Consider the following 288,358-nt stretch of genomic DNA (forward strand, 5'->3'; position numbering starts at 1 on the left):
TCCCTGGGGGAAAAATGAGTGTTTGATCTATGGGCCTCATGAGTATACTAACCATGCATTCAAAGATACATGGAAATTCTTTATAATGTAGTTAAACTGAACAAATGCAACTACAATCAGAAAACACTTCTTGAATATTTTCAAGCAGTCACCATGCTTTTAATTTCCCTTTTAAAACTGATGGCAGTATTGATAACATTTTGTTGTATAGTAAAAAATCTGTATCTTCTCACTGAAAGAGGTCAAAATGGATTGTGCTAAATCACATGGTGTATAAAACCCAGGATAAATCCAAAAACCTGAATTCACAGTATGTGATCCAGTTTACTCAGCTACATTCTAAAGTAATACGCAAATTAGGTAATAAAAATGATTCCGTGATCAATAGCTAAAAAAAATGATTCACTGAAAGATCAGTGAATTCTGGAAGTGAAATATGATATCAAAATTTGTGTAAAAAAAGAAGAAAACATAAAAACTATGTAGACAGTCAGTTTTGACAAGTGCTCATTTACAGAATTTTACTTAACTGAGAACATACTTTTTTGCAGTACATGTGGTAGGTAGTACCAAAAAGGGTTAGTCCTTTTCCACTGTCTTATCTGAAACAAAATTATTTAGAAAATTATGAAGACACACACTGTCTCTCATGTAGTGCATTTTCCCTTTAGCTGCAATCCAGGCTACTGTTAAGGACAGGCTTCCTAGCAAAGGAAATGGCATCCTGCCATGCCTTTCATAATGGCTGTACAATTACCAATTTGTAAATCTGCAATACCAAATATTTTATAGAAGCTTCTAGAAAATGGAGACTCCACTACAGTTTCTAGAGTCAGTGTGACTAAGATCTAAGTGAATAACTCCAGGACTTTTCTACAACCATCCTTTTCTTTTTGTGAAGTGATTATCTCATTAACAGTAGTCATTCTAAATGACCTAAAATCCTATTAAAATCAAAAAGGAATAGAAAGTATATGCCTGTCACTGACTATGTACTAGTGCTGAATTTCCAGAAAAGCCTGATGATAAGTTGCTCAATTTGTATGGAGTGAGTAATGGAAAGATAAAGCAAGTATATCCTTACTAGTTATAAGAAACACTCTTGTCTCTTTCATCTTGCTGTGCACTATCAATCTTTTTTGGTAGGAGGTGTGCTAAATCTTCATGCTAAAATATGGATGCCAAAATATGGATTTTAAAAACATTTCCATGAAATAATAGTGATAAGGAAGCCTAGATATGATGACTTGGAATTGGAATTACAGCAGTGTCTGAGTACCAGATCTGAATTCAGTTTAGCTCTGCCCTCAGACTGTCTGCATTAATGACATCTAGTTTTATGTACTTTCACTTCCCATTTCCATCTCATGCTTTCTATTTCATGCTATCCACCTGTTTCACCCATTTAGAATAAATGTTTTTGAGGGAATAGTTCATTTTATAAATGATGCCCCGATGTTAAACAGACCAAATAGTATCAGTCCTAATCCTAATTACGATATTACAATTAAGGAAAGGATAATTCACATCAAAATAATAAAGGGGTAAAGTAAAGATCACTGGTGATTCATACAGAAGGACAGAAGTTATTTAGTAGGTTCAAACCAGAGTTACCCATCAGGATGGTGGGATTCACTTTAGCCCCAAAAAAGAAATCAGAGCAAAGCCTGCAATTGGATTTTAACAATGACAACACCAGGTCTGTGGAATTCAGACACTTCATTCAGGCAAAATTTTATATCAAAGGTTTCATACACTGGGTCAACTAAAACATTGGTATTAAAATAGGATAGAGTCGGTTTAGTATGTATGAAATCAATAGTTCACAAATAAGCAGAAATTAAAGCAGAGAGTTCTCTCTTGTGTGACTATTTGGTTATTTCTTTGTGTTTTTTGAAACCTAATTCCTGAAGTTGGATACATCAGATTATCAGTGAATATTTAAATGTAACAGGCATGACAACAATAAACACAAGCTGCAGTTCAGAGAATGATTTAAGATGAACTTAAAACCTTTGCTTGTAGGATTGAGAAAAAAGGTTGAAATCTGTTGAAAGTTTGCCTTTATGGCTTGGAAGGGGGAAATGGACTTCCAGAGCACTTATTAAAGGACCTTATCCCTATTGCTGTCAAACCCAGCAAATACGAAGAAAGTGAAGAGACTTTCACATACATGCAGAGTGAAACAATATACAATGAAGGCTCAGATCTGAATGATACCTATCAACTTGTGAAGTTCCACAGCACAGTGGCCCATCAATCTTTGCACAAAGTATAATATCATAGAATGTTGTTATACAGTAGTCCTTTACAACAGAATAAAGGTGATGGTATCTTGTGAGTATGAAAATGACCAAAACTCAACCTGCGATAGACAATTTCTTCTATGTTGCCTAGTCAGCAATCAGGAAATGCTGTTTGCTAAACAAGGTGGTTTTTTTGATGCTGCCTCTTTACCTCAGTATTAATTGACCTTGATTCCCAAAGTGAGTCTCTAATTGCTGTGTGACTGTATATCTGCTGTCAAAAATTCCAAATGATTGACTTCAATTTCTCACTGCTCGAAGTTGTGCTTTCTTGTTCCCTCAAACGTCCTTTTGTTCTTGATGCCATCATGTTCCCCAAAGTGTGTGGTCTCTCCTTTATTTCACTCCAGCAGCTGCTTTGGCATTCTGCGTCTTCTGTTTCAGATACATGAGTGGCTCTGCACATTTGTGTTGTGAATATCATGGCTTCAAACCCTGAAAGACTTTTATGTCCCAAAATGTTCTCATTGCAGATTTTATCCTGCCATCTGATGTGCAATATGGCCCACAGATGGTACAGATGAAACCACCCTACAAGCTGTAAATGTTGATAGTCAAAATAAGAAGTTAGAAGAAAACATATAATTAATGTCTCTTCAAAAAAGCAAAACAAAAATAAGTCCAAATAGGAAAAGATTTACTGCATTAAAGCTACCAGAATAATTCTCCCTCATTCAGTACATATCTCTAATTAAATTCAAACACAAATTTCAAGGAAAATCTAGACTGCAATTACTAGGATCAATTTAGATATAATTAAGTAATCAGAGTTATCATATGCGATAGCATAGCATTATACAGGCACCTTGATACGCTTTGAAATATTTCACAAACCTTTAATAGCAATAATAGTTACTGTCTAAATATGTTCAGAGCCACATGGCAACATTATCTCAAGAGAACTGACAGTGACATTACTTAATTCCATTATATTTGTGTGTAGTATCAATAGCAGAGTTGACATATACAGCATAAAAACGTATCACTTAGAACTGGCAAAGTGACAGAGTTTGATCCTAAAGCCTGACCTGATTTGGTAAATCATCTTAAACTCTGATTCAACTAAATTTTAGCTACCTGTTGTTATTAGCAACTTTATAAATACAGAGATACCAATATGTTTAGGCTAATGGAGGTAGCATGTCTTCGGGTAATCCATGGCAGAAACCCAGCTATAAGCAATTCAAGCATGTGAATAGCCCTCTCAAAGACAACTGATGTAGCTATTCACATAAAATATGCATGAAATCAGAATCAAAGTAGCCAGTGAACAATCCAGTTGCGAAGGTTTATTTGGGGCGTGCCTTGGTTTTGAACTTTATATGAATATAGACTTTTTCTGCATTGATCAGATTCTTGGCTATAGCCATGAGCTCCAGAACTTCCTTACATTTATTCTCCTGCTAGTTGTTCCCATTTCTGGACCATGCAGCATTTTTGCAGTGCCACACTGTTGGTATGCCACCTCTACTTTCTCCAAGGGGTGTGGACACTTTTTCACTCCCACTTTTTGATGGGAATGATGCTGGAACTTAGTGTTTTAACCAACAAGTACAAAAGAAAAGGATGTGACAAAACACTGGACTTCTTTTTGTCTGTGTTACACTGCAGCAGGTTCCTGTCAAAGAAAACGAACAGACAACACTACTGCATTTTTGTCACTGTACTTTTTGTTTCATGGATGTTGAGGCAGAAAGATAAAACACTGCATAGGATTGAGCCTTATGGTCCCAAGAGATGAGAAAGACTTTTTTAAAAGTGCTTAAAAAATATTTCCTGTGAAAAGCGAAAAGGGAGATGGTTTGTATGCTTGCTTAATCAATTCAAGGCAAAAGGAAGGAAATGCAAAATATTTTTTTCCCCAGTTAAATGGTTATTTACCCTCAGAGCAGCTGGCTATATTTCTAGTCTCCTTCCCTTGCTCCTGCCATGTCTGACCTTCATCTTTGTACACACCAAGGATCCAAACCCGCTTCTTCCCCATCCACTTGGATGCAGTTTACAGATCTAAATGTTCCAGATCCTTCTGTTTCCAATCTATCCAACACAATCAGACCCCCTAACCTTTACAATTAAATATCAGACACAGTATCAGTTCAATTTAACATCAGACACAAATATACTCAGAGTGCCCTTCTCCTGTTCGCCTCCAGCAATCTCCTAGCATGCTAAGTCCCTTCAGCTTCTACTTCAGCAATCCTGGACCAGCTCCATTGCTAACTAAAGGAGGGGTAATCCTCCCACCCAAATTTCAGCTCTGCCCACAGCTCTGACCTGCGTGCACTGCAGGGCTGTCTCTCACAGGGCAGATGGTACTCCCAGTGCCATTTTCTGCCCTAGCAGCCACCGAGCCATGCTGGATATCCGACAGGGTTTTGACACTTCCTAGCTTGACTCCTCTCAGTGCAGGGCTTCGCCCCTTCCCTCACGGACTGGAAGCATCCCAGTTCGCTCAGTCGTCACCGAGTCCCAGCCGCTACTTCAAGCCTCGCTGCTCTCCATCTGCCTCATGCCACAGTAGCGCCCGTTCCATCACCTCAATCCCTGACACAACGCTGGCATCCCCTTCCCAGCCCCGCCGCCCTGGGGCACGGCCGGGGTTGCCGCCGCCGGACACCTCCGCACCTGAGCGCGGCACTCCCGCGGCCACCGCCCCCTCCCGCCGCCCGCCAGCCCCCGACCCCTCTCCTCCCGCTGACAGAGCAGGAGGGGCGGCACCTGCGGGTCCGCCCCATTCTCCTCCCCTCGCCTCCCCTCCCCTCCTCTCGCCGAGAGAGAGAGAGACCGAGACCCGGAGGGAGGGAGAGAGAGAGGGAGAGACGGTGGCACCGAGGGCGCCGGGAGGGGCTGCCTGAGCGCAGTGCTCGGCGTGAGGGGAGGGAGGGGGAAATTAAAAAACAAAAGACAAAGCCCCAGAATTTCAAATATTTAAATTTAAACAAAGAAGTGAGGGAGGTGTAGAAGGAGAGTGCTTCAACTTTTTCTCTCTCTGCCCAGCAAGGTAAGAGAGCGGTGCGGGGCTTTGCTTCGCTTTCTCCCCGGTTTCTGGGAGGGCTACAGAGGTAGCGGGATCGGGCGGCGGCGGCGTCTCCGTTCGCGGAGTCGCGCTCGACGTTGTCACCCCGCGGAGCGCAGCCCGGGGGCGGCGGCGGCGGCGGGGGCTGCGGGCTGCCCGCGGCACGGCGGGCAGCGCCCGTGTCACCCGCGGGCTGCGGACGCCCTCCCCTGGGTGGGCTCCAGCCCTTTGTTACCGGCGTCTTGGATCGGGGCGAGAGGAATAACCCGAGCGGATGGAGCAAGGCGGGGGTGGGAGAACCTTGGCCGGGGGCGCTGCGGGAGCAAAGCAGCCGCTGTGGCCGGGCGGCCGGGCGGCAGCCAAGCCTCGGGACGAAGCGGGCGCGGGGGGTGCAGGTGGCTCAGCCGGGGCGCGGGCGGGCGGCGAGTGCGCGCCCCCGCCCCGCGCTGCCAGGCGGGCGGCCGCCGGCAGAGGGGGCTCGGGCGCCTCGCCTTCCGCGCCCGCGGGAGGCTGCGCCCAGGGCGGCAGCGCCGGCTGCGGGTGGCCCGCGGGACGGGGTGTTTGGGGGCACTTCTGCACATGTGCAGGCCGGGTTTGAAGAGGGAGGGGAGGACAGGGCGCCGGGCCCCCTTCGCGGCGATGAGGGGATGTCGCCGTGGCGGAGGGACGGCTGTGTCCCCAGGAGACGCGGCGGCCCCGACGCGCGGTGGCGGCCGCGCTGTCCCGAGGGCCGTGTCACCGGCTGCCCGTCTGTGAAGCTTCCACCGCGGGGGCAGCTGGCCGACACGGTTCCTTTGGTGTTGGGAAGTACAGGTAAAACGGGAAAAAAGCGGCTGGGATGAAGCCGGCGGCGGCTCCCCGCGGCAGCTGACAGATGTACACAGGGGTCTTTAGGTACCGCCGGGTCCGGCCCTTCCCTCCCAGCGCTCCCCGAAACCTCCGAAAGACGGAAACTTTGTGTACACCATAGGATTTCGGCCAGCTCAGCGGGTGGGCCAAGCGTTGCTGTTTGTTTAGGCCCCAAGCCTGCAAATATTTATCCACATTCTGAAATTTAGGAATTATCAATGGTTAGATGTGTTTGAAGTGCGGGAGACTCTCAGTTACCCCGTGGAAAAATGTTCCCATGTCTGCTGCTTGTCAGCATGTTTGCTTTGAATACGCTGAAGATAGGACCTTTTTTTGTTTTTTACTTTATTCGATTTACTTTTCTTTGAACTGGTGCTTCTTCAGACTTTTCCACTGAATGGTACTTTAAGTATTACAGAAATAATACTTCATAATCTTCCTACTTCATTGATACCTTGTTACAAAGAGCTTTTTAAAAGATGGAAATAAAAAGGCTGCTGAGAATAAAGTGTTGTGTCTTATTGCCTGACTAGGAATTACTGAAGCTTTATTTTATTTAATTTATTTTTACAATTATTACTCTTGGTAGAGAGGTGAAGTGAATAGGTGCAGTTATAGTTATACATGTGGTTTCTGAAGTAAAGCTTTCATCACTTTTAAATACTGTAATGCACACCTACGTTTGGTTTTTATTAAGGGATCTGCACCCTAAAGAGAAACAAGGATGGGTCTTACGATGATTGAAAAACTTATTACATATGTGCTAGTGGATTAAAAAGATCTTTAACCATTTTAAACATTGTGCTGTAGAATTTGCTTGTGAGTACAACAAAAGTACTTATGAAGCTGGAGGATTAGCTTGTTAAATACCTCTTTGCAAACGAATAGGGATTGTGAGAGTATTGTCAGAGCTGCTGAGAAATATTTAGTTATTTGTAATTTTTAACATTGGTGGATTTTACAATATGCATACTCTTTCTTTTATATTCTCCAGTATTCCCAACGAAATGCTCTGGAAAGTGAACAAATAATGCTCAATATGTGCCTGCATGTTTAAATTACTTGGTTCTGAGCCATGAAGATTTAATTCAACATCTGTAAATAAAGATAAAAAATTAAGTTTCTATTTTTGCTTACTGTTGGTAGTGTTTGTGTGAAACAATTTTTTTTCTAAGGTGTTTAACAGGAAAAAAAAAAATAGCTGTAAGAAACAATTTGTAAATACCAGGAATTTTTATTGGTTGGCTTTGGCTGTAGATAATGTAGCGATCATAAACAGTGAGGATTTTTTGGTAAGGCAGTTTTTAAGTCCACGATGTAATACTAAAGGTAATAAGCAGTAATAGGCAAGCTGATTACTGAGTTTTTACTGGGATAATTAAATTATGTGAAGTTTCTTAAGATCACATGAGGACATCACAGATGAAAGGAGGGGTGATCTGACTGCGTGAAAAGTTTGTCTAGAATTAAAAAAAACCAGTTGGTTCAAGGTCTTCCAAAACACATAGCTAATGGCATTGATATTTGGCAGTTCAACAAATCATGTCCAAAGTATTTTGCAGATACAAGGTAAAGAAAATTTGGAGTCCAATTCAGGAGACTCTGATTAATTGCTATGGGATATAGAGAATTAAACTATTTTTTAAGGGAAAAATGTCTGTACCTTGAAGCCATCACACTATGAATGCTGGGCTGTTTATTCAGTGTAAAACTAGACTCAGTATAATGTCAAAAAATATGCTCTAGGAAACCTCTTACTGAAAGCTAAAAAAAAAATTGAATGCATTTCTCTCTAATTTTCAGTGTTTCTAGGAAATCTGGAGTGGGCATAGGATTTTTATTTTCAGTAGTGTGACCAGTTTTGTAGTATCTTTTATATTAAGGATATGGTTTTTAAAAGTGCTTTTTTTGCTATGGCTCTGTACCATATGTTTTGTATTTAATTCTTTGAATGACCACTGAAATGCAGCCAACTTTGGGTAAATGTGGCAACTGTTAACTAGCGCTTAGCAACAGTGCACAATAATCAAGACGGGAAGTGAGGAAGAATACCATGTCTAATTGAAACTACAGGGGGCATTTAGCTAGGTAGGACGTAATTAACAAAACCTGGAGCTTGGACATGATATTAAGGCATCACATTTTGACTCTTGCCAAAAAAGGATTGTGAAATCAATAACATAAGAAAAGCATTTCAGATATTTGGCTTTATACCTCTGAAGAACAGCCTCTTTGAGATGTATGTGCTTTGCCTATTCTTGCATAGTCATTTCTTGCACATAATGCAAATGATGCATTTTCTTTTGTTTCTAAAACATAATTGTGAGGGGGAGAACTGTTGGGAAAACCAATAAATGAAGGAGTATTAAGCCTTGACATTCTGACAATCATGTCTTAGAGAATGAGTCTTGTGGACTGGAGTTGATTAGATATAGTAAGCAATTAAGATATCTGCAATATCCTGAAACAGATTACAGCAGCAGCCATAAAACAATACTAAACTTTTGCAATTAATATGTTGTCATTTTTTTTCAGAATTGTTGACTTTCCTCAAATTCTGTCTTGTCATTACTTTCCTTACCATGTTGAGAAGAGTGTTGCTTGTAAGAATATGTGTTCAAAATGGTTTTGCCTAATGTAGTTTCAGGTTTTATTTTTTAAAAATTCCAGATAGTTTTGTTTCATGCTGTATTCTGTGTGGAGATATATTCATGGACCAATTCTATTTCTTGTATAACCTAAACACATCTTGTTTCTAAGAACTCTGAAGATGTCCTCACATAATAAGGAGAGATCTAGTGAATAAAGTTTCAGCACGTTATTGCAAAAACTTATCTGCAGCTGTAAGCAGGCTACAATAGCCCCTGTTAATGGATTTGAATTTGCAGGTAGGTAGTGAAGATGACCCAAAACCAAGGAGCCATTCTTTGAAAGTGCATGTATTGGGGAAGTATCCGGTAGCATTAGGCTCTTAATAATTAAATAGATTCATTAATGTTTTTATAATCCAGAAGTAAAAAAACATGGGATATCCGTCGGAGGAACTTGTAGATGACAGAAATTTAGAACAGTGTTTATTCACAGCAGGGACAGACAAATATTGTACTCTGTTGTTGTTGACCTGGAAGTATCAAACAGAAGTATGGCATTCTTACAGAAATTACAGGTTGGATCGATGGGACAATGCCAGTTGTACAGGGTTTCATGAGGTAAAGTGCCAAGTCCTGCTTGTGGGTCATGATAACCCTGTCCAGCACTACAGCCTTGGGAGGAGTGGCTGGAAATGTACCTGATGGAAAAGGACCCAGGGGTATTTGTTGACAGCCAGTTAAACATGAGCCAGCATGTGCCCAGGAGTCCAAGAAGGCCAGTGGTATTTTGGCTTATATCATATACTGTGGCCACCAGGACTAGAGTAGTGATTGTCCCTCTGTATTCAGCACTGGCTGAGGCTGCACCTTGAATCCTGTGTTCCATTTTGGGCCCCTCAATTCAGGAAGGGCATTGAGGTGCTGGAGAGCGTCCAGAGAAAGGCAACAGAGCTGATGATGGTTCTGAAACATAAATCCTATGGGGAGCAGCTGAGGGAGGCAGAATTGCTTAGCCTGGAGAAAAAGAGGCTCAGAGGGGACCACCTTGCTAGATGGGTGTTGATCTCTTCTGCCATGTAACAAGTGATAGGACAAGAGAAAATGTCCTCAGGTTCCACTGGGGAGCTTTAGATTGGATATTGGGAAAGATTTCTGCATGGAAAGGTTTGTCCAGCACAGGGCCTGCACAGGGAAGCTGCTGAGTCACCAGCCTTGGAGATTGTGGTGGTTTCAGTTCAAAACCAGGTAGAAACACCAATTTCATGTAGTGGTTTAGATTTGCCTATTTGAGTTTCCTGGCCAGCGCACCAAATAATATGGTGAGCTTAGCTTTTGCTAAAATCACTAATGCACCTACTAGAATTATTTACTCATTTCCTGCTGTGAGATATGAATTAGGAGTAAGGCAAAGTAGGCTCAAAACTTAAAAGGTATAAAGAAAACTTTATTAACAGAACTAAAAGAATAATGAGAATCAGAATTAAACCTTCAGAACACTTCTCCTCTTTTCACAACCTCTTTCACACGGACAATGTAGAGACAAAAGCTGGGATTTTCAATCAGCTACCCCCTCTACAATAGTCTTTAATCAGTTCTTGTAGGGAGAGGAGTTTCTCTTGCCATGCCATGGAGACTTCTCCACAAGAAACAGTTCTCCTGTGGCTTCAATGTCATGGCGAATGAGCTATCCAGGAAAGGAAAATCTGTTTGTAGTGTGAAAGTCCCTCCCATGCCTTGCAGCTTTCCCAGAGCTGTTTTCATGGGCTGTATCAACTTATGGTGACTGTTTTAAGGATGAGTTGTTCTAGCATAAAACCCCAAAAGTTCTTTTCTTTCATCTCTGGGAACTGAGGCTTTTCTCCTTCAATCCCTGGGAAAAGTCTCTCATCTCTCTCTGTTCAAGTTTCTCATTAGATTACAGCTTTTCAGCATCCACACGCTCCAGCATGAGTGTCCTTTTCTCATGGGCTGCAGGTGAATGCTGCATCCCCCCATGCACTTCATGAATTACAGGGAAAAAATGAACTCTGATGTATCAAAAATATATCTCTGCCACAGCCTTACAAAGAGAATTCCAGCCCAAAACCAAGACATCTCCTCAATCCCCTCCTAACTAGAATTTGACTCCTTCTTTACTGACCTCAGTGTCCCACATTGTTCTCCTTACTTGTCTTCACCCTTTCTTTTTCCTGACTTGGGAGAGAATTGGTGTTCGTAGGTTCATCTGTTCTCAAGCTTTGTCAACTGAAACAGTTTTTATAGAGTTCTACAGCGCTGAAAGGTTGCTCTCATCCAGGCTGTGCATCAGGGGGATTGCTCACCGGGCCTCTCGCTGCTGCTCACGGGGTGTCTGTCGACACTGTGCTAGCCATGCGGGCCGCCAGCTCCGCTCAGCATTTTTCTTCATGCGGAGTGCTGGAAACAAGAAAAGCTGCTTCTGCTATTTTTGTCCTTCTGTCTGCAACATGGCTGGCTAAAAGTGGCTAAACAAACAAAGTTCATTGTGATCCATGCCGAAGTAGCCACAGCTGCGTGCAGCTGTCCTTGTTGTGCTGGTTCTGGCCTCACAGTCCTGGCCACATGGCTGTTCCTGGTACAAGATGGTGGTGGCTGGTCCCAGCCCCCAGCCTCTCCTGGCCTCAGGACCATCCCCAGCACCAATGGCAGGGCCACTCCCAGTGTTGGTCATGGCCACATGGCTATTCCCAGTGCCAACATAGCCCCCAGCTGGCATGGCCCAGCAGCGCTGCTGGAAAAGGGACCTCTGGGCTCTACCAGGAAGGAGCCTGGCCTCGCTGGGAAGAGGCTCCAGCTGCCCACCAGGACAGGACCCTGGTGAGGGGCTCAGCAGCCTGTTCATCACCCCTCAGGGGACAGGAAATCCCAGCCAGGCCACATAGGGCTGGTCCAGCCAGCACCCAGTTACCTCTTCCAAAGCTGGAAGCCAAGAGAGAGATTTCCCAGGCTTGCCCATCTTTAAAATGTGAATCTCACAGAGGTGGACCCAGCTTCTAAATGTTTCAGTAGGTTGTCAATTCTCAGAGGTAACCAGCTATTGGTTTTTGCTAGAAAGAAGCAAAGGAAGGAAGCTTTTACAGAGGAAGCTTTTAGCAGCCCCTCCCAGAAAAATCATCTCCATGGGTGGCTTCTTCCCTGCTCACCAAATGTTCATTAATGCAAAACCAGCACAGAGGTATTTAAAAGAGGCATAATCATGGCACTTAGAGACATGGTTTAGTGGTGAACTTGGCAATGCTGGATTGATGTTTGGACTCAATGATCATATAGGTCTTTTTTGACCTAAATAATTCTATGATTCTGTGATTCTAAAATGTAATTAGGTTTGGTTTGGATGATTGCTGAAGCCTAGTGAGATGGTTTCTGTTGTCTCATTCTGTCACACAATAATGTCACAACTTCTGAAATTCTTTTGGGACATGAGAGACCATAAAGCATTGTGTAAATTACTACTTTCATTGAAGAATATTTAATGTTATTCTCATTGAGTTAGCATTTTAAGTTCCATGGCACCTCAGATGTTTATTAAAAAAAACCTCCATATAATTGACCTGACAATCTTGCATCATATACTGTCAAGTGCTTTGGTTAATTTGCATTTAATTTTTTTTTAGCAGTTACACTACACTGACTAATAAAATGTTCATAAAATATAAAAGATAGGAAGAACTATATTTTGTGACATAAAATCACCAGAAGAGTAAGAAGGTAGGGAGCAGCCAGAGTCAGTATGACAAGATATGATTTGATTAATATTTCTCATGTAAGGTTTTGGAGAGGTTATTTTGAGGTAGTTTTTCAAACTGCTGGAGCTGTGAACAGAAAACAGTGTGGGCAGACTTAAGATACTGTTACTTAAGAGATTACCAGACATCTGTTGTACTGGTTCCATGAGCAAGCCCAGAGTGACTAGTTTTGTGAAATGCTGTGCAGAGATCCTCTTGTTCTCTGTCTCCTATCTCCACCACTGCCTGTAATTAGCTCTTTTCAAGACCCTTGGTGTGATCTGATCAGAGCACTTTCAGGCAAGTGAAGAACTTAATTACTGAATGTAACTGTGGCCTGAAACACTCTTATGTCTCACCAAAACTGGTAATATTTCCCTAGAACCTACTGTGTGAAGCTTCTTTAGGTGGCTGTTTTAAGCTGCTGAACTTTTTTCTTGGTACTCCTGTCCTTTTGCACCAAGTTCTGCTGCACCTCCCTCTGCAGCACTGATTTCTCTGTTGAATGGAGTGTACAGCACCAAAATTTCAGAGAAATCAGTAACCTTTTTCGAAAGGCTCCATTTATGCCACTGTTTTTCTCTAAAACCTAACTAAATTTCAGTTTGGCTTCTTAAAGAACTATTAATGTGCATATGAAGCATTTTACATCTAGCATTCTGCAAATTTGAGAGATATTGTGATTTGTCCTTCCTCATCCTCTTTCTTTTATAATGCCACCTCCAACTTCAAAACTTGCTTTCTTATAGACTCCCAGGTCTGTAGGCATAAGGAAACCTAAGTAAAATTTTTCTGGGAGTGTGATAGTTAAATTCTGCTTTTAATTTGGTAGAATTCCCTTATGCCACCACTCCCCCTCCCCCTCTACATTATTTCCAGCTGTCTTTTAAAAGATAGAGGTGGTTACATGCAATTGTAATGCCAATGCTCAGGGAGACGTGTGTATGGTCCCTTGTTGAGTTATCACTCAGGTGTAATTGAGTAATTAGAAGAGTGTTTGGAAACTGTTGCGAGCCTAATCCTCCACAGTCTTCCTAATAAAGAGGAAATTATCACTTATTAAAAAAGTGAAGTGTGGCACAGCATTCTGGGCTTAGTGAGATCCAAGCTCTTTCTCCATCACACCCACTTCAAAGAGATGGTGTAGTGGTAAGGAACAGCAAACGCAGATAGCTGAGTTCAGCTGCTTCTGGTGCTGTAAGGAATCTGGGCAACAACCTCTTTACACTGGAATCACTGCTGAAATAGGGGTGTTCACAGCAAAGTTTTATAAATATTACTGTTGCCTTCCCACACTCAGAATGAAGAGCATGTTATAAAACTTTCTTTTGATGGCTTGATTTAGAATTTGCAGAGAGCCGAGTGCTCTGTTCCCTGTCCTGAGCCCCATGTCCTTTTACTGCTGGTACAGTACTTCACTGCCATTAGTTCTCTACTTACTATCTCCTTGGTGATAATGTGTTTCACAGTGTACAACTGCATCTCAGTTCTGCCATTCAGGAGAGCAAACCATCTACTTTTACTGCTTTTGTTCTGCCTCTCTGGCCATCTCCCTGTGGCTTCCCAGGAGGTCTCCCAAACTCTGTTGCTTTGGAGCATCAGGTGGCTTTATTCTCCTGCTTTTTTACTCTTTCAGCCCACTTTGAGAACAGCTGTTTCATAAAGGAAGCTTAATCTTGTAATTTCTTTAAACCACTTATACAGAATCAAAATCTTAGTGCAATTAGGTGATTCCTTTGGGAAGACTGGGAAATAGGTCTTGATTTTTATAACTACAATGCACTGAATCAAGAAGGGGGAAACAAGGGGGAAGCAGCTTCCTGCCAGTCATGTTGTATGTGACATTTAAGAACATGGTGGTTTCCTATTCTTGTAAAAAAACACTTCCAAAAATTAATTTGTATAGATGCGATGTTAAAATACTGCTGTTACACTTTTGAATCTTAACCTCTTAGAGGGAAATTTTTGGTTGTGAGAGCAAGAAGAAATGAGGTGGATTGGCCAAATGATCAGTACCTCCCCACAGAGCAGCAGTTTTGAAGAAAACCTAGAGGAGAAGGGTGGGAAAGGCAAAGCCATCCAAGAACACTTTAATGTCTCCAGTAGACACACAGAACCACTGTTGGAATATTTAAAGCAGAAATTCAAAGTGAAAAATATGCATATCCTCGCAATCCCTTTTGCAGCAGTTCCAGTGAATTTTGACAGCTAGTGCTTGCCACTTTTTTTTTTTCAGTAGGAGTGTCAGCACTCTATTTCCAAGCCTTTTGAGCAGGATGAAGACAGCTTGCCTGCCAGACTGTGGACTTGGAGGAAGAAGGTGAAGTAAGGATCATGATTATAAGCAGATGTGGAAGGTGAGCTGGATTTCAAGGGCACAAAGATTAAAACATTAGCTGTCACAAACTTGTGTCAAGAGCTATGAAATGACAGGGCATCTAAACACACAGATTTTTGTTTTGTTTTGTTTTTCTGCATTAACTTAGTAATATTCTTCTTTCTTACTGTATGTCTGAAAGTGTTTAAAGTGCTGCATGGAAAATACATAGGCAGTTGCCTGCTCCAAAGTACTCAAAGCTATAAAGGATAGTGTGTGTGGTTGTGCATGTACATATATACATATACATATATATACATATATATATATGAAACAGAAAAGGACATGAATTAGGAATGCTGAGATCTAATATCATACCAGTTTGATAAATCAGTGTGTCTTTAAAGAAGATTAGTTTTTTTAATGATTGACTGGCTGAGATGATTTATGCTGTTTTCTTGTGTTCACAGTTTGCCTTTATAGACCAGTGAGTTCTCAGTGGGTTGTAGATGTGCCACTGGTAACGTTATTCAAAACAGTATTTTTTGGAAGCTTTTAAACAAAGGCCACCACCACAAAAAAATAAACAAAAAATCTGAAAAAAACCTCAACCAAACAAAAAAAATTAATTTTAAACAGCAGATGTGACCTTGTGGCAGAAAAGCCTGAGAAGTAAAGGGGGGAAAAAAAGGATTTTTCTGGCTGCTCTCAGCTAACATAATGAACAGTGTTGCTTGTTGACTGTCCAGTTTGGCTGTTTTATTGAGAGAAGTCTTGTATCTGGTGTCTGTGCAGATAGATGCTCAATTTTCATCTGCAGTGCAGCTGACTGGCTTTCTGTAAAGCTTGGCTTTGGAGTGAGTCCAGCTGTCATGTGGATTTGGTGTAGAAAGAGGGAGGCCACGCTTGCAATAGGAGTTAAGCACTCCCCTACACCGTGCAGAGTAGGTTTTCAGCTCCATTTGCTGTCACTGCAGTAAATCCATTTCTGATTATGTGCTAAAGCCAGACAGATTAACTGCTGAGTTGAACTTGTGAAGTTGCATGTGTGTTGCCAGAGTCCCTCCTGCTGGATAAGGCAGATCTATATATCCTGTAGATTCAGAACAGTTGAAAATTCATTCTAACATTGTTGCTTTGATGTCTGGTTGAAAGCAAAAAAAACATGTTTGCTTTTGATTACCATGTTTAAAGGATGCTGTCCCAGTAGTGTAATAAATGAGAATTGGATCTGGGACTTAGTTTCAGTAAAAGACAGTGTTCTTCCAGATGCTTTTTAATTGAATCTTCCTGTGAAAATGGGCTCAACTTTGAGTCAGTAACATGGAGTTCAGGGGTTTAGGGCTGAAAAAGAGAGAGGAATGCAACAGATGCTGCATAGTTTTGATTCTTCTTATGTCAGATGAGACTGATACTTTAAGCTTATGTTCTCTATTCTGATTCACTATATAAACAAGAACAGCTTGAACCTCAGTGTATAACCTTGACATGACTGGATCTTTACTTTATAGGTCACTATCAGTTTGTCCAAATTGCAAAAACTGCATGTTGGGAAACAGATGAAGTATTTGCATCAATAAAACATTTAATTTCCTTTAACAAAAGCTGTTTTGTGCCTTGGGCTTTTTATTTTTATGAAATGGACCTTCAGTTCTTAATTCATTGTACTCTAGCAGAGAATCACTGAGAACCTCACAGATCTGACAGGATAATAAGTCAAAACTATTAATTTTATTAATGTTAATTATATATATATATAAATATATATATATATATATATATATATATATATATATATATATATATATATATATATAATGCAGATCAGCCATGAACCAAAATATGTTATGAGTTGTTTTAATGGGATTTCCAATGTGGTCTTGCCAAGAATGTGGGTGTGGACTGGTTGACCTTCAGACCCTTCTGACCTGAATGATTCTGTTGTTGGTTGTAAACTGGGGTCGTACAAAACCCATAAAACCTTGCAGTATTACCTATTGGTAAGATACAGCGTCCTAAAACAATTCATCTGGCCCAAGGCCTTTACAAAGATACTGAAGGAACTGGTTACTGGCAGCCTGAACTGTTTTTGTAACCTGCTTTCCACTGCCTTCTTTCTGGCCATATTTCTGCTATGTGCCAGATGTGCTTTCTGTGTATCATCAGAAGTATGTGCTGGTTGCACATCTAGTCACATGCATCAACAGAGAGACTTCGTGAGCTCTGCTGCTGGTATCTTCCTGCTGGTCTTGTCACTTTGGTGGATGGCAACAGAGATGGTCTGGTGATTGAGGCATTGCTGGGCATGTGTTAATAGGAAGGCTGCAAAGCTTGAGTGACTCCGTAAGAGGTTGTTTGGCCTGTTTGGGATGGAAGATTGAGCATCAAAGGGTAATAATGATACCTGATGGATTGCCATTGTTACATTGTCTAAAATCAGTCTGTCTAGATTCACCTTCATAATTGAACATCTTACTCTGAGGAAACTTGGAATAAGCCCAGGACTATTAATTTTAAACTTTTTTCAGGGCTCAAATAAAGCATGAATAAAAAGGAGATATTTGTTATTTCAGTCAATCGCTTCTTATTTTGTTAATCAGTGAGATTTGGGAACTGCAGTTTTCAAAGACATGCCCTCCATCATCTTTCTGTTGAGTTGTATGTGTGTCCATATGTTTTATTTTTCTGGACATATTGATTCTTATGTGATGAATTCAGTATGTGGGTTGCAGTTTCTCCCTGTCGTATTCTGGCTGAACACATTCCATATGTAGAGGAAAACCAGCCAAGTGTGGAAAAAAGGGGTTGTGCTTTTTTTGTTGCAATTATGAAAAGAGGAACAGAGGCTGGATGATAAGGTATCTTTTCCTGCTCCAAATTATTATCTGAATAAACTGTGGGAGATCAAGGTTTTGTAAAAAAACATAGCAAGGAGGGGAAAGAACTAGAAATTTGCAACTGCAGATTGAATTTTCTTTGAGAAATTCCACCTCAGGAAGAAGTTGACTGGCAAGTTAACAAGAGCCAGAAATCAGAAGAGTTTTATGATTCATAACTAATCCTTTGCCCCAAAGACAGAAGCAAGCGTATTTTGAGGCCATATGCCTGGAAGGAGGCAGGCCTTGGGATGAATTAATTAAAACAATTCTCTCCTCCTTGTTCTAAAGTGCAGTTCGTGCTGAGAGAGACTGATAAATTTCTCATTAAGAAATGCTTGTTGAAAATGTGGTCTATTCTCTGTGTTGTCACATTGCCTTTCTGATCTGGAGTAAGTTACATAAACTGCGCTCCTTTCAGCCAGTGTACAGAGACAAGAGAATGCACTGGTGAATCTTGTGTCCATTCTGTCATTATGGGTGCTGGGAAAAATAGCCCCAAACTGAATATATAGGCAGAAAATTGTTTTAAGAGAAATATCCCCTTTTGACACTTTGATGTCAAACTGGGGAGTAAACAGTTAAATGCAATGTAGTCACAAGAAGGATAATATTCAAGTTCTGATGTTCTTTGTTTTGGAAATGAGGCTTGCAATTATCTACTTGCAGTTTTTACTGGCTTACCTATCCCTGTAGGTTATCCCTTTTGTAATTGTTTCTCTGTTTCTTTGGTTAAACTTATTTTTATTTAACAGAGCTTTTAACTGATGATCACTGTTCTTTACTGGTCTATTCTTCTGCCCATCCTTTAATGAAGAGTAGTGCTATTATGATTTTAATAAGACTGAGGAATGTTCTTATGTTTTGAACACTGCCTATTGCGATTATGTTCTATGGCAAAAAAGGATGGGGACTTGTTTGGGTAATTCACAGATACAAGCTTTATTTTGCTGTTGAATGGCTTAGTTCAAGGTAAAGAGTCAAGTTAAACTAATTATTAAGATGGACTGTATTAGGAGACCTAGAGTTCTAAACTAGCAGTTTGAGAAATGGAGAATCCAAAGAAAATCTGTTGTGATTTTTCTAGGAAAGATACTGGAATGCAGTTTCCTCAGACCTCATTTCATAGAATCATAGAATTATTGACAGAGATTTGAAGTAAACTTGTGTCCTTTTACATTTCGAATGAGAAACATGCAGTGTGTCTGGAGATAGCACCTTGGCCAGGGAATATGGAATTTCTTTGGTCACTGAAGAAAAATCATAATGGTTTACTTAGGAGGAAAAAAGAAAAAACAACCTTTCTTTCCCCTCTTAGTTGGTTCTCTTTCTCTTACCACGGCAGAGTGGTGTAAGGGACATAGATTTAAATGTGAGAGAAAACACCTCTTTTAAAACTATAATAAATGCTTATGCAAAGCTATCATGTATGTTTTTCTCCCAGATGATGGTCTGTGTATTAGCAGGTAAAGAGTGTGGAGCTTTTGCTGCCATGGTATACTTTGCATCACTTACACCAATGTACAAAAGAAACAAAACCCTTGCAGTCCATAATTAATTTTATATTTATAGAGAAATTGCTAACTTGCATTAGAGAAGGGTTGTAGTTTCATGTCCTATTTAGCCAAATTCTGAATGTGTTAGGAAAATAAGTATATCCATTCCTGAATAACTCTGGGATGACTATCATTGGCTGCCTGATTGGAGAGACTAATTTTGGTAAAGAATTGGATTTAATCTACAGGTTTCTTGCTCAGCTGTGAAAAGGCTAGGAAAAATAGCTGTAAAAATGTTCATGTTGGCAATGAATTTGCATAAATAACAATTTGCTTGCTTTCACATGCCTACTCAGGGTGATATTACCGTGTGGACTTGGGTCTGCAGAAGATGTGGTTTTATTTCCAAATTCTGCCACTGAGAGATGGCACATGGCTTCTACATGCCTCAGTTTCCCTCTCTCTAAACCGAGGGTGTTATTGGCCTGGGATTGTTTTAAAGCACCATATGATAGTAATGTTTTGCTGTTAAGGTCTTTTATAGCTGAGCCTGGAGGGTCCTTAGTTCAAGTCTCCTCGTCAGGTCCTTGGGCTGCTAAGCTTCATGCTTCTGTCAGAAAGCTTAAGACCTCAAAGAACAAATGGTGCTCTTCGCACACATACGAGCAGCTATTTGGCTTTTGTGTTCAAACCTTCTGTTTAATTTAAATTAATTTTAATTAATTGAATTTAGACATCACAGACTCTGGTTTGCCTGTGAAAACTCTTTGCCATGTGCCATGTATAGAGAGCCGGGGCAGCGTCTCCACTGAGATGACTTTGTGGTGAAATGGATTTGAAAGTCCAAGGCCTTTGGTCAGTGAAGCAGCCCATGGCCAGGGTTCTGTTTACCCACCATAGTGGTGGTAACCAGCGTCTGCACTGGTGTCAGAGGAGTACATGAAATACCCCGTGAAAGTAGGCTGTGTCTTGCAGAAGGTCTTCAGCTAGCTAAAGAAAGCAGTAGTTAAGGAGGGAGTAAATAAAGCTCTTGCAGACCACATGCTGTCACAACCTTTCCCCTCCCCCCAAGCCCCCTCTTTTTTTCTTTTTTTTTTTTTTTTATTGGCCATATGTTTTAGTAGTCTAAGTATGTGTCAGCGGTAATCCAGGCTCTGTGCTTTTAAAGGATGATTACCCAGTTTGTTGCTGAAGTGAGACCTTTTCTTCCCCATTTAATTAATTTCTCTGAGGGCTGTAATCGTAAACCCATTTATTTTTTTATTTATTTATCTATTTATTTAGTTTTAATTTTTTTTTTTTTTAATTTATCGCAGATTACTCTTTGTGTGGCTAAATTTAACTCCCATCTCTTTTTGCTGGCTGCCAGTCTGTCCCCGGTTTATATGATTGTGGGGGGGAGTCAAACAAACCGGTTTGTTCCCTGGATGCTAATCTGAATTTCAGAGGCGCTGTCCTTCAGCCCCGGGCTCTGCTCCCCTCCCCCTACTCCCTGATCTCTGCAAACAGCCTCTTCGGGTCTCTTTCTCCCCTCCATCCAACCCCCCCTGCTCCAGCCCTTTTTTCCTCCACTGGCTCACCAGAATAGTAAATGTTGATTATCCTTTCCTGCTCATCCCATACCCCAGTTCTCACTTACGGTGTTTGATGTACTAGAGAATTAATGGTCCTAAAATTCAAATGGCTTAAAAGCCTGCTGCTCTGTACGTTGTATTAAAGATATCATGGTGCGTTTTTGAGAATTAGATTTTATGGGTTTTCATGGGTTAAAGCAGGTAAAGGGTTTTCTGGTGAGTTAAAAAAAAAAAAAGGTGGTGACCTTTTGTTAGGGTGTGATGAGGGTCATCTTGATTTTATGTAAAATAGTGATTAGGAACTCTCCTCTGTAGGGAGCAATTTCTCAGGTCACCTTGGCGGAACAAGGAGGGGTTACTAACTAGCATTGCATCCCTGCTTGTAACCCATCTTCGTGGTAGATCCCGTAGCATGGATACAGTTAACCTCCTTCTTGCCTTAAAAAAGAGGAAACATGGTTAGTAGGCATGCGGTAAGGCGTTGTCCTTGCATGGAATAAACCCTCCTACCTGCTCTGTGGAAAATAAACAAACCCACAAACATACCGCCCTAGTAGCTTGAAATGTATGTGTGTCGGGGAGGAGGGGAATAACACGTAGGAAAAGATTTATGCCTTCCTTTGGGCTGTTGCTTGGTAACAGAAAATGCCTCTTAAGCCTATTTTTGGAGAGGGGAGGGGTGAAACTTGATTCAGTGACCATCTGTCCCAAGCTGGTTGATTTCCTGTTGAGCTCTCCTTTGTTTCTGTCAAACAATTGATTCTTACCCTTTACAGATAAGAATACTGTTGGTGACATTGCCCTGAATCAGCAGGTTGCCTTGTGACAACTACAAAACAGACCTATTAATTTTAATAATTTTGTTAATGTTAAAGGGATTTCGGTTTTTCAGAGGCTACTGCCTTGGTTTGACTGGGATTTATTTATCTGTGTTGTGGTTTTGGTTTTTTGGGTTTTAGCTCTGGGAATGCCTGCAGTACAGTAGGCAAATGTAATTGAAACCTTTTTAGAGAAGATGTAATAAATTGTTTTTTCAGTCTGAAATGGTTGGGGAAAAGCAGCCATGGTTTTGGGCCCATGAAGCCTTTTGTCAGTGGGGGGGAGCAGAAGTTAATTGAAGTCACTATTGAAGAAATCCCCACTGTTTCTGTGAAAACAAAACCCAGATTCTTAATTGCAAATGGAATATTTGCTATTGTTCTTGCTTAATTGTCAGAAAATCATTCTCTGTTTGCCCACCTCCTGATGTTTGCTTAGTAGTAGCGTGCTGGATAGATTTGAACTCAAGTTATTTTTAAGTCATCTGTTTTATTTATATTGCAGAAGCCCATATTTTTCCTTTAGTTTTATGCATGTAGGGTACAAGGCCCACGCATATACCAATGTGTGTGTCCTTTGTAGCTGTGATTATTTAAATGCATTCCAATACCATTTTCTTCCCTGCCCCGAATTTCAGCATTCAGAGAAGAATTTCATAGTTCCTGGTATCTGCTGAAGGGGAACTAAGGCATGTGTGACAAAAGAGACAGGTATTACCTGCAAAAAAACTGATGAAGTCCCCCAGTGCAGTAGGAAAATGATAGCCACTGTTATTTCCTTCAGTCATTGAAACTCTTTCCTGGAGTATTTCCATGATATTGTGTCACAGAGGAAGGTGAGAAAGAAAGACTTTCAATATAAATGTCTTGGCATCTTACAGGTCTTTGCTTATTTGAGTTTAGCCTACTTGTCACTCAATAGATGAAATTTGGAGGCAATTCCCGAAGGTCACTTCACAGACTTGGAGGTGTTAGAAAAGTTAATTTCCCTTTCTCTTCTATTTTTCCCACATGCTTTCCAGATTGCTTTCCACAAGTAGGAGATCTATTGTCTGCAGCTTTCAGCATGGTCCTGGATGCATGTGGGTTCAGCTCTTTTGGAAGCCAGTGGCAGTATGCCTACTGAACAGTGATTTAGTGAGTGTTGGGTCAGGGATACTTGTGAGATTTCCATCCTTTTAAAAGAAAGTTGCATCTGTGATTTGGCTCATTAAGGAAGGTTCATATCAGACCATGTGAGTGAGCCTGTGGCTGGTGGTCCATCAGCCCTTGCTCCTTGTTGGTTGCCCATTTCCTCACTCCTGTCTCAGCCTTTCCCTGTTTTGCTGCTGTTTGTTATGAGCATGCTGGGATCTGGCAGAATAACTGCCAGAACAACCCACTTGAAAAACAACACAGTTTTCCAGGTTACTTTTCAGGTGGATGAATTCCTTGATCCAGTTTACCTGCTGAGTGGCATGCCAAGCCTGACTGGTGTGGCGTAACACAATGGGGTGGAAGTGACCAGTACTGAGTAGTTTGTTGTTTTGTTTTTTTCCACAAACCACTAGTGCCAAATGTACTGTGAAGTGTTTTTTTTAAACATGCATTCTCTTTTAGGTTGAGAAATCCTACTTTTGGATTTTACATTGGACAGGTGTAAAAATTATTTGAACATGTGTATGTGCTGCTTTTTGTCTTTTTTTTTTTGGTCAGAAAGTGATAGGTACCACCAACGTGCCTTTTGGGTATTTTCAGTCTGTCTTGAAATTATACTGAGATCAAAAAAATCACTTGTAGGACTTGTGCCGACTAGGTCAATGTTGACCTGAGAGTTTAAACTTGGCAGTGAAGGAACTGTTCTGAACTGTTTTAAGAACTGATTAAATTTTATTTCTTCCTGCTGAATTAGTTTTGTGAGGGGAAAAAAAAAAACCCAAACCCTGGAAATTTTATTTCGGGGTTGAAATAAATGAAAATAGAAGCCCTGTTCTAGATATTTGGAACATAATTTTTGTGTCTGACCTAGAGAAGATGATGAGTGGTTGTTCTGATCCAGGTTTTCTCGGAACCCTTTAAAGAGCATTACTAAGCTGTATGACTCAAATTGTAGGGAACTGACAAAAAGTCCAGTTCTTCTGGCATTTGAGGCAAGCAGCTGAGTCTGTATGGCCTGTGCAGATGACATAGCAATTAGAATACAGTCCTGAACTTGTCTTTGTGCTTTCTCTGCCTGGGTTGTACTGCACTTCTCCCCTTAGAACTGATCTGGTGTGCCCTTTGCTCCCAGATAAAAGCATCTCCAGATCCGCCAGTGAGAAGGCACAGCACCTGTGGCTTGCCCTATGGACAGGAGGGCAGTAATTCTAGAAAGGGAAGTCAGTAGAAGACTGGCATCTGCTTGCATTCACCTTCTCATGTTCCTTTTCCAAGGATGGAATTATTTATGTACATTTTTTTCCCATTTGAATGCAGTCAACCAGAGTCTGAAGAACTGCTATTCAGTGTCAGGGTGTTTGGCAGTGGTTTGCTTTTGGGAGGGGGAGCACAGAGTTAGGGTCATGATGAGCTGTTTCTCCTTGCTGGGTGAGTTCATGGGTGTGCCTGGGGGATGCCATAGTTACAATGTCCCTATTGCAGTTCTGACTCAGCAGCCTTGTACAGAACTGACAGCAGTGCCGTCCTTAATACGAGTTTGAGAAATCTTCCTCTCTTGTGATAAAAAGGCCTATTTGTGGTTTGCAGGACAGAGTTTGGGCACTGTAGCAATGACTTTATGCTGTAAAGATAAGATTGATGCAACCCTTTCCTGTCCAGCCAAATTCCCCAGCTCCAAAATGTGCATCAAAGGTGCAAGGGCCAAGCTTCCCTTCTAGGAAGTCAGGTCATCAGCACCACTTTTTAAGGAGAAAGCAACAAAGAAAAGGCTTTTAGAGAGCTTTTTGCTTCCAGCAAATAGCTTTCTGAAACTACAAAATTGAAACTTAACTTTGGAAAGGAAAAACCCCGTGTTCTTCAGTGGAGTTACATGGCCAATTACTTCCTAGTCTAGCACAGCCCTGTTCTGTGTTAGAACTTACCGCGTGGGTGAACACTTACCTTTTAAAGAGCTCCAGGCCTTGGGCATACTGGGCTGTGCTCATCTTCTAATATTTGCTTAATGTTCTGAGGCCTAAGGTAATGTCTCAAAATCTATCTTCTGCATATTTCTGAATGAAATATGCTCTTTTGTAACCTGCTGGCTCAATGTTTTTATGAGTGTGCTTTCCTTTGTAGAGATGAGTCCATTTCTTACTCAGGAGTGGGGAATAACCACTCCCATATTTATCTAAAACACATGTGAGTGGATCAGAAAGTATTCTTCTATATGTAATAACTGATTTGATTTAATCTAGATCTTCTTGATTTAACTTTAAAGTCGCAGTTGCTTGGCGATACACTGCTGTTTTGCTCTATGAGCAGTGCTTTGAAAGTGTAACTTTGGTGTTTACTAATAATTTTTAACATGATCCAGACATTTCATATAATGTAGTGTAAAAACAGACAATCTGGACTATTGCATGTTAAACAAGTGTTGCCTCTGTCTGTTATTGCTTTACGAATGTGGGTGAAGGACTGCAGAAGACTGAAAATAAGTGGAGGATGTAACTCCTACATGTGTCAATGTTATCCTGGAATGGCAGTTTCGGTGAATGGAAAATAAATACCTTATCAGTTGAAAGAGAATTGAACCAATGTAAGACAAGGCAAGGCCAGTGTCTCTGAACTACTGTTACTTTCCAAGCTTTTTGATGCACTGATTTTTGTCATCACATGATGACCAAGCAGACCAATATTTTCATGTTTTCAGGTTTTTTCCTTCACTGAGCAAAGATAAGTTCATTCCTTCCCCACCAGTGTTCACATGAGGTAGAATTTCTTGCACATTTTTCCAATGGTTTTGCCTGGATGTTTTTTTTTCAGATTGTTTTCTTAAGTGACTAGATAGCAGCAAAGAGTAAGGGGACAGAACTGAAATTAAACCAGCTAAAGCCAGCAGCTGGGAGATCTTTGTTCTGTTTGGTCTTGACCACAAGCTTCCCAATAGACATTGGTGGGGGTAGGGTCATGGATCTCAATTCTTTATTTTATTAATTTTCCTTTCCCCTTTCATGAGCAAAATGGAAATAAAGTGTTACTTTATTTATATAGTGAGCAGCTAAATTCTTCCTAGTGTTGGTGTTGAATTAACATACACTGTATAGCCTGTAATAAACTGTGAGGTTACAGAAATGTCCTAGGAGGGTGTGCTGACTTTTTATTTTTCTTGCAGTACATTTGCTTAAAGTGAATTATCTAATAACCATGAAAGTGGGTCTTTGTTTTACTCTTCTTTTTGGAATGCAATTTATTAGTGATATCCAGAGGGGTCAGCAGTATAAATAATGTTTGTGTCGAGGCATGTTCGGTATAAAGGAGGGGGGATTCACAGTGAAGAGCTGTTTTGTTTGGTATGGCTGATGAGGAGTGAGGCTGGAATTGCTCATAGCTGTCATTCAGGTTTTGTTTCAAAGTCCAAGGACCTACTGGGAAAAACAAAAAGCTAATGAAAGCTGACTGTATTTCAACCCAAACCCTGTGGAATCCGAAATGATGTCCTGACACTGCATGTATTCTTATTCTCCTGCATTCCCATGGTTACTAAGGTAACAGGTTTTTAGAGGCTTTACATCTTCATTGTCAAGTATTTGCTACACTTATTGTTGCTGTTTGCAGATTAGGGCAATTTAAACAATGCCTTTTGAAATGGCGACCAAAAAAATACAAAAAGAAATATAGTAGAAATAGATGTAATGAATCAATTACCTTCCCCTGTTTAAATTTTCAGTGCTACATCTCAGAAGCTATGTACAAAATGTCACACTGGTTTAGTGTAGGGATTTTAAGCACAAGAGAATGCTTTTTTTTTTTTCAAAGCATGTTAATTACAGAACTCTGGGTACAGATGTGAGGAGTACCAAATGTGACTTAGTGCCTTTTTTGACAACAGAACTGTGAAGAAACTGAAGTTGGTGTTTGTGTCAGGGTATTGCCTCTCTGCTTGTAGTACATCTGAGACAGTTACCCAAATTTTGTAAGCTGTGTTACCTACTGCATCTGTGAAATCATACTTGAAAAATTAAGCAGCTGGAAAAAAAGTTACTTTTTTTCTAACAAAGCTTAACTATATGCAGAACTCTTGTACTTGAACACACTTTATTCATGTTCCTCTGTGTCCATTCAGATCGAGCAGAAGTATGCAGTTCACATCTTCACTGGAAAAATGGATTATAGATGAGATGGTCAGGCTTGTATCTTCAAGAATATGATATTTAAATTGATTTAGTACCTGCTGACTTCTTGAAAATTAGTGCGTTACTGCAGCAAAAATCTTTAGCATCTTGTTAGGAGAACTATTTTTAAAAAAAAATTAATGAAAGCAGTGAAATCTTTACACCATGATAATTTGTGCTATGCAGCTGAGGTATGGTGTGTAATGATTCCACTTCACCTGACAGAAATAAAATGTTTCTAGTTGAGAAGAATCCTGCTAGACTGTGAAAATACAGGTACTGTTCTCCCTGAGTGTCCTTGAAATGAGTTTTTTGCCATAGACTCAAGAGCCCTTTATTGGACAAAGCCATGCAGTGGGTGCGATCCCCATGCTGCTGAAGTGAATCACCAGTGTCCATGCTGTCTTCATCTGGGCAAGACTCAGAGTATGCCCTTAGACTGCTTTTTTAATAAAGGTGGGTTATATGAAACAACTTTATTGCTGCTTATTTGCAGCTCAGTATAGTTTCCTTGGAAGCATAAGTGGTGGTGGAGGGGGGGGCCTGTTGAGCACCGTTTTATTACAGTTTTTACAGATGCTGCTGACGGTGGTTTGTGCTCAGCCAGGCACATCTTTGGTCTCAACCATCTTTACCCCCATTATCAGCAAGAGGTAACTTTCTTGAGGTAGACAAGACTGAGGAGTCTAGTGTTCAGAAAAGTACAGAGCAGATTACCCCAGAAAAAGGGAGGTGACAGATGGGTGGCTGACGCCAGAGGGGTGAAGCCGAATGCAGACTGAATTAGTCCTTGCAGCCAAGGACAGAAGGTGCTTGGCACGCAGCTCTCACAAGTTATCATTTTAAAGTGTTTGTAGGGAAGCCTTTAATTTGATTAGGTTATTTCCTTAGTAGTTTTCTACTTGTGGTTGTTACATTGCCCTGGAAAAAGGTGTGATTTGACATCAAAATGGCTGTTAACATTGAGCTTTATACTAAGCCATTTATATATAACAAGATTTATTTTTTTCTGGTCCATACAAAAAGCTGAATTAATGAATGTATATGTATCTATGAAAATAGGTATACTTCTGTGAGATTACTGAAGGAAAGGTCATCTTCCTTCCATCTCACTTAAAAATGTGTATAATGCATAAGAGAATTAAGGTGTGCAACTCAAAAAAAAAAACATGCAGTGCACCATATAATTACAATTGTTTATCAGTTTTTTATTTTGTTTTTATGTTTTAAGTTTTTAAAACTTGTTTAAACCTGTTGTCATACTTTCAGCACTTCTTTTAAGCTTTTTGAAAGTTGTAGAACCAGAGGGGAAAACAAATTTATAATTAGTGCTTTGTGAAGCTTTTGAGATTCAAAGCTACCAGTATTCAACATGTGTCAGTTGTAAGGTTACTGGGAGGGCTTGTAAATTCCTTAGTTGGGACAAAAAAGTCTCTGCAGTGTAAGGTTTTTAAGGACAGACTTGAACGCAGAAGGATCCACAAGAACTTGTTTTTTAAAAAATAAATAAAATAGAAAAGTCAATACTGGTGTTTGCCAAACTTGGGATAATCAGTGAAAGCTAATGTGGCAGGAGGCTGTAGCACCCTCTGGCAGAATTTTTCTATCCTCTAATAAGCATCTTCCTTCCCTGCAGGAGCAGGGATGGACATCCACCCATCTCTGGTATATGGAGCGTTTCAGAGGAGTTAGGGGGAGGCCTCCAGTTTAGGAAGCAGGGAGGATATCAGGGTGCTTTGTGCATGCTTTGGCATTCCAAATCTAACCAAATATTACTTAAAAGTATTTGCATGGGCCTCAAAGGATCCTTCTACTTTGCTAATGAAAATCAGCCTTGCTCCTTCCTTCTTTTGGTCCCCCATCTGAAAGGCAGGAGCAAGTCTTGCACAAAAACATGTTTTTCAACCCATTTTTTTCATCAGTGAAAAAAAATTACCTCTTTTGTTTTTTTTAAGCATGATTTTTATCCCTTTTTGGTCAACTTTTTAAATTCCATTTTTAATTCCTTTAATCCTAATTTAAGGTGAAAACTTCTCTTTCATGATAATCTTAAGAAAGGTTTCTGTTGAGTAGGCTTCTTTCTCTTTAACATAATTATTTCAGACAAACTGAAAGATGTTAATAAAATTATATGGAGGTTAAACTTTAATGAGTTATTAGGTACATGTTCTTCTCTGCAACGTGCTGGTCACTGATTAGATTCTAGGAGATTCTGCTGGGTGCTTCATAAGTAAGAGTGCCAGCCTTGACAATGAATTTGAGATCAGAGTTTGGTAAACTTGATTTAATTTTTTTTTTAGATCATTGCATTTGTTGTTCTGGGGGTTTATTTGGTTTTTTTTTGTTTGGTTGGTTGGTTGGTTTTGTTTTGTTTTTAGTGAAAGACGTTTGAATGTCCTTAATTTTAAATAGGAGCCAGAAGGATTTACTTCTTACTTACCTCTAGATATTTCAGCAGTAAGTTATTACCCTTCAGTGAGGTAAAGGGTATTTACCTTAGTAAGAACCAACTGTGGTTGAGCACCAGAAAAAACAGGAGGGTTTTTTTTTTCTGCGTGATTTGGATTGAAGTTAAACTCTGAGTTGACCTAGCTGCTTGCATTCTTACATATGGCATGCGTTTCTGCAGTTGTCTTAAAAAATTTTGAAGACTGAAAGTGTGGGTAAAACCTGCAAGATGAATAAGTTGCTGGAATATTTAGTGTGCTCCTGGCTCAAACAAGGGAATGGCTTTTATTGCTTGTGGATTAAAACAACTTAATGTTTTAGCAGACATATAATTTCTAGACGAATAGCATAGTATGAAGCATAAATGAGTTATAAATTTGCATTATCTGCAGAAGATGCAAATTTTGTTCTCCTGAGCCATTAGGCAGCCTACCAGTTTATTCCCATTGACAGTGATGGCTGATGAAGAGGTACAGACATTGCAGGATCAAGCTATATATTTAATTTCTGGCACACTGGAAGCTCCTCAAAGTGTCTTTTTTTGGCAAACAAGAAAGTTCTTGCAATGTAAAGAAGTGCTGTATTTTGCAGCCCACAGTGAAGAGAGATGGAATGAAATGTCAGAATATTCTTTGGGTTTTGATGAAGTGGTTTTCTCTGGGAGAACAGAACATAGAAATAATTCAAGAACCCTTTTAAGGGTGCACGATTTAACTACTTTACATCTTTTTCAAGCAGCATGTGCTGAACACCATTTGCTATAAAAGAAACAGTGACAGAATAAATTGGGGGGCTCTCCTCAATAATTGCATAAAAGAGAGATTGATAAAAAGCAGTACAAACCTATTCTTTTCTCATCCTATTTTTTTCCTATAAACTGACTTCGTGGAATTTCCACACAAAATTCTTAAATAATGTCCCATTTTTGACATGGTAGCTCTCAAATCTGGGTGGAAAAGCTGTTGATCATGCAGTAGAGCTAAAGTTAATTATTCATTGAGTAACCTCTTCATCTGACACTTAGTGTTAAAATAGAAAAAATATTATCAGATCTCATTTATTCAGACTATCTAAACTGAAAGTATCCAGTGTTAATCCAGACAATTTTTGTAATATTTGCATTAGCCTATTAATATTTTTCTTACATTAAGTGTATGTAGTGCTACAGCCTCTGGTTAGATAGGTATTGGTTGAATGACCTTATGGGAGGAAATTTGGTGGTTTTCAGCTCTGTTTCACAAAACTAAAGTAACTCCTGAGGCCAAACAAGTACAAAAGATTGGTTGCAACTAACTTTGGTTTGAAGCAAGGAAACTGGTGGAAACCAGAAGGCCAAGGAGTTTGTCTTCCATCTGTGCTGAAGATGCAAAGTCATGCTATCTATAGGAAAAGAAAGATGACATTGCCCTTTAGCCTGGGTTTAATGTAGGTCAGTTGGGTCACCAGATGACATGACTTTAATGGCCAAACTGCTTTTAACAATTGCCTTGGGCAGTGTTTAATTTCACTGATCTTTGCCAGCCTCCAGGAGAAGAGAGAGGAGAAATCCACCTTATCTTTTGGTTTTCACACAGTGATGATTTAATCCTCTTTCGTACTGAAATTTCTCTAATGAAACCTCTTGCCTAGTACATACTTGTTATAGTTGATTGCAACACAGGTTTGTATGAAATTTCAGAATGAGCTGAGAAAAAAGATTTTAGTGTTGTTGGGCTGTTCAGCTGCCATGTGCAGAATTTCTAGTCTGCTTAAGTTCACCTATGGTTTATTATCTCTCTTTCACATGCAATATCTTCCTTCTCACTGCAAACCACTGCAACAATAAATCATACTGTAATAACAGAAGAGGAAGGATAGAGCTGAATTCCAGTTGTCCTGCTGTTTTTCCATCCTGGTGATGTACTGGAATAGCAGTTCAGGGAATAGACAATGTTCCCTTTTGGTAGTACCTCTATATATATATATATCTTAGAAAGTGCATGGATGCTTGTCAGTTTTGTATAGATGCTGTGAAAGGGCTACTGCTCAGAAAAAAAGTCTTGGGGTTGTAATGGAGGGTGCTATTAACGTGCTAGCTTAATGGTCTGTAATGGTAGTGGGGAAAAGACAAAGACAGGCAAATGTTGAGGCATTAGTGGGAAAAAAAAAGGAAATGAAAGCAAAAAAAAAAATCTGCCATGCACATGCATCTTTAGGATACCTATATCTTGAAGGTCACATGCAATTTGTTTCCTTCCTCTTTCTTCTGTGATAACACATACTAAGATTGGAAAAAAATACAGAGAAAGAAATAAGATTTATCCAAGTATAGAACAACTACTATTATGTAAGGAACAGCTACATTTACTGGACTTCAGCCCTGCAAGTCAGACAGCTGAGGTCCATAATATACTGTGGGGCAGAAGGTGAGAGCTGTTCGTGTCTTCTGGAGGGAAAAAACTGAGGAGCATCAAATGAAATTAGCAAGGGCCATGCTGAATGCAAACAAAAGGTGATAAATACCAGTGTGAGGTGGGTTATGGCACTCCTTTCTCAAGTCTCAGGCATGGTGCTTTCTAAAGCGACTGGATAAATTTATGGTTCCTGTTAAATGGGCTTTGAGCTGCAGATCAGTGTAGGTTGGGAGAATATTTCAGATACGATTCCAGGAACATCGCAGAGTTTGTGTTCTTCTCTGAGTATCTGCTGTTGGCCACTGTGTGACTTAGGGAAAGCAGCCTGTGGTCTTACTTTCAGGTGTGTCTGCTTTTAGGTTGATCTGACCACTCCATTGTTTTTCTTTGATTAGTGTGGGTCACTATGTGAAAACACTTTTGGGTGAGGTGGGCTGCAGGAAGCGTTCCAGGTCTGCCCTTTGCTCACAGTGCATTTTCTGCAGGCAGTGAGCCAGATGAAAGCAGCATACAGGTGTCTTGTCTGCACCATGTTGGTTTTATAGGTAATAACATTAAGTATTAACAAGCAATTCCAGGAGTGCCAGAACTGAAGAAGCTAGTTTCCTAAAGCTTTGTCTTTTTCTTTGTTAAAGAAATTTAAACTTTGTTAAAAAAAAAATTAAACTTAAAATGCTTTCTGTATTTAGGATGTGGTTATGATCAGCCCTTCCAATGGCTTCCTGTTGTACTACCATTACACAGTCAAATGTCCTGCCTAACTGGCTGTTTCCTCATGAATATTGAGAACCTGAAATATTTTTCAGAGCTCTATTCCTTTGTTTCATTTGCATGGAATTGTGGGTTTAAGAGCCCACAGAAAACTTGTGATATGAAAACAGAAAACTTGACAGAAAACATGTAATATGAGCCATGTTTCTCTTGGAAGCCAGGCAAACAGAAATAGTATGAAATAAACAGAAATAATACAAATAAACCAAATAATCCTTCGTCTTGCCCCAAAGTAGTAATAATATAGTTGAAAAAGTCACGTGAATGTCAAAAATATATTAATGTTAATCTTTCTAAAGTTTTGAGTGTAATACAGGCTAGTTCAATGCTCATGGTTGTGAGCAGGAACAGTGGGGTATGAGTGTGACATCCTATTTTTCTTACATTATTTAGTAACTGACACACATGCTGTGTTCTTGCTGGTTGTTAACAGCATGTGAATTATGAGGCCAAAGGGCTCTTCCTCATCACAATGGCTAATGTTTGCAGAAATGCAAAGGTCACGATCATGACTACTTTTTTTTAATGCCAACTGGACACTGATGACAATTACTGAGCTAGACAGTTCTTAAAGGGTCAGTTTATTGACTTATCTTCCCTGCTTTGTGAGGGGTGAGGGAATCAAAGCAACTGCCTGGCTTCTGAGCTGTTCCAATTTAAGTGAGTTTAGCCTTGGATAGTTTCCCTTCATATTCCCATGAAAAACAAGAGCAACTGGTTCACTAGGTTTATTTTTCTGTGAGGTGCTACTTGATTAGCAATATTATTATCATCTTTCAAAGAGAAAAGAAAATCAACTTCTTAAAATATTTTTTATATTTTTGAGATAACTTTCCTTCTAACTTCTAGTTTAAACTTAAATGGAGAAAAAAATTGGTGGTTTTGTACTTACTTACAGATTGTAAGTGCCAATGGTGACTGTAGTGTACTTTTGAAAAATGAGGCTTTTTAAACAAATTTGAGTATTGACATCTTTGAGCTAAGCCCAGGATGTTCTTTATAATAAAATAATAAACTTATTTACTTCCCTATGGCTGAAAATATGTGAATGTGTATTTTTGGTTTTTTAACAGACATAATGTCTTTGGAGGGAATTGCAGCTGTAGGACAAATGGTCATGGGTTGTATCTTCTCTTTCCCTGCTCAGGTGTTCAAAACTGAGTGTCCATGAGCTTAAAATTGATTCTGAATTAAGTCCTCTGTAATACAGTGAGCTTACATCTGTGGGATGCTGGAAGTATGCACTGCAGTGCGTTTAGTTACCCCTTACAGTGATTAAAAATTTGGAGACATGAAGGCTATTATTTGTTTCTTTGGAAACCATACTTTCCAATTATGGCACTGAGTGATTTCTGGAGTAATAAAATACTAGGCTAGTATTTTGAGAGAGGGCAGGTCACACATCAGGAAGTTGAGTCACAGCTGGAGTGGACACAGCACTAGGAAGTATCTTTCTTAACAGCCTGAGAAGACAAGGGATATTAGATGACCTAATCCTTTTCCTGTGAAATTTTTGCTCTTGTGACTTTATTTTCCTGGTTGCCAAAACTAAATGTGGAGGTCATATTTTTTTCTTCTTTTCTTTCTCTTTACACAGGAAAGTTTCATCAATAAACAGCTGGTTAGTTTGAACCTTGCCTGAATTTATGGCCTTCTGATGCAGGTACAGTACGAGTATGGTAGATGTGATACTAGAAATTAATTTTATCAGTTTACAAACCAATTGATTAATTACTAAAAAGAGGATTAATTATTAAAAAGCCACAAAAATGGCTTTATGATGAGAATCTTTGAAATGAGGCTGGAAATTATGCAATCAATGACTGTGTGTTTGGTAATAGCAAATCCATATGAATTTTTTCTGATCTAAAGCCAGATGTATCAATGCAACAGTTGAGTGTAAGCTTAAAAATTCTTGTTTGCATCCCCTTGGGAGCTGGAGGGTAGTGGTGGCAAAGTGAAGGTTAAAAGCCTTGCCAAGGTTAAAACCAGTGAAGGAAGACTCACTTTTAGAAACAAATTACAAGAAACAACAAATACTTTTAGACAAATTATATTATTTGTTTAAAGTAACTATAGGTGAAACTTAAAATCTGCTGAGATTTACAAGCGGTTTCTGTGGCACAATTTAGTATCCCAGTGCTTTACCAGATGTCAGTCATTTGTGTGAAACTTGGGCTTGTTGAACAGCTGTTGAAGACTACTCTGTCCCCTTAGTTCAGTTGTTGGCAGTTTTTGGCATCAGGCAGACAGCTGGAACAATTGCTTTTTTGCAGAAGGGAAAATACTGTAAAAACATTGTTCTTGCTTGTTTTTCTTTTTTTTTTTTTTTTTAAATCCTTGCTGTCTAATTACTTTGTACTTGGCAGGAGTAGATTTAATCTTGAGTTTACATCTTTGCTGTCCCTTCAGAAATTAGCCAAAGCTATTTGAGTTTAGAGCCAAAACTTCTAGTTTATTCATGCTCAGAAACTTGCTAGTGCTGCACTGCTAAAATTCTGCCTCCCCCATGGTTCTGTTACAGCCTGCAGCTGTACAACCTTTAGTTGCACCCCCTGATCCTTACAACCCCTCTGAAGATCAGGTACTGAAACTAAGAATGCTTTTAAGGGTGGCTGTTGTGCGTGTGTGACTGTATGACTTTACTGGTTGGAGTGTGCAGGTGGAAGATGGTGGGGAAATGGAAATAATCATGGTGGGCAGTAAACAAGGAGGCTGAAAAAGTTAGGGAAGCTTGGAGTGAAGGATGTAGAACAAATTGAGAAGCAGATTTGGCTGGCCATAATAGAATCTGAGGGCTTGGAGACTAAAGGGAAAGCACATGTTAAATCAAGATTGGCTTGATGAGGAGGAAGTGTTTTAGAATCAGAAAGGGAAGTGAAGGGGTGTTGAAGGCAAAGCTGGGCAATAACACTGAGAATATGTTGACAAGGAGCCTGAGAACTGCTGAGATGAAGGGGAAAGTGTACTGAAACCAAGTGTTTCTGACAAATTCATATACAAATAGGCCATGTCATTTGTGATGAGTTTTTGGATGATGGGAGAGAGTTGGTGAACTGGGATTAAACTTTAGGAGTGGGATGAAAATCCTCTGGGATGATAAGAACTGGCACAGTGTGGCTTCGTAAACTAGGAGAAGGGACTGGTCTGGAGTTTGACAAGCTAGTTGGGAGAGGAAACAGTAGGGTTATATCAGAGTAATATGTTTCCACAGAAATTTATCCATTGTAATCCCTAAAAAAGGATTTTTTTTTTTTTGTCACTTTTCTGCTGTGTTTGGGTCTGACCCTGGCTGGGCACCAGATACCCGCCAAAATCACTCTATCACTCCCTTCTTGAGCTGGATGGGGAGAGAAAATACAGCAAAAGGCTTGTGGGTGGAGATAAGGACAAGAAGAGATCACTCACCCATAACCATCAAGGGCAAAATAGACTTGACTTGGGGAAATTATATTTAATTTATTACCAATCAAGTCATGGTAGGGTAACAAGAAATAAACCAAACACCTTCAAACACCTTTCCCTCACTCCTCCCTTTTTCCTGGGCTCAACATTGTGGGTCCCTTCCCACTCAGAATATTCTGTGATATTTGTCTCCCTGTTTCCCCCCAGCAGCACTATCAGTTCATCCCATGTTGTCTCTGCCATTCCATCCTCCTCAGGGGGAGGACTTCTCACACTCTTCCCCTTCTTCACCAGAGGGTCCCCTTTCCACAGGGTACAGTCCTTCAGGAACAGACTTCTCCAGTGTCACAGGGTTCACAGGTCCTCCAGAAAATCTGCTCCAGCCTGGGTTTCTCTTTCCATGGGTCCACAGGTCCTGCCACAAGCCTGCTCCAGTGTGGGTTTCCCAAGGGGTCACAGCCTCCTTTGAGCAGGATTTTGGGTCCTCCATGGGCTGCAGGTGGATCTCTGCTCCACCATGTCCCTCCATTGTCTGCAGGGGCACATCCTGCCTCACCATGGTCTGCACCAGGCCCTGCAGGGAAATCTCTCTTCCTGAGCCTGGAGCAGCTCCTTCTCCTCCTTCTTCCATTACCTTGGTGTCTGCTGAGTTTTTTCACATATTCTCACCCTTCTTTCCAGCTGCAGTTGCAGCTGCGCATCAACTTTTTCCTCTTCTTAGCTCTGTTATGCCAGAGGTGCTACCATGGTCACTGATGGGCTCGGCCTTCTTCTGCAGCATGTCCATCTTGGACTCCACTGGCATTGGCTCTGTTGGACACAGGAACCTTCTAGCAGCTTCTCATGGAAGTCATCCTTGTACCCTTCCACCCCCATAACCTTTCCACACAACCCTAATACATACTGTCAGTAAATATCATAAATCTTTTTGCTGACAGGGTCTTGTCTTATTACTGGTGTTCCACATGAAGACTCAAGGAGAAGAACTCCAGAGAGCTTTGCTGCTGCCATTTGCCCGGCAGACATGGGAGAAGTGAGCACCGCAGTGTTCTCGCTGATCTGTAGGAATACTGGCAGTGCTACTTGACTTCTGCTTGTCTTCATGAAAACAGACCATCAACTAATGGTTGACCATCTCCTCCCCTATTTGGGGATTAATTACCCCCACAGATACTCACAGCAGTCTGATCACACACTGCTGGAGTCAGGACAGTGGTGGGTTTGGCTTAATTGTTGGGTCAGGCTGTGGCTGGGATAGAGAGGAGGTCACAGTCAGGGTCGGGAAAACCCAAGGTCAGAGACCAAAGAAGTACAAACCCATTAATTCTGAGGGCAAGGAAGGAGTGTGGATGCCTGGCTGTGATGTGGAATGTGGGAAGTGCTGATGTGGCAGAGTAAGCATCAAAGCCCAGAGTCTGGGCTGAGGCAGAGGCTGGACTTGAACTCCACACCAGAACACAGGAATGCTGAAAAAGGAGGCTGGTGAAGCAAGATTGCTGGGAATGAGTCCCAGAGTATCAGAAAGTAGTATCAGGGATTAAATGTAGAAATTGCAGCATAAAACATAGTTTTAGGAAAATTGGCAAGCTCACAGAAAACCTTCTGAGAAGACGTATCTACCACTTTCTGATGGTGTGGTGGGATTTGGGGCAGCTCTCAGGTGGGGCAGCACAATGGGGGACTCCTTTCATAAGAAAAGTTGAATCAAAGCACGGTTGTATAGGGGAAGGTAGTGATGTTTTTTCCTAACTTACTGCAGATGCCTAGGCTTCATGCTGTAAGGAGAGTGTGCCACAAATGTGTTGTAATGTGTGGTGGTTTCCTTGTTTTGTCCCAGGTATGGCAGGTACACTGGCACCGACAGAAACAAAATACTTTTTTGGTGAAATCACATTCTGAACTTTGATTTTACAAAGGCTTTTGAAAAAGATCCTGAGAACACCATTAGAAGAGTAAAATCAGTTCTCTGGGAGAAGCTAAAGCCATAAATTATTTCAATTATACACTTGACTGTTTCAGAAAATTAGAATTATTAACTTTTCATTGAGGAAAAGAGGGAGGCGTGTGTGAAAGCTGGTCTGAAATGTTAAAAGATGAAAAAGTAATTAGTGAGGTTTCACATAGGTGAAACCAATCTCATGAAGGCTAACTAGCCCCTCATTTTCATGACTGTAATAACATTCATTTACTCCTGGCTGCTGGCAACATAAAGTAGCTTAGCAATTAGTGTAGGATGGGCTCATCTGTGGGTGGCATGTGAGGTAATACCAATTATTCCTGAGGGGAAAGCTCATAGCTAACTACCTAGGCTGTCATATTTTTACCACCACTAGCACACTCAGTGGATTTGAGTCCTGTACCTGTGACTCCGGTGTAGCCAGGATGGAGTAAGTGTGGGATTTGAATCTGGATTTCTATGGGATTTTGGCTCAAACAAATCAGTTGTCTTGCACTGCCTTCTGTAAGGTGGAAACTCAGGTAGAATTAAGCTTAAAAACTTGTAGAAATAAATACCAATTTATTGATATATTAGTTTTTAAGATGTGAGGAATTCTGTTGAAAGATTCAATGTTAATTCAGTGCTCTGCATGTAGAAGGGGAGAAAGTAGAGACAGAAGTGACTTGATGTTCCTTCAGACTGTCTTAGTGTATAACACAGGTCAGAGGATTTTCCCAGTGCTTTTCATGCTCTTCTTGGGACACAGGAGATTCATAAACAATTTTATTTGATTTAATTTGGTTTTCTGTCCCTTAAATTAAAAAATTGTCATTGGCTATTTGTTTGCCTGGGTTTTTTTACCTTTCGAGGTACACACAAGGTGCTTTCCTACAATTTTGTTCACAGGACTAGATGGTGTTTTGGTGTATGGCTGCTTTTGTGGGTTTAGGGTGAGATTGCCTTAAAAATGTAATTTCTTGCTGGTATATCAAATTGAATATGAGAAGCATTTCTGTGTTAAGTACAGTTAAATTAATTGAAAGAATATTTGAAAATAAAACTATTTCTTATTTTCTTTTCCTAGAGTTCAGGGAGTGGAGTCCTCCCAACTCCACTCCCTGAACTCTAGGAAAAGCCTATTCATTTGTAAAGCTTCATTCTTCTTTTAGGAGTGGTATTTTGGGAGGGCAGTCATATTGTCAATTGTAAAGGGGCACATCCAAACTTAAATTTTTTATTTATTTTTTCTACCTAGTGTGTACCTATCAAAACCTGCCTGGTTTTGGTGCAGAGAGTGTAGAGTGTTGCACAAGATGTGATGGAGAAGGGAATAGGGACAGAGAAAACTACAGTGCTTAATTTAATAAAATTAATTTTTCTATTTTAAAGCCTGAATTTTTATTTCATGCCTTTTATAGCACTGGCTTTAGAGGAACATTCAAAATAGTGAATCCATTTTCTAGGTTGTAGAGAAGTGCTGTTTATTAGGCAGCAGTCATAGGTAGTGATAGTAGTTGTTTTTTTTTGAGCCTACACACAGTATAATAAGGTTCTAATGACAGTAAATTTTACTAAAATATTTAGTATTAGGAAAACTGCCAATCCACAAATTTCCTAAGTATGAAGGCATGCAGTTGGAGTCATAATTTGTTGTATCTCCCCCTGCCCCCTCCCCTTTGATTTAGTAATAACTGATTCTCTTGAAAATTTTGTTCCTTCCCCACCCAACAACTGCTTTATAGCTGACAAAAATAAGCCACTTCCTAGCCTTATCCTCTACCTACAGAGGTCATAAAATTTGCTAATGGAAACGCTGTTGCCTTCTGTTGTGTGATTCTAATAGGAAATGGATCACTGCAATTTATGGGGTACTTACCCTTTTCGGTACATGATGAATGGCTCACTTCAAATGATGTTTCCTCATTGATTTCCAAGTATTTATCACCAGAAAAGACAGAGCAGGAAGAACAGCATTTAAACATGAAGCTGATTTTGAAGATGTCATCTTTTCACTCTGGTGTGAATACATGGCAATATAGCATTTGCTGTAGTAGGGGAGCAAAAGATGTGAAGTCTGTTCGTTACCTTGCTCTTAAGATTAGGTCTCTAAACCCATTTTTTGTTATGCTGTATTAGCTTTTGTGCCTGTTCTTTGGTAGGGAGAGTGAGGGGCTTACACTATGTGGAGGTTTTGCTCACATTCTGCCTATTTGTTGCCATGTTCTTGAAAAAATCACATATGATATTTATATGTCAGTAGTCTCTTTGTTGCCAAGCTTTTTGGGATATTTTCACTTAATACACAGGAAAATCTATATGCAAATAAATTCTATGTAATATTTAGCAGGTGACTGAAATATTTGTATTATTGTGGCGTTGTTTTATTTTGCTGTGTGAAGTATTAGAGGAGACCCTCTGAATCTGTTCAGTTTCTGGCTGGCTGGACTAGACTGAATCGAAATAAAAACCATCTTTTTAGTGTCTACAGTGCTCATACAATCCATTTCTGTATGTTGCTTCATGAATCACTGGGCAAAACAAAATGTAAGCAAGGTAGATCATGGGCAGATACAATCCTACAACATATGATTATTTTTAAATTGCCAAGAGGAGAAAATTGATACATCCCTGTGCCAAGTAAGATAACTTGTTTCAATTGAGAAGCATATTGCAGTTTTGTTGTTTGTAAAAGTGGCTTAAATGTCATTGGCTTGACAGTCTTTGAATAATGCAAATGTTTATAGCTATGCAGTAACTAAAATTTTCATCTTTTTAAATGATAGTGTTAAAATTTGTTTGAGTTCTTCATTTTCAGAGAGTCCAATACAAGATAATATGCTAGCAAAAATGAGGCTACATTGGTAAGAAAAAAGCGTGGAGTTTCACAAGTCACTTTGATAGCTATTACTGTAATTAGGTTTGCTATTAAATGGATATAAATTGATTTTTCATTAAAGCACTGTATGAAACAATTGATGTAACATGCACCTATTCCAGAGAACTTGTAATCATTTTCTCTGTGTAAGAGCACATCTGTAGACTATTCTCTTACATTATTTGTCTGCTTCTGGAGATTATAACTTTGCTCTTTTCTTTCTTATTGTAATGTGATTTACAAATTTTTAGTTTCAAATCATGATGCAAACAATGGAAGTGAAGAATAAAATCTGCAGATGAAACCTGTGCGGTTTCCATTTTTTTCTCTTTTTCGGGAAGCTGTGTTGGATACATCTCTAAACAAGCTACCAGGCTGCATGCAGATGACTGACAAAAAACACTTTGCATTGTCTACTTCCATTGCTAAGATTTATAGAATTGGTCTTCAGATGTTTCTAGTGTAAACACACACTGGATGTCAAAAGAAAACAAGTGAAGACTTTCAAACCTCTGATCATATTTGCTCTAAAATGGGCCTAGTATAATGCAGAATTCCTTTCTAAATGAAAAAGCACTTTCCTCAAAAAAGAACCTTTTCAGCTGTCCTTTCCAAAATCAGTATTATCAAGCATTCTGTTCTTAACTTTACCTGCTTTCTCATGGCACACTGCAGGTACTTTCAAAATAAGAGTTCTGATAAATGTGTGAGATGTCTCACATAAAATAACAACAAAAAAAACTAGTTACCAGCCTTGCAGAACACTAGATTATATGTGAATTCATGTTCTGGGCTAAAAGTTGTCCTATAAGTGTTCAAGTGGAGCCACCACAGTCAGTGATTAATCTGTGTTTCCTTTGGAAACTGATGTTAATTGGTTAATTGAGTAATGGGAGATGGTGTGAAGAATAGGTGCAGCTTTAAATCTGTTTAATATTGGAAAGTAGAAGTAGTTGAAGCAGTATCTTCTGAGCACAAACATATTATCTCACTTGTTAGAAGGCAAGGAGTAAACTGTGTCCTTTACCTTGGGTACGTGTAAGGATATGGGTGGAAAAAGGGAAGGAAAAAATATAATTGGTTTGTCTATTCAATTCAGTGAAAACCAAGCATAATTCATTTCTGTGTGTCTGCTTTTCTTTGTAACTTAGGGTTTGGTGTACATGCTTGAGTGGCAGAGAACAAAATGTACTTTTTGAAGATAAGAAATGTTCTAAATGATGAGAACAACATGCACAGGACAAGCACAAACCATTCAGGCACCTCTCTAAATTGCACATATTGAATTTAAGTGACTCAAAATCTGGTTGAAGTAACAATCTAAAAATACATAGAACTTCTTTTTTTCTACATTCTGCTTTTAGAATTTGTATTCTTATTGTACATCAAACAGCTGTTGATAGGAAGTGACTGGCCCAAGTCTGAGCTGAATAATATTCTGGAATGAACTGTTCCTCGTCTTTGCTCTTCTAAACCAGCCTTGTCTCTGAAAATGACAAACATCTATACTTGCAGTTGTGGCTTTTGCTCTTGGTGGTGGCATTAAAAATCTCACATCTGGAGATCCTGACATTTTGCTGCAGCTAAATGAGCATCTAAATCTTGATAGTCACAGAGCTGCAATGTAAGAGCTGTAATGTAATTGTTTGTAAGGTTGGAACAATGCTGGTTTTGAATAGTGCTGGTGAGTGTTGCTGGAAGATCTGTCAGTCGGGGGATTTCAAAACAAGGGCAATTACAATAACATGTTGACAGAATTTTGATAAAGTTACAATTGCTTAAAGAGTTTTCAAACTTATTTAACTTGTATTTTTATCTTATTATCTGCCTCACACTGTTAATATCTAAATGTAAGAGCTGATTATAAAAGAGATTCATGAATGGCAGGTTCATGAAGTATTTTAGCAATGATACCCAATTCTTTCATTGCCTTTGCAGTAACCCTTGGCAGAGCCTCATGGAAATGCAGACCTCACTGAAAAATATTGACCTGGATTATTAAAACCATGTATGGCTAAAAGTAGTCCTATGAAAGCCTTGTATATGATTTGGAGTTTCTTCATCTATATAGTTTATACTAATAATCTTAAATTATAGATCAATAGCTTATAGAGAACTTTCAAAAACATTTTCATTGCTGTTTGTCTTTTAGAGCATAGGTGAGAGAGATTCTTGTAATTGAGAGGTATTGTGTTTTCATTGGTAATTCTAGTGCGGGGTTGTTTTTTGAGTTTTTTTGTGGAAAAAGAAATTAAATAGATGACTTAACAAAGTTGTGTCATCTCCAAAAATAATTATACTTTACTACTGTTGGTGAAAGTCTTATTTTACTGTAGTCTAAAAAGCATTGGGTTTTTTTCATTGAAGCTGAATGTTTGAACAGAGGATTCTGCTGTAAATGATAATTCCTTACTGCTTTGAGTTCCAAAAGGGCAGATTTCATTTAATCTTTGCTAGCTGTGTACCACAGAAGAGCAGTCCACTGAGCTTCCTTCTGCAGGTGCCGGGTTCTGCATTGCCAGCAGGTACAGCTGTGGCTCCAAGCAAAAAGTCAGAGGAACTCTTTTAATCTTCCAGTTTATTCCTTGCTACTTAGTGCTGTTAAATAAATATCAACTAAACTTGTTGTATGTACTGGGCTTTTATCTGTTTATTCTACAGCTTGTGTTTTTTTCTGTGTTGCTTTCTGCTCTATCTGAAACAAGTGTTATATGTTTGTTGTTTAGTAACTTGTAGTTTCCTTACTTTCATTTTGTGGAAAGTCAAAACTCCTGGCATATAAATGAGTTGGCAAAGAAAAAAGTTGCACAACCTGTCATGGAACTTCACCATCAGTCGCCTCTAGTACAGAAATACATTCTGTTTCCAAAAATGCAGACTAGCAAGTATTTGCATGTTTAGTGCTCAGAGACCTGACTTTTATATTTATGCATCAGAATTTAATCATAAGCTCAATAAAATTCTCTGCTTGGATAAAGCAGATAAAACAGCTTCTTGTCCATCCTTATAGGGAAGAAAAGTCATGTTCTTTGCTCTATGAAGGGAAATGATAGTATCCTACAAAAAGCTGACTGGTGAAACCCCCCTCAGAGGATCAGCATGGAGAAGATGTCAGTCAGAATATTATTTTTCAATGCTCTGAGGAGTCATTCAGCTTCAGGATAGAGCTTCACTGCTGAAGTCAGCCTTCCCTTCAATGTTCCTTCAGAGACTGACATTACACCTATAGCTCCCGGTGTTAATAGGACTGCACCTCCCTCTATCTGCAATTCATTCATCAGGATGGGAAGAAGCATTTGATCTAGTTAAAGCTCATCATGGTGCTGTAAATTGACTTAGAACCTTAAGTGAGCTAGAAGCTACTAGTGGAGGTTGTTAGTAAAGCAGCAAACCAAGTCTTTATCCATAGCATTTTCTTCAACAGAATGACTTCATTGCCCGAGTGCCCTTTGGCCTCATCTTTCCAAAGGAATTCTGTGTTTATTTCCTCGCTTTCAAACTCTGCTAGCTGGTACCTAAGTGCCCAGGAGGTGTTTAGCATGGGGAGGAAAATGTTTTGTACTCACTGTTGTGACTATTACTTCCAACACAAAAGCATCCGCAACTCCATTCCATGAATTTGCTTTAAATGAATGTGCATATGCTAACAATCTTCTGCTTAATATATAGAGGGAAATAACACCAGTAACAAATGTACTGCCTTATTTTAAAGAAGCAATTTACTATAAGGAATTTACAGTTTATAAATGTCCTGATCCATTCAATTGTACGGAAAACCCGGAAACTTTCTTCATGTGTTTTTTCAGTGCAGTGCAAAGGCACCCAAGCATGACTGTTTAGAGAAAGGTTGGACTTGGATAGACACTGACCCCAGGACAGCAAAGAGCTCCATGTGAGCTATCCAGTCCACTGCTCAGAACATGATGCCCACAAAGCTGCCTGCAGCTGTGGGTGGGCTCTTTCTGCTTCTTGAGCTGCCTCCTCCCTCCAGATATCTTTGCTCTGCATGTGCTGGGAAGATACAGCCGAGTCAGGGCTGCATGTCAGCTCTGTACTTCTTAACAGGAGAAGCAGACTCAAAGGCATGTCTTATCTTTGCAGGAGCTACTGCAGGTCCCAGTGCTCTACCATTCCACCACCGGGGGAGAGCTAATCCTTTGCTTTCAGGCATATAATGCAAAATTAATTTTTGAATTGTCAAACTTCACCTCTGACTGATGGCCATTCAGCTTGCTTTTGGGCTTTGCAAATAGGAAGGGGAATACAGACCTGTTAGATGTACAACAGATGTATGCTAGTGATTCTTGCATAGTTGGAGTCTTGAAATAATTCTTTGCAGTTTTCTGGTGAGATTTAATGCCTTTGTCCAGTTCCTGTGATCCAGTAATACTCTATACTGTGGCAGTAAGCACTTGATAAATTTTTGCCACTGACTTGACAACAGAAAGAGGAAGTGTTCAGCTGAGGTGCAGAGAGCTTTTATGGACAGAAAGCTCTGTGATCTCTTCTACTCTGGGGAATTCACCTTTGCCTGGCTTGGGCATTTTTAAAGCTGCAACTTACCATTTATTGATCTACGTTTTTTCCCTCCCTCTAGTTTCACTCAGTGTTCTGAGTTTTAAGAAAATAGGTGGGACTGCAATCCAGAAAAAAGCATCATTATTTCTGAGGCAAAAAAGATGGCTTGGGTATGAAGGAAGGCAGCTTTTTTGGCAGTCCATACTAGGTGGGATGGGGAAGAAATTAGATAGTCTTACCTGTATATTCACATCCCTTATATCTGCATTAGTAGCATTTGATACTTGGATCAGAGAATAACTTCAAATTTTGCTTACCCTGAAGTTCCAATATTCCTTTTGTTTTCCGTAGCTTTGTGTTTCACAGCCCTTTGTTCATGTTTACCTTTCCTCTGGACTCAGATTGCCTTGCTGCTCTGTGTGACATCAATTCCAACCTAGTCCCTTCCAGTGTAGAAATTCCCCTTTTTCTTTAGCAACATGCAGCAGAGACCACCTTGCTTTTTCCACTTAGGTACGTCCCTTTTGTCTCCCAATTTCATCCTCCGTGCGTTTAATCATAGGTCTTTGGATTTGGATGGTCTCTTCACTCATGCCAATATTCCCAATCTCTGCTTCATCTATCCTGTTGGCACAAGGACTTAGAGGTCTGTTGATTCCTGAACCCAGATGGGGAAAAGTAGGAGACTGCAGGCGGCTGTTCCTATTGTTGCCTAAACACCTGAAAGCATAAAATGCCAGTGAAGAGACAGGGAGCTCTTCCTCTGGGTTGTGGCTTACAGTGTTCTTGAGGGAAAGAACATGTAATTTTTTACACTTGCTCTGACATAAACAACAATATTTAACTGCTCCAGCCTGGTTGGTATCTCTTGAAATTTCATGTAGTTCATGGCAAGAACATCATGTTCACTTTTTGAATTGCTAAATTTACTCACAGAGATAAGTAGTGGTAGTTGTCCTGGTGTAAATGAATGAAAGAAGACTGCTTGGAGAACCGGTCTGGGCCAGACAGCACAGGCAGCTATTTTTATGGAACGGTAAGTCCTGAATGAAACAGTCAAGGTCAGAGTGGCATAGCTAAAGCCAGGAGTTACCAAGTTCCTCTGACCCAGATGAAGTTCTTTTTCTTGGCAGCTTCAGTAAGAAAACACTGGCTCTTGTGTACCTCTGCCTAGGTTGTTACATTGGTGAGACACAGATTGTGGTCTGATTTATATTTGAAATAGATCACCAAGAGCTGAGTTGGACTTGTCCTGGCTGGCAACTGTTCACAGAGTGCCATGCCCTGGTACTCTCTGACCTGGACTGGTTTCCTCTGAGACAATTATCAAAGAATGAAGAGTTTTTAAAAGGTATGATTAACACATGATCCACTCTTTATGTAAATATAGAAAATAATTAAGTGAACATATAATTATGCCCACATATTTTGCTAATCTTTTTGGGAAGATGAGGGAGATGTAGAGAGAAACTACAAAACATATATATATATATAATGTGTATATAAGAAAAATACGTATTCCTACAGGCAAACCCAGTGATTTTTATATTAAGTTTGTGAGAAGCGTGCAGAATCTTCTTTACATCAGGACACATGTACTTTGGTTACACCAAATCAGTATCCTCAAGGATACATTCCTAGTGTGGTGTTTGGTGTATTTTGTAGTATGTGCTATCCCCCTTCTAGGAGCCATTGTATAATGTTTTCCCCTCAAAAAACAGAATTCTTTACATTCTTAACAGGGGTAAGTAAGGGAGGAAATTTAAACTGCATTATAAGGAAAATGATTTTGATTAATTAGGAATACCTAGCAGGCCCAGGGAGAGAAGGAAAGTGTATGATCCTGCCCACAAGGGAGAATGAGAAGGAACCATAATTCAATTCAGAAAGCATAATCTGTACAAAACTTCTTTTCTTTACAATTTTTACTCTTTCAGTGCAAGGTAATGCTGACTGTCTCTACAATTTGTCTGGATTTTAAATCAGATCAGCATAATTAGCTAACTTTACTTATTAGCTTGAGCTGACTCTAGAGGCACAATGGTTGAATTGGTTGCCATTATATTTGTTTAACTGCTGTAAAGTAAGATTCTAACAATAGGTTCCTACACTTAAATAGCACTGTCGAGCACTGGTGCCCTATCAATCAGTCAGACCTCTCCCTCCTGCTGTCTGCTCTGATAGACAGTTCTGCTGATGTGGGGACTCCGGAAGAAGAGATCAGGAAGAAGGGATGATGGATAAAGACCATCTCCTGTCTTGGGAGGAAATCAGAAAAATCCTTTCTTTAACTATCAACAAGCTGCTTTGTCAAGGTGTCAGAAGATTAATTATGCTCACGCAAGAGGCGAGAGTGGCTTTTTTCCATGCCGGTTTTGGTGTAATGGGGTGGCATTCTTCTGAACCATGGCAGAGAATTGCCAAGAAAGAGGCTTAAGAGATTTCAGCCCCCTAACATCACTGTCCTGTAAGCGTTTGTAAAGCTCTTAGGCACACATCCACAGTGCTGTGAAGTTCTGCCAGTAATTGATTAATCAAAGTGTTTGTTTCGAGCGCTGTATGGACTTGATCTCGTGAAACATTTGGTGCCAACCGCTGTTAAAGTCTGTCAACATTATGGGTAGTTGGGCCTCTTTATATAGAACAAGCTTTCAACAAAAATATGCAGAAAACTTTTCCACAGCATAATGTGAATACGCACAACCGCTCACTAGTTTTTGGAGTTTATAAATCAATGAAAGGGAAAACCTCCAGTAAGTGTTTGGAGTATTTCATATTGGAGTCGGGCAAATCTGCATTGTGTTTTCTTTTATCCATCATCCTTTTGTATGTTTTTGAATAAATTAAATTGAAAGTATAATAAAAAATGAATGATCTTATATTTTGAATTAATCTTTTTTGGGAATAAATAAGATCTGCTAGCTTTAATTCTGAGCAGATTAGATTTTGGTAAAAAAGAAAAAGTGGGGTTTTTTCTTAGAATAAATCTAAATTGTAGACTTGAATAAATTCACTGCTTCAAATATGAGGTCATTTTTACTAAGTCCCTTGGTATATTAAAAGAGTATCTTCAAAAGCTCTTTAAATTTTGAACCATCTTGTCAGTAAAAGGACTCCTTCCATCTGGCCTAATCTGTCTCACTTAATCCCATGCTCAGATGAAGAAGAGCGATTTTTGTGAACTGCATTTGATACAGTTTGGGGTTTTTTTCTTGAAAATTCCAAGTCTTGAATTAATAAAAGGGAGAGTTAAAGAGCCACTCACTTTTTTAGTTTTGGTTTAGGATGTTTTGAACTCTAATAGGCTGTAGTTGAAACTGTAACAAAACCAAACATTTTAAACATGGCTGTGCCTGACCTTGAAATGCTGCTGATAAAAGCTAATGCTGTTAAATTGCATGCCAAATTAACCCTCATTTCCAAATGCTTTGTGTGTGTGTTTCCTGTAGGATAGGCTTTGATCCTGCCAAGCAACGCTTCTTTTACAATCAGTTATTTTTTAATGAAGGAAAGTCAATGAACAAGTTTCAGTAGCTATTTCAGATGTAGTTAAATGGAATGTTTTACATCCTTCTGCTGCTCTGCTTGGTCTGCTGTATCAGACACCTGACATGATACAGTGTTTTTGTGTAGAGGTAATGGTGATTTTCGCCTTTAAACTTTATTTTTGTGTGTGTAAACCTTATCAAGGATTACAAGTTCATGTGAGAAAGGCACAGGAAACTGACTGGGCAAGGAATACTTTCTGAAGCAGTCTTTTTTTTTAAGTCTTACTGAAGCTGAGCATCAGTAAAGTGGGGGTTTAAATCAAGAGAAAAAAATTATTTGCCTCACAAGTGCTTTTTTCTTGAAGCATCTGGGTTCACATTATTTTAGCAGATGCCCATCTTTCAGTATTTGTTTTTAATTCAGAAGTTGCAGGAACATCTGCCTGCGCAATTCATGGGCTTTTCATTGGCATCTTTTGAGAAATATGGACTTGGTATGAGATTTAATGGGATACAATCATGTGCCTTTTTGGACCAGCAGTCCTGCATAGGTCTGGTGGTGTAAACTCCCAGTAAAATCAGACAACAGGCATGAGCAGAAACTGCTCACATATAGATACTGGTTTTCTGTTTGCTCTTGTCTGCTGAGGACCTTGAGTGTTCTCATTTTAAAATGGAGGTGGCTCTTTTTAACCTCTGACAAATGAACTGCCATCTGCATAAATTCATTTGAGGGGGACATTGTCTTCCTGTGTGAACTTTGGCGGGAAGTGCTTTCAGGCCATAAAGTGAATCATTGGTCTCCCTGGGCTGGAGCTGATAGCTTGGCCTCTCTCCCTGGCATCTCCTCCAGGATGGTTAGCTCCTGATCCACTGTCATGTGTCTTTTCTCTGCCACTGTGCATGGGCCACCCATACCATGGCTGTGTCCTGTGTAAGGTCTCTGACCTAGCAGTATTGCCTTTTCATCTGGAGAGGGAAATACCACGGTCCAAGCTTCCACCTTCACCACATCATGTTCATAGCACTGGGCAGATGTCTCCTTATGCTTGATCTGTGTGACAGTTGTTTTCTGGGTGTCACCTCGATTGTGTTACCTTTCTTTTTGCACTTCTCTGCCAGTTGTTTTTGTTTTTTTTTTTTATTTTGGTCTGTATAATGTTAGACCTAAGGTCTTTATCTTTTCTTTCAAGGCCCTCAAAAAAATCCCAGACAGTGAGGGTTTTTTCTCTCCATTATCTTCCACTTGTGCCTCCTTGTTATTGAGGTGTCCCCCCTGGTGCCTAATGGGGCAGCTGACCTTGATCCAGGGCCAGCCCAGCACTGGTGAGCCTTGTTGGGTCCCCACTCCTTGGCACCATCTCACTTGTGTGGTGCTTTTGTATTTGCTGAGACATTTTGGCTGCAGGAATGGAAGTGTGCCCACATGGAGCCTGCCCAGACAGCTCCTGAGCCAGGATGGAAGAACCTTCTCCAAGCCAGAGGTGGCCAGTTTCTGTGTCAGCGTCAGCGCTGCTCTGGGAAGGGTTTTTTTTTTCACCCTGTGTCTGATCTGACCTTGCTTCTGTCAGGAGAGCAGCTTAAACATCTCTGCTCTGTGGTCCCACTCTCTGGAATTGGATTTTCCTGTTATCCAGTATATTCCAGCATCCACTTCTCTGTGTACTGGGGGTAACTGTATTCCTTTGTGTGACCTGTTGTCTCATGTGGATGCTTAGGAAAGCAGCCAATCTGTAGGTTAGGGCAGCATCTTTCCCAGTACAGATACTGCCAGCTCCAAGGCAACACAAACTATTGGAGAAGTATATTGTGCTTTACCTCATACTTTGGTGCAGGCCACTTTAGGGACTCGTGGGGGTGGGGAGGTGTGAAGAGTTGGGAGGGAACAAGTTGAAAGAGCAACACTTGGGATTTTCCAAAGGCTGTTTTGTTTTTGGGCTTTTAAAGCATCATCCTCTTTCCAACTCTAAATACAAGAATTACCATTACTTCAGCACAGTAAACTTTGATGCACAGCTGTTTCCTTATGCGAGCCCACATAGTTTTCTGCCGGCTTTGAAGGACCCTGGATTTGCCCCCAGGAAAATCCAGGGGCAAGGTTTCCAGTTTGTGACTAATGGTGGGGATTTGCAGCAGTGTGAATGGAAGCAGAGGGGAGGCCTTGCCTCTGGAGCAGCAACAAATGCAGCTCATGGGTGAGAGGATTGCTCATGGCAGTGCTGAAGCGCTGCTGGAAGGGGCAGTCTGGAGGTCTAGTCCAGCTCCTGCTCTTAACAGGTCTGTTGCCAGCATTTGTGTTAAAACTCATGTTAGGAGAGGATGAAAAGGTGATAGGGTATAACCAGAGATACTGCTCTGTTATAGCTGAGAGAACCTTAGGAAATGCTAATAGCAAGAGGAAGAGGTGATGTGTTTGTTGTTGTCTCTTTTTAGCAGCATTTCTCTGAGCATTTAAGAGAATGTGAATTCTGCTGAAATTACCTTTTCTTCACCTCTTACTGGCTCTTGAAAAGCCTGTGCTCCCTGAGCTGTCCACACAAACATACAAATAATGAAAAATCTAAGTGCACATGCTCCAAGGAATAGTCAAGCATGTCTAAAAAAAATCCTCATCGCTGTTTTTATGTTAGAGGGCTATTGTTTCTGAGGATTTTTTTTTTCCAGTTCAATACCTTAAAAATGCTTTTAAAGCTATCCCTAAGGAAAATGTGATAAGTTCCAAATAACTAACTAGAAGCTTTTGGAAGCCAGGAATGTCTTTGTTGTTCTCCCTTTGCATATGTTTTCCCAAGACTAAGGGCTTTGTTAAAACGTAGAAATAATATTTAGAAAGAGATAAGGTATCTGATCTTGCTAAGTCCCGTACTTTTCTGTAGAAATTCAAGGTAATTGAAGATGCTGTTTTTTCATTTTAAAATTTGGTGTACAGCAGATAAAAAGTGAGCTTCAAAAGAGGCTGTTCTGGAAAGGAAGGAACTTGAGAAAAAATGGGCAATTGAACAGGAATTGGTTTTTTAGCTTTCCTTTGAGCACAAATTGTTCCTGTTGCATTTGCTGACCTAGTTGTCTCACCATTATTTCAGAGCGTACTTATTTTCTCTTTGGTATTTTTTTTCTTTCTATTCTTGGAGAAGTAATGTGCAACATTTGCCTGGTACCTGACAGTAGATCAGTCACATCTCTGCCTTCCTAAATGAGACTATTCCTGTCTGATTCTATTTTGGTTTTTTGAAGGAGGAGAACCTGTATTTTTCTGTCTTGACAGATTAATGGCCATGAATGACACCTTGCAATAAAATCAGCGTTCTGGCACAGTCCCTGTTAGGTCTTTTGTACTTACAGGGTAGGAATCCCTGATCACCAGGTTGTTTTCTGTGCAAACACTGGGAGAATGCTGGGACCAACAAGGTTGAGCTGACCTTATGTGCTGGCCTGCTCACTGCCACTGACTGTCATGTTTCAAAGGTTAAACTAACTGTGGATGAAATGTAATCAGTAGTGCACTGGATCCTTTCCAGAGCTCACTAGAGGAGTGCAATAACCAGCATTGTTAGCTTTGGGAGAGCAAGAGACAGAGGTCATTACCTGTGTGCGTCTGAGCATGAGGAACCAACTGCCTTTCCTGCTACCTCCCACGTATGTTTATTTAAATCTTATCTGGAATTGTTATCCAGCTGGCCCCTGCTCTTTAAAAAAAAATAAAAAAATGTCTGTTTGTTCTTCATACACTGTAATTTTCATCCTTCTGTTGCTTTCTCAGAGTTTCCGTGAGAAAAATGTGCTTCTCTCAAACCCTGTCATTAGATGGGATGAGAATTGATACTTGGGGAAGCAGAAAAGGCTGAAAGAAAGAATTGCTGTGTTTTTTAGATCACAGCTTAACCCAGGCTGGGGTAAACCAGACAGTACTCTTAAGACAGTCACATAATGCACCAGCAGAGGAAAGATGATCTTGGTAAATTTTGCTTCCTTCACTAGTGGGTAGCAAGGAAAAGAGCTGGTAAAAAAGGAAGCTGGTGAGGGACGGAGAGCAAGTGTGGGAGGAGGAGGAGGCCAAACAGAAGGGCTAATGCAAAGATAGCATTTCTGAGAATTGATTTCCTGTTTCTTTCTATACTCAAACACTCATTTTCCCCAACTCTCTGTCATTTGTGCAGTACTTTCAGTCCTTGGCATTCAGATATGCAGCAGGAGTCTGTTCACAGCATCAGATAAAAAGGCTTTCTGGAAGGCACCAGAGGCGTGTAGGATATGGTGGGGAAGTACTGCTTGTTGTCACGTTAGGAATTTCAAGGGTGACAGGCATTGAAGCCAGTATTTATTTATTAATTTATTTTGTCTGTATAGCTTTTATACTACCTGCGCTCTGAAAATGCCTGTACAATAACAGTAGATTTAAGTGAGGAGCAAAAAATTGTCTTCCTTTTGAATGCTGTGGAAAGATTCTTTTTCACTCCATCAAAGCATTTTGTTTTCTTTATAGATGGGAGTGTGGGTGCGGCCTTGAAAACCAATACATTTAGAAGAAATGGAGACTTTTCCTTTGAAAGAAGAGAAGGGCAAACGGGGGACTTCCATTTCAGAGCAAATCAGAGCTGTAGAGATGATTAGATTATTTTAATACATATTTTGTTACAAATTTGTGATCATTGTGTTATAATCAAGTGGTGGGAGTATGAATGTTTTTTTTAGTATCTTTCTGTATGTGATTTTCATTTCAAGGTAGTTTCTAAAGAAGTGCTGAAGAAGTAGAGCACTGTACCAGTTTATAGGAAAGTCAGCTCCATTGAGAAAAACTCAGTGTAAGTTGGTTATGATGTCGTGAGAAGAAAATGCCATTATCCTTCTTAGCCCACCTTTATCAGACTCTCAGGTTTGTAATCACAAGCAGAGAGAGTTCCTTAGCACTATTTCCATCTGTTGCCCTTTCCTGTACTTCAAAAGTAGAATGATCTTTGTTCCTGAATCTTCATGAGATCTCTCTACTTCAGTGTATGTGAGAGAGGACAAGGTATTCTCTTTCTATTTACTTTTCTTATTAAATTCTTTTTTCTGAAAGGCCTTTTTTTTTTTTCCCTTGGCCATTTTTTTCCTTTCTCTTCATGCCAGAGCACTGGAAATGTGGAAGGACTGAGTAAAAGCACTAGCAACTGTCTTATCCTTGTGAATGCAGAGCTGTATTCCTTCCCAGTCCTTCATCTTTCACATGTCTGTTTCTCTATGCTGGGCTTCTGTATTAATTGTTCAAAGAGCAGCTTGGTTTCTCTTCCTGCCTTGAGATAGAATGCTTCAATAGACACTTTGTAAATATTCCTGGACTTCTAGCATGGCAAGCAGTGTCTGGATTAGACATAATTTCTCTATGAATGGTTTCTACTCAACTGGGATAACTATTCTAATGCCTGATATTTGTGGTCCAAATATGTGTAAGTAAGTAAAGTAAGTAAACTCTCTGTGTGTTGTGCAAGTCTTCATACAGAGAGCTTCTCAACAAAAGCAGATTTGATGTGAGAAAAGATGTAGACTCAAACTGCAGTCATAGAGGATGTAGGTCAGCATGGGTAGTGAAGATGCCCTGGTCTGTTTGTGGTTTTCCTATCGGGTCTATAAGGAGCCTGTCAATTTTTCTGTGTATTTTTCTGGGTCTTTCTAGAGGCCTTGTGTCAGCTCTGCTGAATGACCTTAGGAACAAGAAACCAGTTTCTTCTGTCTCCCAGGTGTTCAGTCAGCTGCCCAGACCTGGGTCCATGGCATTCCCAGCTAGGAGAAGACCTGTGAGTCAGGTGCTTGCCCCTATGTAGAAATACCTAGAATTCCTCAAAGAGAGGAAACCTGTTAACATTAGCATTTTTAGGAAGGTCTGGCTATACTCAGTGTTTCTGCACAAGAAACAGCATCTAAACAGCAAGCCCTGACAGAGTTTCTGTCTTTCTGGAATATCTTAATGATGGGAGAACTTGTGCAACACAACTTGAAATAAAGAGCCTTGCTTGGGAAAGCGGTTTGTAATTGAACTATGGGGTCTGCTTGTATTAAAGTGTTTTTTATATATATATTCTGATCTGCTTCTTTGTTTAGACTGCTCTGACACATTATTCGAAAGATACTGTGTAAAATCACTAATTGTAATCTAGCTGTTCATGACCAAGCATGCTGTTTTCTCTTTGCAGTACAGAGGCCAACTGCATTAAAGTGGATGATTTTATGTGATTACTAGCTGCATCCATCTTTGTATTCAGACTGGCTGATTGCTATAAATACAAACACGAGTTTCTTTGAATGGCTGATGGGCTGAATCTCCTCAATATAAGGGGTCAAGATGAGCCAGATAGACAACAGTATCTTGTGTTTCCCCTCCACCTAGATTTCTACTGCACATATATGTGCACATTTTGGCCACAAGTCATATTTCTTTTTTGAAATCTCCTTTCTTCTTGACTCTGTTCTTCACACCTTTCACGGTTTCCTTCTGTGGATTTATAAAGGCGTGTTTATGCTCGTTTTATGCTGTTTTGGATAGGTAGATATCTTTAAAAGAGCAATAAGAGAGCAGGGGCTTCTACTCTGTCTTCTGCCCTTCCACCTTTTTCTCTCAGGTCATGTATACGGCAAAAATACTAGAAGTAGTGTGGATACCATGGTAGTACTCCAGAGCAGAATGGTTTGAAACCAGGGAAAAACCATATGTGCACAGTATCTACTCCATACCATTGGTCTTTTGGGCTCTGATATATGTTGGCACAGACGTCCCCAGAGATGGCCATATTCTGTAATTAGAGGCCTGCATTATGTCTTTCCCCTTTCAGATGTGTTTAATGGCTATGTATTTTGAAAAATTCACCAAGTAGAAGAAGGTGTTTGCAAAGTTTTTTCTGACAAGCCTTTCACTGAGCCTCGGTAGCAGGATTTCCAGGTCAATGCATGCCATATATTTGTGTCTGGACACAGCTGCAGGTTGTCCTTTTACGCTGTCCTCACCAGACTCTGCTGAGATGTTTCTCTGGGTCTGTTTTCTCTGCATTTGTCACTGAGGGAAATCAGTTGGCTCTGGATAGATATGCTTCATATGTGAGATCCCATCCTTACTGATGCTAACAGGTTTAGTTGCTGTGTGTGTACAAAACCCAGGGAAGAAATGTGGTGTTCCAGGAAGGCTTGTTCCCTCACCCTGTGTCAAGTTTCTGTGTTGTGTGCTAGTGACAAGAGATGCAGAGCAAAGCTAACAAGCTGAAATGTCCTCTGTAAACCACAGTGTTCCTCAGAAATTTCTTCTGGCTTGTGAATATTTCATAGCAGGAAAATTTACTGTCTTGTGAAGAAAAAGACTTGTTTTGGCTTTGAGTATATAGAATTCTTAATTGTATAAGACAAAATTGTGGCAAATTTTCCAATTTCTCCCTGGAAAATTCTGACTTCTCTCTCTCTGGTGTCCACATATTCCTACAGACATTTGTGTTTGAGTTTTGCTGTTTGGTCCTTGTGATTATAGTGTGCCTGGGTTTTTTTCAGGATAAAGATCCTGTTTTAAGCTTCTGATAAAGAATATAATATGATTCTTTCCTGTGTTGCCAGTAAGTGAGACACACATGTGAGGAGATGGGGACTGGGGAGAGAAGGCAGCCTTCTTGTGTAATTACATGAGAATATTGTGGTATGTGCATTTTCTATGGGAGACTTTTAAATACAGATAATACTAATGAATCTTTTCCTCAACCCTAGCCATACGTGTTAAGTCTTCTAACTGAAATCTGTACAACAGATTTAGAAATCATTATTAGACTTTTAAAATGTCATAAAGATTCAAAGACAAAGAGGCCAGTTTGCCTCTTTAAATTATATGGTGTTCAAGGATGTGTTATTTCAGGAGCTTTTCCAAGACACTGCACTGTCACAGCTTCATTGCTTCAAATGTCACTTCAAGTAGGAGCAGTTTTTATAACTACACAAGTAAACTCAAGATGGTTTAATGGAAATGATTTCTTCATGTGTCAAAATGACCCCTTTGTTTCTCATTTTACTCTTTTGTTGCCTGCAGCTAATCTGGTTTTTGGGTTATCAGATCCAAGCATCTTACAATGCTGACTCTAGCAGCGGCATTCAGTTGGAATGCTGCCTTTTGTTTACTGGTTTCTCCAGGCCTCCAGTGCTTTCTTTGGTCATCTGGTGGCTCCACTAATGTGATTTGCACTCCCAGGCTCTGCAGGTAGTCATGGGTTTTTAAAGGGAATTAGAGGAAAGCCTGCCACCCTGGTGGCTAATGAATCCACAGGGTATTTCTTATTGGTGTTTTGTTTTTACAGATTCTTTTTTCTGTTTTATGGTATTTTTCTTCTGTCTGATTGGACTTCAGTTTCTAAAGTTGGCTTACCTGGCTGTGGTGAGGTGACATTCACTTTGCTTGAAATAGAAGTACCAAATCCTATTGGTCAGTGTGTCCATTTGGGGTTTTCTCAGGAACTGTAAATAAGTATGGAAAAAATAGATGGCTGCACAAAGACTCAAAACTTTTTTCTTACAATACATATTATACAAAGCTTGTTGACAAACTTCCATCTTCATGAAAACTCTAACTATTAAAATAGCAAATGTTGGCTCATGCAGGGAAGTTGAAGTGTTTTGCTAATGAGGTTGCTGGAATCATAAATTTTTGCAAGCACACCAGGAGAAGATGCAAGTTTGTAAACACACTAAGTGCAGTCTTACAAATGTGGGCCAGTAAAGGACATAGTCAAAGAAATATTCTATTACAGTTTTTGCAGAAAAACAAGTTCGGAGATGGTTATTTAATATGAAAAGCATATGCACAAAAGAGGACATATTCTTAAAACATCTTCAACTCTTTTTGTGGAGCAAATGAGAGTTTCAGACTCTGAGGAGTTAAGTTGAATAGCATGTCAGATACTGAGTAAGATGCCATTCCTTCTTATATCCACAACCTCTTACTTAAGTATCCTTGTGGATTTGAGTGGGGATTAATAGAGTGATTAGGGTTGGTTGGAGTTTTTTTTCCAGATTAGTCCTGCAGTTTTGTTAAGGCCAGTATTTGGCTTGCACAAAAACAAGCACAAAGTCAAAGTTCTTAAAGCTTCACTCTAGTCTAATTAAGACTCAACCTACAGTGTCAGGATGTGAAATTTTTTATATTTTCATAAAATATTTTTCATCTGTTGTTTAAGAATGGAAGAGGAAAAAAAATCTGTGATAAAAACAAATTTTGAATAAGACTTTGGAAATAAATGGGCCCTTTCCATGCAAAAATAGTTAATATTGAATCTATTCTTATTGTTGTTTACCTTGAGAGCAAGTTATCTGTTTACTCAAGTCTGAAGAATTTAGACTGGTAGGAGTTGTGCCACTGACATGTGGTTTATAGGGCTGGGTCTTAAGAGAAGAAGGAAGCTTTAGAAAAGTTGAAGCACACAAACATGTTTCAGTGCCCTTGCTTTGTGCTCTTCTTTGGTGTCAGCGCTGTAGGATTTATGTTTATATTACATGTGTGTGTTTATGTTTTTAATATACAAAGTGAATATCACAGCATTAAATTTTGTTCAAGGATTGTCAGTATAGTTGTTGAAGTGGTATTTTCACTAAAGGAAAAAAAACCCAAACCCTGTAGAAATTCGGGTGCAGGGGTTTTAATAGTGAACAAATAAAACAAGAGTGTATCGATTGAGTTTTACTAGGCTGACAGCAGCACTGAAGGTCCTCGTGATGCAGAAGTTTGTGACCCATGAAATCTCCATTTTCCTTCTATTGGTAATGTATCTTGAACTACAGAAGCCTGGAAAATGCATCCTGGATGACCTAACACATTGATTATCTACAAACAGAAAATTATTTAAGCTCATTGCTAAAAATGTGTTTGATACTAGTAAATATAAGGGATAGGCTTAAATGATGTTGTTGAACAAGTGTTCCCTGAGCACAAATTCACTAAGGCAACAGCCAATCCTTACAGGTATGAATAATATCTGCTATATTTTCCTTTAAAATGCTAATTTCAGATGCTTGGCCATTTTGCTGATTCAGCTTCCTCAGCTTGCATGCCAGTGCCCAAAAATCAGAATTTTGCTTCATAAATGGTTCTTGTTTCTGATTGAAGGAAATGAAGGGCGGTAAGGAATTGAGCAGAGTTATTTCTAAGATGGGTAAATATCCAAGGTTCATGAAAAGAAGCCTGTAGCACACAGGCACACCAGCAGGCAGATTTTACAGCTCTGTCCAGAGCACAGAAGGAAGATAAATCATGGCCATCCCCCTCTCATTTTTGAAATGGTTCAACCCTGGGGTTTAGCTGAAGGACTTAAGGAGTTTTTGAAGTGCAAATAGACTGGTGAAGGGTAAACCTTTTCAGAGTTTCATTTAGATGGATTTTTTTTTTTTTCTATGTGGATTTCTGGCACCAGCTGAGATCTGGAAAGCCACAGGATTTTTTTGTTTTTGATCAATCAAGCAAGCAGAACTTGCCATGGGGGTGTACATTCTCTGCATACATATTGATCTTATTGTGTTTAAAAGTAGTTAATTTAATCAGGGCTTTTTGAAACCTTCCCTGGTAAAACTTGCATTAATGAAGCTGTCATTTCAAGGTCATGTTTCAGTGTCAATAACTTAATGGTAATGACAGAAGTTACCTGTAAGTTTGTTATCAATTTTTCAATCATTCCATGTTAAAATTGTGTTGAATGAGAACTAATTTTACATGCATGCATGTAAAAATGTTCAGCTTCAATTGGAAAATGTGAATCTCATTAAATGGAAGATTTTCATTTCCTAATTCAGTCTGCAGTTACCAAACACATTAATACTGGCAATTCTGATACTGTTCACTGCTGTTTGGATCAGTACCTTTTACCTGCCCTATTCCATATGGAGTTTGGCTCCAGTAATTCTATTTTACACCTTGTCTCTTCCAGCAAAATGGTTGTAGCATCAGAGTTTTTATTCAAGGCTCTTTCTAGTAGTTTTGACCTTTTTACGTCACATTTTGTCTTGTTTAAAAGCAGCAGCATGCAGAAGATGGATTGCATATTAACTATAAACACTTCTCCCTACTGTGATAAATATTTGGAGATAAAATGTGTAAGGGCTGAGTGTTTGATAGGATTCCCATCTGAGTGCAGAGTACAGATTTTATTATGCAGGATACAGTTCACTACTTTTTCATCCACATCTGGTGCCAAGATCTTCAAGTATTTTGGGTGAAAGTACTATATATTTTCATCCTGTGGGGATGTTAAGTGCAGACTTCATTATATGCTTCTCTGATTTATTTGGGTTGGAAGGAGCTTCAGAAAGTTGTTTTGGACATGGTGACACTCAGGGTATAGTGGAACTAGTGGAGTCAGATACCAGCAGAATGTGCCAGTACATCCCCAGAGACAATTTTCTCATTTCTTTTCTTCGTAGTTGCAGTATGCCTTGAACCCTGCCAGTTGCTGAGATATGAGGTGGAATGAAGAGTCTTGCATAAAACTTTTTCAGTCATTTACCAGTAATGGGCTTCTGTAGATTTCCCTGTTCGTGTTCGTGGATTTTATAAAAGATTTCAGTGTCAAAATGGGAGAGGAACTCCGGAGGTGGTCAGAGGCCCAGAACTGGAATCCTCTTTAGGAAGTACCAAACTGGTTGTTAGTTTAATTTCTGTGTGTTGTGTGTCCAAAATGACACTGCAGAATGGCACACTATGGGAAAGTGGCCCATCTTAAAAAATGGTGTATTTATACATTACTTCTGTATTTACAGTCTGTTGGTTTGATGTAGTCTGCTACGAGAGCACAGCAGAAACATTCTACATCAGAATAGGGACCTGAAATTATAACTCATCACAAATTTATAACTATGGCTAAATACAATCAATAAATAAATCTTAAGAAGTCCATGCTGTGATTTTTCCCTGACTTTACATTGGACAGGAGATGTTTGGTTATCAGGCCCCCTATCCTAGTCTTTTATTTTACAACTTTAACTTTACATCTGTAAAACTCACATGTTCTCATTCTTATGTACTGTAATGAAGGTTATTTCATGTAGTGTTTGAAAACTGAACATGAGATGCTGTTTAAAGCATCCCTGAGAGACAGGGAAATTCTTTGTATCTCACTGCAGAGAAGGGGTTCTCAGCATTTGTGGTGTCACTTTTTGCAAATCTGTCACCAAGAGAAGTTAATATGACCTTTCCTTTTTGTAAGTAATATTTTCTACCACCCAGGACTCTTCAGCAAGTCCCGTTTCACTGACTGGATGGAGAATTTTGGGTGTATTTCAAATCAACAGTTTCTAGTTCAGTCTTACAGACACAGAGGGCATTTTTGTTTAGAAACAATCATCATTCTATAGCTGGATATGTGGGTGTTGGCTGGAAAATCAATCATTCTAATTTAATTTTTTTTTTTTTTTAAGTGGTGCATGCTCAAATGTTAAAACATTGAGGGGCTGTTACTTGCAGATTACAGATTTATCAAGCAGCTGTGACATTAAAGTAATCTTACTCTGGTTACAGTATGCATTTGTCAAGGGCACAGGCTTGCACAATGATTCTGAATTCCTGTGGAATTTAACTGAGCAACAGCTGGTCTGTAGGATGTGCAGATTTTAACAAGGTAACGTCTGTGTTTTGGCAAAGGACTTGTGTGACCTTCTGCTGAAGCTGTTCCAAAGTGCCCTCCTCCTCCATTCAAGTCTGTAGGGGTCCTGAAAGAGTATTTGTGTGAAATGTCTCCATTCTCTCTTCTCCTCTTGATTTTATCGCAGGTAAATTCTACAAAATTCTTCAATGGGGTATTAGGGAAAAAAAAAAGAAGAAAATAAAAAGGTCATCAACACCACTAAATACAGCTTACCATAGAAAGAATACTCTTTTTGGCTTGTAATTATGCCAGATTCCTTTTCCCCACAGTTGTTGGTTGGGGTTTTTTTCACTTGAGAGAGGTTTATGGTGCTGTGTCTGCCAGAATAACCGTGTCTCAGGGTTGAAGTTGTATTTCTCCCCAGAGTTCCTAGAGGTGATGTTATCTTTTGTTCACTCAACAGTATGGTCATTCCTGAGAGCATCTGTCACTTTAGGCATTGTAAGATGGATGAGTCTCAAGTGAACTGCTAGTTGAAGCAAATGGTAAAAATAAGAAAAGACATGGGGGTTGGGGGTTTTCAGAGGGGACAGACAACAAGGAAGCACTGTTAAAAATCAAAAGTAAGCCAGACCATAGTGGAGGAAAGAGCCAAGATGTGGATCACGTTAGCAGACCTCACAGGTCTTGGTAATGATGATTGGTGGTGGCTGATGAATTCTGAAGAGATCTTGTGCATGTTGGAAAAAATGCTGTTGATTTGTTTCCTATTTTGTTTGCAAATAATGGAGGATAAGAAGGAGATGACCTGATCATAAGCTGAAAAAAATTTTTTTGTCACATTATGTTATATGGTCAGGTCAAATTAATGTTGCCAATAATCAGGAAAAGGGTTAACAGTGTGTCTTAAACATTGTGTGACAATCCGTCAGTTCTGAGTGAGCATACATAACAGTATAAAAACCAAAGCAGCATATCAGCATATTTCCTTTCAGGAAAAAAAAAAAAAAAGTGGAAACTTAAAATTCATAGTTGATAGTATTTCAGAAGGTACTTAATAGTTTTAAAAGAGGTAAGGTTCCCTCCAGCATCCCTGATTTAGGTGGACTAATTGAGTTAGACTTTTTTAACGGAGAGAAAGTGGTGCAAAAACACATAAACCCCAAGAAAACTCCCTCGAATGCACTGACAAGCAGATCCATACCCCCCACCCCCAAGCTGAGCAAAGGTCTGTGTTTGCAAAAGCAGCCAGCAAAGGACAAAAGGCACTTATAGCCCAGTGTGTGTCAAGGTTTGGGAAGGGTCCAGGAGGATCTTGGCTTGAAAAATTATTTTGTCACACTGTTGGCATTGGTCCATAAGGGGAAGCACTGGTTGAAAGGCGAAGAAATTAAGATGATTAGAAGCTTTAAAGCTTCACAAATGGTGGAGTATCTCTCTTCTCAATGGATGTAAATAATAGATGAAAGACCAAGAGTGACAACAAAGGCTCAGGGCCTTTAAGAGAATGTGTGCAGCCTGAATAGAGGTCTGTGGCCTAGGGCCAAAGGTCTTAGCTTTGAGTGTAATTAGAAGAAAATACAAAAATGTCATTACTAGCAGGTGAAATGTTCAGCACGTGTCTGAAAAATAGCAATTTCAGAGCCAGGAGCAGCTGGAATTGGATTACTGACGTTCTGCAATCACTGCAGAGCCCTACAGTTTGGTCGGGAGATGTGTGCGTTATCCCTGCTGTCCATCCGCGCCGGAGCCGCTGCCAGCGTGGTGGGGATGCGCCGTGCGGGGCAGCATCGGTGGTCCCTGGCAATAGAGTTGTTTAGTGCCTTTCTTCACAGCACAACAATCCTGCCCAAAACCTTTCCTGAGCTGGAGCCGAGGGTTACAGCTGCTCTCTTAAACAGGCTGATTTTTATAATTGAGTGGAGGGGAAGGAAGCTTTAAGGCCTTTAATTTTAGAACCTGGAGTTTCAATTCTGGGTGTACTGCTGCGTTCTGGTTTTGCCAGCAGGCCTGTGCCTGTAGTCCAAGCTTTAAGCCTTAAAATCCCATTGCAAGCACCTGGGAAAATTCCTTTAAATCTTTTGGCAAAATATGGTCTGTTGCTATTGAGAAACCAAACCAGTTTGTCTGCCTAAGAAAGTCTTGTCAAAGTCCACTCAATGATAACTTAATTTAAAGCTTTTCCTGATGTTAATTGGTTTTCTGTACAGCCCTAGGTATTTTAGGAGTTATTCTTTTGCTTGCTGCTTGCTACACCATTTTTGCCATTCCTTGGGGTGTTTCAGGTGTATTTCCTCTTATAAAATGCAATTTCTATTAATAAAGTTTTCACTTCAATATTTTTACCAAAAGCCAGATAGGACAGCAAACTGATTTCATTTTGAACTGCTGCACCCATTTAGTTTGTTTCTTTATAAATAGTGAAAGAATTACTTCTGCATTATCATATCTTTCTTTTTTTTAATGTTTCTGCAACAGTTAATTTTATCATATTAATGTGATGAATTCCTAATCTGTCATATAGTGACAGCGTCACTGTTTTTTGGCCACAGCGCCAAAAATGTGCAAATTCGAAGTTTGTACTTCTGGTAGAATATAGAGAAGCAACCAAGCACTTTCAAACAAGTATTCCTTTAAATTTTTTAAGTCATTTGCCCTCCTTTTTTCTCCCTAGACTGGGTTTCCACAGGGAGGGTTTTTTGTCTTGTTATAAACTATATGCTGGCATGAGTCATTCTGATTTTTTTCTCCCTTTTTATTTTTCAGGTGTTCAGAAGTTTTAAACAACTTTGCAGCAAAGCTTCACAAACTCTTAGCTACATCCTTTAATCATGACTGCATTTCAAATTGGTTAAAAGGAATCTGAGAAGGTACTGTTCTTGCTTTTCCTAATGGACAATACATTGTATGTTTGTGATTAGCATCTCTGCTTTCATTTCCATTGTCTGCATTTTAGGAGCAGTGTGGACTGTAATAACAATTTTATTTTTGCTTCAGGCATGTAAAATGTCCAAGTTCTTTAAAAAAAAAAATCATGAAATCCAGTTCAGATAATCAAAAAGCCTTCAACAGAGGGCTGATTTGTGCTTCCATTTTTTTCTTATATACCCACAATGAGGTCAACTTCATTATTTAATGACAGTTCTTTTGAAGCTGTAACAATCTTCTTCTGCTGTTTTACTTAGAGGCTCTGCAAATACCTAAGCAACTAGCTAAATATATGTTTTATGCACTTGAAGGGTGAATGTTTGTTTGTTTATTTGTCCTCTCAAAGGGTTTAAAACAAATGGGAAGAAGAATGCAGATCTTTGTAATGATTGGGATAGATTTGTGCTTCCAACTGAGATTCTCACACATCTTTTTTTTCCTGACTTCTGAGAGGGGGGAGGCTTGCCTCAGTACACAATATTGGGCTCACATAGTTTCTTGTTGCATTTAAATAGCCAGTGTCCCCAGAAGGCTGAAGATCTATTCCTGCTTTATGACCTGTTGTATCCCTGGGGGCAAGGGCAGCCCTGAGCAGAGCAAGGGGGTCATGGCCACAGCCCGGGTTCTGTGTGGCGCTTGTGGGCTCCCAAAACCTGCCTGCAGGAACATTTTGCTTGGCAACATCTGGAACATGGTATAATCTGGAAGAGGGGGGAACCTCTAGGATTTTGCTTCGCCAGGTGCTAGGAGGAAGCAACATTAGCCTTTTTGATGGGGGGGAGGTAGATTCTGTGGCCCTGAAGTTAGGCTAAACAATTGCAGAGGTCAAAGGACAGCTGAGTGCGGTCAATGAGACACCCTGGGGTGTATTTTGTTACTTAGTAAAAGGAGCAGCATCCTAAAACCCTAAAGGATTCTCTTGAAAAACTGTGTTGTGAAAAGGTTTTATGAGTCTGATGGCAAAAAGTGCTGATTTAGCTAAGGAATGCTTGCTTTTGTCTAAATGAAAGGCTAATCCTTACCAAATGTTGGCAGCTATTATAGTGCAGTCAATGCAGGTCTGAAAGGACAGTTAGAGTAGAAGTGTACTTTGGGATCTCAAATGTTTATCATTTTAATGGTTCTGTAACTGAAAAGATTTCTGAAACTTTCACCCTTTATCCTAAAATTTAAACCATGAACAAAATATCTGAAAAAGCGCTAAGTAACTCTTCACTTATAATTTAAAAATCTGTTCATAAGGGAGCTGTGCCTGCCTGGTTATTCTATATTCCCTGACAAGTTTGCTTTAGATTTTCAGGGTGCTGCCTGGCTTAAAATGTAACTTCCTTTAATCTGCTAACACTTATTAATTGGCTGAAAAAGAAAATGTGGGTTTTTTTCCTGGTCCTGAGTGATTTTTAGTGTTCTTTTTTTAATGCTCATGAGAAAAAAAAATAAAGAATAGGTTTGGGGTAATTAATTCCTATAATTTGTTTAGCATTATCTTTCTTTAAAAGGACAGCTTATTAACACTTAACATTTGTCATAGAAACAGATAAGAAATCAATGTCAGAGCCAAGACCTTGTAAATAACCCGAAAGGAAATGTAATAATGGCTGTCTTCACCACAGAGGTGGTGGGGGAAGGACTGGGCATGTGGCAGAAAAGGTTCAGTGCTTTTTGTTTTCCTTTGGAAGGGGGGGTTGCTGCAAGGCATGACCCAGGGCCTCTGACTCATTGGCCCTACTGTTTTACGCAAACACTCGTGGTTGTGTTAGATAGAAAAAGGTACTTGGGAGCCAGTGGTGGTGGTGTTTTTATAGTGGTCAGCCTGGTGTTTCATCATGATCTTTAGAAGAACTCTATAAGAAGAGTGAAAAATAATAAACTGCATAATTTTCAAAGTGGGGGGGAAAGTAAACAAAGAAGTCGACAAGTTGATTTGGTTTATTTTTGAAAGAAACCTCCTTGCAAAATAGAGCTCTTTGTAGAGTTTAATTTTTAAACTCTTCAAAAGTACTCCATACAGATGCTTAGCATTGATTTATGTCAAGGTTAAGGCACCTTTAAACAAATAAAGTTGGGAATGGATAAACCTACTAAAATACAAATCGCCTATTAAACACGGAAGATGTTTGTATAGCATTCAGGTTGCCACAAAACTGACACATGTCCTGAAATTCTCCTGATAACCCCTTCTAAACTCATCAGGAAATGATGGCATGTGTTTGAGGGGTACACAAGGGAGCAGCCAGAGAGGATAGGGATGGAAGGTCAGGCCTTAGCTTTGACTTTCTAGGCTTCAGCTTCATGCTTTTGCAATAGGGTGGTGGCAAATGAAGAAAGGATTAAGTGATTTATTTATCAATGATACTGGTCTGGCTTTTGCTGTAGGAATTCAATGACAGGTCTTAGACTATTTTTCAGCTTTATGCCTACAGACAATAACTATCACATTTTACATATGCATCCATGTGGAATTAAGTGCTATATCTGTATAATTAATCTGCTTAGAAGAGTACATACTTGAGCTGTAATGCTTAATTTTGTTTGAAACTTCAGGATTTAACTACTCAGAATATGTAAAATAGGTTTAGATGTGTTAATATACTTTTTTTTTCCTTGTCTACTGGAGAAAATTGTTCAGTATTTATAAACTGTGTATTTATCAGGTGTTTGGGGTTTTTGGTTTTTTTTAAGGCTATTTTAGCTCACAGTGAGAATTTTATGCATAGCATTTGTATTCTACTGTGGCGACAGTCACAGAAAAATATTTTGAGCACTAGTTTCTTGAGTGCCAGGATTTACTGGAAATTTTATATGCATGCCATTAAGAATGCATAGTACCTTGTAAATATTCTGTATTGCTGACTCATTAAACCATAATAGCAGCTTTGGGAATCAAGATTGCCTGTGCTAGCATGTTTACGTTGCACGTAAATTAAGTCCAGCCTGTAAACATCATTAAGATTTCAGGGAGAAAAATAGAGAAGCACATCTAATGCCTCCAACAAGTCAAATATTTTATTACAGTTTTTTCTTCATGTAAGGCATAACCCCCTATTACACCCCCCCCTCCCCCAAATTTGTCATAGTGGCTGATGAGTTGCATTACAGAACAATATAAAGATTAGAAATTGAAAATTATTTCCTTCTCCTATTAAGTATTAATAGTATGTGATTTTTAATTTTTGGATTTCTGTCTTGAATAAAGATAAAGGTGGATTTTTTTTCTAGACCAGAATGGCATTATATAAATGTCATTTGTGGACATTTATCCCACAAATAACTTTTGAGATTCCTAAATATCTAGAAAAGGTAGCTTGAGTGTCAAAACTCTTATTTTTTAGCCATATCCCTGGATATGGTGGTCAAATGTTCTGTTGATTGCCTGTTTCTTGCAAATTTCATCCTAACTAAAATATGGGATATTGCAGATGGACCAACAGTGATGTTCTCAAAAAGGTTGATCTCAAAAAGGGTTGGCTCTGGTAATTTCAGAGATTCTGGACAGAACTTTGTTTATTTTACAGAAGAATTTGTGGTATTCTGGGGAGGGGAGAAGGTGGAGTCAGCTTTGACACATGACAAACACATGTGGAAAAGGAGAAGGAAGAACTCTACAAAGCACTCTGCACTTGGAAGTTCATTTCCACTAAAATTATCTTTGAGAAATTTGGACAGTTTTCCACCAGCAGGGAAGTTCCAAAAAGTGTCTGAATGGTATTAAATTGGCATAACTTGTGGATTTAAGCTGATTGATATGGTTTTGACCTATAGAGGGTTTTCTTTTCCGTTCAGAGCATTGTTTTTTGTGTAGAAATGGCCATGAAAGCAGCTGGCTTTGCTGTGCTGGTCTTTTCTTGTCTCTGCATCATGGGCTAAAAGTGACTGCAGAAATGTTAGATATCCCTCTCTATCTAGTGACTACATGGGAGCTTCAGATAAGAAAAATCTTCTAAAACATATTTTGAGTCAAAAAGAGCAGAAGCATGATCATTTTGACTTATTTGAAAATGGTACTTTTGGAAGAGCTGTGCAGGTACTTGCTGTGACGGAACTTGACAAACATTTTGACACAACCCTCTGTGAAAGAAGAGGGGCTCATTTCCACCTTTGCTGGTTCCTTTTTAGGGATGACTAAGCCTTGTAAAACCAAGGAGAACTCTTGTTCAGGCTTGCCTGTTTTCAAACTGGGCTCTATAGAGAAAAACATTCCTTTTTCAGAGGATGTGAGGAACCAACAACTTACCTAACCTTCTATCCAAGTGCATTAGTGAAGGCTAGTTTAATTACTTAAGGCTGACTTTATTTCTTCTTGATTAAATTTTATTTTTTAATCTATAAATCTGTGTTAGGGATTGTTTTAATGATCTATCTAAAGAGGGAGAGGAACAAAACTTGATAGTGCTTTTGGCACAATTAAGTGTTTTACAAGTGAAGGAGAAGGGGGAAATGCCATGTGTGAGTCACTTGGATGCAGGGTGTTATCCTTTGTAGAGAGTCAAACACACACTTTGGCTGCAAAAAAAAAAAAAAATTTTTTTTTTTTTAATTAGTAACCCTGAAATTACTTTCAAGTTGCATATTTGAAGAAGTGCCATGGTATATCCCCACTTCTACCAACTTCAGGGGAGAAAAAAGTTTGATTGCATCAAAGGAAAGGTTGAAGTCAACAAAGTTTTACTCCAGTGCTTTATTTTTAGCCTGTTGCAGCTGTCAGAAACCAGAACATGCATCAGATAAGATGAATACGGTGGAAAAAGAAAGTATTAAGTGGGTATTTGTGAAGAACTGGGTCATCTTTGTTTGGAAAGTTTTAAGAGCCAATGTAATCTGTATTACCATTATGCCTATTATTCAGAAAGTTTTATTTTTATTAGTGTCAGTTTGTATGTGTTTCAAGAACTGAGAACTTTCAGAACCACTAAAGTCTCTGCTAAATGAATAACGATCTGTTTATATTGCTTGGCAATAAAAATATCTTTGCCTTTCTTATTTTGCAGCACTTTCATATGAGAAAACTTTAAAAAAAGAAAATAACATGGGGGAAAACATTTTTATTGTAGATATACATATCCAAAATGATCTTTATAAAGGATTTTCTTTTTAATGCTGTACAGTCTGATGTTTTAATGCTGCTGAGTCTGATGTTGTCATGAATCCATGTAAATGGATTGCATTTTAGCCTTTATTTTCTGTATCTTAATAGTGAAATTTTTTGCTGTTTTCATATCAAGTACTGTCATCTTGGTGAGTAGTCTTTAAAAATGTCAAGCATAAGTTCCTATACAAATGGTGCCTTCTGCGTACAGTAACTAATTAGCATGAACTGTGACATTTAAAACTTAAAATTTTGCAGCCCAGTGGCTTAAGGATTTACAATAGTTTACATACATAAAATGTATACTATATAAATGTATGCTAAGCCATAGTGCACAGTCCTACTCCATTGTTGTCCTGTTGAAGGCAACACCAGGCAGGTGAATATGTGCTTACAATACTGAGTTCTGAAAGCAGTTCAGGAGAACTGGTGTAGAGACAACTTGCAGGAAAAAAAAGAAACACAAACAAGCTGAACAAATTCAGCAGTTGGAAATCACTTCAATATCATTAGCTTCATATAGTGATCTTTGTTAGTCCAGTTGTGTTGAAGAGTTGGTCACAAAATCAATTGATAAGGCATTCCAAGTATGCCTGGGATTGTAGGTGAAGTGCTCAGCTTCCAGGTGCCCAGTCCTAAAGTGTTTGTTAGATGATCACCCCTTTCATTTTCATGAGCAGTGTTTCTTTTTATGGCATTACATGGCTCTTTTGAAACACTGGTGACTTTGTCTTTCAGTTTCTCAAGATAGAAGCAACTGGAAAAAAACAAACAAACAAAAACATAATTCATAGAAGTCAGCAATTAGTGATAATTATCAGCATTAAAACACAGACTTGTGTTTATTCAGAAAGACCATTCACTGAGCTTCCCAGTCATGGAATTTATTTTTTTTTTTATGGTGAAATACATTACACAGTGTTCTGTTGAAATGAACATTAAATCTTCATTACAAACAAAGCTTTAAATTAACAGGTGCTTCTGAGAAGATAGTTTACTGCATAGGTTTTTGTAAACTACATAAATAGATTTTAAATCTCTAATGCTTCTGAATAGTTTAATCGGTAATTACCAAATATAGTTGTTAGCTAATAACTTAGTATAAGATCTGTGTATTAACAGACTATATGTTGTTAGTGAATGACTGAACACTTATGTATAAGAAAACTATATAAAAATAACAAAGTTGCTATTAAAATATATTGGCTTTGGGAACAGTTACTGCTTTTGAATACATTATTTGAGGAACAAATTTGTCCTTATTTTATTGTATTAATTGCTTACATACTATATTAATTTTATCTGCTGTGTTATTAAGAGTGGTAGCTAAATGAATTCATAGAATCATAGCATGGGTTGAACTGGAAGGGACCTTCAAGACCATCTAGTTCCAACCCCAATGCCTCACTGCCCTCATAGTGAAGAATTTCTTCCTATTTCTTACTGTGAATCTATCTTTAAAGCCATTTCCCCTTGTTCTATCACTCCTTGCCCTTGTCAAAAGTCCCTCTCCAGCTTTTTCCTAGGCTTTTCTATTGAAAGAGAAGTGTATCCCTTCTCTTAAGGGTGCATAGTAATGTTCCTTTTCCTATGCATACTGTGAAAGGTCCCTGCAGCCTAAAAGAATTAAGTCCATATTCTACAAATTTATTTAGGAAACCCTAAAAAACCTCCACAGTAACTTAAAAAAAAAGCTTTACCGTTGGAGTAGGTTAAATCCACAATATTAACTCCTGAAAGCTTTTATATGTTTTCCTTCATCTGCTTATTGCATGTGCTTTTTGAGGAAATGGCATCAAATGAAGCCTGGAACATGCTTAATCTTAAATCACCTCAGTCCTCACTAGAGGAAGTGCACTGTCTGCACCAGTTTTCCTCTCACTGTATTGTAGGAGTTTAACCTCTCTAGAATGCAGCATTTTTTTTCCCTGAGTGGGAGCCATAACCTGGAGAACAGTAAAGCCAGTGCCATTTTGTAAAAGTTGACTTTAGCTCAGCTTGCAGTGACTCCTGTACCATTGTGTCTCTCCATGTATTCTGTGTTTGATCGTGGTTGTAAACTGCTCTTTGTGCGCACAGCTCTGTGGGTAACACTGCTAAAAAGAAGTAAAGAGACATTTCAAACTTGAGGTAAAAGAGATGAGCTGGTGTTTCAGTTGCTGTTTCTGGGTCGTTTTTGCCAGCCTCAGTGTTACATCACTGCTGGTTCATTCTGTGAAGCTGAAAACTCCCAGGTCATCGAATTTCCACAAATGTAATTCAGACCTAATTTTTGCAGCACTTGGGGATGATTTGAAGTTGGTAGCTTCATGCATGTAAGTTCAACTTAGTAACAGCATGCTGTATCCAGGTGTTAATTTTACCTTTAGTGTGTTTATTGGTTTGTAGGCTGATCCTGAGGACTGTAGGAATAGTCTTGGGGTGGAAGGGATGGAGCAGTAAGGGCATGGCAGTCTCTGTATTAAGACCACTTGTGATTTGCTTTCTGTTTGATGTTGTGGGGAAACAGCTGCCTTCTTCCACCATTGCACTGATTGTATTTAAGTGGAAATTACTCTGTATTAGGCTTTCTCCCAAATTTGCCCTAAACCAAGACAACCAACCTGCATGTGACTCTGTGGTATATGCATTTTTCTGTCTCTGTCCAAGGAATTGCCCAAATCCCAGATAATCTGATGCAATGCTTCAAGTACAGATGCCATTAATTGAGCAATAAGAGAAATAACCTCATCAGGGGAAAAAAAAATTGTTCTTGATCCTTCCCATTACTCTTACACAGTAGTGGCAACATTAGACTGAAAGATGAGACTCTAAATGGTACTGGATGCAAAAAATATTTTCTTAAAAATAAAAGGAAAAGTAAAGATGAGAGGAAACTGCACTGTAAATAGGGTAAATCCAAACTAATAATTATTTTTTATTGAAAGACATTGTGAATGAGTTATTTATCTGTCACTTGCTACATAAGATTGTAAACTCTTTTACAGTTGAGTTTGAATATCCCTAATGAAGACAAAACAGGGTAAGAATCTCAAGACCTTGAAAAGACTGTGAGGGGGGAAAAAGGGTTGTGGTTATGAAGTAAGACTTCTGTTCCACCTCACAGTCTTGTTTTGAGTCACACATAAGTCTTCCTCACTGAATGCTACAATTGATGCTGTACTTTTGAAGTCTTCACTTTTAATGTGTGTATATACTTATTATTGTCATTATTACCTGACATTCTTTCTGCTGTATTCATGTTCAGGATACATCCTAGTGATGCTCTAATGGGAAAAAAATAATACTCCCAGAACATGACTAATGTAATGATGTAAACAATCAAAAACACTAACTGTACCTGAAACAACCAGTTCAGTTATTCTGCAACACAAATAGATGCCTGGTCTCTCTTTGCCTGAGATAACCCTTTGAGATACAGAAGCTGTGCTGGGCCTGGCAATGCCTTTGTGGAGGAACTTGCTTTCTTTTCCTTTGAAGAGAAACTTTTCTGTGGGGTAGGCCAGATCAGAAGCCAGATTATGTGTTTTGGAGAACACAATTACATTATTAGGTTAAACACAAAGTAAGGACTTGATAGAGCTGACTTAATGGAGGGTGTTTGCATCAGATTCATCATTCGCTATCAGGTAATTGTGAAATTGCTTTAAGCCATAACAACAACACTCACCCCCACCCTCATCCTCCAGTTCGGTTCCTCTCCTTTAAAGTCCCTGGGGTCATGACCCACCTGGAGGCCAAATATGTGGTATCTGGTGTACTGAATGATCTGATTATATTTTTACTAGCAGAGCCTTCAACTCAATGTGCAGTTCTGGCTCCCAAGAGTTATTGAGTAATGATCCACTTTTCAGAGGTGACTTGTTTATTTTTTTGGGTGTTTTTTTAATGTAAAGAAGCATAGTCACCTATTTTTTTTTAATCTAAAAGTGAGTAGTGTTTACTGTACTTACACACTGCTGGACCTGGGCTCTGGTTTTTCTCAAACATCCCATGTCATGTTTCTGCAGAGATCTTTTGAAATCTGGGTGACCATATGGAACAAGATTATTTGCTTGAATTGACAAGGTCTTTTTGTAAATTCAGCTTCTGGGTTTGAAGGAGTGACTAGAATTTCCCTGAGTCCTTCACCACACAGTTAAGTGATGCAGTGTTAAAATCAATTCTCTTTGAAATTTTGCTTTTGTTATTTCCATTTCTGTCTGCTTTGATAGAAGCTCATGTTAATTGTAGTTTTGCTTTCTGCAATGAATGCCCATATTAATTGTTTTATTAAAAGCTGTAGTAATAATCCTCCTTTACCTGTGGTCAGGTTAGAGGAATTGCACAATTGCCTTGTTCATGTATCTTTGTAAGGAGACAGATTGAAATGTGAGGCCTGCCTTCCAGCTCTGTTGTTAGGCAGTTCTCTCTCCAGCAAATCTCATGGTTAATCCTCTAGTTCGATGATGGGCCACTGCAAAGGCGACTTGAAGTGGGTTTAGTAAATTTGCTTTGAAGAAGCACAGCAACAATGAAGATGTGCTGGGTGGTGCCTTAGTATCTGAATCTTTTCAGAGAAGAACGCTGAGAGTGATAGAGCCTGGAGGTGGGGATGATCTAAATTTTAGGAAATTCCCCTTTTATTTCATGTTTTCTTTCAGTTTTAATTTTGAAATTATTCAATTCTGATAATGTCTTCTAGTAAGTTTTAAGAAAATGAAATAAAATTCATCTGGGTACAGTGGGAGAGTTGTTGAGGTAGAGGGGAAGCCTTAGAAGGACTCTGGCCAAATTTAACCTCCTTCCTTGGTAGGGTGGTGGGGAAGGAAAAAGTATAGCAGCTAAATACACATACACTTTGCACATACTAACGTTCTGTAGAGTTCAATCCAAAACAGACCCTAAAAGGTTGCCACGAGAAGTAGGCAATTTAAGGATTACACTGGTATCCATCCAGTGGTTCAGGTAAAAATAAAGGTGAGGGCTGGAATACTGAATTAGAGATGTGCAGATTAGGTTGCTCATTGCTGGGAATCCAACCAGCTCTGTGCTGAACTAGCTACAATTAGTGTGCATGTAGATGTGGAAATAATTATTTACCCTCTCATCAAAGCTCCTGCCCAGTGCAAATCTCTCGGTGCACCTCCAGCAGAGTTCCGTGACATGTTGCTGGGTGGGGAACAATGGACACGAGGGTGAGCCCCGATGTGCCAGAGCTGGCAGCATAAAAACAGGTTTGTGAGATCGGGGAGGAGCTCCTGAGTCAAGTCCAGCTCTGTTTTCTCTCAGTTGCTGTGTCAGATCGGCTCAGATGAACTCAACAATGGAATGTCTTTCCCACATCCTCCCAAGCTCACTGATGCATCAGATGGGCAGAATTTTAAGGAAATCTTTTCTTAATTTCACAATAGAAAGAAAAAGGGGCTGGTTTGTTTTATTTTTACCAAATGACCTCATTTGGTAAATGAATGCTGGATAGACATATTATTTGGGTAACATTTTTAACTATGAGCATTAATTTAGTTATGTTAAATCATTGGCTTTGGTCATATTTAAATGCAGACATGGCAGCCACGTGTCTTAATAAGAGAAATGTTCTTTGGTTTTCGTGTTTCGGTTTGGTTTTTTTTGCTTCCCTTTAAATTCCATCACTTTATTTTTCCTCCAGGCTGTGCTGCCTCCTCAAGCCCCCTCAGCACACTTGAGCCCATTTAAAGCACATTCTCCTGTCTCCTCTGCTGCTGCTGAGGTGTGCTCACTGGAGCCTGCCTCCCATTTACACTGCGAGTAGGAAAATTAACCATTGCCTAATTGCACCAGGCACTTAAGGGTAGAATCAAGTGCAGGAGCACTAAGGAGTTACTGCCTTGAATTGGTGCTCCTGGCTTTTGGGGAGGCTGGATCAGGACGGCACAACCTGAACCAGGCTGTAGCCCACTGTTTGAGGCTCCTGCCACCTCCTCTCCCCTGCAGAAGGAAAAGCCCCTGCTCTGTTGAACTCCAAATGAGGCCCAGCTGCCCTAATGGCCTCAGGCAGTGTTAGGAAATCAGCTGCCCGTGCTGTTCTCCAGGGCTCCCAGCTTCCTCAGCCCGGCAGGACCCATGGCCACTCTGCCCCCGGTACCTCTGCCTGCCCCATCTTGCACAGGCGCATCCCTGCTCTGCTTCCACCCTGCAGGGACCAGAACTCTCACCACCTGTGCTTCCTCAGCTTTTCTTTGCTTGGCGTTTCCACCAGCAATCTTGTTTTCTCTTGGCAAGCTAAAAACATCCTCTGGTAACATTAACCACCTTTCTCAGGTATAGCTGTGACAGTCTCCATCCACAGGCAAGTCTCCTTGTACAGATGCCACGGAAGCAAACCTAACTGCCAGCATTTTTGCTGTGTGTGTGCTATGCTTCATTAATAGCTTCCCATCAAAATTAAAATAGTTGTCATAGATTTTATACAACAGGTAAGCTGTAGAAAATATGGAGAATGAACAGATTTCACGCAGATGTTGTGCTGTGGGAATTGAAAATTTTCTGATTCATGAAGGTTGATTCATTTTCATTATGGTGTTTTGATTAAAGTCTTTTCATTTGAATATATTCCTGAAATCTTACTTTAAACACACCATAACTGACATAGCAGAAAAATTAAATTTTATTGCATGAAATTTAATAATAGTCTGTCATGATTTCACTTATATTTATGGAAGTATCATCACTGGTTTCAGTAAATATTTCAATCACTTAGCTGATATCCATTAATTCTTTTTTTTAAAGGCACCTCACAGGCTTTAGCTTACTGCAACCTGCTTCAGTGTAATTTTTTTCCCTAACACACTTTGTAGCTGTGGGTTTGTACATAGTCCCTACCATTTCCAAATTTAATGAAAATGGTTTCAGTAGAGAAGTGCAGTTGCCACAAAAATAATTAAAAGCCAGTCTAAGTCAGAGATAGGGAATTACTTTCCCAAAGCTGCAGAAAGTCTCTGAACAGAAAACTGACCCTCTCTCCCAGGTTAGAGGTGAGTAATTTGATTTGTTTCACACCTATGTATCCAGTAGTGTAGTAATAATCAGCTCTTAGATATTTGTCTACACCAGCAGACTTCAAAGGCTGCTGGAAGTGGCTCTCATGATTATTGCCCTTTTACAGGTGGCCCTGAGGACCTTGAGCAACCCAATGATAAAGCAGGAGTGGAACTGTAGGTTTTCAAAATGCCAACTTATCTTCTTGACCAAGGTCTTTTCCTGTTTGTAGGACTAGGTGACATCTAGTGAGGGGAAGAACAAAGATAATATTATAAGGTTTTATACTTTTGTGTCTGTTGATTTAACTGGGGAAAACTCTTCTCTATTGAAATAAATTTCTCTGAAAGTTCAGCCTTGTGTTCTGAATATTGGAAAATATTAGATTGCTGTTTCTTTGTAACAGATGCCATTTGGCAAAGTGGAAAATTTAATATTTCAGTGAGTCTCCCTTAGCTCATTTTAAAACCTTCCATGGCTACTCTGTTAACTAAATGTTTAAATTTGAGGGTCCATATCCTAGTCCATATCCTAATGTAACGGTCTATGGGCTGTGTGATGCCATCCAAGGAGAAGAAATAGCCTGTTTGTGTTTGAATATTGGATTAAGCTCCTACATTTGTCATAGACACAAACAAAAAAAATTTATTGTTAAAGCAGATATTTAAATGATTATTATCACTCTATGAGTGTAAAGCATAATTTCAAATAAAGACATCTCACGCATTTGCTGAATGTGGCTTAGAAGTTATTTATTTCTCTCTTCTTTTTGTATATCTTTTATTATAAGAGTATAATTACATGTAAATCACATGTACTACATAGAAGACAGGAGATGAAGAAATAATGAAAAGACAGAGAAACTGACCTTCCATGTAATTTTCATTAATATGAGCAAGAGCAAAAATGCAGGTTATTGGATGTCTTTGTGTAAGGCTTTTCTCTAAATATGGCATACTGACAAGTGAAAAATCCTGTAAACACACACTTTGACAAAAACTGATGAAGCCCTACTTGATATTTTAATTTTATTTTGTTATATACCCTTCTGTATTCTGTCCTGAATATCCTAAAAAGCCCCAAATAATAATGGTTTTATCTGCCCTCTATTAATTTTTTATGCCAAGCAGATTCTTGAGGCTCATGAGAGGCCACATATGCAGAAGACACAGAGCAGTGTGCTGGAAACATGCTAAAAGCTTAGTGGAACAGAAGGATGCAGTCTGCCAGACTGAGAGAGAAACATGAGCATGCAGTGCTAGTTAGAGATGCTGTTTCCACAGCATATTTTCTTGCTAGCTTTATATCACTGTCATGGATGATAGTGAGACCTCTGTCTTCATTTGTAAATTCTCTGTGCATGGACGTTCCCATCCCCTTATCAGCTGTTTCCTTTGTGTTTTTAGATCATGGGGAATTCATATGCAGGGCAACTAAAATCTGCTCGTTTCGAGGAAGCTCTTCATAACTCCATAGAAGCTTCTCTGCGATGTAGCAGCGTTGTTCCGCGGCCAATCTTCTCACAGCTGTACCTGGATCCTGACCAGCCTCCTTTCCTGCCGGAAGGTAACCGTGAAAGTATGGCACGTTTCAGTTGTTTTTCTCTGTGTGAAAAGGGTGGGGTGTGTTTCCTTTAAACAAACAAACAAACAAACAAAAAACAACCAAACAAACAAAAACCAAAAAACCAAAAAAGAACCCCAAAAAACCAAACCAAATAAAAAAAAACCAAAAAAGCCCCACAAAACTGCACAGCAGTTCATTGTGTGACCAAATCTGAATTTTGGGCATCATTAAGGGGAAAGAATGGCATGCTGGTTATCTTAAAGGGAGATAGATGTTGTATTAAAAGCAGATACTGTTGAAAAAAATTATTTTTGTGTTATTTTATTTTTATTATATTTTATTATTTTTTCTATTTTTATTCTTCAGATGTGAAGCCAAAGGTAGAAGAGTTGGATAAAGAGTTAGTACATCGCTATTCACAAAATGGAAACCTGGACTTTCCTACCAACCAAACTGTTAATGAAATGGAAGATGAAGACGAGGATGAAGACATGTCAGATTCAAGTAGTCCACCAATCCCATACTCGCAAAAACCTGCCCCTGAAGGCTCTTGCACTACTGATGGTTTGTGTCCTTTTTTTTAACTGTATGATCTCCACAACTGATTCTAATGATAATGTGCCCTCTCTACAGTTACAAATTCTTGAGCTAGAAGGTCTGAAAATACAGTTTTTAGTCGAATCCATAGATCTGGCAAAATATAGATTAGAAGAACTTGTTTGAGGACATAAAGCTTAATGTATCATTTGAAAGCAATGTCGAGGACTGGCTGTGGCACTTCATGAGTTTCTGAAAGCCCTTTTTTGTCTGTGGTTCTAATTGATTCACTGTCCTCAAAGAGGTTACCTGAGATGGCATCAGTATGGCTGGTTCTCAGTCTATCCCTAAATGATTCTCAGAAACATCAGCAAAGCTGGATTTAGTTGGTTCCATGGACAGAAGGAAGAGTTTGGAAAAAGAGAATGGGAGGACACTTAGTGTACTTTCTGCTTCTGAGGTGATAAGAAGGTTGGTAGTAGAAGCTTGTTTGTTTTGTCCCCATGTCCCTGCTGGCCATTGCTTCCTTACCCTGAGCTGTCCTGATTTGTTGTTGCTCAAGATGAGCAAAATTGTTGACCATACTATATTTGTTTGGGTTTAATAAAGTTAGAACCAGGTCATGCATGTACCTACTTGGCCAAAGAAAAAATGATGTGATTGCTTAATCTTATCCCAAAGTTGTTCTATTCTGAAGGTTTAACTTCCTCAAAAAAGGAAGATCTATTCATATTTATTAGCTGTGCTTCTTGTTAAAACATCACCCTTCTGACTTCAGACACCTGAAAACAAAAACTGTTCCCACCAGGTCTAAATGCCCTTCTTGATATTCTATTCAATATCCCCCTGAATCATGGAATTCCTTGTTCATCAAAAAATGTAATTTGTAAAATGATTTTTTACCTCACTGAAGTATCTGGTTGTATGAAATGATAGAATTAAGGACCAGTGCTGGTAATTCTTTGACATTTCTGGGGGACATTAGTGGCATGTGTTGTCATCTTTGCCTTTTCCACTTCCAAATGCAGCTCACACAAGCATGTTTACCCTCTGTGACAGTGTACTGCCCATTCCCTGTAGCACAAAGAACAGAGGGGCTGGCTGGCTACTGTGAAAAGATGGGGAATATTGTTGGGAGAATTTGTTATTCACACAGAAGTGTGGTTTTCTGTTCTTCGAAGGCTTGTAAATTTGAAGGAGGACAGAAGGAAAAAGTATGAAATTATGTATTCCTTGGAAGGTGTTCTCAGTTGAGGACTGAGTAGTGTCCATGAAGTGTCAATAAAGCCTGCAAAATCTCCTGTGGAGAGCAGGAGCAGTACCTTTTTCACTTCATATATTATATGTATGTAATATTAAATTTCTTAGTATGTCCCAGAAAAATTTGACCTTTCAGGGGCAATTCTGTGTTTTGATTTTTATCTATAAGACTTTTATGATCAAAGCACTCTAAAAGAAAGTTTTGTATGTTACATCTGCAGAATTTTAGGGTTGTTCATTACTCATTTTTAAGTTTACCATTCTGAGTTTACAAAATCTGCCTTACTTTTTTAGATGTTCTCAGGGAACTGATTTAAGACAGCAGTGTCTTTGTATCTGGAAAAGGAAAGGAAAACATTTTTTTCCAAATACTTCTGGTGATCTGTTAGGACAGTTTTACATAATTGTTTAAAATGCCCTGGTTCCCAAACATTCACATTGCAGACCATATCTCAAGATATTAATCTGATAGCTCATCTTTCATCTCATGAGTATGCCTTCCAGAGATGTAGGACAGGATCTTTGCATCCCTTATCTTAGTTATTTAATTGCAAAGGTAAATAACATTATGAAGATGTTAAACAATACTGATAGACCACTTGGACTCACTGTGTTTGGATACTTTAAATTAAGCATGTATTCGATTGTTTATCCAAGAGCAAAATATTGGTACTAAAACCTGCAGTTCATAGCCCTGCTTGCTGTAAAACCTGTTTCCCACCTTTTGGAACAGGTGGGATGAAATCTTTTTCCCTTTAAGGGGGTACCTTTTTCCTTTTAAGGTGTTTGTGCTGTTTACTTTTCCTGAATTCAGGATGTGTGCCATAACCATCATATTATTTTCTGTTATGACTTGTTCTTTTGTTCAGATGCATTTGCCAGTTACAGGGATGCAGAAAGTAAATCTTAATGCCTTTAGTTGTCAGCTAAAAAAAATAAGTGGCTCACAAGTGAGATTGTTGGAGGTTCTTTCTCAGCTGGTTGTAGTATTAGATCTCTTAACTCTCCTTAACCCATTGGAAAGAGCAACTGCAGTTGCCACTGAGCCTTGCTATTTATTAGTCATGAAAGTAATTCACTTATTTTCAGGGGCTTTGGGGGGGCTTTTTTTTTTCCTGCTCAACACAAATTTTTGTAACTAAAGCTTCTATGAATACAAGAAAACTAATTTATTTGTTTTCACACAGGTACCTCAAATAAGCAACAAAATTCTTGCATTAGCAAGAAGCTGTTCTGAACCACTTGCTTGCTCGCTGTAGCTTTAAAAGAGTCTGCTTCTAATTTGTGGAATAACATTCTATGCAAGCTGTGGGAAACACAATAGTATCACCTTTCTTTTGTTAGCAAATCCTCAATTTACCTGATGCTTAAAGAAAGGCCAAGGTAGTTTCAGAAGCAATTAGGTAAGCAGGTACTTAACACTTGATCAGTTACTGTGAGGTTACAATAGAGAGTGACAGTGACCCCTAATTCATATGTAATTCCTGGAAGCTAATTCCTTATGCAAATACCCCATTTATTACAGTGCAGCAAGGGGCTGGTACCCCACATGGAAACTACTTCTTACAGTGGGGAAAGGGAAGATAGATAGCTAGACATTTCATTTTTAAGAAGATTCTAGCATTTGTGGGGATACATTTTCAGGAAGATGGGAGTGGGTTACTTTAAATTGTAGTGATGTTAGAGAATGCAAATGTTCTTCTCAGAAGCAAAAACTGGTGAATTTTCTTTTAAAGAAAGGAAGATGTAAAAGCTGTTAGTATTTTAATTTTTTGGTGACTGCTCCTGATATTTGCAAATCTTTAATCAAAATATAAGCGTTTGTTCCTTATTTGAAACAAAGCTGAGATCCTGTGAGAACATATTGAGCTTTTTTAAAAGTAGTTCAGCAGTTCAGCTTTGGACTTTTGCTTTTTGCTTTTTATAATTACATGTCGATAAAAGATTTCACAAAGAGAACTTGATTTTGTTTACTGACTCATGTTATCTTTGTGCTTAGATTTTCATAAAAGGTACACAGGTAAATTAAAGTGCCATTCTTTCTTCTTTAGAGGAAATGTTTTACTGCTGTTGGACATAGAAATGTAGGTGCCAGCACAATTATAAATTAATAGCTATGAAATGTAAATTAATTTTAAATGTTCTAAGTCTTAGACACTGACAACACAAGTTCATCTAGTACTGAAACATTATGTCTTGTCTTTCCTAATGTGGAAATTATTATTTCTAACAGATAATTAATTACCAATGCAAAAATCATGTAAAACAGAAAACAAAATAAGGTTGGGGGTCTCTGTGGTGGTTGCTAGTTAGAAAAAGACAATATAATAGAGGGTTAATTCCCCCCTTCATCTCCCCACAGTCAGTTACTTGCTTCCAAATCAATGTGTTTTGGGTGGAATTTCCTCATTCAGTTTCAAAAAGCAGCAGAAACTTAAAAGACTGCTATTCAGCCCTAAAAGTCAAGGGAGAGAAGGATAATGAAGGGCTCTTGAAGTATACCATCTGCATGTCTTTGAAGGAAAATTCAAACCTTTTACTGCATAGAAGTAAATTTGCATCCTCTCCATATCTTCTGATGGAAGTAAGTCCCAGTTATACCTGGCCAAGCCCTGCAGCCCTCCCAGATTTTCTTGTGGCAGCTGTTCAATGAGCAAGAGAAAAGCTCATGGAGGCTCTGAGGATCTGTCTGTGCTGCCTCTCTCAATGCCCACCCATCAGGATCCCTTTCCCTCTGCAGAAGGAGAGCCAGAGGAAACCATTTGGTATCAGCCCTGTTTATTGTCTCACCACCTCAGAAAATGAGGTTTTGGCAGCTGCCTGTGAGCTCTGAGCTGCTTTCTGCCATTGCAGGCAGGGGGGTAGAGATTATAAAGGTAGTGAATTTCAGCAAGATTTGTAAAGTTCAGGAGTTGGTTGGATGACATCGGTGTCCCCAAACTTAAGTCCCCTGGGGCAGCAAAGTAATTATAGCTCTCTCAGGGGCTGAACATCACAGAGGCATGTGCTGGTCAGCCAGTCTGCACATGCATACCTCTCTGATCCAGAGATGTCTGCCAGCCAAAGCAGAGGAGGATGCCAAAGGAGATTGTGAAAGGAGGGAGAAAGGGGAGCGTGCAAGGGGTCAGGGAGCACTGGATAAGTAAGAGATGATACTGGAGGTAAATGGCAAGTATTGTTTAGAGATTAGGTAGGATGCAGCATTTCTACTGTCCAGTCCTGCATATCCTAAATGATGGGAAATATTAAGTATAGTAAGATCCACAGCCTCTCAGGTAAGAGGCTGCAAATACCAGGTTCCCATGACAGTAGGCTTTTACTGGATTGTGCTTGTAAACTTGTTAAGATGTTTCTTAGGGTTCTCCTGTAGCTTCTCCCCTGTGGACTGGTGCAGAATGGTGACACACAGCTGCTCAAAGCGTAGCTGAAGTTGTTTTGCTCGTAGCCTGGATAAAGCTGAATCTTTTCTTTCACCTGGGATGTCATGGAGCACTGCTTCACTTCACTTCACTGGGACATCAAAACCCTCAAGCACTCCCAGGAGCTCAAAGCTTCTCATGTGATATTCACCCTTCTCAATGTTGTGTGCCCCTTCAGAAAGCAAGTCTGTATTGACACGCAACACTGACAACTTTTTTTTCTGCAATTCCTTAGAAAATAAAAAATCCTTCAAAAGCCTGCTGTTGGTTACCATTTGTGCTTCTAGAGGCATTTCCGAAACATTTTTAGGTAGAGACCGGGCTAGAAGCTAATTGTATAAAAGCACGGGTTGAAATCTTACTGCACTTGCTGTTTCATAATCCTTATCTACAGATTTCCTGTTTGCCCACATTGTCAGTGGGTAAATTTTCTATTCTAGATGTAAAATCGTATTTTCTAAGCATGTCAACTGCTCAGGTTTCACTGAATGCCCAAATATTTAAGGTCAGTTTTGAAAATTCAGGATATGATACCCAAGTGGCATAAACATTTGAATAAACAAATTTTATCTTGAATGTAAGGGACTTCTCCCCTGGGTTTATCTGTGACTGTTTCTTTCTAAATTACATCAAAAAGTCTAGATAATACTTAGCCTTGCAACTGGCTTTTTATTTGAGTAGGAACAACATGTTTTTAGAGAACATGCCTTAAGAAGAATTTAACAGATTAAAATCAAATGACACCTAATCAGAAAATAACTAATTGTGCTTAAAATATGCAGATTTGATACTTCCCTCTTAAAACATATAAAAGTTTTTATTGGTAAGTTATTGATATAATCCAGTGATTCATACATGAAAAATTCAGGTGCTTCATTTCAATCCATTGCCTGGAGAACGGTGTGTGTGAGGGGTGAATCCAAGCTGGCTTTCCATGAGCTGCTGCTGGAACTGAGCTAATTGAAGGACTAAAGAAAGCGTTCGACCAAGAACTGGTTCAGCAGATTGTGAGGGTAGGCACAAGGCTGAACCTGTATTGCACCCTGTTTTCAGCAAGCTGCTGCTTGCCAGGAAATTCATGCAGGCTGATTCTCTTTGCACATGCTCTCTGCCTGCTAAAATTCTGAGATAAAACCAAAACCCATTCACTTCCATAATTTTTGCTGAAGTTTCTGTAGGTTTTGGCACAGGAGCTAAGAGCACAGACATGTGTATCAATAATAGCTGAGGTGGCTTTTGGTTAAGTTGTGATCATATTGTGTTACCAGATGCTTAGACAATGTCTTTCTCCAGGATATTTTTAATTCCTTAAAATTTCTCTGACAATTAAGGACTACATGAATAATATTTAAAATCAAGTGTTAGTAATAGGTATTGATAGCTGAAGTCTTAATAGGTATTGCAGTAATTTCAAATTTAATAGTAATCTTGATTCTTGTGATTATAATTTTCTTTATTTATTGTTTATTTAGCCTGGAGACTGCTCTGGGTTGCCTTGCTGTGCTTTTTGTGTGATCCAGCCTGCTACCTGCACACTTCAGGGCATAGAACAGCAGAAACTCTCTCAGGTCCCCATTTTTGCCCACTTCTGCTGCTTTAGGTCTACACTGATTAGAAGCAATGTTGTGACCTCATTTTGTGTGCATGTGTGTGTCGGAGTGGGGAAAAAACTGGAGACTTGAAAGTCTTGCAGTCCACTGAGACTTCAAGAGACTCAACTGGAGACTCGGTGAAAACATGATTCACATGTCCAAGATTTATTTGCTGGAATTTCTAAAATGTGTAGAGAATTTAAAAATTAAGATATTTAATTATTTTAATGCCGTAATAGAATTTTTAGTAGCCGCTACTAATCTTCAGTCATCAATTTTTATTATTCTTTTGTGTTACTTAATGCTGTTTATGTATCAATGCTAGCCTTCTACAAGCAGCAAAGACAAAATTGTTTCTCTTGAGAAAACTGTAAACTAAAGTTTGGCAAAGAAAAAATAATCTTTGGCATGTTTTAAGAGCTGTTTTCTGTTAATAAATCACAAGCTTATCCTCTTATTTTGATTGTTTTTGAAAAAAATTGGTTTTGGAGCCATTTGATGTCTAATGTTTGGACACTTAAATTTCTTTTGTGCCTGTATGTGTTCAGCATATTTAAAATAATGTTGTCTATTGCCTCTGAAACCCTCCGCTAGTGATTCTGATGCTATCTCAATTTCCTCTATTTCCCTTAAAAAAGATATATTAAAACTCGCGTTAAAACATCAAGCTGTGAATCCCATTTGCTTTTGTAACTGATGAAACAAAGAAAACTAAACTAATTCTTTTGAAGAGTTATCATTTGTTTTGCTTCATTTTGTAGGTTTTTGTCAAGCAGGCAAGGATTTACGGTTAGTATCTCTGTGCATGGAGCAAATTGATATCCCAGCAGGCTTCCTGTTAGTAGGAGCCAAATCTCCCAACCTTCCTGAGCACATTCTGGTCTGCGCTGTTGACAAGCGGTTTTTGCCGGATGATCATGGAAAAAATGCACTTTTAGGTAAGAGGTCTTTTTTCCTTTGTGCCATAATAATTCAGAGGAAAAAAAGCCAGTTGAAAATTATCTAATGTCATTTCAGCTAATAACCTTCTATTAGAAATATGTTGAGGAGAGGACTGATTTCATTAAATCAAATCTGTAGATGAACCTGCCTTAAAAGCCCATTTTAAAACAAGTCCCTGATTCCACAATTAACCACAATTGAATCTCCTAGATTTCTGTGTGGGCAGAAGTAAATTGCAGCCCTGGCATTCTAAATGTGAACTATCCATATACTCTTTATCTCTGCTGGAGCTTACAGTGTTTTCATTTAAGGAGAAATATGCTCATGCAAGTACTGAAAATTGAATATATAATTATTTTTATTTTTTTTTATTAATGGATGATTTCTGCCCTTGGCTTCACCAGGATCACTGTTCTCAGCAGAAGTTCTTGGAGCAATTTGCTTCTCAAAACCCAATACATAGGGACACCCTCCCCACCTTTCCCAATTATGTCATAATCTGTTACATTTATGAAGTTTAAAATTTTAATACAACAATGCCTCTTGGTAATTGAAGACAGGCCTATGTGCACCTAAATTTCCTGCCTGGGTCACTATTGCTACACTTTCTAACAAGCTAGTAGAAGTGATTTAATGTATTTTGGCTCCTTTAGCCTGTTTTGAATTTTCTCTCTCATTTCTCCTTCCAGTCACTGTTCTGCCTAGGATATATTCAGAAAGACCTTTCAACAGGAAAGAAATTACAACAAGGGATAAATACCCTGATTTAATTGCATTGCTCAAATTCTGATCCAGACCAGAAATATTTTGTGTAACTATTTGAAACAGCTTTGTTTCGTGCTTTAATGTTACCTCTCCATTATTTGATATACTACTGCACACTGCAAACCTTTGTGCCTAAGGCAGAAATGCTGCTGTCCTGAGTTAGATAGAGGCTGTGGTGTGATGTGCCCTCCCTGGGTATGACTGGGCATGTGGGGTAAGGGGGTACTCTGTTGTACACTTCAGGATTCAGTGGAGCTTCTCCCCTGCTATGCAGGGGAAGTGTCAGGAGCTGACCAGTGAGAACTATCTGATAGGCAGGCAGATGGTGTTTAAACCTGGTCAAATGTGGTTCTGCTTGTCTTTGTTGGTAAGCCTCCCCCCCATCCCAGCTTTGTATTCATCCATCCATCATCTCTGGTCTCATTTGATAATGAGCCTGGTGACTCACGTCTCTGGCACTGCTGATGTGTTGAAGTGCCTCGAGGCCCCTGTAACTGGCACCTATGAGCCAAGAACTGACTCAGTAGCTCTGTGAGACCCTGGTTAATCTTTCTGAAAACTGTGGAGATGTACCAGTAGATCCTGTGGGCTGCAAGGGAGTAAAGAAAGAATGATTCAGTTCCAGGAAAAACAGGATGAAGAAATTTGCATCTTGGCATCCTTGTTCCAAGCTGATAATGAGGCACAGTAAGGCTAAAGACAATGGCCTAATTATTGAGAGTTTTATGGATAAAGAATTTTGTCAAAAACACAGAATATCTTTGTCATAAACCTATTAAACTGGTTGGCAGGTGAGTGTAGGAACCACCATCCTCCAAGGTGTCTGTCATTGTGGAAAATGATAAAATAAAGGTAGCGGTAGCGAGAACGAAAAATTGATTCTCTTACAGATCTTGAACTGATTAGTAAATGGAAAAAAACCCAAAGAAACAAAAATAAAGCGTTTCCACTAGGTATTAATCTGCTAGCACTTTTATAAATAATTATTGATATTCCATAGAAAATCTGTTTTATTAGGGGTTGAAAGCAATTCAAACATAAGTGGCATGACAGTTAAGACGAGGGGTCTTAATTGTTCAGCATTACATAATAGAGGTCTGATTCAAACAACAAAGATTTTAAGGCAGACCCATTTCAGAACATGCCCTATGCTTTGTTCTCTGAAATGTTAGACTGGTGCTATCATTATGCCAGATTCCCATTAACATAGCTGTGAATGGCACTGGAAATCAAGGCTGCTTATAATTCTTAGTCTGGATTGTATCCTCCAGACCTCAACTCAAAATTTCAACCCTTTCTGTGAAACCTTGTTGGGAACATTGCAGGAAAAACAGCCTTTGTCCCTAAATTTGTTACTTTCATGAGAAGCTGTAGGTTTTTGAAACTATTCTGAAGCACTCCTAGCTTTGGCCATGCAAATCTTGACATCAAGTGATTGCTTTCAAGACTTTAATAAAAAGTAAGGTTCAGCTTACTTGGGAAGTATTTTGTATAAGAAGCCTCAGGGAAAATTTATTTGATCTTAATTTCAGTCCTATGAAGTTGCTCTGATGGATTAGCCAGAGTTATTAATTATTATTATTAATAATGAAATAGTTATTACTATTATTAGTCTGCAGTTTGGAACCCATGGTTTTTTAATGTAGAAAAAATGTTGGGGTTTTTTTTTCCTCATGGAAATTTCCTAGCATGGCAATATAGTTTTCCCCCTGCCAAGTAGTTATTCTTCTCTGCACTGTATAGAGTGTAAAATTTGTGGTAGGATTTTGGCATGAGTCAGTACACCCCAAAAAGCTGTAGGAGTTTCAGAAAAGCTAAGACTGACACACATGTGCTGTGTCTACAGAAGCTGGCTGGTTGGAGGCCTCCAGTCCCTTGGAACTGGATGTGCAGGTAGGTTTAGATGGCCTTATTCCTAGCAGATAGTACAAGACATTTAATCTGTTTGTGTTTCTTCTGCTTCATTCTTCCAGGATTTTCTGGGAATTGTATAGGCTGTGGAGAAAGAGGATTTCGGTACTTCACAGAGTTTTCCAATCATATCAACCTGAAATTAACCACTCAGCCAAAGAAGCAGAAGCACTTAAAGTACTACCTAGTAAGAAGCTCCCAAGGTGTACTGTCAAAGGGACCCCTTATTTGCTGGAAAGGTAATAAAGGTGCCCATTCAGTTAGACATGTTTTATGCTGTTAAGGGTGATGTTGAATGAAAGATTGAAAGTTGCTGTTGAAAATGTATGCATTCAAAAGAAACTGCTTGAAGGGAAAATTCTCACTGATTTCACTGAAGTGTGGATTTTGCTAAAGAAGTTTAAGTCTTAATAATAACCATGTGATTGTCAACACTCTTCTTTCATCTCCCCATACTTTTGGTGGCAGCCCTAGGTCTGCCCATCTTAGAGTGTGCACTCATCTTGATAGAGGAGGTTACTCAGTCTGATGAATTCTTTCATGTGCCTGAAGCAAGGTGACTCACAGCCAGGGCTGCAACATTGGTTTTCCACTGATATTCATCTTTGCAGGTGCAATCCAATCTGTCTCATGCCTGAGGATAGCTAGCATGCCGTAAGATTAAGAAAGCTCAAGTCATTGATCTCAGGGAAAGAACAGACTTGGATGCTCCTGCCATTTGCAGTGTTTTACACTTGGTCTTTACCCTCTACCAGAGCAGCCTGTGCGATATTACTTGCTACAAGAGGGTACATTTGTGACCCCAAAGCAAGGTAGCCATGGTGTCTCTTATTGGAGGATGCAGATTTTTGGAGCTAGAACCGTGCAAAGACTCCAGGAAAGAGTTTAGTAGGTTTACCAACTCACAGTGTACCATGTTGGTTTATGTGCAGACTCCCTGGCCTTTTCATCTGAGGTTTCACTCACTGAGTACAGAGTTTGATCTGGTCCCTGTTGTTCCAGAAGGTTGATGTGAGGAGAGGGGAAGCTCTGCAGGAGGACTGACAGACATCTGAAAAGTCACATCCTCATGTGAATAGCAGCATGACACCAGAAAGAGATGGTTATCTCCGAGCTGTATGAGTGATTATAGTTTGTATCAGTTAGTGGTTCAAAAGGATCCTGGCTTCAGCTGCTTTTCTCCGTTACAAGGATAATTAACTACTGCTTTAGAGTGCAAGTGGCTTTCTAACAGCATTTTTCACAAAAATGACACAAATCGTTAATTTGTTAGTGAAATTCCAAATAGAGACAAAGGAAGTCTTATTTTACTTTTGGAATCTTTTTTTCTGAAACCCCTCCCTGATGCTCATGCTGTTGGAGTTGGTATGTGTCCTGGTAAATGCAGTCAGGAGTAATGCACATGTGGAAGATACTGATTTCACTTTTGTTATATGCTAATTGCAAGTGTTCTGAGCTCCCATGAAAGTTTAGAAAATCAACCAAAAGCTGAGTCAGCCTCAAGAGTCAGCCTCATGAGCATTACTTTGATAGGTTCTATCCCCATATTGCTGCCATCCATCTGGTAACCTTTCACTCTTCACTTACATTGTAAGTCCAATTAGAAGAAAAGTGCTTTTAAACACTTAAGTCCTTCTCTTAAAACAAATCCTGATTAGATCTCAGTTTTAAAAATGGATTAATATGTGATTTTCAAGGTGACTTTGTCCTCTATCGACTCAGTTTTCATCCAGGCAGACACTAACAGCGCTGAGATCTCCCTGAAGGTTTGTGGAAGCATATTTTTTAAAAAAATCTGGGTTTCAGCACAATTTCTTCTTTTAAAGGGCAACATATGACGGTTTGTATACAGGTTATGCCGCAGAAGTTACTGAGTGTTTTCTGGGACATGTCCAATACCTTCAAATCTCTTGGAAGCTGTGATCTGAGGGCTCTTGCCATTTTGCAGCATCTGGTCTGTATTTGCCTGGCCCCCTGAGTGGCCCCCAGGGAGGTTTTCTTAATTAGAGGACAAAGTTGACTAAACTGTGAATCCCTATTTTCGTTGAATGCTGCCATTTGCCGCTGTTTGTTGTACGTGCTCTATGTATGCTCTTAACATTTTGTCACCTTTTGCCGTGTTGCTGAACTTTGCTGCTGGAAGGCAGGCCTTGTTAATATGTACTGTAGCTGCTTCGTTTGCAGAATGTAGAAGCAGGCAATCATCTGCTGCTAGCCTCTCTGCTAAACCAAATCCTTCGGTGTCACCGTCCACGACCCCAGAGGGTGGATCAGCTAATGGATACAAATCAGGGTTCACTCAGACAGGTAGGAGCTGAAAGTGCTGTAAAGATAACCATTGGGGGTGGTAAGTTACCTCAGACACTGGTGGGTCAGGGATGCTGTAAACAACTGGGTATTTACCTTGAGCCATGGATAGATTACACTGAGAGAGAGGATACCTTTCAAAATTTGCTTTGGCAAAGATTAAGACTCAGGTGAGGCTGAAGGTTAGATTAGTCTCAAAACAACAGTTGATGTAAAAGCATTAAATGATCTTTTGATTAATTTATTTGATTCTGTGCCTCCCTGTCTTTGTTTCATTATTTTTTTTGTGCATCTCAAAAAAATTCAATTACACATTTGTAGGGAAGGGTTTACTTAGTATATAAACTAGGCTATTTGTCTGGAAAAGGAAAATATTATCCTTTTAGGGAAAAGAGGACAGATTTTATTTTATTTATTTGTTTATTTCCTTATTTATTTAAATTTTATTGCACACAAAGGTATAATTACAATTGCAATTTCCCCATATGCATACAGTGGGTTTGTGTTATGTGAGCTAACAGGCCTCTCACAAGTATTCTAGAAAGCTATAAATGATCTCCTTAAATAAGGAGAAAATATAAACATCAAATAGACATTGACTGACAAAGAAGCAGCATCTTAATGTCATGTATCTATTTATTGCAATTAGAAAAAGTGCTTTTGTTTTTAGCTTTCTTCCTCATTGCTTTATTGCAGCTTCATCTATGCTGTTGTATGTTTTTTGTGTCTGTTTGTGCTATTTCCTGAAAAATTAAAAACAAAATAACATGGCCTGTTAATTGTTGTTATTAATTTATATGAATGTCCAAAAACATATGTTTCTTTAAAGGAGTATGAATTGCAGATACAAAGCAGGATGGTTAAAATACTTTTTACACCTAGAAAGTTTGTTAAAAGGAGTAACAAACAAAACCTGAAGATGGGCATTCATATGAAATTATAATCACTGGCTAGTATTTTCAGATGCACTTCCCTCAGGTGGTTGCCCCTGTCTCTGTTATGGAAGCAAAATGCTTGAGGCTTTGGATAAAATTAAATGAAAGTGTGGTTTAAACACATCTGCATTTCACTGCATGATCTCTTGGCTGCGAGATCCAGGCATGAGAACTGTGCAGATGCATGAGAACCTGTTTATTTGGAACAGCAAGAATTCTAATATTTACACAGCTTTGTCTTCTATTGTATCTGCCAAGTTAATAGATACACCTTTTATATATGGCTTTCTCCTTATCACTCCCTGCCATTTTCAGTCTGCTTGGTGTTTCTGTGTGTCACTGTTTGTACTCCTAGGTCATGCTTGTCAAAACCTTTTCATCTCCTTCTACTGTTATCTTCTAGTGAAGATAATGCCACATATATATATACATGAATCCCCTGTGACTGGAAGAAGGGGGGAGAGCACCTTCTATTCAGTGGCATAAATTCTGATGTGTCACCTATGATGGAGAGCTTTTCTGGCTTTTTCTCTTCTAGATTCTGCATAGCTCTTTCTACTGAAGTTTGCTTCTCGGTTCTTTTAAAACAGGACTACTTATTAGCAGGTTGTTTGCTGAAATTGTTTTCAGTTCATCATCAACTCATACCACTTTTTTTTCTTTAAAAGTTGCGTAAATATTTCTGGTGAGCAGTTCAGTCTCTGAGTTCTATAAGATAAGGTTCTAAGTAGGTAGTTATGAGCATACAGCATCAAAAATATGGTTTTGGGCAGACACTTGAGAGGGGAAATTCAATTCATGTGTTAAACAACTAGAAACAAGGCTTTACAAGAGAAGGATGAAGACTTTTAATAACTGGTATTTTAATAACTAAATTCTACTCAGGTAACAGAGTGGTGTTTGAACATATACCAGCCACATCCACTTTCACAGATAAAATTTCAAGAAAATGTATTACAACTAGAGAAGGGGAAAAAAAAAAAAAATCCCTGAAGCTTCTAGACAGTTTACTTTGGAGAAACTTTAACACTACATATTTGCTACATCATATTTAATGAGAGACCAGCATCTCCCTCCAAGGGCCCTGACATGGGGGTCTGTTTGTTAGCCATTCAGCGTATTTCCTGTGAACATGGACAAGATTTTCTAGTGGGGCAGCAGCAGCAGAGGCTTCTGTGTTTGTTCTTCATGTCAGTTACTCTGTCTGGCAAAGCAGAGCTTCCTCCCACCCTCCTTCACCAAATGGTGTGTGGCCTGAGGGTGAATGTGTTTGGCAGATCAAGTTGGTCTTTGTCTTCTGTTTTCTTTAGCTGGCTGTTTTACCAGGACATCTGTAGGTGAACTTAGCCTCCCTTGCCTACTTGTTGCAAGCTACTTTCTGGGCTGATGCTGAGTTAATATTCTTTCACTCTGGTTGTAAGAATTTGGATTTGCCAGTGTATCAGCATCCGAATGCCAATTTTTTTCTTGAAGTAAATTGCAACTACGAAATGCCTGATGTTAAAAGGACTTAGATGCTTAGAAGTTTGGAATCAGTCTTATACTGGGCAAATATTAAAATTTGCTTTTTATTCAGTTTATCTTTCTATAAAATAGGATTTATAAGTTTTAGCCTTGGTAAAGTGCTCTAAGAAATTTGTTAATTCATGCAAAGAGTTTGGGCTCAAATGTCCTTAATTTTTTACCCAGATTTATAAATGGGCATATGCTTTTTATAGTTTTATAGACAGTAGTGCTGTAAGGAGGCTATGTTTTTGGGTTTGTTTTTTTCTGCCCTTAGTCAAGCTTAGCTGTGTCTGACAGATTCAGTAGCTTGTTGTTGAAAATCCCAGGTGATGGAGATTCCACAGCCTCTTTAGGCAACTTATTCCAGTGCTTATTCCCTATTCTTGCTGGCTGCAAGTTTCACAAGCTCTTTGTCTTAGCTTCCTCATGTGAACCATGAGATAACTGCATTTACTTGCCTGTCCCATGAGGCTATTTTGAGGAGCAATGAGATAGCCTTTTCTACAGTTAAAATATTTTTTGAGTGTGTGTGAGTGCAAAATGTTGTGGAAGAGATCAATCATGGGTTCAGTAGATGATAAAATTCTATAGAAATGCCCAATTTAATGTTTGTTAAAACTCCTGAAAGATACATGGTAATTTCTTAGGAGTGTAAAAAAATTGTTTGCAGTTTTGCAGAGATGAGTTTTGATAAATGTGTATATGATAAAAATTATATATATGTATATATATATATATAAATTTTGATCATTAATCAAACAACTTCTGTTCTCAGATTCTTCAGTGTACAGTCCAGCAAAATCATCTTCTGCTGCTGTTAACTTAAGCGGAACACAAGACCCATCCCGGAACAAGAACATTGTGAAACCTCTGGCTCTGTCAGTACAGCTCGTAGGAAAGGCATTTGCTTCAGGTATGGCTTTGCTTTCCAAAACTCTTGAGAGCCAAGGGAATCATCAGCTTAACAGCCAAGAAAAGAGAGTGTAGTTTTTTTTGGCGGAAAAGGGAAAGGAAAACATTCACTAGCATTCTCCAGAACTCTCATATTCTTGCCATCTTCAGCACAGAAATTTTTTGCAGTTAGTACTGTCCCCAAGCTTGAGCCACACTTTGGCTTTCAGATTTAACATCGTGGTAGGAGTGCAGTGATGCTCTCTCTGCAGATATCCTCAGATACAGAAGAGAGCATAAATGTCACCTCTTGATATCACACTGATTCCTGCCCCCATAATGTTTAGTTCTGCATTTCTAACAATTATAGCTCCTCAACATACATTTAGTGGAATTCAGTCTCATTTTAAGGAGTTTTAATATCTCTGCTGTTTTAATTACTTTTTTCTGTGTTGTGTGTTTAATAAATTATGATCCTCAACTGTGACATCTAAGTCCCTCACTGGTGCTCTATTGGGATAATCTAATTGTTTTTTACTTTAGCTGGTTAGTCTTTAAGAAATAAAAAAGGAGTCATCACACTTTTTGCAGGACAATATGCTTGAATAAGAAAATATATCCATTTATTCATCATATATGCACATGAGCATTACACTTTATATGTGATGTATTACATTTGTTATTTAATACAATACATACTATTATGGTATGTAATATAATTATGTTGTACCTAAGAATTCATTAACAGTTATTTGTGTAAAATATCTTTTTCCCCCCTCCACAGTTGTGTGATTTTATTTTGCACTGAAATTTCTTCCCAGCTCTTCAACCACTTCAATTTTGTCAACTGACCCATGCCCACCGTATATGTCCATGCAAAATTGTTTACTCAGAGTACAAATGGGGAGCTTACAGTGGACAAGTGAGCTTATTCTTGTTTTGTAGTTGGCAGCTGGAGAGTCTTGTGCCAGAATTTATTTGGGTGTCTGCAGCTGGGGAGTTGCATTGTCTTAAGCCACACACCCGTGTCTCTAACACTTCCAGGTGTAGCTGCCATCAGCAAGCTGCTGCACCATCTCCTGGTGTTGCTCCTGGAATATGTTTTTGGGACCTAAATCCTTGTGGAGCTGGCTGATATCAGCAAGGAGCTGTCGTTTCCACTGGCCTCCATGTTGGCAGTTTATGCCATTTTTTTTTCTTCTGCAAAAACTGTTCTGAAAAAGAATTGAGAGGGAGCTCAGATGAGTGATGGTAACTTCTGGTGATCATCCATTGTCATAGCTTAATTTTGTGGCCTGGATATAGTGGGTCCTGTCAGAGTGTCAGGCTGGGACTGGAGGATCACCTTAGGCAGAGGTAGCAAAATTAAGCATGGTTTGCCTCAGTAATGCTCAGGCCATGTACCCTTTGCAGCAAACTGCCCTGTCTTCCTCTGCCCAGTGTCCTTTGCTAAGGCTTTGGGTGAAAGCCCTGGAGTGAATTACTGTGCATGGCATATGGATGACTAGGGGAAAATTCTGTAGATACACACAAGTGGCCTAAAAATCATTGCAAACTGAATTTGTGACATATATTAAAAAAAAAAGAAATCACTGTGTAAAAAATATGTTGCAAACTTTCCAATAATTTTGTGTTTGTGTAATTTTTCATGGCATTTTGGTGGGGCTTTCTTTGGATTTTTTCTTCCACCTATTCCCTCCCTACCTTGAGATCCAGACACCCCTTTAAAGGCTTGGATTTTGCAATCTGAATGTTTCTCTTCCGAGTACATTTCATGCTTTCCCTGGAGTATGTTTTTTTTCAGTCATGCATCTTGCCCTGTTCTTTTGCATCTGTGTGTGGCTGTATTATTTTATTTGTTTGTTTTCAAGATTGTCTCAAGCCACACACTCTGTATTTTATTATACTCAGCTCCTCTTTCACTGCGTGCCACAGATGTTGCTAATGGAAACGCTAATGGAGGAAGAAATAATGCATTGAGCTCTACAGTCTCTCGGCCAATGCCTCACTCAACATCTCCAAGTCCTGGCTGTGCAGCTGGAGACCAAGGTAAAGAAAACCTCTCTGGGTTTTTTTTTTTTTATTCTAAGCTGCATTGGATGTTGAGCTTGAAATTTGTGATTTTGTTCTTCTTCTGATTGTAGCTGTTCCTACCATTCAGTCTTTACAGATCCGTTTGCTTTTTGGAATGACCATTAATGATAATGCTGGACTTTTTAACACGAGTAACAATATTTTTCACATCATAGTCTGGTGTCATGTAAATCTAGGTACAAGCCTATGGTGCTCTGCAATGTGACACTCGCTGGACACCAGTGTGAAATGGAGTGTGGGCTGGGATTTGGTCATTCAGGAGGACAGGGTTTAGAATTAGCTTTTGCTTTTCTTCCAGCATCTATGTCCAGTTCTGGACCACCAAAGAAACGTCACCGAGGATGGTCTCCTGGGTCCCCAGTCCCGCCTCCTGGTTTAGCAGTACCTGTTCCTACAATCCGGCCTTCGACAAGAACAGGTAAAACTTGAATGACACCAGGACTTCATTTTATGTTAAAATGTGAACTCAGCCAGCCCCGCAGCCTTGTGCTGCACCTTTCCTGTGTTGCACAGCAGACATAACTGATCTTGTCGAAGCATTTAAGCACACCATGAAGAATTTTTTAGGTGTCCCCAAAAAAGCACATATGATTGCTTGGTCCTGGTTGTTGTAATCTAAGATGTGACACAGGGGAAGCAAAACTGCTGGGGGCGAGAAAGGAAAGGAAGAGACAAATAATATTATTAAAAAAATAAAGCTACAAGAAATCCATAGTCCCCCAACTGTAACTCAGTTGTTCTAAAATTGTGCAGGTGTATGGATATATGAATATATTTCAAGGATTCTCGTTAACCTTCACCTTGACTGTTGTGTCTCAGTCTGGTGTGGGATGCTACAGAAACTGTACACTCTGTTTCGCATGGGAAAAACAGCTTTATATAATTTTGGCCTGACAAAGGACACTGATATCCTCTAGGTCATCTTCAGTTAAAAGCAGAAAGTGAGACCAAATTTAGCTGTGCATGGAAAATCTGGAGGAGTTTAATATCATGATATGAAATAGAATTAATTACAAGTACTCATCAATATCCATGTAGATACCTCTTTATTCATAACTGTTAATAAAACTGTTCACTATTTGAGTACTTTTCAGTTGTGAGATTGAGCATATTTTGTAAAGGGGAATAAAGAGTTACTTACTCTTCTCTCTAGAGTGAGAGAGTAAGCATCCAAGGAATGAAAAAAGCCATTCATCAACATGCACAATGCATTTTTAACTCTGCTCTTGACTTGGTTAAAGATATTTTGGAATTATTTCCAGAGATATTCATTATAGGAGGAAGAGTTACATGGTAGTGCAGGCCTGCTTATCTAAACACCTCAAATTGCAGCTTTTGTCGGTTTTCTTCTTCAGAAATCTGCTGAACAGACATGACACAAGGCAATCTCCCCTTTTTTTGTTGAGTTTGTTTCCACTAATCTGCTACCTCTGTTGTGTACTCCATTTTCTGTGAGTCTTTAGTAGTACTTTTTTCTGTTGGATAAACAGTTCCCCTGGTAAAACATATGCATTCATTCATCCTCCCTTTGATGTCTTCCTGTTGATGGCATGGTTTGAAAAAGTAGCTGCAAACCACCAAATGAAGCCTAAGAAACTTGTGAAGTAGGCCTTACTCTGAAACCTGATTACAGATTACAAAATTCTTGCACTTGGTTTCCTTTACTTATGAAAGCTACTGTTGCTCCTTTATGAGTAAAGCCTGATTTTTATCCTTGTAGCAACTATCTAGGGGCAGCTTTCAGATTCTGGGCTGCTTTTATTTTTCTTATCTACTTATATTCTAGGTCAGAAGTTGAAGCCGTTTCTTCCCTTGTATTGAGAGGCAGTATTGGGGGTGGCCTTTTGGCTTAGTACTTGGCTTTGTTTAAAGATGCATATTCAAACCTGTGTTTTGCTCTCTCATTCTCACCAACAATACAGTGGTCAGAAAAAGTTTTATTTTAGGCGTGAGGCTACAGGAAGATATAGGCTCTTCATTTAAATTACTTAAAAATATAGCAGGAAATGCAGAGACCTTTTGAATTTTATTACAGTTAGTGATTTGTGGTAATTTTTTTCTTATTTGTTCATAAGGCCAAATCACAGTATGAGCCTTTTAGTAATGGAAGTCTCTCTTTTCTTTATTTTATAGAGCCTCTTTTGTCAGTCCCAGTTCCTCAATCCATGTTAACTGGAATTTTACAGCCTCAACCCATCCCAGCAGGGGAGACTGTAATAGTTCCTGAAAACCTGCTGAATAACTCGGGAGTCAGACCAGTGATTCTGATAGGTAAGTCTTACACTGGGGAATCAAATGCTGAATTTTATAGTAATACATGCTCCCCAGGAGAAAAGAGGTTTTATTTCTTTTTCTTGGTACTGGAATTCAGTACAATAAGAAGTTGGTTTGTCACTGATAGTTTCCCTTAGTTGCTCAATATTTAAAACTGAGAGTCAGGCAATTTTTGGAGAACCTGATTTGCAAACAGGTCACCACTAGGTCAAATTTATGCAGAACCACTGGCCAAATCTAAGTTTTATACCAGAAAAGATTTTTGTAAAACCCAAAGAAGAGAAATATTTCCAAGTAATGAAAATAGCTTTCCAGTATAAACAACTTATAAACAAAGAGAATATTTCCTGCAGCATTTATAGTTCAGATCTTGAAGCCCCAGAATTCTACGTGAGAACCAGAAAATTGATTTTCATGGACTAAACAGAAGTAAATCATACTAACTTTTTGTCATTTATAGTCCATACTTCTGGTAAGCAATTGAGATAACAGATCAAGCTTCAGGCTTTAAAATCCTTTAGCTGTATAAAGTACTTTGTTAACCCTTAGAAAGACATTGCTTAAAGTATGACTTTTAATGTGAATATGTCTTTCAACCTGAGCTATTTGGGCATAATATCTAAAAAAAGATGGGTCAGCTAGTGCTGCCAAAATTCTAATGAGTAGTATTTTTTTTTTCACTCTAAATTTCTTTTAGGTCCAATATAGTATAGATGGTCCTATAAAGTAGCTTCTGTGTCAACAGAACATGCTTATCAATACAGTCCATGGAATAACTTGCCATTCCTGAAGGAGTGGAGAAGTTCTCTGAGTCCTCACTTGCACAGATAATTTTAGTACACACAGTTCTTGGAGAATTAACAGGGCCATCTACACCAGTAAATCTGTCAAGGATAGGGTTACGCTTCTGGTTTGTTTTGCTTAGCGTTGTTTTCTGGAAGCCGATTATAAAGCTCTAGCATGGAGCTCTAATGGTTTTCAGAGAAACACTTCCTTATTAAAGATGAGGGTGCCTACAGCCATCAGCTTAAGTGCAAATTGAATGCAGCCCTTAGGCTCTTGGAGAGCTGCCATTAAGTCCTCAGTTAGGCTAAATGTTAGTGGCCCTGAGAAACAGCGTCCTATTAATAGTACAGAACCAGATGTACTCAAAAGGATGGATTTGGCAAAATCTCTGTGGAAATGCTTCTTTTGAAACAAAAAACATTCTGAAAGAAAAATGGAGTTAGCCTTTGCTCATGTACTTTACCTTACAGAATAGCATGTTTAGTTGTCGATGTTTATTTTGCCTGTTTGTGAAAACACAATGGGAAGGTGGCAAAAAAGTGGAATCAATCACAGCAATACCACAGTGGCTGAATCAATGCTAATGTGACTTACGCTGCTTTTATAATATTAAGATCAATGTACTTTTGCTTTCATTGATTTTTCTTCTTTGTACACTATATTATGGAGAATCTGTATTTAAAGGTCAGGGAAAGACCCAAACAGATAATATTCTCATCTGTATTTGAATAACAATAGTTATTATCCTGATGGATATCATGCATTTAATGTTAGTTCTCGCAAATGTATGTGAATCACTTATTGTAAAGCACAGCAGAGGATACCTGGCTTGTAATTTATTTTTTAAGCTATTATCGTGCCAAAACCAGTCATTGATGCAATGTATTTGGTGAGGCAGCTTTAAGATGAAATTTGGAAATGTATCATTGGGCAGGATTTCATGTAATGGCAAATTTTGTGAATTTTTGGTGGGGGTTTTCTTTCTTTCTTTTATCATAGGCTATGGCACTTTACCTTATTTCTATGGAAATGTTGGTGATATTGTTGTGAGTCCCTTGCTGGTGAACTGCTACAAGATTCCACAGCTGGAAAACAAGGATTTGGATCTCTTGGGATTATCCAGCAGTCAGCTGCTAAGTGTGGAGAATATGATACTTTTAACTATTCAGTATCTTGTCCAGCTAGGTAAGCAATTTGTCATAAGCACTTGGTTTTATTTGAGACTGTCCTTTTTTCTTCATACCTTCTTTATGTCCCTTTTAGGGCCAGTTTTCTGGCTGCTTTTGTGGCTGGAAGAGGCAAGTGGCTCCATCTAGTGTGTGTGACTTTGCCACTTTGTTCCTGAAACGGAAGAAGTGAAGTGAATATAAAGGCTGATACTGCTTCTGCTCTCCATATGGGGATTGACCAGGTCACCTTTGTGAAATGGATTTGCAATGCAGATAACTCATTTGCTTAGGGTATCAAACCATCAGTTATCACAGCCCTTTCTAAGGACACTCGGTCTGTTTTATTCAGTTTTGTGACAAATGCTGGCAGATGTGTGATGGTTGTCATTGTTTTGGTGACAGCACTGTTTACATGAAAACCACATTTGTTATTCAGACTAAGGCAAGTGATTCAGTGAATATCTCATTCTTGTAAATGTTTTTGAAATGGACTTTTTACAAGTTTGAGAGCAAATTAGCAAGCCACCTTTTTTTTTTTTTTTTTTTTTCCCTCTTATTGTGGGTCCAGTAATTTTCCTTGCCTTAGAATAAAAAGAGCAGTGGTAACAGCAAGGTTTTAGATGTTAAAAATGAAGGATAGTGTTGGGAAAGTTCCATGGCAGTCTCACCCTCACTTTTGTATTTGAGAAGATACCACCTATCATAGAGGAGTGTGAAGCTACTTTTGTGAAGAGCACAGTGCATCTGTAATACACAGGGGTATGAAATATGCAGGTGTTCCAAAAGCAGCACAACTGCTGATAACCTTACAATTCGGGAAGCAAATGCTTCCAAAGTGCTCCATGAAGGTTTCACCCATGAGTGCTTACACTTTACTGCAGTTCTGTAAGAGACAGGAAGGAAACCATTTTCTGTGTTATAATACTCTCTAAGTGACCTGTTAGCTTTGTTTATCATTCTCTGCCTCACTAGTCCATTGGGTGCTATGTTAGACCTGACAAAGGATTTCTTAATTTTTTACAGGATGTTTTTCTGTTACCTTCTTTCAGTGGGCTTAAATTTGTTATTTGATGTTTTCATCTTTATTGGAAAGTTCGTAGAGTGTGTGTGTTCAGCTGCTTCACACAATTCTGGATTGATAGAGGCAGCTTGAAAATTTGTTACCAGCTGATAACAGCATTTCCAATTAAAAATAAACTATTTATTGAAACCTGTGAGTCAGTGAATCACGCTCCATGAGCAAGTCTAACTTTAGATGGATGCAGCAAGTCTATACTAGCTGCAAACTAGAGGAGGCTTCATGCAAAGCTTCTGTAGCAGAGCTGTGTTTATTGAGCACTGTGACTTCAGCATAATGCAGTTGTCTTATTAGCAGGTGGTTAGTTTGGCTTTTGTTCTTAGCCGTGCAAAGCTGAATAGCTTCCTATTTGACCTTAGGTGGAGATGTGTGCCAGTGCTCTAAGTTGCAAGAGCTTAATGAGGAGAAAAGTAAAAACATTCTGTAGAGGAGGGGATCAAGACATGTTGCTGGTTTGAATATTGCTGTAAACTGAAAACTGTTGGAATTGCATCAGCTGCACTGACCTGAGGACTTTGTCCCCTGTTGTTAAATCAAAGCACATTAGAGATGATTGGACAGCAGCCAGATTGAAAAGTTTTTGACAGGAAGAGACAAATACACATATAAATTAACAATTTATTCATGTAAGCCTTTTTTTTTTTTTTAATTGAGAAAGTAGGACTAAAATGTTTTTCCTCTCTCCAGAATATCTTGCGAAAGAGTAAGATAAAGGCAAAGGTAAAAAAGCAGGCAAAAGCACGAAAGACAGAGCCTTGCCTAATTTTTCTGGTCTCACTACTTGTATAAAATATATTTGTGGATGACTGTGATCACAGATGATAAGAATATTATCTGTGGAAGTGCTCCTTTTTTTTGGAAAAATAAAAAGTATATAGCAGAGAATTCCTATCAGTTTTCTTGTAAAATTATGACAACATTAATTGTAGGATGATCCTGTTGTGTTTTCAGAAATCAGCTGAGCAACTCGTGATGATATTAAAATCAAAGTGAAAAAAAAAAAGCATTTTGGATACTTTAAACCTTCTATGAAGACTATACATATTTAAACCTGTGATTGTGAGCTGTAGCATTGCTATAAATAAATTCCACTGACTGTGATAAAGGAATAAGTAAAAAAAGATAAAAAAGCATGTTTGATTTTAGTGGGTTTTTTTAGTCTACCTCCTGGACTTACTTGAATTTCATATTTGTTATCTTTGGCAGCATTCATGGTGAGGCATTCTCAAGCTTTGTTTTTATACATCAGAATGCCCATATTTGCAGTGTGGGTTACATTCCATCATCTGTAATTGTCAGCTTTTTACCATTGCACTGCTGTTTCTACAAACACCATCTCAGCCTATGCAGTGCTAGGGTGGTCTGTGTTCTACTTGAAAAAGATTTCTGGACCCTTTGTTATACCACCTATTTAGAATTCTGAAATAATTCTCCCTTCTTTCTCTCCCTTCTTTCTCTCCCTTCTTTCTCTCCCTTCTTTCTCTCCCTTCTTTCTCTCCCTTCTTTCTCTCCCTTCTTTCTCTCCCTTCTTTCTCTCCCTTCTTTCTCTCCCTTCCTTCTCTCCCTTCTCTCTTGTGGTACATTTGAATCATTTTGACTGTATATGTTGTATAGTGTGACACCCAGAGGTGTGTTGTAGTTTTAATATCCAAATGCACATCCAGACTCAAGGCTTTTTCAAGGCTTTGTCTTGAGAGGAAAGGGTAATCAGAAACTAAAAACAAGAGCTTATTCCAGCAATTCTTCTTTCTCAGATGGTTGGAGAAGTAATCTCTGCGGGATGCACCCTGAAGTTTGTCTACCCAGAAATAAGTGTCATCCAGAAATGGATGATATTTGAATATGTTGACTTAAACTGTATGGAATAATAGGACAGAATCATAGCAGCATTGAATCATTTAGGTCCAAAATACCTTTAAGATCAGTGAGACCGACCATTAACCCAGCACTGCCAGGTTCACCACTAAACCTCATCCCCAGCTACCACATCCACATGTCTTTTGAATGCCTTCAGGGATGCTGAATACACCACTTCCCTGGGCAGACTATTCCAATGCCTAACCACCCTTTCAGTAAAGAAATTTATCCTAATATCCAATCTGAACTTCCCCTGGCACAACCTGAAGCCATTTCCATCTGTTATGTCACTTGTCTGTGAGACGAGCCCAATCCCCACCTGGCTACAGCCTCCTTTCAGGTAATTGTGGAGAGCAGTGAGGTCCTCCCAGGCCTCTTTTTCTCCAGACTAAACAACCCCAGTTCCCATTTCCCATAGAACTTGTGCTCACCAGCTCTGTTGCCCTTCTCTGGACACGCTCCAGCACCTCAGTGTCCTACTTGTAGTGAGGGGTCCTGAACTGTACACAGCACTCAAGGTGTGGCCTCACCAGTGCTGAGCACAGGGGGATGATCCTGCCCTGGTCCTGCTGGCCACATTATTTCTGATGCAAGCCAGGCATTGGCCTTCTTGGCCCCCTGAGCATATACTGGCTTATGTTCAGCCAGCCATCAACCAACAGCCCCGGGTGCTTTTCCACCAGACAGCTTTCCAGCCACTCTTCCCAAGCCTATTGCACTGCTGGGAGTTGTTGTGACCCAAGGGCAGGACATAGCTCTTTGTTTTGTTGAACCTTAAACCCATCCTCAGCCCATTGATCCAGCCTGTCCAGATCCCTCTGCAGAGTCTTCTTGCCCTCTGTCACCTGCAAACTGCCTGAAGGTGCTCTCATACAGAATTACTGAATATTCTGTGTTGAAAGGGATCCATAAGGAGTCCAACTCTGAAGAGAATGGCCCATATGGAGTTTGAAACTACTACCTTGGCGTTATTAGCACCCAGTTCCAACCAGCTGAGCCAATCTCACTCAATCCCCTTGTCCATATCATCAATATAGATATTAAACAGGGAGCACTGCTTGTGTCCAGACACCAACTGGATGTAACTCAGACATTAACATTTTATGATATTGTTTATTTTGCAGTTTTGTTTTTGAAATCAAGGCGATCATTTGCATGCTCATTTCTATAGAGAAGCTTCTATATATTCCCTTTTAGCATCAACATATTTTTTTTTAGGAAACTATTCACAATCAATATCAATATCTATCATTTTGTCTTACATATTATCTGCTATTAGTTCCATTATTTTTCTGGACAGTTGTGGAGAAAGACTGCCATGCTTTAAGTAATCTGAGTGAAATTCTGTGTATTCTCATACCGAGAATCTGCTTTTTCGTTTGTACCATTATTTTAATCTTCTTAGTTTCATGATGATGACCCTTGTGTTTAGAGCCTGTCTCTCAAGTAGCTTCCCTCCATCAGCAAAAGTTTGCTTTTATTTCTGTTATGGTGTTCTGTTAGGTATTTTCAGGGGTTGATATGTTTCAGGTAAACTTTATTTCTGCAGAGGAACATTTTTATCTACTGATATATATTTAGTTTGTTGGGGTTTTTTTTTTAATTTTGAGGCCTTCAAGGAACTAGAATGTGTGATGCTTTCTTAGAAGGAAAAAGAAAATACATTTCTAAAAGAGAGAATTATTGCCATGTTGTGTTAAATTGGACTCATCAAAATTTTTCACTTTGCATCAAAAATGAAAACAGCCTTGCACTTAGAAGTTTATACTTGTCTTACCATCCTATGGTAACTGGGTGGTGGCACTTTCCATATGTTACTTCTCAAAAAGGCAGAAATGACAACAGGTGGCAGTTTTTACAGATTCTGTGCTGGGTTATTTATCCACACAACCTTTCTCTTTCCTGGTGTGAAAGAAAACATAAAACCAAACCCAGTATTTCACATATCTCTGATATTTAAGCCACCTACGTTTTGTCATAGAAAAGCAAGCTGCTGAAGTGTGAAACTGCCTCCTTTAGCACTGATATGAGATCTTGGCAATATAAGTTATGGTTACTTTTTTCTGTGTTCATGAATGTTTTTAACTGTTCCTATCTTTGACAATGAGACAAAGCTAACTGAACAGTGTTAATTGAAGTTCAGTTGGAGGATTGATGCAAAGATAGGATGGTTTATATTTCTGTTTTCCAGTTCAAGTTGACAGTACAGTTGACAGAGTCTGGGGAATGTAGATCTAAAGTTCCATATTCTTCTTTTTGTTGGATGCTTGCAGATTTGCTGAATTAATTTAATTTAGCTAAGGAAGAGGTTAAACATGTTTATTTTTTATATTACTTGATCGGTATGCATAATGAGAAAAAAGCAAGGCAAAGACCACTTACCAGGCTTTGTCAGGCTGCATGGCTGTGATTAGGCTACAAGGATAAGCATTTTGGTTTTCTGCTGAAAAAACATTTGGCTGCATGCTTAATCCTTCTCTTCTAGGCAAAAGGCTCATATTTTCCCACTCCCTTGTTTGTCCCACCAGTGGCTGAAGCTAGGAGTGAGGTGGAATACCTCATTATTTGGAGGAGAAAAAAAAAAGGTGAAGATGGAAAAGAAAGGATTCTAAAATAAAAAAAAACAAGAATAAGCTGTGTGGGTAGATATCCACTGAGTAGCAAGGGTTTTTTTTTAAAATATAAAAAATGTGGTGAAGGAGCTTGTCATATCAAGACAGATATGTAATTATTCCTAGTTCAATAACATTTTTATATGAGACACTGTTCTTCTGTTTGTTCGTTTTCATTGTAGGTCCTGACCAGATACCTCTGAGGGAAGAATTTGAGCAGATCATGTTGAAAGCTATGCAGGAGTTCACTCTGAGAGAGAGATCCTTGCAAATGAGTGCACAGTGTATCTCTGTGTCACCAGGTCAACTCCCTTGGCTTGCCAGGTTAATCGCTAGTGTGTCTCGGGATCTCGTGCATGTGGTTGTCACCCAGAATTCCCTGGCAGAGGGCATCTCGGAGACCTTGAGGTCTCTCAATGAAATGAAGCATCAGCAAAAGCTACCAGATTATGTAGTTGCCATATGTGCATCAAAGATTAGAGGAAATGAATTCTGTGTAGTGGTTCTAGGTGAGTATATTTGCAGACTGCTTCAAATGGCAGTGCCAAATAAATTTTCTTGAGTTACTGATCTGGTTTTTAAATCCCTTTTGTTCCTTTTATTCTCCTTTGTATTGTTACACTGCAATGTCACAGTTTACTGTATTTTCAGCAAGACTTGGAGTACTGAGATCCATGAGGATATTGAAAAATATCTTTATGCTACTTCTTAATATCTTTGTTACTACTTCTTAAGAAGCCTGAGACTTTTTTGTTTGTGTGATTGCCTTAGAAAATATCTTGAAGTGATGCTGTGGCAAAATGGTTGGTTTGTCTTTGTTTTATGTAACAACTGCAATATTTTACATGGCAGTCTTCTGCAAACTGCTTAAAACAGACTGTGCTTTTTCATCCTTTCTATCCTTTTTATCCTTATTTTTATCCTTTTTATTCTGCAGTGATGACTAGCTGTGCTGTTTGTGTGTGAGTGAGTGTGTCTGGATGGAAATGCACTTTGACTAGTCATCTTTTCTTTGTCGGCAGATAAGTCAGTAATGCCAATTTTTTACTTTCATTACCCTTTTTCCCCCGCACTAGGGATAATTACTTTTTTCATATTTATCCAGAATCCTCCATTTCATCTAAGGTACAAATTCTTATTTTGAATGTCATTCATCATACAAGTATGCAAAGTGATGTGCAATAGCAAAGAACCTGCTAAAATTAGTTACATCAACTAATTCTCCAGTGAAGTAGACTTGAGACTGCTCTTCCAGTCTACTGGGTAAAGGCAGTGGAAATCCATGACTGAAGATCAGAGTGCCCCAGACTTCTAGGATTAAAAGGTTGTGTTGACAGTAAACTGTATTAAGGTTTGCTCTCACTTTTTTCCCCCTCTCTTCTCCAGGTCAGTATCAATCTCGGGCACTTGCAGAGAGCATGCTTACCACCAGCGAATTTTTAAAAGAAATCAGTTATGAGCTTATCACAGGGAAAGTTAGTTTCCTGGCATCACATTTCAAAAATACATCTTTAGGTGAGTGATTCTAAGAAACAGAAGTTCTAGCCAAGGCAGTCGTTAGGGTTGGTGTATCTCCTGTTCAGCAGTTCAAATGCACATGCACACAGCTCTGCTCTGTCCACTGAGAGACATTCTGTTCTCCCATCCTTGTGTGTAAAAGAGTGCTTGTCTCCTTCACCTGTGTGATGGCAGTCCATAACACTCTGACAAAACATTTTTAACACTGTCTCAGCTGTTGAATGCAACGGCAGAGCATGTACTGTACCTGTAAGTACACAAATGTTTTCTAGGTTGAGCTTTTAGCAATGTTTTAGAGGTTGTTTTATAATGTGTGTTTCTTTGTAATCACTGGATGTCACCAGTAGCTGTAAAGCCACAGACCTGAAATTCTACAACTGCGGTTTCGGGTTTTTTTGGTTTTTTTTTTTTGTTTTTTAGTTAATGCAATTGGTAAATCAGTAGATAAAAAAGTATTCTCTCTCCTCACTTCCCTATATCCCCAGTCCCTTGCCCAAGTGCAGATTTGACATCAGCTATGTGGGAACATGGGTGTATGTAATGTTTGATGTTGCTCCTCTGAAATGGTTTCCAGATAATTTGGAGTTGCTAATTCTGATCTAGGTGATGATTTGGACAAGCTGCTGGAGAAGATGCTACAGCAGCGAGGGGAAAGTGTCATTATTCCTTTTAATGGAGATGTTAGTGAGTGTGTGTCGTCTCAGGAGGCAATTGCCATGGTTTCTACACAAGAACCAGGTAATTTTTTCTACGTGCAAGACATGAAATAAGTGACTAGCTTGTTAAACGTCAAAATGCATACACCTCAGGAGAATCTGAGGGCACATTTGCAGTCAGTGTGCCAACCTTAAAATACTAATACTGCCAGCTAAATGTAGCAATACAGCAGTTGCTCAGACTGAAAATCTCTGTAATAACCTTCAGCAAATTTTTTGCCCTGATTCTTTTATATTCTCTAAGATGAAACATATTATCTTCTGTTAGGCATCAGGCAGAGAAGAGAAGACGTTTCTCTGTAACACTGGCAGAGTAGACTTATCTCATCTTTTTGCATGGAGAAAAGGAATGTAACCTAGAGTTTAAGGCACAGAGGAATTGTGTTCTCCTGATCTCCTCAGGTGTCCTCCTTCCTGGTAATATGCAATAGAGACTTGTGCTCTGAGGCTTCAACTTTTAGGGAATGTGTTTTAAGATCTTGGACTGAAAGTGCTAGGCAAGTGTGATTTGTAATTTGCTGATCTGAGATGTGTCTTAATCAGCATTATGTGATAAGATGCTTAAGTGCAAAAGGTAAGCTAGGATTTCCTGTCTAAAATTGCTAATTTTCAGAATTATTTTTCCTGAGTTCTAAACATACTTTCCTTTTCATATCACAATAATGGGAAAAGATACACTGAGCTGTTGTGAACGCTGAGATTCGTTCAGGTCTAATATCAAAGCAAATTCAACCTCCAGTAAAGCTTTTTTCTGTGAAAGAAAGGTATGCTCTGGGTTCATATTAGTTAACTTAAATTCATCTATTTGGTGTTAAATCTGAATGAAAACAAAATGGTTTGTTGTCTCCACATGGATCAGGAGATCCAGCTAGAAAGGCTGCCAAGCACTTTGTTCTGGCACCCTCAGAAGTACAAGTCTCAGGTTTAGTCATTAGAAGATTAGAAGATTAATTTGAAGGGAAAATGATCTTTAGATTCTGTGGCTTTTTTTCTTCTTACTGTGTACTTTTTTTAAAATCTTCCTATTTTCTTAAACAATTGTTCTGAGTCCATTTTGTCTTTAATATATGGCTGTACAGTGGTTGAAGCTGTTGAGAAACTGCCTGAATAAAAATAAAATGAAGAAGTAAGTCTCCTAGGCAGTGAGAGGGACATTTCTTCCATAGCAGATCTGCTGAAATGGACGCTAAGGCATATTTGAACAGGAGATAAGCATGTGTGTGCACGTACACACGAAAACACGTCCCTGTGTAAAACCAACACAGTAGAAAAAGCGGCATAAACAAAAACTGTAATACCATTATAGGATTTAATCTGGTAATCTGCAAGTTGAAAATACTCAGTGGTTAATGAAGCATGGATTGTTTGACATAGAATTTACCTAATGGAAATACTGAAATGGAACATGCTTTTTATTTTGAGGAAACATGAGTGCTCTGGTCAGTCTCTCAGTTCTCTGCATTCACACATTTAGTGTGATATTGATGTTTATTAAGTCCAAGTCAATCCAAGTTTCAGAACATTAGAGCTTTGTACCTCTCTCTCTCTGCTTTTTTTTATACGTACACATGCACATCTTTATATATGTGCATGCATATTATGTATGTGTTGGTTCATTTAACAGAATGCATTTCACTGTGTTGGCATTGAGGTTTCCTTGGGTTGCACTTTTAGAAATTCTTAAAACACTTAGGTCATCTTAAAAAATGGGCAGTGCTGTACTTGTGTTTGTCTCATGTATTACCACATTTTGATCAAAGAAAGAAAGTTGGCATTTGTGATCTGGACCAAACTCTCCAGATTGTTGAGATTTATTCTGGTGAGTGATTTTTTTATTTGTTTTCCCCTGATAATAGAGGGTAGGCTGTTTGGTGGAGGGTCATGCTTTGCTGGGGGGGTGGGAAAGTAAACATGTTTCTTGTTGTGTTTTGTTTTCTTTTTCAAACAAACACGCTCTAGATTTGGATGTTGATACCTTCCAAATTTACCAGCCACAGCTCACAGTTGCCAGAAAGCTCTTGTCCCAGGTTTGTGCTATAGCAGACAGTGGCAATCAGAGCCTGGATCTGGGCCACTTCAGCAAGGTGGACTTCATCGTTATAGTGCCCCGTTCGGAAGTCCTGGTGCAGCAAACCCTTCAGCGGATTCGACAATCAGGTAAAAGGGAGGGGAAAGGGGCTGATAAACCCCACTATGTGATGCTATTACAGCAGTACTGGTAATGACACTGGTACAGTACATTGTACAGTACTGATACATTACTGATATAAGAGAAAAAGTAAATTGCTCCAATATATCTTTTGTCCTCATAGTTTGTGTTTTATTTTACTTTATTTAAAAAAAAATAAATTACAAAATCATTAAGACCCTGGAAAAGACCTAATTGACCCATATTTCAGAGTTGTTTATTCCTACTTCATTAATTGAAATTACATTCAAAGTCATATACATTGCACCATGCCTAATTTGTGAATATGACAGTAATATATCTTTCCAAAGACTAGTTGTACTGACACAAACATTGAATCAGAGCATGAAAAGTATGATTTGATATGATATGATGATATATGATATATGATATGATATGATGATATTATATAATACGACATGATATGATAGTAGGGAGAATCAATTTTATACAAATTAATGATATTTGCAGAGGAAAGGTCAGGATAACTTTTTCTCACTCAAACAATACTAATATATTACCTTAATGTAGGCAAGTTTGGCCTAGGATCATGGAGCATAGCCAACTGAGTGCTGCTTTGGAAATCTTTGTGGGGGCCCCCTGATTTTTTCCCCCTATTTTTGGATAATGTGAGAAGTTTTTGAAAGGTCTTCAGGCACTTTTTGGAGGAAATCCAGAAGCCAAGGAGCACATTTCGATTTCCATTGTGAGAGAAATTGCATTTGGATAATCACCTTCTTACTGGGGCCTATCAGTGGTTTGACAGACAAATGGCAACTTCCCTTTGACCCTTCATTTTTGGATGCGCTCGAAGGAAAAGTTTTGTGTTGTATTCTTCTTTTTGACAGGTGTGCTTGTGGACTTGGGCCTAGAGGACAATGGAACTGCCTATCAGAGAGCTGAGAAATATGTGGTTCGGCTGGACAATGAGATTCAAACTAAATTTGAGGTTTTCATGAGGCGAGTGAAGCAGAACCCCTACACACTCTTTGTGCTTGTTCATGACAATGCCCATGTGGATTTAACAAGGTAGCTGCTTCAATCTGCTGAAGGAGAACCATCCTCTCCCAGCATCTTTCCATCATCCTTTTTTCAAAAGACTTACTATCTTAGACACCTATTGCTTTCTCTGGGCATTTTCAAGGCATTTTGTGGCTTATAATGGGAAAGAATCTCTTTTGGTTGCCCATGATATTTGTTATCTAATTCTGATTCACCTGAAGGGAGGTGAGACTAGTTTCAGATTATAGGGTGCCTATCAGGACTCTTTTTAGGGTTATGTGCTATGTTAGGTTATGTGCCATGAAGTCAAGGGGAAAATGCTGGATTTTGCAAATTTCGTTGCTCTTCTTGTCTTTTCTTTCCTATTCCTCTTCTTTATCTGTATTCAAACCCAAATGTCTGTCATGTTCACAAGCTGGTTGTGCTTTCATTCATGTTTTTATCCCTGATAATAGTGTTGTTTGTGATATGAGAAAGCTTACAGACATTTAAGTCTGCATCATAAGAAAGATGCCATAGCTTCTGTAACAAAAGGATTAAAAAAACCCAGCTGTATTGAATTTGGCTTTAGGTCTAAACAAACATATAAAAACATATCTTCACACCAAATCACAACTTTGTCTTGAAAGAAGAAAGAAATAAGTCAAGCTGATTATTATGTTCCTGTTCCATGAGTAAACTAAGGAGAATAATGTGGTTTAAACATAATGTATAAAGTTGAGGGATTCATTTCAATATCAGAAACAGTGAAAGGTGTTCCTGCCCATTGCAGAGGGGCTGGAACTAAATGGTGTTTAAGGTCCCTTCCAACCCAAACCATTCTATTATTCTATAATAAGCAAAATACTCTCCTTGAAGGACAGTTGAAAATAGACAAAAGCAATATTATTTCTACTTGGTCTTCCCCATCACATTTTTTTTATTATCTTTGCTATACTTTGAATTTGGAATTTCTGAATATATGATGGAAGTAAAGGCTATTTTATTAGCTCGGAACATCAGAACATCGGTAGACTTTCAGGCTTCCCAGCCTCTTAGAAATTTGGTGTTTCAGACTGGAAAAGCCACTGGATTTCATAAAATTGCTACTATATCCTATCTCCACAGCTCATGGAACAGTGTTTTTTAATAAGAGGGATTTAATCAGCTTTGGCTTATTTTTGGTTTCCTCTGTGTGATGCTTTTTTAAATTGTCACACTAATCCACCTTCTCACTGTCAACAGATTTTAATCCTTTATTTAGGTGTTTGTTGTTTTCCCTTGTTTTCCTGAGTTTACCCACAGAGAACAGTCAAGTGCTTTTTGAAGTCTTTTACCTTTCTAAAGAGATTTTTTTGAGCTATGGCTCTCTGTGTCATCGTCATTTAGATATTCTTCTGTAGGAAGAGAGTAATCCATTGAATTTCAGGATGTCAGTAAGGCAATTCTTTGCATTCTTATTTCTGCAGTGCCATTTCAAGTTCCCTGTCACATGGTGAGCCTAATCATGGTCTGGCTGATAGAGTTATTAATTGCAGGGAGGTGCTTGAAGCATTCAACCTCCTTGTTCTTCAGGTCAGCTCTTTCCCTTATGCCCTGCAAACGCAGCAGTCCAGGATCAGCTCTAGCAATGAGGTACATTGGATACAATCTGACACTGTGGTAAGTGTTTAGCTGTTAATTTTAACTGTGAATTTTAATGTGGAATGCACACTGAGCAGAATCTAGAAAATGTGTGTGTTAGGAGGGAGCTTGTCCTCTGCTGGAGCTTATTCTCTCAGATTCTAGGTGGACAGCCTTGAGATACTGATGGTAGAAGTAGCACCTGATATTTAGGACCAGGAATTACGCAGATTTCTTTATCCAGTCATGCAAGATGAGAAACCACTTTCTGCACTCTGGTCAGACAAAGCTATGTAAACATGTCATAAAGCTCCAGAGCTGGCTTTCCTTTTTCAAGGAGTCTGACTTTTGACTGTAAGTTATATGTCACATAGTCTGTCAAGTCAGTTCATTATTTTCCCAGTCCTAATTAAAGTTGTGTGCTAGGTTAACAAGTTTTGGTTTAGTAGGTACTGTCATTGTGCAGAGGAAAAATCCTGTTAGATATTCTGCACTGTTAACATTTTTCATCATTTCAGTCAGCTGATTCTGAGGATGTTTTGGATAAACCTGCTAAAAATAGCACTTTTTCCTATTACTTGTTTGGTGTATTTATATCAGATTTTGCTTTACTATGCTGAGTGGACCATTAGTTTCTGCAAAGTGTCTTGAAGTGGAAGCTGTAAAAAATAATGTAAAATGTCAGAGTGAATGAATATTCTGAGTTTGCTTTTTGGTTGATTGCTACTATAAACCATGTAGTGGCCTTCTGTAAAATGGTCTAGACAATTTTTTGTTTCCCAAAAGTAAAAAAACTTAACAACTTCCAGTCTTCTGATTAAAAAAATAAGCCACAAAAAAGAGGGAGACTGTAGATGATTAATTACATTCCTAGAGATTACTGCTGATATAAATGCACTGGAGAACATGCTGTGCTTCCATCAAAGGCTCATGAAATTTGAAACACAAATATTCTGCCTTTCTGATAGCTGTCTGCAGATTTACACTCCAAAAAAAAAAAAAGAATTTGTGGTTTCCATTAGAAAAGCATGTAGACTCTGACAATCAAGAACAACTTTGAAAATTAATAATCCTTCTCTTTTCAGGTTCTACTCTAAATAGAAATGAGATAACAGTTGTCAGTACATATAAAGCCAGAGATAGGGAGTCAGAAAACAATTAGCAGGATTCTAGAAACCCCCTGCAGTCACAGGTAGGAGATATACTGAAAAGGACCTACACCTGTCTTTTCTAGCTGTAGGCAAATAAGTTAAGTAAAAAAAAATTTACATTTTATTGTATTTATTGAAACAAATAAATAGCGTCACTTAGAGAAAACAAAGGATTCTTTGGTTTGGAAAGTGTTTTCCATTTACTTTTTAAAATGACACAAGAAATAAAAATGTGTTCCAGAGCACCTTATATTTTTTTGCTGTTTGTGTCTGAAACAGGACGATGCAGCAAGTGAAGAAAAGCTATACTTTGGTTTGAATGAATACAGCAAATCCCTCCAGTGGGGAGTCACAAGTCCCCTTTTGAGATGTGATGAAACTTTTGAAAAAATGGTCAACACACTTTTAGAAAGGTAAATAATAACATGGAAGCTTGGGATTCTGCCCAGTTGGGATCTTAAAGATACATCTTTATGAGCCCCATTTTGGGGAATGAAGACAGGATGACCTTTGATGTTGGTCTTGGAAAACATGAAGTATGTACAGTTTTATTTTTGTAACAAATTTAGTGCAGTTGAAGAAGGGAGTGGATATCCTTAATTTGATTTTAGAAGAGATCAGGTCCATTCAGCAGCAATCTGGGTTCAGCTGTGCTTCTCTCTTCTTTTGGCTCACCTTCACTGAACTCAGAAAGTAACAGAGAGTTCATACCTCACCACTTCTGGTGTCTCTCTTGTTGGTGGTGAGAGACATTGGTTCAGAAACATTTTTGTTATTTCAGTAGTTGGCCATGGTTTTGGTTTCTGCAGCTCAGGGCCTGTTAGTACCCTGCAGCTGCCTGAAAAAGCTACTTTCATGGCACATATCCAAGATACAATTAAATGTGCCTGCTTCAGGACTGAAGGGAACACTGTCATTTCCAGCAATGTGGAGTCAATCTGCTGTGCGTATCAGCAGGACAGATCCCTTATAGCACTTCAAATAATAGGTCTTGTGTTTTCACATTTACTAGAACAGGATTGTTCTGTGTTCAGTACTTTTTTTTCTGTTTTAATTAAGTCAGTATAATAGTTGTACATGTATCTGTATTTATTAAGAAAAAATTAAATATCTAATGTGTTAAATTGGCAACATTAATAATTAATAATCATTGATACTTAATAATAATTGGGTCAGTTCCTTAGGTTTATCCTGTTCTTTCCGGTCAAATCCAATGGAAGAGATAGTGGTCCCTATCACTTTCTGTTTAAGTGTGGGTGGGAAAAAAGATGAAGGAGGATTTATGTATGTGCAAATAATCATACGAGATTAGGATAATACTAGAAATTGATGGCAGGTCAACCTCTCTACCCTGGAGCCAGGTGAATCTTTACCTTGGAGCCAAGATGTGTTTTTGTGTCACAGTTTATCAATTTAGGCTTTTTTTTCAAGAAACTGAGCTATTCTGTCTGGGCATGTGAGCTTACAAGCTGAAAATGTTGCAGACATTTTTGTATTATAAGAAGGGCTCCATTTGTTTTAGTAGCAGAAGTGCAGTGGGTATTTCTATGGTGGGAAGAGTAAAAAGTATTTTAAAAACTTACTGGCTTAATGACTGGCTTATGGTATGCAGAACAAACTACTGTATCTACTGGCTAAACACAAACCCAAAACTTTTAAATGGATATCATATTGTCTATTAGATTACGCAAGAAGGAGACCAGAGAAATTTGGAACTTCTAGTTATATTAGTTACTTGGACTTACGTGGCATAAGACCAGCACTCAAGACATAATAGTGTAGTGTTTCTCTGTATTACGGTGGCAAGTGAGCTCATGGAAAATGTCTAGAAATTGAGTGGTTTTTTTTGCTTGAGTAGGTTTTAATTTTATATCTCTTAAATTTCATATTCATTGCCACTGCATGTGGCTGTAATGAAAGCAAAGATGTTGGCTATGTAAGTTAAAAGGCAAAATGGAAGTTCAGATTTGGCTCAGAACCAGCAATTCCTATTGGTATGTCCAACTTTCTGGTAAGATGTTGAGAGATGTGAAAAAATTATGAAGTATTTCTCCCACAAACCACTTGAAGCCATGATGGTCCTCAAGTTTGTGGAAGAAAAAGCTTGTGGAAAGCAAAACAATTATAAGTGTGTGCTTTTGGAATAAATAGGATCTGAGATGTTCCTTATCGCCATCAAGTCAAAGATCTTTAGCTGAAATTTTGGACCAGATGAAGGTAACAGAAGTTTATAATTCCTGTTACTTGAGCTCAGGACTTTGGCAAATGCAGAGAATTTTTGTTCAAAATTTTTGTCTATGACAATGGAAGACCTCATTCTTTGAGCGCTGCTGGAAAAAATAGGCACTTCTTTACTATGCAGTCCTGCATTTTGGCTGATTTTCAGACAGCGCTGTGATTTTGCATGTGCTAATGCAGAACCGTGTCTTCCCCAAGGTACCCCCGGCTGCACAGCATGGTGATCCGCTGCTACCTGCTCATCCAGCAATATTCCCAAGCTCTGATGGCCCTCACCACCATGGCCTCTCTAAGGGATCACAGCACACCCGAAACACTCAGCATAATGGATGACCTTATCACGTCTCCGGGGAAGGATAAGAATGGCTGTGGCCACATGCTCGTCATTCGGGTCCCATCAGTGCAGCTGGCCATGCTGGCCAAAGAGAGGTTACAGGAAGTAAGGGACAAGCTGGGGCTGCAGTATCGTTTTGAGATCCTCCTTGGGAATCCTGCCTCGGAGCTCACGATCGCAAAACACTTTGTGACACGGCTCAAGGTTAGCAGAAACTGAATGTTTGTTTGTGTGCTTGCTGTAGTCACCTGGTTGTTGAAGTTGTTTTGTGTTTATTCCCACGAGTTTACAGGTTAATTATTCTATAGGGAAAAGGGCGGGTGTTGTATCTGTTGCTGTGAATGCATTTCTGTACTTTGATCATAAAAGATAGAGAGACTTGGAACAAACCTAAACTGTTTCTGGTCCATGAAGTCAAACACCAGCTGTTACTTCACTTCTTAAAGTTGAATAACGGCATGCATCACATAGGGTTCATCTCTAAAAGCAGAGCTCAGATCTCTGTAGGCAAACTAATTATTTCCACCAACTTATTTGTCTGTCTAGTGTATCTGTTGTCTGCTCTGTTCATCCATCTTCTGCCCTCCTGATAACTGGTAAAGTATGCTGTTTGTCACGGATTTCTTTCCTCAACCCCCTGCATGCTGACAGCCTGAGGAGGCTACATGCATATATGCCTAGCATATCTGCACCAGCCTAAAATTTTGCATGGATTTACAAGAGCATGGTTCAAGTAGCCAAACCCACTTCATGAATTGACCTCACTACATTAAAAAAAGGGGCAATGGGTTGCCTGCCTTTTTTTGATGTGTGTATGGGGAGAGAGCAATACGAGGCTGCTGAGTGCTGAGGCTCAAAATGTGGTCCCACCAATAAATACTCTTGGTTGCAGGAAGGATGAGACCTCATCATGACCATTTTCAGAGGCAGGGAGGGAAACTTTATGGGTGTTAGTGAACCCAGCTGAAAAGTGTGACTTAACTTAGCCTCTCTCTCAGGCATTAGCAGCATGTGTGATGCCACAGCAGGGCAGGGATGGTGGGCAGCTGTGTCTGCAGTGCTGGTGGCTGCATTGCTCCCCTCTCTGTCAGACAAGCCTGCTGGTCAGCCAGACCAGCTATTCCTCTCCATCATGGAGCCAGAGGTACAGAATGAAACAAGAGATGGAAGACAATTTAAATAACAATTTCACTGACCAGGGATGCTGTCATAGCATACCCTTTAAGCATTTGGGAAGCATTCAAGAAAGAAGGAGCCCTGAGGGTTGCACCTCCCTGACCTTCCTGAGAAAGATGGTCAAGAAATACATCTTCTGGATACAAGTTCAAACAGCTCAAAGCCCTGGGCACTCATTCTTTTTAGGCTCTTATGCTAGCAAAAAGAAAATCAAGGAAAATCAAAAGAAAAATTGTCTTCCCCTATTTCACTTTCTAATCACGGGCTTTCAGAAACACCTTGATCATTTGGAGAGGCAGGAGAACACACAGCTGGACTAACCTTGTTGAGCTACAAATTCTCTCTCTGTTGCTGCGGGTGCTTTACTAAGTCATTAGATACTGCTAAGTAATTGGATAAATAAATTTTTCAGTAAGCTCTACTGAACCAGGGGAACTGAAGGGTGTAAGGACATGGGACTGATGCTACCAACCTTTCCAGTGCTAAGGGGAAATGGTGCAGTTTTGTGGTCTTGGTCCTTGATAGACTGTAGGTAAGGAGTTTTTTTGGGGGGGATGACCTCCAGGGAAAGGTGAAATGTGTTTCTGTCACGTAATCTTTCATTGTACAAAACAATTAAACAAGGTTCATTGGCCCATTTTCATACTTCACTTTAAAGTCTTACTTTATCTTTACTTTCATATCTTTTATCTGTGCCAAACTGAACGCATCGGCTGCTTTTTTTCTCTGACAGACCACACTAATACCCCACCAGGTGAATATTTCCAGCACTGAATAACATATGCTATACACTCATTTTCTTTGCATTTAATGCTTGGCTAACACTTGGCTACCAGAAAACAAATGCATGCCTGCACCCAAGGTCTCCTTCCTGTTGGCCATTAAGTAAGCAAGCCCTATATACAAAGCAAAAGCAGGAACTTATGAAAAAAAGGAAACAACTGAAGAGAAGATGTCATTTAGGTGTGACTGGAATGTTCTCTGTTCACAGGCTTGGAGGGGCAATGAGCAGGATGACTGGATTCCACGCACCTACCAGGATCTGGAAGGTTTACCTTGTATTGTTATTCTCACTGGCAAAGACCCGCTGGGAGAGACTTTCCCCAGGTGCTGCTATTACTCTTTCAATATGATTGCTCTTGAACATGTTTAGATAAGTTGGGTTTGATACCATCTAGCTGTCTTTTCACAAAAGAGGTGTATTTTTGTACTTTATTTAGGAACCCTTTAAAGGTTTGGAAAGTGCAGTTTGTGAAAAGTCATATTACTCTACTGTGTGGGTCAGTAAGTGTCTGCAAATTACCGAGGAGCGCAACTTACGTGCTGAATATTTTAAAATTATTTTATATGTAATAAAATTGTTCATGAATATTTAGGAAGGAATTAAAGATAGGGAGTGTTCTTCAAAGTCAGAGAAAACAAAACTTCTTTTTTCATTTGTGTTGGCTTTCCTAGGTCGTTGAAATACTGTGATCTTCGACTAATTGACTCCAGCTACTTAACCCGTACTGCGTTAGAGCAAGAAGTAGGCCTGGCGTGCTGCTATGTTTCCAAGGAGGCAATTCGAGGGCCTATTGTAGCTCTTGACCTCAGTGAGAAGGAGCAGGAGAAGACAAATGGTAGTGAGAATGACTCTGATGAGCTGCTGATAGACTTGGACCGGCCCCAGAGCAACAGCAGTGCTGTCACTGGAACCTCAGGTCAGTCACTCTGCTGCTGGTCTGAAAAAGAAGTCTTTATTCCTGCATCATTGGAATTCGGATGTAAACAGTGAGACGTTTTCTCAAATTCGGGTTGCTTAGTTGGATCCAGCTGCAGGCTAGACAATGAAATGTTAGTTGCAGATTCTTCACACAGTGAGCAATTTTCCTGTCTACTGCTAAAAGGAGACGGTGCTTCATTGGGAGAGATGGTATGCCATAGCTAAGCATCCCTTGTGATTTTGATTTTTTAACTTACCTTTCACATTTGTTGCTAGCTTTGTTCAGTGGATCCTGAAAAGATCTAAAAAATCAGAGCAAAAGGGGCTAGTACAAAATTCTAGGAATAGAAAAATGCTCTATAAATCTGGGAGTACCTATGGGTGAGGATGGATATCTGCCTCCTTGCCAAGACCAACAGAATGGTTGGGTGTTATCCTACCTCTTCAGGCATCACCTCCCACCAAGCCTTCCCTTCTTTGCATTCTGCATTCTGGTTCCTTCCCTTTATTTCCCTATGGGTCTGAGGTATTAAGACAGCTGAACTGGGTCTTTACTATGCACCAGGTCTTCCCATATACTAACTAAACCTGACAAGTAGGGAGGAGGGGACATAGCCCAATTCATGTCCAAGTTGCAGTGAAATAAATGCTCTGTTATCCATAGGAAGGAAGATGCAATTGATCTGTGTATACAGTGGTTTGTTAAACTTGACTTTCAGAACGTTGTACCATCAGATTCCAAATCCTAGATGGGAAATGACAGCTAGCATACAGAGAATAGGATGGAACACTTGGAGTCTGAACCATGTTGCAGCAGGGCATTCGCCCTTCCAGCCAAAGGGACAGACAGATGTAAATGATTTCTTTTTACATGGTGAAACACTGACCTAAGCCACAGCAGCATTCATTGAACAGAAGTATTTGTATGTTAGGACTGCCACATAGATCAAATGAATTCATGGTTTTCTTACATCAGTCAGTAACTTTTCCTTGCCTGTTTTTTGTTTTCCCAGGTTCCCTGGCTGACAATGGTGTGAGCTCCTCGAGTGCCACAGACAAGTCTCAGAAGCAGGCACCATCCCTTAACTTCCAGGCTGTGGCACACAGCTCAGTAGATGAGGGAGCTTACTCCAGTTTCACAGCCAGAGAAACCCTGAAACAAGAGTGTGACTCTCTGGGTAACCAGATGGCGAGCAGCACCACTCCCAAACTCTCCTCACTGTCTTCAGTCTCCCAGACCTTTCAGTGGCCTGCCCAGTCAGCCAAGGACAGCAGGGCTCTCCGTGTGGCGCTGCCACGCATCGTCATCCTGTCCAAAGCTGCGTACTGCCTCCTGAGCTCGCAGAAAAATGGGAATCTGCCTTCCTCCTCTTCCCTCCTGCCTCATGCTGACGTGTCTTGGCTGAGCTCTCTGAGGCCTCTGCTTCACAGGGACATGAGCAGTGAAGAGCAGTCTCAGTACTACAGGCAATGGACGACAGCCCGGCAGCACCACGCAGACTTCAGCAATCAGGTTGAGGCGTCTGGCACCAGGACTTTTCACCCCAGGCGGCTGCTTTTGACAGGACCACCACAAGTAAGGGCACAGTTCCTTCCTCCTGCTTTTTTAGCAGTCTGAGGGGGCCAAGTTTGCGGTGATGTGTTTTGAGGTCAAAAATCAAAGTCAAATTTTAAGGCTAAGTCCATGCTGAAAGTGGTAAGGAGAGGAAGGGTGGTGCTTTATGTCAGGAGAGGATGGGTGATTCTTTATGTCACGTTTTAGCCTAAAGGAAACACACATGGTTGGGCATAACATTGCCTTAAGCACATCAGGAAAGAGGCAGTTACCACTGCTTATCTCCTTGCACACAAAAGTGACACAGGCTGTGACCAAGTTGTGCTCAGAGACCAATTTAGTAAAAGTGTTTTCAGTATAGTGGGCAGTATTACATCTTGCAGTGTTTTCAGGCAGAGCTGAACACAGAGCTTTGGGCTAAGCCCAGAGGCATTTATCTGAAATTCACCCTTCCACTGTAGTAGTTTGGGTTGGCATTTAGACTTTTTTCCATCTCTGGCTCAGGTTGGAAAGACTGGTTCATACTTGCAGTTCCTAAGGATTCTCTTCCGCATGCTGATCCGGTTGTTGGAAGTAGATGTGTATGATGAAGAAGAGATCAATGCCAGTAAGTACTTAGCAGGTATTCTTAACATGTATCATAAAGAGTCTATGTTGTGTATTATTCAGCAAGGAAGTTCTTAGGCTCACTGAAAGACTATGAATTACACCTACTACATGTCCTCTCCATTAGTGTGTAGCTAGACTATAGGTGTCTGCATATATTTCAGTATAGATTGTTAAGAAAATAAACTTTATAATGGGCTTATCTGAGAACTATCAAATGTATTTTGGGCTGATACATTTGTGTAGCACTCAAATGAAAGTGAGCACAAAGCTGTAAATGTGCAATATCTGCTCATGTTATCTCTCCTTGCAGGTTTTTAAGTGCTGGCTGCTTTTAAGCAGATAGTACATTTAAGAACATTTTGTTCCTGGCTGAAACCTAACTATTATTTATGTTTATTTTTAAGTTATATACCCATTTTCAGTAAGATTGTCTCCTGTCTGCAGTTTGCAGGTTTTATGCTGAGAATAAAGGGGAGCAGGATCCTCTTTGGATTTGTGCTCATTTGTCAGATCTCACAGATCCATTAGCTGCCATGGCAGGACTTTGCTTTGAGAAGAGCAAAACCTTTTAAAAATTAGTCCTCTTCGTGGTATTCTGGTACATAACTCTCATTACCATTAGACTGGCATCTTGAAAATGTAGTTGTTGTCGAACCTTTGAAAAGACTAATTTGTATTTCTGTTCATACAGTGCTATTAAATGCAAAAAAGAAAAAAAAAAGAAAAGAAAAAATATTTTCCTTTGGTTTAGAGCTTTGGGGACAGTTATTCCCTCATTATTAGAACTGAACTTAGGATGAAATATGAAAATGTAAGAGATGTTCTGCATCTTGCCGACTGCCCCGTTGAGATCACAGCAATGTGTCACACCCTTGCCAGGAATGCATGGAACTCCAGAAGAGCAGTTTGGGTTTGCTTGAGGTTTTTGGTTATGGCTTTTTTGCTCCCACTGCTTCTGTTGGAATGCTTTTCCAGAGCCCTCATGCTTTCATTATTTTAAATACTGCTTTATTCTCCACCCCAAATATGTTTCTGTCCCATTTATACACGTTCTCCTTGGGACCAAAAACACGTAGTAATTTAAATTAAAATAATTTTTCTCTTCTTTGAGATTTGTTTCTTTGGAGTGGTCAGGCAGCTATCTTACCTCCTCTTCAGCATTCATCTGGGTAGTCTGGATCTTTTTACAGGATTCTCACAAATGACAGGCTCTTTATTCTCCTTATCAGTTTGGTACTCTGGCCTACACATCTATTTTCAATTTATCCTTCTGGTGCATGGATGAGCAGAACTGAATGTTTAACCAACCCAGCCTACAACAGCTCATGCATTCCCCTGCCCCCGCTGAAAGCCCCATGACTGATGAAACCTATGATTGCACCAGTCTTTTCCATTCTCCCTTTTCACTGGCATCAATGCTTAGCTTGTCCTCCATGGTTTCTCAGCAACTTGGTCATTTCCAACCAAGGAGCTCCCAACCTGCTGCAGAAATGCTTAAATGTACATATGACTCACATTTTTTCTGTTAAATATCACCAAGTTTTTGTTGTTTCAGTTTCCAAGGGCATTGGATTCTTTCCAGCTGATCTTTGATTCCTTCTCCATGTTGACAATGACTCTTAGGAGTGTGCCACCAGCAAACTTAAACAAAAGTTTAAGCTTAAACTTTTTTGTTTAAGCTGGTGACATTAGTGAGAATATTAAACAGTACTCTACTGACCTTTTAACTTCATTGCTAATCTCACCTGCCTTAATGCTTACAATGTTATATGCTGCCATCTTCTATTTAGTCAACTCTTCAAATTTACAGACCATACCCTGTCTCCATTTTCTTTAGCTGTATTAATAATTTGTCCAATAGTATCATACCAAGTACTTGTGTCCAGAAGGATAACATTCATTGCATTTCCTTTGTTCAGAGAAATAGGTATTTCATAGCCATATAATGAAAGTAGCACAGGATTTCTTTAGTCAACCGATTTGCATTTTGTCATATTTTTAATTTAATTCAACATCTCTAATTACTTCCTTTAGCCTCTCCAAATTTTGAATATTACCCAGGTCAAAGTAACGGACTCAGAGCTCTGTAGATTACTGTTTCTTCTTGCATTAGGGTAGGGTGAACATGTGCTTGCCCATAGACTCAACCTTCATTTCACCTGAATTCACTTTTCTAAAATCAGTAACCTCAGTTACAGCTACTTTAGTGTGTTCTTCCATCTCATTTTGACCTGAATTGACTCATGTTCAAGCTGCATTCCAAAGTTGTTTTCTTTGACCAGTGTTTTCTACCATTCCCATTGCTTAAACTTGATTTTCTACTTTAGACTTATTTCTTGGATCAATGCAGAAAAGTTTGATCCTTGCTGGCCACATCCTATTCTGTAAAGTTAGTGTCTTCTACTGCCTTTATCAGGTACTGCCAGCTACTAGTTCATACATAGTTCATACAGCCTCTCTCCTTCTTTCTGCCTTTGGATACTTTTGCTTCTTATTTACCCTGTGCTCTTCATTCCATCACAGAGAGGCTCGAAACTACTATACCCGTGCCTTCTGCACAAATAAGACCATTCATCTGAGCATTTTATGCTTAAACCAGAGTGAAATATACCTCAGCAGGTATGATGAGGAACAGTGCAGAAAGATACCTAGGAGGCTCCTTCTCCTGCTTGCAGTTTTTAAAGAATTGCCATTTCTTTGAAATGGCTTGGTGTGAGTTGTAATTTCACTGGTAATATTTATGATGTTCAAAGATGTCATTCTATGTATGTGTGCCTGTGTGAGTTCCAGTGCAATTGTAAAGCAGCAATCATAACACAAACATCATTTGGTGGGTATCTGACTTGGCTTACCTGAAGTGTGTTGTTGCAGATCATACAGAAAACAGCGAAATTACTCAGTCTAGCAATGACCACTGGCCAGACATTGAGATCTTCAGCAAAATATCTTTTGACCTGAGTGTGCATGACCCTAAATACAGAAATATAAGCCCTGTATACACAGAACAACTCTCAAGAGTGAAACAAGGTAAGTAAAATGTCGAATTTTTTAGGAATGCTTTCCTACAGAGACACTCAGTGTTTATTGGTTCATTTGAACACAAATTCACAAGAGCCTTTAATCTCCAAAATTAAATGAAAAAAAATAATTTATGTATTCTTTACAGTTTTTACCAGGATCACAATCTCTGTTTTTTAAGGCTCCTTAAATTTCTACTACTTCTTTTCTTTGTGCACAGAAACAAGCAAAGAAACAAAATCAGAGGAACCTAAGAAAAGGGAGACCGTGTCCATGATGCTGACTAAATATGCAGCTTACAACACCTTCCATCACTGTGAGCAGTGCCATCAGTACATGGACATTAATCCTGCTGCACAGGTTGGTGTCAAGATCTGAGGGTAAACAGCATCCTTGTTTTTTTATTGTGGTCTCTCCAGGCACACTGCTCTCATCTCAGGACTCGTGCTTTCACCTTCCCCAAGATGGAATTGTTTAATTCTTCCATTCTCAGGGGAGATATTGAGCTACAGACCCAGCAGCAACAACTGTGTCTGCCACGTTCTGAATGAACAGTTTTCTTCTACAGCTGCCTCTGGCAAAGTGTGAATATTGTGATTAGTTTTCTCAAGCCAAAGCATTATTCAGCCTGCCCAGAGGGTTTGCAGTGTCTCATGGGAGAAGGCTGAAAAAATTAAGAGAAATGCTTGTCTAACCTAAATGCCAGCCATCCACACCTGTGATGGGAGATGGCAAGGTCTATTTCTTCCTCACTTTGTATGTAACTGTGCATCCTTCTCATCAGGTGCTTATGAGTCACTGGACAGAAATGAACATTTTAATCTGTCAAGTTAAAAAAAACTTTAGTTTCTAAAGCAAACAATTATGCTCACAGGAGACTGGCGAGTAAGATTATTCCTGGTTAATACCTCACACATTATTTCTTAACCACCAGCAGCAGTTTACCTTGAAGTTTCTTATCTCAATTCATTCCTTCCTTGCTTGCTAATGTTTTCCAGCAATTTGCTATTAAGATATGGCAGCCTAGACACCCCAACCTGGCAGTGCACAGTGTCACTTCCCTCAGAGCAGCACCAGCAGGTCTGATCTAAACCTCATTCGTCATTAAGTCTGTTGACAGAAGGAAATCCTCTCCAAAGATATCTCTTGTTCCCTCCACTCATCTTTGTGCATGTGGTTAAATGTAACTAGTACCAATAAATAAAAACATCTACTTGTATGTGCCAGTGTGAGCTGTGTATATAGAATTAAGATAATTAAGCTCAGGGAAATTACACTTTCAAAGGGGAGTCATTGGATAGCAAACATTATGAAGGGAGAGAGATTCTAAAATGCTTTAACAGAACCTAAATAAAGTCCCTTGCACTTTCCATCTTAGGCTAATTATTTCCATTTTTAGCAAAGATTATAGAAAGCTCAATGGTAAGTGTAAGTGATTTGACTTTGAAGTAAGACAGATGCTTTTGTAGGATGAAATCTATCAGCTGCATAGGCATTTGTATACACTTACATGGTTCAGTGAAGTGCTGTGCAAACTTAAACTCACCCAGATTCTTCATAGCCTTGTTAATAGTGTGGTCTGCTTTGGTTGCACAACTACTTAGGAGAGTATTGCCACAGGAAAAATACTATCCTGGTACCAATACAGTAGTGCTGCTGCTGAGGTGTCTGAATGACAGTGCATGCTGCTGTGGAGGCACCCCCACATGCTGCACTGCTCTTTGAATCTTCTGGGGAAATTGTTTTGGACAGTTCTTTCCCTAGTGTGTGTGTGTGTATCTATATATTTGACTTTGCAAATACTGATAAATAATTCCTAGCTGAAATGGACTTCAGAAGAGTCCAGTTTGGCCAAAGACCATTACTGGTACAGAGAGCTGATTCCTTTAATAGCAAGGCCTAAAGAATGTACCTTATTGTGAGGAAAATGATTACTGAAAGAGAGTGGTTTGGATGTCCTTCTCTGATGGCTTCCAGTACTGTGACTGTAAGAGCTCCTTCTCCTTACATACTCCTTATGTGTATGCTTGGAAATCTCTTTTTGCTGCTTGTTTGTATTCAGGTGTCTGACTCCACTCTGCATGCATTCACGTTTTCATCCTCTATGCTGGGAGAAGAGGTTCAGCTGCATTTTATAATCCCCAAGTCCAAAGAGAACCACTTTGTCTTCAGCAAACAGGGAAAACATCTTGAAAGCATGCGACTCCCACTCGTTTCTGACAAGGTGCGTGCCGCTCTTACCCATCTGCTGCATGCAGTCAGCTTGACATACATATGCAAATTAAATGGGGGGAGGTTTTTTCCTGTTGTCTTTTTGTTTTAAAGTCCTCTGTGTAAATCTTGCCTGACTATTCTTAGAATGGGTTTTTTGAGTGCAAAATTCTTTTTTCTGTTCCTAGTGTCCAGCTCCTATGTACTGCAGTAATCGGTGATCTTAAAATCTGGTATAAAAAATACACAACTAGAAGTGCCTATCAGGAATAACCTGCTTTTTAATCTAATGTTGCCAAAATATCTTGTGTTCCAGCAGAATTTGAATGCAGTCAAGAGTCCTATCTTCACACCATCAAGTGGACGTCATGAACATGGACTCTTGAATCTCTACCACGCCATGGAAGGCATCAGCCACCTGCACCTCCTGGTAGTCAAGGAGTACGAAATGCCACTTTATCGAAAATACTGGCCCAACCACATCATGCTTGTCCTGCCAGGCATGTTCAACAACGCTGGAGTTGGTAAGAGACACCATCAATGCTGTGAAGGTATCAAAATCTACACTGGACAATGTGGACCATGCTGTGGCAGGAAACATTGCAGCTGCTGCTCACATACCTGCTGTGATAATAGCAGCAATGTCTGTGCAAAAATGTGGAAGATCTGCTGTCAGGGGCATGGAATATATGTTTGCATGGATCACTGCCTTCTCTGCTTAAAATCTTGATGTTTTATGGGCCATATAGACTCATTTTACTCAACCCTGCTGTGTAAATGTTCATTCTAGATGTTTTACACATATTCAAATTGCAACATTTTAGTTAGCAGAAGGTAAATATTAACTGCAGCTGAACCCTGGGGGCTTGAACTTTGGAATTTGTTTTCATGGATGCTGAGTTTATTCTGCAAGAAGTTTTAGGTAGCTTCAGTTTTAGGATCTTATCCTCTTCGTGGTTCAAGTTAGGTTATTAATGCCCACAAAATTGTGTTCTGCAGAGTATCTTAAAGCATCCAGTCTTCTTGGAATCTGCCTTTTAGATTTAATCACACTGAAAAAGGGACATATAGATTTCTTTATAAACTAAGGTGTTATGAGCGCTAAGTTCAAAAAGGGTAATGACTGCAGATGTTTGTGTTACCTTTCTCTGGAAAGAGTGACAAAGTCTACTAAAAATGTCTGTATGTCTTCCTTATGGTATTTCCTCAGGTGCTGCCAGGTTTCTTATTAAGGAACTTTCCTACCACAACCTAGAACTGGAACGAAACCGCTTGGAGGAGCTGGGAGTGAAGCGCCAGTGCGTGTGGCCCTTCATTGTGGTCATGGACGACTCCTGTGTCCTGTGGAACATGCACAGCCTCCACGAGCAGTCCAGGTTGGTACCACCCACGCTGGGTCCTTGCACTGATCCAGCACTGACAGCAGCACATCTGTGACCGAGGCTCATCTCCAACATCTGGCAGGGTACTCAGAGCAGCAGGATGTTTGGCCATATGTTTGTCTTGTTGACCACCAACATTCCACCACCTGCTGTTGAACACTTCCACATGACTGTGCCCTTAGATTTTTGTCAGTACCACCAACAGACCTCTGCTTGTGTTTGTTCTTTGCCTAGAGCCACTCTTGTTCCTAGCGACTGTTTGAGTGAGTTTTCAATATGTTACTTTGTTTTGATTCCATTTCTGTTTCTCAGAGCAAACAGTTTATTTGGGGAACTTAGAAGGCATTAAGCTCTTGACCTTCTCAGTTCTTACACTGTGCAGTACAGAGAAAATAGCATTCCAGAAATTGTGTGTAAGGTGACTTCTTTTTCCTTCCCAAATTGCTGTGTAAGAACTTATTCTACTAAAAGGCTCATTTTCTGAATGGCTGCATTGATGGGGTAAAATTAGTTGCCTGCTGCTGAAAAATTCTTAATTTATGTATCTATTTTTATAGCATCTGGAGTAAACATTCCCAGTTGTCAATGGAATTTTTTGGTCCTTTTAATTCACACATATGTATGTATAGGCAGTGTATGTAATATAAAAATAATAAAATACGTTGGTATGTTGTGTATGATCATGTTTTGCAGCCAGTCCCTGGAGCCTGGGGGTTTCAGCAAGAATGTGTCTTTGAAAAGCGTCCTCCAACACATTGAAGCCACCCCCAAAATTGTTCATTATGCAATACTGGGTGTTCAGAAATGGAACAGCAAGCTGAACACCAGGAAATCAAAGGCCCCATTCTCCAGGTGCCACGTGCGTGATTTTATACTGCTCAACATAGACCTGACCCAGAATGTGCAATATGATCTAAACAGGTAGGCATTACATACACATCTGTGGAAAAATAGTGTATTGACTTGATAAGAACCTTGTCACAATGTTTCTGAATGCTCCTGAGATAAACAGAAAGATCCTGCCTTAGGTAATGAGTGCACAATCACAAAAATAAAACACCACATGATATAAATTTCATCTGAATGAGTAAGGCATCAAAATAAACCTGCCATAAGCCAAGAAAACCTGGGGAAGGCAGATCAAGGGCAAGGAAGAGCTTCAGAGGACTGAAAAAAATGACGAAAAAAGAAACTCTGGGAGAAAAAATAATTGGGACACCCGAAGTAAAGAAAGAAGTCAAAATGGCATCAGTTACAGGAAGAATGGGGAGCTTCCAAAGTGCCTAAGAGGAGGGATTCCTTGTATTTCATTCAGAGATACCTGTCCTCTCTGTTGCCACTTGAGTTTGCAAGAAAAACAGATGAAAAAATTACTTTCTACTATTTCCTTCCTTTCCACTCCCCCTCCTCACCTAACTTCATTCTAAAGCATTTGCAATAAAGCACCCATATCATGGGCCTTTATTGCTAGCTCTCATCACAGATTGAAGAAATACCCAATTTTTCCTCTGTCTCTGCTGGCCATGAACAGCCCTGGGGCTTCTTACCTTGGGCTGCTGCTGCTGTTTTCAGGGATCCTGTGTGTTTCAGTGAGGAACTGTAGCCTATCAGTGCAAGCTGGTGTGAGTTTTGGAGCTCATGATTTCACATTCTGTGCCAGGTTGAATCATGAGGTGGGAGTCAGCCCATAGAAGTGAATGACAACATCATGAATAGTGGAGGACTAAGGTTGCTTCCCAGCAGCTTTTTCTCCCATAGCCAAATAATTGTTAAAGCCGTATTTTCCCCCGATTCCAGTTTATGGAGAAATATGTCATATGGAACTGGCTTGTTCAGAAGTGGAAATTGGTCACTGCAGAGCTTCTGTCAAGTCCAAAATATGTAATACAAAAACCCCAAACATAAAAAGAATTTAAAAAAAAAAAAGTAAAGGGTGGGGAGGAAATGATTGATGCCAGTGTGTGATGAGCATGAGAGTGCAAGCCAGATTTGGTGTGGGGAAGAAGCACACAGGCACACTGAAAAGTGAAGACTAGTTTTGGTTTAGATCAGCAGCTTTCCTCAACCAGGAGTACATTGAAGGAATGAGTCTTCAGAGCTCTGCAGAAAATTTGTAGTGGCATCATATCAGATGATCTCCAAAAATCTCTGCTGAGCCCATACTGGTGCATTTCAGCAGGGGGTGTGTGAATGCTCGTGCACAGCAGCCACACAGCTGTTTCAGTGATCTTGTGTTTAATGTCCAGGTATTTCTGTGAAGATGTAGATTTTAATCTGCGGACCAACAGCAGCGGCCTCCTCATCTGCCGCTTCAATAACTTCAGTGTCATGAAGAAACATATTCAGGTTGGAGGACAAAAGGACTTTGTTGTTAAGCCAAAAATCATGGTAAGTATGGAAGTATGCTCTGTTGTACTTAAGGGGTAAAATCAGTACCTGTTTTCCCTAGAAATAATGAACTCTCTAGTTCTTTAGTTTTTTTCCATGCTTATTTGATGTCTGACATTCATGGCTTAATCCATGGTAGGGGTACCGCATCAAAAATAGAGAACGAGAAATATTTGCTATTTACAAATTACTAAAAAAACCCATCCTAATCTATTAGAAGATGGACTGAGACTGGGAAGAGTTTGGTCTAGCTTTTCAGTGGTATCTCTGATGGAGGAAGAATTTGCAGACTGATTCAAAACAGGCAAGTTGTACCAGATTCAGTTTTAAAAATGTTAGCACAACCATAAGTTTCTGGTGTTTGCTGATTTGTGATGACTTTCAGTCCTTGCACTTCCTAACAAGAAGAGTGCTAAGGAAAGGTTCTGAAAACTGCAACCTTCTGAAATTCCCCCAGGAAATCCAAGTATTTATAAAAATATACCAAATATTTTATAAGGAGTATGTTGCACCTATGCCAGCTTTAAATGGAGGTGTATTTCAAAAGATTGTCTTTAATCTAGGAATCTTAAAGGTTGTGCTCCTGGTGGTTTTGAACACATCCCACACCATCTCCTTTTTAAAAACCACCTCCCATACTTCACAATTGAACTAACTAAACTCTGGGTTTGAGTATTTTTAAAGATCATTTTCTGATTTTCTTTTTCTTGTGGTTGCAGTGAAATCTGTAGTGATGGACTGGCCTATGAGAAAACTCCATAGAAAACTCTTTTTATGGATGACTCCACACAAGGAGTATGTAATTTCATATAATGCCCAGGAGTAAGGCAGGATGAAGGGCACTGTGACAGTTTGAACTCCCTATTTTATGTCCCTTCTTTAGGCAAGCAGATATCCACAGAAGTACGTAGGAAGCACAGAACAAGCAATTAATTTATTTCTGTGCTTTGGTGCTATGTGAAAATTGAGTGGGGAGTTTTGATCCTTTTGTTCCTCTCCTCTCTCTCTTCCTGCTCTGTCATGGCAATCCCTCCCCCAGTTAGAGGAACTCCTGCAGAGCAAATACATGGAGTAGGTGGGTTAAAAGTGGTTCCCCTTGATTTCACTGCAGGTCTCAGACAGTGTGGCACCAATAATGCCTCTTCAGTACGTCTGTGCCCCTGACAGCGAGCACACATTGTTGGCAGCCCCATCTCAGTTCCTCCTGGAGAAATTCCTTCAACACGCAACCTACAAACTCTTCCCCAAGGCCATTCATAACTTCAAGAACCCGGTATTGGCCATCGACTGCTACCTGAACATCGGGCTTGAGGTACAAAAGATTTGCAGGGATGAGGGGGTCAAGGAAATGCAAACCTTTACTTCGATATCTTTGTTGTGTTGAAAGGCCCTTCTTCATCATCAAGGGTAACATTGGAAGACTTTGGTTGCAAACAGATTCTGCTGCTGGAAGTAAAGGATCAATCCACTGGAGGAGGTGGTGGTGGTGAAGTCTCCAGCTGGCTAGTGTAGGTGTGGCTGGTGCCAGGTCCTGCACTTGGGTCCAGCAACTCCATGCAGAGCACAGGCTTAGGGAAGAGTAGCTGGGAAGCTGCACAAAGGAAAGGACCTGGGGTTGCTGGTTGACAGCAGCTGAACATGAGCCAGGGTGTGCCCAGGTAGCCAAGGCGGCCAATGGCATCCTGGCCTGGATCAGCAATAGTGAGGCCAGCAGGACCAGGGGAGGGATCATTCTCTTGTACTTGGCACTGGGGAAGCCACACCTCAAATCCTCTATTCAGGTTTGGGCCCCTTAATTCAGGAAGGACATTGAGGGGCTGGAGTGTGTCCAGAGAAGGGCAGTTGAGATGGTGAAGGGTCTGGAGTACAAGTCAGATGAGAAGCAGCTGAGGGGGCTGGGGGTGTTTAGCCTGGAGAAAAGGAGGCTCAGGAGAGACCTTAGCACTCTTCACAGCCACCTGAAAGGTAGCTGTAGCCAGGTGGGAGTTGGCCTCTTCTGCCAGGTAGCAAATGATGGGACAAGAAGAAACAACATGAAGCTGTGCCAGGGGAGGTTTAGATTGGATATGGGGAAAATTTCCCCATGGAAACGTTTGTGGGTTCACCATTCCAGGAGGTATTTAAAAGATGTGTAGATGTGGCACTTAGCAACATGGTTTAGTGGTGAACTTGGCAGTGCTGGGTTAACAGCTGGAGTCAGTGATCTTGGATCTCGTGGATCCATGATAACAGCAGGATCTCAAAGAACGTAACCTAAACAATTCCATGATTTGCAAAGGAATTGGGTGTGTCTGTCTGAAATAATATTTCGTACGAAACAGAAATCCGACAGTGATGCCATTCTTGACAAAACCTGGTGTTCATCCTTTGATGCTTCTCTTTTCATGAACCTGGGTTCCAAGGAAATTAGATTTTTGCAAATATGTTCTAGATGTCTGTAGGTGGGAAGATTAAAGTTTTTGAACCCAATGGTCAGTTTGGGTCTGGAGCAGGGTCAATGTCTAACAAGGGTATTGTTCAGATAAATTTCATGGAGGCCAGTGGTAAGATAAAGGAGATGCTCTTTGATATACAACAGCCATCACAGCACTGAGACACAAGACTGCTTGAAGCCACAAGCATCAGTTTTTCCCCTACTTATGGAATCGCTTACTTTGTTTGACAAATGTATCCTTATTAGAATAACCTATATAGTCGATAAAGTCATTTCAAGCAGGTAGTTCGCAGAGGTTAAAAAAAAAGTCAACCTGAATTACAGAGAGCCCTGAAATAATATGTTGCAGACTCAGTGACTTAATCTGAGACTAGAGGTTTGTTCCGTGTGTTACTGCTTTGGGAAAGTTTGCTCAGTACCACATTCTTGTTGGATTGGATTTTTATCAGAGCACCAGCTGACTTGCCTGTTATCACTAAGTTATATTCCATTCCATATAAGTCATCCTTAGACATTTCTGAAACAGAAAGCATTTCTTTCCCCCTTGTGTTTCAGGTGGCCATATGCTACATTAGCTCTCGCCCACACTCAGTCAATGTCAACTGTGAAGGGGTGTTCTTCAGTGGACTTCTGCTCTATCTCTGTGACTCCTTTGTTGGTGCAGACCTCCTCAAGCGATTCAGGTTTCTCAAAGGTAATCTCACTTCTCTGCTAGGCATCCTGTGTGCCTCTCGCCAGCTAATAATAGTGTGGAGGAAAAGGGAAAGGCAAAGGAATAAACAGCTTGATTAAACAGCTCCATTATTTTCACAGTTTGCTTTGGCACTGTTTTCAAAAGAAATAGATGGAGTGGTTTTTGAGGGTGTATCAAACTTCTGTTCCTGTTGGCAGATAATTGAACCTTAGATAAGCATTGATAAATGACATTCATTAAGTTACTTTAAAGTGACATCAGCAAGGATTGTGAAAATCAGGCAGTGAATTGTGCAGTCAGCAACTTGAGAGTTGTGAGCACAGATGCTATTGATGAGGACAGGAAATTCTGCTCTGGCAATCAATCTAAAACATCAATAAATCTTCAATTCTGTAAATAAAGACAGCTCTTAGCTAGAGCAGGGTTTGGTCTGCCCCACCAGAACTTGATAAACTCATACACTCATAAAAATCTTCCTCTTTGTCTTAATGCAGACAATTAGCAGATTGCCAGAGGAATTAAATAATGCTGAAGTGTGTTGCAGAGCTCCAGTGCAGTTGTGGTGGCATACCTGAGCCGTTTCCCTCTCATGCTGACTGAGGATGGTGCATGTACAGGGAGACCACAGGGATGATGACCCTTGGCTAGTTCCAAGAACCACATTTTGAAGTTTGCTCCTGTGCCCTCTAACACCCTGCAGGGCAGGGATAGAGGAGGAAGGCACAAAGACACACTGGGGATGGTGCTGCCCACCACCAGGTCCCAGAGTTGATGCAGTCAGAGAGGGCACTTTGTTGTTTCTTGGGCAAGGGGTGGCTTCTTCCCAAAAACAGGCAATGGATGCCTAGTAGGAAGGGCCTTCCCTTGCTTCAGTCAAGCAGAGGAGGAATCTGAACCAAAACTTCCCATGTGTCAGGTGCATGGGCTGGAGCACAGAACAAAGTCCTGAAGGTGTCCGGTTCTTCTTCTTTACCAAGAGCAGCTCTCATACTTAAGGAATTCAGCAGATTTTCTTAAGTCAGTTATGGGACTTGTTTGGCTTAGCAGAATTTCATCAATGACCTTCTACAAACCCAAATGTCCCACAAAATAAACAAACAAAAAAGCAGGCTTTATTATTTGGGCTTAATTATCAGTAGTGATTTAAAGATCCAGTTAATGTTCTCCCTGCTGGAGTTGATGATATTAATACTGCCTGACTGTTAGGCAGTGATATCCTGTGATCCAGAGCACACCATGCTTGCTTCTCCATGTCTGTGCCTTCCTGCAAATGGACACATTCATATCTGTCCTGGGGCTCCAAAGACTGATCTGAGCCTGCAATGGATGGTTGGTGATAGACCCTTCTAATACTACTTTTTTCCTCTCTAGCAGCAGAGATTTCTTTAAATTATCTTAGGAAAATCAGTGAAGGAAATGAGTTGTTATTGTACCTTGAGAATCTAATGAGCTTTTCAATTGAAGGTGCCACCCTGTGTGTCATATGTCAAGACAGAAGCTCACTAAGGCAGACAATAGTCCGGTTGGAGTTGGAGGATGAGTGGCAGTTCCGACTTCGGGATGAGTTTCAAACTGCAAACAGCAGTGATGATGAACCACTCTATTTCCTTACGGGACGCCACATATAAGCTTCGCTGAGACACCACTAACAAAGAAAAAGAAGAACTTTTTTTTTTTTTTTATAAAAAGTACAATCACTGTGGAGAAAAGTGCAACCAATATTTATCTAGACTGCTCTAAAGGATTCCCTGCATTCTGGAGTAGCTTTATTCTTTGGGATAAGATTACCACATTGGTTATGATTTAAAAGATCCTGGATTCCAGTTATTTTCACATCATTCACAACCACCGACACTAATCACACAGCCAACCAAGCTGTAGGATCTGGGAAGAGGATGTTTTGTCAAAGAAGAATCCTTTTTGTATTCAGCTGCGTTAGGGGAAGAAGCTGTTCTCCTCTTGCAGCTGTAAGCTTGAATGTGTTACATGAAACGCACCCTAGCATATGGAATTTATCAAAGATAGGTGGAGGAGAGCCCACCGCGTCTCTTCAGCTCTGTGCTGTGGTACAGGAATACTCAGGGGTTTGAAACTACAATATAAAGTAGATATTTGTGTTACAAGGAATAGTCTTGTTCTCTGTGCAGTGTTAGTTTTAAATTTGTAATTGTGTACGTATTGAAACTGTCTTTGGCAAAATTTCCACAGGTGTTCAAAGTTTACTACTTAAACCTGAACAAACGGGCAAGCGCATGGCAGGCACTGTGCACCCTTAGCAATGGTATTTTGCCCCAGTAGGCACCTCCTCCTCAGCTCCACGGCCCGAAGCAAAACGATTCTCGGAGCTGCTCTCTTTTCAGTTAGAGACCAGAGTAACTTCCCAGCAAATCACTCTCCTCAGAGCTTTGGAAACTTGCGGTATGGAAATGAATCCTCCTGTCCGTCCAGTGCCTTTGTGGTGGACTGTCTGCAACTCTCTCCATTTCCTTTACACTCAACTCCAGTTTGCTGCAGAACGGAGATCAGGTCTGAGCTGTTCCTGTAGGTGAAGCAACACACCAAGAAATATGCAGGAGAGTAACAATGCCTGAGCTGGACCCAAGAGAAACAGAAAGTATTCTACAGTAGCTCCAGGGGGGAGCAGGGAAGAAATCCCAGGGAGCTGGGACTCCTCAGGAGGGAATTTCCAGAAGCAAAGATGTGTGAATGCGTGTACTTCTGTAAATACTGGCTCTGCAGCAATCGCACACTGTCCTATTTCCAGCCGCAATACTGATTGATCCCTGGAATTAACTTGGTGCCGTAGCATTTGGCTGTCAGGGGTGAATGTAGCAGTGCTCTGTTCCCCTCACACTCAACAGGAGTTGCCTCACTGAGGTTTACACACCCCCCCCCCCAACAATCATCTTTCTGCAAATTGTGACCCCTTTATCAATAAGAAAAATGCAGTGTTCTTAAAGGCTATTCAGGAATATGAATTTACTCCCCAAAAAGCAATGGAATTAATGCATCTTTATACCTTAACTGCAGTCATTGCAGAAGGACCTGCCAAAGCTGCATTTTTTTAAGGCATAGTGTTAATTAAGCAACTTTTTTTATCTTGTGAAGAGATGTTTACAGATGAATAAACATAATATATTTGACAGAGGCCAAAGGAAAATGGTTTGCATATGTCTTTGTTGATGTAGCATTATTTCTGATGCTGTAAATTAACGCAAATTTCACATGAACAACCCCTTTCATTAAATTTATTTTTTATTTTCCTTCAGATACAACTTGCCTTACCTATTTTAACACTGGGAAGAAGTTGGGATATAAAAGATGATTCTTGAAGTGTTTGCTACATGCCTGAATGTATTCCAGTAGCTCTGGTTTTGCCAGAGGGCTTAAGGCCAGCCCCCAGTCTTAGCATGGTGTAGAGAAGTGTCAGGTACTACATGTTCAAAAACGGTTTCATTTTTGTTCGTGTATTTGATGTTTGCACTAAGTTCTTAAAATTCCGGGTGCTGAGACTACTAGGAGGAGTTAGCCCACTGGTAGAGCAGAGCAAAATCATCCTGAAGGCTGAGAGTGCATTTAGAAAATCAGTGTATTTGCCTACCTTTACCAGCTAATAGTAAACCCATTTCCTTAGTGCTCCCCCTATGGAAGCAAAAAGTTTTGGTAACGCTTTGGCCCGAGTGCACTACACCAGCCCCAACAGAGCAGGCCGGTCCCATGGAATGCTTTAAAGTGGCTGCCTGTGAATTCCTGTTAAGGAGACTGATGGTTGACAGGCACATGATTGCTATTCTGTTTTGGTTTTAAGCCTTGCCATTAAGGCCATTCTTATGAATGTATGAAAATTGGCCAGCGTTATATTTTACCTGTAGATGTTCTTGTCTATTCACAGGTTAAAACTGAATGTAAACTAAGATTTAAAGAATCATATGCAGATGCTTTTTGCTTAACTTATGTAATTGCTTTTTGTGACTTTTGGAAGAGGGTTAAAAACGTTGCTTTCCTAGTGTAAAGTTTTCTTAACCAAAAACTTGGTGAATTTAGCTTCACTAGTCAGTCTACCTCATGTTATTGTTTATGAACTGAAACTGTCTGAAGTTGTGGCTATGGTATGTTTATAATGTGCTTTCATTAAATTTGAATATATTAAGTTACCATTTCAGACTACCTCTCTTTTAATGAGTCCTGTTCTTGCTTTCTGAGCCCGCCACAGAGGACTGCTTCTAGAGTTCCTCTGCACCTGCACCACTTTTCTCACAAAGCTCTTTACAGGCTGCTCACAATCCCCAAGAAAACTACATGGGGCAGGTTGGAAACAAACAGTCTCTGCAGTCCAGAATTCACCACCATTCTGTTACTCCAGCTTTAAGTACTCTTGAGTATTGAGATACCCCATCTGGGATGGGGTGCAAAGTCTTTGATTCGGCTCTAGACCAAAGCTAAAGACAGCACACCATAAACAAGCACATCCTGACTGCACACAGGTTCCAAAATTGAAATAAACCCTAAGTTTAACCTTAACTAGATCTTTCCCATCTTCCATTAGGGTTTTAAACTGTTACTCAAGACTGAAGGTATCCCCGCTCACCTTACTATAAACATTGTATGAGGATGGTCTTGATCCTGAGCTCCTGGGGGCACTTATCTTCAGCATGTCATGTTTTTCCCACCAAGAAAAGTATGAAATACACTGAAGATTCATTAACACTTAGTATTATACAGAGTAACTTTAAAAAAGCTATCAAGTATTTTATTTTTAATGTATCTACATTATGTACAGATCAAGAAAGGCCACAGCAGTTTTTCAACATACAAACCCTTTGAAAGAGGAGAGATTTATGAAGGAGTGACAAGTATCAAAGTGAAGTCCACTAACAAAGGTATATACTCAGTACAATACTTGAAGAATGACGAGTACACCAGTCCTTGGGCTTTTCATTCCACCTTTTACTCCAAAACTAATCTGGGGGAGAAGGGGACGGGGCCACAACAAGATTCCGATGCTGCTGCCAGGGAGCAGGCACCCTGACAAGGAGCAGGGTACAGGGGCACCCCAGAAGGCACCGTACAGCCTGTGAGGGTTGTTGCCCACAGCAACTGCACTATAATGCTCCTGCCTCGATGCCACTGGGCACAGCCTGGAACTCTGTCAGACACGTGCTGGCAGTGGGAGCTGGGGCAGGAACCCAGCGCTCCAGTACTGGGAAGCACTGGTATACCACCTTAGTAAGAACTTCAGCATGTACTCGTCAGCCAGACTAGAGTCTTTGCATTAGTTTACAGTCCACTATGAACAATTTTCTGCTGCATGTAAACATGACTAACTAGATAAAATACAATCAAACTTTTGTAAAAGTTAATAAAATATCTTTCTTTTAAAAAAACAAAGTTAGCCTATTACTGCATTGTTTACAATTTTAACAAAATAGTACAACCGTTTGGTTGTTACCAGTCCTGAGTTCACTGTAATAAAAATGGCCCTGGCTTCTGCTGAAGGTCTGCACCCACTCGATGCAGTTTGGCAGAAGTCTCCAATAAAAATGGAATTCCTGCAGAGCAGTTAAGTCTGGTGCTGTCCATTGAGGAAGTTGTATACCAGGAACTGGCCAGTGCCACAGTACTGTGTTGCAAAGAGCTTCCCATCAGGAGTGGGGTCAGAGAAAGCAATTTCCTCCTTGCTTAAGTATGAGCCATATATGAAGTTGCTCCTGTTTAAAAGAGGGGAAAAGGAGAAAATAAGATAATTACCCTCAGGGAATAATGAAAAATATTTCTGCTATTAGGCCACAAACCATTAATTAAGAAGCACAGACATTCAAAAGGAAGGAGTTTTGTTAGGAGGAGATAGCTCTATTCATAGGATTTATCTCCTCCTTCCAAACAGCAAGGATGATCACTTGCTCTGGGAGGGATTTTTAAGGGTCTGGTATTTTAAAAGGAATGTTTGCACAGAACAATTGCATCAAGAGTTCAAATTCAGAATTTAAAATAAAAAGTTTGAATTAATTCCAAATATTTTTTAATAAAAAAGAAACTGCTAGCGCTGTGACTACAATCACTAGAAATGAAACCAAGCTACAAAACAAGTTGGGGTGCTTATGGAGGGGCCTCAAAGGACCAATCTCAATGCATAATTCCTAAATACACATTCAATAATTAACTATACAAAAAGAAAGAATCAATTTGCTCAACTTGTTCATGAAGAGTATTTCTTTGTTGTATATTTTAGTCTTATTTGAAGGGAGAGTGAGAATCAAGGGATACTATTCTAATTCTCTGGCTGGCTATGTGAGCAATTTTAGAAAACTGAATTCAGGCTTTAAGACCTCAACTGGTCTTAAAGGGAAGGTGGTATTTTATCCTTAGAAACAGAAGAAACTCCCTTTAGATTTAAGTTCTTTAGTTTCTATAAAATAACCATAAATGTACCTGAGGAGCAAGCAGGAGCTTCACTCATATGGACATCTCCATTAAATACTGAGGAAAAGATAACAGGAACAAAATCCTTTTTAATTACTACCACCTTTATTCTATTCTCTTTCATTTGTTCAAAAAGATGATTTTGCAAGGTTCTTAAGACTGTCTGACTGGGTTTCTGTGACTCCAAGGTACTGTCAAAGCCTGAGTGAAATGAGGCAGCCAGTCTCAAAATGGACCTCAGTCTGCTCCCATGCCTTCAACATTCTGAAGTCAGGATTTAGCTGATTACCAAAATTACCCCATTCCAAGTACCTTTTGCTATGGAAAACATTTAGGTTTAGGCAGCTGAGCAGATGTAACTGCTTACTGCCATCCCAAAGCAAGTCTCACTCCTTTCCTTTGCCTTCTGCAACTTCCTAGGCTCCCTCATCTATAATGCCAAACATTTTAGTGGATCCAGCAATGAGTTACTGAAAGGCCAAACACACACCAGAGCACAGCAAAAGGGCAGGTGGAGGACGCAAGTAACACCAAAACTGAGGCCTCACTAGTTGTAACAAACCGTCAAAATTGATTCTAAAGATCCTTTAGGGCTGTAGCTGAGGAAGCAACTCCTGCATCATTTTGGAAGAGGAACCTTTCCTTTAAAGAACGTTTCTAGGAAGCTACAGAACACACTATTAAAAATCTGCCAAAAACATAGGCAAATAACGAAGTTCATATGCTTATCTGAATACAGATTTACTGTAAATAGATAAGCCAAAACATGACCTTGATTTGCTCCACCAGCCGGGCAAGATGAATTGTGCAGGGCAGAAAAACTTTGCTAAGCTCTCCAAACACCCAAGAGGGTGAGGACTGCTGGAGGCAGCAGTACCTGTTCTAGAAACTCCAGCAAGATGAGAGAAGCACAAAACTGACAGCCCAAAAAACCTAAACAGTCCTAAGATTTGAGCAGTTCTTGCCATTACTCAGAACTGACATTTAAATTTCTTGGAAAGAAACCTAAGGTTTGGAGACTCAACATTTTTAACATTTATCTAGACAATAGCACAGATGTGTGAGTCCTTTTTATGTATGTATGTAGCATTTAGCATTCAGCTGGAATACACTCACCACTAGCTACTAAAGCTCCTTGGAAATTGAAAATATCCATACGGTTCAGTGAACCTGAGTATGTATTAAAAAAACAAACCTAAACAATAGCTGGAAGCCACCAGACTATACCCAATGGGTGCACTGGTGCACTGTTACTTTTCCAGGGGTAATCTCACACTTTGACCAAAGACAGTCTTGTGTCCTTTTTACTCATAATTACTGTGGAGGAATTTCCCCCTGAGAGTCTGCTAGGGTGACTCATTACAATTGCACTCAAAGATTTCTGCGAAAGACTAACTATTTTAGAGTACTGACGTTAGTTACTGAGCTCCACCTTATACTGGAACTATCAGCTGTGCTCAAATCTATATCCCCAATATCACCAGCAGTCTGGAAATACAAGCCTGAAACACACAATCAATGTCTTGGACTGAGTTCTGTCTAAGCCATGTGTAGCTGAGGAATGTTTTTGACTTACCTAAGACATTCAATCATCCGAGAAGCGATCTTCTTCCGGCGCATCATGCTGAACACCCAGATCCGACTGATCCCACAGATAGCAGGTTCTGGAGAAGTTGAACAGCACCATGCTTTCTGTCTCTCAAATATCACTTTCTCATTTTCTGAACTGACTTCTGGAACCTTCTCTTCTATAACTCTGTAGCCCTGCAGATGATATGAAAAACACTTGTCACTTTATAAAAGCATCACTAATGACTGAAGAAAATAATTCATGTTTAATTTATTTCAGTTAAACATACTTGGCTGCTAAAATGCTTTACCAAAAAGACTGTATTTTTGTGTCTCATTTAATTTTTCATAACAGTTTCAAAAATCAAGCAGATGACAAAAGATTAAATAAACAAAAAACCCTCTAAAAGTTTATTTCACTTAAAAGAACAGCAACAAATATTTCAATTCTTATTGCCATCTGTATTAAAGTGTTTGCACTGATTTCTCTGGCTTTGGCTAAGATTGTTTTGCTTGTTGTGTGATACTCCCAAGGGACAGTAGAAAACACTACAGTTTGGAATGGACAGATTACGTGACATCAGTGATTACTTGTCCTGCCTTCCAGTGCAGTTTTGTCCTCCGCTTTTATTTCTTGTGGAGCTGTTTGACCCTGTGGTCATTCAACTCAATCACACAGAGCATCCACTCTTTCATCCATGCTGGATTTCTGCTGGATAGGGAGTTGAACCTGCTTGTCAACAAGAAGAGCACAGAGCCAGAGCTCCAGAACAGCAGAGGAATAAAATTCCACCCTCAGCTGTAGCAAGTTTTCAGATGATGATGTTTGTCTAAGCCAAGTATGACACCATCCATGTGTCTCTGCTCAGTGTCAACCACACAAAACTGAGTAACTGTATTTCAGAATGGTCCAACCACCCAGTCTCTTCCTCTGTGGAAAAGGCATACACAGAATACTAATTTGCTGTGAAAAACAGTTATTAAGCACTGACACAGATTATCTTTCTCCAATTCAATCACTTACCCACTGGATATGTTCTGCAATTAAGCAGCCAATGACTTTTTTGTCATTAGAAATAAAAAGAAGAGTTTTAGTTCTAGAGTAGCACATGAGAGGAGTTTGCTGAAATCCCAAGTCATTGTCTACCATTTCTCGGATTTCTTCAACCTGCCAAAATAATTTTAAATGCTGTATAAGAAAGACATCTAAATGCACATTTTTATAAATATACATTACATTAAAATCATAGATTTGCAGAAAGGTATTAGGGTATCTAGAACACTGAAAGCTATTCCAAAAGTTAAGGATCAACCTAGCTGCAACACATTATCTGCATAAATGTTCCTTAAACAATAGTAGTCTCGAATAAGGAAGAGTAGAGACCCCTCAGTCAGCTTCCATTAAGTCCCAACTTCATTAGTCAAAGGCTAATAGAGAGAATGCAGATAATTGAACTGTGAGCTCTGATATTTTAGAAGTCAATCAGATCTACAAGGAAAATTCAAGCAATTTACGAATTTTTGTTATTTTTAAAGTCTTGAAAGAACTAATTTATTAAGGATTTTGAGCAGATGACAGCAGACACAGTGCCAAGGCAGATAGAAAATATAAGCATTTGTTTTAAAGGAATAACTGCTGTCTCTTTCCTTTAGCTTTCTGCTCTTCCATTGGGTTTTCAAAGAGCAACTGAAACTAAAAGTTTTGTTTAGTATTAGCAAGTTTAGAAGAAATAGATAAACTCCAGCATGAATGTAAATGAAAGCTTATGCACGAGATAACTTTACTGCGTGCTTCCTGAACCTACATCTGTACATTGGAACACTCTCTATCATCCCTCATCTCCTGTAAGACAAAAAAGGCACCCTCACCTATGGTTTAATAAAAGGCGTTAGCTTCTTGAATGCATGTTGTAGTTACAGTAGTAATGTGAAAGGACAATTACTGATGCTGTGAGTATCACAGAATGCATCAGGCTGGAAGCTATCACATCTGGTCCAACCTCCCTGCTCAAGCAGGGCCATCCAGAGCACATGGCACAGGACATGTTCTTGAGTATCTCCAGGGAGGGAGGCTCCACACCCTCTCTGGCAGCCTGCTCCAATGCACAGGCACCCGCACAATAAAGACAATTGTGTTAAAAATGCTTTGAAAATAATTTTTAACAGGTCTGAGTTACTCTCTGTTTTCTCACCTAAGCTTCAGGTACTAATCATTTAATAACATGCCCAATTATCTGAAACACCAAGTAAAACTATTCTTGAAATCAGGCATCCATGGTTATGACAGCTGTAAGATTCTATCAACTTAAGCTACACGGAAATACAGAAGAGAACTCTATCCCAAATTACTTAATTTGCTATAGTCTTCCTTCTTTTTCTTCACCCATTATTTTAAAAAAAGAATGCGCAACAAATGCCCTAAAATTAAGAAAAACTCCCCAGAAAAATAAAACTAAACAAATAAACTTATGTGCGTCAGATGTGAAAATTTGTAGCTTCTTTTTCATTCACTAACTTAGACTAAAGAAACCGGCTACAACCACACCAGCAGCAAGAGCTGTCCTGGGCTCCAAGCTGTCTTTAGCCTCCAGAAGTCCCTTCCAACCTCAACAACAACCTTCTGTGGCCCTGTGACAGGGATACTGTAAAAAGTTCCTATTAGCCACAGAAAATCCCCAGCTAAGCAGAGGCAGTGTCAGGCTACAATGAAATGACACTTTAACATGTATGAACACAAGTTAGCCAGCAGGACACTGAAGTACCTGACTGCTCTAAGTCCCCATTAGTGTGCTGGGCCCAGTTTTAGAGCTTCAAGAAAGACATGAGTCATGGCACAAATGGAGATAATCTAAAAAAGAGCATGACAATGAATGGAGCTCTAAAAACATTATTTAGGAGTATAAACTAAAAAAATAACAGCACATTCAGTCAATCTTAAGGTAAAAAAAATTCAGTTTGTTCAGGCACAAAAAATCTGCTGCAAGGAGGAAAAGAAGGATGTTTTCTGTAGCTTTGGCAGTATGATTAGTACTAATGAGCTTAAATTGCAGTATGGAGATTCTGTTATGACATTAAGGGAAAATTTCCTAATGTTATGGTTAGCAATGCCCTGTAATACAGTCTGAAGAGGTCAGACAAACCTCTAGTGGTAGAATTTTTACAAAGTTGTCAGATGCATCGTAACCAGAACAAATCCTGCTTTGGACATGGCAATGGACTAGATGACTTTGAGGCAACTTCCCACCTAATTGTTTTTATCAGAAAGTCACCTAGAGAATGCTGCCACATTTGTACTGTGTTATAAAGTTAATAAATTTCAGTTCATTTAAATATAAAGGGAAGTTTATATTATACAAAATATCTGTCAGACATTCTGCAAGGATACTTAAAAAAAAACAAACCCAACACCAAACTTTAAGAAGTTAGTTGGCTGATGCTCTTCCCCCCCCGGCCCAGGCCCAGCCTCTCTGTGAAGAGATCAGTAGTGCTTAAGAGCAAGGTAGGTTTTTCTACCTGTCTGTGGAAAAGGGAACAGAACTACTGCAGTTTTGAGTCCAGTTTCAAAGGTTCACATGTAAATGACACAAACTTTTCTATGAACATTCTCATTATTTATTTGAAAACATCAAACAAAGATGGACATACAAGTCCAGTCCTTCTCACCATACCTTTTTGAGTGCATACTTTGGGTCATCAGGAAGAACCATTATTATCTTTCCATCGGGATATTCAGCCAAGATTCTCTCCTTTTTCCAACCCTAAATAAAACAAACACTTATCTAAACCATATACAAGATGTACTTTTACAGACAGAAATGGCAAATTACTGTTCTAGACACTGAATTTACGCAGATTTCACAGAATTTAGCAGTTGCTTTGCTAGAGAAGGAAACTTCAGCTAGCTTTGTACAATGAGCACAATAGATAAAATATGATGTTATTTATACAATAATTTATACAGCAACCTAACTATATCTAAAAACAATGTGAAAGTGTCTTACAATTTCCCAACTAGATTTTTCCCCCATAACTACAGTGCAAACTCAATTTTAGGACAGAAGTAGCAAATTCAGCTCATGTAACTGATTTCCAAACCTACGTAAACTTATTTTTCGAAGTCCAGTGAATGAGAAAGCCCTAAGTTTTATTAGAAGATTTCTTTTTAACATAGTTACCTCCACAAATACACACTCAGTTTTAAAAGTCTGGCATGCGAAAGACCTCCAGGAGGTTCTAAGTGAACTGATTGGCATGCAGTTGCCCAAAATGTAAGGAATAGTTTATTTTGTTACTGATCATAACTGTTAAAGCCACAAGAAGGATACTAGAAAAAAATTTATAACTACCTTCTAAGAATCTAATAGGGAAGGAGACTACGTTGTGTGTATCTGAAGTATAAACATACTCAAAAAAATAGAGGTAATTAACTCTTCTTCAGATCCACACTCGTGGTGAATAATGAGCAGTACCTGCATGGAAAAAAACAAAACAAAAAAGCCACTTAAATCTAGCAAGATGGGACTGGTAGATATTAGAACTCAAGTTGCTTTGATGGGACCTAAAAATACTGAATGCAGAAGTAACTTCAGCCACTAAAAAGGCTGACCTACAGTCTTACTTCAAAGCAACTTTAAATAAAAAAGTCTTTGAAGAAACAATACTGATGGAGTGATTCTCATTGAAATCTGTACCTTCCCATAAAATAACGTTTGACTAAAGACCAAGCAGTGGAATTTGGCACTGTATGAATGCCATATATACTACCACAAAAAATGTTAAACTTCAGCGTTGTAATACTTGATCTGCACCTCATTTTATTCGTACTGATTTTACTCCCTTACCCCAAGGAAGACATGAATAGAATAGTTTTAGAAAGGTATCTACTTGCTGCTAGCCCTGAAACTATTTAGGTATTAATTTAGCACCCAGCATGGCAATGGTTGCAACACAGTAATCCTGTCTGAATTACTTCGCAGTAGTAATTGAACAAATTAAAATTAAGATCCTGCTTGAATTTATATACATTATGGTCTGAACACAAAGGGCAGTAAACAGCAGTGTCATCATATTTAGGGGAGCAGGAAAGTGCAATTTGTGACATGCTTTTTTGAGACTGTCATCAGGAAAGGCATCAAAAATCATGTAACAATTACTACTTGCCAACCTCAAACCTTACCTCTCTCCAATTTTTATCTTTTTCTGCCTTTTGACTACCTGTTTGCTCTACAAGAGCTTTTTACAGCATCCAGACTGCTGCAAGCCTCATGCATAAAATTCAACGCTAATTTTTAGGTTAAGGTATCCTGTTAATGTTATAGCCAGGTATTTCCACAAAATGAAATCCAATAAAGAATAGAACACTTCTCAACATCACAGTATTTATGCCTTTAAGCAACAGTATATTAGCACAAGTCTAAAAATCTATAAAAATGCAATAATTGATTCTCAAATGTATAGGACTCATTATTTTCATTAGTGTCCACCTGTTCATCTTCTTAAGTGATCTGTGTAATATGGAGAATGATGATATTCACAGAAGGAGTAGTTTCTAAATTGAAGTATTTTGGAATTCAGAAATGCATCTTTTAGATGCAGCTTTCCAAAAAGTTTCTGTAAAGCCTAAGCTCAGCCAGATTTTTTTCTAAGCTGTTTTAAAGCTGTAGTGAGCCTTTAAAGTCACATGCAGCTCTAATAATGTTATAAACTATGATTTCATATATTTATCTACACCTTTATTGCTGAGTTTTGCTTCCTTTAAATCAGACAAATGGAAGCAATGCAAGACTGGTCACAACTCTCATATTGTAACACTGAAGGGAAATGCTACAGCTGCAGCTGGGACTAATCCTATTACATATTTACAGTACACAAAATATGCTTTAGCGCCAGCATTCTCATGTGGTCTGAAAATGATTTCCCTAAACACACCTATTAATACTTTTTAACCAAACCCCCCACTATTTTAACACTACTAAAATACTACAGTCTGCAAGGTATTTCAATCACTGAGAACTAAAGCAGGACTCTTTCAACAGGGAGATGACAAGAACCTCAGCAGAGTAAGAAACAGAAGTCTTATGTCTGCAATATATAGTATTCTATTGCAGTGTCAGAAAAATTGCTTTCCCTTTTCTTTTTATTGACATTACTTTAGGACACTAAGACTTATTTACTGTAAAATCAGATACCCAAGCATTGATATACATTGCCCGTGATGACCAAAGAAGTTAAAAAGAAAGCTACTCTTCCCACAGGGAAACATGTTCTGCAAGGCCCGGAGTAAAAGCACACGATTACAACACTCCTCCCTGATACTGCAAGTCTGTGCCCAACAAGAGATTACCTTCAGCCCGCAGCAGCAAGGCAGGCAAAGACTCTTCACCACAGCTTGGCAGACTGGTACTGTAAGGGGGTGTGTAAGCACTGTAGCAACACACTCCTCCCCTCCATATTGGGACAATTTATCCTACAAGTATTTGTAACTGCTTGAGAAAATAAGGCAACTCTGCAATGCAGTTAGCTCCTTTTTAGTCTACCTCTAACTTCCTCCCAATTCATACAAGAATAAAGGCTGCTTCTGCTGTGTTTAAGGGGCAATGGCAATAGGATTACAAAAGACTTCATTACAAAAAAGGTAATACAGACAAGCAGCTGCAACCAGATCATGAAATAGTGTGGAAAATAGCTACCGCTGCAGAGTGGTGAGCATTGTTTTCACTGGGTATGATGTATGTATATAAAGAATGAGGTAGAGAACAGGGGTGTTAAGATGGCTCCAACATTAATAGCACAGTAACTAAAAGCTCAATACTGTTTTTCATAAAATATATTCTGCTTATGGAACATCTGATGTAGATTTGTCTTTAAAAGCATACCAGATGTGATAGCCTGCTTCCCATGAATTTCCTAAGTTTTTAGAAATTCTTACATATGAGTAGAAAACGATACAGCAATGCTGGTGCCTTTCTGTATATGCCAGTTCTGGTTTTTTTTCTGTACTTTTCTGTACTCACTACTTCTTAAATGAATACAAATACAAGAAAAAAAAAGTGTCTTTTTCTTATAAAGCTCTTTTCCTCAGAAATACTGAGGCACTGAGGAAAACATGGTTACTATTGTATAATTCTTGGTCTTCACTATGAAAAGCATTTATGAATTTTTTCCCTAGTAATGAAGGCTAGTGTAAAATTTTGTAAACTATTGTCCTTGACAATTTGCAGAGAAATGGGTCTGCTGCACTCTTCTTCCTGACAAATACATATACTCTGCCTCTCCTTCCTATGAATGGAACAGAATACATTAAGATCCTTGACTATAACTACCAAATATTACCCTCTATTAAAACTTCTCACAGAAGATACTAATGGTAAGAATTTCACTTGTAATATTATTTTTATGTCATACAGATGCATTACTTTAGGAATTAATGCAACTCAAGACAAGTATGAAATCTTTCTAAGATGACATGAAGTTCAGCACCATCTTCAATCCAAATATCCTATTAACTTTAGATGCCAAGAAGTCAAATACTGCCTTTCTTTAAATGTGAGAATCATAAGAAAATCAGAGATTAACATGGGTGCAGCTACAGCAGAATAGCTGTAAACTTAACAAGATTACACAGCCCAAATAACAGTTTCCTCCATTTTCTAAAGCTCAAGATATTCTTAACCAAGAAGATGAGCTTGAAATACAAACACATTAACTGCAATCACATATGACACCTGAATCCACAGGCATTTACTAACTTAAGGTTTTGGCTTTGCAACTTCAAACACCATTAAAAATGCCTTGCTATTAACAAAAATATTTTGCAGAAATACTAAGTTGATCCTATGTGGTATCATAGGGAGGATGCAGAACTGATACTGCGTGGTATCATAGCTAGAAGATTTTATAAAACTGAATAATTTATCCATCCCACAGAGTTGCCCATCCTGCTGGAGTTAACACCTGATACGTGCATCACTGCTCAGCGCACACACAAGTCTGGAGACTTTCGGATGTCTGAAACCAGAGGAAAGTGAGACAGATTGCTCCATTTGTCTGCAGCTGGGGACATCTCTCATTCCTGCTCCAGTGTTAACCTTGGCCATCTTACCTTCTTGCTAATTTAATTTGCATGCTTCTATTAATAGAAAATGTCACCCTTAGGAAAACATGTATCAATCATTGCCAATCTTCTGTTCCCAAATCTAGAAACTATCATCACATTTGCCAAAATTCCTCACTATACACAAGGCCTACAATTTCCTTAACATCTCTATCAGACACCCACAGCAAAGCCAAGTATCCAATTACAACTGCTTGTTAGCCTGTCCTTCTTTTGGGGACATCATGAGATTTCTAGAGACCTAAACAGATTTTTTTACTACCATGAGTAAGACAGACCTTTGAAATTACCCACCAAATAAAATTTTACTTTGTTGAAGATAGTAAGTAATTTATTATTTACATACCAACTACCTTCTGGCTACTCAAAACTTAAAAAATCCCACAGAACATCTCCGGGCAGGTGGGCAAGACACTAACAATAATGTCCATTTTCACAGTCCACAGCAAGGAGCTCTAGCATGACAGTGCATACAGACCTACTTTTTTTGAGTCTGTGAAATGAATCATTCATAGAACTACAAAGCCCATAACATGAGATGCCTAAAAGGGAGAAAAAAAACTGAGAAAAGTTTTCTCAAGTCAGACTGGGACCTCATCATATATCGTGGAGAATGTGAATGACACGGGAATGACAAATGAGATATATCTGACTGATATCAAGTACCAGATCCCTTAGAATGGCCTCTGAATAACAAGTCATGCCAAACATATTAACTATACATAAAGAGTGTCTGGAGAGCTAAAAAAGTAACATGTCAAGGTCACTGAGACCACAAGCTCCTGGACCGGGAAGTCTAAACAGGGAGTTAACAGGACTTTCCCCAGTACATTTTTTTTTAACCCCATGATGCTACTGTCCAGTTAACACTGTCAGGGAAAGGAAGACAGTTAAAATTTCAGTGCAGTAACTACATACAAATGTCCAGAAACCTATGAGCCATCCTCCCAACAATCCCCACTATAAACCTCCTAGCAAAATCAGGATAATTAGCAATCATTCCAGTATTTCTGGATGACTAAGAATTAACAAGTAGTCACTTGGTGTACTAATTCACTGCCAAGAAGGCTTATCTTAAATTGAAATTATTTTCTAAGAGGAGGCGAGAATGTTTCTGTCACAATACTATCAACCAAGAACCACTGACTCCAGATCAAATGACTAGTGGTAAAAACTCATCTATTTAGAATAGCAAAAGTTACTCATCCATGCAGTAGAGTGTTAAGATTGTTAAGGCGGGGGAAAAAATAAAAATCAGAGGGGAATATGAAGACTTATAAGAGTTCTTCTTTCATGTCTTACTCTACAGTTTCCATTGTAGAATAACTATCTAAATCATGGCTCCATGGCTCTACAGTCATCTACAATGTCACAAAATACAACTAAAGCCTCAAAAGTTTACAGAGAGAGAACTCTTTATTCACTTAACTGACAATACAAATAATTTGCTTGAGTATACATTGTTGGAAGTTTTAAGAAGATGGCTAGCAACTGAGAAAACAATAGGGAAAGCTTTTTTCAAGTTAAAAGCATACCTAAGTCTGTATGAAATTATTTATGACTGGTTTAAGGCAGTCTGCTCATTCACTTTCTTAATTATGTTGCTACTGTAGACATACACACAAGCGTGAGATTTCAGCTCTTTCAACTTCCAGAACATTCAAAACTTCAGTACAGCTTCTTACCTACATGAACATGTACAGCTTTAAGTAGCTACTGAACTCATGTGCCAAAGAGCTTCTGTCCAAAAGAACTAAACATCATCTTCTGTGAATTATGTTTACATCTTTGGTAACATTCAAGATCTGAAAGTACTTGGGTGGGGAGAGGGAGGACAAACAGGAATAAAATGGGGAAATGTGTTTATGATGCCATTATAACTGAGTTCCATCACACTTTCTTCCCAGTCCCACCCTAAAATGTAGCTAACGTGTATCAGAAGAGATCTTTCAAGATGTCCAGATTATTTGGCAAAAACTAACCAAGGACAGAATAAACACCAAAACTATTCACCAGAGACTTTCAAGCACTTTAGGTATCAAGTTATATATTTATATTTGCAAACACTGGGATAAAAGTGTGCTTGAGATTTAAGAGTAGCCCAACAGCCATTTGGTGCCTACATGAAACAAATAGGTGGCCTCAGTTCAGTTATCCTGGAGGTCTTATCTACTCGAGTGTAGAGTACTGAAGGTAACATGTATGATAAAGAAAATACTTTGTGGATTCTATTCTGGATTTCAGACATGTGAACAGGTATTTCCTATGTCTTGTAATATCAGCTAGTGTGAAGTAGCTGATTTTACAATATATTTGAAATTATACAGAATTTTTAAATTCTGAGATTTATGAGACACTCAGAGACAGCATATATAACGAAATTTTCAAATAATATATATTTTAGAGATCACATTCTCATTATAAATTCAGTATAGGTCCAACACACTATGAAGCTGTGTCAGTTGAATTCCTAGGCAGTCTCTCCTCAAATTTTACATAAATTAATGGAAAAGTAAGATCACACACTTAGAAAAACAGGAGAGTCAGCCCTTCATCTGACGATTAAGTCAACTGCTGCTGTGAACATCAGTTGTAGAGAAACCTGTATTTAGTACTTTCAGAACAGTGATAGTCCTTTGTTTTCCTATCACTACCCTCACACCTCCCCAAGATCAGGTAATTGTAGCAGAAATAATAATATGGCAATGAAACACCATTATTGTACTATTTTTATAAATAACTTATAACCTGTCTACCATGGCTCTTAAAAACATTTATTTCCCAAAGTGGATGATTTATGGCCTACTGTGATAACAATTTGTTGAAACACAGCTTAATGTAATATGAATTGTCATAGTACCAAGCAAATGAAAGATACTGTTTATGTCTTTCAAAACAGAAGGTTTTCTTACCACATATTTAACAGCACTTATGAACTGGTTGTGGAATAACAGATGCTGGGTTTCATCCTCTGGATTTGACACAGTGTAAAGCATTCCACAAATATTACAGGAAATAGCACCAAATCTCTTCTGTCCTCCATCCTATAAAAAAAAGAAAAACAACAAAACCAAACCAACAAATAACCCACAAAGCAGGAATTTATGAGTTCCTTGCACAGCAAATACAGTTAAATAGAACTTCCACTGAATCAGATATTCCTCCTATTAATGTATCTTCTGGAAACTCAACACAGAGGCTAAAATGGGGTGAAACCAGAGAAACAACAAGCACAGAATTTAGAATTTCATCTTTTGAAAACCTATATGCTCTTAAAAGGCACAGACATCAATCACAAGGAAAACTCTACCTAAAAATACTAGCTCTACCCACCCCCCCCATTACTTTTGAACAAATTACTTTTATTCTATGACATACAAAGAACAAAGAATTCTTCCTTCATTTCTCCTATCTGCAGAAATCTTCCACCAAGAAAATTCCCCTATCAAGCCCCTCACTACTTGGTTTCCCCTACACTTTTGCTGTGGCCTGTCTTTGGTTGTGAGCTGCTTTGAGGTATGCCACAGGTGAGCCATTTTCCTAGAAGTCTGTAAGTGTATAAAAAAGAATGAAGCTATGGAAATAATCATTAAGATCAGCAATACATCTGCAACAACTGACCACTATCTTCTTTGGTGTTCAATGAGAACTGAGTATTTCAAGGCAATTTTTGAGACACTGTATAGCAGCTACATTGCAAATGGAAAATCATACCATTCATGACTTCTAGGATCTTCTGCTACTCTGTATGCAAGCATTACCAAACTGAGGGCACTACTCAGTACCTACGGCTTTATGTTTATTCATTAAAAGTTATTCATCTGGAAACATGCTCAGATTTTGGAGTCAGTGCCTAACAAATAGTGAAGTATCAGGTGCTGGGGCTGCCTTCTGCAAAGAGCAAAAGAATACCAGTTAGAATAAAATCTCTAGCCAAAAAGGCATGTTTAAGTTACAGCTTAATGCTCAACTACTTTTTTTTTCCCTCTTTAACTACATCTGGAAATTGAGCTTATGTAAGCAGCAATAAACGTCACTTTTAATTTATTTTAACATACATCACAAGCAATAGAGAAACAGGAACTTACTCTATACTCTAAACCAGTATAATAAGCAAAAAAGGATTTGAGGGTGTTTTTTAACATTAAATTGATCTGTGTGCACAATTTGCAAGAAAACAGATCGCATGAACTTAATATTGTTTTCTAAGAGCTGAAAATAGCCATAGTAAAAAAAGCCTATTTTACAGAAGAAAGCATTTTGCAACACAGAAGTGTTTACGAAACATTTCCTATTCCTTCCGTCTTCAAAGACATGTCTATGAGCTAAACAACTGTTCAATTCTCCACACAACAGCAATTTTTTTCAAAGAGGCATTAGTGCCATCTAAGGTGTAGATATCAGTTTCTTCCCAAGAGACTAAAGGCACAACAGGCCAGACAAATTCAGAGTTGAATGTCTCCTTAGGAGCACAGGCCAAAAGAAAGAAGTTGAATCTGGGAAGTCATTGCTTTAACGATACATCAATGTACTGATCCCTACTGTGTGCAGGAGAAACAGGAGTACACTTTGTTTCTGAATGGAAAGGGAAAGATGAACCAAGGTTGGATTTGTAAAGTCAGAATAAGATGAGCTTTCTAAAAGTCCAAAAATCAAACCAAACACATTTTATTTCACTTGCAGATTTCCTTTAAAGCAGCAAAACAAAGTACCCATTCTAGCCACCAGAAGACACTGCATTTCAAGGGTTAATACATGAAAGATAAAAAAAGCAGTGCAGCTGACTATCTAAAGATGAACCAACTGAACCAGACTTAATAATCCTGTCTTGAAGATGGAGAACATACCCCCTTGTACCTAGAGCAGAATAAGTGAAAAGGAAATGTACTTTGATGCTTGGAATATACGTCAACAAAAACCCCCACTACTTACATTAGAAAATCAGCTCCATAAAGCCAGTCTTAAGTATTGGTACTGCATTAAGCCTCATGACAATTTCTGTTCAAATCATCAAGACTATTAAACTAACCTGTAAGCTTACTATCAAAAATCTCAAGCCAAAAAAATGCTACTTATGCAGGAAGTCATCAGAAAACACAAGGCAAGGATATCCTCAAAGTTGTCTGGCTCCTATCTTACCTTGTAAATACAAATGCTGTTTTCCAAGTTTCTGGGAACAGATTAGTTCCCTGGAATAGTACTGCCATATTGCATTTTACAGCCAGCATTTCTTAGACGTTGCTGGTATCAATGTCTGAGTTTTGGGGAGAGATTTTTTTTTTGAATTTTGTTTTTTAAGGATTTCATTGATATTACTACTCTAAACACATTCAGTTGTATCAATGGGCTACCCACAGAGGTTAATACGAAAGCCCTGTTTCATGAATTATCAAAAAAAGCACATTGTAGTATCTAAAGCAATCTTTTGAACTCTGTAGCCCTGATAAACATGGACTATAGCCTTTAGGAAATATTTTACAGTCTTCTGAAAACAAGGAAGAAGATTTTTGTATAACCAAAGTACTATTTTAAAGACACAGCATAGGATATAATGCTTCAGGCAAAAATTAAATGCAGGAGCTTTAAAATCCAACACAGACTGTGACAACAAAAAAAGACATGCAAAATAAAGTCAGGAATTATGACGAATAAATGTTTGTACTTCAACAAAACATCTACAGGATCTGACTATTTTTAAAGTGATGTCATTGCATAAGCAGGAGTGGAAAGGGCAGGCATCCAGAGGAAAAAAGTGCTCCCAAATCATAATACAGCATTAAAGCTTGCCAGACCTTCCTAATGGGAAGAGATCGACAACAACCAAACAACAAAATGAAACAACTACAAAAAAAAACCAAAACAACCCCAAACCAAAATAAACCCAAACCAAAAATCCAAACAAAACCAGAAATAAAAAATACCCGCAAACCACAACAACCTAGGTGCACCTTCTGTACTATGTGTGAGAGTAAATATAACTGGGATTTGAAGTGGAAATCTTCTCAGCAAGCATCAGATACTGAAAAATAAAGTGCTGACTTGTCACAACCAGAAAAAGATTCAAGAGGTTTGACTCTCAAAACTTAACGTTTTTCAGAAGAACTATATTCAGGAAAATGTGGGGTTTCAGGCAGGAAAAATGTTACTCTGTTTACATTTCAGTTTTATAAACATTAACAGTAAAGAGAAAAAATACTTTTATTTCCTAAGCAAGTTTGCACACGAAGATGGCAACTAAGCATTCCATCACCTAAGGCAATCCTGAAGTAGAGTATATCCACTGTTTCAAGGCTATCTCTAATTGAACATTGGGACAATACTGCCTTAACTTCGTAAGAGTTTCTTAATTCTGTGTGAGACAGAAAGAAAAGTCTTACCAATATCTTCTTTGAGAAGGTGCATGACTGCTGATCCTCCATATGTGCAATAAGGAACCCTGCAAGCAAAAAAGGCATTTGGTGCCTCTGTAGGAGATGAAAAAGGGCGCTTTTTTTTTTTCCTTCGTTTCTTTCTCTTCAGTCACAGATTAGGTCACCTCCTTCTTGATTACCTAGTATTAGTTAGAGGAAAATTGCTTTTTCCCCTTTTCCTCTATCCTTTTCACAGAACAAAGAATAAGTCCCAGCCAGAGAAATGTGCAGGCTGGAAAGGAAATATAAGAAGGAAGAAACAACATAAAGATTTTGGGGCACTCCCCAGAAAATTAAAAGGTCAAAGAATGTTATTTCAGTGAAAGATGCATTCAAGACTGAAACTGACGGATAGATCTTGTTGCTGATCAGGAGGATCAGAAGACATGTCCCAACTCAGAATAAAATCTAGTCTTCATTTTGAACAAAAAAACCCCAACCAAACAAGAAAGAACAAAAAAACCCAACCCATCACCAGTGCCCACCTACCTGAAAAGCTATTTTAACAAAAGATATAAATCAACTTGAAACTTTCAAAGCCTCGATGTATCTGATTTTACTTAACATATTTGAAAAATTAAAATGGTGGGTCTTTATCCATCATGAAATTATATCTTTATAATAATAAATAATAGGTCATTGGCTAAAGCAATACAAAAAGCAATACAAAGTAAGAAAATAAATCTGCACAATATTTACGATGGACAGGTAATCCATCCTGAACTCATATGCAAGTATTAAGCAGGAATATTACAGAAAATGCTCTCATAAGCACAGGTTTTGGATTGGATAAGGTTAATTTCCTTCACAGCAGCTGCTATGGCACTGTGTATTAGATCTGTGCCCAAAACAGGGCTGATAACACAGGGATGTTTTAGCCATTGCTGCACAGTGCTTACAAAGCGTTCAAGGCCTTTTCTGTTTCTCACACTGCTGTGCCAGTGAGGAGGATGGGGGTGCCAAGAAGCTGGGAGGTGACAGAGCCAGGACCAGCAGATCCCACCTGACCAGAGAGGTATCCCATGCCATATGGCATCCTGCTAAGCAGTAAGAGCTGGGAAAAGAGGGAGGAAGGGGAGGATGTTTGGAGTTAATGGCATTTGTCTTCCCAATTGTTACACAGGATGAAGTCCTTTTTTCCCAGAGAAGACTGAACATCTGCAAGCCAATGAACAACATTGAATGAATTCCTAATTTTGCTTTGCTTGCACGCACAGCTTTTGCTTTACCTGAGAAACTGTTCTCTTCCATGCTTCTTGGGGACAATGAGGGAGCAGCTGCATGGTGCTTAGCTGCCTACCAGGGTTAACCTACAGCACACTGTTCGCTAGTGGCCTTCGTGCCTGAATTCCTGGACCAGCTCCCAGCTAATGTTACAAAAAATTTTCACCTCCCTTCAGGACAAAGGACACCAAGTACAACCCACCTGAATTTGCAAGACAAAGCTGGGTTGCTGCAGAGAAGAAGAAATGGGAAGAACTGATAATAAGAAAGAATACCATCCCTGTAAGAACAGAGCTATCCCAAAGGGCACCGTTTGTGTGGAAGGAAAAACAACTGCTCTCAACTACCAAACTCCTCCCTTATGCTTACGAAGTAGTTACTGTCTCATTCTCAGTGGCCTTACAGGACAGGAGAGAGGCAGTACTTAACTAATGAGAACAATGAAAGATTGCCTAAAAGCCATTCTCTGAATCTTCAGAGAAATTGCCTAACCAGACTACACACGTTTAAGGAAGAAAATAGCAACTTTAAATGATTGCTATCAAAGTTTCTTTACAAATTCTTCTCATAAGAAATTACTCTTACACTTATTATGTCCACTAAGGGCTGTGTTTTCATCTTAAAGAAAAATACTTATTTCACATATAACCTATGTCAGTCAAGCAGGAAACTATGTTCAATTTTAATCAAAATACATGTAAGGAAAAATTCAAGCATGATATCCAAATGTGTAAACCGGATTAGCATGCACATCACATCCACACACATAGCACCAACTCAAACCACAGAATCAAAAGCACCTTCCATCAAGCAAACCTGATCCACACACTTGCTGATACTTTTAACGATCACCTACATTTAATCACACTTGCTGACATCCAAGCATTAACTCAGAGCTCTAGAAAGGCAAAAAAGTCTCCATAACTCAAAACTATCCTTCTATCACTTTAGTGATTTGTTTTCACTGTTCATTCATTTTACATGCATTTTTTTTACTTTCCTAAAACTGAGGACTTATTTTCAAAATACTAGTCAATTCAAAGGAACAAATCTCAAAATGGAATAAGTATCCCTGTCCTTCATAGCTAATTATTTAGAAGATTTCTTTGTAGCATTAATGCTTTTATCAATTCTTATTTTTATGGTCGAAATTTTGTCCTAGGTCTGACAGGCAAGCAGAATTTTTACAAGAAAGAAACAACTGACTTTCCTTGTCTTGGTTGTACAGCATATCTCATTTGATGAAAACTGAGAACACATGATTTGTGCATTTGTCTTTCTTTCCATTTCAGAATTTAAAAGAAACAGAAGATTTCATATTCAAGTTCTCTTACTTGCAAATCACATTCAAGCAATTGAAAAGTAAATAACAATTTTAGTGCATTATTTTACAAAGCTTCCTATGGAGCTCCATGTAACCTGACAGCCTACCAACTGAAGATGTAAATGAAGTGTTAAGAGGGGGCAGTTCACAAATATTCAGAACAGACGATTCCATCAAACCCCAAGTCACAGATTGGAATGTAATGAATTTTTAGCCTCGATCTTAATTTCTTTGCCCTGAAAAAGAAAGCCTACTCTCTCTTAAGTCTGAACCTAAGTCTCTGCATATCACTTCAAACATCACTGTTTGCTGGCACTGTTTGTTTCATGAAGTGTCTTGGAGCATTAGATGCTTTGCTGTCCTCAGCTGAAGTTCTACACTCTGAAGAGACTTGCTTTTTAAGATGTGTGACAGCAAGCAAATCCGAACAGAAATAAGCCATCGTCTGACTTCGATGCACTTCTACAAAATGAAGATAATTTTATGTTTGAAAGCTGCCCAGATAACAGCATGATGTGTACCAGGAAAGAGAACAGTGAAAATGCAGCTACTAAGTATTTCTTCTACAAACAGAATTTGTGTTATTTTACTTCAGTTAGTCAAATGCCTTAAAGCTTGTTAAAAGATTATACTATTTAAGAGAAAAAGAAAATTAATATAATTATAGCAATCATACGGGAGAAGGAAGCCAAGATACATCTTTAAGGATTTAATATAAAAAACACAAAGCATATTGTGAAAAACAAAGCCCAGTTTTACCAAAACACCTCTCTAAATACAGCTCAGGGACCAAAGACGTTAGAATACACAGACAATACTGTAATATTCCAGACTCCAAGCTTCAAATACCACAAAAAAATCTAAAAGTGTCAAACTTACATATAAAAGACTAGGAAAACTCCGTAGCAAACAAGCAGCAAAATAAAGATTTTGCATTATGTGACTAGTCAAATAAATAATTACTTTTTCAGCTTTGGTTGTAAAATGAAAAAAGGATTCTGTACATACATTAAGGTGGACTGGCTCGACACATCTCTAGAAGAATCAGACCTCACACTGGAGAGCCCAAAATTGCATCTTTCAGGAATTTAGTTTTTTTTTTAAAGTGTAACAAAACACTAATTAAATGTCTCTTGCTAAGAATAAAAGCATGACTTCCCAACTTCACTTAAGGTAAAGAATAATGAAACTGCTTTTCTTAATACAACATGCCAGAAACTTGAAATAAAAATTATTTCCAGCTATTAACTGTAATTTTTTAGATACTACAAATGCTAATTTAAGTGGTTTGACCTTGTGTAGTGAGACTGCTCTCCATACAGGAGAAATTTCAACCTCAGCAATTTTTAAACCATATTACTAATTTCTCTGTTCTCACAGGATCATTATGGAACTATATAAACTCCTTTGAAAATAATTACTACTAATAATAGAAAAATAAGCCCACCCATCCACCTTTTAAAAACTCACTGTGGTTTTGCAAGTAAAACTACTAATTACAAAAAGTACCTTATTTTACTATATGCATTTAAGCTCAAATCTTTTGAGTATTTGCAGGAGAAAAGCCTAGTAATTTAGAAGTCAATTTAGCCACCTTTCACCTCTAGAAGTTGGCACAAACTATTCTAAATATAACTGTGTCTCATCTCCACTGTAACCAAGGTCAAGGACAGTATTTTACAAAGCAGCTTAACTAGTATTTGGGTTCCTCTACATGTTTTGACAGAAGAGCAGTCTTACCCAAAGTAAAAGAATAACAGACCAATACCCTACCTAAAATGTTGTCTTGGTAAAGTGAAGTACAGGCATCATTAAAATGCCCTTTCCACATAATAAAAAGCCTACTCTGAACTCAATGAAATCAGAGCGAATTAGATCTGTATGAAGTGCTGAAATATAAAAGACATTGTGAAGCTGTTACTTTCACATTTAGAAATTAAATATCCACTTGCATTTTCCAGAAATACCCACAGAAAACAACAAACTAAGATTCTCCCATTCTTCCTCATTTTCCCACTGTTCTTCGTCAATGAACCTTTCTTTAAAATTTTGCTTGGTAAAAAAACTTTTATTGTTGTATACCTGAAGAAAAGATTACTCTCCTAATTCTAGCTGAATACAAGGATACTACCAGCATAATCAGTAACTTGCAAAAAATCTCTTTGTATAATAAACACTGCAGAGAGCTACACAAGCCCTCTTCAGTAGCCAAGCAGGAAGTATTTCTTCTTGTCAAAGATCCCAGCAACTTTTCAGCCAAGTTCTGTTACTGTATGAGTAAAAATTAAGTTAGTTTCACAGAAATGAAAAGGTATATTTGTATAGTCCTTTTAATATAGTTACGATATTTAATCATTCATTTTAATTCTGTTGGTAAAATGGATTTCAAAGAGGCAGTAACTGAAATACTTCTTAAATGCTAGACGCAGTTCGGCTGTGGCTGGGCATTCACAGGCCTAGATATGTATAACTTCAGACAACTGGAGGATATATTTATCACTTTAGTTCTTAGAAGCTCTGATTTTAAAATATTTCAGTATGGTGTAACAGAGTGTTCAGAACTCATTTGGTTCTATTTCAGTTAATATTTTCACATGTATAATCCATGTATTACAGGAAAAAAATAACAACTTAGTAACACCTCCAATTTTCTATGCTAGAGATATAATTTCATAAGAAAACTCCTTCCTTCCTGATGGCCTGGGTTCCTCTCCCTCTCTAGCTTTCATTTCTCAAGAATTATCTGACATGTGCCATTACTGAAAACACAAACAAAACACAAACGAAAATTCCACCTGTCTCACAATCAAGCTGTGTGATTCTACAAGACAACAAAACAACTGTGTCACTCCCTTCTCATTTTGCATTTTCTTGTTACCTGTATTTTGTAGCTAATAGCCAAAAGGGTAAGAATAAATAACTCAACTGGTACTGCTGCTTAAGTGTTATGGTAAAAAATAAGTGCATGCACTGGGAGATCTTTCAGTTGGTCTCAGAACAATGGACACTTTAACAATGAAGGAACAAATCTTATGATTTTAATTCTGCACAATCTACCAAATGCACCTCCCTCTGTAATTCTAAAATTTTAAGAAATTGAGACTTTACACATAAGTAAATGCACATTCACTCTCCCCATTTCCAAAGAATAACCATTCTATTTAAAAATTGCAGAATTTATTTTAAAAAGAAACATTAAACAGTAAGGCTTGCTGACACCATTTTCCCATCAACACTCAATGGCAACCTAGTACAGGTTCTGCTTTTACAAGTAATTTACAATGGTGCTAAGTAGTGTGTATAAGTAATGATTTTTAGACAAGTTCGTTAAAACACAGCACTGCAAATGCAGAGAATTTCTTCAAGAAGCTATAAGCCTTACTAAAAGGGTATTACTTACTGTGATCAGCTGCTTATCACCATCTTTTCCTGCTTCTTTTAGCTTCTGAATATGTTCCTCAGATGATGGCAAGTTACTGCATTTTGATGCTAATGAAGGATTTGACAATGGAGCCCTTGAAATACAAATATATTTCATGTTAAAAATGGAACTGCTTATACACGTCATTCCAGATACTCAAAACGTTGTGATTAGTACAAACTTTACCAATATGCAAATCCAAATTAATTACATAAAACCCAGTCCAGTATATTTTAACGCGCAATACAACTGGAAAAATAAGGAAATGAAAGAATTAATCAAAAAACCACTTTGTAACTAGCCTAATTACAAGAATTTTTTTTGTTTATGGAAAGAAAAAATGATCAAGTGGATGGGCTAGTCTCAACCATTAACACCACCATTTATAAGAGGCACTTTCAGAGCATGACTGATGGTGCCTAATGCTACGTATTTCCAAAGTAAGATTAAGGTATCATACATCAGGCTGCTAAAGCACACCATGTAAATATATTCTCACAAATCTAAGTCATATGTCAAATCTCTACAATTAAAATTTATTCTCTTCTAACATGTGGCAGTGAAGGAAGGAAGACGCAAGGAATAAAAGCAGCAGTATCACTGCAATCTTACTCAGTTTAAACCTCCCTTCGTCACAGCTGAAAAAACACTGGAAAATACAATATAATAAACTATCACCAAAATCACTCTATGAACTTGCTCCTATATTCAGGGGAAAAAAAATGACATTCACTCCAGTTTTGGATAAAACTTGTGGAGATTGCCAAAGCAAAACACACACAAAAATACATATACTTCAACTAGGTATTAACACATTTTTCTGTTTCTGATCAAACTTAATTGTGGCACCTCCTGTAGCACAAGCAGCAGGTTAATCCAGTGAGCTTTTTAATATATTAACTCTCACCAGACATTTTTAATACAGCATTTTTGTGCTAAATCAGGGGTATTTTTTTTATTCCCTTCACGTGCCCTAAAATTTGCCTTATGTAGCTACTTCGAGGTTTGCCTTTTCCTGCTGCAGCCTTGTCCTACAAAGCCCTAAAGAGAGACACACTGTAGATATGAACACAGATAACAGATATTCTATGTTACGGCAGGAGTATCACAGAAAAAATGACTTAATTCTTGGATATCACATAGAAAGCAGGGTAAGAAAGGTCTCAGAATTAAAACATATATCCAGATAATAGACAAGTAATATGAGCTTGTTCAGGTAATAAATTTAAGTAGATACCATAAACCTGTTTGGCAGTTGAGAATAAAAATATAATAAATCAAAGTTACTGCAGTGCTTATCAGTACATTTTAAACCACTCATTTAACTAGTTTGCATCTACCTTACCTATCTTCTGTGAAGTTTCATAGCAGTAGTGTTTTTCAACATTTACAAAAAGGTTGGTTAATGAGAATTGTTAATCTGGCCTCAGAGGGATGTACTGAGAATTACCTGAAACATTTCTTCTTGTCCCCATTATGAATACAGAAAACAGTAACAGCATACTGTCCACTGCTGCTGCTCAAGGTATTAAGGTACAAAGAAATTTCTGTCTTTAGCTTGTAACTGTCTAAAACCACAGCGTATGTCAGAAATGTAACAGTCAACGTGATCAAAGCTAAAATGCAAACTTGTACTGTAAGACAAACTTAATACTAACAACTCTTTCTTTCTAATATGGCTGCTGACACCTTCATTTCACAGCAATCACAAAATTCCAAATTAAATCCCCTCCTCCCCACCTAAAAAGAATTCACATGTACAGAACTCTCCTAGGACCAGAAGGAAAAAAAAACTCCTCCAGATATAAGTGAAATAATTCAGTACATGAAAATCATGTGGCAAATCCTTCCCCTACTCTCTGGTTCTCATCTGATTTGAGGAAGAGACCAGTATAAATGTTTTTCCAATTCTGTTAAATAATATTTTTTGAAATAAACGTGCAGTTACAAATATCTTAATCATTTTCTTAGCAAAGCAGAAATATCCCCTAACAATGGGATAAAATGAAAGTCTGTTTTTACAAAGGACAAGTCACTTATTTGAAACTGAAAACTGAGGCTGGGAGACAACTGGTTTATAATAAATTCTCTCATAACTCTTTCTATACAGTATTACTGTCGTTTCATAATTTATGAAATACTATACCTGTTCTCAGATGCAGAAGTTTGACTTGTAAGTGAAGTTTGCATCAACTGTGTGGGAGCCAAATCTACAATTAATCAGAGATTACAACTTCATTATAAAGTTTTTAGTTGCAAAGGACCTTTGAGTTACAGAAACAATGATTTTCAAAAAACATATTTCAAACAATTTTGCAATCTGTTCATGGCCAATAAAAAAAAAAATTCAAGTTTGAGACGGTAGTCACATGTTTCTCCAAGTATACTTAAAAAAAAAAAAAAAGCCTTTTTCTCCAACATTTTGACAGCAGTTCTGCAGAACAGTTTGCCAGAAACTAAACAAGGCCAGCAGTAAACTACATAGGAGTTTAAATATATTTATACTGACACACATATAAGTAGCTGTCTGTATTTTATTAGAATCATAAATGTACAGTATGCCCCTATCTGAGGAATGTTCTACAACACTTAAAGAAAAGAAACAATCAAAACCAGCAAAAGTAAGAATTTTTTTTTTTTCAATTCTGTAATGGAAATTAAGAGAAGTTACCCTTCAAAAGTATCCTACAATGGCAGGAAAAGAACTCCAACTATTTAGTAAAGCTAAATAATAAAACAGTGCACTTGAACTAAGTTTCAGACTAAAAAAATACATGAAAACCCCAGAACAAACCCCTCACCATTTAAAACAGAAAAAAAAAAAATAATGAAGAGACAAGTTAGTGATCCACTGACAGTATTTCCTAGTCAAAATAGTCATATCACATTCATCATAAGCTTTGACAAACTGCATTCGCATACTGATAAATGAAGACTATGAAATAAAAACAGGAGAGTCATTACTCAATTAATAATTTGCTTAAGATCAAGCAGAAAATTTAGATGAAAGAAATGCAGATACTTATCCAAAGGAAAAAGGGCAGAAAATTAACCAAAACCAAGCCAAGAGGAGAAGCCAACTGAAACATGGAAGTTTTACTGCTTTATTACATGGAATTACATGCATTTCCCTTCTTTCCCACTCCCCAGCCCAGAGGAAAAAAAAAATAAATTTCTGTGCTACTCAAGTGGCCCTGGGTGTGATACCAAGCAATACAAAACCCCCTGGTCAACAGCTCCAACTCCCCAAGTTTAAGGTCTGTGCCAGCTGAAACATTCCTCTTAAAGGGAGACTTATCCTTCCCACAGAACTGATCAAACCAAGTGGAGAAATCAATAGTAGACAGTTACCTTGAGGTTCACTTTCTCTGGGTTCTTTTTTAAATTGTTTTGGTGGTCTAGGAGCTGTAACACACTTTACTGGAGAACTTTCTGGACTTGATTCCAAATGTAATCTAAAGTTCTAAGCAAAACAGAAAACATTAAATTAAAAAAATGTCCAAATTATTCAGTGCCTTTAAACTATTAACAAAAGCACACACTGAACTAAGTATTAACATTCTGAACACAGCATCAGTTTTATGTTAATTTAAGCAGACAAAATAAAACTGATTAGCTAGTCCATATTGAAATTTGGGGTATTAATTTTGAAAAAATTCTTTTTCATTTTATATATAAGCTTGCAAAATATTTTCTATAGAACACAGTTGTCCTTTAAATTCTAGTAGAAACTCACTCAGATAAGGAAATGAGAGGAAAACAAGTGTTCTCCTAAAACACCTTTGCAAAACAAAACAGCTGCAGAAGCTGAAGCCATGAAGAAATGCCCATATGAATCCATACAACCTTTGGCCCCAGCACAAAATTTTAATGATCAACATTTAGTTGACAATGGAATCTAGGAGGGTGGAATCAATTAATTTTTCACCCATCTATGACAAACACAGCAGTAAATCACTAATACATTTGAAAATTTTAAGTTACTGTAAAAGAAAGTAGTTGTTAAAACAATTCTGAGCATAGGATTCTCAGAAAATAGAACACATTTAGAACACCCTCCCACTATAGACCATAATTAAAATAACTTACCTCATCTAGTCTTGGCTCACATAAATGTTTTGTCAAGTTAGGCAACAGACCATTTTCTGCACCTTTCCTTGTGGGCTGTTTTGTTTCTAATGTCACTTCTTTAGCTTCAGCTCTTTCAGATGATGGATCTGATTTCTCCTGCACACAAGTTGTACTTTCATTCTCAAAAAGTCTTGTTGACAGCTTGCCTTGTGCCTTTGAAAGCTCTGCTTCTGCCGCCATTTGACTTGCCTCTGAAACTTCAGGGAAATCTTTTAAAAAAGGAAGCTTAGGGACATTTGGAGAATTTGAGTTACTTTGCTTCACATTACTAGCTTTCAGCAATTTAATTTTGGTCCATTTAGAGTTTTTATTTGAGGAGTTATTTCTACCATTCAGAGTGCATTTGACAGGCATTGCTTTTTTGCTAGGGAAAAACCGTTTGCACTGAGTACTTTGACTGGGTTCTTTCTGAGTAAGCATTTCACTTTGCTGTAACTGTGTGTCATCATGCTTTTCTTCTGCTTTGCTATCCTCTGCGTTAGGGGAATCTTTTTTCACTTCTACTGTATCTGACTCAATTTCACCTGCAATTTCTTCACAAAGTTCAAGGATGCTCACCCTTTTCAATTTTGCATCGTTCTCTGGTTGATCAGCCACATTTGTCTCACTTACAGATGGCTGTGAATTATTTTTTGGTTTTGTACTGGGTTTTATGTTCTGGTGTGTTTGCTGCTTTTCCTTAGATGCTGTAGAATTTGGCTTAAGAGAATTGGTTTCCGTTTTCTTTGTGTTGCTAGAATTAGGAGATACAGGGCCCGTCTGGTCTTTCTTGACTTCCTCAAGATTCTCCTCAGGACCTGATGAGGATCCTTGAAGATTGTGTTGACAGCTACTGGAATTATCCTTTTTATTGTCTGCTTTACACTTTTTCTCTTTCAGAGAGCTGGTCACTTCTACACGTGAAGTATCTACATCTTTATCCTCATTTTTATAGTTTGGCTTTATCTTTGTGTTTTTCTGTTCTGTTTTCCCTCCAGCAGATTTCAGTGGTTTTACTGCAACACCACGAGCCTGCTTTTTTGCCTGGCTACTGTGCTTAACTTCAGAAACTTTTTCTTCTTTAACTTCTCTGCTGCGCAGGGATCTTGCTGGAACATGCACATGTGTTAACTGCTGCAGTCTCTGTGATCTCCTCATTACTGCTTCATTTGGCGCAATTAAGCATTTTGATTTAGGAATTTCTTGCACAGATTTTTTCTGGCATACCTCCTTATTTTTTGCAGATTTAGGCTGCTGCTGTTGGACTGTTTTGCCAGGTATCGTTTTATTATTTGAGTTGAGTGCTGATGATCGTGTAGTCATGCGTGTTCCTACTTCAGGTTCATTGCTGTTATCACTGGAAGAGTCAAACAGTATTTTTTTCAGCATCCAGAAAGTAGAATCTGTCATAAGATACTTTTCATTCCTCCTCTGCCTCTTTCTTTTCTTTTTTAAAACACTAGATCTTATACTCTTAATATTTTTGGAAGAATTTGCTCTAGAATTATTCCAAAAAGGTGTTCCCTTCCACCTAGTTACTCTGTGGTATTTAATGTTTTTTATGCATGTCAAGACTCAGCTATGAACCCTAGATGAATGCTTTGTAACATCTCTAGCGGTTTTTAATCACTGACACTTGTGACTTTCAAATGAAGTATATATATACATATATACTTAGATAATACTAGAATTATTCTTGTTTCAGAAATCTTATTGAAGGAGGTCTTTCTAGATTGCTAGATGAGGCACTTACATGGTTCCAGAGAAAAATCATGTAGCAGACACCATACATAACAATTTAAATCTGACCTCCCTTCTAGCACTATTTAACTATCTAGCTGCATCTTTAACTCAGATTCCCCCTGCTTACACTGCTTCTGCATTAATGTACTCTATTAAGATAATGTAGAATGATGTTGCTTTTTTTTTCACTGACCTGTTTGGTTTGACAGAGGTTTTGAGTACAGTTTTCTCCTGCACTGCACACTGATTGGGCTTTGATTTATTTGAGCCATGTTTTGTATCCGACACCTCTTTTTCCTTCTTTGACAAAGATGGTTTGCTGTTCTTGTCCAGCTTTGGTCGTTTAGCAGAAGGCTCTACTAACGTAGACTTCCTTTTCTGAGCTGCCATTTCTGAAAAAAAGCAAGCGACTCAGCTTTTAGACTCTGTCAAATATCATAACTTTTCACTTTTGTATATTCACTTTTCCTTTTACAGCCAGATCATGCTGTGATCAGAAAGCAAATCATTAAAGCAATCTCAAATCAAATAACACTCATTTTACTTACAGGTTTTTACAAGAGGCAATCGATGTTCAGGCCAAAGTAACTTATCAAGGTGTGACAAGAGCATTCCTTATGCATATGCTTACAAACAGGATGTTTCATGCCACCTATGAAGAACAGAAAACGTTCATGCAGTAAACACTTCATACTTCCTACTCAAGACTCTGAATTCCCACCCTCTTCCATCCCTTCAAACAATGCTTAGCTTTAAAGTTTCATTCATAGGGAGCTAAAAAAAAAATAAACCAACAACCAAACAATGAACAAGGGACAAATTTTATTTTTTATTTCCATACCCAACAATTTTTGGTACTTTGCTGTCTTAAGCACTACCCTTTTACCCTTTGAAAGGTGTCAAGTAAAGTACAATTCAAAAGTTTCTCAGTCTTTCAGCATTTTCCAGAAAATAGTGCGCTGCTCTCTCTCAGAGCCAGCAAAAAACATGGGACTGCTGTCAATCCTGTGCTCCACATCAACAGGGAATAAATCCACTAGACTCAGTAACCAAGTTCTGTGGCTGTTACAACAGAACTTCAGACATCAGCAACCACCTACAACTGTTCCTTCCAATATGACTGAAGCTACAAATCAGAGATGGAAAGCCTAGAAAGTAGTATTATTAGAGACATTTGCCTTGGGCAGTTAAAGACAATGTCTTCATGAGAAGTGAAATGATGTTAACGATGCAGAAGTTACTCTGCACAGGAGTCTGAAAACCCATAGAGATTCTTGATAAAAAAATCTTCACGGATTCGGTTCATCATCCTTTTCATATACATTTCTGACTTGTGAAACTTTTCAGTTCTCTTATTCAAAAACACTGGTATTGCGTTATGACATAAGTAATAATTGTTCAATAAAGTTTCACTAATAACTTTATAAAAGTAAGTCTACTGGAAGATTCAGTGGTCAGAACTTCCACATCACCTTTTTCAATCAAGAATTATCTACTAAATTTTGTCACTGACAGACTTACAGATTATTTATAGATTTCCATAGAACGACATCGCTTTTCAAACCTGATCTGACACTAAATCTGACACATTTTTGAGGTCAAACAGGAACAAGTCACTGCTTGTGTAACACAGACCACTCACTTTCAGTTCATTACAACTAAAGTATGACTTCTAGTATTCATAAATAAATGTCTTTCCCTGAAAAGACATTTGAAAGATACTTATAAGCTCCTTTGAATAACTGATCATTATACAAAAGGAAAAAGGAAACAACTATACTTCTTCTGTTTAGACTTTATATTGTCCTTAACGTCATTTTTATTTACCCACTTATGAAAGCATTTCTAATCATATAAAACTTGTCATTTTGTCAAAAAATTTATTATTTATTATTTTAATAAATTTTTTGACAAAATGACAAGTTTTATATGATTAGAAATGATCATATATGATTATATGATTTATATGATTCCAGACATCAGTGCTGTCTTTTGATCTACTCCTCTAAAGAAGATACATAATAAACAACGCATATTTGAGGTATATTTTTTTAATTTTACCTAGGGAAGAAATCTCTAACAGCGTTTTTGGTGGTGCTATTTTCAAATCTTTCCCTAAGGAGCAGGTAAGAGAACTTGTGTGCCTACACTCTAATAGCTCATGAGCTCCATGACACCTCACAAAGCCTATGGGGTTCCACCAGTCACAGAAAACCCTTCACAGATGCAGTGTGGTCGCTCATCCTGAAAATAACAGCCCTTGTTGCTGAACAGGTCTTTGGTTTCTTAGACACCGACCCTCAGAATCTGAGAATACCATGACACACACTGTATACATATACACCTGGACCTTCTTTGTTTTTTTTCCAGATGTGACATGGCACACTCGGGGAAGACTTTCAAGTCCAAAACAGAAAGTACGAAACTTCCCTCGCTGACACTCCTTCTCAGGCTACTAAAAAAATACACTCTCCTGCCACAGAACTCTTCAACAGTATTTTCTTTCCTACTAATACTTTGTACAACAGAGCAAAGTCTTTCCCAGACATTCCAGAACTAGCAGTCTCTGCCCTGGAGAAGTCACCCTCTAGTAAAAGCCGGATTATGGAAAGCAGGGAAGACACGGAAGTGCAGGAACAAACTAGAACACGAGCAAAGGTTTAGGGCAAGAAGTACGGGGAAAAAAGAACCCGAAAACAAAACGGAGCAAACAAAAACCTCAAACCCAAAAACCCCAAAAGAACAAGCGAAGAAAACGGAGAAACGCGAGCCGCAGCGCTTCCAGTCCTTAGAGCAGGAGCTGAGGCTGGTTGCCCAGCAGCTGGATAGGGCGCGGGGATCTCCAACCTGAGCCGTCCCGGCTCAGGGCCACGGCAGCTCCTGGCAGCCCCTACGGCACAACGCAGGACGAAGGGACGGGAGGGGAGGGGAGGGGAAGGGAAGGGAAGGGAAGGGAAGGGAAGGGAAGGGAAGGGAAGGGAAGGGAAGGGAAGGGAAGGGAAGGGAAGGGAAGGCCTCCAAACGTGGCCCTGTGTCAGCCGCCCCAGCGCCCCGCGGTGACAGCCCTCCGGAGCAGGGCCTGGCGGGGAGACCCCGCTCCCGGCCGGGATCTCCCGCGGCCAGGGCCGCCGGGGGCAGGGCGGGGGTGCCGGGATGAGGCAGGGCGCCCGCCGCGGCTCCCGCTCGCGACAGGGCACGGCCGGCCCGCTCCCCCGGCGACAGCGGCGGGCAGGCCCAGGGAGGAGCCGCCAGGCTCTCGGCCCCGGGGGGCAGCCAAGGTGACGGGACCCGGCGGGACATGGGTGGGGTGGGGGGAGTGCGGAGGGGAAGAGCAACTTCCTCAGCCCCCCCCGACCATCCTGGTCTGCCGGCGGCCGCTTACCTCCCGAGGGTGTCAGCGACGTGCCGGCGCTGGCGGAGGCGGCGAGCCCGAGCCCCGAACCCGCCCACAGCCGGGCACCGCCGCGGCACCGCCCCGTCCCGCCCGCCCCGCCGCGCCGCGCCCCGCCCGCCGCCGGCCCTGCCTCCCCCGGCGGGGACGGGACATCTTCCGGCGGGAGTCAGAACGGGGAGGGCGGGAAGCGGCGTGGTGTGCGCATGCGCAGCCCGCTGAACCAGGGCGTCTGCCATGCGGGAATGTTAAGTAAGGAATCCAGAGACGGTATTAATTAAAACACGTATCTAAGGACTGGAGGGTGTTTACAAGAGCATGTATTGGCAGGACAAAGGGGAATGGCTTCAAACTGAGAGAGGGTAGGTTTAGGTTAGGCATTAGGAAGAGCCTTTAATGCGAGCGGATGAGGCTCTAGAACAGGCTGCCCAGAGAAGCTGTGGATGCCTCATCCTTGGAAGGGTTTAAGACCAGGCTGGATGGAGCTCTGAGCAACCTGGTCTAGTAAGAGGTGTCCCTGCCCACGGCAAGGGGGTTGGAAGCAGGCAATCCGTAGGCTCCTCTTCTTGCGGTGATATCCCAGTGGCTCAGCCTGCTCGCACTGCCGGGCGCCCGGGTGGGTTGTCCGAGCCTCGTCCTTTGCCAAAAACAAGGGGCAAAGGCGGCGCCGAGTGCCGTGGGGCCAGTGGGGACAGAGTGACTGCGGAGGAGGCCCTCGTTGTGTCAGCGGCTGACACCTGAGAGCCGTAGGGAAATGAAGAGTCGACTGAGAGGGGACCTCTTCAATGCGTGTAACTATCGAAAGGGAGGGTGTCAAGGGAATGGAGCCAGGCCCTCCTCGGTGATTCTAAGCAGTGGGACAAGAGGCAACAGGCAGAAACTGATGCACACGAAGCTCCACTTGAACATGGGGAAGAACTTCACTTGTGTGGGTGACTCTGGACTGGAACAGATTGCCCAGAGAGGTTGTGCAGTCTCCCTCACTGGAGATCTCATCAGGGCACAATTCTGTGCCTTGTGCTCTAGGATAACCCTGCCTGGGCAGGAAGGTTGGACCAGATGACCCTCTGTGGTCCTTTCCAACCTGACCCATTCTGTGTTTCTGTGATTCTGAGTCCCACCAAGTTCCTAGTGGTATTACAGCAGATGTGCTTGCAGTAGCGTTTCCTTAGTGTTTGTGGGCCCCTTCTCACAATTGTTTGCAGACACCTTTGAAATAGGTTACTCAGGTGCTGCTCAGTTGTGCAGATGTGCAGACAGCTGCCAGCCCCCTTGCTACAGGTGTGTCATGGTGTCAGCATGTCACTTAGGTGTAAAGCAGGACGGATGCTTGTCTGTGAGATTAAAGAGGGCTCTTGGATATGTCTTGGTCCTGTGCCGTGTCCAGTCCTCTCTCCAGAGCACTGAGTTCACTCAGTGAGATACCTTTCTGAGTCCATTTGTCAAATTTATTTGCTTTCCCTAAGTTCAGCAGTAACTCTGAAGGTACCAGCCAGCTGTTTTGTTCTGTGTGTTCTGCGCAGTGTTTTACAGCTCACTCTATAGCACAACCACCTATTTGTGATTTTTGCCATGGTCTAGGATATTTCAGTCCTTGCTACACTTGTAAAGTGTTTATACCTCACCTAACCTTATGTCATGGCTTCTTTGCCTCAGGATATTTATGTGTCTGAGCCTGTTGTCTACATTGGCAAGTAAGAGAAGTTCTGAAGAAAACGCTGAAGATCTGACATCCACACCACTGACATGGCAGTCCAGACCAGCTTTTGTCACTATGGATGCAGTGACAGCTAGAGTTTGAATATATTGTGTTCTGGGGATGTAGCTGTGGGTTTGGTTTCCTTCAAAAGGAATCCATTATGCATGCTCCAAGACCCTGGATGGTAAGTGGGAGCCATCAGAGGATTCCCTTCAAAAGTGAGCTGCTGATCCTAACTAGAATACTGATGCAGAGGTACCGAATGAATATCTGGTGTTGTCCACCCATATTACTTTCCTAGGGGTAATCTGAAGTAGGTTCTACTTGAAATGCACATAAGCGTATCAAGATCTTGACATTCGGTATCTTTGCTCAGCATACTCACTCCTATCAGCATGCTCTACTTCCCCGTATAGACACAGCCTCAGTTTATTTGACTGTGAATTCACCTAGTGGTGTGTATACACCACTGGAGAACAGTGTGATGAACCTCAGCCAAAAGCCATGAAAGGTTTCAGAAGAAAAGGTGGGATGGGGTTTCTCACAGAGATTTCTGATTTCCTTGACAATTTCTGGTTATAGCTCACTGATCTAAAGAAGACCACAGAAGTATTTTAGTATTTGGTTCTGTAAATATTCATTTGTTAATGCTTGAAGTATTTAAAAAGGGGTTATTTTTGTTTTTATAATAAGCTTTATAAGTCTGTTTTATAATTTTCAAAATATTCTAGTGATTTCTATTGTTATCACAGTTATGAGATTAATTGTTGGAAATTGCTGTCAAGTTTCTGACTAGCATAAATTTGTTTGTATAAATACCAAATTTACCTGGAGACACTCTGTTTTCTCTGGCTGTAAAGTTTTCTGTCTCTTTGTTTACTGGAACAAGGAACTGCCTTCCTTGATAAGTCCCCTCTCTGGACACGCTTCTTTGAAGCACAGTTTGTGCTGGACAAATGGTAATTTTCAGAAGCTGTAGTTTTTTTTAAAAGCTGATAGGAGGAGATGTTATTTATAACTCCCTGCAGCAGCTCCTCTTTAAGCATGATAATCTGCTGTTACTTTACAATGAACACAGCAACATGTGGTCTCCTGCTCTCCTTCAGTAGCCAACAGAATATTTTCCAGACAAAGGATATTTTAATCACTAGGCTGCATGTAAGTTTCCTGAAGGATGATAAAATAATTTCTTTATGTTATCATTGTCTTCATAAATTTAAAATTATGTTTTCCCATGTCTCTTTCTTAGGAACATGAAGCAAGTAAACCTAGATTTTCTTATATCCTTCCATGAAATAGTAATTTGCTGTACGGCAGGAAGTAGTAAAGTAGCAGGCATTCTTATAAAGCATTAAATTCCAAAATTTGGAAAAACTTAGTTCATGGGATAGAAGAGTATCAGCAATTTTCCAGTTTTCCACAGAAGGTGGCAGCATTCTGAAGCACTGATGTCAGTATGAACTTGCTAGCAAATGTTGAAAGAGCACAAACTTTACAGAAATCTACTGTCCTTGGAAGTTGTGGTGAATATAAACTGGAGTGCTTGGGCATGAATTGTTGTTGAACTGGGGAACCTGGGGAGGGAGGAGAAGCTGCATTCACATAGGAGGAGTATATGAGTAGGACAGATTTAACCCCAAAAGAATTCTTTGTTAATTTAGCCACGTTTATTTACCACTGCAGAAGGACTGCTGGAGTGCCTCTGGAGTGTCTGCAGCTAAGTGAAAAACTACTGGCTTCTAGGTTATGCCTTTTTTCACGGAATAACTCAGATGATAATGGGTCATTCCACTAAGTGCAGAGAATGTTCTGTTGGGCTACAGCTTTGGGAGATGACTGTTACCAGAGAGAGAGGAAGCTTCTCCTATTATTTTCTCCACTTCCTTTGCCCAATCCCAGCAGTGTTCTCCCGCTCCTTACCATGTCAGCCTCCATCTAGCACGTGAGGGACCCCCATAGGTAAGCAAATTTCACTTCCTGAGCTAGCCATAAAAAAAAAAACCAAAACAGTAGAAAAACTGAATCATATTCTACCAGAGTAAGAAAGGCTGAGGACCGTATGACCGGAATCAGGATAAGAAAAGACAGGAGAGGAGGAAGCACAAGCCTTCCCCTTTTGGCATGAGGGAGATGTTAACATTGACAGCAGCTTGTGAAAGCGCAGCCTTAGGGCGGGCTGCGTAGTTACAGGATTGAGCTCTTGATCGAAAACTCAATGCCAGCGGTCCTGCCAGCACGCAGATTTTACAGCCCCCTTTGACATGCAAACAGACTCCCAGCCTGCCCTGCTGTTTATCAGACATCTCATCTGAGCAAGGAAGTGGTGACAGACAACCAAAAGGCAGGAGCTGCTTAACCTTTCACCGGTAATTAACCTTGCAAGCACCGCTCGCGCCTCAGAATGCCTCAGACAGGTGAGGTGAGGCCACACGGGAAGCTCATTTAAACCAGTGGCTTTCTAATCACTACACATACAGAACATTTAAGGAACTCCAGGAGCAGCTGAGATAGTGCAGGGCTCCGATTTCCCTCCCTTCAGCAGGTTCAGAAAGTCCCTCTATCCTAGGAAGAAGGGAGAAGCTGATTTTTGCATCTCCAGTAGAAGGAATGAGACAGGAAAATTAGATCCTTCAGAGGAAGAGATGTTTGCCAGTGAAGAATCACTTCATTGTGAAGTCTGCTTTTCCTTTTCTTCTGTCGTAATGAAAATTAAGCAACAACAACCCAAAAAGTGTCTGAGATATTCCACAGCAAGTTGGCTGCAGCAGCTGGGGGACCCAGCATGTATGCTGGAGGTCAGTGGCAAGTCCCTAGGATGGGGATCTTGGGCTTTTTTATACCTTCCTCTTTCTTATTCATTGCCTTGAGGGTTCCAGGACTCCTTTTGACCAGCTAGTATGCTGGGATGAGAACCCCAATAAGCGGCAGCGCAGGTTGAAGTGTGCCCTTGTGTTACAGCAACTCGATGACTCAGGGAACAAATGTTTCTTTACTTTTTTTCCCTCAGGGTGATGATGCATTGAGCTGAAGCAACCTGGGGAGAAGCAGAGTGCAGGACTAAAAGTCTTCTTCCTGCCAGGTGTGAGTCACTGGCATGAGTACAGGAGTTGTAGGTGAAAGAGGCAGTTCCCCTCTGAAATTCCTGTGTAGATGGCACGTGGGACAACAGAGATTGGAGACTGCCCTGACTGCCTGGAGTTAAGGAGCTTTACAGGGCAATTAGCTGAAAATGCAGAGGGACATGTTCCAAGTGGGGGGAGGTAGAATTTGAATAGTTGGTTTTGTTTTGGTGTTTTTGTGGGGAGGCAGGAAAAAAAATTGGGCTGGGATTTGTCCACTTTGCTTGCATGCTGAATGTGTGGGGTTTTGTTTTGTTGTTTGGTTTTTTCCCCCAGGGGAATAGGGGAACAGGAATAAAAATGACTGCAGATAGCTACATCTAGAGGGAAGGGTGGTACAGTTGGCTTTCAGAGATTTGGGTCTGGCACAGAGAGTGGATATATGCGTGCACAGGGGTCCAGACCATTCCAGAAAAAGAGGAGGAGGCTGTTGTAAACATTTGGGAACTGCTGAGATAAAGTAACCTGCTCCATTCTGTTGTTTTGAAGGGCTCTAACAGTTGACTATTAAATCTCAGCTGGAAATTGCAAATTGCAGCATGGAGAAGGTAAGGAGAAGCTTCCTGAACCACATCTGGGGAGTAATTCCTGAATGTGGAGCCCTTTTCCAATTACTGTAATGACGAGTCTAGGCCTCGGAGTGACCACACTCTGCAAGAGTCAGCATGTTGGTACCTGAAGTGTGACACTCAGTGCCACACTGACAAGTCCATGTTGACCTGCCTGGAGTCACTGCTTCTTTATTGGCATTTTCTTGACACCAACTCCTGTGGAGTTGTAGACTGTCATCCACAGTCCTTTCTGCTGAGTATTTTAAATGGTGCTGTTATGTGTCTTGGTTTCAAAAAAAAAAAGCATTAATTCTTCCGTTCAGTGTGAAATGTTTATGGATTAGTTTCTCTGTATTCAAATAACCACATTTGCCTATTGGAAATTTTCAGGTTTTTTAAGTTTGTTTTTTTGGTGAGGTTTTTTTTTTTTTTTTTTTTGTTTGTTTGTTTGGTTGGTTGGTTTGTTTGTTTTGCCAGGAGTGAACATAGTCAATTACACCTCAAAGTGTTGGTCTTTATGATCTGGTGCTAAGACAGCTGAGGCCACAAATGGCTCTTGGGGGACTGAAGAGAAAAAGGACTATACTATGCATTGCCTCTAAGGAAAAAATGAGAAGAAGTGGATGTTTGGAGCATGTATGTGATACGTCCTGTCTTGGTCAGGAGGGTTGAACTAGATAACCTTTAGAGGACCCCACCAACTTCAGCTACTTTTGGATTCTGAACTAGGAGGAAAGTTTTTTGAAGACGTGTCTGTAGCCTTTGTGGCTTGGAATTTCATTTTTGTTCTACTCCGTCTTTCTAGTCATGAGTACATTGAGAACTAACAACTTTCTCCCACCTTCAGCATTACATATCCCTGTTGATGCCTGATACTCAGATCACATGAAAAGCCAAATAAAGACCCTGTGAATTCACACTGTTTTGAATAGAGGGCATATTGTGGACTTATAAAACTATGAGGTACAAAGTTAATACACAGCAAAAATGTTTATGGCACTTGTTTCTACCTTGAGTGTACCCTGTAAGATGTGATGCATCTGCATTTTTTGTTTCAGAAAATCTGACTGGGAAAGCTTAAAGATACCCAAATTAAAATTTGATTATTATCACCTTGCACACTGTGCTTTTCCCTCATGTGGTGAAAGGACACTGTACATCTGGGGGGAGGGGGGAACACCAGCTTTACAGACTTTTGCTTGATGTAGCTTAAAAGATAAATGTCTCATGGAGATCTCTATAAGAATTGGACCTAAATTAAGACAGTGCAGAGAGACAGAAATTCTGGCATTAATCATATTACTTTTATTTAAATGGTAAGGTATGATTTAATGTAAGTGGTTTTATTTTTATTAGTACTTGATGCTGAATTTTGAACAGTACTGTACCTAAACAGTTTTACAAATATAACACTAAATACACTGTTTATTGCTCATTGTTTTTGCATGAACATAAAACCTGGAAATGAATACAAGAATAAATAAGGCACCCTACTAATATGCTATTTTTCTGTATTGTAGTAGCATGCACAAAATTTTATTTTGCTTTTGCAAGTCACTTTCCTAATTTTTCTTTTTAAAGAAAAAATAAGTTTGTTATTTGGGCAAGTGCCTGTTTGGAAAGTCAAAACTTGAAAGCACTTTTTAATTTTCTTAATTCAACCATCTACCTTACAAAACAGTTCTCGTATAGCATGTCCCAATTTCTTTTTCTAAAGACAAAAAGTATTTTTGTTCTTCCTTTGCTGTTACTAGGAAACATGCCTTGCAAGAGGAGTGTTCACGTACTGCTTGAGACAAAAGACCTGACTTGCTTTTTTTAGCTGCATTTTCTTCTTGTTACTGACCCTGCTCAAAAGATAAAAATAAAAATGCAGAGGCATCTTTCCTGACTTCTATGTGGCTGGGCCCAAATCACTGATCAGCAGAAGATGGGAGCTCCACAGATGCTGCTTAAGGACCTGTTTTAAATTTCAGTATGCCCTAAATTAGGGCTTCCCAACAGTTTCAAAATATATTCTAACTGTCCTTTCTCCTCAAAGGCCCATGCTGGCTGTCACTCTGTCAGGGCTCAGGAGAACAGTGATGCCTCGGCCACCCTCACAACTTGTAAGCTGCTAGGGCAGAAGTCAGTCTGCAGTGGCTTCAGTGATTTGACAGTTTACTGCCAAAATGGTGACAAATGATCAAATAAACAAGCCTGAGGCACAACTCTGACTCCATCCCAACTTTCTTTAAACAGTCTGTTCCATTCTTTTCAGAAATGATATGAAACAATAGCAGAGACAAAAGGTTTGAATTTGTTTTTCTTCTTTAATTTAAAGCAGATATTATATAATAATTTCCTGATGCTCTAATATTTATTCTTTAAAACTGAAATGTTCTAGGAAGGTAATATAAACATAGCAGGTTCAATCACCAAGCTTACCAGTTATATGAAGTATATGTTACTTACTTATGTGACAACACCCAGCTTTACATAAACTCTGAAATGCAAAATGTCTTTTAATTACATAAGTTATTACAGTACTGTTTTAAAGGAATCTTTTGGTTATATGTAAACACTATAAATTAGCTCTTTAAAAAATAACCATGTAAGACAAGTATGGCATTGATATAGTTTAAAAAACAATAAACAGCCCTAAATCTGAATGAATACTCTCAGGGCAGAACAGCAAAAGCAGGTATCAGTCTAATGCTATGGACTAACATGCTGAAATTTTGACTTATTTGAAGAATCAGTACTTTTATTTGATCCCTCCTTTTGTTTTCATATTTTAAGATTTTTACCATCAGTGCTCTAAGGAATGGGCTAACTGGTACTATATGTGACAGATAATATATAAGCTATTTTGAGTGTTGCCATTCTAATAGTAAAAGCCATCTAAATAAAGTCTCCTAAGTACATACTGGTTTAAATTAAAATCCTGAGGAATTACAATCTCTCTACTTGATAGTTTGGTTAAGTGCAATTTGATGTATGCAGAACACTGTTTCATTTAAGGTCATTCTTAGTAAGGCATATTAAAAATAAATATAAAAGTGACAACATACTATTTAGTTTCTTGCTACAAAATCTTAGGCAAAAATATTTTTGCATGTAGTAATGGACTTTATCCATTTGCTGGCTTACAGGAGTTAAAATTTGTGCACTAAGCTGAACTGCCCTTGTCAGAATGTGCCACTGTGTTATAACAGTGGTCTAAAGCTACATGCTAAAGATTTTATTTCCATGCTCAAACACAGCTTGCACAAACTGCTTGAAGACTCTGTCCATGTAAGTGCACTTCCTTGGCCATATTCCTTCCAGAAAACCGATATGGCCTCCACACGAAGTCAGAACCAAAGCAACGTTTGCATTTTGTTTGGCAGTTTCTACTGGTATAGCTAAAAGGTGGGGGAAAAAAACATTTTAAGTCCTTAACCTTCTATGAAATGCCAGCCATTGAATTTCTCTTAAACATTTCTCATATTATGTATGAATAAATAGGCACAACATTAATATATGCTTAAATGTCTTACAAGGTTTAGAACCACAGCTGTATTAAAAGCCATTTTTCTCTTTATCATTAACTCACCTTACCTGTGTGATTTTTTTTTTCCTTGGCTGCTGTAAAAATTTCAGCTTCATCCGTCTTTCACTCACACTGATTGAACAGCACAGCACCCATGTTAACGCATACTTAGGATTTGCTATAAATAGTGTAAGGACAATCAACACTCTAATTTTTAACTATTATTGCAATATTCAACTTTAGAAAAGCTGAGGAACTAGGATCCCAATTGCAATTGTATGAGACTCTAAGCACAGAACCTTTAATGTCAGAGTAAGATTTGGTCTGTAAGATATCCTATCAGCTAATATAAAAGATTATTATTTTATCTGATCTGCCATGTTTACACCTGCATGTTTAGAGCACATCATGCAAACATGCTGGGGGATGGTTCTTGCCCTCAGGAACCCATAATCTAAGACACAAGGTAAACAGAGAAAGAGGAAGGGGCGAACAATTGTATAAGGACACAGAAAGCTGCTCCATGCCACGCAGGTTAGTGGTTCTCTACTGGATAGTGACTGCTAGAAATTATTTTAGAATGTAGATTACATAATCTATATATATACATATACACATATATAGTACATAATCTATCCAGATTATTAGACTGGACAGTACAAGGATTTTTTTTTTTGCTGTATTAGTTTTTCTGATCTGATTAGCACCCTAATCCAGTTCCCTATGTTAATGCCAATATCTGAATAGTGGCAGCCACAGTCAGATGGAGTCTTCACTGTGGTGGTCATTTCAGCAATGACCTACAAGTAGCTTAAAGTCATCAGTGAATGACACCTGAGATAAAAACTGATCTGGAAATGTGTAGGAGGGAGGCTTCAGTGCCTCCTCATTTGAATCTGCATAGATGTGTGGCTTAATCAATTTAACCACCTGGGCAGTTCCCTTTGTGAAGGTAAATAGAGGTCAGTTAGTACAGACTGACACCAGAGAAAGCGTATGACTTTACAAAGGGCACTTGGTACAATGGGATGACCCTGTTATCATTTGAACTGGTTGACACAGCAGTGGAGCTTTATATCAAGACTGCAAACTCTACAGATCCATAAAAATTAAGTTATTTAAGGAAATTCCTGTGGAATTTTAGGTATGCTAAGTAGACATCTGAATGAGCAGAAATCTCAGCACATTTCAGTAAAGAATGCCTTTCAAAGTTCCAGTTTTCAAGTAAGAAACTTTATGAAATGGAAAAAAAAAAAATATCGTACAGATATATTTGATTATTCAGGATTGACAGAAAAAGCAACAGCAAAAGAAAAATGTTTTGTCCAAAGAAGGGAGTAGCAGGAGTTTCACTGTGTTGTCTAAAAAAGGTTATGACAAGAAAATAATGTTGTTTTTAAGTCATATACTGCTCAACTAAAAATGCTTTGTCACTACAACACTTAGCAGCAAGTCATTCTCAAGATTTAATTACTTTCTCATTTAATTTAAAGTATTTTTGAATCAGATTCAATTTTGGGGGTATTCAGTTGTTCACAACCCTTTCTGACTGCACTTTCTTCAGAGACACCTTCTACTCATTCCTATTTCTAGGAGTCTGTTGCTTTACCCCTTTATACATTTGCTATCTCTAAGGTCATTATCCTTGAATAGTCCCTAACGGCATATTACCACCTTATTCAAAGATGTGCTCCTTACTTTTATTTGGATGCTGGCAAACTCATAGCTGTGTGCTTGAGATGCCAGTTTGCCTTCATTTTCAGCAACTAGAGTAAGAGCACAGAGTTTAAGGCCTTTGCTTAGCCAGAAAAGGACCCTCAGCCAGAAAGTCACAGGAGAACTTGAGCGCAATGCAATGACTGTGGCGAACAGCTGTGCAACTGAAAATAGATCAGGGCAGGAGCACTGGACCTGTGGAGCCAGGGGAGCAGTCTGTGCCCCAGAGGTCCCTACCAGCAGTGCCTGGAACGACATGCTCTGTTCCACTCCAGGGCCTCAGCACAGATGCAAAACCAACTGCAGAGCTGGGTTAGTGTCTGTTGTGAAGGGGTGTTGCAAGCTCCCTCCTCATAGCATGAGGTACCTGGCCATGCCCTGGGGGAGCATGGATTGAGCTCCAGAGAGCAATGGGGGCTCTCTTGCAAAATATGTGATGTTCTTTGCTACTCAGCGCTATCCATTTCTTCCACTCTTTCCCTCCTTTCAAAATTACAGGCAATTTCAAAATTGCATCAATCTAAGTAGTTTGTAGATTCCAGAATTTACTAAGTGATTCTGATTCTTTACTAGGAGGAAGAAACTGTGCTTCTTACTGTTTCTACAAGAATTCCTTGGCTTTTCCTTTATTCAGTTGGAAAACTGAAAATACTGTATGTAGGATCTGGGCCTTTTAAGGCAGTACTGAGGCCACACAAAAAAGTCAATGCTGTAAAAGCCTAGACTGGGCAATAGCACATGCTGAGAACATGAGATGCAGAAAACAACGTGTTATTTCTTGCAATCCAACACATGCATCATTTTCAGACTCAGCATGCGCTTGTCTGGAGTTTTGCCTGAGTTAATCTGCTCGGCAATCTCTGATCTGCCTCTCTTGGATTCTGTGGAGGAACACATTGCCATGTACAAAGAGCATGGCTGCAATTCATGTCAGCTTCTGCCGACTGCATAGGAATTTGCCCACTTACCTGTACCAAGCCATCTGCTCTTCTTCCCTCCAGTAGCCTGTGCTCCATGTTAAACAAAATCCCAAGAGAGAAGTAGGGATCAGACACAAACCCCATGCCTGCTTCAGCCAGTGAATCACACTTTCCACACCTGTTCTGCAGCTGTCTGCCTGGTCACTGAGGGGACTAATAAATAGGCTTCTGTGCAAGGGTATGGGAAGGAATATGGGAGGAGAGACAGATTTGACCTCCAAGTATCCAAGATAGGCATGAGAACTCCATCAGTCCTTACAGATTCAGGATCAGCTGCTAACTGGCCTGAACATATCTCTTCACTAGCTAAAGCATGTAAAAACATGACAGTCATTCAATTTGGCAGAGTAGTGTCGATGTGTAGGGAGAATGTCCCTCCCTGATAAGAAACTGCTTTGCTGGAGGATTAAATGGGAGATCATAATAATGTCTCCTCCACTATGCCAACCCACCTGGGGAAGCCCTTAGAGGCCAATCTCACCATGACCTCTGCATGCCTGTCATTCAGAGGTTGCCAGCTCCCAAATCAGTTTGCTGGTGGTCCCAAACTGGCTGGCAATACTAGAGTGGGTGCCACATACTGCCTGCCTCCACACAGCTACAGTGGGTCTTTCCTAGAAGCCTACCAGTCCTGCACTAGGATGTTGATTATTTTCCAGATCTGGTAAGGTGCAAGCCACATGCAGGTTCTTTTCAAATGTCATCTTCTCTATCCTGAATTTCCCTCTATTTGTCCACGTAACTCCTCCCCAGCAGAGTTTCTTGCTCTAGAGGTTCTCAGAAGAGAGTTGAGTATATTGTGTTACTCCTCAGTGCCAAAATGCAAATGATGCTTGGCAGTGGTGTGGTACTTTTCTTAAGGCTGTTCCTATGGACTGTTAGCCATCCAATAAATAAAACCACAATGCAACAGAGTAAATTTTGCAATGTAAAGGGTAGATGAATAGAGCACTGGATGTATGCATTCTTAGGAGATAGGATGGCATGGCAAAAGATACCACTGTTTATTTTTGTCCTTATATAACCTTGTACTTAAGTTTCTTTTTGGCCAAAATCTGTACTGCTGTTTGATCCAGCAAGCACAGACCTGTGACTTGTCATCACAGAACTGCAATGTAAATACTTGTATGCAGAATTACTTCATTCAAAACCAATTTGTTGTACATTTTTTGCCAAAAAGAAGTTACTATTTTCTTAAAGAACAAAAGAAAAAACATGTAAGTCACTGCTGTCAGACATTCAATTTTTTTTGCTTGATTTCTCTCTGTTCCTTAAACTTTTAACCTAATTGTTATCTGTCTGGCCATTCCTTGGCCATTTGGTCTCTCCTGACAACTTCATTCTACTATGCTCTTTTACGTAACAGGATGTAAAGTAACACCTAAGAGCAATTACTCCCAAGTTTGGATTCAGGGGGACAGAAAAGCTTCAGAGAGTTCAATAAAATATATATAATTGAGCTTCAGACATGCGCTTATTTGTCACAGTGGATCAGGAGGGAGCTGGCATGGTACCTAGCTCCAAAGGCAGGCTTCCAGCTCAGGCACAATGCTCATTGGCAGCAATTAGCTAAGCATTAGTGTAGTGAAATTTAAGTCAGATGCCTAATTCACTGCTTAAAGTCTCTTCAGAGAAAAATGCCACTTCAGATGAGAAGTTAAATGCAACAGTGATAATGAATTCTATCACTCGATCTACCCGATTTATTTTTCACATTTACAAAATCCAAGGGCTTGACTTGGCTTTATTACATATTTCCTGAAGCAGTGGCTTGTTTAAATTAGTTATGGTGAGAAAAGTGTCATGCAATGAAGAAATCATTTGTTTTTATTAGTCAGTATTATGCAATATGAGAATTGCATTCCAGAATTAAACTACAGATACATCAGCTTCCAAGCTCTGTGAACTTTCAACAGCAACATTAAGGAAGGACTGCAAATTGATTTCTTCTTCATAATACTGGATTGAGATCAAATGGCACATTTTCACAATATATTTAAAAATAACTGTGAGGAAGTACAAAGCATACCAAAAAGCACATGAGAAGAAATGATCAGGTAGTAACAAGGCAGCGTCTGCGCTTTTTAAGGGAAGTGTCTCTTTAGGTCCACATTATGTAGTGACAAAGCAGACTTGGTTTTGTATTCCTCAACTTTTGTTACTGGAAGATAGATGTCCCTGGCTTTATGGAAACTATTTCAATACAAAAGAATTCTGGCACAGCTTTCTCCCTGATGAGTTCTCTAGGCTGGTTTCCCAGCTCTTGGAAACCGCAGTATCTACAACAGAACTGGAAGGTAGCTTAAAAGCTGGTAGGTATTACCGGGAGAGATGAGGCATGAAATAACCAGTCCCCAAAGTCAATAAAAAGCTGGAGTTTGGATGAGTATGAATTTTGTGGCTTTGAATCCATGATACAGTTGGGAGTGGAAACTGCCTTTGGTTGCCACAGACTTCTATGGGTCCACATATAGAAGTTTTTAAGTCAGAAAAAAAAGCCAGTTGCCAGAATAAAGTCACCTCCAAGAGTAACACCAACCCTTTATGTTTGCTAACATAAAACAGCTCACAGGAGATGTCAAGATGTCATGATGAATTAACTCCAGTAACTAATGGCAGCAGACATAAATCCCAGGCTGCTAATCGGGGTATTCTGTGTTTCCTGCCTGTACAACGATTCCCACTGAGGGTACACAGCACAAACGAAAAAGGAGCCGAGGATAAGACAGATGTAATGGAGTCAGGAGCCAAGGATAGACAGATGTAATGGAGTCATGCTATTAGCTGGAAATCAACGTCATCCTGGCAGCCTTTTCTGAGGTAAACTTGTCTCCACAAGTACAAGGGTTTACAGCTAACAGCATTAACTCTGTGAACAAGGAATAAACGGATGCCTAACCACCCAGATATCTTCATGGAGAAAGGCTGGTTATGGTCAGAGTTTTAAGAGAAGATGGACAGTCATTACAATAGACTCTTAGCACTTCCTGATTCAGAAGTACTGGTGTTCCACCTTGCCCTCCTCTACACTTGAAGACTTCTAAGGCATCCTCACAATAGTTTAGATACCTAATTTTATGCAAACAACCATACCAATATTCACGAAGACTTGTGTTACTTTTACAGAACAGATTCAAGAATTGAGAGATCTACTCTGTTGGCAGCTGTACTCTAGGGGACTCAATCTTTGAGTACTCAAACTACACAACACAGAACTGCTGAGGCTGTAAGAGACCTCTTGAGATCATCTAGTCCAACCCCGTGTTCAAGCAGGGTTACCAACAGCAGGTTTTCCAGGGCTGTGTCCAGTAAGATTTTGAGTATCTAAACAGATGGAGACCACACACACTATGCCAGCATTGGACCACTCTCACAGTAAAAAAACAAAAAAAAAAAGTGTTTTCTTGTGTTCAGATTGAATGTCATAGGGTCAGATCAATAGCTGGCTCTTGAGAGCTGGAGGTAAAAAGAGGATGGAGTATTTGCACTAACTTTCATCTAGGTAACAAATATCCCAGTCCCAGTCCTAATGGGCTGGGAAAGGTTAACAAATCTTTCAGGGACTGAGGTACACTGACTGGTTTACTGCTATTGTCACTATGCTAATTAGGTAGATCCTGCCACAGTTATTACTTAACTTTAGAGAGGCACCACAAGCTAAGCTAGTGCTAAACAAAGGGGTGAAGCTATTGCTGTCTATAAAGCTCGCTCGCGGTGAGAGACTTCTCCAGGGTCAAGCTGTTCAAGTATAAGCAACTTATTATATGGGTAAAGAGAGGGGAGACCTGTGTCCACCACCAGCCTCGGCATTCATGTGGTCAGGGGGAGGAGAGAGAGAGTGGGGAGAGCAGGGGAGGAGAGGTTGGAAAAGGGGAGGGAGGGAGTAAGAGCAACAGAGGGAGAGTGGGGGAAACCAGGGAGGCTTATGAGAGAGGGGAACGACAAGAGAGGGATAAGAGGGGAAAAAGCAAGAGGGTAAAAGTAAGAGAAGGAAAGAGGCAAGAGGTAAGAGAGGGGGAGAGGGGAGCTGATAGAGGGGTAAGGCTAAGAGTTAGGAGAGAAGAGAGCGAGTTAAGAGCGGGGGAGAGGGGAGCTGAGAGAAGGGTAAAGGGGTAAGAGGTAAGAGAGAAGGGTTCAGAGGTAAGAGCTGAGAGGTAAGAGAGAAAAGCTAAGAGAGCGAAGTTCTTGTTACAATCCAATATATCTTTTTCTATAGTGAATATTATAATTCCTAGTAACCAATCACTACGAGATACACCCACTAAAGATTTTACATACAGTGTTGCATTTTAGGCTCTACAAGCTTTACAAGTTCTTTCTTTGCTTCTTGACCTTTGGACTTTCTATCAGCAGAAGGACATTGTTTTTTCAGCAGGGATTCTCCTTTAGCTGGCTAGGCTATTGTTCTTTGGTTATATAGTAACAAGTACTCGGTATCTTATGACTCAAAGCAGGCTTTCATTTCTACTTCGATTTTAGCCTTCATATTTTCAGAATCTTCTGCCAAACAATCACATTCATAAGGTTTCCCTGCTTCACCCTCCCCAATATGAAGCCATTGATCCCTCTCTCAGATACTCTGTGAAAGAAATGTGGCACAGCAGATGACCTCCCTACTGTGCTGTGGGGAAAGTCATCTCCAGGGTCCTAAGACACATAAAAATGATCTTCAGAATCACTAGCCAGATTTTATATTTGGACATAGATTTTAGGGTCACAGCCCATCCATTCTCATTTTCAGACCATTATAAGTGTATAAGCAACTGTCCAGTTTCAAGGGAAAAAAAATCCACAGAGGGTAATAAATACAAAGGGACTAACTGTTTCAGAAAGCCTTTGAACTGCAAATTTTTAAAGGTGCATACAGTATTCTATTGTAATATTGCTATGTTTACTCAGACCTTACTTTTTTTTTAAGCCTCTGTTTTGGCCAATGTAAGGTATCCCTAGTAGTAGTTTGGCTAATCTAGAGTCACCATTTTTCTCCCTCATATTAAGGTGTCTGTCATCTCTTTACATTGTTCATGCAAAGCATGGATGCTTTTTGTTCTAGAGAAGAAGAAATCAGATTTTTTCTAGTGCACTCTACTGGAGTGGCCCTTTTCATGACACATTTGTCTCTAACTGGTCTTCAGTTACTATAAATAGTAATGTGTGTGCATGTTTCTGTATGTGTGGTACATCTGCACACAGATAAACAGTACACACAAAGAGTCTCTTCCAATTCTTTCATTTCTGCTTGTTGTTCTGATCTGTTTGCCTGCTCACTTTGGTTTCATGACTCATTCTGCGAGAATCTCACTTCACTTGTGGTGGCAGAAGAAAACTTCCCTGAAATAAATCAGTTGTATAAACTACATTTTTAAAGGTGTCAGGTGCTCATTGCTGAAGACCGTTGCCTCAACCTCAGCTGTTCATTTTAGTGGTTTTCCTCTACATTAGCTTTTGTTCTCTTTCTCAGAAGCTATAACCAATATACAGGAACATGTATATATTTTCAGAATAGTTAGCAACAGGGTTTTTGATCTTCAGAGGAAAAGCAAAATGTTCATAATGATCACTTGTTTGGCATGAAACAAAAAGAAAATGGAAAACAGAGTTTTCAGCCTGTTACTTAGCTAATATTGATGCTTCTTATTAATTTCAGCTCCTTCTAGGAGCTCACCTTTTATGTATCTCTTCTCTTACCCTAGATTTTGGCCTACATTATTAGATGTAACTGACTTAGATGGGTTGTTTTTACTTTTAATTTACAGGCACTGGAGATGACACTGAGATCAACAGATAAAAATTTCATGTCATCTCAAACATAAGCGACTCCCATGCATTCTTTGTAGGGACTTAAAGAATGGCAGTGAAAAAACCCACTTGTTTCCAGTTTGAATTCTGAATGACTACATCCAGACATCAGAAATCAAACTCCTTTTTTTATGGGTTCTCTTCATACTTAGTGAACAGAAACAGGTGCTTCTGAGAGGGTACCACATCTGGTGTCTTCCTTACACTGAGATAACCCACACCCTTAATCTGCCTATTTCTTTCTTTTGACTGTAAAGACTCCACAAATGCCTAAAGAGGCCACGCCCTATACTTCTCCATTATGTACTAATCAAGTCTCTCCATCATCATCTGTTTTATATGTGTCTTAAACTTAAATGCAAGACTGACCCCTCCATGGAAGTTTTGACCCTACGTGCAAGTAACATTTCAGTACACTTCTACACATGGGTCTGAGTTTATTCTCTAAGCTCTGTAGTTTGTCTTAATACAGATATTTTTGCATATACAGATAAATTTATTTTAGAAAACCTAAACTTACCATGAGCTGGTGAGAAAACATCATCCACAGAGTTTAGACATAACACTGGAATTCCAATTGACTTCAGCTTGCGACATGGACTAGCATCTTCATAGTAATCATCAATTGAACGGTAGCCAAACATGACTGAAGTGAACTGCTTATCAAATTCTCTGATAGTTCTAGCCTGAAGTACAGAATTCAAATAGGGAACTATGTCAGCATTTGGAAAACAGCATCCAGATCAAGCAGAAGTAACATTTTCACATACCTTCATCACAAGATCCATATCAAATAATTTCTCCAACATTTGTCGATGCCTAAAAAGAAAGAAAAATTGGAGGGCTTGTTTTTTTTGTTACGTAAACAAATGTAGTTCTCTGCTTTACAGATACATTTACAGAAGTAACTGTGTAACATGCTTGTTTTTAATTTTGTCATATCAAAATTCTGTCTAGAATCCAAGAGCAGAATAATTGTTCATCCATATATAGACACATCTAGCAAAATGATAAGAATCTGCATAAGCCATGAAAAAGATGCAAAAGATATGAGAACTTAATATTTAGGAATACAAAATATACCCTGGTTTTCTAAAGTCAATGATGAACTAGGCCTTTCTGTGCTTTTGCAGTCAACACCGACTTAAAACAATTATTATATATGCAGACCTACTCAAAGTCAGTATGTGCAAGTCTAAACATTTTAAAAGTTCATTTGCTTCATCCATAAATAAAGAAGTATATTTGGCTTGTTGTAAATCTCTTGAGCAGCATATAAAATTAGTCACATTGATGACAAACTTTCTTGAAAAGATCCTTTTGATTCAAAAAGTTACCAAATAATGCACAAAGAATAATTAGAGTTGTTACAGAATTAATTTTACCAATATTTTTATACCTGCTGTTGATTTCATGGTAAAATCCTTCCACCTTGCTAAATATTTCAGAAGGCAACTCACCTGCTGATAGAGGATTGTAGACAAGTGGTCAAGTAATAGTTGAAAAGAAGCCAGTTTAGTGGCTTCTCCAGAGATTCTATAGATTCAAAAACATTCCAACCCGCAGAGAAAATTGCAGCTGCCATTAAAGGAGTGTCTCTGCCAGTTTTGCCCAGGTAATTTAAAAGAAGCATGCTACAAATGAAAAACAGAAACATACATATTATCAAACTGTTTGCTTCAATTTAGAGTAAATGTAACAGCCATGTTTTTGTCTGTTTTTCAATAGTTTCTCCTATGAGTCCTACAGTTGTGCCTAGTACACCTAGGAGGGAGTCATATAACATATGACTCATGAAGTTTACTTTCACTATTATCAGAGAGGAACTGGGTGCACTGTGTAGGGTGTGAGTAGGAGTGCATTTAGAAATAGAGATGTACTAGTCTTCAATCACTAAAGGGAGGGAAAAGTCAAATGATTCTTACTCATGGAACAAGTATTCCCAAGTGTTAGTAACTTTTACCATCTTACAAGCTCTTGGTCTTCCTGATGTGATAAATCTGATCAGTGTGCCTGACAAACAAAAGCTGCCCCCGGCACACCTGCCTCACTGTGAAGAAGTCTTTTGAGATTAAGGTAGTGCCATTACCTCACCTAACACATATGAAAAAACATAGCTTTTCTTTAACACAAAGTATGTGAAGCATGAAGTCTTGGATAATAAATAAAACTAGAGAATCAAAATTATGACCCAAATAAATGGCTCAGGTCTTGTCTTTCTGACCAATTGAAACTTACAGTCTCTACTAATAATGTACACTTGAGTTGAAAATGGGGGGAGTTCACAAGTATCTACTGCTCAAGTGCAGAAAAAATATAACAGCAGGAAGAGAGTAAAATAAAAATACTGATGGAAAAGCTCCAAGTCTTACTTTACTGTCTAAGACCATAAAGTTTACAATGAGCATTTTAATAACAAGCGTTCAACACAAACCACTACAGTTAATTAGTAACATTAAGATAGCTCCCTGGATTGCTACTCTGTACTTTGGATCATCTACTGTACTTCAGGAGACAGCAACCTTTAGCAAAGACATTATGAATCAGCCTTCTATCACAGAGACTTTATCCCTCTGCACTACCTGCCACATCATAGGACAGCAGTCCAATAAACAAACCAAAAAAAAGTTGCAGAAGCAGAAGAAGCACTCCCTAACAGAATTCACAGGGTATATGTCGTAGAGAGAAGGATTAGGAGTCTTTATGTTACAAAATAAACTCCCTTTCCACAATAATACCTACTGAAGATAGTAGAACAGGTAGTTTTTCATTTACATTTATATATGTCTGTGAAGTGAATATCTATTTTAATTCTTAACTGGGGCAAATTTGTCTTATACAGATTATCTGACTATTTATAAAATTCTGAAAAGCAATAGATGATATAAAACTCCTGTAAGATTAAGACAAGTGGATGATTTTTGCAGTATCTCCCTGGTGAAATCTTTGCTCCTGTTTAATTTTAAACATGCAATGCTCCAAATAATTTTGAAGCATGGAACAAGTTCTCATGTAGATAATTAGAGACTATTCCAGTGTTCTGTACAATTAAACATATGCTTTCTGGTTTTGGTTCAGTATTTTAAAAGCATATTGGAGGGGGAAGGTGGAACATCTTGACTAAATTGCCCAGTGGTGCTGGTGACATATAGGCCAAGTACACCACACAGATTCCCTGTGCCATTGTAACAGACTTTGCCAGTATTTTGATACCATAACTAGGTTAAGCCAAGGACAGAAATGACACTAAGGGCTGATGTGGACTTTTGTACCACTCACAGAACTGCCAGCTTCAACCACCTTCAGCCCTTCATAATTGCCAGGCACAAGGAATTGTAGCCATCCCAGCATCAACTGCCACAGCAAGGCACAAGCAGACCTGATTTCTGGAGAGTACTGAGGTCAGTATTTTGACATACAGTCAAGGAGCTCAATAGGAAAAATATTCTATGGATCTGCTATTCATATGTAAGGAGGAACTGGTCAGGTAGAGAAGATGCACAACAGTTTTGGCCGCTGAGATTATTTGATGGTGGATTTTTAAGATTAAAAGTAAGTGGGTAAGGTAAGCAGCAGAATTAGAATACTGGAGAGAGTTGGCTTTCACTTGCCCAAGGATCTGATTGGCAAGATTTCACATTAGATGACTCTGATGAGCTAAGGGGACTTTAAGGATAATCAAACATAAAGCAAAAGCTTGATACATTCTGATATGCAGGAAGTTGAGCAAGTGTGGCAGAGGATCACACTGAGGAAAAAAACCTCTTCTGACCAATTTCAAGGAGGAAGTACCCTTAAGGTAGAAGAGGGGTGGTCTGCCTGGGAGAAAGTCATTGCCCAAGCAGGCAGGGATGCAGTTAGTAAAACTGAAGTTCAGCTGGAGCTGGAACAAGCAAGGGATGTGGAAGACAACAAGAGAAAGGTTTCTGCAGCAAGAAAGGCTTCTGTAAGTTTTGGTACAAAAGAAGACTCAGAACAAACAACATCCTCAGTACAATCATTCTCTTCTTTCCCCTCATCAGTGAAGCCAGTCATCTCATCACAGAATGCAATCCGATCACCTGGGCTTGTTTTGTCCTCAATGAAAACAGTCACCAGTATTCCCTATATGCCTGGAAATGGCTCCTAGAGGATTTTCTCAAAGAACTGAAGTTAGGCTGACCAGACTCCTGGGACCACTATTCAACAGAACAGGGAACCTAGTGACTAAAGATTTGTGATAAAGCAGAGAATACTAACAAATTTAACAAATTTAACAAATAGGTATTTATCTCAAAGGTCCTAATAGTCATTGAGAGATTAATGTCAACATATATGGGCTGTATCTGCCCATCTCCCACAAAATTTATCAGAGAAAAGGAAAGTCTCAGGAAGGTACCATTGTGTCTGCAGTATTCCTAAGGAAAATTCTCCTCTGCTACAATTTTTGTTAAAGAGGCTGCTGGAATAGTTCTGCTAGTTTCTCGCAGTGATTTTTTTTTCCTAACAAACTGTACTATCATTGTCTGTTCTTGCTGTGCTTTCTGGAGAGAAGCCAGGACACAGCAAGTCTTAATACCACATGCTCTACCAATCCCTACCAGTTTGAACAGCAATACTACTTCTTGCTTCTGAGCCAGAGATAGCAGATCTCTGATATCTGAGAGCAGATATCCGCACCTCTTCCAGCCTAACCTATCCACACACTGCAGAACACAAGCAAAGTGAAGACAAATCTTATTGCCAGAGGTTGCTATGAAACATGGTGTATTAGCTCAAGATCCTATTTTGTATCACTCTGTTCCAAAGACAGCCTCCATAGTTTCCAGACTGTATTGCCTACCTGTTTGGCTGTCAATCTGCCTGTCATTGTTTCCTGTCTTTCTCCACCCCGCTCCCCCCAATTTTAAAATGTTAGCTAATTTCAACCTTCCCTGACACAGAGGTAAAAGCCCCAAAGATAGGAAGTTTCTCAAAGTCTTCTGCATATTAACTGTTGGAGAGAAACCCAACTTGCTTGAAGTTCAGTAAGTAATGCAAGTATTCCAGAGTAATAATTTACCATCAGGCTACACCAGTCTTATGATCACAGTTAAGCTGACTTGTGTTACACCTTACCCTCCCATAGAAACACCTGCTGCCATGAATGGAGCTGACGGGTGTAAACTGTGCACATGATGAATAACAGTCTCTAAATCCTCTGTGTTAGCTGCACAGTAAGTCCTTGGTGTCTGTAAGGAGTCAAGAGGGAAAAAATGCCATCATAAGCTTTTATATTATCCTTTAAGGACAAAGCAAACTGAACAGTGAATCATTATATAAGAAGATAAATTTAGCATTTATTGTGAAGCTTCACTAAATGCCAAATATAAATCCAGAGCGTTTCACAAGGAGGTGAAGAAAGGAGTTATGCTTGTTAACATTACAAAATAAAATAGGTGACAGGTATCTTCGGTATCTGCAACCTCCAGGTCATTAGACAAAATCTGTACAGAGAACAACATGCTAAACTAGACAGAACTAGATCAGAACTAGATAGACACTGATATTTTTAAAATACCCCAAGGAAATGGAAACATTATAAAGGCTGTGGTTTTCAGAAAAGGAAGTTATAACAATTTTACTATATTCACCCACATTCAAATTTGAAAGAAAGCATTAGATTTCAAGTTCTGTCAGCCAGCATTTGAAAACTATGGATCCCCATATTTAGATTCTACATGCAACACAACCAAATAAACACAAAAATAAATTCCCCAGTGTGGTTTATCTAATTTAGTAAAGTATTCTTTTAACTAAAGCAATGAAACATATATTATCTGGTTTTTATCCATTATTAGTGTCTCTTTAAATCCTGAATCGAGACTTGGAATGACTTCTGCTGGCATCAGATTGGGTAACCCCTTGGGTAAGCTTTGGTTAACCACTTCCCTGCTACTGAAGGATGAGCACAACTTTTGAGCCTCCCCTGCACAGACACCTAGAACAGGCCGCATAGTCTGACCTGAGGGACTATCTGGAGCACTATGAGGGAGACAAGTCCATTAAGGTACCATAAGAATCACAATAACGTAAGGTTTTTTCTAATGGTGTTGTGCAGATCTCACCTACAGAGAAATGAAGTTTTTAATTTTGGAGTTGCTACTAACATGTCAGTGACCTGGACTTAAACTATAGGTACTGATTGAACTGCCAAAATTCAGTGAAACATTAAAACTAAATATAAAAATACATAACGATGAGTTAATGGAATTTTTCTGTTGCCTGAAGTAATGATGGATTTCAAGGGTGTTTTTTTAAATTGCTTTCAGTTAAACTGCCTGGCTATTTGTGGGTGATTTTAACAACATTAAACTAATTACTTAAAACACATTTAACAAGAATATTGAAATGTTGATGTCAAAGATTAAGAAATGGAAAGAAAAGCTAAATCTAGATAATTAAAACTGAAGACATTTTTAATTTCCTTTTATGTTGCATTTCCATTTCTCATCCGTATGAATCACTCTTCACTGTTTTACATCCTATTAATTATAAACAGTGTGAATGTGTTTTATTTTAATTAAATTGTCAACTTTACAAGGAAAAATAAATTATTTTTAGTAAATAGCATCTAATGCATTCTAAGTGAAAATGTATTTGATTAAAAATTATAAAACTGGAGATACATCTTCTATTTTAAATTCAGTTAATTCCAGACAGTTTAATGTTTAGCTATCTACATTTTGTATGAAGATATTTTAGAACACCATCTTAGCTCACAGTGGCTGTGGTCAATATAATATTTTATTATTCCAGAGCAAAAATTCACAATAGCTTTCAATTATCAATGAGAACAGTATCCTTTAAATAGCTATTATTTGTTGTAAATTTGAATCTATCTTTAAAGCGACTAGAAGAACTGCTTACATAACTAATTTCTACTGTGGTGCTTAACTATGCTTCAGACTCATTAAGTAGGGATTTTATACTAAAATGTTGAAACCCCTTTGCAGAAAATGTGATCATTTCAGCTGGTTTGCTGCACCACAAGAACTTATAAAGCTTAAAGATGTAAATCCGATTACAGTAAAATACACACAATGTATCCAAACAAGGGATCTTTTCTCTAAATGATTCAGAAATTCATCAATAAGGACTTTGTGTGTCACAAAACTGCTTTGTAGATCCATCTCCAAAAGTATGCAGAAAACTACTCTTAACATGGCAATATTTGCATTGAAATGCTTTATCAGATTATGGGAAAACATTCTGAGCTTTTTAAAGTTTGAAACCCGGGGATTAAAAAAATGCAAAACAATACCGAGTATTATGCACGTTCATTCCAGCTGCAGAATTGTCAACAGAACACATATGAAAAAACAAAGCTTATTCAGCAATATTTAATCATGCCTTGTCCTTAGCTACAGAAAACATTTAGCTTCAAGATCTGAGGAATGGACAGTTATTTCTAAGCAAACATGATATGTCTGTACCAAAAAAATATCCTCTGTGGCTGAGTTTGTGTCATGATCGCTGAGAAAAGGATGAGAACACATTTAACTTTCAGGATACAGATATCCATATAAAGCTGGTTCATTGATTCATTAACATGTAGTATGGATCAATTTTAATGGCACACCTTTTTAACCATATCAAAAATATATTTTAAACTGAGAAAGAAATTACAGTGGATTATATTTGGATATGTATGCTAAATCAATGGGAGAAAATTGCAATGATTGAGCAGTGATGTGCACATTTTAGATACTGCACTATTTTTGGAAAGAAAATGTAAGTATTGTTCATTTTAATGTTACAGATATTATTAATTTAATAATTTCCTAGAATGAAATGCTCAGAAAAAATCGTGTGTTAACCAGTTGACCCTCTAGGGTTTCAAAATAAAAAATTAATATTGGCACATGATTGATCTACCAGATGGATGAATTCTCTTCTCTGTATTTTTAACCCATGCTCTGAGTTTCTGTCATTTAAATCCAACTGTACAAATAGGCACAAATGATTTCATAATTACCACTTATAAGTGAGATGTTTAATCTTAGAAGTCATCCTTACCAAAAGCTCCTCGCCAGCAATTCCCCGATTGTTAAAAACCACGCATCTAAAAATTGAGACAGTAAATTCAATTGTCCAAATTGTTAACTTCACCAACAGAGATAACTTAAGCACACACAAAAAAATGAAAATGCATAAAGAAAAATAAGCCACTTCTGTGAATAAGTTCAGCACATAAATATTTACAAATCTACAGATACTAGAGGCTGACGTGTGTGGAACAAGCTTTATACCAAAATGGAGTTCACTGAGGTCAGTGGGACTATCAGAGCTCTGTGATTTGTTGAGGTCAGATTGCAGGGTGAGAGCCCCAAGGTTTAGCTGAAGGTGGTACAGGCATGTCCTGCACTCTGCCATGAGCTCTGCCAGTGCAGGGCCCAGCCTAAAGCTGTGCTCTGAAAAAAGAACATCAGAGATCTATGTGTAGACATCCCCCAAAGCTACATAATTCTATTAAATTGGAAAAAATGAGCCAAGTCAAAATGATAATGACAGCTGGATCTAAGTTGCAGGTTCTTGGGAATGTTTTTTTTGCTCTTTTTTTTTTCATCTGGTACAACAGAAGTTTCTGGTCTCTCTCTGTTGGTGGCAATCTCTGAATCTTCTAGCAATATTACCATGATTTAAGAATCCATTTCTCAAAAAATTTTACTTTTCTATTACTCTTCTATCATCTCACTGAAATAATTTTATTGAATAATATACATAGATGGGTTAAAGGTATGAAAGAATACTTATTTTGGTATTTTTCCCAAATGTTGCTATTTAAAAACAAAATTATAGCACTCTCTTGAAATCTGACCTAAAGCTCCACTTTTGAATGTTCTACCTTCTTCCCTTAGGAAATGCAGATATAACTTCCAGAAAAACTTTAAAAATTAATAGTAATAAATTGTTACTATGTAATGTATAGAGTATATATAATATATCTGTATAACCTATCTTAATATAATTAAGATATAGCCGAACATGTAGATAAAAGCTAATATTTACATATTTGAAGAACTTACTGGAGTCAGCACCAGAAGCCAACCTGCAAAGACAAAATCTAATATTCCAAATACAGATCCTGGAACAATGACAACTTACTGTAATGTGCAGCAGCAGCAATATGGTTACATAAAGGAGTCTACTCGTTTACTAATCCACTTATGTTACCCAACTCTGACCAGAAACCTTAAGAATGAAACCAAATTACACAGTGACAATGAAGAGGTGACAGACCCGCTCAAACACCATCCGTAAGAGTAGGCTAGCTCTCCTTTCTGCACCCAGGAATCTGAGGCTGCTGAATCAAGCAATTTTGGCATTCAGAAGCTGACCTCCTCCAAGGCCTACTGCCAACAACCCATCCACACAAGTCTTCTTGGAGCTGAATACAAACCCTTTCTCTAGAAAGTGTAAAGGTTAACACCTAATATAATAACTTAAGAAGCAGCAGCAAAGCCCTATGCAGACTTAGCTGGCTTTCTCTGCAATCTCTGGGGCACATCTGTAGATATTAAAACAGTCCTTCCAAATGTACTGCCTGTTACATAATCCCACTGTGATTATTATTACTAATAACACTTTTTTAACATAAACTACTGTATTCAGATCTCATTTGCCTTAGGAAAGCATCTGATAAATATACATACTGATCCTGGATCCTACCAGAAGCAGCAAAATGAATAGCAATGGAAAACAACAGTACCTATATCCCAGTGTTTCGCTTTGATGGATCATATGAAGAATGTAGGATTCCTTGCTTGTTCCCGTCAGGCCAGGCAATAACAGGACAGTGGGTCTTGTGCTGGCATCCGGATAATATAAGCTGTCATTATTATCAAACCAATCCAATGAAATCTGTCCTCCATCTGCTGTTTTAATGAGCTCACTGAAAGGTACATTTTAAGATAATACTGATTAGATTGAAAAATACATACACACTATTAAGAATGCTTGCAGCTTACAAATTACCAGGTATGAATTCTGCATTTTTTATTATGTTTTAATACTCAAAGTGCCACCTGACTAGGCATGTCTGCATTCAGAAAGAGTTACACCTACAGCTGACATGAGTTAGAACAGTCAATTTGTGGAATAATTCCCGTTCAGTAAATGAAGACATGGCCTTTCATAAATTGTTGCTGACGTACTGGAAGCTTGTAGCTAATGTGATTTTTGGCACTGCCTTGTGTTTTATACAGGCATTTTTGTGTACTGCAGATTTCCTTTGAATCATCTGAGAATCTTTCGATAGCACACTGGGTAATGTGATAAACATTTATTGCATTTTTTTCCTTTTCATCCAAAGAAGTAGAGTGCACAGACACACACTACTGCATCTTTCACCCCATATCACTACAAAATGTGCTAGAATGCACTCTTATAGCATGTATCTTAATAATGTAACAAACATTGTAATATCTCACAAAGTTACGCAGGCACTAAACAATGTTTAAAAAAAAGTTTCGTTCTTTTTCTTAGAAACATACAAATCTTCCCACTTCTTGGAAATTTGAACAGTTGAAGTGCTCATTTACTTTCATAATTTAGAAAAGTAGTTATCCAAATGGAGAAGAGATAGCCAAACATGTAGATAAAAGCTAATATATACATATTTTAATGGCTCAAGGAAGCTGGTGTGGAAACTACCAAAATGTAAGCCCACCTTCCATTTGATTTTTCTTTTGAAATTCTTGGTAGTGACTACTGCAGATTTTAGAGGTGACCAGCCTTGTTGGACTCATTAGCTCAGCTTTGCCCTTTTTCAGTAATGGGAAGTAGATGCAATGCTAGTGAGTACTGCCAACGCAGTCTAAAATGGTGCAAAATAAGCGCTGCCCCACGGAACTATGTTTCTTCTCTCAAAACCCTTGAAATAAAAGTGTACAAGAAGGACTAGAAAAAGTGAACATGGCCATACCACTGAAATGTTTCCTAGTTACTAAAACCACGGGAAGCTGCTAAATGCTAAATCTATTCTACCGTGCAAGCAGAGCTGAAACAACTTGTGTTGCATCCAGGTTCCGGCGCATAAAAGTCCTTCTCCTTAGGTCTTGTGCCAAATGCCTCATTTGCCAGACTAAGTCTCATTTCTGTGTGAAAGAGATCAGCTGAGGACAAAAAATAAATATAAGGGATTTTTTCCCTCTTAGAATTTAGGCATGAAAGAACACAACATAAACTCCACAGGTGAAAGTTACTCTGAAAATCCCAGAAGTTCTGTATATTCAAAACAAGGCTGAATGTGGCTGTGCTATGGTTAAGGTACAACATGTTGGTTTAATGGACAGATACAGTGACTGCATGACCTTTGCAAAATAATGGCATTCGAACACCAGAATATTTGATAAGCCAAATAATTGTGCTGCCATCCAGAGGGGCCTCAACAGGCTGCAGAAATGGGTTGGCAGGAACTTCACAAAGTTCAGTGAGGGGAAGTGCAAAGTCCTATGCCTGGGAAGGGAACAACCCATCTACCAGTAAAGACTACCCATCTGGAAAACAGCTTGGCAGAAAAGGACCCAAGGGTCCTCCTGGTGGACATGAGTCAGTAATACTTCCTTGCAGGAAAGATGGCCAAAGTCTGGAGGCTTTGGAGGCTTAGGAGGAGTATAGCCAGCAGACTGAGGGAGATGGTCCTGCCCCACTATGGAGCACTAGTGAGGCCACACCTCAAGTGCTGAGTCCAGCTCTGGACTCCCCAGTCCAAGGCAGACATGGACATACTGGCAAGAAGCCAGCAAAGGGCCACAAAGATGATAAACAAACTGGAGCCTATCTCCTATGAGTAAAGGCTGGGACAGCTGGGACTGCTCAGCCTGATGAAGAAAAGGCTCAGGGGGAACTTAGCAATGTGTTTACATACCTGAAGGGAGGGAGCAAAGAGGAAGGAGCCAGACTCCTTTCAGAGGTGCCCATTAACAGAACAAGAGTCAATGGGCCCAACCTGAAACATGGGAGGCTCCCTCTGAATATCCAGAAAACACATTTTCAATGTGAGAGTGACCAAGCACTGGCACAATTTGCCCAGGGGTATTGTGCAGTCACCAACCTTATGGAAATCCAAAAGCTATTTTGACATGATCTGGGTGACCCTGCTTGAGCAGGGGAGTTAGACTAGGTGACCTGCAGAGTTCTTTCATGACCTCATCCACTGTGTAATCCCGTGAACGTATAACCACATCAGTTCCTATATTGTCACCTATATTTCGGTGCTACAAAACTCTCTGAGATAAAATACGGCCATTTGGGAACACTGACCTTTCAAACCTACTTCATATTAGATCCATTATAAAGACAGTTTCAAGTCTATGACAAAGTTGTGAAGGTGGGCATGCAGCAAAAAGCCAGGCACAAACTTGAGCAATGGCAGTGGGTGTGACACAGGGTAAGAGAACAGCTGGATATCAAATCAATCACGTTCCAGAATAAAGGCACTTACTTCCTGTACTGTACTTGGGGTCTAGATGTGATAAAGGGGCGCAGGAGTGTCTGTACCCGACCTTCCCAGCACCAAATCGTGGGATAGTAAGTTTCTGTCACAACAGGGCAATATTCCTCGAGAAAGCGGCAGAAACGGTCATTGCTTGCCACCAGCTGGGGTTTCTAGGAAAAGAGACTATGGTCAGACACGGGCATTCTTATAAAACAAACTAAAAAACAAATAAAGAAATGCAGCTCATTTAATTCCTCTCTCAGTGAACTAATTTATTTCATATAATCATTTGCAATGCTTTTATCTTTCATGATGCAGAGATAAGAAAATGAAAATCAAATAAAATGCCAAAATGCCCAAGTGAAAAGTGAAACCCATTAAGCATAATGGATTCCTTATCTATTTCTAATAACATACTGATCTAGCTCTACTTTTACCATCATGGTATATTCACTGACAAATTAAATTCACACTGTTTCTTAGTGGGCAAGAGAGATTTTACCAAGTCCGTTTTCTTGGATGACATAAAAATGACATTTAATTCATGCATGCACTTTGACCACAGTACCCTTTCTAACCTGGTAGGGCACTTCTCCTATCTCATTCTACAGTACACAAGCACATCAGCTCCTCCTCTCTAATAATGCCCAGCATGCAGACAATTTACTTACAATTTCCATTTGTATACCAATTAACACGGAAAAAACCCTGTGTATCAAACATCTCAGGTTTTAGCAACCATATTTCTTATACCTTTCTGTCACAATGACTCCCCAACATGCAAGCATTAATAAGACAATAGCAGATGCTTTGAGGAAAACAATTCCACATAAACAGCTGTAATGGCACATCCTCCCTTCACTTTTCTCCTCTGAGCAAAATCAAGTACCCTCTTCTGTATGAAGAGGAATGCTGTGTTCCCAGCGGTTCTCTGAAGGACTGTGGCAATACTCAGGTCCTCAACGGTCAAAAACCTTTTGATATGCGTATTTTCAGTTGATTATGCATTCAACGAAGCGCTCTCACCACGGGGCCACTTCAGATCTCATCAGGCTCACCGTATCCAAGTAATTTGCGATTTCCTAATTTATCTGTAAAACTGCTGCTGATGAGGAGATGCCCAAGAGTTCTCCAGTCCCCAAAACGCTGTCATGGTGCCTCCAGAGGTACTTAGGATGGTACCGACGGGGACACAAGGGCAGCAAAACTACTTTATCACCTGCCCTGCTAGTGAACCAAGTACGTCGGGTTTATGTTGTGGAGGGCAGTCTCCTACCTCCCTTTCCAAACCATGGCACCGGGCCAAGGTCTCCAACTGGTACAACTCCATTTTGGGGACTGCCGATACCGGAGCCCCCTCCCCTCCCAGACCGATCACGACCAGGGGAGCCCGCCCTCACCGCAGGCCGGCGGCCTCCGGGGGTCGCGGCGGTCCCCGTGGAAAACGGAGCCCCGGCGGGCAGGGGGGGGCTGCGCTGCCGGGCCCGCGTGGGGTTCGAGCGGGTTTCGGCCGGCCGGGACCCCGGGGCGGCACCTCCAGGGGACGGACGAGGGATATGAAGACAAGGCGGCCGCAGAGCCCTGCCCCCCAGCCATTCCAAATGCTACCCCCCGCCTACGGGCGGTGGGTCGCGGTGACCTTCGGGACTGTCCCCATCGGCGGGACACCTGCGGAGCCCGCCCGCCCCGCCGCCCTCCCTCTCACCTTGGCGATGCTATTGAGGTAGTAGCAGGCGTAGGCGACGCCGAAACCCAGTACCAGCGACAAGCCCACGCCGGAGCCGAAGAATCCCACGCGGACCTGGCTCTCCAGGTAGAGGGAGAGCTCCCTGGTCAGCACCTGCCAGTCCATCGCACACGGGGGACGGCACGGCAGGACACCACACCCCGGCTGCCGCGGCCGAGCCCACCCCGGCCGAGGGAGGAGGAGGAAAGGGAGAAGGAGGAGCTGACGCCCGCCTCCCGCTGCCGCTGCCCGCGGCCCGCTCCGCGCTGCAGAGCCGCCCCGGGACCGCCCCCGCCGGGGCCTGAGGCCGGCTCGGAGGAACCGGGGCCGGGCTGGGTCGCAGCCTCGGCCGCAGGGGACGCAGTCCTGGGTGGCTCGGGGTGGCTGAGCCGCCGCCGCCAGCGCTGGCTTCTCCGCGACACTGCTGCCGGCATCGGCCGCCCCACGGCGGGTGACATCGCAGTGCTCCTTCGGGGTCACCTTGCCCTGTCGCTTTGCCGGGAGGGCAGGGAGGGCGTGTGGGGGTCAGATAGGAAAGGGCCCCGTCCAAAACCGTAAGGAGCAGCTGATGCTGGCGTATGGAAGCTCAGTCACTGCTGGGCAGGGAAGAGGAAATGTGGGCTTCCAATGCAGCAGTGGTTGATCAGCAATGTCTAAATATTTTACGTGAGACAGAAGCTTGCTAGTGCTCTTGCACTTATGACTGTTGTTTCAAGGCATTAGTGAAGACCAGGGAGGAGTATAGGTATCTCTAACTCCCAAGAGAATTTCGGCCAGCTTCCTTTTCAGCTGTATGGATTGTTGCTTGGAGGCCCTCGTGTTTGCTAACTCAGATGCTCCCCCCACCTTCAGCTTCATAAAAAGACGCACAGTATATGCGTCTTTTCCTTGGCAAAATGCTAGAAGCACAGCTGATAACACGAAGATCCTGGAGCTGGGCATCTGCTATTTGAGATGCATGCAAGCACCACAGTACACAAAAGTACTTTCCCTCTCCCTATTTTATGGCCCAGCTCCATGAACTGCTGAGAGAAGACAGACGTTGCTCAGTGAGACTCTTCACTTCTTACCTTATCTGTGTTTTCTCGCTATATCCAAATTTCAAAATTTACCAAAAATAGAAGAAAAAATGTAATAGCAGAAAAGATGTGACCTTTTCCACTTGCTTCTCCTAATTAAGACAGAGTTTACCAGAGAGATTCTGCTTTGACATCATCTCAGTCCAAAATTTTCTTGTTTACCATGAAAAGACTAATAAGAGTGTATTGCAGAGATCTGAAGAAATTTTAAAATACCTATTCTTCCTATACAGTCAGCTGTCCAAAGTTGAAAGGTGTATGGGAATTGGTAAGCAGAGACAGGGATGGTCTGGGTTTGTTTTCTTTTCCCCAGAGCTGTTACAGAAACAGGAAACCGAATGGGTGGAAACCTACTGTCATCAACACTGCACTTCCTCTGCTGATGGAGAATAACCATACCCAGCTTTTGGTTCTGACTTGCTGGGAATGTATGCTGTACACCCCAGATAAAAGGATTTATCATGAAGGGCACACTCCAGTGGGAGAGCTGGAGTAGATAGCTACACTACATGTTTGAGAACATGTAGGCTTAATCTATAGTGTGAATTCAGGAACCTTCAGAGATAATAATTTGGCTGACCTGACAACTAGATTTTAGGATGCAGAGGAACCTGCTACATCTGAAGGAGGAACTAGTTGTTCTTGCAGCAGACTGTTCTGTATCTGAGTCCTATCCTCATTAAGCTGAAGAATCCTTGAGTCACCCAAAATCTAAAGAAAAGAAAAATCCCAAATATCTGAGAAAGAGGACGACACAGACTGTGTCCTTGGGTCTAGAAGGCTTCTAAATGCATATCCACTCATTTGACTGAAAAGTGGCATTGGGTGTTGATGATTAGAGAAAGCCTTTGAGTCATACAAACCCAGTAGTTTAATGACTTGATGAACAATCAAGAGAGATTGAATACCTGAAAAACATCCAGACACAAAGGTTGATGAGGTTTATCTAGTCTTGGGCTACCACCTATCCTGTGTTGATTACTCATGGGAATATTAATAAGGTCAGGCACATGTGACATGCTGCAGGCAAACTGAAACAAAACATGTACTGAGAGGGGCTGAGGGGTTTGGGGTTTTTACTGTGTAAACATGTTGCTGCATTGACAACAGCAGTAATGTTAATAACTTCCTTCTGTTTCCCCAAAAGATCCTCTGGTTCTGGTGTTGGGTTTTTTTAAGTCTTTCAAAGGCTGTCCTTTGGCCTACAATGAATTTTGCAAAGCTGATAAAGAAAAGGCTCTATTCTGCTCGTATTACAACCACTTCCAAGTGATTGAGTCATTGCAAATTGTGCATGTGTGAAAAAACGAGGTGGTCACTATGGTGTTTTGAACACTTACTGCATTTTTTTTCAGAGTCCACTTTCCCAGAGAGAGTTCCTGTTTGCAATATGCTCTCTTCTCTCCAAGTGCTTCATAAAACAGTTGCGTCAACCCATTAGTAATGGATTATAGATTAAGCAGAAACGAAAGGGCACAGGACTGTTCTTTTATATTGTCTCCCAATTTATTTTGCTTAAGCAATAGATAATAATTGACAGGAGCAATTGAGGAGTCACAGGTTGATTTGCTTTTATCACTAGAAGGCTGCACTATGTTCATGTTATCTTTTGTGTATGGAGATGGTTCCATGATCATTTGAGGTTTGGGACAGAATCATTATGTTCTTATGAACTTTCCAATGGACAGTTGCAAGCTGGTCCCACTGCAGTTCTCTGTAGGCCCACTCTTGGAATGGATTTCAATGAGCAGCACCTCTGACGAGGGGCAAAGTTTTGACTTTTAACCTCAGAGGTTTAAATTCAAGGTTCTGTTTGATTATATTCTTTAAATGTTTGTTTAACTTTAGTATTCATCTAACAAAGTGGGAAAAATACCTTTGTGTCAGCATAAACTATCTTGGGATACTTAGAAAGTGTGAAGTCCATGCATAAAACATCTGAAAAGTTTTCCATTAACACAGGGGAAAAAGTATCCAGTGTTGGTGATATTTATTATCAGTAAGGGAACGGGAGAAAAAAAGTGCACTTGAAAAATTCAATTCAGCATTTCTCAAGACTTCCTCATGTTTATTATTTATTTGTCGTTTCTTAAAATATGAATGAAGTCAGTGAAAATGCTCTGTGTTGGAGGCTTTTCAAATTTCAGATGGAAAAAGCCAGGCTGTATTTGTGTTTGTAGTCTTGGTGCTCATGAAAAAATCAATAATTGTGTCATTAGGAATGGCTGCTTCTGTTGTCCCTTTCTTAAGCTTTGCTGCTCTTACTATCATCTTCATATTCCCCTGCATCCATATCTTTTTCTTCCATGGTTCTTCACTCCCTCAAGAAGTATTTCTCAGCCCTTCCTGGTGGTAAAATTGGAAGGAACAAAGGATTCAAAAGGAATTATTTGGGACATATATTGGTGGATGAGAAACTCAACATTGTAACTTTTCTCTAAAAAGTCCTTTTTTTGTTTCTTTGTTTCTGCTGCATCTCTTCTGTATTTTTCTTTTTATTCTTGGATTTCTCAGCCTCCTTTGGACTGAATTCTTTTGGGATCCTCCCTCGTGGGGAGCCCTGCTTATCTCAGTTCTTCTGATTTGAAGAAAACTCCTGAGCTCGTTAGAATCTTGTTTCTCGTGTTTATTAACAGGTGATCACAAAATTTAACAGGTCTCTCCAGGCTGGTTGCACAAGGTTAATCTTTGCAATTTGGTACATTTCTTTCTTCTGATGATACAACAAGGCCTTGTGGCACACTTCGTGTCTGATGCACAAAATGGCCCCGAACTATGCAGTTCTTTTATCTTTATACCTATTTTTACTCAATTAACAATAGGCACGTATATTATTTTTCTTAATGACTCAATGACCCATCACCTCTGTGATGCACTGTGGCATTTTCTATCCAATCACTCACTATTACCCAAAAACCTCTAGGAGAAGAACATGAAGAAGAAAGAAGAAGGGACAAGGGACAACACCCTAAATCCTCCATCTTGTCTCCTGTTCTCTAAACTAACTTTTTCACCCAGTGATTTGAAAAAACTTTCTAATCTACACACTTACACTTTTAGCTTTTTTCATCTACCTTTAACATTTGTTTTCATGTATCACCATGAAAACATGCTCATGAATTTCATATTATATGAAATTCAGTGTTTTTCTAGATCTTATAACTAAGTATCAGAAACAAGGGCACACACTCTGTATTCCAGACTCCTACAAACATGGCCTGGCAATTGCTTGCAGCCCAGAAGGCCAGCAGCATCCTGGACAGCATCAAAAGGAATGTAGCTGGCAGTGAAGGTGATTCTCCCCCTCTGCTTTGTCCTTTTGAGAACCCAGCTCTGGAGTCCTCAGCACAGGAAAGATGTGGACCTGTTGGAGGGCCACAAAAATAATCAAAGGGGTGGAGCACCTCTCCTTTGAAGACAGACTGAGAGAGCAAGAGTTGTTCATCCTGCAGAAGACAAGGCCCTGGGGAAACTTAAAGCAGCCTTTGAGTACTTAAAGGAGGGCTGCAAGATAGCTGGAGAGGGACTTTTTACAAGGGCTTGTAGTGGTAGGACAAGGGGGAATGGCTTTAAACTGGATGAGAGTAGATTGAGAGATTTCAGAGAAGTTGTGGATGTCCAGTCTCTGGAGGTGTTCAAGGCCATGGTGGATGAGGCTTTGAGCAAGCTGGTCTAGCGGAAGGTGTTCCAGCATATGGCAGGGGGCTTGGAACTAAATGATATTTACGGTCCCTTCCAACCCAGACCATTCTATGATTCTATGATAATTTAACTTCTTCCCTTAACTATGTTTTCTTCAAGTAAATGTATTTCAATCAGCATGCATAGCAGGTATTGTTTTATTCTCTGGGTGACTGAAGATACCTTCAACGGCTGCTGCAACAGGAAGACTGTTCAATATTTGTCTCCCTCGGGATGACTCTTGCAGGATCTGATCTACATGAAATCAATTCCCTGCCTTTGACTACAGCTGGCAAACTGCTAAATAGAAAATCATGGTTAATGGAGGATCAGAACCATTTGACTCATCAATAAAATTTAGTATTTAAGTAATAGTGAAAACTTTGTTTTGAGTCACTTAAAATATTCACAGAAGAGTTAAAATGAAGGATAGAATTCTGTGATATATATATATAGCTGAGTGTAATTCTCAGAATTGTGAATTAATTTAAAATTGTGTTTTTCAGAAATCAGAGATCCAGGGCATGCTGAAAACTGTGAATATGAAACAGTACAGTATAAAATAATTTGAAAGTGAGCAACTATATTGAAGACATTTGTCTTATCCTTTTTTTTTTTTCATTAAAGATATTAACATAAGCTGCTACAGAACTTGGAGAATTTTTGAAAGAGTATAGTAGAGCTGGATGTTGAATCCACATTAAATTTCTTCCTGTCTTCAAGGAAGATTTATTGCAGTAAAGCATTCTCAGTTTTATTTGCCTGTTTTAATTCTTTCATAATCACATCAAAAAGAATAAAAGAATAAATAGTTGTATTTCACACAAAAATACCTTAGAATGCTTTATAATAATGTTAACACCTCCCTCCCCAATGAAATAACTGCTGTATACAATTGGTAAACTCTTTTTCTATGTACATCAGCAGTATTGCCTCAGCTGAATTCAGTGGAGTCAGAAATAAACTCAATGAATCTTCTTCCTTCAGGCAATTTCTTAGATTTTCTTTAGTATGCTAAGAGTGAAAATTATTTATAAGAATTATATACAAATTTAAATGAAATGTATCTTTTAAATGTTTACTTTATGCAAAGTGTTTTGTCATGTTAAGCACCAGATTTTTTAATAAAAAAAAAAACTCAAGCCATGTTTTTGATAAATACAGATTTCAATAAGTCTGTCAGAGTGTACTGCAAATATTACTTGTTAGAATTTAGGATTACATAATGTTATGATTGGAACAATTTTCTTATGACAAAACATAGAAAACGGAGTAGCTCAATGCTTGTTACTCTTTTGGAGGATTGTTAAAATTAAACAGAGGTGTCTTTTGGTACTGAAGCCATCTTTCAGGCATTACTTAGTGAATATTGAATGCCTTTGTAATACAAGACACTGTACTTGACACAGGACACTGTATGCACATGATTGGCCCCATTGATTGCAAAAAAAATTATCATTCACCTAAAGTAGGAATATTCTTAAAATATCTTGACGACTCGTGGCGATATAGTTTATTTTCCTATCAGTCTAAAAATATGACTTAGCTGGTTCTGATTACATCTTAGAATTTCAAGTAAGTACTTTCTTTACAATCTTTGCAATCAGGAAATTTAATACCAGGAAGAAATTAATCCCTACTTGCAATGCATCACCTAATTTAAAAATCATCTATGAATTAAACAACAGTATTTGTCTAAACCCTTGGAAATATCAGGTAAGTATACATTTTTGAATCCTCTAAGGTGTGCTAAGTAGGAGAATTTTTATAGATATGCAAACATCAGTATTGTAGTGTGTATGCCCTAGATTGCTACATAATTTTTAGTTATTTTATCTTTGAATATTTAAAACTTTAGGATTAACTTCACAGGTTTCTTGTTTTCTCACCACTCAAAAGAGTTCAGCACAGTAAAACTTCAAACCTTAACCAAGAAAGAAGATTCCTGGATGCTCATTATTATTATCCTAAAACACTTATTTTCAACATACTGAGGTTTTTAGCTACATACAGAAAAAAAAATAAAATTATTTTTTAGCAGATCTTCATAGGAGTGCTTCTGTTTCACAGCAGGAAAATGAAATAATGTATTTTTATTCTGTTCTCTGCTCAGCTGTTTTTCTTTTCTAGAAAAGGAGATAAAACTCCTTAGAAAAAAGTCCAGTGTTATGGACATTGTGGGTTAATACATCTGTTCTAATTAACAGTTTCATAGATTATGCCACTAGTATAGTGAAAACCAAGCCCACAAAAGCAATTTGCTCTGGTGCATGACAACTTGCTCACCATCTGACCTTAAAAATACTTTAATCTGCAGAAACTAGGGAAAAAACAAATGCCAATTATTCATGACATTTCTGAAAATTGAGGAAGAAAATTGGGTTGTGCTGGGGTAATGAATCTGGTAAATAAAGTGGAGGAAATAGAGTGTGACAAGTTAAGAACACGGGTCAGTTTTAGCATTCATGAGAGATGGTTCACAGCCACGCGATGGCAGCAGAGGCTGCGGAATTAGGGTTGTTTTTAACACTAAACCACGGATAAACAGGATGTGCCCTGAAGTTCCTAACTGCTACTTCGGGTTCTAGAAAATATACTTTATGTTCATTTTCACCTAAAGAAGTGGTGTGCTCATCAGACCAGAAGTTTCTGTGGAGTGGAATTACATAGTTTTCATTTAAAAAAACCCACAAAACCAAAACCAAAACCAAACTAAACCAAACCAAACCAAACCAAAAAAGCCCAACAAAACAACAACAACAAAAAAAACCAAACCAAACAAAAAAAACCCTCCAAAACAATAACAAACAAACAAAACAACAACAAAAACCACCATGTTTGAGGCTTTTTTTTTTCAGTAAGACTTTTATCTCATTTGCCAATATTTCTGTCTTCCTCAGTTACTTGAGTTACAGAGAAGAATAGGCCTATTTTGTTAAAAGCAAGACAGTTGCTTCCTTTTTCCCAATTTCTTTTCCCAGTACTTTTGTCCACAGGAAAGAACTGTGGTACAAAATCCCTTTTTGAGAAAACTAATTTTGGAGAAAATTAAAGTCTACAACTCTTTCAGTTTTTAAGAGGAGGACTAAAAAACTGTGCCTGCTCTAAAACAGTCTTGAACTAAGGAAGCAGTACTTTTTGCCTCAGATCAGTATAAATTAATAGGATCTACCTCTGTGATTTAAAAAGAAAACTACAATCTTCTCATTATATCCAAATTAGATGTTCTTTCTGAAATCATAGACAGCTATTTATGTGTAACCTTCATATGACAAGTTCTAAGAAATCAGGTTTGTGCAAGACAGTAAACAAAACCTCATCACTCCAGAAGTTAAAAATTATCTTTCCAAGAAGTTGAGATTCTTTTTCTTCTGAAATGTATAAAAACAAGTATTTAATATAGAATTCTTTCCTGGAAAATGCACAGTCCCTTTTCTGTGTTCCAGATAGTGCCATTCCCTTTCTGTGGTCTGTTTCCATTATGTGTTCCAGACACTACACTACAAGTTCAGCTTTAATCAAACAAGACAGTCCAGAGAAGCCTCCATCAAAGCCTCTCTTCAATCCAGGCAAATACTTCCATTAGAATTTCCTGCTGGAGCATGACATTTTGCAGATCTGAAAGGCAACCAGGCAGAGTTTAGACAAGTAGCTTTCTGGAAGCTTTCTTTTCTTTGATGGACCGGAGCATGGGCTGAATGTTCTCCAAAGTCCTGTTTCCTGTGACTCTATCAGAGTTGTCTTGAGAGTTGCCCTACCCTTCAGAAGGGTGGCAGCTGCTCTTAGAAAAAGTCACTCTTATAAAAGTGTTTGTTTTCCAATGAAACCAATGAGTCTACAGGGTATGCACAGACCAGAGGTCTTCTCTCTTGGCCCCTGACTGGATTGCTCCAATATGGCAGGAGGTGGTGAGGAAGACCATAATCATCAGCTGGGGGATTGATTCAGCAATATACATAATTTTGGGTAGCCAGAAGAAAACTTGTTCACTAGCTCATTTTGTGCATCCAGACTCCTGCACTGGATGAATATGAATGAGTCTTTGCAATTAGTGTTAGTTTGCCTAAAGCACTGTGGATTCCCTTCTTCCAGGCTGTGATTCAACTGCTCTGTCAGGACTACCTGAGGTGTTCAAAGCAAGCACTGTCTCACAGGGCCAGCAACACCGTAAATAAGCCTTTTGCAGATGAGCCTTGCTTGCTCCTGATGCAGCAATTGAAGGCATTACTGCTCTGCCAGTCTTAGTAGTGGAAAAAACCCCACAGTCCCATTCCTCTACTGGTCCTAGGTTTGAGGGGGGTTGTCAGTATAATTTTTAGATTGAAGACCTGAAAAGGAAAGAAATAAATTGTCTGATAACTCCAGTAGTGAGGGTTTAGATGGCAATTTCCCCCACAATCTGAGGACTGATAGATTAAATTACCTGGAGTGTGAGCACGTGGATTCACAAAGGATAGTCCTGTTTTATCAATCTGGTATCTTTTTATGATACAGTCATACATCTAATGGCTGAAGGGAGGACAGTGAACACAGTTTTCTGTAGGAAAGCAAGGCTTTTGGTATTTTCCCTCACATCATCCTTTTGGACAAGTTATCCAAACATGGGATGAGCCGGTTCATAATGCTGGTGAAGAATTGGCTGAAGGACAGGACTCATGGGGTTGTGGTGAATGGGCTCACATCTGGCTGGTTACTGGTCACCAGCAGTGCTCCTCAGGGCTCAATCCTCTTCCCTTCTCTTCCCTTCTCTTCCCTTCTCTTCTGTAGAATGGCTGTTCTGTGCAATTAGGGGCAAATGCAAGTTCAGGAGATATGAGAAGGTCTCAGCATACATCAGGAGAAGACAACAGTCCTATTGAGGGACCAGAGACTTGTTAGAGACAACTGAAAATCTGCATGCATTTATTCTGTGTACAACCAGACATCCAAGGAGCTAATTCCTTCTGCCTCACAAAAGGCCTTAAGCTAACAGGGTTTTTTCAGCTGAAAAATTAATATGAGTTCTTTCCTGAAGGTGTTACTGTGGCTAGTTTCCCAGTTTCTAAAGAAAATGTTGACACATATCTCAAAATGTGGTATCTGTCACTTTTCTTGTCAAAATATGTTAATTGGATCCAACTTTCCATGGAATCTCTATCTTGTTTATACTTTTGCTTGTTTTATTTCTAATCTTAGATCAGCTTCTTTTCAAAACTCAAAGCTCTCTTTTTCCTTTTGCTATTACATTCTGTTTCTTTTATCTACACCTTTCTGTGAGTCTCCAATAGTCTTCCAGTCCTTACTCAGAATTAGGTTCTCTTGCTTATTATTCTAGCACTAATGCTGTTGAATATTCTTGTGGCTGATACCAAAAAAATATCAAGATAGGACCGCTAACTGTCCAACATAACTTGAAAATCTTTCCCCAAAGCTATATCCTTTTTCTATGCCCTCCTGTCACTTGTTAAATCTCCATCTGAAAACAGTATTTACTGCTTATTTTGAAGGCTAATTCAAATAAAAGATTAAAGAGCTAAAAATCTTTTTTCCTTACTAGTTGGTTAAACAGGTGCACAGAATGTATAATATAATGTATGATTCAAAGAGATAATACAATAAAAATATTTGGGATTCTGGAAAACCGAATCATGTAGCCAATAACAATTTTGCACCTACCACAACTTTGTGGCCATATAGGAGTAGAAATGACAGGAGATTAAAGTACAGAAATTAGTCATGTAGTCATTGGCAAGTGAATGTATCAGATCAGTCTATCCAGCCTTTCTTTTCTACCACACAAATAAAGTTGTACAAGTCTCTGTATTTTGAGCTGGTAAAGAACTCACTGTCAGCTGTTGAGGGAGCAGTCATATTCAGTCCAATATATACTGGGTTCCAGTTATTACTTATGCTCTTGTGTGTCCAAGACACCTCTGAAATGATCCAGGCATCTTTAGAGGTTCTGTTTTTTTCAAGTAAATCATCTGATAGAAAAATCAGATGAGTAGGTGGAGAGGCAGAGGTTATTGTGATAGAGCATGAGTTGTCAGAAGGATTATGGGGAGAGGAGCTCCAGGATAATATCTACCCACAGGCATAGCTGCTGAACTGCAGCAGCAGCAGAATCTCTTAAGGTGTGTAATTTAGGATATAGCCTTTGTGGAAAAATTAATGTACGGGATGAACTTCTTAGATTGTCACCAGGAGAACTAATTCTGATGTCAGACTTGATTAGTTATTTCTGGCATACCTTTCCTGACTAAAAAAAGTCTTTTTTATCTAACTGTACCAGAGAGTAATAGAAAAACATGCTCTGGGTTATCCTTAGGCATGTGTGAACCTTATACTTGTCCATAACTATCAAAGCAGGAAAAAGTGGAATGAGGCAGATGGGCAAATTATTCCCACAAGAGCCCAGCTAGATAATTCGATATACCAAGAGACCTCCAGAATTTCTGTGAAAATCTGACATGTACCAATGTAATAAGTACAAGCTGTGGGTAGCTTTTGTATAAGGAGAAGCATCTGCTATAAAACCCACACTGCCTGGCAACTGTGTGGTATCTGTTGGGCTTTGAGGTTTCCACTGCAGGAGCAGAAATTGGGTACTGCTTGGGATTGCCTATTGTCAGGGCAAAATGTCATGTTCGAGGTAACATTCTTTAGCCTTAGAAGGGGTTAAGAAGGAATAAATTATGTGAGGAATGTGGTGGCCTGGTGGTTACATGTTCATATTATTCTGCTAAGTTATGCCTTTTGTAAAAAACTACACAAAAGAAGTCAGGAGATGACCCCACAGACTCATCTATCTGTATTAATAACCACAAAGGTGGAAGAAAGCACAGAAACAGTAAAAATACCCAGAACATAAGGTAGCTGGGCTGCCTTTTTTCAGGCATATCCCTGTTGACTAAGAAATAGTTTTCTTTTGTCTGGTTCAGACTTGTCTATCCTTTAGGACAGATGCTTCTAAAAAGGTGACAAAAAAAAAAAAAAAAAAAAAAAAGAAGATAAAAGTAATGGAGGACCATTTTTGAAATGAAGGTTTATATTCTATAAAAGATTAGCAAGGATGTGTGGAGTTAATGGAAATCCTTGAGTGTCTTGAGAGTGCTAACAAAGAGGGTAGTTTATGAAGAATTGCATTGCAGGTATTGGCTCAAAGTTTGCAGGTACATCCCCCGTGAAGGATCCTCCGAGGTGGGAAGGGCAGGGGGAGGTACTGATTCCTCCCTTTGGCGGACCTGAACGTCAACTTAAAACGCTCCTGGGTACAAAAGTACGGCACCACCAAGCTCACCTCGGTAGTATGCAAGCGTCACATCCACAGTTTGAAAAGAAAATGGGATGTGAGGACACAAAAGTAAATCGAAAATGAGGAAACCACTACACAGGTTTAGAACCGTAGAACTGTCGATTCATAAAATGCCCCGTCCTTGGAAGTGTTCAAGGTTGCGTTGGATGGATGCTTGAGCAACCTGGTCTACTGGAAGGTGCGGCAGGGGGGGTTGGAACCATATGATCATCAAGGACCCTTCCAGCCCAAACCATTCAAAAATTCTATGGTTTACCTAAGGTAGGTCGCTACAATTGAATTGATAATCCCTCTGACACTGAAGCATAGGCGATAGGAACAACTTGTGGATGGAGGAGGAGGAGGCGGTTCGAGAAGCGCGGCCGAGGAGCGGCTCCCGCCGCTGCCACCACACCATCACCTCACAGGGCCGGCCGGGGCGGCGCCACAGCCCTCGGCGGCAGGACGCCGCGATTTCAGAAGGAATGCCTAGGCTGGCGACCTGGAGAAGCCTCCGGCAGTGCTGCCGGCAGTGACTAACAACCCCGGTTCGCTTCTCGGCTCCCTGCCCTTCCCTCGGGCACAGCCCCGGGGCCGGGCCGGGGCAGGGCGAGCGGGGCAGTGCCCGCGGCGGCTCCGCAGGGGGCGCTCGAGCGACGCGCCCGCCGCCGCGCCCGCGCATGCGCAGCGCGGCGGGGCGGGGGCGACCCCGCCGGTCTCCCTGGAGCCGCCGCCGTCGCGGCCGCAAGTCCCGGATGTAGCGGCGGGAGCGGGGCCGGCGGTGGGAGCGGGCGGGGGGCGCCGCTGGGGCCGGGGAATGGGCGTGTAGGGAGCAGGGAAGGAAGGAAGGAAGGGAGCGAGCGAGCGAGGGAGGGAGGAGAAGAGCCGGACGGAGATTCCCGCCCGGCGCCCGAGGTAGCCGCCCCCATCGGGGTCCCCCTCCGCCGCCTGCGGGCTGCGCGCCCCCTCTATCCGCCCCAGGGCGCCACCGCCGGGATGAGCAGCTCGCGGAACAACCGGGTGATGGTGGAAGGAGTCGGGGCCCGGGTGGTCCGCGGCCCGGACTGGAAGTGGGGGAAGCAGGATGGCGGCGAGGGCCATGTGGGCACCGTGCGCAGCTTCGAGAGCCCCGAGGAGGTGGTCGTGGTGTGGGACAACGGCACCGCCGCCAACTACCGCTGCTCCGGGGCCTACGACCTCCGCATCCTCGACAGCGCGCCCACCGGTGAGCGGGGAGGGAATGGAGGCTCCTCCACCGCCACGGCGGTGGGTCCGGGGGCAGCACCCCGGGTTGCTGGGGGGTCCCGTCCTGGGGAGCGGATTGCGCCCTTCCTTCTCCTTTTAGAGGTGTGCCTTTGCCTTGGATTTGGGCGGGGGGGAGTCAGGCACCCTCCCCGCGTGGTGTCTGTCTGTGCGCGTCCGTGTGTCTGTGTGTGCACACGCAAACTTGGGACAAATCTACAGCGCGGGGCCGCGGCGACAGAAGTTGTCCCGGGGCTGCTAAATTGGGGTAGACAAAGCAAAAGTGATCTGCCACAGACTGCAGGTTCCTGTTGTCCTGGGGAGGAGGTGGAGAGTGGAAGCCAAGAGGGTGATATACCAAGGTTGGGGTTTGCTTTCACACCCCGATCCCCACCTTTTGAATTTATATTTCAGAGCAGTTTTGTAAAATAGTGTCAGTTATCCTTGAATCACTAGTATAGGGATAATTGCAGAGGAGATGTGTACTACCTTTTTACTAAAGGTTACACTAAGTGGTTGAAATACTGTGGTTTTGTGCCTGTAATCTGCATGTTGCCATTTATCTGTATTGCCAAAGCTGCTGTAAAATAGTAAAGGTACTGGGAGGAAAAAAGTGCATGGGTTCATTCTTTTAATTACTTGGCTGCTTGATATTTGTGCTTTAAATCCAGTCATTTTGGACAATGGAATTTGATCTGGACAGACATTATGCGGCAGTGTTAGTGTTGCAAACACTGCAGGGAAATGTTCATTTTAGCACCTGTTTTTACAGTGAAAACTCACACAGAAAAATATAAATCTTGTTAAGTTTAACCAGAAATATAGTGAGGTGGCTTTTGAGCCAGTCAGGATTGCCTCAGTAATGAGATGTTTGCACCGATTTGTTGAGGCGCTTGAGCTTTACTCTTTTGTAATGTGTCTTTCACTTACAACATGATGGAGAGACCATCTTTGTGCCACCTATGTGTAGTGTTACAGCAAGGAAAATTATAGCAGTAGATTGAAGCTAAAAAATTTGAGGAAACAGAATCATGGAATTCATTCCAACTAATTAAAAACACGTTAAAAACACGAAAAGAACCCCAAATATTGCATGGTTATCCTTTGAGATGGATTTAATATTTCAGTGACTGGGTACGTTCCTCTCTGTTGGCATGATGATGATATTTTTTTTGAAAATCCTTTTGCAATGGGCTTTTAAAACAAGAAAGAGAAGTCTTTCAAGTTGTCGTTGTGTTGCAGATGTTTATGCTTAGAAACTTTGACGTGTGTTTGATGTCCTGTAGAAACCAGTGGGACTGCTTCTGCTTAGAACTGAAGTGTATGCATAAATGTTGCATATGAGCCTCGAATGCTCATTGTTCTGGCCCCGCCTGACGTATTTGCAAGCAGATGGTGTCCTCTTAACTGTATCTGGAAGCCCAGACTTAATACTCAGTTTTAAAACTGTCATGTTTTTATTTCTGTTTTTTTGCTTTATTCCTTCTGATTTTCGTTTCTGTTAATATTTTTGTATTAGAATTTTAACTTCTGTTTCAGATAAAGCTGTGTACATTGTGTCACACACATTGCTGTTGTCATGCTTAGCAAAATGGTGTCTCTTCCTGAGGTTTCTGGTGAGCATCATCCTCATCCTCATGGAACTGTTGTGTGGATGTACTTAGGGTTGCGTTTTGCTAGAGGAAATTTACGTTTCAGGTCTTTATTCCCTGGAGATAGGAAGAGTAAAAATCTGTAAAGTAGTTGTAACAAAAGGGTAAAGTTAATAGAGTTAAGATGCTGTCAGTATGGACTGAAATCCTCGGTTTACTGCTGATTCACTTTGTAGTCTTGTCTAAATCACTTCCCTTCTTTACTTTTTGGTAATGATTTATTTTTTCTCTATGGTGGTGACTGTCCATTGTTTAGAGTAACGGAGTCTGACTTTGGATGATAGTTTGATACTTCTTTAGGGACATTAATGTAAGTGGGATTAGGTGACAGGAATTTCTTGTGGTAGTATTGATGATGTTGAGCAAGGAAATGTTACAAAGCATGGGGTGGCTTTTTGTTTGATGATACTAAGTGGAGTGTGTGTCATGGCTTTTACAGTTTAAAATGAAAAAAGTTCTCTGGTTCATGGATTTCCAGTCACAATATGATTGTAAGTTTATAGTGAAAATAAATATAAAAGTACAATAGTAAAAATAAAAATTGGTTATTGCTGGGGGTTCTTTCTGTTATGTGTTCAAAACCAGTCTTGATTATAGGTTCTTAGAAGTAGTGCTGTCAGCCAGAGTTACTGTGTAGAGTTTGAGGCCTGTGCAGCCGGGAACAGTAGTTCAGTAGGTGCTTCAGGAACTTACTGTGTTATAGAAGTAATGTTTGAAGTTCATTCTATTTTTTTTATTTTTATTTTTTTTAAATGGCAAGTTGAGTTTGGTTTGTGTATGTGCATATGTATGTGTATGCCAGAACTGTGTTTCATAGACTTAAAAAATATACTGTTCTTGTCTTTCAGTGGTTGTAGGCTATTACCAGCATTGTGACACTGTTAACATCTTAGAAAACTTGAATAGCCTTAGTGATAAGATACTCGGATGGTCTTCTTAAAATGAAAACTCATTTACATGAGTAAGAAGAATGTCTTATGAATACTTTGCTCCAGATGTAGTCATCTGGGTCATGAGGGACTTGTGATATGAAGTTTGGGATTGTTTTGGTTATGTCTACCAGGCTTGCTGTATTAGCTGTCCTTTGGTGTGATCATATTTACATTGCCTTACATTGTTTTAAGGGAGACAGGGCACTTGAGAGGGATTGGTAAAGCAAACATTTGAAAAGAATCAAAATTTCACATAGAAGTAAAACTTAAGTAGGTCCTGTGTAGGTGGCTTCTCAGTGGAACAAGTGGTCAGATGTGATGCATCAGTAGTACAGTGTGGTTGTTCAATTACTTGCAGATCTGTTTTTTCTGTGAAGTAGCCTTTTGCCAGGATCCACAAGTCTTTTGAGTGTCCCCCTTTTTTGGTAGTGTTGTGGAAAAGAAACAGAAAGGAGTAGTTTTCTGAGTTACTGAAGAGAAGAAGGAAAGTTGTAATCCAAGCTTTCTATTTAGTAAGGAAGGCAGCGTTTTACCTGAGGTAAAGGCCAGACAAGTAGCATGTTTGTAGAGAAAAATCTGGCTATACTCACATAATAGTCGTGAACATTACAGAAACTTTTTCTGTTTCTTCTCTTTTTGAAGATTTGCTTTCTATAAAGCTTAGAATTCATTTGTCATTCATTTCCTTTCTTATACAGTTGGTTCAAAGTAACAATATTTTTTTTCCTGCCAAAAGTATTTACCAAATTGTGTTTGAATAAGGGGAGGTGGTGGAGGGGATCGGGAAATGGAAATCCTGATACAGAACTATCCCCAAGCTGGAGTGTGCAGCAGTTCAGTCTGGAAAGCATTGTGTGCTGTATTCTGGTAATATTGAAAATCTAGGTGTTACCTGTGAAGATGAGTGGCCTTCTGTACTTGTATTAATAGGTTTTGGTACCTGAAAAGTGGCATAATTGATCATGAAGTCAAATACAGTAAAACATTTTAGAAGACAGAGCACCTATGATTTACCCTGCATATTTATTTGTTCTTGCTTTTAGAACATCAAGTGTAATATATGGCAAGTTGTCTTAGTCAAGATTTTTTTAGTGGCTACTTGTAAATATTTACAGGAGCCCTCACAAATTAAAAAAAATAATAGCTTCCTGATAATACACTATCCTGAGTAGTGATATTTGGGCGGCCTGTTTTTTTTTTAAATAAACGTGTTCTTTTTTCTTCCTGCCCTTCCCCCATGTCTCCAACACTCTTCTCCCTCCCTCCTCTCCCTTCCTGTGTATCTTGTGATTCCCTTACCAGATAGGACACATGCTTTAGCAAGTCTGGCATTTTGCATCTATAGTAATAATAGTTGGTCAGTTGGCTACTTCCAAATGGTGTATTTAGTAGAAGAGTTATGTTTGTGGGAACATTGGTTGGAGTTTTCATGCAGATTTTCAGAATCTAACTGGTTATCTCTAAGAATTCTTTGTTTTCAGTTTACCTGGAATCTGGCTGTAGTGTAAAAATGGTCTGGAGTGAAGGAATAGGAAGAACAAAATATTGTTACTGCTTTTTAACTCAGTGTGTATACAAATAAATTTTTTAAGTTGTTTGTAGTGTCCCATACCTGATGGTAGTATTGTCATGATATGCATGGATTTTGGTTCATTACAGTTCAGTAGAGAATAATGACTCCATTGGAAACCAGATTTTGTTTGTTCTGAGAAGGGAAATAACTATTGGTGTCTTCTGTGTTTAACGGTGAGTGATGTGGATACGCTTTGTACATCTGATTTTACTGTTAAAATCCCTTTAATAGACAGCTGTAGATTACCATCTAATTATCTTCAGTACGAAAGAACTATTTGTAACAAATTCAAATAGCAATTTGAACAACACTGCTTTTATTTCCTTTCACAGCTGTAAGAGTGAGCATGGGTTTCAAAAACTCGTGAAAGGCTGTAAAATTGATGTATAAATGAGTAGACAGAGGAATGGTGGCTAGGTAATCCAGAGAGGATTTGGGAAGAGATGGGAAAAGTGAAGATAACCATGGCATTAAGGTAGAAAACTAATATGAAATTCAAATAGTAAAAAGCATTAATGACAAGTGGACATCAGAATATTGAATTTTGTGGTTTACTAAAGATGAATGTACATAAGGAAATGGCCGCTATTTAAAAGTCATTAGGCATGGTGAAAGTACGCTTCTCATTACCTGGTTTGTTTTGGTTTTAAAGTGTATATGTCACAACACCTGTTTAATTTTGAAATAGCCTGATTCTAGGAAATTTTGAAGAATATTTAGAACTTTTGGTTTTTTGTTAATCTCAGTTTAGAGAGCTAAAACACTCTTTTGGTGCACAGCTGGTCAGCTATAGGGCTGCTGTTTGAATTTTGAAGTTTTTATGGCACTTTTATTTATTCCAGTAGTTTAATGAATGCATTCTTTCCTAATATAATATGAACTTTATAACATTTGTGTTTCTCAAGCTTTTTTAAACACCCTTCCTTTTGAAGAGGGAAAGAGTTCATGTGACAGATTTTGCTTTTGGGTCAGGGTTTCAGTTTGGCTCCAGAGCCTACACTTGATGTGGTCTCCTGGTTGTTCTTACATATTGTGCTTTGATTTTACATAATGGATGGTTTTGAAGTGCATAAACTTACTTGCTTTTTGGTAAAAGTAAATTGAAATACATGATCTCAATGCTGATGAGTCTTCAGTCTGCTGGGATAGAACAAAACTAGTCTGAAACGCTGCACAGAGTATCTCCTTCCCTCCCCCTGAGTATGTGTAGTGCCACCGTCTGGTCCTCAGTGCTGAGTTTTGGTGTGTGGATGGTTAACCAGCATATGGACACCTCGGTGATGCAGGTTGTCCCCGTGCCACCCATGGAGGGCCACATTGGAGCAGGAATCCTCTCTGCAGCCCATGCTTAAAGGGTGTTTTCCTGAAGGGGTAAAGTTTGTGGAGAGGACCCATAATGGGGCAGGGGCAAGGTATGAGGAGCTGTTATGGGCCGACCCTCCATTCTCCATCTACATGAAAAAGGTTGCCAAGCACTGGGACAGGCTGCCCAGAGGAGTGGTTGAATAACCATTTAGAAGTATTTAGAAAACGTGTAGGCACGGTGCTTAGGGATGTGGTTTAGTGGTGGTCTTGGTGGTGTTAGGTTGGATGGTCTTAAGGGCCTTTTCCAGCCAAAAAGATTGTGAGTTTAATCTACCCTGGGAAAAAGCAGGGAGATAGAGGAGTTTGGAATGAAGGAATGCAGTTGTCTCTGTGAAGAAGGTTGAGTGTAGGGAGAAGGTGTTTTAGTTTTTGTTTTCCTCACCATTCTCTCTTTTTTTAAAATTAGCTATACATTTTCCCCAAGTCAAATCTCTTTTGCCTGTGATGGTGATTGGTAAATTGGTGAATCATTTCACTTTTAGCTTGACCTAAGCTGTTTCATTTTGTTTTCACTCTTTGTCCTGTTGAAGAGGGAGAGTGAGAGACTGATTGGGAGGACACCTAACAGCCAGGCAAGGTCAACCAACCACCCTTGTGTACCTGTAGTATCTAATCAAACTTTAATTCTTCCAAAAGTCCTTAACATGTATCACTGATCTAATTTTTTTTATATTATTACCATGAATAAGAGCTTAGTATCACATTATGTGATCGGTAGTAGCGGCTTGTTTTACCCTTTTTTTTAGCATTGGAAGTTCAAGGTCTCTTAGTCCACTGTGACCAGAAGCTTTCAAATCTGCTTCTTCCTCCAGATCTCTGGTGCAGTGGTTAGACATTCTGTAAGAGGATTACTTGCCTACTCCTGCCTTCCAGTTCTTTGTTTCTCATGGCAGTAGTGTTGTGCAGCACCTTGAAGAATGAGGCTGGGAAACCAGTTCAGCTGAATATTTTTCCTCCTGGCTGTTTTCCAGCCTGGTATGTTTCTTGGTGCAGTTTGCATCTCAGCTCTGCAAAAACCTTTTGCTCACATAATGGAAAGAATGGAGTAGCATGGTCAGGTGAGGCATGTGCTGAAGTGGGTGTTGCTGCTGGAATCATGTGTTGGGGAATGGATGAAGAAAGGCCATATCTATCAGAATGTTGTTTAGGGATCTGTGAGATACAGGTATGTCCCTTTAGAAAAGACATTTCAACTACAGGCATGCACTGTTCTGTTTTTTTTTATGTCCAAGAGGCTATGGTCAGTAAAATTACTTGAGTCAAATATCTTTGTGCAATGTTTTTCTTAATCTTTGATAAAGAAATTTTGCTGAGTTTTGCATAGCTGCTTTTGCATTACTGTCAAGAAGTGTTTAGTTTTAAGTTTACAGTGAGATGACCTATTCTGTATCACGTGATTCCTGATTATACCTCTTTTGCCCTTTTTCCTGGTGTTTGGTCAAGTGGAAGAATCCTACAGCACCCAATTCCTTCCCAGAAGTTCAACAGACATTAAAAAATATAATCAAAAAATATGTAACTTCTGTGTGAAGTGCCAATTTAGAAATCAATTAGAAATAAAGCAAAAACAAATACTACCTCTCAACCCCAAGTACTATAACTAGTTAGACTTTCTAAACAAGGTGACAAAAACACTAACAAGGTATTTCAGTGCTCTTATTGCAGCCACTTTTGAAGACTTTGGCTTTGAAACAAGAAAAAAAAATAGTAAAATGCTTCAATACTGTCCCTAGAGCAACAGGGATGTGGTCCTACTGAGAGTAAAGGGAAGGGCTGCAAATGTGTTGCAGAGAGTTTTAAGGGCGTCTGGTACAGGAAGAGAAGGAGGGATCTGTCTGCTGGTGCTTAGTCTGGGGAAGAGAAGGCTCAGGGAGATCTTAAGGGTATATATAAATACCTGATGAATGTTCTAAAGAGGACGGAGCCAGGCTCTTTTCAGTGGTGTCAAGTGACAGGGCAAGAGGCTATGAGCACAAATTGAAGTACAGGAATTTCCCCTGAAACAGAAGAAACGTTTTTGTTCTAGGGATGCTTGAACACTGGAATATGCTGTGTTGTGGAGTCTGTTCTTGGTGGTGCTCAAAACCTGACTGGATACGATTCTGGGCATACAGCTCTCGCGTACCCTGCTTTGAGCAGTGATTGTTGGAACAGACAATTTCCAAGTGTTACTTCCAACCTTGGCTATTACATGTTTCTATGAAATGATCAAGTAAGAAGGCATTTCCTTCAGTTTACTTTTCAACTGTTGATTTTTCTTCGCTACAGATGGTTCAGCTGTTGGGTTTAAGTGACTAATAGTGATTTTATAGTGAATTTGGCAGTTGTTTCTGAAAGCATCCCTTCTGGAGGGGGCAAAATCCATTCTTTTTCCTCACTTAATTTCAGATTGATCTGTTTTTTTTTTTTAAGGGGAAGTGACTGGGAAACTTTTATGATACTTTAGCTTCTTAGTGCTCATTTCTGTCTAGTGCTACAGACTGAATGCTAGTGCTTCTCTCTTCTATTGCTCGATTTTTTCCAAACAGCAGCAGAATTTGATTTTTTTTTAAAAATAAACTTGAGGCTGTTCACTGTATTCAGAATGGGTGGATGGAAATCTTGTGACTGGTCATTTTCACTCTGCTGTAGCTTGGCAGAGCTGTAAGACTAAAGTCATACAAAGTGGATCGGTTTTTGTGGAAGGCTTGTGAGAGCCCATGCTGGTGGGTTACATCTGGTCTGTCTCTGACACGTTCTTTTTAAAAACAAAACCAAAAGAACAGTAAATTGCTTCAAAAATGGGAACAGATCTTCATGAAGCTAATGGCATCTATCCAAGAGAACTTAATTCTTTTCCCGTGTAAAAAAGAATAGAGACAAACACTTACATTTTCCAGTGTACACAATGTGTAAATCAAACCAGTAATTTTCAGGCAGTCAGACACAGTCAAGCACAGTAGCCTTTGTGATAGAATGTGTGTTGATAGCTGTACTCCAGAGATAAAATTCTAGATTGCCCTGTGTATTTTGATAAACATTTCTTACTCTTCAACTTCTAATGAAAAGATTTCTCATTTTCTTTTTCTCCTTTGTATAGATGGAAGGAAGCAGACATAGCCTTCTCAGCTTTTTAAGCTTTGAGAATATTTCATTTTATTTTAGAATATTTCAGGAGCAGACTGACAACTGGAGATACAAGGCAAAGTCCACTATCTTTTCCCCTCAGTGATATAGGCTGATAGGGTATAAGCAGCAGCCTTTTTTTATTGTTAACTTTCTAGTATATGGTTTCAAATTATAATGGTGTGCATCAGAAGTCTGTGTAGCAATGCAGCAAAGATTTTAGGTTTTGGTTTTTTTTTGTTTTCCTTCCACAGGTATCAAGCATGATGGGACTATGTGTGATACTTGTCGACAGCAGCCTATCATTGGCATTCGATGGAAGTGTGCTGAATGCACAAATTATGACTTGTGCACAGTTTGCTATCACGGGGACAAGCATCACTTGAGGCATCGTTTTTACAGAATTACCACTCCGGGAAGTGAAAGGTAAAACCTAACTTATTCCTTCTGAAATCAAGCAGGAACAGGTATTTGTGGTTAACTTTTAAACTGAATATTTGGTTACTGAAATTTGGGTTAGGTAAGAGAGTGGCTCAAGGTTAGATTCTGTTTCTGGGAGGAGGATAACTAGGATAAGTCTTTGGATCTTGGAAAACCTGGAAACTTTAGGAAGAATGGTGTACAGGAAAAAGGATATGATTATTCAGTTTTGCTTAATCTCCACGAGGCTTTCCTAGTTTTTGTGTTATCATATAGCAGCTTTAAAACAAAGGCAATTACCTTTACATTATGTGTTATCATAAAAAGATTTGTTGATGAATTCTGAATGTGGTTCAGAATGAATAGGTTCAGTAATGGTGTGGACAGACTGAGGGAATATACCCTCCTTGAAGGTTATGGAAAACAGAATGATCTGGGAATAAAAACTTGAACTTGAGCTGCTTAAACTGCTCACTACAGGAAGCAGAGAAAAGATGCTATGTGGGGTAATTCTACCCTTGCCTTGGTTTTCATGTTCTTAAACACCTGTTATCACCTCTCAGTGGAGAACTCTGAAAAAAATTGCATTTAGTGTGTTCTTGCGTAGATGTTCTTGACATTAAATAATTTGTCTCAGTCCAAAGCCCCTCTCTGTTATGATTTATCTACCAGATAAGTGAGAGCAGTGATATTTGCCTGCTGCTAAATAGTTTGAGAGCTACAGAAAAACACTGCGTAAAGTCTAGACACTGTGGTGTCACCTCTGTGATGTTTCCTGAATGTTCTTTCATGAAATCATCAAAATATTTTCTTTTTTGATATGGTACTCATTTGAATGTGACATGTGTAAGACAACATCTATATCTTCTTCTTGGAGAAGTTAGATTTACAAGGATGCTGTAAATTAGTGGTGTGCTTTAAACAGTTCTTTCATGGTTCAGGGAAGTTTGAACCTGAGGTCTCAAATTGTGTCTTATAGGGTCTGTGTTTAAGTTTTAACTGTGGCTCAGATGGCCAAGTCAGTGGGTTATTCAAAATGTAAGAACTATTTTTTTTATTTTTATTTTTTTTTTAGCTGTATGTACCAAATAGATATCATAAACTTATTCTCAACTGGAATGTTGAATACAGAACAAGACTTAGAAATGCTGGCTTAGTGTAGTTAAAGTAGAATAGGTGAAAAAATACATAAGTTTTCTATTTATTTCTTTTTTTTTTGAAGTCTTGTTTCTTTGAGAATGCTTGCCAGACTTTCTTTTTCTTTCTTAAGTTGACATTTCCTTTGTAGTTTTAAGAGGTTGGTTGTGGTGAATACAGCGCAAGTTTTAGTTTTGAAGATTGATTGTACACTGTGTAATATTGCTGGAAATTTTTTGCATCTTGTCACTTTATTCCTTTCTTTGTTTACTCTCACTGAGCTTTTATCTAGAAGGCAGCTTCTTCTGCCAAGGAGCTGTTTCTATTGGATCAAGCTTAGCTGAGAAAAAATGATGGAAGTTAACTGTTTTAGGGAGGAGAAAATAGCAAAACAGTGCTGTTGAATTTGAGGGATGTCTCACAGGAAAAATGGCAAAAGACATGTAAGAACGTTTTGATGAAGGGAAGCATAAGCTCTTACTATTTTATTTTTGAGTTTGGGATATCATATGGGTGGCACGATGAAGTAATGTGTGTAGGTTTGTGTCTCAGTTTTCTAGGTGTTGAGAACTTCTTAGGAAGTTTCTCTAAACAAGATTACCTTGTGTTTTCAATAACTTTAATTTTTCTTAGGGAAAAAAATGGTCAGTATTTTCACATTCTCTTTGCATTGATTGTAACAGTTGAACTTTTTCCGTGTGTGCCATCTGCTGGATGTTAAAAGTTAGCAGGAGGCTGAGAAATTTCCTGAAGTGGTCAGGAAACATTCTGAATGTCAGCTGAAAAATTCTTTTGTCTGGCAGTGTTCCTGGCATGAAGTAAGAAGTCTCGTTGCATGAAAATTGGTGGCTTTTGAGATGATTATTTCTAGTTAAACAATCGTGAGCTGTTCTGTTTAGGCTTATCTACTTCAGTCCTGTTGAAGTCAGAAGGAAAAGAAGAGGTTTGCTTTAAAAAAATGCATAATATGACTGAAAAAATGTATGCTACTATATTGACTTAAATTTGCCAAGAGATGCAGTAAAAAGCATGTAGAAAACTGAGAGAGGGGGGAAAAGAGATGCTCTTAATAGCATAATTCTAAATAAAAGTGACAGGGCAGTTGTGGGACAGAAGTATTGGCTCAGAGTACATCTAAGAGAAACTGAAATATGTTCATATGGCTCTGCATGTACTTTAATGATCTTAATATAAATACAGATCTATATGCAAGCATTTACAAGATGAATGCTCCTACTAGGAAGTCTGGAGAAAAATTGTTAAAATTAAAAAACTAATTATGAATATTAAATAAATCGGATGTTGGAGGATTGCGGGTTTTTGTCTTGTGTACTGCTTGTGTACAATTCATGCACTGAAATCTGCAGTTGTGGGTTATTTTTGTATTAAGATGCTCTCCTTCCCATCCCCAAAGATTTGTTTTGGACTTCCTTTATTATCTTGACATTTGTGGGTTCTTCTTTTAATAACTTCAGGGTATTGTTGGAGTCTCGACGTAAATCAAAGAAAATTACAGCAAGAGGAATCTTTGCAGGTGCCAGGGTGGTGCGAGGAGTTGACTGGCAATGGGAAGATCAAGATGGTGGCAATGGGCGTAGAGGAAAGGTAAAAATAAAACTGGTTTAAATAAGAAGCTGCACCTTTTTGTTCATGTGAAGGCCTCAGTGGCCTTTTAATTGTAGAGCAAAAATACAATCCTGAAAGCTACTATTTTAATTGGCTGGGCGTTTTTTAATCTTTTTTTGTAATACTTAAGCATTTAGAAAGAGGAGGGTGTGTCTACCATAGCCAGTATTTTACATTTCAGTACATCTTAATTTGCATTTTTTACAATATCAGCACAGAATTTTTTTAATTATGAATTTTTTGCCATGGTTGTCTGTTTATGATTGACTTGTAGCAACATTAAGATCTTGAGCTTATTTCAGTATTACTAGAGAGCTGGTATAAAAACAGAGCTATCAGGAGTAACCCTTTCTAGTCATCACTGCATTCTGTAGTCTTACTGCTTGTGGGCCAGCACATTAATTTTTTTCAGCGCTGGTACCCTAGGGTTTTGTTTTTCACCTAATGATTATAGGGACTTCTCCAGTTTAAAATTAAAAGTCTTCTCAAGTTTTGGGTGTGGATATTGTGTTACTGGCTTAGGACAATATGGGAGTGCTTTTGATGCAGTGCTATAGTGAAAATATTTGTATTTATTGAAAATTATATGGAATGATAAGTTACTAATCATAACCCTTGCATATTTTCCTTTTACAACTTCCATTTACCTTGAGAACTAATGAAGGTTTGCTATCAGTATGAACATACAACAGGCTTTGTAAAATATACTATTACTTTTACCACCAAATATGAGAACTGGATGCCCTTATGTCTTGGTGACCTGGTCTTTTTTGTTGAATTTATTTTTAATACACTTAAACAGCATTTAAAGGAGAGTGAAAAGTTCCTGAATATATTTAGCCTATTTTGTATTCTTGTTCAGATTATTTTATATCCTAGACATTTATGGAAGCCTTAGGACTTCTGGGGATTTAATTTTGAATTTTACTGAAAGGCAATAGTAAGTTTAAATCTCTGAAAGCAAGAGATATATAAATGTGACTTTTTTAATCTCAATTATTTACCTCTTCCCATGTCAAGATACATTGAAATCTCTGAAACTTTGCAAAATGAGAGTCTTATCCTGCACGGTCTGCTTTGTGTACTAAATTTGTATTAGGGGGATTGTTTGCCTATGCATCTGAAAAGATATATATATATACATATATATATAAAAGATATATACATTCATATATATATACACACACATACAAATATACATGCATATATATATTTCGCATATATAAATGGATATAAATATTTTTAAATAAGGAAAAGTACATCATATATAGAAGAAACACTGTTTAAATAAATATAAATAAGAGTGAAAGCAAATTCTGGAAACTGATTTTTTTTTTCCTTTTTTTAAATAATGGCAGTATTTTCAGAATTTGGTGCATGGTCTCCTGATTTCAGAAATGTCAGCAAAAGATATTTTCACTCTCCTTTTGTACTGTTGTTAAACATAATGGCTCTGCAAATAAAACTTTGTCTCTTAACAGTGCACAGCCAACAGGCTAATGCAAGTTAAACCAGACATAGTGAAACAATTAGAAAAAATTTTGTCTTGTTTTTCTTAGTTAGAATCTGCTTCTGGCAAGAACATATCAAAGCAGTTCAGATTTTGTTCTCTGCTTGTGTAGTTAGATAACCTCCAAATATACTAAAGAAAAATAGGCCTATAAAGTATATAGTCAGTCTTCTACCTTAACACACCTAGGGAACACTTGCATCAAGCAAAAAACAGCTTCAGAAAATTTTATCAGGTTTAGTAAAACTGCAATATCATTAATTATTTTGAGTAAATGAATAAGTTCAAATTGAGCTTCTGAGTCTTTGCTCTAGGAACCATTTTCTTTTTTTCACAACTGAATAGGTAACTGAAATCCAAGATTGGAGTGCGTCGAGTCCACATAGCGCAGCATATGTTCTTTGGGACAATGGTGCTAAAAACCTTTACAGAGTTGGCTTTGAAGGCATGGTAAGTATAAAAGAATACAAAGGGTAAAATGCATGAAGGGGGAAGGGCAATAAGAATAACTTGTGCTTTATGGTCCTGCTTTTGTAATATGCTTTGTCAGTTTGCATGCTGGTAGTCAGGTCATTGTGAATCCAGCTGTAAGGGTCATGCATATGTATTAGTAAGAAAGTCTGATCTGGGAATTTATTAAATGTGAATAACTAGAAGTTAAGAACTGCTTCCTGCCACAGTAAATATTTGCATCACACACATTTATCTTTCTGTGCTACTGTTGTGTTTAAATTAAAATTCAGAAAAGACTGGCAAGCGTAGTTAAAACTTTTTAAAAAACCCTGTTCTTCAACTCCTGAACTCTTCAGCTGAGTTCAAAATTTGATGTGATTACTGCAAGATTTGCAATTTTTAAATTGCTGTCAACACGTGGAATTCTATTGAGAGCAGTTTTCTTTTTGCAAATGGAAAGGTGTTGAATTAAATTACGATCTTAATTTGCTTTAGTGCTAAATTTTTCTGTTTCCTTTTGAAGCTTCTCCAGCAACTTCTTTAGCTTTAGAGAGAAAATGGGTCAGACTCTAGCCTAAGTGCCTTCTGTTGCTGGGTTTTCTTATCCTAATGTGGGTCAAGGAAAGGTTACTTTGATTATCAACTGCTTAAAACATTTTAATTAGCATTTTCTCTGCATGATTTTTGTTTGATTGTGCAGAGGGAAATCATGTTAATTTAACATTGAAGTGTCATTTTGTCAGATGTGTAACAGTATAAAATGTTAGACAATGGCCAGTTACTTTTTTGAATGTAAACTATTTGACCTTATAGCCTCACTTCAAGTTTATTTTTATACTTAAAATGAAATAAATACCACCTTTGTGGTAAGTACAATAGTGTTACTTTTAAAAAGAGTAAACTAATTTAGTGCGGGTCAGCTTTTCTGATGTGTTAAGATCCTAGAGATAAAATACGAATCAGTATTAAATTATGTGCTTCATGGTGTCCTCTAGTTTTAAGGAAAATTCTTTATATACTGGCAAAAATGAATGTGTGTTGTATTTTGTAGTATAACATTAAATTAATGTTTGGTATCTTCCTTCTTGTGATACATGGGAAAGAAAGAGTTATAAGATCTGGATAGAATAGGATACAGATCAGCTGATTTTTTTTGTTGTTGTGGTTGTTATGACTTCAGTTGCTATGTTAAAATTTTTGGTCTATGTAGTAAAAGTGCTGTGGAATCATTGAAGATTGCTTCAGGAAAAAAGTATATTTGAGATAAGTTATATTCTGCTTTGAAATAGTTATTCCCTTAAAAAAATATATATTACTATTAAATCAACTACATTCTGTTTTCAAACTTTTGCCACCTCTTGAAAGTGTTAAATATTTCTAGAAAACTCCATTAAATACTGCAACTATAAATTTGACAGGGTGATGGTGACCTTTGGCACAAGTTTTGTAGAAATACAAATATTTGGTCAATTAAAAAAAAGAATCCTGTTAAACTGTGTGTGAGAGTACATATATAGATGTTGTATTTAGGAAAATAGAGAAAATATATGTACATGTGGATGTACAGAAAGGATAATTGGAGGCTATGTAAGTAGTGCTTACCTAATTGTAATCCATTCTTACACTAATTGTATCTTTGGTGTTCTGATCAAATGCAATTTTCACTTCAGACAGAATGGATTCTTGGATATCTATGAGAGTCATTTGAATGTAATGCTTAATTTTATAACTGAGTAATAATTTGTTAAGTGTACAATTCATTATTATTCTTTACTACTATTTGTGTGCTGTTACATAAAGCTAAGACTGCCAGGAAGTTCACATAAAGTTGGGGCAAACCTGTTTTGGTACTCGGAAATTGGTTTAAAAGGTCCAAAGAATGTGGAATCAACAATACACAAGAGTGTGTACCCATGCAAATACAGCTGGGAAGAGACCCTGACTTGCAAATGGATAACACTTGACTCATGCTAATGGAGCTGATTAAAAAAACACAGCTCATTATTGTAAGTCAGTGTTCTTGTTTGATAGCTGATAGGCGGCATCTGGTCCTCAAAATTAATCTATCTGGCCTGCCAGCTTGGGGTGGGGGGATGAGGTTTGGCTGGTGGGGTAGCAGGTGCTGTCTGAAAACGTGCATGTATTTGTGGTCAGATACTTGGAGGTTTTATTTGTGTTCACTGTGTTTACTGTTTATATATGAAGTGGCTGAGAAGTGCATCTTGCTTTGTTTGTTTGTTTGTTTGTTTGTGAAGTCTGACATTTAAATCTGGGAGTTTCTGTTGCCACAGGCCACAAATTCCCAAAATGTATGATGCTGTTAGATCAGATAAAATGTTAGCTACATCCTTAGTAAGAATGAACTACTGTTGGCTTATATGGTTGGTTACTCTACTCATGTTTCTTACCTGTGTGTATTCAGAGTCCTGAGCCAAACTGAGCTGTTAACCACATAACCTGCTTTAAAAATGTTTGAACATATTCTTTTGAAATAGAGGTCATATGGAACTAAAAATTAGTGGGAAGACTGTGATTTTGTTTTTGGGGCTTGTGTCTGGATTTTATTTCTTTGTATCATGTGAGCTGAGGATGTAAAGCTGGCAACTTCCCTTGGTTTTCAGTGGAGAATAGTTCCATCCACAGAAGTGTCCTAAATCAGTTTCATTATTTAGGAATCTTTTTCTTTCAGAATTTCTTTGCTCTGTACCACTTGCCTTTTTTTTTGCTGCAATTAGCCTCTCCTTGTTTCTTGTTATGTAGGATTGTGCTTTCATGTGTGTAGCTTCTGAAAGAAGTATCTGTAGTTGTCACCATCATTGTCACAGTGATCTGTAAGTCATGGTATTGTCACAGCATCTGTGTTGGTGTACTTTTTTCCACAAATTCCAAATAGTGAGTTCATAAGGGAAGTTGAGATTGCGTGCCTCTAGGTGATTGATAATTAATGTCTTTTCATCAACTTTTACTTGGATACCCATGAAATTATTCTTTGAAATTGCTTTAGAGCATTTTAAGAATTGCTTGTTAACACTTTATTTTTTTAAATAAAAGCAATGTAGATCTCTTGGTATACTAGGCATTGTATGTGAGTGTTACAAAATATATAGAAATATGCCTTCCACTGTAGTTAAAACTGTCAGATCTGTAATGTCAGTCAAATCTTCAGTCCCCTAGTCATTTATCTTGTCACCACAACAATTAAAATAAGATACTTAGGAAGGAACAACAAGAATATTTTCTTAGTTTAGTGTCCTTCTGTTTCTTTCAGGTGCTGACCATAATTGTTTTTAAAAAACAAATTCAAGAATTTTTGGGCACCTTTATTGCAAGCAGCAGGTGTTTTTTAATACATTACCTGTAGTATAAGTTAGATGACAGTAAGAAAACTTAGGTGGTCAGTTGTTTTTGAATCCAGAGAGGAAGGAGATACTTATGTTTACCTTGTTCATTTGTTTGCATTTGTCAGTAGACTTTGTATTGCTTCTTTTTGATGTAGTTAGATTTCTCCTGTTGTCTCAGCCAAGTTTCCATCTTTCTGTGTTGTGAAGAAAAATATTTCCATTAAGCAGAAATGTTACTATTGATCATATTGCAATTTTATTTAAAGGATTAACTGACAAGGAAGACGGTATCTTCCTTTATAAAAAAAAAAGTTACACATGCAAAGCTTTTATAAGCACCTATAATAAATAGTAAGATTACAAACCATTCACTCAGGATTTGACTGAGATCTGGTTTCCTCTGTAAGAAATTATTACTGTTTCTGTGTCTCACACTTTGTCATTTGAGTCACTTTCTCTACCATCTTCTACTTTCTCCATTTATTGCTTCACTTTTCCCAGCTTCTTAAAACTGAGAAGGATTTGAGTTCATGAAATTTGAAATATGGTATTTCTTACAAACTTTTAGCTAAAACTTAAGGATTTATCCAGTCTCTTCTTTCCTTAATTTGGCGACAAAGAAGCATGCGCTGAACTTTTTCCACTTGCTTCTGAAGGGCTGATTTCCTTGCCAAAAGCTGTTGTAAGTTTAAAGAGTTACAGTGACCTTTAGTGTTTCATTGCTACCTTGAAAAATTGCAGCTGTGGCACTATTCCTATTGGTGTATCTGTAAGATCAGTATTAATTTCTCCCCTGGTATTTGCTGCTCTTAGATTCGGTAACAGTGCATCTGGATCAAACATTCCTTTTTTTCTCAGCAGCACCGCTAGTTTTCTTATCTAGTCTGTAGACCCTCCCTCCCTGGTTTTGATGGATGGCATTCCATATTGATTGGAATAACTTGATAGTTATTTCTGTAGTGAGCTGCTCCTTCAGCTTTGTTTTCCTCCTCAAGGTCAGGGATAATGGTGCTTTTACACCATCTGCCAGCACTGCTGGCCTTGCTCTACATTTTCTAATTCTATGCAGTTTTATGAAGATGACATTGCTGCTGTTTATTTCCATTGGTATAATTGGATGGTATGTCAAAGTAAAGTGTTACATTTACTGTATTTCCCATTTGACTGGGCAAATTGTGAGATCTCTATGTAATACATCACATACTGCTGGAATGCAGATTTTTGGTAAGTTAAAGTGTGGATGCTAGAAGACTGAAGTTCCTCATTGTAGGCAAAAACCATTACTGCCCATTGCTCATGTGCATCAGCTGTTAGTGCTGACCTGGTAGTTGTGCTGTGCAATGTCTGGTTCCTATGCTTTTCCTTAAGTTCTCAGTGATTGCCTGCTTAACTGGGCTTTCTGTCTCTAATTGTACAGAAATTCTACAAAATCTATAACCTATTTTTCTGTTTCCTGTAAGAATACTATTTGGGGTTTATCAAACAATTTCTCCATCAAGTCGTTGTAGAGAAGCTGATTTGTTTCTCTTTACCAGGTATTTACATTACACCCAGCCTCACAGTTGTTACTTCTTTTTCTGTTGGTGTCACTGTGAGTCTAAAACTTGTGTTCTAACATCCCTTGTTTTGGTACTTTCCTTCTTACACTTGCACATCTCATCTCCAAACAATCTGCTATTTTGATTGATTTTGAAGTCTCAGGGTGACTCATAACTTTCAGAAATCCCAGTGGGGTTCTCTACAGTGCGAAGCCTGGTGCATCCAGGCACCATCCATGTGTGGTTTTGCTCCATGTGCACTAGGGGGCCTCTTGCCATGCAGTCCTCTGAGTAGGGTGACCAGGAGCTTACCATCATCCCTGATTTTTTACTTAAATTACTTGAGCAGGACAAAGCTTATTTTCCTTTTCTGAGAAGTAGAACAGCCGAGTGCGAGAAGGAAAATTGTAGTTGCTTACCCAGTTTTTGTGGCACTGAAAAGTACAGTTTTCTGTCTTAAAACTCCAGAGTCTTGTTTGGGTTTGGTTCTATTTTAAGGCATTTGCAGGCCTTTATCATGTCCATAGTACTTTTCTTAGTAATGCTGTTTGCCAGGTTGCAGAAGGCACTCTGCTTATATGCAGTATGTAAGTTTCTTTTGTACTACCTTAGTATCTTATCTTTCCTCAGTGTCTTATCTTTCTGTATGTTTTGGGTACTCCATTATTTTGTTGAAGGCTTCTGGGAAAGAAAAAAAAAAAAAAAGACATGTTCTCTAGTTTTTCTGCAATATCAGAGCTTGATCAGACTCTTGTTTTATTCTTTAGCAATAAAACATTGACTACATCATGTAAGAGAAAGGAAAACAGTTGTGAAGCTGAGGTTGGACGCCAAGCTACCACTTAGTTTTTCAACCAAGCGTATCATTATACTCCAGAAATAAACTGTGTGCAGGGCATAGGCAGGGTGAGATGCAAGTGCAAGTGCAAGTTTCTGAGCTTTTTTTTCTATAAAATTGGTGATACTGTAACAGGCTTCCTAGTAATGTCAGCTGTAAAATAGTAATTAGCCTTTTAATGAACATTTTGTTTCTTCTGCTGGGTTTTAGCCATCAGATTGCTCAGTGCATTAACACTTTCTGTAACACAAGCCATTTTTCATCCTGATTTTGCCTGTCAGGGAGGAGAGCTTTTGAAATCCCCTGCACTCTATTCTTAGTGTTCTGAAGAATGTGACAGCAGCTCTTGCATGTGCACCCCTCCTTGTCTCCTTCACAGACAGCCGGTTGTTGCCTGACACGAAGGGCTTGTGTTCAGTGGGTGACACCCGGTGCTCCCGGGCACATTCAATGTCGCTCATTCGGGGATTGAATGAGTTTGCCATCTGGGATGGTCCGCACAGCCCCTTTGTCTGCGGCAGGGCTAAACCCAGCACCTGCCCACCGGGTGGCAGCATCCTGTCGCAGGCCTTCTGCTGCCGTGCTGAGCGAGCTCTTGCTCGGGTTTCTCTGGGGATTTGAAGAGCGGCTGAAATCTCATTGTTTTCCTTTGGCTGTCTTCATCATTTTTCCAAAGTGGCGGTACATTCTTCGTAGATCAGGACATACACTCAATTTTGTATTGTTTCTGACTGCTTACCAGTTGCCAAGGGTGGTGTTGTGCTCATCAGAGCCTTGATGATTTGAAAGAGTTCAGAGTTTTCATTTTAATCCTTTTGCAGGAGGACAGTCTGTTAGTAAATCTTGGGCATGAGTGAAAGAATTGTTCAAGTATTTGTTCAGTTGTGGTTAATTATATCATTACCACCACCTGTCCTGCACTTCCTCCCCCATGCCATAGAATATTCTGACACATTTTACAGTTTCTGATCTCCTTCCTAATTTACTTTGCGCACAAAAATGCCCTTTGTTTAGTTAGGATTGTTTCATAAGGATCAATGGCAGATGATAGCTATTTGAAATTAAGCATTGCACAGGGAAAAAAAAAAACTAAAGGAAGGGAGAATTATAGAAAATCCTCTGGCTTTATGAACAGGAATTGGTTACCACACTTGAAATTTCTATTTCTCATAATATGAAGCAGTTCTATGAAGGATGAGCTTTAGAACTTTTCTCTTTAAAAAGAACATTTTTATCTCAGTGTAGTATTTTGTTGGCTTTTTTGAAGTAATACTCTTCTGCATATTCTTAATTGAAAAGTTTTCATTTTATAGAATCTGAGTGACAAGTTTTCTTCAAGTTAAACGTGGATCTGTCAAAAAGTGTTGGGAAGAGTGGGCAGCACTGGCAGGCATTAAATGATGTTTCCTTGCTTGTGTTCACAGAATTATTTTTTTAAAGGAAAAATAAGTTATTAGAACAATGCAAAGGTACTTTGTGTTAATTCCTGTCTTTGAACTAAAAAATTATCATCCTTTATAGCCTCTTATATTTGTAAAGGTTATTAAAGTCTTGAGAATGTCATGGCTGATAGATTGGAAAGTATTTGAGATTGTGTGCATCATGGAACATGTTTTTTGTACGCATAATTTTCAGTCTTTCTTAATTAAATATTTCAGTTCTAGTTTCACTGACCTGGAGACTCAGTCACTGAGGACTAAAGTTGTCTCAATCTCTCTCCGTAGTCTGACCTGAAATGTGTTCAAGATGCAAAAGGAGGCTCTTTCTACAGAGACCATTGTCCTGTGTTAGGTAAGTTGAAGATGAAGTAAATTTATGTTGATTTGTATTAATTTTACTCACTCTGGATTTCCATTTCCTTTTTAAATGTCATCCAAAAGGACTGTCCTTACTAGTGAAATGTGAACAGAATAATTTCTGTGCACTAATGATAAATTGTCATGCTTTTCTAAATTGCGTTTGCTGTTAGTGTGCCAGGGGGATGGCAAGGGAACTTTTAGGTGTTCATTAAGTTACAAATTGTGTTGTGTATCCTGTGCACTATATTTCTAAAGAGCCAAACGTAGCTGCTCATTCTTACAGAACTGGCTTAAATATTAAGAGATCTAATAAATCCAACTCCTTGCACAAAAGCAGTTTTGTTGACACCAGAGCTTTTATGTGTCCAGATGTCTAACACCATATGATAGTTTCTAAGATCCTAGTTAGAGCCCATAGTGGAATTTGTCACAAGTATTTAGCATTTGCCAGTGTCACTGATACTTGCCTTGAAAACTCAGAAAGAAGCACAAAATTCTGTTGCCAGAGGTTCCAAAGTTTATTTGTTGGCCACTACTGTTGCAGAGGCATTGGTGTGGAATCACCATCCCTGAAGTGTTGAAAACACATAGATAGGGTACTTGGAACAGGGTTCAGTGGTGAACATGTGATGGTGCTAGGTTGGTGGTCGGACTTGAAAATCTCAAAGGTCTTTTCCAACTGTAACAATTCTGTGAGTCTCAGAAATTCTGTTCTTTAAATTGCCTGGAAAATTAGTATGATGATGTAAACTTTTTTTTTTCTTACTCCCTTTCAGGTGAGCAAAATGGTAACAGAAACCCTGGTGGGCTGCAAATAGGTGACCTTGTAAACATTGACCTCGACTTGGAAATTGTGCAGTCTTTGCAGCATGGTCATGGAGGATGGACTGATGGCATGTTTGAAACCTTAACAACAACTGGAACAGTCTGTGGCATCGATGAGGACCATGACATTGTAGTACAATATCCAAGTGGCAACAGGTTTGTTCTGTAGCCTTCATTGTTGCTTCTAACAAACTTCCCTTGCCTTCAGTGCTTGTGATTACTTGGTGCCAGAAGCTTTCTCTTCTCCTTTTGTGTCAACATATTAAGATTTCCTTCTAGCTGTGTAATGAGGACTTTGAGGATGCTTTAGTGGGAATAGAAATTTTGCTGCCTCTCTCATGTGGTAAAAATTTAAGTCCAAAATAAGAAATTATGTTCTAGACTATTTTATTTGCAAAATGTAGTGTTTTAAGCAGTAACTTCATTTTTAATAAAAAGCTATCTATCCCATAGTTTCAAAGGCAAGGTAATTGCAATTCATTGTGGATTTTCAGGAAAATAGTTTAAAAGGACAGGTAACAAACTTTGAGGGGATCTTGTCTAAACTAGAGTCACCTTGGCATGATCCATATCTAGACTTATTCTTCAAAGGAATGTTTATTTATGTAAATACAGACCAAGAATAGGAGGTGTTGGACAAGCCAGAACCACTCCCTGATAGCAGTTTAGGTTTTAATTTTTCTTAGCTGCATCCATGCTAACAAGGCTCAAACCTGGCTGTACAGTGGGGTTTGAGTCTGATACGGCCACATGGCTTTCTGTTCTCTTGCTCTCAAGTGTTAGGCTTATCTTTAAGAAGTAGCTGATGCATGGAATATCATTTCAGTTGTATATGGAGTTTGACCTGTTCAGTTTGTCCAGAAAGAATTAACAGTATATTGTTCATTCAGGATTTCCCTCAAGATGTTTGTTAATATTGCAAAGTAATGCAGAACAAAGCTGTTTTCCCAGCTAAAGGCATGCAAATGGCTTTTCTTCTGGCAGTCATGTCAGCAAAGTCAGTGGCAGGAGCTGCTTTGTCTTGTGGTCTCCTCTCTGACTAAACAGCTAAATGTCTCTAAATCAGTGAAATTTATACTACCAATAGGATAGTTTAATTGAAAAATGAGGTATGTCTGGGACATCCATTTAATTGAAAAGTATTGTTATAACTTAATATTGCATCTTTGACCTGGGGGAGAGGCCAAAATTCTGTTTTCTCCCCATGCTATTTCCTGACGATTCAATCCTTGTGAGACAACTTGGATCTGCTGCTTTTCAATCAGTTATTTCCTATCCCTGGAAAAATAAAGCAACAGTATTATAGCTACTTTCAGGACTTAAACATAGCTGTCAGCTTGCTTCCCCTTAGGCAGGATATTTCTTAATTGCCTTTACAAAAGTATATCTCTGAAGATTATCCTTGAAATTAATTAATGAGCCACAATTAATGAATTAATGAGCCACAGGCAAGTTTATGGACAAAAAATGGATAACAGCAAATATAGTACCCATAGTTTCCAGTCACAGAAAGTTTGTAGGTGTACAAGCAGAAACCCAATATATTTCACTTTGTGTGTTTAATATCTACTCTAAATTATTCGTTCTTTAGGTGGACATTTAATCCAGCTGTTCTCACCAAGGCCAATGTTGTCCGAAGTGGAGATGCTGCTCAAGGTGCAGAAGGAGGTACCTCTCAATTCCAAGTGGGTGATCTTGTTCAAGTATGTTACGACCTGGAGCGAATCAAGCTTCTTCAGAGAGGTCACGGAGAGTGGGCTGAAGCAATGCTTCCAGTGAGTAGCTGTGTGTTTGCATTCGTAGAATGGTAAAGCTTTTACAGTATTTCTGATTATTATTGGTAATATACCTGTAAGCTGTAGGAGTCTAAAAGGTATTTTCTTCTAAGTTTTCGTCAAATGCAGTGTAATACTTGTTCAGGTGTAGCAGTTTGTTTAGCCTAATGAAACCTATCTAAAGGTGGTAGTGATTGTACTGTTAAACAATGGACTTCATAAAATTTGTGTAATACTAAAAATAAAATATTTAGAAATCTGAATGTTTTAATTGCATTCGATGTTTTCTTGAATTCAGACTTTAGGTAAAGTTGGTCGGGTTCAGCAGATCTATTCAGACAGTGACTTAAAGGTAGAGGTTTGTGGGACATCTTGGACCTATAATCCAGCAGCTGTCTCAAAGGTGGCATCGGCAGGATCTGCTATAAGTAATGCATCTGGTGGTAAGTTTGAGGAATAACCAGTAATATAATAACCAGTATGGCAAGTAATTGTGTAAATTAAAAAAATGTTACTAGGTACTAATACACTGTTTGTATGCAAGGTTAATAATAGACTTGGAGTTTAGGTAATTGAAGTTGTACTTAAGAAAGACAAGAAAAAAAGCTTGCAGTCAATATGGAGATGTTGTTATATTGATCAGGTGCTTCTGTTTGGTCACAGTGCAGGTGTGACTTTGGAGGTCTACTCTAAGGATCTCAAAATGGTTGGAAGGGATGTAAGATTGAAATAGGGACTAAGGCATGAAGAGAGCATCATTGGCAGTAACAAGCAGGCTCCTTGTTTAATAGGTGGTTTAAGATAGCAGGCACAGACAAAGGATCTGTTGCAGGTGGTTATTATAACTCAGGATATTTATTTCTTTAAAATTTTTGTCTTAAAATTTAGACAGATATCCTGTGACTAATTACAGTGGGATTTTTTGGTGTCTGTGTAATCACACTACAGTTTTGTTGAACATGCTGTCATTCATATAATAACAAGGCAGAAAGACTGTCCAGCATGTTTTGTGTTATGTTGGCAGTTTCATAGATCAACTGAAACTATAATTTTTCCTCTTTTTAGTCATAGCTAGTTGTTCTTTCCTCTTCACATATTTGCTTTAATGCCAAGAAAACTTTCTACATAGTTTCCTAGATTTTTTCCTAAGGAGGCATAGATACAGTGAGTTTTCTCCATAAAGATCTGAGTACAGTGGCCATAAAACTATCTAGAAGAGTAATACAACTTAGTGTTTCAAATCACAGTATACACAGTTAGAAAGTCTGTTATAGCAGTACATAAGTTCATGTTTTTATGTTGTCCCACCTTTTTGTATTTTGTGGAAGAAAAGCTATTTGTGGTTCAACCATCTTTGTTCTGAAGTGTCTCATGTAGCAGTCTCCACTGTCTAAAGGGTACTGGAGTGCAGCTCTTATTTCAAACTCAGTAACTTTACAGCTGCTATTTTATGATCGTTAGTGTATTACTATGTACATGGCCTTAGAAACACAACAAATGTAGCTCGTTTTTTTTTTTTCTGTTCTTGTGTAATTAGGATTGTAATCTTAGTTGTCCTTTGGTTAACAATTACAGAGAGATTGTCCCAGCTATTGAAAAAACTATTTGAAACACAAGAATCTGGAGATCTCAATGAAGAATTGGTTAAAGCTGCTGCCAATGGAGACGTTGCTAAAGTGGAAGACTTGCTAAAGAGGCCAGATGTAGATGTAAGTGTTCTGTTTTGGGAGTGTCTCATTTGGGGGGCCTCTAGTAATAAAGGAAGTGCAGCTGTTCTGAATAGTTCTTGCCAGTTTGTCGTGTGTCTTCTGAGAAGTAGTACAGCTACTTCCAGTGTCTCTCCTCCCATTTGTTGTCCTATGAAATGTGTGTGAGCTGTGTGAACACATAGCTGTGCCTACTTTCTTGCTGGACAGATTTTGTATTCTTTTGTCTGTCATGAATTAAGATACTTTTCAACCTCTGGTTGCCAGAGTTGGCGCAGAGAACCAAACGTTCACAATTACTGAAGAGTCTTCAAATTCTTCTTTTTTCAAGGGGGATAGAAGGAAGGAGGGTAGATTTTTCAGGATGTTTTTCCTGTTATTGTGAGTTTGTTTTGTTTTATTAACTCAACTGAAGGTAGTTCATCTAATCTGTTCTCTGTCAGATTCCTTTTACCAACTTGTCTAATAGTGAAAAGTCTAAAAGAAAATGCTTAGTAATTATAGGAGTTCGTTTAGGGAACATATTTTAAAGTTACAGACTTTTTCACTACAGCAGTTGTAATGCTCGCAGTTAAGAGTCTGAACTTCTTTGATTCTGAGCACTGATTTTTAGCTTAAGATTTTACAAAATCTGGGTTCATACTCTCTCCTGTTGTTGCCATAAATTTGGCAACGAAGTTACATGAATGTGGTAGTTTGACATTTAGGGAAAGCAGTAAGAACCACCCACAGAAGTAATTTCTTCGAGAGAAGCTGCTGGGAGCTTCTCCTGTGCCTGAGATAGTACCATAGAGCAAAGGACAGGTATAAATCTGAGACTTGTTCTCAAAAATCTTGCTTTTACAGGAGTCACCCAAAGATGAATGTTTTTAATCCAAGTATCATGATGTCTTAATATTAGTTATGAATCCATTTCTTCCTCTTTCCTTCAGTCTAGCTACTATAGAAATGAAATAGAGAAGACCTAGGAGATCTATATATGCTAAAAAGGCATCTTAAAATTGTTAATTTGATTCTGTGTTATTTGTGCTGTTGCTTTAAGTTTTCTACTGCTAAACAGCCTCACCAGGTGTGTATGTGTGTGTGTCTTGAAACTCACCTGCAAGTGTTGACATTCCAGGTGAATGGGCAATGTGCTGGACACACAGCTATGCAAGCTGCAAGCCAGAATGGCCATGTCGACATTTTGAAGTTGCTTCTGAAACAGAATGTGGATGTAGAAGCAGAGGTAACCTGAAAATTTCAAAATATGATTCGTTTGTCCTTAAACTTTGTTACATGCATGACAGTTCTATTCAACTTGCCTTTTTAAAGGCCAGAGAGAGTGAAAAAATTGCTTTTATTGTGTAGCTAAATTAGACTCCTACTAACAGTATTGTAAAGGGTCAATATCTAATTCTTTAACACTTCTTATTAAATGAAATGTAACAACTAACATAATACAGCTATGTGAGCTACAGTGCGATTAAGCCCCTTCTTTCTTTCCTTCCTTTGGTTTCATTTCAACAGTAGAATGGGAAAAAGATGTTGTCAGATGCTGCATCTTCAACTTCAGATGCTTGCCATGCTTCTAATATATACAAAGTTCAGTTAGGAGAAATCTTTCGATTTGTCACTGAAACAAGGTTAAGCAGAAGGCAATAGCAGTATCTTTGGGTGGAAACTGCCAGTTCTCCTTCCAGTTTTTCAGTGCCTTTTTTTTAACTTCACTGAAAACGGAAGGGTGTCTCTTGTTTAGGTTTTTTAGAATAATTGTTTGTAAGAGTTATCTATCAGCATACTGTGATATTTGCATTTTGAGTTGATTTTTACTCAATTATTTACACAGAATGCACTGATATTGCAACCATTTCTCGTTTTGTGAGGCACAAGAAGCATCTGTCAAATTTGATTTATTAAGAATAAAAACTGAAGCCTACAGGGATGCTGAGAAATTAATTGTGCACCCAGTTGTTGTTTGCATAACAAAAAACAACTTCAAATGCTTGGGCATCTAGCATTATATTTTATTTGAGATACATAAGTTATAGAATGTTAAAACATTAATGAGGCAATGTAATTCTTGGAATTAAAATTGTTTTATATTTACAGTGACGCCATTAATTTATAATGCTTTTCATGCTGGATTCTAAAGATGGCTTAGATTGATGCAATACATGCTTGCTGTGGTCTGAGTTCTGTGAAGTAACTTCATGCTAGAAGTAGTGCTTTCACTGCAGTACAAAGTAAATACTGTTAAAATAGGACTGAACTGCTTTTCGTCTGTACTGTGGTGTTCAGAGCTGTCATGTTTTACTCTAGTGGTGGACTGAAGGGAGGGTTAGAGGCATTAAAGAGGTAGGTAGAAACACTACTTCAACAGTTTGAAGACAATACACCTAGTAATCTGCTAGCACTAGAATTATGAAAAATTTCATGTTTGCTCAGGCTTCAAAAGTGCCATCACACTAGCATAAAAAAATTACCAGGGATTTTACTTGACTTTTAAAGCCGTCTTCACACATCTGTGTTGCTGAAGTGAAGGCGGTATTCCCACTTGATTATATAATTGCCTTGGTTATTATAATATTAATAATTTTCATAATATTTTTAGATTACTAGTTATATTTTTCAGGCTTTAAAAATGTAATCTGTTTATCAGTATTTATATCTATATGCACATATAGGTAATGTTTATAAATATAATTATTTATAAAATGCAAAAATTCAGAAGAGTCATCCCATTAAGCAAAGAGCAAAAATGTAATCCATTTACTTCACTGTTGTGGTCAGAGGCATAGAAGCAATGGAAAAAAATCCTTACATTCCTTGCCTTATAGCTAAGTCGGATTTTTTACACTTTCAGTCGTTACTGCAGAGTATATACGTTCATGATGATATTTTCTAGGCATATCCTGATTGTGTCTCCTGTGTTTTTCTCTGATGTCTTCATGTAGGCTACAAGTGGCCTCTGTTTAGTCAGAGAATAGTTGGTTATTGACATAGCTCAAAAAAACTGATGTAGATATTGCATAGTAAAAATATGTAACCTTCTAGGCTGCAGACAGTAATGGTTGTCAGTTATTATATTAACAGTACTGACAATATTATACTGTTGGCATGTATAAAAATGTAGTGCTTTTAATATTTATGTTTATATCTAAATGTAAGTCTTAAGAACAGATGATTTATTAGTTGCTAGCTTTTTCTAGATAAATTATTGCTGTTGGGTAGGATTTAATTCCTGAGATGATTTGTTTTGATGCTGAGCATTCTAGACCTCTGCTCATTAAAGTAGGAATTCTATACATTAAGACTTAATAAAATCAGTCCGGTGTTGAAATTGAAATATGGTAAAATGAAAACATTCAGTAATTATATAGGGTTTCATCCATAAATGTCTTGGTGTACTTTTCAGACTGCAAATATGAAAAGACAGATTACTATGCCTCTGTGAAACCAAGTGCTCTGTAAATACAAGTCTTGTACCAGTTTAGGACTGCTGGCACACTCTTGATAAGATTTGCCTCATAATGATCCTTACAACCAGATGAAAATTACAGAGAGGAACCCCTTTCTGATTCTTTCCCCTTCCAAATGGCTTCTTTTGACTGTTCATTCATGTTAGCAGGATTCCTTCTCAGGCTCACCTATCTGAGAAGGCAACTTGGTAGCATGAGTTGGTTTGGAAGGAATAAAAGGATCTTTTCAAAATCTGTTGAAACTGCTATTTAGTGTCCTGACCATCTTGAAAACCATATCCATGTTTTCAAAAAGGTGCATTTGATAATTGGGGGATAAATCTTCTTCCACCATTTTAAATGCTATAACTAGTCTCATCGTGCATATAATTGTTATATAATAAAAAAATTACTTTTGAAAGATGTTGCCAAAGAAGCAAATTGATGAGAAGCTAGCTCAAGAGAGGCAGTGAGCCCTTGATCATTCATGATTTTATTTTACAGTTTTCAGTGTTTCTCTGTTTTCAAAATTCAGTCCTACAAATGCATGGTCATATAAACTGTGCACAAATACTCAGAAACTAGCTTATGGAAGTAATTTCATCATGTATAACTTCCATTTTAGTTTTATCTTTTGTATACTGTTATTAATGCTGAAATGACTTGATTGATATTTTAAAATGTTTCATGTTGTACAGTCAACTTCTGTGAGTGTTAAAATAGCCTAAACTGACAAATTTGACTTTCACATTTTAATTCTTAATTTGGGTGAAACTGAAACAAACTGAATCAGAGTTTTAGCACAGTGAATCATCAACACAGAATCAGAACTTCTAGTTAATGTCAGCATCAGTCACAAATTTCCTTCGTAGAAGGTTTATTAAGTGAAAACAAAGACACATAATAAATCCTAATAAATACTAATTGTATAAACAAGGAAATACTCATGTGTTGCACTGTGGTTTGAAATCTGTAACGCTTCTCAGGTTACACGAGGAACTACCTCAGGATAGTAAGTGTTACAGTGTTCAGGCATTGGATTTTGTGTGGGTTCTTTGGTTTGGGTTTTTTCTTGACAGTGGTTGTTTTATAGTCAGAACCCAAATGAAGCCATTTGAGTTTGATGAGGAAACCACATAAAGATTCAGGGCAATAGTTGTATGTGTTGTAGAATACCATATGTTGTAGAACACGTGTGTTTATATATGAACTGATTCTTCATCCTCTCTTGCTGCAGTTTGAGCAATTACTTAATTAGGTATTTTAATGGTATCATGGTAGTTTATTTTTCTTATTACATCAAATATGGACTGTTGTTAGTTGAAATAATCTTCTTATTTAAATGCAAAGGAAATGTGAAATATACCAGGTAAATGAATGTTTCCACTTTAGGACAAGGATGGAGACAGGGCTGTCCATCACGCAGCCTTCGGTGATGAGGGTGCTGTGATTGAGGTTTTGCACCGAGGCAGTGCAGATTTGAACGCTCGCAACAAGCGCAGGCAGACTCCACTCCACATTGCTGTCAACAAAGGTCATCTGCAAGTTGTCAAAACTTTACTGGACTTCGGCTGCCACCCCAGTCTCCAGGTAAAGTAAACTTTTAGTGTGGGATCACTTTTCAGCTACTGAATTGCATGATTTGCTGGAAGTAGGTGATGGAAAAACTATGGAAAATGGGATTGAAATGAACAGACATTGTAAAGTTGTCTGTCTCAACCTTTAACTCACCATGTGATCAACTGTAACCAAAATTCTATTAAGTCTGTTTGTTTCCTAGACAGCTAGATTGACACCTGTTTATTCTAGACAGTTGATACTAATTGGTATTTTCACAGTCTGTAGTGATTTCTAATTGTTAACTTTCCTTCCTGATGAATTATTCCTATATCTAACCCACAACTCTGTCCTCCTTCTGCAAGCTACAGTTTATCAGACTGGTGATATTGTGGAATCCTTTGTTAAAAGAAACCTTTTATTTCTTTTCTAAAATAGATTTATCATTGACAGTACTATTTAGTCAGATTCATTTTCAAATATTCAGCTTTTTATATAGAAAGCCCTCATGTGTAGGCTCTCAAGTACCATAATTTCACAGGGAATTTCATCTGTAATTGAATGTGATGGAAGCCTAAGTACAATGTCCTGTTTGGAAAGTAGAGTGGAGCTGTGCTATCCAATAAGCAGGTATCCACACTGTTGAATACAGCTTTATCCAACTGCATTAGTAAAACAAATGAGAATGGGTGAGTTTGAAGAGATTTGCATCAGATAAAAGCTGTAGTGGCCTTGGAAATCAAGATGTGCAGTAATAAGACATTACCTCCTTGTTTTGCCATGTCAGTAATCAGATTTTCTTGGAGCTGTATATCCACATAAAAGAAGATGAACAAAATCTTCATTGAAATTAATTAGTGATTGTTTATTTATCTCCTTCTACCTAACTTTTAAGATACTGCCTTGATCTTGCTGAGGTTGATCCGTTATATCCATCCAGATAATGTTTAGTATTTGTTGAACAGTAGGTATTATAAGGAATCTGATGTGCTAACATCAGTTAAGGGTGACTGTAAATTGCATAGGAACATATAGGTAGCCAAAGTGGATTTTCTTGAGTTGAAATTACAGAATTTTGTTACTGTTGAAAAATCAGTAGAATGGTGCAAAGATACTCCATCTGTAAAATATAATTGCTATTGAAAGAAATGAACTTTCAGATTCAGCATGTGTGCTGAGGAACTGTGATGTGCAAATGTGAGTAGGTGAATGATTTTGTCAATGAGAGCAGAGGGGAGTAAGACTGAGGCATGACTGGAATTTAACTGACCAGCAGTCTACTACTGTGGCCACTTCACAGTGCAAACAGAAACATATGTTAGTTTGTAAACAGGAAATTCAGGAAATATGATCAATTAAACCAAATAAAAGCTACATTATTTAGTTCTGGCAAATTGGCTCACACTGGTTCAAGTGTTTCCATATTCTGGCACTTTTTGTTTGGCAGATTTTGATTCTCACTGTACAAAAACAGAGATCTGTTTTCGTACTAATGTATTGCTAAAATGTTCAGTTTCTGTGTTAGTCAGCTTGCAGTTGAGTCAGTGTTGGTGACAAAAGACTTCCTGACTTACATGGTGCAAGAATTTTACTTGAAGCATAAATCTGGAGATTTTGCCTATGTAGCTGCAAATAAGCTTAAGTGGATGTGTTTTCTTGCTGTTAGTCTAGGGCATTTCTCTTCAGTCCAGCCATTTGAGTCACTGAATAAGTAATGTACAAAATGCTTCTTTGGTAAAAAGTATTTTTTCCTTATTTGGGATATTTGAAAAATAAAACATCAAGCTAAAAGTCTAAATTCTTTGCCTGTCCAATTGTGCAGTCAAGTATTATGTACCTTGTGTAATATAACCTTGTATTAGCCATAACAAGTTAAAAGCTTAATTTTCCATTATGACATTGGCTTTTCCATCATGGAAAATTATATGCTTCAGTTGAAATAACAGATATGCCTGCTTTTGGTAGCTGGACTGCATTTCATTTTGATTTGCCTATGCTTTAATTTCACACTGTCATTTTGGTATTGTCTTCTATATGGTTAACTCCTGGCTGAACTAACTTAGCATTTATTACTCAAAATTCCATTTCTCCTTCCACCTGGGTAGTCTTCCCTCTGTCACGTTTTAGTTTTTGTTGCTGTCCTTTTACTCATAAATTGTAATCTGGGCATCAACTCCATCTGGATAAGAAGAATAGAGAAGTCATTATCTACCCCAGTGTCTTCAGTACTGTGGGATGCAAAGCGTAGCTCTGGCAGCAGTGTGACTGTAAAATGGTGGAGCTCAGGGTGGGGTTTCCCACTGAAGCATTTGCAAAACTGGAACAAGCCAAGAAGAGGCAGCTTGCTCTGAACTCTACAGTATAGCAATACTCGGGTCTGGAAGAGCTGTTTTGTGTTTGTGTAGTCAATTTTTTTAGTGATATTTTAGCATCTTTTTAATGTGGATGTATGCAAAAATTGACATAAGCTGTTTCTGGTTTTAGGATTCTGAAGGAGACACTCCACTTCACGATGCAATAAGTAAAAAGCGTGATGATATACTTGCTGTACTTTTAGAAGCTGGAGCAGATGTTACTATCACCAACAACAATGGGTTTAATGCTCTTCACCATGCTGCACTAAGAGGAAACCCGAGGTACAGATTCTTTTTAAAGATTATTTTTTATCATATGTAAAAGGAAAACAAGTGCACATGAGGGTAGAACTGTGGTATTCTTTCAGAAGGTCCGTAAATCTGCATGTAGTTGTATTTCTTAAATGTCGATGTTGCTTTGCTGTGCATCTTTCTAATGCTGGAAGCCCTTACTAGAATGAAGCTAGAAGTCTGCTCAGTTTAATGCTGTATTCAGGTAACTCCAAATTCCTAAGAAATTCCCTGTCATGGCTGTAAAATGTTGCCAATAAAATTTTTGATAAGTTAGATCTTGAAGATGGAATCTTGACATAGGATAAAAATAGTAAATACTTCTACATTTTGTTTCTTGACTATTTGAATTGATAAAGGAATTTGAGTTTTTTGGAAATACTTATTTCTGGATAATTGTTAAGTAAACCATACAGTTCTAAAGCACGCTTAGGATTGTTGCATTAGATTATATTTGTCAATATATGCAACAGTTAATTATATTTTCATAGAAGTATATCTAGAAGGAAGTTTGTGTTTCAGCTTTTATATAGCAGTTCAACTGTAAAAGTTCATTTTAAGGCATAGTTTGTTTTATACTAGCTGCATTCTGTATGTCTGCATTCAATTTTCAGTTAAGATAGCTTTTGAAAACTACTGCATTGATAGAACTTTAAAGAAAAGTTGTGTTACTGTATCCTTATTACACTGTGGATAGATGGTATTTTTCAAAGCTGTCATACTAACAAGACTTTGATAATACTTTATCCTGGGGTGGAGTTCTCAGTATAGTTTACACAAAAGAAGAAACGTGTGTGCTTGCTAGTTTATTGCTAAATTCAGCTTTTCATTTGAGAGAAGTTGAAAAAATAAGGCTGTAAATTTGTGTAAATTCCACCCATTATTAATATATGGGATTAAAATCTAGGTTAGTCCCTTAGAACATAGCTATCAAGACTGATAGTCAAAAAGTAAACAAAATTAATTATCTATGTTTGTGGAATGGAATAATTTCACAAAGTAAAAGTAGAGGTTGGAAGTGTTCATAGGATAAATAAAGGTTTACCATTTTCTACAGTACTTATAAAAGGTCTTTAAGAGAACATGTCAAGGACCAAATGAAGGGAGCTTATTTTTGGCATTCAGTAGACAATTCTTTCAAGTCTAACTTGGTAACTTCTTCCTTTAAAGTGAATTCTTCCTACTTATATAACAGCATTAGCCAGGAGCACTGTTTCCTGTCTGTTACCTGGGTGTGGAGTATTTTTGGTTAGGTTTTTCCTGCAGTGCTTTTCCTCAGCTCTTGTGGTAGTTGGATTGTGTGACCATAATCTCAAGATGAAATGCAGGGATCTCATGAGGAAAAGATGTTTTTCATAGGCATGTGCTGGAGATTTTTTGGTGGGTGAATGTTTTAGGAGTGACAGACCATTCCTTTGATAGAGGGATCCAAGTTGTAGTTCAGACTGGGTCAGTTTGATGGTTGGTAGAATGTGAGGTATTGTGCAGTTTTAACCAGAATCCTCCCTCCTTTACAAAATTTTTTATTGGAAGTATTGGAAAATGTTTCCAGTATTAGCAATTTGAATGCTGTGTGGGTTCCTCCCATACATGGGGTTTCACTTGAATCTAAAACAGATATTTAATATTCTTTTTTGGTTGCAGTTCCATCTGAGCACTGCTCAAGCATGCAGAAAAGGAATTTTGTCTCCCATCACAGAAGGAATAGTTTCATCTGAAATATCTAATTCTGTGGGCATTAGATATTTTACCTATCAGCCTGGGAAGAAATGGTTGAAAATGAAACCAGTATAAATCTGTTTTGATTTCTCCCCCCATCCAAAGATGATCGTAATAGTTTCATTCATCCAAGAGTCGAGTTTTATATTCTTCAAGACTTCAGTGATTCTCATTTGTTTTATTGCTGATTTTGTAATTCTGCCACTTGGCTGTTTCTGAATGAAACTAAAGTTTTTGTATTTGCTACTTTGTTTTTCTAATCTGATATAGAACAATGATTATTACTGATCTGTCAAATGCACTAAGTGCATTAAAACACTGTTAAATATAACCCCCTCATCTTTAGCTTGTTGCTGCTGTGGGTCACAAACAGTGCATAATAGGTTGTGCTTGAAACCTTAAAGACCCATCTTTCCTCATCTAAGCTTCCCTGCTCCACCTAAACTGGAGTTTTTGTAGCTTCAGGATGTGGTGCCTTATATTTATACAGTGCACTAAATTCCCCTTATATTCAAATACATAGATGTATTTTATTATGTAATTTTTATATTATTTTATAAAAGTTATGCATGTATTCATAGTATATAAATGTGGATGCATTTGTGTGCATAGCTATAATTGTTAGAAATGTGCTATGTATGCAAGAATTAATAAAGTTCGCATACATCTTCCTTGTTGAGGATAATTAAATGAATGTGGTAAGTGCATGGGTACCACAATAAATGGAGGTGGATTTCTATAGTTTTTTTTAGTTGATGTTAAATAGGTATTTGGAACCAATTTCATTTTCAGAGGAAAACCTCTTGTTTCTTGAGTTCTGACCTGTATAAATAATAGGGAGATAAATGTCCCAAGAAAAAACTTACAAATTGTGCTGAGAAGAACATTCCAAAGTTTTAAATTTTTCATATGAAAACAAATGCATTCTATTTTAAATGTTTGAATATTGTATAAATATAATAAGAAAGATAGTGATTAATGTCAAATAGCTTAGCTTTTCTCAGCACTTTATCTTCCATGGTAGTTTGGCTGTGTTTTCTGTAAGTCAAGGTACACTGTGTTTCTGAGAGCATCCTATTCTTAGTAGAATATTTCTCCTTTTCATGTTTTGCTTCTCTTTGTACATTGTGAATTGGTACAGAGAACTTTTGGGTTTTGTGCTGATGTATAATGTTGAAATGTAGAATGGATGTTAGTTTACGCTGTAGGTAGCTTTAAACTCGTGCATGGGAGATAGAGCTAAAAAATTTTTTAAATTAAGTGTGGGGAAGTTAAACTTTCATTAAATACATGGTTTCTTGTTCGTGATTTTTAACTGAGTCAGTCATATTAAAAGTGCGTTTATTTTGGACTACTTTCAAAAGTGAGCCTCAAAGCTTGGCAGGCTTTGCCTCTTTAGTGTTAATGAGATTTTTTTCAGACAGAAAAAAGGAGAGTAAAATTTGAAAATACTGTACAGATTGGTTATTTTTGCCATGTTATCATCTCTTGCTTATGTTTGATCTATTCGCATACCTGTGACTTCAGATTTTTGAGCTGAAGACATGACTGTGAAGTGTAGGCGTATTTTATATCCGTTGCCCCAGTTAGTTTTAGATTTGCATTGTATCTTGTGAAGAGAGCTTTATTCACTCTGCAGCTAGCATCTTAAATAGAGGCTGCTCTTGGAGCTGACCTGACTTCACACACGTGTATGATTAGTTCTTCAGAGCAATAAATTCTGCTGGACTTTAAATCAAAAAAATCAAAGTCCTGGAGTAAGATACAGATTTCATGTATTGCTCTCCAATAGCAAGAAGTATTATCATCTTTATGTTCATCAACTGGCAAGGAGGACATTGTGGTTTAAAATAGAATTGTAATTTTTCCCCATGGTTTTCTTATTATTTGGGAGATATCAATTTGTTTTTGGATTTGCAGATGGTTTGAACGGGTTGGCAGTGAAATTTCTAACTGTAGCAATTTAATTGTGAGGTGGTGTTTCTCACTTTTAAGTAGTGTTAATGAGTGTCTTCAGGAGGTGTCTGCAGGACTCACTGGCTGTGTTGTCATGGAGGTCCTCAGAGAGACAAGTTCTGAGGATATGGGAGTGGTACAATTATTTTTTAAACCAGTCAAAGTGGTTTTTTTGCTTTTGTATTTGCAGTTCTGACAGTAAGTGTAGGTTAAGCTTAGTTGAAGCTGAGTGCAAAGAGAGCCTGTTTTTAAAACCTCTTATTAAAGTATTATGTCAGAAAAGGCTTTGGAAGAATACTTTTGTTCAAGTTGATTTGGAGGAAGAATATAGTCTCTGTGAGCAGACCTATTATTAGATGGTAGATTAGCCTGTAGCTGTTGAGGTCAGTGACAAATATATTATCTTTAAATAGTAAATAATGTGCCCGACAGATACAAAATGGCAAATACAGTTCCTGCCCTGTGGAGTTTCCTTCCTTGTGCAATGAAAAAAAAGGGGACGGGGGTGCCCAGAGAGTAAACCTGCCCCGCCAGTACTGTTCATGATTATTTCCTTTTGGGCTTTGGGTTTTTTTGGTCAGTTCTGCTAGAAAGGGCACCAGACTTGAGGAAGAATACAAGACACAATATATCATTGGGAAATGTTTATTTCATTGCTTACCTATCTTCTTTATAAATGTTGTAAAAGATGGTTTTCACTGCATATGGACAAAACGTTAAACACCAGTAGCTATTTATTTACAAATACAAACTTGAAATTTTGGAATACAGAGTATACTACACTCCTGGTTACCTTCCATCTTCAGGCTGCCTAGAAGTAGAGCTGGACTGCAGAGAGGACTACATAATTGCTCTGAGCAGGTTTCGTGTCCAGTTTTAAGAACATGAGAAATCCTGTAGTGATCAATGCATAGCTACAGCTGGTTGAAGGGGACCAAATCCATTGAAGAGGTGATTTGGTTCCATTTTACCAGCTTTAGCAAAGCATTGGAGTGCAGGAAGCTTATAATTCAGTTACACATTTTAAAGCACACGAGCAGTGCACAAAGAACACAGGGGTTTCTTCTGTATTACACAAATTTGTTTCTTGTCAATACAGATTTTTAACTCTTTCCTAATTTGGAGCTTTTTAACTCTTTCCTAATTTGGAGATGGCACAATTAAAAGCTGCATACCAGAAAGGCCTGTACAGGTTTGTTCTGTCCTTGAGTATTTCCTTGAGGATCTTTGGATGAGTCTCAAATCAAATCATAGTTACAGCTTTAACTTTTTCCTGTCTAGTGTAATCAAGTTTTAAAATAGATTAGGAATTGTAGTCTTAATTTTTTTATCATATAGGGCTCCCTTACTTCTTTTTGTTAAACTTTACTGGGGAAGAACGTTTCAGTTTCCTTGTCACCGTCTACCCTCCCTTCCCATCATTCATTTTCTGGCAGGTTCCCCTTTGCAGCTGCTTTTATGCTGTAGCTGGTTAGCACAAATATAAATGCCAAGTGCTTTCAATTCCATTGCTATATCTGTGGTTAGTATTAACTTTTTAGGAATGATTATATAATATAGCAGGATATATTTAATTTGTTTTACCCATATAGTATATGTAAAGCGATTTAATGCCAGAAAAATGCAGCTTCTAAAGATTTATCTGGGGTTGCATCTGATTTCTTCTAAACTAAGGTCCTTAATACAATTGTGTGAGCTCACATAGCTTTTTATGTGTCATACTGAATTCTTTCTGAGCTTTGACTGCAGTGGAAAGTAGGGGACAACCTTAGTTCAGACCATTCCCTAGTAATGAGTGTGTCAAGGTTAGTCTGTTTGTTGCATAGTCTGATGATGGTGAGAAGATTTATGTAAATATATTCCCAAGACCATGTATCCTAATAGAAACGTAGCAGGTGTGTCACTTGGACTTAAACATCAAGATGGCTATAAAACGAGTTTCTATTTTTACCACTTATAGAGGAACTGTTTTACAGATACAGCTGCTCAAGTGCGCTTTTGGATGGCAATACAGTTTCATGTACTGGCCATATCGGGACAAAAAACGGCTGTGGAAAAAAAGCCGTGTAGCATTTGATAATGTCAGCATCTGTTATCCCTGTCAGTCACACAGTTGAAATGTTTGAGTTACAACTGTGTCAGCAGATGCCCAAAGTTCAACGTGTGCTCGGTTAAAATTGAACAGCTGATCTAAGTGATGGATGTGACATTTTAGAGTGACTGGGTATGTATTCTTAGAGATATGCTAACATGAACTAGCAGGAAGCAATGTCAACATATAATTTTAACTTTTGTATCACTCTGAACTGTCATTTTGTGTCAGAATAACATTGCAATGTTATACAAGGGACAACACAGTATGATAAATCATTGCCAAAAAACTTTAAGATAAATTAAAGCTGTTAAAAAAGTGTGTCCCATTATATAGTAGAAACTAAATCAATTGGTGCTCAGAACAGGAACTCTCCAGGAGAAGAAGAAAATGTTTAGTAATAACCCCTCAGTGAAACTGTTAGTTATATCAAATTGCTTCTGTGAGCACGATCAAGTTTAGTAGTCTTGCTGTATTCAGAAAAGCTACTGCAATTTGATTTGTTTCCCACTACAAACCAGGTTTTAATCTAGATGTTAAGATATTGTAGCCTTCGTGTCAAAATACCTGCTTGTAAGAGAAAGAGCTTTAAAACAAATATTGAAACATTGCTTTCTTAAGCAGGTAAGATATTTCTTTTTGTATGTTAATACGTAGTTCAGTTGTTAAAAATACCAGGCTATGTATATTATTAGCTGTTTGAGAATTATGTATTTAAAAATAAGTTCTCCATCTAAAAATCATGTGTTGCCTTTGCTTATTTTCTTGTTTGTTTTGGTTTGTTGGGTTTTTTTCCCTCACATACATTTTTAGTAAGCAAAGGGCTACAGTTAGAATCTTTAATCTGGGCCAAATGTGCCTACTTATCATGGACATAGCCTATTCAATAACTGCTTTTAGAAGGCTGCTGTCTTGAATAGAAATGTCTGGATTGATGAGTGGGGAGTTCTTTCGTCTTGCTTTTCCCTTGTTCCCGAATTTGATGTTGAGTATCTTTACTTAGGGATGGTATGCAGCAGTTTATTTTAATTAATAGCACTTTTAGAACTTGAAACTATTGAGGAACTATTTCTCATGTAGTTCTTAAAATTTTCTGAATGCTACAATGTATTTTTTATGGCTAATTTTCTTAAATTTGGATTTAAAATAAATCCAGCTTATTTGAAAATAGTATTTAAGATAACTTACCTTTTCGGCTGTTGTTGTCATTTGTGTTTTCATTTAGGAATCTGTCAATAGCTTTAATCCGCTGACTAGCAACTCTGGCCTAGAAATCTCTGTATTGTCACTTTCTGTGCATAAACCTGACACTGCACTTTGTATCGAAGAGCTCAGTGAGCATAATAAGTGCTGATTTGGATAAAATTCTAACTTAAATCTTATTTATACTCAGTTATTTTAGCTATCATTTTCTCTAGATCACACCTGTAATTCCTTAGCTGTTAATACTCGTCTCAGTTGCAACCTGTGGTTTAAATGTTCTATGGTAGATAGAAATTTAAGTACTCCTATCTGAAGTACACAGAACAGGCTGTGATTGCTAGAACAGTGGCTTGTTTTTATGAGATGCATTTTGATAACCAGGCTTTTAAGTTTAGTTTAAGATCTATGAAGTGAGGAGTCCTGGTAATGATGAATTTTGCAGCTATGCTGCAGTCTTAATTGGTGCATGTTAAGGTTTCATTTCCAGCCTTGCTTTGAATTCTGTTTGCAACTAATATTCTACTTATCAGCTGTTAACAGTAATTCCTACCCACTTTTATAGTCACTTAATTTAATGTTTTGTGATTTGTTACTAACAAGTATGAGTTATTTTGGCAATACCAGCTGACCCTTAGCAAGCCAGTTTGTCACATGAATGTCATTCAGACAAGAGGGAAACCTGTTTATTCCAGCAGCTGTTTAGTTTCCTCTTACTGGTCGTTCCTTGCCTGCCAAAAATACATACTTCTTTACATTCCATAGCATTGTATGTTCATATGGGTACATAAAGAAGTATGTGCTCTGAGCAGGTACTCACAGAGTTTCTTGACTGCCTGTCAGATGAACCTGGAAAGTATTTTGCTGCTTTTTCTTGCTGTCTTTAGGTAAAACTGGCTGACAGTTCTTTGGAAGGACAGCAGTTCTGATAAACTGATGGTAGAAAATAAACTTACTATGCTAACTGAACTGCAATGCAATTTACCTGCACAGTGTCTTAAAGCTGGACATAGTTCATTGTTTTGGGGTGGCACTGATGTTAGAAGTGCTTTTCCATATTTTTGCAGCCTCTTGCTCTTTTAAGTGACCATGTTTAAGTAGAGTTGAATCGCTGGTAGGTGTGCAATGTCTTTTCTTAGAATTTGTGGTTGTAGTCCACTGTACAAACTTCAGCTTTCTCCCAGGTCTTCTTGCAGATTTTCATGCTGGGATACAGTTTGCATCAGTGTCCTGAAGGGAAGCATAGACTGATTTAAAATAGCAGTTATAAACTTATTTTCTTACCCCAAATCCCATTTCTATGCTTTTTATATCCTGTCCATTATTCTGCAAACTCTGTGTAGGTTTACACTTATTTACACTGTATTTCAGAGTGGTTTAAAAAACAAAACAAAAAATAAAGCAAAACAAAAACACAAAAAGCCCAACGCAAACACAAAAGCACATGTCACCAGCAATCCTGCTTATCGTAAAGATGATGACATTGAATTAAAAGAACAACCTCTAACTGCTGTGACAGGATTTGGATTGTTAGGCCAAAGGTCACATTTGAAAGCTAACACCTATTCAACACTTCTGCAAGCAGCTTTTCTCATTTTAAAAAACTGGCACTCACCTCGTTCAGTCAAAGTCTTGTCCACTCTTGAAATATTTATGACAGCTAAAATAATTAACTAAAAAAAATATCCCAAACCAAACAAAAAACCTCATAGAAACAAAGCCCAAGTTTAACCCTGTTTCGTAAGATTTTGTGCGACTTGGTTTGGAACAGTGGTTAAATATTTGATGTGCAGTACAGCTTTGACTTCTGAGGGACTGTCGGATATAGCTTATGCTTGCTTAATACGTATTTCAGGAGTTGATTTGGGTTACAGTAAAGAGTAACCTTTGTCTCTATAGCATTAGAAGGTAAACTTAAATAAGCTTAGCAATTAGTAACTGTAATAGTTGTAAGGAAAGCTGAGAGCAGAGGAAGTAAGAATTTCTGCAGCTCATGACAAAAACCTAGTGCAGCTGATAGAGAGCAAATCAGAGTGTAGCAGTAGCTAGCACAGTAGTACAAGGAGAATCAGCAATGCAGCATTAGAATCACAGCAGTCACATTCTAGTTTTTAAGTAGGCTGTTTTCATGTACGTCTGATATAAAGCACCTTGAAAATTTTGCCTAGACCTATTTGAGAACTCAGCATTGCACTACCACACTGTTTATTAGGTTTTCTTTTTCAAGTTTGTACATTTTTAGTTGTGCATAGGAATATAAGAATATATTTTACTGAAATGAACAACCAGTTAATGGCATTGCAGTTTATTAGTTTATCTTCTTTAAAAAGAATTCTGCCTACTAAGCAAGTTGGGATTTGGTTTCTTTGGTTTCTGCTTTTTTTTTTTTTTTTTTTTTTTGCTTTTTTCTTTTTCTATGAAATTTGGACTAACAGTTGTTTTCTTTCAACCTGCTCTTTACACTACAAATGCTTGGTACTTTAGCACACTCAAAATTAAGCTTTTCCCAGAGTAGAGGGATTAATACAACAATTTAAAAAACAGTCTAGTAAATAAGATATACATGCAGAAAGTCATAGGCATCCTTTAAACGTGCAGAATAATGCAGGTCTCCTGATGTTCTGTTACCTGTAAGCTTAGTATCATGCAGCATTTGCAGTTGGAAGAGAGGTAATGACCTAGAGACACATCAGCAGCAGCCATCTCATCCTGAGTGCTCTCACTCTATTCGCTGAATCAGCTCTTCGTTACATGGGAGGGGGAGGCAAGGGGGGGCGAATGTCGGTGCATACAGTACCTCACCACCTTAAATAGATAAAACTTACAAGAAAAAAAAAAATGCATGAAGATGGGTGCCTAATTGGCACCTTCTTCCTTTCTTTTGAATGCTGAAATATGGATGATGTTGTATAGAAATTATACCTTATGTCTGCTGGACTGAGAGTTAAGACTCCAAGAATAGATGCTATGAAGCCAAGGGAAGGTGAACTTAGCCCACTGTCAGATGAAGATAATCACAGGCAAAAAGAAAAACAAAAACCCAACAAAAAACCAAAACCAAGCCCCCAAAAGTTGGAGTTGCTTCCAAAAAAAAAAAAAATCAGAAAAAGGCACCAAAAAAATAGCGATCGTCTCCCCCCTCCCCTGGCAAATATTGGTTTCTTCTAGTTCCTTAGATATTGCACTGCATCTTTTCTTGCTTGAGGTTATGTTTCCAGGCTTAGCTGTAGGCAGGTCTGTGTTGAAGCTACTTTCCATCTTCAGAGGTCAAGTCAGCTCGCGAGGTCAGGGCTCCCGCACACTCACTACAGAAGTCACCAACCGTATTTCCCACTTAGAGGGCACGAGCAAAACTGTTACGGCTTTATAGGCAGCTAAGCATTTGAAACATGCACTCCCAGGCAAACAGGCTCTCTTGTGCCTCTCTCTTCCCTGACCATATTTAGTCAACCATTGCAAAAAATAGTCTCTCAGCTGTCGATTGTCGATCCGGCAGCGAAGGGAGCCTCTATCCAGCTCTCTGCCTATTGATTGTGCAGCCTGCACTTCCACCGCCGCTTAGCCATTTGTCCCCAGGTTTTTTTAGCACTGCCAAATAAAGCTCTCTCTCATGTTTCCAGTTAGATTTCCCAGGTTTTCACTGAGCTTGCGCTGCTACTAGTAAACCCTGATGAGGTTGTCACTATACTTAGAAACGTTTGGGGCGGGGGGGTGGGGGGGAGGAGTGGGAGAGGGGAAAAAAAAAGGCAACCCTGCTAGTAACAAGGCAGGGACTTCACGCCGATATAGAACAATAAATATCCTGCGCTGCCATAGCAGGTTGTGTAACCTGGTTTCCTGATCACTGGAAAATGCCGTGACTAACATGTCGATTAACCCAAGGTCTGAGCGGCCTCAGTCTAACTTTTCAATTGCAAATCATACAGTTATTTCATAAATAAGAAGTCGGTGCCCATTTGCAACCCTGCATTTCCGTATTCAAATCAAGTTAGAAATTATTTAGAAAAACTTTAATTAGTACATTCATATCATTCCATACCATTGTTTAATAATGCCATAGTATTTTGTTTGTAATGCTTATCCATAGAATTGCATCTAAAGAAAATAAATGCTTGTTTAAATCAGTTGCTATTGTTCTTTAAACAAACTGAAAAAAAGATTAAAAAAAGAAATCAAGGGAGCAGCTCATTGCATTAATCTTTCATGTTTACAAAATTGGCTCATGGCAAGCCTAATAACTGCACATTCAAAATATGAAGAGGGATTTTCATATTCATGGGGAGTATATGCAATGTTTTCGTTAAAAAAGAATAACTGAAATTTAGGCATTATAGTCAGGAACCCAAATACTTCAAGATTCTCTGTATTTTGCAAAGAAAAGAATCTTTGCTTGGGAGCAAGAAGGATGGAAAAGGTGAAAATACCTCAATCTAAAATGAAACAAACTTACTAAATCAAAATACCATTTGATTAATATTGACGTAATTAGTAGTTAAAGAGTTCAGTATGGTATGGTAGAGAGTGAATTGCAAAGTCCTAAGCAGATCAGTATCTTGGATTTATACTTTCCTTGCTGCTTCTTTTTGTGTTGATTTTATCCTGTGCTTGGTAACTGTTTACTCTCTGACTTCTGTTGCTTTCTGGTAGAAGTCAAATTTTTTTCTTTTCTATTTGATTTTGTAATTATTCGCTGAAGACAAAGCTGTTGTGCAATACATTCTTGTGAATTCTGTGTAAATGTATATACCTTATTGTTTCTTTGGTTATATGTATGTTGAAATTGATTTTTCAAAAGCAAGAGATGCTTGAAAATCTGAGAGGTAAAAATAAGGAATCAGCTTGCCTACTTAAACTTTTACTAACTAGGCCATTGGTCAGATATGAAATACTAAACTCTTAATTTCAAGGTACAGTGTGCTCTGTAGTACCAGTCTAAGGTATTAATCACTTCCTGTTGCGTGTTCCTGAGAGATGGATACTTCCTTCTTCATTCTTTTAGTGGTTCTGTCTGTACTGCACAGCAAGTATGGTGTGAATCAGATCAGGGAGCTGATTTGGCTTGAAGTTGTGTGCTGACGTGCACTTACGATCGTATAGTTGCCAAAAATAGTACTGTCCTGCTCCTGTATTACTTGTTGCACTATGTTGGTACAAATGTTTCTCTGGCTTCACAGTGAGCAGGCTTGAAGTACTATTCCATATGAGAAATAATCCAACAGAAGAGGATGACCTTTCAGATGCTGTGTTGGGAGCACTTTTGTGGGAGCATTTTTTGAGCAGAGGTGGTAGTCAAGAGAACAAGAAACACTTCAGTAAAATACGCTTTTTCTCCTGTCGTGTTGTAAAATGCATGTCAGACTATACAGTCTTAAAAGAAAACTTTGCCATGGAAGCTGTCTTTAAATCTGAACTGTTTCTTCAACTATTTGAGGCTCTAACAGAAGGCAGGTGAACAGGTTTAGCTGAGCCAGGTTGGGAGCCTGGAGAGGAGTTTGTGGGGGTGGGAGGTGGTGTGTATTTGGAGAATACTTCAAGCTAGGATTACTGTAAAATACATTATGAAACCATGTCACACTGAGACAGTGAAAACCTGAGTTGAGGGAGGAGAATGGCATGAAAGTAGAAAAACCTGTAAGAAAAAGTGCAGTGAATCATTACAACCTCTGGTGATAGGATTGCTGATAAATTTATGCTGATCTAAGACTTCGCTTCTGGAAAGGGCGGTCTGCCCTCCCCGCAGCTCTGGCTTTGTCATTTCCTTACTCCTATTGCTTCTAGTGATCATGGAAGTTGGCGGGGTAGGTTGGATTATCTCATTGATCTGTCTGAAAGCAAACTTGCCAAATCAGGAGTCTGGCAGGTTGTTTCACTTGCTAGAAAATGATTTGTCTGTAGAGCCAACATAATGCAGGAACTGAAGTGCAGGGAAAAAAAGTGGGATTGTATCTTTCAGTAGCAATTTAAGTTAAATGTGTGTATACAGATTGTGAAGTAGCCTTTCTAATTTTCTCTGCCAAAGTATTTGTTTGTAAAAAACCTTAACAAACAATCCCTGAAAGGCCAAACAAACCAACCCCGCCCCACCACTATCCCACAAACCCTCAACCTTCTTAATTTACATTCTGCATTCAAATTTACATTCTGCATTCGAATTGCCATTGGTGGCAGAGAATCTTCTCTGGTTTTTGTTCATGTATTTTTAAACAGGGTGCAAGGATGCTTTTAGTTAAGACTGCTAAATCTGGAATTGCTTTTATGCAATGAGGTGCTGGCTTCATCTTGTTTACAAATACTTTTATCTTGTACAATTTCCATATAAATCTATACTTAAATGTTGCATTCTCAGACAGTACTGATGAGCATCTGCAAAAGTTCCATGAGCAAAATACTGCATGAAATCCAACATTTTTATAAGTAGGTTGGTAATGAATAATAAACCATATGCTAACTTTTCATCATAAGAACAATTTTATTTTCTGTATGTTTAATGTTGATAAACATTAAACATTTGATGTCGAAACAAGTGCTCTGTGCGGCTAAAAGTGAATTAGTGTATTGCTCTTATCTGTGACATATCGTACATTGCAAATACACAATTCACACTGCTGAATTTCCATGACAAGGATTTGAATGAGATGATCTGTATGGTCTCTTCCAACCCAAATGATTCTATGGTCCTGTATACATTGAGCTGTGGTTCCAGACTCTCTAAAAATCCGAATTTAAAAAGAAAAAAAGGAAATTATTACTCATGTGGCAGGGTCAAATAAGGATGCATGTAACAGCAGCATTTTCTGTTACTCTTCTACATCTCAAATTAAATGTAGTGCCATATTAGCGGATGTTCCTTTGACCAAATCACTTGTAACTGTTGAAAGTCTGTCATTTTATGGGGATGAATTACATTGGGCGGTATAAGTCGGTGTACCCCCAACAGCTGCACCTGGGGAAGCAGCAGATACCTCCATCTCAGCCCCCTATACACACATGAGCTTTCCTTTTTGACTGAGCACATGTTTAGCTCCTAGAAAAGAAGCAATGGCTTACTAATGCCTATTGAAGCTTTACAGATAACTCCCTCAAAAACTCTAACTGAAGTTTTTCTCTTGTTCCATTAGAAGTTTTCAGAAGTTGTAAATGGTCATCCAGTGCAAAAAGGCCCAAAATCTTTATGAGCTTCCCGCCAAGCTGAAAATACTGCAGACTAGCAAATGGCAAAGCTTGCCTGTTAAAATTTTTTATTGGTGATGCTTTAGTAATAATGTATGAATAGCATAGTGATGGCATAAGTTCAGTGTTTCAATAAAGAGTTTTAAGCATTGCATCAATAATCTTTGCAGCTCCTCAGACAGCCATGTAATCTGTTACAGTTGAATACACTAAAGATAATAGTTTGAGAAGTTTTCTGTAGTTGTTTTCACGATCAGGGTTACTAATAGATTTGCTGATTTCTTGATCTTTTCAATACAACTACAGTGAAAGCAGTCTGTGGTTCATTTAATGTATACAACATAAAAGCAAGTTTTCACATCTATGTGGTATATATAGAGCAGTACAACCCAGGTTCTTCTGTAACACTTAATGGGGAAGAGTGAATCAAGAATTATTGTGTAATTGGCAGCATTAATTATGTGACTCTGTATGATGTATGCCTGTTCCAGTGAGTGCTGCTCTGAATGGTAGCCACTTAGCTGTCAAAATTTTGGCAGTAGCTCTAGAAAATCCTCTAAAAATTGAAAGAAACTACCTCTCATCTAATGAGGAGGCGAATGCAGCCACTGAGCGGAATTTACCATTGTAGCATTTTAATATCTTGCAAAATTTTAAGGTGTCATTCCATGAAACAGTCCTTCTATCCTCCTGTCCCATAATATAGCATGGCCTGGAAGAGATATATAGTCTTTATCTGAATAAAAAGAAACAGCTCAGTTCCTGGCCCTTCGATGATTTGCTGTGATCAGTAAGATAAAAATCTATTCCACACAGAAGCCATTTATTTGTTTTGGTGGTCCTTCTGTTTTTCCAGGAAGACCAATGCATCTTAAAAGCATTCAAAAAATGTAGCAGGCATCTCATTTCTCTGAAAGCAAGATACCTCTAAATATTTTTTAGTCAAACTTCAGATAAAAATTATTCTGGTATAAGACAGCAAACTAAAGATTTGAAAGAGGATCTGGTAAGGATAACACACAGATATTAAGATGAGTGATCTTCTTCACAGCACACAAAATACTGAGTCAGTTGGTTTCTTATTTGTGTTTCAAAGATGAGGTGTATTAAAGAAATGTCAGTAGTATTTCTGAAGTACATTTACATATTGAGACATCTGATGAAGTGTGTCAATGTACTTTAAATTTTATTTATCTGTGGAGTTGGCAATTTTCTTATTTCCTTACTGAAGAAAAGAATATAAAGTATCATTGGGTTGGTCAGGACAGTTCATTGTTTAGTGACTAGAGCTACTTTGGCAACAGGTTGGCTGTAGTTGAAGTATTGATGCCCTTCCATAGTATTCTTCAAGTTGTAGTTGCAGTTTTATGAATTTTTTTTTATATTTTTTTAAGGCTGTTGTTGCCCCACCTTTTCCTGGTTGGTCGGTCATATTGCTTCTGTCAGTCATAGGGAATTTTTAGGAATTTTTATTGTGTTTTTAGACTATCCATAGTAGATACCCTAGAGCTTTATGGGGTCTTAAGAAGCACTGAGCCTGGCAGGTGAAGATAAAGAGCTTATATGACATGATGCTCTGTGGGCAGCCACTATAGAAGGCTTGTTGTGCTGTTGGCACTGTACTTTGTATCGGCCCAGCATTCTGAAGAGCTGGTGTGGTGTGGTGTGCCCAGATACCAAGCAAACCATAGTGCTCCAGACGTGCTCCCTCCCTAAAGCAGCTTAACACAGTTCTGATGGTGCCAAGATTTGAAAATATGGCATCATTGCATTACAAAATAGACTTTATCAGTGTTTATCAGTGCAACTGATACTGGTTTATTTTGCCACATTTCATAAAGCTTTGGTAACTTGAGTTTTACTAAATTATATAATTAATTTTGAAAAATCCTGCATAAGTGAATCTCTCAAAGAATTAATGTTGCCATTGTTTTTTTCTAAAGTTTTTTCTAGTCTTTTCTTCCTAGTGCATGTGAGAGCTGTAGAAGCTGTTATGAATAGAAGCTGAGTAATGGCTCACAATGAGCAATGTACAATCTGTTACGTGTTGTTGTCTTATATTGCTGTGTTATAAGTGATTTGGACTGTGAGGAAGAAAGAACCTTTCTGCCAGGAAAGCAAAAAAATCCTAAGAGACTGAGAATGCTTTCTGTCCACTCTGAGGAGGACAAACATCCAGAACATCCTGGCTATGGATGTTCCATGTAGCAGCTGGTTTTCTGTGGGTTTATATGATCCTGTGACCTGAAAACTGGTTAGTTGTGATTCCTCTGGGCACTCTGATTCTGGGGGCAAAAAAGTGTCACTTAATACACCATTTTGGCAGCTGCAGCGTAAGTGTGGAACCAGGGGTTTATGTTGTGCACTCAGTAGCAGGAAAACATGGAGATGCTTATTAAGCAAGGTGTCTTACAGGAGCATCTGAGCAGTGTGTGGGAAGGAGCGCACTTCCTTACTGGTACAGTAGTCTACCTCACAGACTTCTCTGTTGTCAAAGAGGGCTTATTATGGTGAGCTGTGCCCAGACACAGCTTTTAGTTTTTTTGATAGGAGACTGATTGGTTTGTTCTAAAAGAGAGCTTAGGAGTGAATAGCACTTCACCTCAGTGTGAATGTTGAAGGCAACAGATGGTTGGAATGAACTGGGAGCTCAGTTATTACTTGACAGGGCAGTCATTCATACCTTTGGAGGGTGTTTTTAAGTAAAAGCTGAGAGGTTCAGTTTATGAGGCTGTCTCTGAGGATTATTGAGATTGCACATTTTGATACCATAACTCTAGTGAAAAACTTCCATTTAATTCAGAAACATTCTCTGCCTTGCAAGGCAGTGTGTGACTGAATGATTCCACTTGCATTAGCAAGTATTACTTGTGTTTTAAAAGTTTGAATTTTGTCCAGAAGTTCTGTTTCTCCTGTAGATAGCATGTTCCATCAACAGTAGGGAAACATCAGATGACAGAAGAGGTTTCTTGGCACAGGATTGTAGCGGTTTCTGGTTTTGTGTTTGTCTTTAAGGAACTGTCATAAGGGAGCTGCATATGCTGTTTATAAAGATAAGACAATAAGGGGTTTATGTTTGGTAACGTATGTATTCCAAAAGCTAAGTGAAGACATGTAAGCTTAAGAAAACTGTTTCTCAGAGAATACAAGATTGAGCAATTTGTGTATCTAGCATTGTGTTGTTAATACCCTTAACCTTCAGTCATTGGACTTCATGGATTTTACTTGGCTTTAATACTTGTAGCAATCAAGTTGCTTTTCCCCACCCTACCCCCTGCCTACCAGGCACTGCCATGGTGTGTTATAGTCAACCATTATAAGAAAATATCCTACTAGTACTCACTTCACAGTTTCAGCATTTATTTTGTCTGTGCTTAAGAGATCTTGCTCCATTTTCTTTCTCAGAAACGAAATTTTAATTGTTACAGCCCATGGCATCAATTTATAAAGTGATGATTTTAAAGAAATCTAATGTAGTGGATCTTGGTCGTTAAATATTTAAGTAAAGGACGCTATATAAAGATTTTAAGGGAGAAAATTCTTTTGTCTACATTTCAGAATTTGCTTGAGTACGTCTTTAATGTAATTTTTATTGCTAGATAGCATTCTTCTGAAAAACAAACCTGATCCTCACACTGTTCCAGGCATTGTGTGGTTTGTTTGTGTGCTTTAACTAGAAGAAAGTGAGCATGAAATTATTCTGCTTTGGAACTGTTGGTATAGCTTTTCACCCACTTTCTCTGTTTGAAAAGAAGATGAAAATTATTTTAGCCACTACTACGTAGCTCTGAGAATTGATGTTGTTCTACTATTGTCATTCAGCATATGTTGTAGGGGTATTTATGCCATCTCTGTATTTTTTTCAGTGCAATGCGTGTGTTGTTGTCCAAGTTACCACGACCGTGGATTGTTGATGAGAAAAAAGATGATGGTTACACTGCCTTACATCTGGCAGCTCTCAATAATCATGTGGAAGTGGCTGAACTTCTGGTGCATCAGGTAGGACTCTTTTCTCAGGAGAATTTAAATGTCGTACTTTGGTTAACCGTCTGATGTGAAAATAGTTGGCTGCTTTACGCCTGCAGTTGCAATGTGGAAACAGTGGAGCAGGAAAGGACCTGTTGAGCTCTAAAGGTCAGACTTGCCTTTGAGATTGTTACAATGGCCTAATGGTGCAGAGGGACTGAAAATTTTGATACCTAGTTTCACTCAACAGATTAACATCTATACTTTGAATAATTGAAGTATTTAATAAGTTCTGTTCTCAAATCCCCTAACTTGGAATTGTATTCAGGGTGATAGTGTCCTAATGGACTGCCTTGCCTATAGATGAGTTGGTGGGATGATAATGTTCTAATGCTTTGAATATCTTGCAGGGCAATGCTAACCTGGATATCCAGAATGTTAACCAGCAAACTGCTCTTCATCTTGCTGTTGAACGACAGCATACACAAATTGTTAGGGTAAGTATCTTATTTGCAGTAAGCCATATGGTTAATGGCATTTGACTAAAGCTGATGGCACCTGTTAAAATATGAATACTTCATGAACATTTAAAAAATTATTTGACAACATATAGTCACTGCATGTTTGTTTGATGGATTTTGTTTAATTCAGAAGCCTGCCAACTTGCACAGAAGGTCAGTCAGCAATATGAACGCCACTTGAGGCATGCTAAATTTTTGTACATGTACATTATGGTTTCCTCTATGTGCTTGCCAATTTCAGCATCCTTTCTTGTTTAGTAAGGAAGAATGTGTTCAGCTGTTACTTGTTTGAATCTTGTGGTGCTGTTAGGGAACTGTCAAATAGCATTTCTGATGTCTTTTGCTGTATGAGTAATTATCCTTGCTCATTGCTCTTGCAAATTGTAACACAAAATATCTTTATATGACCTTAACTACTTTCAGTCTCTGAGTGTTTAGCACTCCCTGCTCTTAGCTTGTCAGACCTATAAGCAGATAACAATAGTAAAAGGTGAAAGGAATGTTACCCTGGTTTTTTGCTCGTGGGGTTGCAGAGGTTAAACTTAACAAACCTTTGTTACTAGCACAGGAAGTGTGAGTCTGGCATAGCTTGCTGTTTCTGGCCTGTGTGCACTGTGAATCAGGACCTGTGTGGCTGAGTGTTTGCCTTGCCACTGTGGGCTTTTAAGGCTCAGACAGAGCACTCACTGCTATCAGAGTGGATACATCAACCTGACCTTGGCCTTTGGTGTAATTTTTTTGTCTTTGTAGAGTCATTTTGTATGAAAAACTGTCTCTTATTCAGGCGTACACAGAATTTCCCCCACTATGCAGATTTGCATTCTTTCAAGTGTTATTTTACCATAAGGTTTCTCCCTCTCTGAGGGCTGATGGGTGTGATCCCATTACAGTGAAACATGTGATACGGCCCTATATCTGGAACTGCTTGCTACCAGAAGAATGGTTTCCTAGAGTCAGTGCCACTTGCATCCTGCAAGCTATTTGCAGCTGTTTGGTGAACTCTTGTGGCCTTCTGGAATTTACACAGTACCTGGGAATACAATATTAATGTAGCAGATGAGCAGGAAGGTAGGCACGTAGAAGAGCTAGCATGTGTATTTGACTGACATGCTTATATCTGAGAATGTTTAAATGAATGACCCTGTAGAGTATCCATTTTTCAGAGGTGGATTAACTTTAAGAAGTCCTAAAATAGCTCATGCAGCCATGCAAAGAACATGTTGGCTCCATATTTCAAAATTAATTCCTATTGGATACCTTCCAGGGCTGGGTTTGTACCCTTAGGCATTTGTGGAATAGTGGTCAAAGGTAGCAGAGTTCTTTTAAAAGTCCTACTGCCATGACAAAGGGCAGTGGTTTGCCTTTTTTTAATTATTATTTTTAAACTTCTGCAAAGATTCTGGAATCCTGTGGTAGTCAAGTATTCCAGGAGAAACTCTAAGCAGTAAAGAGCTGACACTTTGGCAGACACAAGATATGAATATGAGAAAAGAAATTGGGCTAGAGTAAATCCATTTAGGGAGTTTAAGTAGTCGAGTAGTGTCTGTTGACTGTGTCAACTATTGGCTGGTTTTCTTGGTTTCACTTGTGGAAGAAATGGTTGGGGAAAACGGTAAGCTGCAAATAATTGCAGTAAGATACTTCCTTGGAAATTAGGCTTTGAACTCCTTTTAAGCTATTTTCCTTTTAGCCGGTTCTGCAGTCTGGGGTTCTTTGGTTCTGAGATACTGAGCTCCTTGCAAGCATGTGAGTTCTAAAGAGGGAGATCGCTCTTTGTGTATTCCTGTTTTTAGATTATGCCTTTTGTCTCTGCTGCTGATCCCAGTTTTGCAGAGTAGCAGAAGCTCAAAAACTGAAGTTAAAACCTCAGCTGCTGCCTGCAGGCTTCTGAATTAAAAATGGTGACAGTGACAGGGTTTACTTTTCAGGGACAGTTGGTATTATTTTGTCAGCATGTATTGACTGATTTGTTCAACAGCATCTTTAACAGAGTTCTGGTGGCTTGAATTATGGAAGGGCTGTATGCAAAGGCCATAGGAATAGGAGGGCCTCTGCAGCCTTGTGCTTGTTTTGTGTCATGTGAACAGGAACGGGTGTCTAAAATTAGCTTTAGAGACAAGTCTTACGGTTCATTACTTTCCAAAGTGTTCTGAGAGGGGTTTTAATAGTGTCATTGGTTTTTATGTCTTCTCCTGAATTAGGGTAAACTGAAGTACATGCTTAACTACTTTGCTAATGCAAGGACACTGTAAATCAAGTTTTAAAGTTCAGCATGGTGTGAAAGTGGTGATTTTTGAGGTCATTGAAATCTAATAGTTAAAAATATATACCTATCTTAAGTATTGTACATATTGCTTTAATATATTACATTGTTTGTAGGCTGTCTTACAAGAATTAAAGGCTAAGGAAGTAAAAAGAATCCTCTAAAATTGTATCTTTCATAGCACTCAGAGAGCACAGGCAAGCATTAGCCTTCTGCTGAAATAAGCTTGATGCTTGAGACAGATAAATGCTTTGGTTGAGGGCTGAGCTCCAGGTATGGAAAATAAATTTAAATTAATTCTGCTGTGAATTGTAGCAAGATAGGAAGTAGCCCGTTTGAGCCTCCTAGAGAATCCTAAACTATAATTTTATGAAATTATTTCTAAAAGGAATAAATAGGGAGTTTTTTTGTTTGTTTTTTTCTTAATGTTGGTTCTCTCTCTTTCCAGCTCTTAGTCCGTGCAGGTGCTAAATTGGATATTCAGGATAAAGATGGGGATACTCCCCTGCATGAAGCCCTGAGACACCACACCCTGTCACAGCTCCGCCAGCTCCAAGACATGCAAGATGTGGGCAAGGTAGATACTGCTTGGGAGCCATCAAAGAACACAGTAAATAAAACACATTTATTTATTTATTCTTTTTCCCCCCCTTGTATAATTGTCTCTTTGTCTAGTTCTGTACTGTTGGACTGGTTTTTGGCAGCATAAGTTTATATAGACATTCTGCATTAAATTGCAGTACAGGCACAAATCATATTGTTATATGTGACTTTTCATGTGAAGCCATTACCTTTTTTGAATAAAAAGAGGGTTATGTAGCTCAAAAATATTTTTACAAATTTCTCTCCTATATTGAACACGTATGGCTGCCAAAAAATCAAAGTTTATCTCTTTTGGAAAGAGAATTAAACTGTATTACAGTACAGAATAAGACTGAAATAGTTTTCTGTGATTCAGCATCTTGCATGTTTTTATAGCTTTAATTGCTTAGTTCTTCTATACCTTCCTAAAAGTATGTTCTGCTAGAACAAGGCATTCTTAATTTTGTATGTTTATTGATATGTGTATTTTTGACAGAGTTCATTTCAGAAATTGTGCTGTAGTAAGGAAATAGTTTAAAAGCCTCCAGGTAATAAAAATGTTCTACTGAAAAAAAGGAACTCTCACACCCAAAAAGCTGTGTGAACCCTTTATGAAAGGTGACATTTATAGTTTGCCTGAGAGACAAAGGAGAAATATAATTATGGAGCAATTCAGATTGAGAAAAATAAACTTTTTTTTTATTTTGGTATTAAAGATGCACAACATAATGATGGATCAGATCTGCTAAACCATTAGTTGCCAGTATAATTTTTTTCTAATTTTAACTGTCGGTTAAAATAAGAAAATTTTTTTGTTGTTGTTTTTGCATTTCATTAAGAAAAGACAAATACACCAACTTTATGAAGAAGTCTTTGTTCAAAACAATAATTCCACTGAAAAATTTTTTTTTCAGATTGGTTATGTAAGCTCACTGAAGTAAACTGGAATAAGCTTTGAAAGAGATTTGAAGTATGACTAGCATGTGTAGAGAAAATGCATGTGTCCTTTTCAATGAGACAAGAAGAGCGGTTACAGCTCAGTTGTTTCCGTGATCTGAAATGGACTCTATGAGAGCTGTCTGGAATACTTTGTGTTCATGTGTTTAACTGTGGAATGAATGAAAGGGAGATGATTTTTTTTTTTTCCTCAGATTCAGCATTTCATAAATTGGTTTCTCTTCCCAGTTTTATTAATGGCATCCACAATGAAACTAGAGTTGTGTATTGAGTTTTGAGGGTTTTAACAGAAGAAGTGGGGGTCTTTTTCCATCACCTTTTAACTTTCTTGTTGGGGGGATTTTACACTTTAGAGAATTAAGTTTTATTTCTAGTTTTATTTGACAAGTATCCTTGGTTTAAACCAAAAGTGTAATTTTAAAAAAAAATTACATGGAAGTAATAAAGAGCAGGCAAAAGCATGAGAAGAAAAGAAAAAAAATTCCTTCACATTGTATCTCTGATCCTAAATGTTTTAAGGTTTTAAAAAAGTATGATCAACCAATACTTCCTCTCCTTTCTCAGCATGATCAAACTACTTGTCATTTCTTTGCACTTTGTTTAGCTGCAGAGAAAATTTTTACCAAACTAACAAATTTGGGAGGTTTAAGTGGTGTGGAGAAGATAAGTTCTGTCAGAGATGAAAACTTGCTTTTTTTCGTTTTATGTGAAATGTAGAAGATGGAGTAAATATAGCTGAAAATGCTTTACGATGATCAGCAAATCAAACTGGTATTTTTTGTGAAAAACGGTAAATAAGAACAATACTTGTACCTATCTAGCTTTATTTAAATGGCAGTAAGGCCAAAAATCTATAAACTAGACTTTACCATTAAACATTTTTAAATATTAAGCTGCCTTTGACCCAAAATTGAGTATCAACAAAGACAGAATTGAAGCTGTGAAAATATGTGCAGGCATCTGGACCTTTAAAGCTACCCAAGGACACATTGGTAATTTGTCTTGTTTGGAATTGCAAATACAAGTGATAGATAATAGAAGATAAATCGGATTAATAATTTAGCCTGGGAATCAGTAAGGCTTTCTTTTTGTAAATGTGATTACTTAAATTGAAGGTTTGTTTTGGGAGATTTTTTTGTTTTTCTTCATTGATTCCTTTAAAGGTTGGAAAATGTGTCAGATTTCATTAGGCTAAGTGATAGTAACACATCTCTGTAAATACTTAGTATTTTAGAGCTCATTTTTGCTTGGCTCTATTTTAATTAATTTTGGACTGCTGTCTTGGAGATTCCAACTTACTGAGGCCTGTAGGGTGCCTCTTTGGTACTTCAACAAATAATTATTTCTATTTTTGTTTCAGTAATAAACTGAAAAGTTTCATTTGCAGGATTTTAGGGCTTTTCCATACTAATCAAGTTGGTTGGACAGCAACTCATTGAAATTGTATGATTTGTTACTTTTTACTTTGACCACTGTTTAAAATACAAAACAATACTTTTTACTGATTATCATTAATTTACTTCATAAATGGAACTAAATGGAATGAATTCTTTAACAATTATTTTTTTTTTTTAGTAGTTCCTTGTGATTGCAAACGTTATGCCTGTTGGAACAGGCTCCCCAGGGAAGTGGTCACAGCGCCAAGCCTGCCAGAGTTCAAGAAGCTTTTGGACAGTGATCTCAGGCACCTGGTGCAAATCCTGGGGCTGTCCTCTGCAGGGGCAGGAATTGAGCTTGATGATCCTTGTGAATTCCTTCTAACTCAGGATATTCTATGTTACATCTAAAACAATTTTTGTCAGGTTTCTTAGGTTGGTTTTTTGATAGACTATTTAAAATGGATGTACTTGACAATCTTGATAGTACACAAAGCCCTACTCAATTTAGGTACCACTCTGAAAAACATTTTTGTGCTCAGGTGCTATGAGAAGTGAACCCCATTTCTTTAAATAATTTTTAAGTTTTCCATCCAGCATATTGTGGTGATTGTGCTGCTGGGAGGAGAAACTTTCTGAAGTATAGTCTCTACCACCACAAAAATGTCATGTGAATTACTTGATTACAGATGCACTGTTCTGGCCTAGAGTATACATTTATTTATCCTAAATAATTGTAATATTCCCAGGGTTATTTTGTGTAATTTATTTTAATATAGGTGTCTTTCTGACCTTTAAAATGCTTTTAAATGATGCCACTGACTAAACTAATGTGAAGTGTTTACTGCTTCAAAGGTAGCTCACTAGTTACAATTACTTAGATTGTATTTATACAGTTTTCATGGATTAAATTGAGACTAGTGAATTGGCTGGGACTGGACTGTGTTGATGCGTTTCAGGGTTAGCCCCCTCCAGAGATAATTTGCTGCAGCCATACTGGGCACTAAGACATTATAATGGAGACTATTTTGTGCCTGGGCTGTTTTGTGGTGTTCTCATTCTTTGTGCCTGAAAAGTTGCATGCTTATTGAGAAATGTCGTAGAATGCAATGTTGTCCTGGTGTTTTCAAATTGTTCAGCCTGCCAGAGGCATTTTAGAGCCTAGGGTTTTTGTGACCAGTGTAGATGACCATTCCATGATGACACTGCCAGCCCTGGAGCACATCAGTTTCACTGGGTGTTGTGCTGTCTTAATGTTGGCTGGATTAATAGTACGGTCCAAAGTACCAGGACTGAAGCTGAGTAAAATCTCTCTTTTGCTTCAGCCAGTGCTGTAATTGAAGTGCAGAAAAATGGCCTCAATTGATAAATTAAAATTTTCTGTTATGTGAAACAATTGTTTCTGTTACCATGAAACAATTTGTTTCCATAACTTAGTGCTTTTCCTGGTATAAAGCCTTTGGAGCTATACTGTTCTTACCTAATCATGAGTAAGAATGCAGGAGGAGTGTCTGAATTCATTAAGTGACCTTCAGTAGTCTTGTAGCCTCAGTGATACATATTGATAAAAGAACTTAGCATTAAAAAAAAATGTACAGACTGAGGTTTAAAAAAATGCTTCCCTAGGCAACTGGGTTTCCTTGATTTGGAGCTGCCCTAGCTTTGCCAAAGCTCTTCCTTTGAATATAGTGTAGTGTAGTTTGCTGAGGGATTCTTAGTGATGCCAACAGTTCTGTGTTATATGTGCATTTTATCTGACTGAACTTTAATACAAAAAAGATGTTGGGAGCAGGCCCAGATTGCTCTGGAGTAGGGGACTGCTCCTTGCTGGGCTGTGGTGGCGAGCATTCCTAGTGTTTCTAGCTGACCCTGTGAAGCAGTAACATGAGAATATATAACAGCTGTAAAAGGGCAAAGTATGTGATTAGATGGGGACAGTGTGTGTGTTTTAATCCATCCAGGCTGAGACTGAAATTGAGTTAATTTGTTGGGCAGGTACTTACTTGCTGGACAAAAAGTAGATGTGCATTCATTTCCCTGCTCAACTGTTTTCAGTCTAAGAGTGGTGGTCGCATTTTGTCTGAACTCAGCAATTTGAGTATATACCGAAGCGTGTTCTGAATATACCCACTGGAACTTTGCCCTTTACAGTGCTTACATAGAAGGACAGCCGCTTCACATGTGAGTGTAGGTGTGCAGGGAATTGAGTGCTTTAGTAGCTGAACAATTCCTTGCTGAATTTAGTTCCCTAGAGGAAAACTGAATATAGCTGACTCAAATTGTTTTGATTTTAGTTCTAGAGATGTTTCCTTGGGCTTACATGTTTATGCATATATGTGCATGTGCACATATCGAGTAGCTTTACTTTAGCCAGATGATTCTTAACTGTTTAGAGAGTCTTTCTTGTTTACATATTTGTTTTCTTTTAGTTAATAATGGGACTTGGCACTCAAGGAGCAGAGAAGAAGAGTGCTGCATCTATTGCCTGCTTCCTGGCAGCCAATGGGGCTGACCTCGGCATTCGTAACAAAAAGGGTCAGTCCCCTCTCGATCTCTGCCCTGATCCAAGTCTCTGCAAAGCATTGGCTAAATGTCACAAAGAAAAAGTCAGGTTTGTATATTTATAAAATACATAGTTTCCAGATCTCTGCTTTCCACAGATTAACTGATTTCTTTAAAATGTTGATCCTTTAATTAGAAATAGGTAATTAAAACATACAAATTTGGGGGTTTGGCGAGGTTTTTTGTATGTGTTTTTTTGGTTTTTTTTTTACTTTTAATTCTTTGGGTTTTATGGTACACTGAATGCTATTCAGAAATACATTAATTGAAATTTACCCAAGTCTTAGAGGACTTTCATGCATATTAGTATGGGAGAGGGGAGAGTGGGAAGGTGACAGTCTTCAGGTGGAGGTTAGTAGAACTTCACAAGGGGGTTGGGGGAAAATCCCTGGAAGAATAAATAACTTAAGTGTTGCAAACAGGTTAGCCTGGGAACTTGTGAAATCTCTGTCCAGACAACTTTTAATGACTGAAATGGGCAAAACCCAATATAAACTGATACGCATTCAGTGTTGATGCTGCTTTGAGAAGGTCACCTTCTCAACTCACTGAGTATCTGTTAATCTGAACAACTGTATGTTTCTGTGTAAAGAGAACGAGGGGGTGGGTTTAGGAATTAGGGTTTCAGTGAAATATCATGTTGTCAGGTCCATGCAGTATCAGATGATTCACTTTGTCCTAGTTAGGTTCCACTGCTGTTGCTGCAAATGATTCTCACCCTTAATTCCTGTATGGAAATCAAAACTGTACGTTCAAAATGTGACAAAGAGAGGCTGTTTTTATTGATGTTGCCCTGGTGAGGAGTAAGGTTCTTACTTCCTTTCGGAGTCAGTGCGTGTGTCTGTGTGTGTGTGTGTGTGTGTGTGTGTGTGTAAGGCTGGGCACGCACGCCCTCTGCGGGCAGCGCAGCGCGGGGCTCCGGCCCGGCGTGCGGCACTGCCGGCCATGGGACGGGCGAGGCCCAGGGGCTGCGTGTGCCCGTCAGAATCACAGAGCACGTCTCTGCTAGTAAAGCAAGCTCTTAGGACGAGAGGAAGGGACTTTTTACATTCACGACACAGTATCCTGACTTGTGTGTCCTGTTTCTGTACAATGCCTTATCCAAGTGTGCGACCTTGCAGTCCACTGTTAGCTGTAATTCTTGGAAAAGGCAGTTCAGATTGCTTTATGATCATACACTGATGCCTGAGTGCATTGGAGTATATAAGTGGCCGGTTGATGTACGTTTTAAATTGAGTGGGGTTTTTTTATTCTTACAAGTTTGACTGCAAGGTTTCTTTGTAGTGGCCAGGTTGGTTCCCGAAGTCCATCTATGATCAACAATGATTCTGAAACCTTAGAAGAATGTATGGTGTGTTCAGACATGAAGAGGGATACTCTGTTTGGCCCATGTGGCCACATTGCCACGTGTTCTTTGTGCTCACCACGAGTGAAAAAATGCCTCATCTGTAAAGAACAAGTTCAGTCTAGGACAAAGGTAAAAGCCTCTGAAATTTATTTTTTACTTTGTAATGGAAAAGTAAAAGAAAAAAAAAATAAAAAAGAGGTTAAAGAAATATATATCTTCTTTTTTGTGGTATTATGCCTTACACATGTCTCACTGGATGGAATTAATTTTGCATCATAATGATATCTTGCTCTTTTCTGTTTGCCTGTCATACCTACCTCTCCCTGCCTTGCAATGTCTTTATTGTTCAGGTCCTCAGAGTTCCTAATACAGTCACCCGAGGATGCTTTATTGAAATAGACTATTTCCCCCTGCCATGGTGTCTTTTCTTCATGTTAAGATAAATTGCTGCTTTTTCTGAAGTATAATTTCCCTCAGTAATACTGAGTTCTTCTATTCCTTAGGGCTGCTTGAAAGATGATTTGCCTGTAAACTGAGTTAATATGTGCTTGTTTGTGTAGTTAATAATTATTTTCAGCTTTCACCTTCTTTTTCTATGGAAATACGACTTTCATTACGTTGTCTTTTTCCTTCAGAGAATCAACCAGTCATGCCCTATTTCGGAGACCAAGATTTCTCAAATGGTTACTCCCAAATAGTTTTGACTATATGGGTACATCCTCTTGCTTTTCTGTTTTATTTTTTCCTTGTAATCACTAAGACTTGTCCTGGTTTCTTTTAGCTGTTAAAAAGAGAAATCATGTTCTGCACTCGGATTTATTTTTGGTTTTGGATTGGCTTTGGGCTTTTTTTTGTTTGGTTGGGTTTTTTTGGCTTTTGGTTTTTTTGGGGTTTTTTTTGTTGGTTGGTTTTTTTAGGAAACCGAACTGGTTTTGTTTGTTTTTTTTGCTTTTTCCAAACATATTTGATTGGTCTGCTTCTGTGGTATGTTGTTTTTCCCTCCATCTCAGAGTAAGTATAAGAATTGTAAATATAAAGTTGCACTGGTTTTGCTATTCACTCTCTCATGCTTCTTACACTGTTCACTGTTATGCATTGTGTATGTTCAAAAGCCAAATGTTAACATAGTGGGAGCTTCTTTTCTCTAGACTTTCTTTATAGTCAGTTAAAGGGTTCTGCCACTGGATGATTTGGAGCAGCAAAGTGAGGGTTCTGCCCCTACTCATCCGTCTAAAGAAGCTAATCTAAGGAAATCAGCTTTCCCAGGTGAAAGCTAAGCTTTGTGGATAACCTTGCTTTGATTTCTTTTGCTGAATTAGTTTGAGAGATTGGAATATCTGGTCAATACTTCTCATACTGTATATACTTCTACTTACTCTACTTTTCTGTATAAAAACTTGCAGTAGTATCTGCAAGGCTAAGTAATGATTGAATCAGGACAACAGTTCTATGAACTGAAAGAGGTGGCCCAGGCCTGTATAAATGGAATTGTATGTGATGACTATGATCATACTGCATATGCCCCATCCCTGGAAGTGTTTAAGGCCAGCTTGGATGGGGCCATGAGTAATCTGGTCTAGTGGAAGGTTTCCCTGCCCATGGCAGGGGTTGGAACTGGAGAATCTTTAAGGTCCTTTTCAATCCATTTGATGATTCCATGATATATACAGCTCTCACATAAAAGGACTTGAGAAACCCTGACCCAGAACATTTCTGTAAAAGTACCTTTTAAGTGAATTTCATGAGATCATAGAATGTTGGAAGGGGCCTTTAAAATCAGTCATATAACTGACATAGAATACAGTGCAGTGAGCAGGGACATCTTCAATGAGATTAGGTTGCTCAGAGCCCTGTCCAGCCTGACCTTGAATGTTCCTAGGGATGGATCATCTACCACCACTCTGGGTAACCTGTTTCAGTGTTTCATGACCTTCATCATAAAAAAATTATTTCTTGTATCTAGTCCAAATTTGCTTTCTTTTAGTCTAGAACTATTACTCCCTGTACTATTGCAACAGGCTCAGCATAAAAGTTTGGTCCCATAATTCTTAAAAGGCACTTTTAATTACAGAAAGGCTGTACTAATGTCTTCTTGGAGACCTCTTCTCCAGGCTGATCAACCCTGATTTAAGTATCTGTGATGGAATAAAGAAGGAGAAAAGAAAAAAGAAAAATAAATTTATGCTGTCCTAACTGCTTCTTTGTGCCTGTCACTGTACTGAATGTATAAAAATTGCCAGCAAATACCTGTTCTTAGAAGTTAGCGTGATAACTCATTTAAGTTGCATATTGATATGCTGAATTAGTTAAAAACCCCACTAGATGGAGATTCTTGAGGCCCACATGCCTTGCAAAGTAGAGAGCAGGAGATACACTTTGCTCACATGTATATGTTGTTCTTAACAGATTGAAGAATGCGTAGTATGTTCAGACAAAAAGGCAGCGGTGCTCTTCCAGCCTTGTGGTCATATGTGTGCCTGTGAGAGTAAGTAACTTTACAAAACCTCTTTTTGAAATACTCATGATCCAGAACGCTTTTAATCACATTACTAAAAGGTCATTAGTAATCTGATGTCAGGTTCAATTTACTTGGTGTGATTGTCAGAATTTTGGCATTATTTGTCGTGGTGATAATAATTGGAAGACAAAGTGGAGATTTTCAAAAATTTAGAAAGCATGTGTGCTTTCATCTGAATTATTTAACTGTGAGTAGGCTTTCTCATATTATAGAAGCAAGCCTACTACAGTATTGTGAGCACTTCGGAAGTAATTAGAATTAATTTTGTTGTTTTGTTGCAGCTTTTTGAAAGCATTCAGATATGCAGATGGTGTTTTAAAAATATATAAATAAATACTTACTCTGCTTTATTATTAATCTACAGATTTTCACAAGGGCTGTATTTTCCCCCAAAAGTCACATCATGTATCTTTGCAAAGGGCACCAGTTATGGTTCACTTTGATTTATCCTGTGTAGTGAAAAAATACATAGGAGATCTCCAGAATTTTTTTGGTTTTGAGTATATGTGGATGAGAATGCAGCTATCACCTTGTCTCCAGACATTTCAGGCCTTTGTTGAAGGGTCATTTCCCTATAGAAGAGCAGTTCTTATTGATGCACATCTAAATAAGAGGGAAGGTAATAATTTCCATGAGTAACTGCTTACTTGGACTTGCTGAAGAAGTCTGGTTTCTTCTTCTGTTCTGGCTGAGGCAGCTGATGTCGAATCACTGATTATAGTTAGCCTGATCTGGCCTCTTTCACTGTCTGCAGTTGAAAGATGATGAAAGAAGTTTTTTTGAATTGTTTCCCAGGAAAGAAGACAACAAAAAGATTGATTACTGTGGTGAAGGATTTCAGCAGCATGTTACCAAGTCTAAGCTGTAACAAGGACAGCAAAAGGTTTAAAGCTGTAGATGATTTCTTTCCCAATTTTTTTTCTGGACATCTTGTTCAAGCAGAACGAGAGAGTCTTGAAGTTTGTGTATTTTATAGGACTCATTCTCTTGATTCATAGTAGCCTTTTAGCATTTATGAGACAGTAACTTGCCTTTAGTAGGAAAATTACAGCCCTCTTTCTAGAATTATATCAAAAGATGTAGGTTTACTTGTAGGGGTAGAGACCTGCACCTCTTTGCCCCTGGAGCATTGGGATCCAGCAAAAGGATTTGTGAGATCCTTTGTTCTAAAGAGAAAAACAGCCAGGACTTTCTTGGAAGTTCTGGTCTCAAATGTGTGATTACCTTTTAACTTCTGTAATTTTTGTGGACTAGACATCCATTTGGAGAAAGAGGAACTTATTCACTTGAAGTATCTTAAAAGGAGATAGAGAATAGATTTACTTTGAATCACAAACAGGACATTGTTTAGGTGTGATTTGTAGAAAATTATGTGAAGATAAACTCAAGTAGTTCTTTGCATTATAAGCATCTGTTGAGTCATTGCTGTATACTCTGAATAAACAAACTCATGGATAGAAAAAAAGAAAAATGAAAGGGGAAGATTCAGGGTTGATTTATTTCTCTGTTCCCTCAGATTGTGCAAGCTTGATGAAGAAGTGTGTACAGTGTCGGGCAGTGGTTGAGCGAAGAGTGCCTTTCATAATGTGCTGCGGAGGGAAAGGTACAGAAGATACCAGTGATGATATTTGTGAGTGACTCCAGAGCCCATACTCTCTCATGTTCCTCCACCAGCTTATTCTCGTTCTCTTAAATGATCTAAATATTGCTCTTCTTTCTGAAGAAAAGTTTAATGAAACCAGTGTTAACTCAGGTATCCCTTTGCTGTTTGCACGACTTTCTGCATCGGTAGCAGCAAACTTGGTAACACCACCAGTCATTACACTGGAGAGTTGCTTCCAGCATTCAGAGTAGAACCCAAAATATGTGTGATGACTTGGCCACTTACTAATGCCTTAAGAGGTAAAAGCTGAAGATTGTCTGAGATGGTGCAAATGAGCAAGGAATTTATTTTTTTTACCTCTGGTACTCTGGAGGAATGGTAGGTATTTTGCATCTAGGTACAAGCAGCTTTCCTGAGAGAATGTCGAGTTTTACATCTCTTCCTTTGACTAGTTTTTAAACTATTTGTGACTTACTTGAGTAATTTCTATGAATTATTTGTATTTGCTCTGTGTGTATATATGTGGTATACAGCATTTTGGTTGAGTTTATGGGAATTGGAATATTAATTTATTCTTCTCTTTGTGTTCTGAAATAGATAAATATAAGAATAGTAATTAAAATCAGGTTTTCAATACTCACACTGGAAATTTAAGACTTAACAATTTTTTTTTCATATTGCTTCCCAGATCAGTCAAATACAGAAATATTAATCTGAGCTTCTTCAAATTTTGAACAAACTATTTCCAAGACACTTGGGCAATTTTGACCACCAAATAGAATCATCTCTATAGATGAAAAAGTCATTTCAGTGTGAAGGAATTTGGCTTTTTTTTTTTTCTTTAAATATATGCAAAAAATATTTATCTCAGGAACTTCACTGACAAATAAGAATTCTGAGAACATGAAGGGGCATCATTATTATGGAAATAGTTGTCAAAGAAGTGTTGCCACTAAACTCAAAGAAACTCTTTGTTGAGCTGCAGTGATGGTGTAGTGAATTTAATTAGATTATCAAAAGATGGTTGATTAACTTTTTTTCAGGTAATTGAAAAATTGTTGCTGTGACACTGGAAATAATTATTCCTGGTTCATTAGATTGCTGCATAATCACATATCTTTATTTTCTTTTAATGTTACAGCAAGTGGAAACATTCCAGTTTTGCAGAAGGACAAAGACAACACTAATGTCAATGCGGATGTACAGAAGCTGCAGCAACAGTTGCAAGACATCAAGGAACAGGTAAAGGTGCTGGATAAAAATTGTAAGGACCACTAAGTGCAACAATCCCTTGATTGAAAAAGCCAATGCATCCTCTATTATTTAAAACAAAATATCATTGAAGTGCATCATGTCTTAAACTTTAGTTAAAAGACCAATATTTTTTTGTGTGATGTGGCTTTATGTCCTCTATGTACAGTTTAAAAGAAAAAAATCAAGTGGCCGTGTTTGATAATCCATCTATTAGAGCATGTGTGTTGATGTGGCTAAATAAGTATGCTCTGCCCAGTCAGTACATTCTCTAGCTGTTTAGCTCACCTGAATGTGTAGTTACAGCAGAAGCTGTTTTCACAGAAAAGTCATAAAAGTAGATCATCTTCACTGTTCTGCATCTATCTTAATCTTGACTTGTCTGTTCATTAACTGCCTTGGAACAGTGCGTGACAGTTACCTGTCTTACAAGGGGTATAGGGAACACACTCTCCAAAAACTTCAAAAAACTGTGTGACTGCAAGGTTAAAACTTGGAAAGTATTATACATGTAATTCAAATATTTGGAATTTAAATTAAGGTTAATCTTTGTAATTAGGTATAGTCTTAGCAGATCTTTCAGCAGTAAGAGATCTGGAGCATCTGGCTACTGAATAAGCTTACTCTCTTAGAACCCTGACAGTGTGACTTTTTGCTTCCATATGTGTAACACAATTGGAATAAACTTTTCATGGATACAGGAAACTGAGGTGTTCTAGCTTGCCCTTTCCTCTAGTAGGCTTAAAGCAGCCTATAATACTTCAGTGATAGCAGCATCACATCTAGTCCTGGTAGTTGTGGATTCAGCTGTTCATGTGCATGAAAGCCAGGGCTAGAATGGTTAGATTGCTGGTTTTAGGGCCTGTGTTTCTAAATGCCTTAAATTTGAGATCTGATATGCTCAACTAAATGTCTGTGAAGAGCTGTTTCTGTCATATGGTGACTGGGACAGCACCCCAGTAACAGAAATTCAAAACAGTTTCCCATGTAGTTTTTATCTGTAAAGAACATGCAGACTACTGAAAATTGTAATTTGAAAATGCTTGTCTGTCTTACCCAGAAACTCCAAATGTTACTGTCATCTCTGATGTCTTGCATCCACTGTTTAGCTTCTGCTTTACATTTTAGCATTGAATGGAAAGAATAAGGTTATTGTTTTGGCTTTTGAAATTATACTTGGAAAAGATGCCAGATGCATGCTTAAATACAAGTAGTCTGTATTCTTCAGATACATTTTTTCAGAGTACTTTAGGAGTTACAGAAGATTAGAGTTCTGTTTGGGTATGCTGATATTCTTATATATAGGCACATGAGAAGAAACTGCTTTATGTTACAGTTTTTCTTCTTGATTAGATGTGATCTCAGAATTTTTTTTGTCAGTTTTCCTTAGGTGCTGTTTTACTCTCTATGATGTTATCTAATGCTTGGGATTTTGCCTGCCAGCAGCCAGAATTGTTCAGTGCCTCTGACTAGAAAGAGATGGTTCTGGTCATTCCTTGTGTGCCTTTTGGCTCAAGACTCTTGTGTTTTATTTAGTGTCTTTTGTGCTTAGTCTTGTGACAGGGCAAGTTGTATCATACTTGTGAGTAGCAAGTTGGATTTGATTAAAATTGATCATCTCATCTTTTCAATTTGTGATTGAAGCTATGCCCAGCATTCCACTATAATTGTGCTGTTTTTTGATTTGTACTGTAACAGTTCAGTCTTTGTGTTCAGTTGGGTTTTTTTTTTTCTACTTAAAATTAATTTGTTCTCTTTCAGCAGGTATAAGCCTTTGTTTCAACTCATACCTTCAATGATAATCTAATATGTTAGTGCAGCAAGCTTTTAAAACTATTTCTGGTGCCAAGCAGAAGTGATGCTGATGTCAACAGAATCTCCCACATCTGATGACCACACCATTCTTCAGGGATTCCCTGAATGTGAACCCTTTTGACTGTAATTGCAATACCTTCACTCCATTTCATACCTAATCATCATCATCTGTCTAATATCTTACGTATGTTCCTTCACCATACTTGCATCACTGTCTTCTTCTTTAAAATTAAATTTATTTTGTCACTGTGCACCTATATATTGTTGTAAAAACTTTTTAATAGTGAGGAATTGATACTTCAAGCAGTTTAAAACACCTTGTTAGTGAAAAAAAGTTTGAGTAGCAAACCTAGTTTTACTTAAGGTGCAATGAGCACTTTCCCAGAGTACTTACCTGAAGAAGTAATTCTCATATAGAACAGGCATAAAGTATCTTTTTAAACTATTTGTTTTCCTTCAAATGATGAAAGTCAAATGTTTCAGGCAGATAAAAAGTGGGATTTTGTGTGGAGGATGTTATAGTACAATAGTTACAGATACTCCTTATTTTCTACTACCCAAATGGGGCATAAGGCTTGCAGTGAACTTTCACTGTAAAAAAACATGTAAGATGGTGGTTAAGTAAGGAATTCTCCTTCAGAGTTGTATAAAACTCAGTTATCTGGGCTTATATTCCACTGGGAAACTGCTGAACTAATTGAGAAAAGCCTGTCAGAAGAGAATTATGTAGCAAACAGGAAGCTTATTATTCTGTCAGCTGAGTCCTACTGTGTGAAGTAACTTAAGTGTTAAGATAGTATCATGTTAAGAAATTAAATAGTGAATGTATTTTATATACTCTGCTTTGTGCTAAGCTAGAGAAATAGGAGAATTTTCTAATACTGTGTATCTATGAATTGAAAATGTTGGGAGTTCTGTCCTTTATTGAATGAAACAGTTCAAAGTAATGGTGTTTCAAGAGATTTTAGTTTTTTATTATTTCTGCGTCCCTTAATGGATGTTTTCATTTTTAAATGATGATGTAGCATTTGGAGAGAAGCATACCCTTGTAACTTCAGTAATTCTGACATTATATTTAGACACAAAAGCAAATAATTAGCTAAAATATAGAATAAAGGCTACATATTAGGGATTTCCTAAAGATGAGTGTTTACTTTCTCAGTCCTTTGTGAAAGATGATCATGCCAATGCTGTCAAGTTGTAGACACTTGTCACACAGCTAATGTGTATTCATTACATTGGAAATAGCTGTTTCACTGATACAGGAAGTCTGTGAGTTACTGAAGGAAGAATACTCTAAAGGTTCCATTGATGTGTGTGGGATGAGAAGGGGATGACTTAGTGTGAATGGAAAAATGAGCAGGACTGACTGACAGGCAGTCTTCCATAAATTTTTAGTTTGAGAATGTTTTATTACAGTATTGCAGAAATTCTGGCAAAGCTGGAGCACAGCCCCCTTCAGGACTTTTTTTAAACATAAATTGACTTAAGGCTTTACCTGAAAGTTTTATTTTTCTGCTAGCCCATTACACTAGTATCTTGGAGATTAAAATAGTAATTTGGCTGGATTCCATGCCAATTTAAACTCTTAAGCAGAATATGGTGAATTTTTTTCGTCTTCTATTAAGCTATCTACTGTAAGAAGTAATACCTATTGATTTCATAGAAAATGTGTCTTAGGGTTTTTCTGAATGGGGTACCTTGGTATATATTCTCTCTCATGTGATGAACAAATTGAGGTAAAACCCCCATGATGAATGCAAAAGCAAGTCATAGGTGCAAGTTGGTGATAAAATGAATTTGTATTTGAAATATGAGCCTTGTCAGTATTTCTTGTTATGTATGAGATCAACCTTTATAATTGTTGGATGAATGTAGTATGTCTCAGCTATGAGGATATCTTAGATTTGATTTAATCTGATCTATAGAATGGTTTTAACAAATTTCATCTATTGTAACATCTATTAATTTACTAACATTTGATAAACTGTTATAAATGAAATCCTAATATGGCTGCAATATGTTTATGGTGAAGGAACATGCCTTATGAAAACTTCAATTTCTGCACATGACAGAAGGTGAAGGACATTGTTCCTTAGTGCTTGGTACAAAATGAATTTTGCTGGTGAACAGCTTTGGGCACTATCACTTCACATTCAGCAATTAAAACTGATTTTAAAAGTTTGCTGTGCTGCTCTTATGAGTGAAGGTTATGGATTTGCTAAACCATTCTTCATTTGAAACTTGAGGTGTACTTTTGGTTGAAAATCTAGAAAACTTTCACAAATAAAGTACTAAATTTTTACATATATTGATTATGCAACATTTTTATTCCTTCTGTGGGTGCTTGGTGTTTACAGGTAAGTATATGAAGGGCTAGATAGCCTGAGAAGAAATTTGTAAATCATTACCAAGCATTGAATGCATCAAGCTGTTTATGTTTTGTTCCCTGGAAGATTACATGATGTAAAGGAGAATGTTTCTGGAGAGTGTTTCTGAAGAGTGTTTTGATGTTGCAGACTTGTGTAATGGTATAAAAAATATGATGTCAGCCTACTACTGGATTGCCTTAATTAAATATATTTGGAAGAAAATCCATGTAGTAGTTTATATCACGATGGAGTAGGAAAAGCCTGTATATTTTAAGTCAGTGTGGAATTAAAATGGAATTAAAAAAAAGCCCAATGTAGTTTAGTGGCTATGGCAATGCTATGCTTAGGATGACATATTGTTAAATTTCAGCAATTTATATGTTGCATATTCAGTACTGTGTAACTACTACCACTGACTATGTAACCTGTCAAAATCTTTTCCAGACTATGTGTCCTGTCTGTTTGGACCGCCTGAAGAACATGATCTTTCTGTGTGGCCATGGAACATGTCAGCTTTGTGGAGACCGAATGAGCGAGTGCCCCATATGCCGCAAGGCAATAGAACGGAGGATCCTTTTGTATTAAACAGGGGCCAGTGTCTTTACTAGGTTGTGAAAGAGTAAGGACATGTTGATGGTTTACACCTCTGTAAGTTTGAAAGGCAGTGAAGGGTTCTGGCGAAAACATTTCTAATACTGTAGCACAGGTTTGTTACATAGAAATTGTTTAAAGACTGTGAACACACCAAATAAAAGAAACAGTATTTGAACAGTCAGCTTGTAGCTTTACTCTTAAAAAACATCTAAGCCTAATGCTAATTTAAAGCAGTCTTTTTTTCATTTTGTTTCTGTCTTCTTCTTCCCCTTAAAGTTTAAAGGGACAATCTTATTTTGGTTTTGTTCATGTGTATCATGTACGTATCAGATGTCAAGTGATGTAAAGGAATTTTTTTTTATATTGTCAGTTACTACCAAACATAAATATTTAGGATTTTTTTTTTTTGCTTTATGCTTTTCTGGAGAGTGTCGACATTTCCTGTGACAGTTCTGATTCACAGTAATTTCTGTCTTGAAATACACAGTCATTAAAAGTCAATACAAAATATATAGACAGTAGTCATAAACATACTGTGGCCATAAGGTCACGCCTCAGAATACAAAGTTAATGTAGTTCTGACTTTATCATGCCCTTTGTTCCTGAGGATGGGTTGTGTAGGAAACAGTAAAGAGAAAAATCTGTTTTAGAAGCATTATGTTTCCAACCTGCACTTTAGTCTAACAGTTTCAAGCTAAGTACTTAAGTAGTGAGCTTCATTATTCTGCTAATTACTTGACTTTGCATGGAATTTCTTTTAACTTGAGTGGAAAGGAGAACATTTGAGCAGTGGGTCAGCTATCCCTTTTAGATGAGTGAATTTGATCTGTTGGGTAGACAACACATACATGCGGAGCCATTTAAAAATTGTGGGTCTGTGAATTCGGAAAAAACAGATTTTGCAAAATTTCCTTCCTTTTAAGGTGAGTTTTATTGTCTCCACACAAAGTGTCAACAGCAAAAGAGAATATTTAATA

General features: G+C 38.8%; 4 protein-coding genes and 1 long non-coding RNA gene across 20 annotated transcripts in view; 2 read left to right on the plus strand and 3 right to left on the minus strand.

The window, feature by feature from the left end:
- Window positions 1-5,134: 5,134 nt before the first annotated feature.
- GREB1L (GREB1 like retinoic acid receptor coactivator) lies at window positions 5,135-136,129 on the plus strand. Of its 13 annotated transcripts, none has more exons than XM_058830982.1 (35): window positions 5,135-5,307; window positions 14,742-14,862; window positions 64,050-64,153; window positions 77,703-77,874; window positions 78,229-78,426; window positions 85,432-85,608; window positions 88,351-88,527; window positions 90,473-90,595; window positions 93,812-93,949; window positions 95,839-95,976; window positions 96,320-96,439; window positions 98,155-98,292; window positions 100,081-100,266; window positions 105,980-106,306; window positions 107,184-107,312; window positions 107,919-108,053; window positions 109,991-110,188; window positions 111,068-111,248; window positions 112,670-112,862; window positions 114,254-114,387; window positions 116,411-116,750; window positions 118,714-118,829; window positions 119,178-119,422; window positions 120,438-121,000; window positions 121,484-121,586; window positions 124,460-124,615; window positions 124,827-124,966; window positions 126,669-126,830; window positions 127,134-127,341; window positions 128,028-128,193; window positions 128,893-129,120; window positions 130,446-130,587; window positions 131,699-131,899; window positions 133,577-133,715; window positions 135,180-136,129. In XM_058830982.1, exons 4-35 carry the CDS (start codon window positions 77,706-77,708, stop codon window positions 135,341-135,343), a joined length of 5,934 nt encoding a protein of 1,977 aa, XP_058686965.1. In that variant the 5' UTR covers window positions 5,135-5,307; window positions 14,742-14,862; window positions 64,050-64,153; window positions 77,703-77,705; the 3' UTR covers window positions 135,344-136,129. The 13 variants fall into 13 exon arrangements, with proteins under 13 accessions (XP_058686965.1, XP_058686969.1, XP_058686973.1 ...); XM_058830986.1 differs by having other exon boundaries at window positions 127,137-127,341; XM_058830990.1 differs by having other exon boundaries at window positions 95,863-95,976.
- Window positions 136,130-138,439: 2,310 nt separating this feature from the next.
- On the minus strand, window positions 138,440-171,527 carry ESCO1 (establishment of sister chromatid cohesion N-acetyltransferase 1). 2 transcript variants are annotated; one of them, XM_058830996.1, is made up of 12 exons: window positions 171,432-171,527; window positions 168,598-168,701; window positions 168,243-168,441; window positions 166,286-167,663; window positions 165,548-165,659; window positions 164,343-164,406; window positions 162,176-162,290; window positions 152,730-152,861; window positions 145,373-145,462; window positions 142,729-142,872; window positions 141,712-141,899; window positions 138,440-139,423 (listed from the first exon to the last, which is right to left on the minus strand). In XM_058830996.1, the coding sequence occupies exons 3-12, from the start codon at window positions 168,437-168,439 to the stop codon at window positions 139,276-139,278; spliced, it is 2,568 nt and encodes an 855-aa protein (XP_058686979.1). In that variant the 5' UTR covers window positions 168,440-168,441; window positions 168,598-168,701; window positions 171,432-171,527; the 3' UTR covers window positions 138,440-139,275. The 2 variants fall into 2 exon arrangements, 1 of the variants encoding a protein (XP_058686979.1); XR_009276806.1 differs by lacking the exons at window positions 138,440-139,423; window positions 141,712-141,899 and adding an exon at window positions 146,051-146,173 and having other exon boundaries at window positions 142,826-142,872.
- A 6,564-nt stretch (window positions 171,528-178,091) lies between these two features.
- ABHD3 (abhydrolase domain containing 3, phospholipase) lies at window positions 178,092-204,013 on the minus strand. The gene is made up of 9 exons (XM_058831941.1): window positions 202,984-204,013; window positions 201,285-201,448; window positions 198,549-198,731; window positions 196,856-196,901; window positions 193,916-194,028; window positions 190,279-190,452; window positions 189,589-189,637; window positions 189,339-189,504; window positions 178,092-180,195 (listed from the first exon to the last, which is right to left on the minus strand). The coding sequence occupies exons 1-9, from the start codon at window positions 203,128-203,130 to the stop codon at window positions 180,017-180,019; spliced, it is 1,221 nt and encodes a 406-aa protein (XP_058687924.1). The 5' UTR covers window positions 203,131-204,013; the 3' UTR covers window positions 178,092-180,016.
- Window positions 204,014-215,749: 11,736 nt separating this feature from the next.
- MIB1 (MIB E3 ubiquitin protein ligase 1) overlaps window positions 215,750-288,358 on the plus strand; it is a 77,752-nt gene continuing 5,143 nt past the window's right edge. Inside the window, exons 1-21 of one of the 3 annotated variants that reach the window (XM_058830395.1) lie at window positions 215,750-216,262; window positions 225,161-225,332; window positions 227,939-228,068; window positions 229,945-230,049; window positions 237,494-237,560; window positions 238,345-238,549; window positions 239,985-240,168; window positions 240,467-240,611; window positions 241,744-241,877; window positions 242,995-243,102; window positions 246,707-246,904; window positions 249,356-249,507; window positions 267,520-267,652; window positions 268,030-268,116; window positions 270,852-271,013; window positions 275,748-275,929; window positions 277,165-277,357; window positions 279,635-279,713; window positions 281,263-281,349; window positions 282,491-282,591; window positions 287,232-288,358. The exon at window positions 287,232-288,358 is cut by the window's right edge and continues 5,143 nt beyond it. In XM_058830395.1, the coding sequence (XP_058686378.1) occupies window positions 216,034-216,262; window positions 225,161-225,332; window positions 227,939-228,068; window positions 229,945-230,049; window positions 237,494-237,560; window positions 238,345-238,549; window positions 239,985-240,168; window positions 240,467-240,611; window positions 241,744-241,877; window positions 242,995-243,102; window positions 246,707-246,904; window positions 249,356-249,507; window positions 267,520-267,652; window positions 268,030-268,116; window positions 270,852-271,013; window positions 275,748-275,929; window positions 277,165-277,357; window positions 279,635-279,713; window positions 281,263-281,349; window positions 282,491-282,591; window positions 287,232-287,372 (2,994 nt within the window). In that variant the 5' untranslated portion in view covers window positions 215,750-216,033 and the 3' untranslated portion in view covers window positions 287,373-288,358. Of the gene's footprint in view, window positions 216,263-225,160; window positions 225,333-227,938; window positions 228,069-229,944; window positions 230,050-237,493; window positions 237,561-238,344; window positions 238,550-239,984; window positions 240,169-240,466; window positions 240,612-241,743; window positions 241,878-242,994; window positions 243,103-246,706; window positions 246,905-249,355; window positions 249,508-267,519; window positions 267,653-268,029; window positions 268,117-270,851; window positions 271,014-275,747; window positions 275,930-277,164; window positions 277,358-279,634; window positions 279,714-281,262; window positions 281,377-282,490; window positions 282,592-287,231 lie in introns of all 3 variants that reach the window. The other 2 variants (XM_058830396.1, XM_058830394.1) reach the window with 2 other exon arrangements.
- On the minus strand, window positions 253,821-260,108 carry LOC131575241 (uncharacterized). The gene is made up of 2 exons (XR_009276742.1): window positions 259,112-260,108; window positions 253,821-257,713 (listed from the first exon to the last, which is right to left on the minus strand). It is a non-coding gene; the product is annotated as an uncharacterized LOC131575241 (long non-coding RNA).

The sequence above is a fragment of the Poecile atricapillus genome, chromosome 2, assembly GCF_030490865.1.
Source record: "Poecile atricapillus isolate bPoeAtr1 chromosome 2, bPoeAtr1.hap1, whole genome shotgun sequence".
NCBI lineage: Eukaryota > Metazoa > Chordata > Aves > Passeriformes > Paridae > Poecile > Poecile atricapillus.

What these genes read in the sequence shown, in the direction of transcription:
- GREB1L (XM_058830982.1), top strand. Translation starts at nt 77,706, where the DNA reads ATGGGGAATTCATATGCAGGGCAACTAAAATCTGCTCGTTTCGAGGAA. An exon ending in ATTCTGTGTAGTGGTTCTAG is followed by an intron (nt 106,307 to 107,183) that starts GTGAGTATATTT and finishes TCTCTTCTCCAG; the next exon opens with GTCAGTATCAATCTCGGGCA. An exon ending in TGCTGTCACTGGAACCTCAG is followed by an intron (nt 119,423 to 120,437) that starts GTCAGTCACTCT and finishes TTGTTTTCCCAG; the next exon opens with GTTCCCTGGCTGACAATGGT.
- ESCO1 (XM_058830996.1), bottom strand. Translation starts at nt 168,439, where the DNA reads ATGGCAGCTCAGAAAAGGAAGTCTACGTTAGTAGAGCCTTCTGCTAAA. An exon ending in CAGAGAAAGTGAACCTCAAG is followed by an intron (nt 164,407 to 165,547) that starts GTAACTGTCTAC and finishes GATTAATTGTAG; the next exon opens with ATTTGGCTCCCACACAGTTG. An exon ending in TTGCAGAACATATCCAGTGG is followed by an intron (nt 141,900 to 142,728) that starts GTAAGTGATTGA and finishes TATCATCTGCAG; the next exon opens with GGCTACAGAGTTATAGAAGA.
- ABHD3 (XM_058831941.1), bottom strand. Translation starts at nt 203,130, where the DNA reads ATGGACTGGCAGGTGCTGACCAGGGAGCTCTCCCTCTACCTGGAGAGC. An exon ending in CCCCAAGTACAGTACAGGAA is followed by an intron (nt 198,732 to 201,284) that starts GTAAGTGCCTTT and finishes TGTACCTTTCAG; the next exon opens with TGAGCTCATTAAAACAGCAG. An exon ending in ATATGGATCTTGTGATGAAG is followed by an intron (nt 189,505 to 189,588) that starts GTATGTGAAAAT and finishes TCTGTACTTCAG; the next exon opens with GCTAGAACTATCAGAGAATT.